Below are 288,358 nucleotides of genomic sequence, written 5' to 3'. Positions count from 1 at the left end.
AACTTTTAGCTATTTTTGTCATCTTGAAATCTACATAACGAATGCATGTATGAAAAGTACTCAATGCCAGCAGGATGCAAATTAATGCACACTGCACATATTTCTTACTTCAAAACATTTCATATCTCAGAAAGCTTAGTAGTTTATCACTGTCCTCCCCATCTCTATCCCAGCAGCTGTGTCCTCTTGGTTGAAGGCAAAAGACAATGTGCAGTTGTCATTCGTGCGTACCAAGCCCTTGTCTTGGCCTCCCCAGTGTGAAATCTATGAGGGAAACTTTCCATAGATAAGAACTCCTGGCTCCAGGCTTTGCAAAATGCCCACAGAGTTCAAGCAGCTTCAGATAAGGCCCTCAGACAAAGGAGAGAAACCACCCTGGGAGCAAATTAGACAGAAGGATAGAGAATATGACAGCTGAACAAACCGTAGGTATTCTTGCCCAGGGGGATGAGAACTGAAAAAAACATAAGCAGCCACTGGATGAGATTAATAAATTTTTGACTACGGAATTTGACCCTAAAACTCATTTCTCAGTTCAGTGGGGGCAGGAACAAATCACAGGCAGCTGACAGATGCATGCAACATACTGTGAGGCCGGGTGCAGAGAAGCAAGGCTTGCCCCAGGCAGCAGTCTCCTCTGTGGTCTCCCACTCAGCCCCTGATCAGGGTTAGCCAGAGTTGGTCTTGGCCATAGAAAACCACATCACCCCTTTCCCAACCTCCCTTCTCACCTCCAACCCTCTTTTTTCATCTCGCCCCATGTCAAATACAATTGCCTAAGTTTCTATTCCCTTCTTTGCCTTCTGCAGAACTTTCTTTTTCCCCTATATTATTCCTTATCACACTTTCTAGTAATTATTTATTGTGCTTGTTTCCACCATTATGCTTTGAGTATTCCTTGAGGACAATGTCTTTCTCCTATCTCTGTATCTCTGCATCCAACAGTGCCTAGGAATGGGCCTAGCACCTAGTAGGTGTTCAATAATCTTTTGTCATATTAGTATTGACTTTCTAACCTAGAGACAACCAGATTGCTCTCTTTCTAGACTGGAAGGCCTATGAGGAGAGAAAAGGGCTTTGTTATTCACCACTCTTATTCAGTCCTCAGCAAAAAGAAGTACCCATTAAGGTTATATTGAAAATCAAATTATTCTTTACAATACTCTTTCCAGAGATGTCTGCCTTCCATGGCCCCTTCACAGATACTTCTCCAGAAATACTAGGCAAGAGAGAGGACGAGCTATAATGTTGTTCACCATAAGAAATAATCTTTATAATTACCCTCTGCTATAATGCTGATTCTATGTGGCGTGCTCTGGAATTTGAACAGCAAACACAGGACTCAGTGTCAGGCCCATCACACTGTAGCCTCCTAGATGTGCTTATACAAATGATGGGGGAGGTATAAACACATCTAGGAGGCTACAGTGTGACATGGGGCATGATACTGAGTCAAATAATAATGGATGTTACTAAATCTGAATACCTCTGTGCCAAGCAAAGGTGAAGATGTTCCCTATGAGCTAGAATAGTGATGTGGTTTGGCAGTGTCCCCACCCAAATCTCATTTTGAATTGTAATAATCCCCACTTGTGAAGAGTGGAGCCAGGTGGAGGTAACTGAATCATGGGGGAGGTTCCTCCATAATGTTCTTGTTTTAGTGAATAAGTCTCATGATATCTGATGGTTTTATAAAGGAGAGTTGCCCTTGCACACACTGTCTTGCCTGACGCCATGTAAGATGTGCCTTTTTTTGCCTTTGCCTTCTGCCATGATTGTGAGACCTTCTCAGCCATGTGGAACTGAATGTATTAAACTTCTTTCCTTTATAAATTACACAGTCTTGGGTATGTCTTTATTAGCAGCGCTAGAACAGACTAACACAAATAGGGTGGAAAGTTTTAACATGAGCTTTAAGCTGCATTTTCCATGTAACCATCACACCCCAAAGGACTTTTTTGTTTTTTTAATTGAAATGGAAACTTCTTATTTTATACTTGGAAATGCAGCATTGTCTTCTGAATTCATTAAAATTTTGTAGTCATACTTCTAGTTCAAGGTATAAGAATGTTATAAGAAAAGGTTTCTCCCTTTCTTTCATGTTAACGAATTTGAAAATATAAAAATCCATACTGAAGACTCAAAAGTCTTCTAATAAAACTCTGATTCTACCAAAGACACATTGCTGAGACATTTTGAAATGATATGCAAATTAACACCACAGGCCAGGCGCAGTGGCTCATGTCCGTAATCCCAGCTCTTTGGGAGGCCGAGGCAGGTGGATCACTTGAGGCCAGGAGTTTGAGGCTAGCCTGGCCAACATGGTGAAACCCGTCTCTACTAAAAACATAAAAAATTAGCTGGGCATGGTGGTACATACCTGTAATCCCAGCTACTTGGGAGGCTGAGGCACGAGAATTGCTTGAACCAAGGAGGCGGAGGTTGCAATGAACCAAGATCGTGCCACTGCACTCCAGCCTGGGCGAGAATCTGTCTCAAAAGAAAAAAAAAAGAAAGAGAGAGAGAATGAACACCATGATGTTTACCACTTTTCAGAATTCCAGTGTTTTTGCTGTGTTTATGAGTTAAATTTAAACAAGCTCTTGTATGCTATTTAAGTGGGTAAAAAAGGAAACTTTGACCAAGAAAGCAAGTCTTATCAGTATAAGGTCACTAATCTTAAACAGGATATTTTAGAGAAATAAAGTGTCTTGACTCAGTTGAAACTTGGACAAAGAGGAAAGTAGTGAGTTATGAAAAAGTCCTAGTATGTTAAAAATAAGTGGTCTTAAAATTCACTGATAGACCAAAGAAACTAAAGGCTTTGGACTAGTCACTGTTTTTCTTTCCAACAAATGTGTATCAGTATTTTAATAGTTCTTCAACTGAAGTGTTTTATAGAAATATTGAATAGAACTGAAGTGTTTTATAGAAATATTGCAAAGCTCAGAAGAGGCAATAAAAGCTGGACAATTAAAGGAAAAAACAAGGATTTCAGATTCTTGCAAATTTGGGTTCACTCATAAGGCAACTAGTTGTCCTGGTTTGCATGGAACTGAGGGATTTCCGAGGATGCAGGACATTCAGGGCTAACTCCAGCATTGTCCTAGGCAAACTGGGACAGCTGATCATCCTAATTTCTAGTTCTAAAACTTTCTATCCAAAGGAATTCATTCCAAATACTACCCCAAATTCTAGTTTCCTCCTCTCTAAAATGGGAATCATGGGTTGTTGTGAAAACTTAAGATAAAAGTACAGGTCCTAAGATGTTCAACTTGTATTTGGCAATCAGTTCTAATGGTAGAGATATTAAGTAAGATTAAAATCTCACCCAAACTCTATATTTGACCTTCTTTTACCCATCAGACAAAGAATTTGCATTATTTTACCATATTCTTCTTCATGTAGCCAAGTATACTCTTCATATTTTCAATTCAATGGGGTTGTGAAACACTGTAAATCTTCCCAAATGTCGAGAATCTGAATAGAGCCATTGATTTATTTTAAGCTTCTTTAGAAAATTGATTTTATGTCAATTCCAAAAGGAGTAAGTTTTCCCTCTTTCTGAAACTCCAGACATTCTGAGAACTCTTCAATGAGCCTGAAGCCATCTAACACTTGGGCAGGTTGGAAGCCATCTTTGATGATAGTGAGCTACTAACAAATCTAGATGGATGTCAATATCCAAAGACTGCTATGGGCAGGGGGCATTGCTGTGAGCCACCAAAGATTCTGTCCCATGCACGTTTGAATTGTAAAAACAAAGGAAAGTCCTTTGGGTCAATATGAGAGATGTTGGAAAGTAGATCCATCTCTGAAGGGAACTTTCAGGAATTATGTGAAGTGTCTTGGCCCCTGTTGACTGTCTGGGATCAGGGACAGATTGCTGTCTCAATAAGGTATTGGACTGGAAATCAGAAAAAAAATCCTAGACTCAAGACAGTCAAGTATACCAGCTTAAATAATGGTGACAATCTTCCCAGTCAGACCAAACATCAAAAACAAAAGCAGAAAAATAATTGTCACTTACTCCCTACTGGGCAAAGTAGTTGCTGAAGTGAGGCTTCCATTTGTTTTTTGTTTTTGTTTTTGTTTTTTTTTGAGACGGAGTCTTGCTCTGTCGCCCAGGCTGGAGTGCAGTGGTGCAATCTCGGCTCACTGCAAGCTCCACCTCCCGGGTTCCCGCCATTCTCCCGCCTCAGCCTCCCGAGTAGGTGGGACTACAGGCGCCCACCACCACGCCCGGCTAATGTTTTGTATTTTTAGTAGAGACGGGGTTTTACCATTCACAGGATGGTCTCGATCTCCTGACCTCGTGATCCGCCCGCCTCGGCCTCCCAAAGTGCTGGGATTACAGGCGTGAGCCACTGGGCCCGGCCCCGTTTGGTTTTTTTAATCTGTACAGAACTGAGCCGGGAAGGAGCAAGCTGTTGCTGCTGACAGTAAAGGTGGGTTGAAGCAGACAGGGACTAATATCATGGTACCAGGTGGTTTCTGAAATTTGATGTTTTTCAAAAGATGTTCCTTAATACTGAATGTGAATGTCACTAGCTATTGTTTAATTAAGTAGTGAATTTGTCAGAGGAGTATAAAGCTGCATTTCTTTTTTGTTGTTGTTGTTGTTGTTGTTGTTTTGAGATGGAATCTTGCTCTGTCACCCAGGCTGGAGTGCAGTGGCGTGATCTCAGCTCACTGCAACCTCTGTTTCCCGGGTTCAAGCAACTCTCCTGCCTCAGCCTCCCGAGTAGCTGGGATCATGGGATTACAGGCATGCATCACCATGCCCGGCTAATTTTTGTATTTTTAGTAGAGACGGGGTTTCACCATGTTGGTCAGGCTGGCCTCGAACTCCTGGCCTCAGGTGATCTACCCACCTTGGCCTCCCAAAATGCTGGGATTACAGGCATGAGCCACCACACCCTGCCTAAAGCTGCATTTCTAATAAGTTTCATTTTTTGTGTTGTATAAAAATTGTGCTTTTTAATTAACCTCACCATGCATCTGAGCAAACAAGATGGAAGAAAAAACCTTTAAGTTCCTTCCCCTGTGCTCCTTCACTATAAGTCATGTCTATCGTGATAGACATGAAGAGGATTCATGAGAACTGGCCAACCTTTAAAAATTATATACTGACAATGAAATTACAATGATCCCAGTAAGAAGCAAGGGTAGAATATCAGTAAAGAGATTAATGTCCTTGAATAGGGAAGTCTCTAGAAACTCAAACATCAAGAGATAAAGAGAATGCTGGGGAAAATAGCATACAAAGAGAAAAAGAGAGGAAGAAAGAAAAGAGAAGGAGTTGGCTTGAATCTCTAAGCATAATATTAAAATATCTAAAACTCTCAAAGAGCTAAGAAATGTGAAGCATGCTAAGATAGCAAACACACATTTTGGAAAGTAAATATGTATTTTGCAAGTAAAAATGTATTTGTCAGGTGCCTGGGCTACTGATGTAATGTTAACAGGTGACAGGGAGATAGAAGGGAACTCAATTTGGATTTTGCATTGGTCTGCTTTGTCAGCAAGCATGATTTTATGCTATCCTGAAAAGGATAGAATAAATATTGATAGATGTGTAAGGTCTAATAAAGCAGCACCTGGGCTCTCTGAAGTGGTTTGGTTCCCTGGCTGTATAAACACACATCCATGGTGGAGTGTGCTTCAAGAATGTGCAGTACTTTGTGGGATTGTGGAGACTCGATAAATGTGTTCCCACTTATCTAAAAAAGATGTAAATGGATCCTGTCATTTATGGACTAGTGAGCTTGACATCAAATCCAGGCAAATCTCTGGGATGGAATATTAATAAGTTGATTTGTGAGCATGTACAAGGGGAAGTGGTGAACACTAGCAGACACCACAGGACCCATAAAGAACAAATCATGCCAAACTGATTACACACACACACACACACACACACACACACAGTCTCTAGAATAGTGGAAGTAAATGCTTCAGATGAATCTGGATTGCAGAAAAGTCTTTGACAAGGTCTTTCATGACATTCTTACAGAAGAAGTGGAAATATATATGGAGAGAGAAAACGAACGTAAACTCCCATTTCGTGATCATTACATCTGGAATCTCGCCAAAAGACTACAAAAATTAATGCATTTTGTCTGCATTGGGGAGGTCTTTTTCAAAGTTAAATTAATAACAAATGATACCATTTCAATCAGATGTGTAAACTACATGGAAAAGGGAGGAATACCTAATATATTGAATGGAAAATTGTTGAATTGTTTTGTGGAGGTAAGTAACTGGAAGTCATGGTGCTTTCTGAGAAAAAGTATTTTACTATTTTACTTGGTCCGTTCAGCACAGTTAAACAGGTGGCACCAGATATAAATATGTGAGGAAAAAAGTATGAGTTAAATCTGGAGAAAATTCTATGAATTTAACTTATTCTGTGAATTGATAAGAAAGCACATCAATTAATTTTAGAAGTGTAGACTAAAGAACTCCAGGTTCACTTGGAGCATAGTCTGAAAAGCATTGTATTGTACTAAGTATCCAGATTTATTTTTCTGGAATCAAGATTTTTTAAAGGATGAGAACAATTGATTGATATTTAAATAAGATACAGTTCTACACTAAGAAGGGTCCAATTATAGAAGGATAAGGTATGTCTGAACAGCAACATGGAAAGGTTTCTGGATTTTCCCTAAGTGTAAAACATTCGCACTAATGTTGTAAAAGAGAAGCCAGAATTTAAATGTGAATTTAGGCTCTGTTAAAGAGGTATGTTCATTCATGAAACAAAAGGCATGATGGTACCTTCAACTCCATGCTGATTTGTGTTGTTCTGAGAACCACACACTATACGGGATATTGACAAGCTGGAGTACATACCGTAGAGAACGTTCAGGATGGCAAAGCCATAAAATAATTATGTTATATGAGGAATAGATGCAGGAACTAGAATTGTTTAGCAGGAGGAGAGAAGTTGCAGGGAGACTGTTGTCTTCAATTTCTCTGGGTGTGGGCTAATATACCTATAACCAGTGGGGCTGGGAAAGAATAGTGTTGAGTGAAGCCCGGAGCCAATGTGGAATAATCTCAAGGGTGACCACTATCAGAGTTAGGACAATTTTTTTTCATTTTATTACTTTTTCAATTTCCATTTTTATTTTAGATTCAAGGGGTACATGTGCATGTTTATTACAAGGGTCTATTGCATGATGCTAAGGTTTGGGTAATTTTTTTTGTTTTTTGTTTTGTTTTGGTTTTTTAAGTTTTCAAAGTCCAAGGTTGCAATTCTTTAAAGGAAAGGGGTGGTGGAGCCATGGCACAAAGCCAAAATAACCAGAGAGAACTGGGAAGCCAATGAGCAAGGTATAGCAGACACTCCAACAATAGGAGTGATGGGAAGGGGGAGGGTAAGACAGAGTAATTGTTGAGCCACTGGATGGCAGTGACTTTCCTTAGTCATGCCTCCTGACCATAGGCATGCCTTGTGCATTTTAAGGTATAAAACTGAAAGCACCCATCAACCCAACCTCCCAAACAGGTGAGAAGATAAGGAGCTTGGTATCCATGGTTTCAGCATGTAGAAAGGATGATTGAATTTTAAAGTCTTGTACCAAGAGGGAATCGATTTTTAATTCAGAATATGTTGCCAAAAAGAGACTCAAGTTCAAATCACCAAAAGAAAAGTCAGAACCAGAATTCAGAGTCAAAAACAGGAAGGGAATCCAGAAGAAGGAATGTGCAGAAAGGATAACGGTGAGCAGAGAGAATGAAGGGAACCAAGCTTGGAAGATGAGAACTCACGGTGCCAATGCCCACAGTGGACTTTTATGTAATTTCCCGTCACTTGAGTGGAAATGCCATGTGAATTTCAAGGGACGAAAATTCTCAGGATAGAGATTGTTCTGGGGAGAGCCTCTTTTGGAACCACCCATTTCAAGGAGAAGGCACCAACCCTACAATTGTAGCTGCTTGGCACATACTGTTTGGTAAAATCTAACCACATGAGGAAGGCAGCCAAGCTGAGCTGGGACAGACTAACCTTGTTGTATGTATGCCAGCAGCTTTGAATTAGCATGGTCAAAGCACTTCCACTAAGAAAGGCAAGATCTTCTCAAGGTAATGTCCCCAAAAATTAATGGAAAATAATTTTTGGTTATTTTTACTCCTGTACAGTACAATTAACTTTGGCTGAGAGGAGCTGAGTGGTAGGCTCAGGTCTCAAGGTCATTGCAATAAGTTCTGCCCAGTGGAATATGGTCCCTTTTATTATAACTGGTATGGCTACTGGCCAGGTTTAGGTAGAACCAGTCAAGTCAGAAATGAACAACACCTTTGGCCTCAGAAAGACCATGGCTATGTGAAATAGATATGTTTCTTCTTTTCCTTCTTGAAATTATTAAGTCTATTTCTGGTGTAACAGTGGGGAATAAATCACCAGTAGTATCTAGCCATCTTTGATTGTTCTAGAGATCTGAGTCTTATGGCAAAATCACTCACATCTTATCTGATCTCAAGAAGTTACCTTTCCTGGACACAATATCATATTTATGGGCTTCCAAACTCATATCCCTTGGGGTTTTCCCAGACAGGGAGCCACTGCAAGCTTCAAAATTTGTTCAAGGAATTATTTAATATGATATCCAAATAGATAAGAATCTTTCTGCCCAGGAGGTCCATGTAGGATCAGATTCATAATCACAGACAGATGTGAAAGAACAACACAAGCTGAAGAGCATTATTATTTGTTCCTCTACTTCAGAAAGCTTTCTACCTTTCATTCTCCCTAATCTATAGGAGATGGTGGTACGTACAACACTGGTTCCATTCACAGTTGTTCACCATGGTACTAGACTAGAAGATGGAAAATCAGCAAGAGAAGGTAGCGGTCTCAAATGATTAAGACTTATTTATTAATGAGGACCTTGTTTAGAAGACAGAGAGGGAGTATTATGCTTGGCAGTTGCACAAGTACTAGTTAAGAATCGCTAACACAGCTGTACCTTTACTGCTTCCTGATTAAAAAAAATATATATCTGCTAATAGATGGCTAATCCAGATTGCCAGAGAAAGATGTGATACCATAGACTATGAGAGAGATCTCCTCAGGCAGGCTGAAAGGAACAGACAGAGGTAGTGCTGGTAGTAGGACTCTGAGAGTCAATAGAAAGCATGGATCTTAGTAAGAGAGACATCCTAGTTTCCAGTCAGAAGAGGCCTGATCCTCAGAATTTGCCTGAAACTTTAGGATTTTCATGTTTGACCTGGATATCAGTGCCAATTCTCCAGGGATGCAGAACACGCCCCTCACCTTCCTGGCTGGTGAGCAGGGTACATTGGGATGTGAAATGAACTTTGCTGGCAGCCTGGCGGTGTTTAGCAGTGATGATTACATCTGGCATCTCAGGTGCTTATAAGCAAAATGCTTGTTCATAGGGCTTGCTCTCACAACTTTACTGAGAGACCAGAGGCTTGGGTCTGCTGGACAATTTTTAAGACTGCACCCTCAGGTTCTTGAAAAATTGAACCCACAAGGTATGCCTGTTTATTCGAATCACAGAGCTATAACAAAGGGCTGCTGACTCCCAACTATATCTTTTACCCATGGATGATAGCATTGGCCTCATGTTGGTGGTCAATCTATGTAACTCCTCCTGCACAGAATTGCAAGGAGTGGAAGGCAGTGCCTACCTTTTCATCTGGGAGTGACTTATGTACTTGTATGAATGTCACTTGAAGGAAATTTGCTGAAGGGCTAAGCAGGCACAACCATGAGAAAAGTTCAAGATTAGATGGTCTCCAAAAGTTTTCATAATGTTAACATCTATTTACTTTCATGTCTGAATTTGAAAAAAAAATGCTTATTAACACAAATATATCTCAAGTTGGTAAAAGTTTAGGCATTCTAATACAGTGAAGGAGGAATTGATTAATTTTTAGGCATAGTAGAGCAATAATCTGCCCAGAAGTTGACTGTTGTTTTGAATATTTGCACACACGTGTACATATGCACATATGCACACATGTGCGCACGTGCACACACACACACACACACACACACACTTACAAATAGCCACACTGTGTTTGTATAGGATATACAGAATGATGTTTCTATTCTGTCCTTTGCCCAAATAGGTGAGCTTTTAGTAACGAAAAGAATGATTCTGGTTCTTAGCCTTGGAGATAATGGGGAAGTGCCTTGGCAAAAGATAAAAGGGAAAGAAAACTTTTGTTCTTCTAGATCAATTATACTCAAACAGGCATACAACAAAATCACCAGGGAAATGTAATAAAAATACAGATTTCAGAGCCCCTTCCTAACGTATTTCTGAGTCTACAGCTAACATGTATCATTATAGGTCTGTAGAGAACTCTCTGTTCCAGTGGTTCTCAAACTTGAGCATGCATCCAAATCCTCTGGAGTGCTTGTTAAACACAGCTTGCTGGGCCCCACCCCCAGTTTCTGGTTCAGTAGATCTGAAGTGAAGTTCAAAAATTTGTATTTCTAACAAGTTCCCAGGGGGTGCTCACACTATTGGTCTGAGGACCACATTTTGAGAGCCATTACTCCATTTAGATCATGAACCAGCTCTTCTACTTTCTGACTAGATGCTACGGGATTAGGTCCCCGATTCAAAGGGTGTCAGAGATTTAAATTTTTATCAAATCACCCACGTGTTTCCTATACAAATGTTACTTTGAGAATACCAATTTAGGCTCCTTGATCTTTGGTTATATTTTTAATATTAACTTCTGGTTATAGCCTTTACATCCTTGGGATGCCCAAGATGATTCAATAGCAGAGGCCTATCCCAGATGATTCCTACTGTCTTGAAACCCTGCTAAAATCTGACTTCCTCCTACTTGCTTGCAATTGGCACATCACATGCCTAGACTGACCAATGAATATATTGATTCCACAGTTACCATGAACTAGATCTAACTAAAGAAACCAATTGGAGTCTCTGCTGGCATGGCACCGGCTTTGATTTCAGGACCGATTCTTGGTGGCAGGCTTATGATCACCCAGCACTAGCAATGATGAAGCCCTCAGTGGGCACAATCTACTAGCTGTGCTGGGGACTCACTGCAACTGACCCAGAAGGTATCTCTTTAAAAGTAGCAGTGTCTGGCTGGGCAGAGTGTTTCACCTCTGCAATCCTAGCACTTTGAAAGTCCAAGGCGAGCAGATCACGAGCTCAGGAGTTTGAGACCATCCTGGCCAACATGGCGAAACCTTGTCTCTACTAAAAATATAAAAATCAGCCAGATGTGGTGTCTCATGCCTGTAATGCCAGCTACTCTGGTGGCTTAGGCATGAGAATCACTTCAACCCAGGAGACAGAGGTTGCAGTGAGCCAAGATCACACCACTGCACTCCAGCCTGGACAACAGAGCAAGACTCTGTCTCACGAAACACAAAAAAAGAGTAGCAGGATCTTTTCTTGTTTACATGCCAGGTGGCTGGCCCATATTTCTTCATTTCTAACCTGCAAGGCATTACCCATCCAACTGTGTGACCCATGGCTGGGCACATGCACATCCACCTGGTGTCCTTTGTGGGAAAAAACAGGACATGTGATAGTAGGAACTCTGTTGAGGAGAGCAGGGGCTTCAGGAAGAGCGGGAGATGTGGCTCTGGTACAAGCCCACAAGGCTCTGAGTGACAGGTTCACTAGTGGAGAGCTGAGCCACTGGACCAACAGTGGTTGAATGAACAGGTTATCTTCTGGTGCAGGTCTTCCTACATTTGTCCTCTAAAGTAAAAAGTTGCTATTCCCGTTCTCTACATAATGTGGATTAGTCCTAGCCCTTCAACACTCTCCCTAGCTCACTCCTTTCGCCAATGGGACACATTTTCAAAGCAGAGGGCGTCAAGTAAGGAATTTTATCTGATGTCGTGCAATAATTAACATCATGATATAACCAGGCTAACCAGCCTCCCTCTGCTCACCTAAAATCGCAAGGAAAGAACATATGAGACATTCACAAGCCCATTCAATGGTTTCATAAACTTACCTGCTCTCTCCTCCAAAAAGGAAGCACAGAGTTTGAATCCTGGCTCTGCCACTTACTAGTTAGTTATGGCTTTGGGTGAGCTGAACTTCTTTGAACCTCAATCTCCTTGTCTAACAAATAAAAAAATAATGTTAGTGCCTACCTCATAGGATGTCACAACGATTAAATGAGATAATACATGCAAAGCACCAATAATAGTTCCTGCCATTTAGTAACCACTCAGCAAATAGAAGATATTATTTATTGACTTGGAATTTTCTATAAATGGCATTTCTTTCCAGAAGACTTTTTCTAAATCATTACCAGTGACCTCCAGGAAGGAAGAGTTTGTGAGTGACTCAGTAAATGTCTGACATTGATGTATAACAATATTAAGCAACTCACTGCTAAATCAAGAGATGCAAAGTGGAAAATTTATGCTGCCTAATTTTAATCACTTAAATACAAATGGAAGTATCTGTGCCTCTTCTGATTTCTAGAAAACTGGAAAACCCCAATGACCAGACACAATAAAAGGTAGAAGTGACTCATCTGGAAGTCTGGGAATTCTCTCAGTATGGGATCTTCTGGGAAGACCTAGATATTCCCAGCCTTGCCTACACAGGGGCTTTCCTCACCCCTGACCTGTTTGTAGAAATTAAACTGCAGTTTTGCCTTTTCAGCTGCTACCATTGTATCCCTTCAAAATTTCTACTCGAGGTCTGATAGCAACCATTTACCAAACTTGTAAGTGACACTATGATATCATCTCCAGGTATACCCAAACACCATCACAAGCATCTTGATTGCAGGAAGTAATTGATTTTGACTATGTATACAAATAAACATTCCCCTTTCAAGCAATACTATGGGTAATAATCTTTTTTCTGGTTTAATATTATCACTAAGTTCTAGTTACCTGGCTCCGCTTTGGACCAATCTGAGGGCCTTTATTTACATATGAATAAGTGTAAACTATCTTGTTAGAGCAGTCTTGCTACATGCCTCTCAGAAGACAGTAAGCTGTCTACCAGTAAACTACAGGGCCTGCAAATTATTGGAAGGTTACGTTGGGTAAGAACAATAGCAGCCTGTCTCCTCCTGCAAGATTTCTGGTGAATTGACATCATCTGAATTTTCTCAGCCAGGTATCTGTGGACAACCCATAGAACTTAAGGCATTATTGTATTAATTATCTGGGACTGAGCCTATTTGAAATAATCTTAGCATTGCCACTTTTGTCCGTTATTTTTCTGTTGATATGAGCCTCTTAGGTTTCATCTTTTATCTTTGCACTTTATACACGTTGGAGTGTGTGGCTTTAGAGGAATTAGTTATATTGTAAAGGAGCCACCATTATAGATTTTGCTCATTTTGATAGTATAAAGCCACGCCCCTTAAATCATTTTCCTATCAGGTACCTAATTTCTTGTACTAATCACTGACTCATGAACAATACTGCCACCCTCTGGGAGTCCTGGGAAATGCCTTTCAATGTCAAAAATTGTTAGCATTGGTATGAGACTGGGGTACCCACAAGAAATAAATGAAACAATATTTGTTTGAGTTGCAAGCTGGGGAAGAAAGGACTATGTTGTTGAGATGTCCCAACAATTGTGAGAAGGGAATTTTAGTTGTTTTAACAAAAGCTAAATGAAAGCAGGCATTTTATGAGAGTTCTTGGGGGTTTCCACGAGAGTGGGATCAATGCACCCTCTCCAAATACTTGAGAAGCGACTCACAGATGAAATGTCAGCCGGCCACAGTTTATTCATTGTGTGCTACCCTCGCCTGAGATACATGCTTCACTGCGGAAGTCCCTTTTGTCACCATGCTCATTTTGAGATCCCTCCCTCCCCAGTTTTCTTTTGTGGTTGAATGTCATCAGTGTTCTGATGGCCCCATGTTGGTGTGTGATGAAAAGACATTTTGAACCCACTCAGTTGGGTTGCAAATTAATATTGCAGCTCAGAGAAGCCTAGAAGAAAAACCCTATCATGATTGTTCAGAGAACAATCATGATATTCAAAATCTGGAGGAAGGGGTCTTCTCTTTGATCTCTGAGAAGCTCAAGGCTCCAACACCCAAAGCTAATAGTGGGCACTCTTTCTGCTCAGCTTTCTGCTGGATGAGATGACATCCACTAAGCAAGGTGGACCAGTTTCTATGTTGTGAGAGGAGCAAGCACAGCAGAAGTGCTAGTGACCTCTCCTGGACAGCAGGTCCCTAGCAATTGCCCTTGCCACGCTCAGTCAGCTCCCCCTTCTTTCCTCTGGGATGGAAAGCACAAGTAAAATGCAAAAGCAAGGTCAGCGCGACCCATATGCAGCTGGAGGAACCTGTCTGCCAGGCTCCCCTCAAATCATAAACACTTTTTCTGCCTTCAGTTCTATGCCTGCAATGTCATAAAGAAAATGATCTTTCATTTTTACCACTTGTTTACATGGTTTTCAAAGACTTTGTTTATCAAACTGTGCTTGAGTAATAATACTTCCTCCTTTTATACAACTAAGGCTAATAAAAATGCCAAGCAACTCTTCTGTTTTGTTTAGCTCATTCCGGCATTACCATAGGTAAACATATGTTCTCCTTTGTCTTTTGGTTTTGAAACTGCCTTTATTGAGTCCTAGAAGTCCAAGAACCCCAGACTGCTATAAACTACCAAGTGTCATTTTAGCTTGTCATGATCACTAATTAGAACTGTTTTTGTTTTTGTTTTTTGTTTTTTGTTTTTTTTTTCTTTGAGACAAAATCTCTGTCATCTAGGCTGGAATGCAGTGGCACAATCATAGCTCACTGCAGCCTTGACCTCTTGGGCTCAAGCCATCCTTCTGCCTCAGTCTCCTAAAGCATTAGGATTACTGGCATGAGCCACCTCACCCAGCCAGAACTGTTCTTGAAGGCAAATTTTATGTCAACATAAAGAAGTTGATGGGAGGATTCCAGAGTCCTAATGTGCTGGGAAGGGAATGTCTGAACGCAGGGGAACAAGTCTTGGAAGAACTAAGGCTGAGAATGAGGGACAGAGGACTAAAGATGAGCTTATCAAAGTATACTTTCATTAAAGGACATTTTACTCACAGATATTCTTACATTCAGTGGAAACTGGTGTTTAGAGATTCGCAAAAATATCAGTGCCTAGAATAGAGCCTGACATGTAGTAGGTACTCAACAGATATAGAATGGATGAATATTGATAAGACGAGGGTAAGATGACTTTTTAGTTCTTATACTTATTGTTTTATCTTCTCTGGATTTGCCATGATAGAAAAATAAACTTTGTTTTAAAGAAGAAAGAAAACAATATGTCAACCGAATTAGGAGAAGAACCCAGCATGTAAGCTGCAGAGCACAAGATGGTTTTCCCAAACCACAGCCTCAGCTGCACACAGCAATGAGACCAGGCAACCCAGCCAGATAATCATTATGTCTTCTGTTCTTCTTTTAATCTTTGGAAATAACTGATTCTCTAATTTTTTTAAAAAAAAGTTTGTTACAAAGCTATTAGAGAACAGAATATAATCTTGTAATGCCAAGTAATTAGCTTGAAATATGTCTGATACAGCAGTTTAGCTGAAAATCTAAATGTTATTGTGGAAAATTATAGTAAGCAGCAGCACTTAGAGTTGCAAAATGAAATGACACAGCAGAGAAAAAAGTTTTTTTATTACATTTGTCTCAGCATATATAGTGAATGTCTGATGTGTTTACTTATCCTAATGATCACAATAAATTCCATCAGAAAGCATGCTTTGAGGCCTTGCATTTTAAATGTAACTGACCAAGGTCTCTTAATTCAGTAATCTGCATTCAGAATGACAGTGTTTTCTCTGTCTTCTTAGGGTTGAGCAGAATATAGGTCACGATGGTGCCCTACTCACATGAAGCTGAAGGTAGTGACTACATTAGTTAACTGTCACCTGAGTCAACACAAGCAAATGAAATGCACCCAGAAAACTTAGGCCAAATGCTTTCTATCACTTAAAATACGGTATATAAAAGGGCTGCATAAGTGTTAGTTGTTGTGTTGTTGTTATTATAAAGCCACTTGAGAAACAATCATTATAGAAGAAATAGTATCAGGAAAACTAAAAGAATGGAACTGGGGCCACGTGTTAACTGGGCTTTCTCTTTTTAAAATTTTTATTTTATTTTAAGTTCTGGGATACATGTGCAGGATGTGCAGGTTTGTTGCATAGGTAAATGTGGTTTACCTATAGTGGTTTGCTGCACCTATCAACCCATCATCTAGGTATTAAGCCCAGCATGCACTAGGTATTTATTCTCATGATCTCCCTCGCTCCACCCCCACACCCGACAGGCCCCAGTGTGTGTTTTTCCCTCCCCATGTCCATGTGTTCTCATTGTTCAGCTCCACTTATGAGTGAGAACATGTAGTGTTTGGTTTTCTGTTTCTGTGTTAGTTTGCTGAGGATGATGGTTTCCAGCTCCATCCATGTCCCTGCAAAGAACATGATCTTGTTCCTTTTTATGACTGCATAGTATTCCATGGTGTATATGTACCATATTTTTTTCATCCAGTTTATTATTGACGGGCATTTAGGATGATTCCACATCTTTGCTATTGTGAACAGTGCTGCAATGAACATACACATGCATGTATCTTTATAATGGAATGATTTATATTCCTTTGGGTATATACCCAGTAATAGGATTGCTGGGTCAAATGGTATTTCTGGTTCTAGGCCTTTGAGGAATCACTACACTGTCTTCCACAATGGTTGAAATAATTTACATTCCCACCAACAGTGTAAAAGCATTCCCATTTCTCCATAGCCTCACCAGCATCTGTTGTTTCCTGACTTTTTAATAATCACCATTCTGACTGGCGTGAGATGGTATCTCTTTGTGGTTTTGATTTGCATTTCTCTAATGATTAGTGATGTTGAGCTTTTCTTCATATGTTTTTGGCCACATAAATGTCTTCTTTTGAGAAGTGTCTGTTCATGTCCTTTGCCCACTTTCTAATGGGATTGTTTGTTTTTTTCTTGTAAATTTGTTTAAGTTCTTTGTAGATTTTGGATATTAGGACTTTGTCAGATGGATAGATTGCAAACATTTTCTCCCATTCTGTAGGTTGTCTGTTCATTCTGATGATATTTTCTTTTGCTGTTCAGAAGTTCTTTAGTTTAATTAGATGCCATTTGTCAATTTTTGCTGTTGTTGCAATTGCTTTTGACATTTTCATCATTAATCTTTGCCTGTGCCTATGTTCTGAATGGTATTGCCAAGATTTTCTTCTAGGGTTTTATATAGTTTTGGGTTTTATATAGTTTTGGGTTTCACATTTAAGTCTTTAATTCACCTTGAGTTAATTTTTCTATAAGGTGTAAAGAGGGGGTCCAGTTTCAATTTTCTGCATATGGCTAGCCAGTTTTCCCAGCAACATTTATTGAACAGGGAATCTTTCCCCATTGCTTGTTTTTGTCAGGTTTGTCAAAGATCAGACGGCTGTAGATGTGTGGTCTCATTTCTGAGATCTCTATTCTGTTCCATTGGTCAATGTGTCTGTTTTGATACCAGTATCATGCTGTTTTGGTTACTGTAGACTTGTAGTATAACTTGAAGTCAGGTAGCATGATGCCTCCAGCTTTGTTCTTTTTGCTTAGGATTGTCTTGGCTATACAGGCTCTTTTTTGTTTCCATATGAATTTTAAAGTAGTTTTTTTCTAATTCTGTGAAGAATGTCAATGGTAGTTTAATGGGAATAGCATTGAATCTATAAATTACCTTGTCAGTATGGCCATGTTCACGATATTGATTCTTCCTATCATGAACATGGAATGTTTTTCCATTTGTTTGTGTACTCTCTGATTTCCTTGAGCAGTGGTTTGTAGTTCTCCTTGAAGAGGTCCTTCACTTACCCTGTTAGCTGTATTCCTAGGTATTTTATCCTCTTTGTAGCATTGTGAATAGAATTCACTCATGATTTGGCTCTCTACTTGTCTATTGTTGGTGTATAGGAATGCTTGTGATTTTTCCACATTGATTGTGTATGCTGAGACTACTATAGTTGCTTATCAGCTTAAGAAGTTTTGGGCTGAGATGATGGGGTTTTCTAGATATAGGATTATGTCACCTGCAGAGAGTTTGACTTCCTCTTTTCCTGTCTGAATACCATTTATTTCTTTCTCTTGCTTGATTGCCCTGGCCAAAACTTCCAATAGTATGTTGAATAGGAGTGGTGAGAGAGGGCATCCTTGTCTTGTGCCAGTTTTCAAAGGCAATGCTTCCAGCTTTTGACCATTCAGTATGATATTGGCTGTTGGTTTGTCATAAGTGGCTCTTATTATTTTGAGCTATGTTCCATCATACCTAGTTTATTAGGAGTTTTTAACATGAAGGGATGTTGAATTTTATCAAAGTCCTTTTCTGAATCTATTGAGATAATCATGTGTTTTTTGTCTTTAGTTCTGTTTATGTGATGAATTATGTTTATTGATTTGCATATGTTGAACCAGTCTTGCATCCTGGGGATAAATCTGACTTGATCTTGGTGGATAAGCTTTTTGATGTCCTGCTGGATTCGGTTTGCCAGTATTTTATTGAGGATTTTTGCACTGATGTTCACAATGATGTTTTCTTTTTTTGTTGTATCTCTGCAAGGCTTTGGTATCAGAATGATGCTGGCCTCATAAAGTGAGTTAGGGAGAAGTCTCTCCTTTTCAATTGTTTAGAATAGTTTCAGAAGGAATGATATCAGCTCCTCTTTGTACCTCTGGTAGAATTCAACTGTAAGTTTCTCTGGTCCTGGGCTTTTTTTGGTTGGTAAGCTATTTATTACTGCCTTAATTTCAGAACTTGTTCTTGGCCTATTCAGGGATTCAACTTCTTCCTGGTTCAGTCTTGGGAGGATGTATGTGTCAGGAATTTATCCATTTCTTCTGCATTTTCTAATTTATTTGCATAGAGGTATTTATAGTAGTCTCTAATGGTTGTTTATATTTCTGTGGGCCAGTGGTGATACCATGTCCCCTTTATCATTTTTTTGTGTCTATTTGATTCTTCCCTCTTTTCTTCTTCATTAGTCTAGCTAGCAGTCTATCTATTTTATTAATTTTTTCAAAAAACCAGACCCTGAATTCATTGATTTTTTTGAAGGGTTTTTCATGTATCTTCTTCAGTTCTCCTCTGATCTTGGTTATTTCTTGTCCTCTGCTAGCTTTGGGGTTTGTTTGCTCTTTGTCCTCCAGTTGTGATGTTAGGGTGTCAATTTGAGATCTTTGTAGCTTTTCAATGTGGGCACTTAGTGCTATAAATTTCCCTCTTAACACTGCTTCATCTGCGTCTCAGAGATTCTGGTACATTGTCTCTTTGTTCTCATTGGTTTCAAAGAACTTCTTGATTTCTGCCTTAATTTCATTATTTACAAAGGAGTCATTCAGGACCAGGTTGTTCAATTCCCATGTAGTTGTGTGGTTTCGAGTGAGTTTCTTAATCTTGAGTTCTAATTTGATTGTGCTGTGGTATGAGAGAGTGTTTGTTATGATTTAAGTTCTTTTGCATTTGCTGAGGAGTGTTTTACTTCCAATTATGTGATCAATTTTAGAGTAGTGCCATGTGGCGCCAAGAAGAATGTATATTCTGTTGTTTCTTTGGGTGGAGAATTCTGTAGTTATCTATCAGGTCCACTTGATCTAGAGCTTAATTCAAGTCCTGAATATGCTTGTTAATTTTCTGTTTCAATGATCTGTCTAATATTGACAGTGGGGTGTTAAAGTTCCTCACTATTATTGTGTGGGAGTCTAAGTATCTTTGTAGGTCTCTAAGAACTTGTTTTATGAATCTGGGTGTTCCCATATTGGGTGCATATATATTTAGGACAGTTAGCGCTTCTTGTTGAGCTAATCCCCTTACCATTATGTAATGCCTTTCTTTGTCTTTTTTGATGTTTGTTAGTTTAAAGTCTGTTTTGTCAGAAACTAGGATTGCACCCCCTGCTTTTTTCTGCTTTCCATTTGTTTGGTAAATTTTCTTCCATCCCTTTATTTTGAGCTTATGTATGTCTTTGTACTTGAGATTGGTCTCTTGAATACAGCACACTGATTGGTCGTGACTCTTTCTCCAACTTGCCATTCTGTGTCTTTTAGTTGGGGCATTTAGCCCATTTATATTTAAAGTTAATATTCTTATGTGTGAATTTGATCCTGTCATCATGATGCTAGCTGGTTATTTTGCAGACTTAGTGATGTCATTGCTTCATAGTGTCATTGGTCTCTGTACTTCAGTTTGTTTTTGCAGTGGCTGGTAACAGTTTTTTCTTTCCATATTTAGTGCTTCCTTCAGGAGCTCTTGCAAGGCAGGCCTGGTGATGATGAATTCCCTCAGCATTTGCTTGTCTGAAAAGAATTTATTTCTCCTTCACTTATGATGCTTAGTTTGGCCAGATATGAAATTCTGGGTTGGAAATTCTTTTATTTAAGAATGTTGAATATTGGCCCCTAATCTCTTCTGTTTTGTAGGGTTTCTGCTGAGAGGTCCACTGTTAGTCTGCTGTGCTTCCCTTTGTAGATGACCTGGCCTTTCTTTCTGGCTGCCCTTAACATTTTTCCTTTCATTTTGACCTTGGAGAATCAGATGATTATGTGTTTTAGGGTTAATCTTCTCATGGAGTATCTTACTGGGGTTCCCTAGATTTCCTGAATTTGAATATTGGCCTGTCTTGTTAGGTTGGGGAAGTTCTCCTGGATGATATACTGAAGTATATTTTCCAAGTTGGTTCCATTCTCTCCATCTCTTTCAGGTACCCCAATCCATCATAGGTTCAGTCTTTTTACATAATCCCATAGTTCTTGGAGGTTTAGTTCATTCATTTTCATTCTTTTTTCCCTAATCTTGACTGCCTGTCTTATTTCAGCAAGATAGTCTTCAAGCTCTGAAATTCTTTCCTCTGCTTGGTCTATTTGGTTATTGATACTTGTGGTTGCATTGTGAAGTTCTCATGTTATGTTTTTCAGCTCCATCAGGTCACTTATGTTCCTCTCTAAACTGGTTGTTCTGGTTGACAGCTCCTGTAGTGTTTTATCATGGTTCTTAGCTTCTTTGAGGCACCTTTAGCTCAGCAAAGTTCATTATTACCCACCTTCTGAAGCCTAATTCTGTCAATTCATCTATCTCAGACTCTGCATGCTTGCTGGAGAGGTGTTGTAATCATTTGGAGGAGAAGAGGCCTTCCGGCTTTTTGAGTTTTCAGCATTTTTTCATTGACTCTTTTTCATCTTCCTGAGTTTATCTAGCTTTGATCTTGGAGGCTGCTGACTTTTGGATGGGGTTTTTGTGGGGACATTTTTGTTGATGCTGTTGTTATTGTTGCTTTCTGTTTTTCTTTTAGCAATCAAGCCCCTCTTTCATAGGGCTGCTGCAATTTGCAGGGGGTCCACTCCAGACCATATTCACCTGGGTTTCTCCTGCACCTGTGTCACCAGTGGAGGCTACAGAACATCAAAGATGGCTGCCTACCCCTTCCTCTGGGATCTCTGTCCCACAGGGGCACTGACCTGATGCCAGCAGGAATGCTCCTGTATAAGGTGTCTGGTGACCCCCGTTGGGGAGTCTCACCGAGTCAGGAGGCATGCATTCTAGGATCTGCTTAATGAAGGACTCTGGCTGTCCCTTGGCAGAACAGGTGCTCTGCGCTGGGGGGGAATCCCACTCATCTTGACTACCTGGATTCTCAGAGCCAGTGGTGGAAAAGACTAACTCTGCTGATTCATGGAGACTACAGCAACCCCTCCCACCAAGGGCTCCATCCCGGGGAGATCAGAGTTCTATATGTAAAGCCCTGGATGGAGGTTTTGAAGTTCCTTCGGGGAGGCTCCACCCAGTGAGGAGGGATGGGTCAGGGTCCGGCCTTTAGGCAGTCTAGCCACGACCTGTCACAGCCGCTGTGCTGCGCTGTGGGGAATTCCTCTCGATCCAAATCATTCAACTCTCCGTCATCGGCAGGGGAAAAACGGCCAACTGGAACTGCAGTGATGGTTGCCACCCCTCCCCCAGGGAGTTCGGTCATCTTAGGCAGCAGGCAACCACACTGATATGGCCACCCCTCCCCTGGGGAACTCAGTAATCTTAGGCAGTCTCCAGCAGAGTGTCCACTGAGAATCTGCACAGCTCCGTACTTGGGACCCAAGGCCCTCATTAGGGGATCTCCCGATCCACAGATTGCACAGATCCCTGGAAAAAGCGTGGTTTCCTGGACATGGTAGCACAATCACTCACTGCCTCTCTTGGCTGGTGGTGGGATCTCCCTTTGCCCCGTGTGGCTCCCAGGTGGGCTGTCACACCACCCTGCTTTTCCTCACTCTCTGGTGGGTCATGCCAACCACCTAGTCAGTTCCAGCAAGAGAACCAGGATACTTCAGTTGTCAGTGCAGGATTCCCTCACCATTTTTGTTCTTCTCAGTGGGAGCCTCCAACTGCAGCTGTTTCTACTCAGCCATCGTGGCTCCTCCCCACAATTTGGCAATCTTGACAACTCTCTTTCATTCATTTGTTCATCCACTCATTGACATAATTCATTCATTCACATCATTTATTCATTCATTCACATCATTTATTCATTCATTCATATATTCCACAAATATTTATGGCATACTACAGGGAGCTGAGTTCTAGAAACAGAATGATGACAATGCAGTTAGAAGACCTCAACACCTTCTCTGTCAGAGGGAAGATTTCAGCTATTAAGAAATCAGATTTGGGAGGGATGGTTAATTTCTGTAAATAAACTGGGGTCAGATATTCTTTCATGAATTCCAATCTAGGACCCTGAGGCTTTTCTATATGAAAAATATTAGTAATTTTGCTTTATTCCAAAAAATATATTATATTTAAGCTTCTCTTTAGACTTTATTTTAGACTGAAAGACATAAATGGCTATAAGCCCTGCGAGAATTCCTTAGGAATTAAAACTCCTTTCTTCAATCTCCTCTCTAATTGACCTGCACGAACTCCTGTCAACTCTCCATTACCACATAACAAGGGAAAGACAAGCTAATGCTCCTTTTTTTTTCTTTGTAACAGTCTTGGTGTACAGTAGCATTAGCCTAGCTCACTGTGGCCTTCAAGTCCTGGGCTAAAGTGATCCTCCTACCTCAGCCTCCTAAGTAGCTGGGACTACAAGTGTGAGCCACCACACCCAACTAATTTTTTGTATTTTTTTTTGTGTGTGTGTGTGTTGTTTGTTTCTTTCTTTCTTTTTTGGTCTCCCTATGTTGTCCAGGCTGGTCTTAAACTCCTGGGCTCAAGTGATCCTTCTGTCTCAGTCTCCCAAACTGCTGGTATTACAGGCATGCACCACCACACCCAGCTCAACGCCACCTTTTGAGTAAAATGCTTTGGGCTTTTCCCAGATTGGTAAGCCTATCTTTCCTGCCTGAGGTTGACAGATGTCATTGAGAAAGCTATGGGAAACTCAAAAGCACTGTCCACCACTCAGCTATGGCTGAACAGAATGATAGCAATTTTAGCTGCACTGGGACTTTGCCCAGGACAGTGTTTGAGTTCTCCAGCCCCCACATTTTATCAGATCAAACCAAACACTTATCAGAACTACAAGTTATCTTAATCAACTTTGAGACTACATTGACTGTTGTGGTAGAGTCTTTACACATTTAAATAGAATGTTTTTTCTCTTGTCTTCTCTTTTCTGTAGATGGAGGGGCTATAGTTGACCATTTGGAGTGGTTCACAGACCTAACATACAATATTGTAAAAATTTGGACAGCTTTTCAGATTTATAAGTGTCAGAGCAATGTGATGACAGATCCTCAGGAACAGCCTCTTCCTGTTTATAGGGCTCAGGATGGAATTAACTTTCAGAGCTGTGACAGAGATCAGCTTCTATGGGATGACACCCCAAGATTTATGGTCCTGAAAAAAAAATATTGACTGAGGTAGAGACAAAGTCAGTATTTACACCAAAGAAATATTCCTGAGGGTAAATATCTCTGTGGTATTTTATTCATTCAAGAGTGTGACTATTATACCATAATTGTAGGTTTGGTTTCCTTTAGGCTATATTGAGCCCAAGGACTGAAAGACAAAGAGGAAGAGGAGAGGTGAGGGGAAGGAAGGATGTGTTTCCACAGATTCTATATATTGCAGGCAGTGGTTAATAACATATGACTTGTAGTTACCCATTGACTCAGCAAATATTAATAGCACCTAGTCTGTGCCAGATCCTGTGCTAGGTTCTAGAGATAAAACAGGGAATACAATAGACATGGCATCTTTTTCTCATGAAGCTCTCAGCATAGTAAGGAAGACAGACATTGAACAAATTATTAGGTTGGTACAAAAGTAATTGCAGTTTTTGTCATTACTTTTAAAAGCAAAAATCACAATTACTTTTGCACCAACCTAATATTATAGACATGAGGTTTATTATGAAAAAGGAAGTACAGGTGGCTGCTCTGGGGACATATGATAATGGAGCCTAACCCAATTGACAAGAAGGGGAGTGTATTAGTCTGTTCTCATGCTACTAATAAAGACATAATCGAGACTGGGTAATTTATAAAGGAAAGAGATTTAATGGACTCACTCATGGTGGAAGATGAAGGAAGAACAAAGGAATGTCTTACATGGCAGCAGGCAAGACAGAGAGCATGTGCAGGGGAACTCCATCAGATCTTGTGATACTTATTTGCTATCACAAGAAAAGCATGGGAAAGACCCGCCCTCATGATTCAATTATTTCCACTGGGTCCCTCCCACAACATGTGGGAATTATAGGAGCTACAATCTGAGATTTGGGTGGGGACACTGCCAAACCATATCAGGCAGAGAAATCAGGAAGAGGGAAACGAGGGAAACATCTCCCTAAGCTATGGGGAGTAACAGTTTAGCCATACAAAGGTTGGATTGCATCAGAGTGCTGGAGAAAGACTGAGACACTGCAACAGAGAAAACAGTATGGGCTGTTCTAGTCCTTTAGTGTAGTACAGACATTGGCAAACTAAATCTGGCCAGTGCGTATTTTTGTAAATAAAGCACTATTGGAACCCAGACATGCCAATTCACTTACGTATGGTCTAAGGCCATTTTCACACTACAACTGCACAATGGAGCTGATTAGTTGCAAAAGAGGTCACATGGCCTGTAACACCTAAAATATTTACTACTTGGCCTTTTACAAAAAAAAAAAAAAAAAAAAAAAAAAAGTTTGACAATTCCATCTACAGCAAGTGGCTTAATCATGGTTAGTAATGCTAGACGCCGTAACAAACTACCCCCAAATCTCAGATACTTATACAATAAAATTTCTCTCTCATGTCCTAGCTCTTCAAGCAGCTGATCTGGGCAGGTTTTGTCAAAGTAGCGAAGGCAGGAACACTGCCTTGTGATTTTACTATCTCCCATCTGAGGGTCCTGCACACCAGCTGTGCAGATGGAGAACAGAAAACAGAGTTGAGGCTATGAAATGCATTAGGGACCAGGTCTGGAGTGACACACATTGCTTTCGCTCTCATTCCATTATTCATACAATCCCACCAACATCCAAAGGGAGGCTGAAAAAAGAAGTCTTCTCTGTGCTTGGGAAGAAAAGGAAGTTTTGGGGAATACATAGCTATGCCTCTGCCACAGCAGACAAGATGTATTTTTAAACTGGGGCTAAAAATCCTGTGTGGTTGAATTTAGGCGGCATGAGGTAAGGCTGATAGGTAGGCAAAGGTCAGATTGTGGAGGGTCTTGTAAACCATGTCAAAGATTTATATTTTAACCTGGGTCTGAATTATCAGTTACATGACTCTGATAAGTTATATAACATAGCTAATCTAATCCTCTGCTTCTTCATCTGTGAAAAGAATGATGCTACCTGTTTATAGAATTGGACAGACTCAAAGAGATATAGTACATAGAGCTTTTAGAATATCACCTAACAAACAGTAAACATGTAATAAATTGTAGTTATTTATTACCAAAACAGAGGAAAGTTCCTCCACCTTTCCCCCAAACTGGTCTTCTCCACCCACAGGCCCCAAAATGCAGAAGACCCTTTGCTAACCCAGTATACCAAGCCTTATCCCCTAAGAAAGAAATCAAAGCACCCTGAATTGTTTCTTTACCATTCCATTGGCCTCCATGTTTGCTACCATCTTTTCAAGGGCACATTGGCCTAGAGAACAATCAGGTCCCAGAGTAACTGTTTGTGAAATACAATGACTCCCCAAATCCTTTACCTTCCCTGAGTCAAGATAAGATGACATTAGAAGCTCAGGAAAAAAAAATGTGTGTACACATATGTATATGTATATGTATACGTACACAAACAGATACCAAATAGGGCAAGGTTAGAGTGGTAAGACCCAGCTCATCATGTATGCCTAACACCCTATACCTCTAGCCCCATCCTAAACTTATTTTGAGTCCATCTTGACCTTTGGATTCCCTGCATGATTTTTAAGGAACATTCCTGGCCTGAGGTCTCCATACCCTGGAGAAAGAAGAGTTTTTCTTGAGCTCAAGATAACATGTGAAAAACAAAACAAACCAAAAAAAAATAGAATAATATGGAAAATTGCAAAACTTTTTGAAAAATAAAAGACATGAGAAGGGATGAGACAAGCAGATATTGAAAGATTTTATGGAGGTATGGCATGGTACTGACAAAAGAATAGACATCAGTGGTACAAAATATTAAAGTGAGAATTTAATATGGAAATAAAATCAATGAGGAAAGGGAAGGTCATAAAATAAATTATGGTGCCATAAATTATTAGTAATTTGGAGGAAAATATACCCTCACTCACACCATACACACACACCCCTTCCAGATAGGAGACAGGGCAGTGTAGCGATGACAGCAGCAGCATCTACAGCCAGCAAGATGCCTGGGACTCAATCCCAGCTCTGTGATTTATTTAGCTGTATTGTAGTCTTGCAATTATGTAGTCCCTTTGTGCCTAGTTTTCCTTGCACATACATAGGGAGTAATAAAGGTATTTACTTTACCATGTTGTTAGGAGGATTGAGTGATTTAATGCACGTAAAACACTTAGAACTGTTTCTAACACACAATAAGCACTCAATATATGTTAGTCATTGTGGTGGGGAAAATCACAAGGAAAAGGTCACTTTCATTCAACATATTCTACTCTACATGTACTTCAGTATGTTACATGCATGAGGCTCTAAGAGATCAAAAAATAAATTAAGACACAGACTTGTCTTCAGAGAGAGGAGCTAGCAATCTAATATCAGTTAGGAATGTATCTACTCATTCTTATCCTTCAAAGGTGAGTTCTGGAACACAACTGGAGTTGTTCAGCACAGTTTGAACATCTTGCAGACCTAATTTCTTGTTCATGTCACTGGAAATGCTTCCTGCAATAAATTTATTTTGTTCTTTATATACATTGTCATTCATCATTGCAATACTATTCTTATGGGAAAACAGATTATGAATAGTGTAATAACTATGACAAATAATAAACAAGCTCACTTGCTTCTGGCTCTAAGGGAAATAAATCAGCCGGCAGTTGCATTCTCTGCTCCACCCTCAACTCCCAAAAGGGAGCCATCTATTACTGAAAAGGATCTGCAATTTTTTAAATTTGACTGTTTCTCCCCAAATCAAGACAAATTGCATCAATACTACAGAAAATTCCCAAATATTTCAGTATCTTTGCAGAGAACGTAGGATATATTCCAATGCCTAACATCATAGTTCATCAGACATTGTAGTGAGTAAGGCTTTGAGATCTCCTCCTCATAGCTTGGAATCCCTTTCACCCTAACTTAATAGTACCATGCATACATGACCATGACCAGTTGCTTGACCAGACCAAGTCTTCCTTGGGCATTAGGAAAATAAGTATTTCTTTGTCCTCTGAATTTTGATGGGAGACAAGCCTCTGGATCACACCACTTGCCTTTCTATATTTGTTTCTTTGCCTGGTTTATTTTTCTTCTCTTATGACTTAGGGTAGTGGAGAGAGCACTGGGATATGAGTCACTAAGCTAATGGGTAAGATTTTGTCTCTTATCCACTAGTAATTCTGTGGGCCTTGGCATCCTCTTGGTAAGAGGAGAGGGTATATTAGAATGCTCTTTCAGATAATTTCCAAACATGACAATCTATGAAATGAACTTTCCTTATCCTTAGCATAAACCTGGGTCTATCATTAGTCCAGCCATTTATTTTGGAAGCTTTACCCTCACCCCAGTCTGCTTTGGCCACTCTGAGTAAAAATCTACCCAAGAATTCACTTCTCCCAGTTTCATCATGCCGAACATAATATTCCCTTAATCCTATTCTGCATATCTTGCTATCTCTCCATTTACTGTAGAACAGCTGCAACCCAGACACTAAGTCACCATTCAGGATAACTGGTAGCTTTCAGTGAATCACTTGGCAACTCTTCCAGGACTCTGTTTTCCCATCTAAGAAATAAGAAGAATATCAGCTATTCTTAATTCACAGAATTGTTATGACTTGGGGAGAAAATTGAATGAACTGTGTAAAGTGCTGTACAAATAAAAATGAAATGGAAACCATTACCAGAATTACTTTCCCTAAAAATTGAAAGACACCTATGAGCCACATGAGGATATCTTTAATATTATTTTTATTACTATCACATGTTATGTTAATGCATATAAAACACTTAGAACTGTTTTCTAACACATGGTAAGCACTCAATATATGTTATTCATTGTGACCTTAAGGTTTGAAACTCTTGTTGACCTTAGGGTTTGAAAACTGGTTTTATACTTTGACTGAGCTTTGGAAATTTGAAAATTCTTCAACCTGACATTGACTAAATGTGCCCTATTGCTTTCCCTACACGAATCTTCTGGATGGTTGGCCACACTCAAAACAGAATCACCTCCACCTTTTAATGTAATTACAGTGCAATTACAAAATTCATTCAATTTTGCTAAAACTGATCTAGTAAATAAAATGTATCAATTTTTCATCATGGCCAAGAAACTAACTAGACAAAATATACCAAAAATACTGTATGATTCCAACTCTGATAAAGTGTTTGTTGGAAATCCCATCTCTCACTTTTTAGTGGTCACCTTTCACCACGCCTTGTGCGTTTATCACTCTGTCTGTGTTTATAGCCCCTTCCTTTTGTTCACAAATTGTCATATTATTTTCACATGTAGGATTAATTTTCCTCCTTTCATCCTAGAAAGGAATGAGTTGTTATGAATTTATTAACAAAGTAAAATAATATTCTCAAGCAAATTTACAGGCTTCATTGAATTGCAACTGATTTAACATCCCTTATCTCTCTCTGTGCCACTGGATTCCTTCGAAAAGTGTTCTGCAAGGGTTGCCCCAGAGCTTCTCTGAAAAGTCTCACCCAAAGGTCATCAATGACCATCTATCCCAGTGACTGACATATTAATGGTTTCTTTATATCTATCCTACTTGATCTCAACTATAATTTTTGGCATGAATGATTACCCATTCATTCTGAAGCTCTCTCCTTCTTTGACTTTTGTGTCAGATACCTTCCCACCTGACACCCATTCCACCTCAGCCTCTTTGGTTAGTAGTGATGCAGTTCGTGAGACAAAAGAGAGATCAGTGAGTCCCCTCCTAATGAGATTAAGCCCAATCTCTGCTTTCTATGCTAATGATCAGTTCAGAAACCCAGGTCTGATGCAACCAGCATATGAAATTTTACTGGCCAGAGAAGTTGGTTCAGATAGGTATGTCAAGCCAATAAAATGCAAGAGCAAGATCAATGGGAACTGGGGGAGCAAGGAGGCTAGGGGAGAAGTTTCTTTACATTTGCAAGACAACCACTGGAAAGGGGACCTTGGTTATACATGGATGGGAAATTTTGAAATTCTGTAGCCATTTCCCCAACAGTCTAGGGAGAAACCCAACACCCAAAGGAGAGCATTTCTGGGAGAATAAGAAGGCGAATGGAACTGGATCTGTGACTATAGCACCTGTTCTTGGTCCTAGTTAACTTACCTCTAGAGTATTGCTCTATATAGTATTTACTCCATAAGCAGATAAATTCACTTTATCATTATAGTCATTTTGAGTTGGTTTGAGTATTAATTGAGCTGAAACCATCATAACTAACAATTTTATAGCATTGTCTTCTTCATTCTCTTTCTACTTCACCAATAATTCTTTTTTTTTTTTTTTTTTTTTGAGACGGAGTTTCACTCCTTTCCCAGGCTGGAGTGCAAAGGCGCAATCTCGGCTCACCGCAACCTCTGCCTCCCAGGTTCAAGCAATTCTCCTGCCTCAGCCTTCCGAGTAGCTGGGATTACAGGCATGTGCCACCATGCCCAACTAATTTTGTATTTTTAGTAGAGACAGGTTTTCTCCACATTGGTCAGGCTGGTCTTGAGCTCCCGACCTCAGGTGATCTGCCCACCTCAGTCTCCCAAAGTGCTGGGATTACAGGTGTGAGCGACCACACCCGGCCCAACAATTCTTTTAAATCATGGATTGCACTAGCTCCCTTCTTCCATTTATCCTTTAACCATGGTGACTCCCTGATTCTATACTTTGACTTTTTCTATTTTCTCTTTCCTTAGCTTCAACTTTCACCTACTTCAAAAACTAAAATCAGTAGCACTAGCCCAGATTTTTCTTTTGAGCTTAAGACACAAATTTTCATTTATTTTCCATATATATTGCCTTTAAGTATACCATCCTGGGTGAGCTGAATCTATTACCTGCCTGCGAACTTTTTCCCTACCACCCGCTTCATGTATTTCATAGCCTAGTTTGTAGCATCACTATGACTTCAAACTTCAAAAACAGAAATTTTTTTTTCTCCCTGGTTGATACCTGTGTCTTAGCCCTCACAATCATCATAAGGTCTTGCCAGTTCTAACCTCATAAACATCTCATTTTCTTCATGAGGCACATTGTCCTCAGCCTAGCTCATTAGCTCATCATTTCCATCTGGACTTGCCTCCTAACTGGTCCTTTGCTTCCTCCAATGCATCCTCCACAAAGCCACCAGTGATTCCTCTCAAATACAGGCCCATGTCAAAATGTAAAATGTCATTTTCCTGCTTAACATTACATACTGGCTCCCCGTTGCCTGTAGAATAAAGTTTATACAACTTAAGTGACTCTATAAAGACTTTTGCAACCATATCAGAGCTCACCTATTTAATCTCACCTTCAACCACTCTCTAAATATGAAGCCAGTCCTTGGCATGCTCCGAGCAAGCACACACCTGCCTGCCTCTATCTTGTACCACTTGTTTCCTCTGCCTTCAATGGTCTTTTTTGTTTCTGAAGCTCGTGTATTCCTGCTCATTTTTCAAGGCCTGAATAAAACATAATCCATTTTAGTAAATATTTCCTGACAAATCGGGCAAATTTCAGCATTCCCTCATCTTTTGTAGTTCTAGGAACAGAACTATGTATAAGAGAAAGTCACATACGCTATGATAGATTAATGTTTATTAATATGTACTGTACCTTCTCTAGTTTGTAATTTGTTAGACTATGAACCCAGGCTTTTGATGATTATCTCTTTAGGACCTATTCCATAATCTGACATATAATAGATGTTCAAATATCATTTTTCAAATCAAAGAATGAAGAAAAGGAAATTAAAGGATTAGTGACTAGCTAGGAAGAAGCCTCTCTGGACTTAGCTTCCTAATCTGTAAAATGAGACAGATTTAGATGGACCCCTGTGCTTCCTTCTGCTCTAAAACTCTCCACAATTTTATGAAAATATTAGTAGAGCAACCCAGTGATTCTTTCATAATATAGTAAACTAATACTAAATTTTACAAACTACACTCTGGTCAAAAATATGTATAAATTCAAAAATGGAAAGAATTTTTCTTTTTCTTTAATGTGTCCCACTGTTGCTATATGAAATGTGTTAGTTCTGGAAAGAAGCCAATATTAGGTTTGGAACAGAGTTAAGAGCCAATAGAGACATCATTTTTAATTATATTAAAAGCATCTTATAAATTTCCCATCAGTTACACCAAAATTTCTCTCCATTAATCACTGAAGGACAAGTGTTTGCAGCTTGGTCTCTTGCGGATAAAATTTGGGTATAAAATGTGGTTTAATTTCCAAGCCTCTGTAAATCTAAGCCTCTCTCCCTCTAGCTCCCATTCAGAGAAAAAATGGGGTTTGACGTAAAAAGGAAAAAAAGTAGTTTGATGTAAGGGGGTAAAAAAGGTGAGTGAGTATATACCTGCAGGATGTTTTGGGGTAAAGGATTCAAGTCAGTGATGGGTGGTGATCACAATAACTGAAATAAGGTCTGCATTTCTTCTTTTGGGGCAAGGCAGGAGGATGGGTAGCATTGTCAGGCTGAAAAATCAAGAGACATGAAGTCTAATTCTGGCTCTGCCATAAACATTAACATACTCTGTGACCTTGGTTAAGTCAATTATTCTCTAAGATCTATTCTTGGACCGGTTTAGTGACTCGGAATCTACCTATTTATTGCAGTGTGAATCCTCCTAGAGTTAACCTTCACTGGCTTCACTTTTAATGTTATGCCCTTGGTTTTTATGAAAGGCCATTACAAGAAACAATAATATGAATTCTACTAATACAAGTATAAGTTTGTGCCTGAGGAAATACTGGAGATATTTATTTCCTTGTTATGAAATTCCACATGAAAAAATTCTCATAGATTTTAATTCCAAGAAAACTTCTTCCTCTTCCTCAAACTTATCACAGAACCCATATGTTAATGCATTTCATATATTCCCTGCTACCGGAATTCCCAAAGCTCTTTTTTTCATTTTTTTCTTTTTTGACTTTAATTATCAATATATATATGCTTATTATATACATATATATGTCCACAATTCAAAGTTAATCATTTTAATATTTTAATAGATGCCCCTCAAGTTTTCTTATGGGCAGTTTCTTACCCAGTTTAGTTCATATTCTATATGCAATCTTGTGTGGCCCATTTTTGTACATAGCATAAGTCTCACTTGACTGACTAGAAACTTGAATTCTGTTCATTTATTTAGATCCAACTTTTACCCTTCTGAACTTTTCATGTGGACATATACAGACATTTTATATCAATAGCTTGATCAATCAATCAATTGATATAGCTGTATATCTATATGTATCATAAAATAAGTATTCCATACAATGTATATGACATTCATTTGTATGCCATATTCACATATGGCATATGTTAATATGTTATGCATCTTATATTTATAGACAATAAATGGAGAAGTGATTTGTGAAGTGTATAATGCCCCAAAAGAGCGATTTTTGTTATTACCTATAGGTTTATTTAACGTCAAGGACAGAATAGCTATTCCTGGTCAAGCTAATCAAGTAGTCTAGGCGTAGAACAAGGTATCAATACTGGTGAGCCTGGTAGAACCCAGGCAACTGGATAAAGCCCAAGAGTAACCATGTAGGCAGTAGAAGGTGGCTGGCATAGAACCCCAGAGAGAGAATAACGTTCGTGGCTTCTAGCACAGCTGCCCTGCATACTTAGGTGCAACCTCTAGAGAAGCTGTCAAGGTTCTACCTCTTTTTATGCCTAAATAATGTTAAGAAATGTCCCTCAACAAGTGAATGGATAAACTAAATTAATATACATTTATACAATTGAACATTACTCAGCAACAAAAGAAACAATTTGTATACGTGCAGCAACCTAGATGGATCTCTATTTGCTGTGTGAAGGCTAAACCATAAATAGAAAAACACCTGAGTGATTTCATTTATATGACAGGATATAAATGAAGTTATTCTGGTTACTTGAAATTTTAGAAAGTCAAATTAATCTGTAGTAAGAGAAAACAGGTCAGAGGTTGCCTAGAGAAGGAAGTAGACATTTGGATGGATTACAGAAGGACATGAAGGAACTCTGTGGAGGTGAAGAGTATGATGGAAATGTTTGTTGTCTTCATTTTGGTGATGGTTTCACAGTGCATATATATGTTATAAGTAATCAAATTGTACACTTTAAACACTGATGAATCATTGTATGTAATATATCTTGATAAAGCTATAAAAACTTTTTAAAATTAAAAAAAAGAAATTTATCCAAAACTTTGAATTAAGGCAAAAAGGTGGGTGGCACGTCCTTTCAATATCATATGGGGACAAGGAACTCCCCCAGATTACCTAGAAGAATATATTTGGCTCATGTCATTTTTAACCACAAATTAACATTTCCAGCTCTAGTGAAGTTACTTGCACACCTGCAAATTTTCATTGGTTAGAAATGTGAATAATTTGTCTAGTGGAAGAGATAACCCCAAAGATATATGGCTTGTTGGACATCAAATAGATTTATATTTAACTCAGCAATCCTACCCTAACACTTTCTTGTTAAATTAAGCATAAATACCCACATGTCTTAAATGCTCTTCAAAGCAATCATATTTTCCCAGCTCCCTCGTTGACTAATGAGGCTCTTGAAAAATAACTAAAGTCTAAGTCCTCCCTACCCAATTCCACTAGAACCAGTTCCTCTCCCCCATATATTTCAGGGAGTCCCTAAGGCATGCATTTGTTTTCACAAAAAAAATCCCATTGTCCCCTGTCTTCATGACCTCCATGGGGACCTGGTTCTCAACTGCACTCTTCTACAATTTACCTCTGGCCATCTCAGAACCAACCTCTGCAGACAACTTTTGATCTCTCTGTCATGGTTGCCCCAAGCATGGACTTGGGTTCAAACATTAATTCACAAAACAGAGCTGAGATGAGGTTGTAACATACAATATAATAAGCTTTGTCTGAAAGCTGGAAGAAGGTGATGGGATTCAGGCCACACTACCCTAAAACCTGGTACCTTAGCATTTGAGAAAACAGCAGAAGCAGGAAAGTCACTATTTCTTTCCCTCTGCCCCTCTCCCCTGAAGCAGGTCATAAAATCTAGGAAGGATTTTCTGACTTTCCCTTGAAGCAGGTCATAAGACCCTTATTCAAGGGGAGCCCTCCTTATTTCTGGAGAAAAAGAGCCAAAGACACAGAGATGCCAAGAAGAGTCTGAACAAGCAGGCCTTGCAGAGCTCCTCCTGGCTTATTACCAGTAGATCAAACCCTCTTTATCCAGTCATACTTCCCTATAATGGCCACCCTTCATCAAACCTTTCATAAAACAATACACAGTTTTCTCTGTTTCTTTGAGTCTTCATTTCTGAAGGTTCTATGTAAAACTTATGTTAAATAAATGTATATGCTTTTCTCTTGTTAATCTGTCTTTTCTTATAGCAGTTTCAGCCCTGAACTTTCCTTCCCTACAGAGACATAAGGGAATTACTACATGTGCACTTATGTGTACACATACACACATACATGGTTCGCAGAACTACAGTATCCCCTTTCATCCACAGGGGATACATTCCAAGGTCCCCAGTGGATGCCTGAAACCACCAATGGTACAGAACCCCGTATACACTGTTTTTCCCTGTACATACATACCTATGGTAAAGTTTAGTTTATAAATTAGGCACAAGAAGAGATCAACAACAATAATAAGCTAGAACAATTATAACAAAATACTGTAATATTAGGATGGTGTAAAAGTAATTGTGGTTTTGCCATCACTAATAAAAGCTATGTGAATGTGGTTTCTCTGTCTCTCAAAATATCTTAATCTTTTCAGATGGCCATTGACTGCAGGTAACTGAAACTGTGGAAAGTGAAACCACAAATAAGTGGGGACCACTGTGCCTTCCTCTTTTGCCACTACCTCCCAAGATGCCAGTACGAGGCAACCAGCACCCCTACTTTGGAGATCTGGATCCCATGATTCCCTCCTTTCAACTCGGAGACCCCAGTACCAGCCAAGTAGTGGCTCCTCCCCAGAGGTCTGAGTTTCATCTCCGTGGGACTACTTCTCCAATCATCTGAATTTTAAGTATTACACTGTCTTCCTTTTGTTTCCACAGCCCTAGAGGTGATACATGCTTCTTTCAGTTGCTACCTCTGAGAAACCCTTTTAGTCACCAAGTTATTCAATAACAACTTTATGGCTTCTTCTTTTTTTTTTTTTTTTTGAGATCGAGTCTCACTCTGTTCCCTAGGCTGGAATGCAGTAGCACTATCTCAGCTCATTGCAAAATCTGCCTCCTATGTTCAAGTGATTCCCCTACCTCAGCCTCCGGAGTAGTTGAGATTACAAGCATGGCCACCACGCCCAGCTAATTTTTCTATTGTTAGTAGAGATCGGTTTTTTTCCATGTTGGCCAGGCTGGTCTTGAATTCCTGACCTCAAGTAATCCACCTGCTTCGGGATTACAGGCATGAGGCACCACACCTGGCCCTAATTAATCATTCTTATTACTGAAATCCGCTTGGTTCAAGTAACTGGTGTGGTTCTGTCACCTGCCTGGGCTCTGACAGAAGCAATGGCAGACTAGCTACAGAGTCCACGGCCTCAGCCGCCACCTAAAGTAGGAAAAACACAAACAAAAAGGAAAGCCAGTTTTCTCCTTCAGTCATCAGTGCAGGCCAGCCTCTGCTCACACATCATCTCCAAGATGCTATTTTACCCATGAGGAAGACAACCTTTGACATAACTCTGTAGAGAAACTCAGCTTCTCCTTGTCTCCTTTCCAACACAGGATCTGGACTTTAACTTTGCAAAACCTATGGGTGTTTTTCCAAAACAAAAGCATCACTGGCCCCCAAAAGTACAATCAAGCCTCCAGTTCTAACAACACAAGGAAACAATGACATTCTGGAAAGAAAGATGTTGTTTTTCTTGGGTTTTACATATCTCAGGGCCAATTCCTTAGGGAAACTCAAGGTCAAAATACTTTCTTCTCAAGAGCCTCTTCAAGGGAAACAGACTTTTGAAGTACAAGCTGTAAGGTCAGCGCCACAGCCTGAGATGGGGCAGCAGAGGCTTATTTCCCCATTCCAGCCCACCTCACTCCCCTCATCCCCACCTAAGCAAACACCAGTGGTTACGTTATTTTTACCTGGAACATTTATGTAATTCATTAAAGCTGCTTTGGCAGCAAATGATAGAAATAAAATTAATATTCAACCTAGCTGCAGCAAAGAAATGACTAGTTGAACTCAGTGGTCTAAGGACAGATTTAAAGGCTGCTGAACTTACGAAGAAATGAGAACTGAGAGCTAGGAACTAGGAAGGCATCTTGACACTATTTTTCCCTCATCTCTGCTCTCATTTTTACGTCTATATATAATAATTCTTTCTCTACTCACCAGCATTTCAGGGGAGGCTTTTTCAGTGCACCCCTGCTCTTGGATTAACATAAGTAAGCCTTACCCCTTAGTGAGACTAAGTCTCTGAATCTTAGTTCAGGAGCTCACTCTTGTTCCAATCAATTGCTTAAGGGTCAGGTTCATGTTTTACAAAATAGGAACCCAAGTTTTTCAGTCTGGGTGGCAGAGAGCACAGAAGAAGCCATCATTAATTCAACGAGGCCATCCTCCCATAAAGTTACTATTGCACTTATCATGAATGTCTCAGTGCTTATCTGTTACTCAATTTTATGTCAGATATTAACTTTAAAAATATGTGTATATTTATTAAATCTCATCAGCAATAATCTACTAAATGCTTAAAGAAAATTAAATTTCTAAGTGATGCTGGAGTCCTTGATACAGCCACCTTGCTTCAAGAATTGGGAAAGGACAAAATGAAAAGCATAATCAAAGAGGAAAGGTTTACCAAGGCATTAGACACCCCTTGGGCATAATAAACGTTCAGCCAGATTTATTATTATAATATGTATAATGGCGTAGTCCCACAAGTAAAATGCTAAATATGATTATAATGTTTATAGCACATAATACAGCAAGGAGCTTTTGGTAAGGGGAAAGGGAGGGGAGGAATGGGAGCTGTGTCCTTGTTGAGAAAATCACTAGGGGCTCGCATCACTGAGCAAAAAGAGACCCATCCCCCGTAAGTTACTCCCAAGGCCCAATCAAGGACACAAAGCACCGTACATGGCTGAGTGCCCAGCCCTGGGAAACCATAGAGGGCACAGAACTCCCTTGGCCCTCACTCCTAGGAGATTGTGTCTTTCATGCCAACTTCATTCATTTCCAACTGATGACTCCCTGCAGACTCACACGCACCAGTGGACATAGTCGAGCCCTTTGGGGTTCTGTTTTATCATTGGTGGGGCCTGATGTGCCTGGTTTAATCTGTCCTCCTTACTACATATTAAGCCCCAGCTTGGTGAAAAAATCTGGCATCCCCTCACTTTGTCTACAGGAAGAGTTTGAGGCCACTGGCCCCAGATACTGTTCCATCCCAAGTAGCATCCTCTCCAATTCCGGCTCTACTCACCTGTTTCACCCTGGATGAACACTTGAACTGGCTCCCTTCTGTGGGACTTCTCAGATCAGTGGTAGAGAAGGGAAAGTTGGGCTGGGTGCAGTGTCTCATGCCTGTAATCCTAGGAAGACCACTTGAGACCAGGAGGATCACTTCAAGACCAGCCTGGGCAACATGGGAACACTCCTGTCCCCAAATAAATAAATAAGTAATAAGAGAGAAGGGAAAGTTGTTGGGAATGACAACACTGAGACAAATGAGGCTGGAAGGAGAGGAGTCCTCAAGAGCCTAAACCTGATTCACTTTTGTTCCAAGTCAGCATCCTGCCAAGTTTATAGTAAGAGGCCAGGCCCAGGCATATTGCTACTAGGAAAAACTTAGATAGATTAAATAGATAGGTAGGTAGGTAGATCAATCAATAGATAGATAGAGATGGATATTCTATATGGGTGTGGGTGTACTTTTTGAAGAGGTCTATACAATTCAGGAACTATAAATTCTTTCTTTTTATTGCAGAGACGTGGTCTAGCTATGTTGCCCAGGCTGATCTCAAATTCCTGCCTTCAAGCAATCCTCCCCTCTCAGCCTCCCAAAGTGCTGGGATTACAGGTGAGAGCCATGGCACCTGGCCTTGGTATTATGAATGCTATTTTTCCAAGGGAAAGACCAACCCTATCAATTTTTAAAACAATAACACAGGATTCTGTTAGTGATAGCTTATGGCTTCACACCAAAGAAGCAAAAAGATGGAATGCTCAAATTATATAATAACTTCCATTTATGAATTTTCACTAACACCAGACATTCTGCTAACAGTCTTACTTAATTCTTTCATTTAATCCTCACTACAACCCTAAGAGTTTGTTCTATTAGTATGTGTTTTATAGAAGAAAAACTGAAAGTATAAAGATCAAATTATTTGCAGGGTTCCAGAGCTGGCAGGAGAGAAGCTTCAATTTCACTCTGTGCTGTCAATAACTCTGACTTTCTTCCTCCTCAACTTAGACCAAGTCTTACCCACCTCATCAGAGGCAGGAGAAAGTCAGCCCAATGGCCCAGCCTCTCCTCTGCAAGGATTGTCTCCCTCACCTCCTGGAAAAGTGAGCAGCTCCAGCGCTCTCCCATAGTGCCTCCAGCATCCATCAGCCTAGCTGGAGAGTGTGCCCCCACCCCTGCCCCTGGCTGTCACCATCCACTTAGGGGAGAGAGGAACACAGAAGCCAAGAATGCAGGGGAGCATGGGCACTCCTCTGTGATAAACACCCACAAAAATTAAGCCATTCTAGAGACGGCAGTGGCTGTTCATACTTCAAAGGGTGTCTCTTTACACGTCTTCTCTGCCCTCCTTTTACGAAGTTTGAACAATTCTATTAAAGAGTTCAGGCCGGGTGCGGTGGCTCATATCTGTAATCCCAGCACTTTGGAAGACTGAGGTGGGTGGATCACCTGAGGTCAGGAGTTCCAGACCAGCCTGGCCAACATGGTGAAACCTCATCTCTACTAAAAATATAAAAATTAGCCTGGCGTGATGGCGCATGCCTGTAATCCCAGCTACTTGGGAGGCTGAGGTAGGACAATCACTTGAACCTGGGAGGTGGAGGTTTCAGTGAGCCGAGATTGCACCACTGCTCTCCAGCCTGGGCAACGAGAGCAAAACTCAGTCTCAAAAAAAAAAAAAAAAAAAAAAAAAAAGAGGTCAGCATTGTCTAAATATCAATTAACCCGGGTGAATTGAACATGCAATCAAAGCGAATCTTCTTAAACCCCTGAGAAACAGATTCCTATTACAGCATTACAGAGAGAATTATGGCAGTGTTGACCATGGCCTTGTGAAAAAGTCAGACAGTCTCAAAACTGTCAACCAAGAAGGCAGCTCAGTTACCTTTGGGGGCATCTATAGTTGCAATTTTGAATTTTTTCCAACATTGTTCTTTCCTGATTACCTGTCTTATTATATCTGGGTCTTGGCAGGAGAATACGTTCATGACTTAATAGATCTTTTTATATTTCATTTAGAGACCCTTCCATTTGACTTATCAAAGTCAAGTATATTTGATTTCCTTAACACTGTATTTTATTATTAATTGTATCTGTGTGTATCCATATTAAAGTCTTCCGCCAGGTGTGGTGGCACTTTGGGAGGCCAAAACAGGAGGATTACTTGAGGTCAGCAGTTGGAGAGAAGCCTGGCCAACACGGTGAAGCCCCATCTCTGTCAAAAAACACAAAAAATACAAAGTACCAGGAGTGGTGGCACACGACAGTGATCCCAGCTACTTGGGAGGCTGAGGCGGGAGGATCACTTGAGCCCAGGAGGTGGAGGTTGCAGTGAGCCAAGATCACGCCATTGCACTCCAGCCTGGGTGATAGAGTGAGACTCTGTCTCAAAATAAAATAAAGTCCTTATAAGAAGTATCCTCATGTTTACTAAGAGGATACAAAATGAAAGTATAAAAATCTCCATTGTTTTTAAACATTTTATCACAAAGGTCATAATAGGGTAATCTCAATTTCTTAGCCTGTGTGAGCCTCTGTTTATTTCCTCTGAGACTTAAATGACACAATATGATACTTCACCCTGGAAAATCATGAATGATAAAGAGCAAAGTGTGCTGATTAGAGTATTTTTCTCAACCTCTATTGCCCTTTTGGGATCTTTTCTCAAAGAATTACACACACGGAGCTGCATTCTTCTATGAAGAGCTCATAAATAGAATGATTTCCCAAAAATATTGAATCACCAAAGGGTGAAAATCTGATTCTATTCTGATCCCAGAAAATAAGTAATGGTTGCTTTTCTGTTAGTGAATGGAAATAAAATGGTTAAAATGTAATAAAACACCTCTGATCTTTCTCATTTTGTAAAAGCAAAATGACTACGCCAGAAAGAGAATAGGATGTGGGCTTAAAGATGAAAGAAACCCTAGAAAAGAAAGTATTAGAATAATGAGGAGGTCAAGAAAAGATCCACATGAACACACATGAACAAAAACAGATGAACTTGTTTAAATCATAGAACAATGAGCATGTATTGCCCAGAAAAATGGAGGTAACTAGAACTCAAACAAATATCATAGAGCATTTGAGGAAAAGACAGAAAACTTGTTAGGCACAGATTGAAGGAAAGGACATTCTAGGAAGGAGAAATAACAGAAATGCTATATAAATTTAGCTATAGTGCTGCATTTATATAGCATTTTACTGTTTCAAACCATTTTCATATTATCCCATTTATTCTCCAAAAGAGCCATAAAATAGAGAGTTTATTTTTTCACTTGCCTCGTTAAAATGGATTCCAGAGGCTTAGTATGGGATGTCGAGTATGATGAGACCAATAAGAAAAGTGAGGCAAAAGAAGAAATAAAACAAAAATAGATATTATGTGAAGTCAGAAATAAATAGTTATTAATAATATTAACATTAAATTATTAAATATTCTTAGATTAATATTATTCTGAGGCTAAATTATTATTATTAGTGCTCTATTACCCCCAACAAGGTCAAATGAGTCCCAGGTCAACTAAAGAGTGGCAGATTCTAGACTTAGAATCATTTAACTGGTGTTCTTTCTCTTAAAATCATCAGCAATTACTAAGGGGGGCAGTCCCTAAAAATAACAGATGAAAAAAGCAGCCTGCAAGCTCTCAAAGAAATTTTGAGTTTTTTGCAGATTTACTTCTGTACGCATTTTCTACAACCACTTGAATAATGGATCATCGCACAGTAGTTGCTCTAAATCAATGTAAGATTGTCTTAGGAGAGAATCTTGTGAAACCAGAAGGATCTGCGAGTTACTTACCTCTCCTCTCATTCTTTTGTAGATTTCTCCCTAGACCAGAGGTTATTTTGGGGCTTTCTCATGAATACAGATAACTGTGCAGTACTCTCTAGGGTTTTGGTAGCTTTGTGAAGTAATTAAATAGTAATGCTCCTGAGATGCCGCTACTGGGCATTGACTGGGGGAGTAAGATCAGGGGTGAGGTTTGTGATCTTGAGGAGGATAATAATGTGTTCAATGATGAAACATAAGGAGGCAGCCTGAGAGGCGGATTAAAGGGAAGGGCTTCGAATGAGAATGCTACACACAAGCCCAAATCTGCTACTTAGCATATGTTTGTGGGCAAGTTACTGTTCCTCTCTGCTATTACCCTTTATCCCATGTAAAATTGAGATAATAGCCATTACTGCCTTGTGCAGTGGATTTAAAAATTAAATGAGATAACGCATGAAAACATTTAGAAGAGGGCTTGATACATAGTGCTGGAAAAGAAAAAAAGCTCTATTATGATTTCACAAGTGCTGGAAGTGACTTTCTGATAAAAGGGCTTTAATTGACTTCCTTTATCTCTTCAACCTGCTGACTTATGGTAACGGCATACAGACTGTGCACAGGGAGGCCCTTGTGTCAGACAGGCATCTGCCCATCACCCAGCCCTTCCCACTGACTAGCAAAGCAGGTGGGCTGCATTTAACAAAGAATACAGGAAGGAAGCAAAACCTCCCAAAGAAACCAATTGACTAAAACTTCGCGCTTAAAGACACCACTTTGAACACATGTAAAAGCCAAACCCAAAACAGATCTAGTTTGAAGGGTTGTGTATAACCCATAAAGAGGAGCAAAGCAATCTTTTCAATAGACTACTGGCCTGCCCAGTATATTTGCTTCCCAAAGAAGGAGAAGCTCACTCAAGAGCCTCAAGTCCTTCACTCAGCACCATTTCTGCTATTGGAGGGCCACAAGTATACTGCTACAGCCAAAACCAGGAGATTCACCTTCCAGAACAGACCTCAGAATGTGCACATCCAGGAGACGGAATAGAAGGGCACTGATCGTGGCTCTTCCTAATCCACCTCCCTTCCCTTCTCTCACCTATGCATCTTCCCAGGAAGTCATCTCTGCACGAAAGATAAATTGAAATGTATTGTACAGTGTTCATTATTACTATTTTAAGAGCTATTTAATTGCCACTTTAAGGTCTTTGACATTCTCTTTTCCAGTCTTTCTGTTTTATTTATCTGAATGTTTAAATATATATTAAGAACTTTCAAAAATATACCTGCCCTCAGGTGAATTCTCAGTTCCCTCATATTCCTCAACCATGAATTATTCTACTACAAGAGCTTTCTGAATTCTAATGCTGATGGCTGAGGAAGGATTTCTGTACTTTTTATGTGTACTTTCTTGGATCAAGAATAAAGCCTTGAAATGCAATTAATGTTGTAAATGAGCTTTGTCATAACCTTCCCAGATGGAAAATACTTAACTCTATGACAATATAGACTCTGGCAGTTACCCAGATTATATTTAACCAAAGTTGATAAACACCCATGATATCTTCATGGTACTCCTTGTTATTATTGTCAGGCCACCACTCTCTTCATATGAGTGTCATAGGGAAAGCAGGCTTTTAAAGTTTGAATATTATCTGAAGACTAACAGAGACAGAACACAGTAGGGGGATGGTCATGCTTGGTTTTGTTTACCACATATTCTAATTTGGTATTATCAATGTAAGTAATATCTAAATCATGACTTGGATATATTGCACTCTATCCAAAAAATCCTAAAAGAGTCCCCCATGATCTTTTTAGCTTTATTTTCCTGAAGCTAATGCGAAGCATTTTCATCATGTCAATAAGCATCATGAAGCTCTTACAAGGATGTCAAATTAATGATTGATTAATACCGGACTCAGAGAAGCTGCATGTGCTACCAAACAGCTCATTTGCACGGCAGTGCTAGGGCTACATGGGAAAAGTAGTGACTTACAAGATACTAATTATTCCTTTTGTTAATATGGCACATTATGGCTCACAAGGAAATTTCACATACACTATTGCATTTGTCCTGAAACAATCCATGAAGTGAATAATAGGCAGACCATTTCATTTCTTGATTGAGCAGTCAGTTGTTGCTAGACAGTCCCAAGCAGCATTGAAGGTACATAACAGATTAATTCTGAATTTGGTTGTGTTATATATTTGTTTGTTTTTATTGTTTTGTTTCAATTGCTTTAGGAATAAAAGTGGTTTTTAGTTACATGGATGAATCGTACAGTGGTGAAGTCTGGTGTGTCCATCACCCAGATAGTGCATTATACCCAATAGGTAATTTTTCATCCCTCACCACCCTCCCCATTCCCCCTTTTTGACTCTCCAATGTCCATTATACCACTCTATATGACTTTGCATACCCATAGCTTAGTTCTCACTTATAAATGAGAACATGTGGTATTTGATTTTCCATTCTTGAGTTACTTCACCTAATATAATGGCCTTTAGGCTGGGCCCAGTGGCTCATGCCTATAATCCCAGCACTTTGGGAGGCCGAGGTGGGCAGATCACCTGAGGTGGGGAGTTTGAGACCAACCTGACCAACATGGAGAAACCCCATCTCTACTGAAAATACAAAATTAGCCGGGCATGGTGGCACATGCCTGTAATCCCAGCACTCGGGAGGCTGAGGCAGGAGAATCACTTGAACCCTGTAGGCAGAGGTTGCGGTGAGCCGAGACCGCACCATTGCACTCCAACCTGGGCAACAAGAGCGAAATTCCGTCTCAAAAAAAAAAAAAAAAAAAAAAGATAATGGCCTTCAGTACCACCCAAGTTGCTGCAAAAGACATTATTTCATTCTTTCCATGATTGAGTAATACTCCATGGTGTACACATTTTCTTTATTCACTCATCTGTTGGTGGAGACTTAGGTTGATTTCATATCTTTGCAATTGTGAACTGTGCTGCAATAAACATGCATATGCAGGTGTTTTCTTGATATAATGACTACTATATTTGAGTTGTTTGAGCTATGATGATATAATGTGGTGAAGAGCCTCTTAAAACTGAATGAATTTAGCCAACAGTTCAACATTCACATCCTGATGCAACTTGTGGTTTACTTAATGCCAAGATGGTTATTCCCATTAAGGATCTGAAGGGTAACTTAAATTTTAATGTTATGTGGATGTGGTGGAGGGTAGGGAGCTGGAAAGGTCAGGAGAAAGGGATTACAAAGGGGTAGGTAGAAACTGTGGGGTTGATAGTTATGGTCATTATCTTTACTGTGGTGGTGATGGTTTCATGGGTATGTCGAAACATCACAATTGTATATCAATTAAATATTAAACATATTAATCTGTTCATTAAAAATTTTACTGTTATGATATATTAAAACTTGAAAGATAAATAATACGATAGAACAGAATTTCCAGAAGTGAGGATTTATGAAGGCCTCATGACACATCCCTCTCCAAAGTCAAGGTTCTGGTGTGCTATCCCTTTCCATAGGTAGAGAGCTGAGGCTCCATGGAGTTAACTAATTCGCCTCAGGACGAACGTTAGTGAAGTCACGGCTTGGGCCTGACACTTATTCCTAAGCTCCTAAACTACTGATCTTTACACAACACCAAGCCAAGAATTGAACATAGCTCTGACAATCCAAAAAGCCTGTTAGGAAGAATTCAGCTGGTTCAGGACAAGGAGTAGCCCTAGGACAAATTGTGGAGTAATGAAACATTGATCTTCATGACATATAAAATCAGTCCATCCACACTTCTCCTCCTTAGTACTTTCTCACTGATCTTCTCTTACCTAAACAACCTCTGTGCAGCCAGCTTTCTTCCCAGAATCCCTTGTTGTAATGCTTCATCTTGATCAACCCACTGTGCCCTGCAAAAAGACTTCTACATGTCCTATCTTATTTCTTCATGATCTTAGCCTTTGCTATAAAGAAAAATAGTTCTTTATCTGAAAAACTCATCTACCGCAAAAGTCTAACTGGTGAAAATAGTCACCTGTCCTCCCAAAGATATTTACACCTTTAAAGGATTTACAAACAGTCAGTACAGTCGCCCAAGCAAGAGAATTTTTGTCTTAATGGTGGAAATTTTAGTTACCTGATAAATAATTTTAAAAGATTTGCTTTTTTCTGTTGTGAAAAAATGACCACCTATCCATTTATGGGTAAGTGATGAGCCTAATTAATCTGTGAACGTCCATCTGTTTCCAGTCCTGGAAGGCAATCCTCTACACTAAGTTAAACCTAACTCCATCACATGGATGGTCCTCTAGCTCTTACTTATAAGCAAGATCAAACTGAAGAAATAGTACTTAGTGTCGGGCATTCAACAAGTACCAGTTGAATTGAAAGGTGGATTCTTGGCAAAAATATACTTAGAAAACGATGTCTTCCTTTCAGATCATTCTCTAGAATTTGAGTTCCTGATAAATCCTGGCATTGTAATGAATGCTTAAAGAATAGAATGTTCTTTTGATTTATCCCTTGTTTCACTGAGCCGCTGAAAGGCACAACGTGATGGGTAGTTCAAATCTGAGGTCACTAACACATTCCCGAGTAGTAGATATCTTATTATGTTGATTGACTGATGGCCTCCATGTTTTTTGTTTAACACAATTTTTTTCTTTTGAGATGGAGTCTCACTCTGTCACCTAGGCTGGAGTGGCAGTAGCTTGATCTCTGCTCACTGCAACCTCTGCCTCCCAGGTTCAAGAGATTCTCCTGCCTCAGCCTCCCGAGTAGCTGATATTACAGGCTCACACCACCACACCCAGCTAATTTTTGTATTTTTAGTAGAGATGGGGATTTCACCATGTTGACCAGACTGGTCTCAAACTCCTGACCTCAGGTAATCCATCCACCTCAGCCTCCCAAAGTGCTGGGATTACACGCGTGAGCCACTGCGCCTGGCCTGTTTTTTATTTAAAACAAATATATAACAGAGATGAAGTCCCAACACTATCGAGGTTGGCTTGTACTTTTGTCCTCTAAGAAGGAAAAGCAGAGTTCTTTCCTGGACAGTACAGAGCAGAGGGTACATCCGGCCCCTCCACAGGTTGTAAGCCAGGCTGTCAGACCTGCATGAAGGGTTTATAGTCCAGAAGGCTGTCCTCCTCAGATCTTGGATTAACTACAAGATTATAAGAGCAGCAGTGAAGACACTAAAGAAATTATTGCCCGGAGCATCCATGTTAATTCAATTTAACATGAGAGTTTTAAAAATCTAGAAGATATAAGATACATAATTATACATTCAGCCCTAGAAACAAATATGCTAAAGCCTTTATATTACAGCAGCCTGTTAATATGGCTCTACTAAGTCCAAAGTAAATGGGACTTAAGAATCATTTCTATTTCCTCTAAAGATAGAGTGGGTTTTTCTCATAACATTCAGTCCTCTGATATTACTTGGCATCTTATATTCATAGTCAAGCTCTCTGGAAATTATAATGGAGAGTTTCTGGTTTATCCATTTTACCACTAAGAGAGGTAGACAGTAAGCAAACATCCCATCCTCATCATGCTGTCTTTGTCATTTTCACACTGGCCCTCTGTTCCATTTTTTTTCCTCTTATTTAGAGGCTATAGAGGTTCCAAACTTGGAAATAAAGACTTGCAGGCAGAAGATTTGAAGCATTTTTTCTTCTCACACTGTGATCAGTTAGAGCTCTTCATCTATTTCTATAATCCATAAGACCACAGCCAGGATGCTAAGTTCTGCATAATGACATATTTCCAGGTCTTCAAATTCTACTATGGCCCTGTGCTCCTCTCTCTCTCTCTTTCTCTTTCTCTTTCTCAGCTAATTAAGCTTTTACTAGAAGTAGAATAAAGGAGATGAATTACCTGCCCATTTTAATCATTAATGCCTAGCTTTGGCTCTGCTTTTGAAAAGCTATCTCCTTTCTTCTCCCTTGCGAATGGCCCACCGGACCAGTATTTGGCATGTTTCAAACAAGTAGCTGGCAAATTTCATTCCATTTAAAAAAAGAAGACAGGGAAACACTCACGTGTTGTCCTTAGAGTGTTCTGGCTTTGCTGCTTACAGAATTATATTACTGTCTAGAACCCATCCACTCTCCTATTTTCCTGGAAGATTAGTTCAAATCTTCTCTTGTCAATTAAAATGCATACCTCCTCCACCATCCTCACTTTCACCTAATGACATTACTTCCCACTTCACTCAGAAAAGTGACCTTCCATGGACTTCCACACCACATCCCCTGTCTTCCCAGCTATTGATGGATCAGCTTCTCATGTTTCTATCTAAAATCATGTCCTCAACATGGGCACTGGATCCACCGGATGGAGAGCATGGGCTCTCCATCTGCTCCAGGACTTCATTCCTAAATTATCTTTCCTCTCCTGCATCATCCCTTTTTCAGTCTCTACTGGATCATTCCCATCAGCATACTAACCTCTCATCTTAGAAAAGAAAAAGTAAAATATTATCTTGACTCTACTTCCCTGACAAAATTGCACCTAATTTCTTTGTTCTTCTTTGTAGCACATCTTCTTGAAAGAGATATCCATACTGTTTTCCATTTCTCTCTTCTCATTATCTCCTAAGATCCACTCCAGAACTATCATTTGACCCAGCAATCTCATTTCTAGTTATATACCCAAATGAATATAAATTGTTCTACCATAAATACATATGCATGCATATGTCCATTACAGCACTATTCACAATAGCAAAACCATGGAATCAGCTTAAATGCCCATCAATGTTAGACCAGATAAAGAAAATGTGGTACATATACACCATGGAATACTGTGCAGCCATAAAAAAAAAACCAAGATCATGTCCTTTGCAGGAACATGGGTGGAGCTAGGGGGCCATTATCCTTAGCAAAATAACACAGGAAGAGAAAACCAAATACTTTATGTTTTCACTCATAAGTGGGAGCTAAATGATGAGAACATATGGACACGAAGAGGGAAACAACAGACACTGGGATCTACCTGAGGATGGAGGGTGCGAGAAGGGAGGGAATTCAGAAAAATCACTACTGAGTACTAGGCTTGGCACCTTGGTGACAAAATAATCTGTACAACAAACCCCCATGAAATGAGTTTACCTATGTAGTAAACCTGCACATGTACCCCTAAACCTAAAATTTTTAAAAAAAGGAAAAAGAGAACAAACTATTCAAAAATTAAAAAATAAAACCCACTTCAATCAGCATTCACCACCATCCCACTCCTCCAAAACTGCTCTTATTAAAGTCCACATGACCTCCTTATTATTGAATCCAATGGTGAGTTCTCAGTCCTCTTCCTACTTGACAGATTAGTAGAATTTCATCCAGATACTCATGGTTTCCTTCTTGATACACTCTCTTCACTTGGCTTCCAGGACACCACACTGTGCTTTTCTTCTATATCACCAGTGACTTCTCTATGTCTTTTTCCAGGTTTTTCTCTTCTATATAAGACTTTAATATGTTAATACTCTGGGGTTTCGTCTTTGGTCTTCTTCTCTTCTTTACCTACCTTCACTACATTGATGATCTGATTGAGTCTCATTGCTTTAAATATCACCTACATTCTAATTTCTCTCAAATGTGTATTTTAAACCCAGAGCTGCCTCGCAAACACCAAACTTATATATCCACTGCTTCCTCAGCATGTCCACTTGCATGTCTACATTTATGTCAAACCCAGTGTCACCAAAACTGAAATTGATCTTCCCTACACCCCAAAGAAGCACATACAGCTATCCTCATCTCTGTCAATGATAATTTTCATCCTACCAATAATCCATGCCAAAAATCCTGGAGTTATCTTTGACTTCACACTTTCTCTTATTTCATACATCCAATCTGTGAGCAAATCCTTTAGCTTTCAAATGCGTCCAGAATTAACCACTTCTCACCACCTCCATTCCTATCACCCAAGCACAAATAACCTTCATCTCTTGTTTAAAGCATTGTAATTGCCTGCTAACAGGACCTCCTGCCTCCACCCTTGCCTCCTATCAGTTTACTTGCAGTCTGTCTTAGTCTGTTTTGTGTTGCTATAACAGAATACCTGAGCCTGGGCAATTTATAAAGAAAAGAGGTTTGTTTGGCTCACAATTCGGGTGGCTGAAAGGTTCAGGATTGGGCAGCTGCATCTGGTGAAGGCCTCTCTCATGCTGTTTTCACCTATAGTGGAAAGTGGAAGGGGAGTGGACGTGTGCAATGACATCACATGGTGAGAGAAGAAGCGAGAGGAAGAAATGAAGAAGACAACCCGCTCCTGCAAGAACAATTCATTCACCTGAATTCACTCACCCCTGAGGGAAGACACTGATTTATTCACAAAGGATCCGCACTCATGATCCAAACACCTCCCACTACACCCCACCCCCCAACACTAACACATTGAGAATGAAATTTCAACCTGAATTTTGGCAGGGACAAACCACATCCAAATCATAGCATAATCCAACATCCAGAGTATTCTTAGAAGGTAAATCAGATCATGTCACTTCTCTGCTAAAACCTTGTGATGACTCCCATTTCATAGGAGTAAAAGTCATGATCCTTACAAACACCTATGAACTACCACCTGATCTGACCTCTCTGACCTCAACTGCTACCACTCTCTGTCTCCCTCATTGTACACCAGACATCCTAACCTCCTTGTTCTTCAAACATGCCAGGCTGAGAACCTTTGCTCTGGTTGTTCCATCTGTCCAAATGCTCTTCCTCCAGCTCCTTCTTAGTTAATTCCCTCTCCTTCTTTATATCTTTACATAAACCTCACACTTCAATGAGGTCTACCCTAATCACACTATGTAAAACTGCAAGCTACTTTTTCACTTCATCATCATTCTCTATCCCTTTACTCTGCTTTCTTCTCCATAGCCCTATCACTTTCTAACAAGCTTTATACTTCATTTGTTATACCTTTTGGTTATTGTCTGCCTCCCTCAGCTAGAATATAGCTCTAGGAGGAAGGGATCATTACCTTTTTTTTCACTGATGAATTCCAAGTGCCAAGAACAGTGCCTGACACATAGCAGAGACTCAATAAATATTTGGTGAATGAATGAATGTAGCTAAATGCACTTAGTGACATGCAAATATATCTTGCTATCATATTATTATGTGGGTCATATGATCTTGTAACTTTATCCATAGCAGCCAACTTGTGATGGATGCTGCCCCAAATATAGCTAAACATAAGGAAGTTCAATGACTTATGAGGAAACCTGACAGAAAATTCCACCTACTAGAACTAGTCTGTATTGAAGAGTGTCCAAACTAGCCAACCCGGTTGCCTATAGATTGCAACTCAGAATACAAATCTTACAGACAAAGAAACTGTATAGAAGACAAATGAAAAATATGCTAAGAGAAAACAGTTAGCAAAAAGTCTTAAGTAAATAGAAGCCATGAGACAATAAGTCAGTAATAGATTAAGAAAGCAGCAAATAGAATCCAAGACCCAAGAATGGTAGCCTCAGAGTTCTATCTTAGACTGAAATCACTGTGGTCTCTTGAACAGAGATCCAGTTCTCCATAAAACCTGACATTGCCAGGACTCTTAGGTTATTTCTCCATCCTCATAAAAAAAATCCCCATCAGCTCAGGCAACCTGAGTGTGTCTTTGTTTCTTATGGCTTAAATCTGCTAATTAATACATGAAGGCATCAAATCCTTGTTGGCCTCCTTGTACCCACCTAGCTCTGTGCACTATGCTAAAGCAACTCTCAACTGGACACCAGGAGACAGGACAATGGGTTGATGAGGAATGTGAGCTCTGGAGCCAGCCTGACTGAATTTTAATCCCAGCTCTGCCACTATTCAGTTGCATGAATGTAGATGCATTATTTAATCCCTTTATGCCTTGGTTTCTTTTTAAAATGGAACTATATTATGATGTACCTTTAAATTTGTAGTAATTAGAAGTTTACATATAACATGCTTAGAGCAATATCTGGAACACATTGAGTGCTCAATAAGTGTTAGTTACTATTATTCTCTAGAGCAGTGCTACCCAATGGGAATATGAGAGCTGATATGTAATGTTGAAATTTTTGGAACCACATTTAAAGAGTACATTGGAATAGTGGGAGTTTTTCTTAATAAGACATCTTTATTTACTCCAATACCCAAAATATAGTTTCAACTATACTCAATCAAAAAATTATTATTATTATTATTATTATTATTATTATTTTGAGATGGAGTTTTGTTCTTGTTGTCCAGGCTGAAGTGCAATGGTGTGATCTCAGCTCACTGCAACCTCCGCCTCCCAGGTTCAAGCTATTCTCCTGCTTCTGCCTCCCTGGTAGCTGGGATTACAGGCATGCGCCACCATGCCCAGCTAATTTTGTATTTTTAGTAGAGACAGGGTTTTACCATGTTGGTAAGGCTGGTCTCAAACTCCTGACCTCAGGTGATCCACCCATCTTGGCCTCCCAGAGTGCTGGGATTACAGGCGTGAACCACTGCGCCCAGCCAGTCTAAAAATTATTAATGCCCATGCGCAGTGTCATGTACCTGTAGCCCCAGCTGCTCAAAAGGCTAAAGTGTGAGGATTGTTTGAGCCCAGGAGTTTGAATGCAGCCTCGGCAACATAGCAAGACACTGTCACAAAAAATATAAATAAAAAAAATCAGTAACTATTTTATATTCTTGTTTTTGTAGTAAGTCTTCAAACTCCAGTGTGTATTTTATACTTATAGTACATCTCACTCCAGACTAGGCAGATTGTTAAGTGCTCAAGAGCCACAGATAGATCGTGGTTACAACAGAAGACACCCAGGGTAGAAGTGCCTCCTTTGCCTTTCAGAACCTAGATTCTAGGTTATAATAGCTCCTAACAATACATGCAATTTTCATTAAAACTAGGGTAGAAGTCCCAAGATTCAACCCATCACCAGTGGCAGAATCAGAAAATTAATGGGCAACTTGAGTGTATAAAGCCCTACACCTAATCTCTTCAAGTGGAGCAGGTTAATCCATCCTTTTCCTGGCATTCTGCCATCATCCATTCTTTCCAAGCATTTCTTTCCTCTCATTTGATTCATGTTCTAATTCATATATCGATTTGTACTTTCAGTCTCTTTCTCCGGCTTTTCTCATCATCATCATTTTCGGAAGATGAAGATATGGAATCAGATGACAGCTGGTAAGGGAAGGATCAGGAAGGGGAGCAAAAGGAATGATTTTCTAAGATACAAAGTCAGAAGCTCAACGAAACACTGGTAGTGAAAGTATTGCTAGCTGATATGTGGGGTGATAGAGGGTGAGAAGAGGGGTATAAATCCACCAATTTGTCTCCCCCTTTACTGCCGCTCCTTTATCAGGTCCCCATCCCTCTCCATTGGAGAATAGCACCAGCCTCCCGCTCAGAATGTCAAAGCCACTGGGAATAAACTTCTCTCCCTTTCATTTAGCTCATTATCTCCAGGGACTAGAATAATATGGGCATCTAGTAAGCACTCATTAAATAATTAGTGAAGGCAGGAAAAAAGGAAGGAGGGAAGGAAGAAAGAAGGAGGGAAGGAAAGGAGGAAGGAAGGAAAAAAGGAAGGAAATTAAGGAAAGGGAAGGAAAGGAGAGGAGAGGAGAAAAGGGAGGATGGGAGGGAGGGAGGAAAGAAGGAAGGAAGGAAGGAAGCAAGGAAGGAAGGAAGGAAGGAAGGAAGCAAGGAAGGAAGGAAGGAAGGAAGGAAGGCAGGCAGGTAGGCTAGTTTCACCTTTGTCTTTCCTTCAGTCCATTCCCTTTTTATTAATGCTCAAATTCAATCCTACAGTCAGAAAGATATGCTTGATCTTGCCCACTGCCTATATCTTCCATTCTGCTTTCACTCACTCTTCTCTCATCACTATATTCTAACCAAACTGCCTCTTTTTAGTTCCTAGGACTTGCTGAGATGATCACTGTCTTAGAGCATTTATTTTGCTGTTGTGTTTGGAATGCTCTCACTAACTAACTTCTTGTCCTTGAAGTTGCATCTTAAACATTACCGTTTAAGATAGGCCTTACTTGATCCCTACCCCATTGTTCTTTATGAGAGCTAGCTGTTTGTTTCCTTTGTAGGATGTTCTCATTTTATAATCAGGTATATATGGATTTGTTTACCTACTTATTAGTCTGTGGGCCTCCATTCCGTCACTCACTGATACTGAGCTCCATGAGAGGCAGGCGTCAGGTCTATTGCATTCACCTCTGTAAACCCAATGTCCAGTACTGCACCTGGTACAGATTACATGCTCAATCCATAAAAGCTGAATACATGAAAGAGTTACCTGACATACAAATTGCTTGTCTGGACTAATGTACCTTATCATTTCCTTTAAGTTTTAACCTGAACCCTTCTGGAAATGTGGAAGACATACTCAAGAGGCAGGGCCTGGAATTCCTGAGGAGCACCACTGTCCGAACACCTCTGGCAAGATGATGGTTCAGCAAGGCGTAGTCTAACTCTGGCGTGGTGTTTCTCTTGCTGTGGAGGAAATTTCCAGTGACATGATTCAATCCCCAAAACAGGGCACTTTGAAGACCAAATACACATTGTTCTGAGAGAATGTGAGAAACCACTAAATCCTCAAATAAGGTGCCACACGAGTATTCCAACAGGGAAATAATGACGATAAGAAATATTATCACGCTTTGGTTCACTCACCAATGTTTTGTCTCTTAAGGACATAACAATAAAAACAATAAGAATGACTAATTTTTCAAGTGTATTTACAATGTGCCATTCATTCTGCTAAACTGTTTACATGCATTATCTCATTTAATGCTCATAACAATCATATAAAGTTGGAGTTATAATTATATTCACTTTACAGGCAAAGAAAAATGGTGCCAGATTGGTTTGATAAGTTGCCCATAAAACACTCAGCTGTTAAGTTGCAAGGCTAATATTTGAATGCAAGTCTGATGATGCCAGTACTGATGGCCCTGTGCCTTCAGTCTAGCGTCCTGGAGTCTGAAATGGCAGATGGAAGACAGTAGCTTGAATACAGAGGGTGAAAGATTTTCCTCCCAGCACAGGACTCATGTTGATCTTGACAGCAGGAATATAACTACTTGAGTGGTGCACAGTGAACGTGGAGAGGGTGTGGTGGTCCCTCCCCAGAACAGGACAGGCTTTCTACTAAAGGATTGGGAGTAGCAAGAGTTGGGGAAGCAAGGGAAGCACAATCGAATGGCTAACAGTGCGATCTCTGAGCAAAAGGTCTCTTCTGTTATTTGGGGAAGCTCTCAGTCTAGCGATTCTGACCCAGGTCCTCCTGCTCAGACTCTGCATCCTTTTTCAGATGTCCCCTCTTTGTTCAGCTGTCCCTCTTTTCCCAATCTAGGGATGCCTCTATAAAGGGCCTGCTGGACAGCTGAGTGGTTTCCAAAGAAGACCAGAAATCAGTTCCACCACAGAAAAGATCAGAGATTCCTTAAAATTGACCCAATCATGAAAGCAAGAGATTCTAGCCCCTAGCCTAAATTATTTTTTTAATCTTTTTTACTATTTTTTACCAAGACAATGGTAATAATGATGAAATTAATATATTCTCTTTGTATGCGACTTAATTAAAAAGAAGAAAATTGAAAATGATCTCCCCACACATATACACAATTCCACTCTTCAGAACCAACCACGTTACTAGTTTGGGGCATATCTTTTTTATAACCATTGTTTTCCCCATAACATCCATGAGAGAGGAGCTATAAATCCCCTCTTTTCAACTGAAGGAACAGAGTCCTTGAGAAGAAATGCTATTCTCTAAAAGGGGCTCAGTGCTGCAGAGTGGGGGAAAGACTTCACATCCACATCCCTGGGATACACTGGAGAGAAGGTTGGGCTCAACACAGCTATGCCACACAGATCAATTTTTATCTTCCATTCGTTTTTGAACAGGCACTATATTCACATGCCTAAAACTCAGCATTGTGTAAAAAGGTTAATATTGAGAAGTGTCATTGCAACTTCTGACCTCATTCACTTTATTCCCAGTAGAGATAGCTACTTTTATTCATTTTTAATATATCTTGCCAGAATTCCTTTATGTAATTAAAAATGAATATGAATATGTGTTCCTACTTTTCTGCTCCAGGTCTATTTTGAAGGAAACTAGTATTCACAGTTATCCCTGCTGACTCTTGACAAGGCACAAAGGTGTCACCTTAACCAAACAAGTTCTCGAATTGTCTCTAATTCCTTTTGTTCTTTTACCACTGGGACTACGGTGTCTCTGAACAATTTCATGGGTACCAAACAACATACTTTATGCAAAGGCATCATGTAATAAATACTCCAAAAGCCTCATTCTTTTCAAATTGTTATCATTGATTTGTATTTTAGGCTTTAGTGAGAGGAGCAAAATTTTTTATCTGTTCAGACTCCCATCACTGCTCCCCACAACACCCACACTTCCCAATAACAGAGAAAATAACCCCACAACTTAGGGAAACAGTATGCTTCCCTATTTTAAAAACACATTTTAATACAAAGGTCCAGGGACCTGAATAATACACTTCTGTAATTCAATATGAAAATGAGAGAGTTGAGGGTGACACTGTATGTATCCCTAGGTTATAATTTGATACAATTTTCCCCCGTATGTCCAATTTTGTGACAGAGAGGTATTGTGTGCTAGTATTGTCTCAAAACTCAATGTCTAGAGAGAACATAATTTTTTAAATTGAATCTCCAGTATCTACAATACCAGGGTGGTTACAGTCCTTTGCCTCTGAAGGGGGTAAATGAGCAGAATTTATAAATAATTCTACTCTATACAGCGTAGCTTCTATAACTTCCATAACCACAAGGAAACCAAGAAATGATGTCAGTCTATTAATGGTACTCTGTTTAGAGCCATATTTCTAAAAGAATTTCAGTGTTAGCAGAAACTAAATATTACCAGGTCCATCTGTTTTAAATCTAATGTTTTTCATCAGACATATCAATGTCATCCTACAATTCAAGAATAAGCATTTATAAATATTGGTCCAAAGATTAGATATGGCAAGAGCATTGCTAAGGGACTTCACACGAGCTAGCACTATAATTGGGCCTGTTGTACACCTAAACATTATCCAATTTAATCAACCAAAGTCCTCATACAAATTAGAAATCTGAGGGTAAGAAAGATTTGCCAAGAAGAAAACCCAGAATTAAGCCCAGAATGTTCTAGCTCTAAAGCTCATGCTCTTTTCATCCATTTAATGTCAAAATTTCCCAACAATGAATTAGCGAAATTAATATATTCTCTTTGTATGTGACTTAATTAAAAAGAAGACAAAAATTGAAAGTGATCTCCCTACACATATGCACAATTCCACTCTTCAGAAGCAACCATGTTAACAGCTTGAGGCATATCCTTTTTATAACCATTGTTTTCTCCCACTACAACCAGGAGAGAGGAGCTATAAATCCCCTCTTTTCAACTGGAGGAAAAGAGTCCTCATTCCAGGTTTTCCTAGGAACATCCTCTCTGTCCTTTTACAACAGAAGCAAACTCACCTTTCCAAAGAGGAGACTCTCCAGAAGTCTGAACAAGAAGAGATGCTAAAGGAAGTTAACCTGTGACTTCAGAATGTTGCTTTTCACCACATGACTTCCGACTCTCTTCAAACCTGTGACACAGAACCCCTGAAAGAATAGTTCACTCTTCTCATGGAGGAACGGTGGTGATTTTTGACACCAAAGATGACATCAATGACCTGTTGTTAATAAGATGCATACTTCGAGTTGTTTTTCCAGGAATGGTCAAGATTCGCCGAGTGCCCCTATAGTGAACTGTACACCCCTCCAGTGTGTCTGATTAAAAAGAAGGGCACAGTGGATGACCACAGAAACCCTTTTCTGTACAATAATATTTGCTACTGCCTATTTAAATCCTTTTTAAATAAAAAACAGTTATTTAAAATCAGTTACTGATTTTTATACCACATACTTTTTTTTAAAAGTTATTATTTTCACTTTAACTCTCAAAATAGTTCCATGAGGTAGATAGATATTATCCTGACTTTACAGTTGATGAAAATGAGACAGAGAATTTATATAACTTTCCCCAAACCATACAGCTATTATGTGGCAGAACTGGGATTCAAGCCTCTATCTTTTTTCACTATATGATGCCACTACACAATTTGTGGAGATATAGTCAAAGGGCTTTTTAGTAATACTTTGTATTTGTCAAATCAGATATACTAAAAAGATTTACACTTCCATACAACACGAGTTTGGGCATTTTTATTTTAATATAATGATGCATGTGGAAACCACGTCTTAGTAAACAAATACCCAGAGAAAGACTTCAGAATGGACTAGACTCAAAAACATGAGGCTTTGAACAGAGCTTTCAATAGGCATGGTGACAGTTGTTATGGAAACCATGGCTACACGAAAGCAACCAATGGCACCTCCTATCATAGTCAATAACATGGACTTCCTAATGAGGGTAGTAGATTGTGTCTGCCCATTGACCACTTGAGAGGTTTCTATTCAAGATTTATACTGCCTCCTCCATCCCATCCCTACCTCAGACTCTCTTTGGGGTCTTGAATACAACTAAAATAATCCATCAACCCATATCTAAAAGCAACAAGCAACTTACTACATGTACATAAACAGAATGGAGTTATAATAGGGATATTTTAAGTTGAGGCTATCAAGGCATTGCTGCCGTTCCACTGACTCTACTGACGACACCATGCCATCCTATTTTTGCCACTCTTACACAGCCAGCAGAGGCCTTTTTCTATCCCTTCTCTTAAGGGCGCTGCCAGAAAAGGAATCAGAGGTTGGGTTTCTAAGGACTGGGAATCTACAGATCAGAGTTCCCTACAGAACACATTCTTTTTTTTTTAACAAGACCAATTCTATATTTCCTACAGAAATAAGTGCCTCCATTCAAAATAATTATTCTTTGTCAGTCTTGGCCACTCACTTTGAATCTCACTGACTGGACCATCCTCATGTTGGGACCTCTAAACTTTGAAGCACCCCAGAGCTCAGTCCTTAAATCTCTTGTCTTCACTATCCATGCCTACCTCCTCCAGGCCATCTCTATATTGATGACCCTCAAATGTATACTCCAGTCCAAATGTATACCTCTGTTCTTGACTTCTCCAACTCACCCCATAATTTTTACATATAAATGCATATTGGTATATAAATGTAACACAGTTGAAATCCAATTTTTTATTCCTCCCAACCTCCTCTGCTCATATCTGCTCTTACCCCAGTATCCCGAACTCTGTAAATAACAATTCTATCCTTCCAACTGCTCAGGCCAAAATCTTTGGCATCATTCTCGACTCTTCTTTTTCATTAACTTTTATTTTAGGTTCAGGAATGAAAGTATAGGATTGTCACACAGATAAACTTGTGTCATGTGGGTTTGTTGTACAGATTATTTCATCACCCAGGTGTTTAGCCTAGTACCCATTCATTATTTTTCCTGATCCTCTCCCTCCTCCCACCCTCCACCCTCCGAAAGGCTGCAATGAGTGTTGTTTACCTCTATGTGTCTATGTGTTCTCATCATTTAACTCCCACTTATAAGTGAGAACTTGTGGTATTTGGTTTTCTGTTCCTGTGTTAGCTTGCTAAGGGTAATGGCCTCCAGTTCCATCTACATCCCTGCAAAGGACATACAGATGCCAGCAAATCCTGCCATATCTACTTGGAAAACATACCCTGAATCAAAATACTTATCACTACTTCTACCATTACCACCCTCATCAAAATTACCATCATCCTTTACCTGGACTGTTGCAATAACTTCCCAACTGGTCTCCCAGATTCCACACTTGCCCTTTATAGTCTATTATCCACAGGGCATTCAGAGAGTTCATTGAAACATCCAATGTTGTCACTCCTCTGCTCAAAATCTCCAATGGCTTCCCATCTCACGAAGAGTGATCTACATGGTTTGGCCACAGCTATTTCTCTGACTTATCAATATCATGATAAATGCCCTTGCTTACAGCATACCAACAGCCCTGGTCTCCTTGCTGTTCCCTGCGCACATTCAGCTCCCTCCCTTTAAGGGTCTTTCCACTTTCTGTCTCTTGCCAGGAGTGCTCTTTGCCCTAGACATCCATAAGGCATGTTTCTCACTCTCCTTTAATTTAGGTCACTATTTAAATGAAATCTTATTAGGTAGGCAATTCATGACCACTGTATTTAATATTGTACCTAATACACATCACACACACACATGCACAGGCACACACACATGCATCTTTCTCTTCTATAATTTTATCCTCCTTTATTTTCCTTCATCATATTGTGCTGGATCTGACATCTTGAACTTTTGTTTTTTTATCTGCTCTCTCAGCTATTAATAGAATATAAACTCCATGAAAAAAAGAATTTTTCTCACGTTGCTGTTTTCTGTACAAAAAGTGCCTAGAGAGTATCAGCACACAGTACGTGCTCAATGGATATTTGTGAAAACATTGAATGGATGAGTGAATGAAAGAAAGTGGCCCAGACTCACCTCCACCAACACTCCATTATCTTTTCTGCCAAAGGATGGTTACTATTCCAGCTGCTGACTGGAAGATGGTGGTGAAACTGCTTATTCGATAAATTTCAGACAGTATCAGGTGTGGAAGGGTGAAGTAGGATGTGGTGGAGTCAAGGGTTAATATTGCCAGAATAATATTGTATGTCTTAAAAGTGAGAGAGAGGCCAGGCGCGGTGGCTCACGCCTGTAATCCCAGCACTTTGGGAGGCCGAGGCAGGCGGATCACGAGGTCAGGAGATGGAGACCATCCTGGCTAACATGGTGAAACCCTGTCTCTACTAAAAATACAAAAAATTAGCCAGGTGCGGTGGCAGTCGCCTGTAGTCCCAGCTACTCTGGAGTTTGAGGCAGGAGAATGGCGTAAACCCGAGAGGCGGAGCTTGCAGTGAGCCAAGATCAATCTACTGCACTCCAGCCTGGGCGACAGAGCGAGACTGTGTCTCAAAAAAAGAAAAAAAAAGTGAGAGAGATTAAATATACATCAGATTAAGGCATGGGGTGTGTGTGTGTGTGTTTCATACATCTTTTATAAGTGCACTGTATTAGTCCATTCTCATGCTGCTGATAAAGACATAACCATAACTGGGCAATTTATAAAGGAAAGAGTTTTAATTGACTCATGGTTCAGCATGGTTAGGGAGGCCTCAGGAAACTTACGATCATGGCTGAAGGGGAAACAAACACATCCTTCTTCACATGGCAGCAGCAAGGAGAAGTGCTGAGCAAAGGGAGGAAAAGCCCCTTATAAAACCATCAGATCTCATGAGAACTCATTCACTATCATGACAGCAGCATGAGGGTAACTGCCCCCATGATTCAATTACCTCCCACCATGTCCCTCTTATGACACGTGGGGATAATGGGGACTACAATTCAAGATGAGATTTGGGTGGGGACACAGCCAAACCATATCAGGGCACTAATCCAGTTAATAAGGGCTCTATCCTCAAGACCTAGTCACCTCTCAAAGCCCCACTTTCCAGTGCTATCACTGTATGTGATTCGGTTTCAACTTATGAACTTTGAGTGAAGACAAATATTTAGACCACAGCATTCTACCCCGGCTCCCCAAAATTTATGTCCTTCTCAAATACAAAATATATTTATTTCATCATAATAGCTCCAAAAGTCTTAACACATTTCAGCATCAACTTTAAGGTCTAAGTGCAGAGTCTCATCTAAATACCATCTAAATTAAATATGAGTAAGACCTAAGGTACAATTCATCCTGAGGCAAATTGCTGTCTAGCTGTGAGCCTGTTAAATCAAATAAGCTATGTGCTTCCAAAATACAATGGTAAGATAGGCATAGGATAGACATTCCCATTCCAAAAGGGAGAAATAGAAAAGAAGAAAGTGGAACAGGTGCCAAGGAAGCTCAAAACCAATAGGGCAAACAGTATTAAATCTTAAAACTCAAAAATAATCTTCTTTGACTTGATGTCCCACCTTCTGGACACACTGGAGTAGAAGGTTGGCCCCGAAGGCTCTGGCTAGCCCCATCCCATGGCTTTGCTGGGCTCAACGCTCACCACAGTTCTTATAGGTTGAAGTTGCATACCCAAAGCTCCTCCAGGCTAGAAACATGTGCTGCTTGCTCTACAAATCTAGGATAGCTGTGTTGGCCCAAACTCTACAGCACCACTAGGCATTACCTTAGTGGTAACTCTCTGCAGTTGCCTAGGCTTTATGGCTGCTCTCTGCTTGGATCATGTGCACAAGGCTCCAGGCAGCAACATCCTTCAAAATCTAGGTAGAAGTGCTATGGCTCCATGGCTCATGCACTTTGTATGTGGACAGAGATGGCACCTTGTGGACCCTACCAAGGCTTACCACCCATGTCCTCCAGAAGGGTGGCCACTATTGTCCACACCACACCTGGGCCCACTGAACCCACACTTAGGTGGCCAAGGAGCACTGCATCAGAATACCAGGGAATGGTGCCTTGAAATTATTCTGCTCCCAGGTCCTCACACTCTTGGCCTCTGTTGGGAGGGGCAGTCACGATGATCTTCAAAATGCCTTTGGGGGTCATTCTTGCATTGTCTTAATAAATAACATCTGGCTTCTGTTGAGATGACCAATCCATGCTAATCTCCTTTTCAAATGATTGCAGAACCACACACTTTTTCCTTCCCCCCAAAAAAGTCTTTCTCTTTTTTTTCCCAATATGGACAGGCTGAGAAGTTTCCAGATTATTAAGTTTTGTTTCCCTTTGATTAACAATTCCATCTTTAAGTCATTTTTGTCTTTTTTCGTTTTACTATATGCAGTTATGAGAAGCTAAACCATACCTTAAACACTTTAGAAATTTCCTCAGCCAAATATCCCATTTCATCACTCACAAGTTCCACCTTCCACAAAACACTAGAAAAGAAACACAATTCAGCAAAGTTCTTTGTGACTTTATAACAAGGTTACCCTTTCCTCCAGTTTCCAATAACATGTTCCTCATTACCATGTAAAACTTCATCAGAATGGCCTTTATCATCACTATTCCTATCAACATTCTGTTCAAGATTGGTGAGGTATTTTCTGAGAAAATTGAGGCTTTCTCTATAGCTCTCCTCTTTTATTTTTGGGTCCTCAGTAGAATTGTCCTTAACTGTTCATGGCAATGTAGGCTTTTCCTGGCATGTACCTCAAAAGTCTTCCAGCCTCTACCCATTTCCTGGTTCTAAAACAGCTTCTACATGTTAGTTCTTTGTTATAGCAACACCCAACTCCTGGTACTAATTTTCTGTCTTAATCTATTCAGACTGCTAAAACAAAATGTCATAAGCTGGTAGCTTATAAAAACCAAAACTACATATATTTCTCATAGTTCTGGAGACTGTGAAGTCCAAGATCCAGGCACCAGCAGATTCAGCATCTGGTGAAGTATTATTTCCTGGCTCATAGATGAGCCTTCTTGCTATGTCCTCATATGGTGGAAAGGGTGAGGAAGTTCTCTCAGACCTCTTTTATAAGGGCACTAATGCCATTCATGAGGGTTCTACTGTCATGACTTACTCAGCTATTAAAGGTCCTACCTCCTAATATCATCACATTGGTGATCAGGTTTCAACATATAGATTTGATGGATATGAGGTAGATAAAAATATTCAGACCATAGCACATATATATGTATAATATATAACTCTTGGTTATATTGTAACATGGAGGCATAGAGCTGTGCTGTCTCCTAGGAAGTGCTAAGAGGACATAGATCTCAGACAGCTTAGACATGTGGCAGTAGGCCCTGGGTACACAGGTGCACTTACTAAAGCAGAGGATTTTATATATAAGCCACAATGTTATTAAGAAAAAATATGCCTCTGAGCACCATAGTAAAGGAAATCAAAATATTTCATCCCAAAATATACTTCTTTGACATATTTTGAGATGGTTGTACAGAGGGCCCACAGACAGAAGTAGTCCTACAAAGCTCTTTTGTAGGGGAGATTTGTGTCTGTAAACAATTTGAATTGATGCATCCAGGTTTTCTCTGAGGCCCTCCTTTGTCTGGATCTATGGAAGATTAACTAAAGATTAACTAAGGATCTGACACTTTTAAAGGCCTGAAGAGACATTTGTTATCTATATCTCAGAGGGCTGCTATTTCTGAGGTTTCATCTACATCAGGACCACCTGTGCTAGCCAGGCCTCCTATTAGCTCCCTGCCATAACCTGTCTTGCCACCGTATCATGATTTACCACCATAATCTGTTTTTGGCCATGCTCTGAGCCTCCATTCTTTCAGTAATCTCATGATGGTATAAAAGCATCAACCATTTGGCAGCTTGTTTTGAAATATTATTTTGTAAGAGTCCCATGCACACTAATACATTTGTAGGCCATTTCTCTTTTTAATCTGCCTTTTGTCAGTTAATTTTTCAGTGAACCTTCAGAAGTTTTTCCCTTGGGCTCTATGATAGTATCCAACAAATATGCAGACCTTTAAACTTAAGAATGTGAGAATAGGAGATATACAGAAATCTAGGTGTGTGGGCACATCATTAATCCTGGAGAAGATAGCCTGAAGATGGAAGGGCCCACCTACTCTTCTGGAAGGAAGTGACCCAACCCTGGAAATACAGCAATACTAGATATGTTGTGGAGAAAAGGCTCAAGCACCAGAAGCGGGACACAGAGTGGGTCTGTGTCTCAGAAGCAAAACAAAGGCCCAGTTTGTGAACCTGAAGCACTAGGTCAGGAGCAACCTGGGAACCAATGGAAAATTTATCTCATGGTGTGGATATATAAGTCATAAGTTCTATTATTTTAAGTCAGAATTGATCCTAGATACCACCTTGGGGCTGTTTTAGGGTCCCATGGCCATAGCTAAGGAAAGGAGAATTGCAGAGACTGGAATCTAGGCTATGCAAAATACTTCAGAGTGCTACAGTTACACAATTAAGCAACTTAAATATTTAAACAATTTTATTGGATAAAAATTATGTATAGAAACTGAACATTGAGGATACATCAATAATGTATCAAGTTAAATTTCTGTGTATGTGGCAGGGAAGACTAGAATTTAAGAAGGAAAAAAACATCTCCTTATTCAAGATGCTAAAAATACCAGCTTTGTGTGCCATGTTGAACACTACTGTCGAATACAGCCAAGTAATTAAATATATCAAATCTAGCTTACATTTTCCAAGCAAATATAGCAATGCTAAAAAAGTTTAAAGAAGTTATGCCTCTGTTTAGCATACCCTCCCTAAAAAATACTTTGTTAGTTTTTAAATAACCATAAACAGATAAATTCAAAAGGTAAGATTTCCAGAAAATAGGTAATTCTTATTATTTTGGCATAATTGGTTTGAAGAGCGTTTTTTTTTTTATCATGGCATGATTTTTCCTACCTAGTCTCTTAAATCAAATAACTTGCTTTACATTGCCTCCAGGGAAGAATGTGGCAGGCAGAAAGCAAGAATAGCTTCAGAGACTCTGCATTCTGTGTTCCCAAAACCCAGGACTTTAGGGAAATTTAAAGCACTCACTTATAGACAAGACCCCAATACCCACTCCTACCTTATATAAAAAAGTATTTCTCCAAGGCTAAGGAGGAGATAAAGGAAAAGGGTAGAGAAAGACAGAGAGAGAGAGAGAGAGAGAGGTGGTGAAAGCCAAGAAATCAATGTGTTCCTGGAAAAGGAGCCTGCACATCCTCTCCAGCAAAGGCCTACAAAGATTAACAAATCCCAGAAAGAGAGGAAATGGCTACAATGTGCTAGGTATAGAGGTTAATGGAGCCAAACAGACTGGCAAAAACTCCTGGTTGTCCAGGATAGCTCAGATGCAGCCAAGACAACTCCCAGGATGGAGGGGCCATAGAGACAAAAGATGTCTCAGTAGCCACCTGCACAGACCGGCTGCAGGTCAGAGAGGCTCCTGCCAGCCCATGTCTTAGCATTACATGAGGTGCCCTGACCCCTGATAAAACCCTAGAGCAAGAGAAATGCCTCCAAATTTACTAATATTACATTTTTACCACCCCATACCTCTGCATTGAGCCAAGATAGAGTAACAAGGACCAAATTTACCCTCCTTCCTGAAAGGACAGCAATAAAAACAAAACAGGTTATATAAACCAATGATTCTAAAGACATTGAACATCAAGTAATGAGAGACAATGGTCCTTGAGAAATGGGGAACAAAGGAGATAAGCTCTATGGTTATCCCAGATTACTACCTTGAGAGCAGGCTCCAGACCACAGCTCAGGGAGGAGGAACTCAGGCAGAGCCCAGCAGACTATCTGAATTGAGACAAACCTGGAGAGACCAAGGCTACTAGAGTTTGTCAACCTAGAATTTTATATCCAGCAAAAATATCCTTCAAAAATGAGGGTTGGAGTTAGAGGAAAATGGCAGACAGGAGACAGGATTAAATTGCAGTTCCCACTCAGACAAACAGAGCAGCATGTGGAGACTCACATCATGAACTTTTACTCCAAGAACTACTGAAGGAACATACCAGGAAATCCGAGAGAATCCACAGACCCTTTGAAAGAAGTGGATTGCTCCTGCAGGCCCCAGGAGACAGCCCCAAAACTGTGAGTGCCCAAAGTCTGAAGGAGGGATCATTTACCTGCAAACACACACCCTCACTGGGTAACCTGAAGGTCCAGACCACGGGTGAAGGTTTTGACCTCACCTGGAGCTGAGACAACATTAGAGAACTGAGCAAAATACAGGGGTACAAGAATCAGTGGGAAGAGCTCTGTGGTCTCTCTTAGTCCCCAGAAAAGCCATTTCCGACTTTGTATCACAGAGGTCTTTGGTGATAGCTGCCAGAGGAACTGGGAAAAGACCACAAGGAGAAGGAAACTTCCAGCTGAACTCTGTAACAATTTCAACCAAACAAATGTTTCCTGGACAGAACTCGGGGGAAGGGGTGAATCCGGAGTGCAGACACAGCACAGAAGCCATGCCAGTGGAGAGGCACAAAAACTGAAAGCCCTGCTTGCTTTCACACCCAGGAAGCTGGTAGTCTGGGGCAAGTTCCCAACCCTGCTCACCCGCTGCCTGGAAACAAACAGTACTGCTGGGTGAGGGCTTGTGGGGCACAGTGAGGGCGAGAGTGGTCTTTTGGGCTGCATGAGAGTTGGGTGAGGCTTGTAACTGCTGGCTTTCCCCCACTTCCCTGGCAACCTGCATGAAAGAGCAGAAGCAGCCATAATCCCCCTGGGAACATAACTTCATTGGCCTGAGAACCACACCCCCAGCCCCTTGCAGCAGCTGCAGCAAGCCCCACCCAAGGAAAGTCTGAGCTCAGACACACCTAACCCTGCCTCCACCTGATGGTCCTTTTCTACCCACCCTGGTAGCCAAAGACAAAGGACATATTTTATTGAAAGCTCTAGGGCCCCCAACCACTTCCTGATTCTCCCTATACTACCATAGCTGATGCTGTCTTAAAAATGACAACTCCTTGCAGGAGGCCAACCGGCACAAAACTAGTGCAATAAACAAAACTACAACTAAGTATCTTCACTTAGTGAATGGACTTCAGAGTCCATTTCACTTCCCTGCCACCTCCACTGGAGCAAGTGCTGCTATCCAGGGTTGAGAGACCTGCAGACAATTTACATTACAGCACTCTGTGCAGACACCCCCCAGCACCAGCCAGGAGCCTGGTATCTCTACTGGGTAGCTAGATCCAGAAGAGAAATAACAATCACTAAAGTTCAGCTCTCAGGAAGCCACATCCCTAGGAAAAAGGGGAGAGCATTACATCAAGGGAGCACCCTATGGAAAAAAAGAATCTGAACAGCAGCCCCTGAGCCCAGGATATTCCCTCTGACATAGTCTACCCAAATGAGAAGGAACCAGAAAAGCAATTCTGGTAATATGACAAAACAAGGTTCTTTAACACCCCCAAAAGATCACATTAGCTCACCAGCAATGGATCCAAACCAAGAAGAAATCATTGACTTGCCAGAAAAAGAATTCAGAACATCAATTATTCAGCTAATCAAAGGTGCACCAGAGAAAGGTGGAATGCAACTTGATGAAATTGTTTAAAAAGATAGAAGATATGAAGGGGAAAATCTTCAGTGAAATACATAACATAAATAAAAAACAATCACAACTTCCAGAAATGAAAGACACACTTAGAGAAATGCAAAATGCACTGGAAATTCTCAGCAATAAAATTGAACAAGCAGAAGAAAGAACTTCAGACCTTGAAGACAAGGTTTATGAATTAACCCAATCCCAAAAAGACAAAGAAAAAAGAATTTTTAAAAAATGAACAAAGTCTCCAACAAGTTTGGGATTATGTTCAATGACCAAACCTAGGAATAACTGGTGTTCCTGAGGAAGAAGAGAAATCTAAACGCTCAAAAAACATACAATGGAATAATCCAGGAAAACTTCCCTTGCCTTGCTAGAGATCTAGACATCCAACTACAAGAAGCTTAAAGAACACCTGGGGAAATTTATTGGAAAAAGATAATCTCCTAGGTACATAGTCATCAGGTTATCTAAAGTCAAGACAAAGAAAAGAATCTTAGGAGTTGTGATGCAAAAGCACCAGGTAACCTATAAAAGAAAACCTATCAGATTAACAGCAGATTTCCCAGCAGAAAGGCTACGAGGTAGAAGAGATCAGGGACCTATATTCAGCCTTCTAAAACAAAACTGTTATTAGCCAAGAATTTTGTATCCAGCAAAACTAAGCTTAGTAAATGAAGGAAATATACAGTTTTTTCAAACAAATGCTGAGAGAATTTGCCACTACCAAGGCAGCACTACAAGAACTGCTAAAAGGAGTTCTAAATTGTGAAACAAATCTTCAAAATACATCAAAATAGAACTTCTTTGAAACATAAATCTCATAGGACCTATGAAACTAAAACAAAATAAATTTTTAAAAGGTATTCAGGCAACAAATAGCACAATGAAGAAGTAGTACCTCACATCTCAATACTAACTTTGAATGTAAATGGCCTAAATGCTCCACTTACAAGATACAGAATAGCAAAATGGATAAGAATTCACCAAGAAAGTATCTTCTGTCTTCAAGAGACTCACCTAACACATAGGACTCACATAAACTTAAGGTAAAAGGGTGGAAAAAGATATTCCCTGCAAATGGACACCAAAAGCGAGCAGGAGTAGCTTTTCTTATATCAGACAAAACAAACTTTAAAGCAACAGCAGTCCAAAAAGACAAAGAGGGACGTTATATAATGATAAAAGGACATGTCCAACAGGAAAATATCACAATCCTAAATACATATGCTCCTAACACTGGAGCTCCAAAATTCATAAAACAATCACTACTAAGAAATGAGATAGATGGCAACACAATAATAATGGGAGACTTCAATATTCCACTGAAAACACTATACAGGTCATCAAGACAGAAAGTCAATGAAGAAACAATGGATTCAAACTATATACTAGAACAAATAAACTTAACAGATATTTATAGAACATTCTACCCAAGAACTGCAGAGTACACATTCATTCACTGGCACATGGAACTTCTCCAAGACAGACCATATGATAGGTCACAAAACAAGTTTCAATAAATTTAAGAAAATTGAAATGATATCAAGTACTCTCTCAGACCACAGTAGAATAAAATTGGAAATCAACTCCAAAAGGAACCCTCAAAACCATGCAAATACATGGAAACTAAATAACCTGCTCCTGAATGATCATTGGATGAACGATGAAATCAAGATGGAAATTTAAAAATTCTTTGAACTGAACAATAATACTGACACAACCTATCAAACCCTCTGGGATAGAGCAAAAGTGGTGCTAAGAGGAAAGTTCATAGCCTTAAATGCCTGCATCAGAAAGTCTGAAAGAGCACAAAGAGATAATCTAAGGTGACACCTCAAGGAACTAGAGAAATAAGAACCAATCAAACCCAAACCCAACAGAAGAAAAAAAATCAGAGCAGAACTAAATGAAATTGAAACAAAAAAATACAAAAGTAAATAAAACAAAAAGCTGGTTCTTTGAAAACATAAATAAAATTGATAGACCATTAACAACATTAACCAAGAAAAGAAGAGAGAAGATCCAAATAAGCTCAATTAGAAATGAAATGGGATATATTACAACCGATACCACAGAAATACAAAAATCATTCAAGGTTACTATGAACACCTTTATGCACATAAACTAGAAAACCTAGAGGAAATGGATAAATTTTTGGAAACACACAACCCTCCTAGATTAAACCAGGAAGAAATAGAAACTCTGAACAGACCAATAACAAGCAGCAAGATTGACATGGTAATAAAAAAAAAAAAGTTGCCAACCAAAAAAATGTCCAGGACCAGGCAGATTTACAGCTGAATTCTACCAGACATTCAAAGACGAATGGGTACCAATTCTATTGACACTATTCCACAAGTTAGAGAGAGAGGGAATCCTCCCTAAATCATTCTATGAAGCCAGTAGCAGCCAAATACCAAAACCAGGAAAGGACATAAAAAAAAGAAAACTATGAACCAATATCCCTGATGAATGTAGATGCAAAAATCCTTGATAAAATACTAGCTAACCAAATTCAACATATCAGAAAGATAATCCACCATGATCAAGTGGGTTTTATATGGGGGATACAGGGATGGTTTAACATATGCAAGTCAATAAACGTGATACATCACATAAACAGAGTTAAAAACAAAAACCACATAATCATCTCAATAGATGCAGAAAAAGCATTTGACAAAATCCAGCATCACTTTATGATTAAAACCCTCAGCAAAATCAGCACAGAAAGGATATACCTTAAGGTAATAAAAGCCATATATGCTTTTCCTGCATCTACATTCATCAGGGTTATTGGTCTGTAGTTTTCTTTTTTTGCTATGTCCTTTCTTGGTTTTGGTATTAGGCTGATATTGGCTTCAAAGAATGATTTAGGGAGGATTCCCTCTCTCTCTCTCATGGAATAGTGTCAAGTCAATAGAAGTGGTACCCACTCGTCTTGAATGTCTGATAGAATTCAGCTGTGAACCTGTCTGGTCCTGGACATTTTTTGGTTGGCAATTTTTTTATTACCATGTCAATCTCTCTGCTTGTTATTGGTCTGTTCAGAGTTTCTATTTCTTCCTGGTTTAATCTAGGCAAATCAAAATCACAATGAGATACCGTCTCATGCCAGTCAGAATGGCAATTATCAAAAAGTCAGAAAACAATAGATGCTGACAAGGCTGTGGAGAAATAGGAATGCTTTTATGCTGTTGGTAGGAATGTAAATTAGTTCAACCATTGTGAAAGACAGTGTGGCGATTCCTCAAGGATCTAGAACCAGAAATACCATTTGACCTGGCAATCCCATTACTGAATATATACCCAAAAGAATATAAATCATTCTACAATAAAGATACATGCACACATATATTTATTGCAACACTGTTTACAATAGCAAAGAAACGGAACCAACCCAAGTGCCTATCAATGATACACTGGATAAAGAAAATGTGGTACACATACACCATGGAATACTATGCAGCCATAACAAGAAATGAGCTCATGTCTTCTGCAGGGACATGGATAAAGCTGGAAGCCATCATCCCCAGCAAACTAACACAGGAACAGAAAATCAAACACCACATGTTTTCACTCATAAGTGGGAGCTTAACATTGAGAACACACAGACGCAGAGAGGGAAACAACACACACCAGGGCCTGTGGGGTGTTTGGGGGTGAGGGGAGGGAACTTAGAGGATGGGTCAGTAGGTGCAGCAAACCACCATGGCACATGTATACCTATGTAACAAACCTGCACGTTCTGGACACGTATCCCATTTTTTTAGAAGAAATAAAGAAAAAACGAAATTGTGGTATATATATGGTGTATATATATGTATACATGTATATATGTATGCGTATATATGCATATATGTATGTATATATGTGTATATATGTATGTGTACATATATGTATGTATATATACACATATATACAAACACATACATACACACATATATACCATGGAATACTACTCAGCCATAAAGAGGAACCAAATGATAACATTGGCAGCAACCTGGATGGGATTGGAGACCATTATTCTAAGTGAAGTAACTCAGGAATGGGAAACCAAACATTGTATGTTCTGACTCATAAGTGGGAACTAAGTTATGAGGATACAAAGGCATGAGAATGATACAATGGACTTTGGGGTCTCAGGAGAAAGGGTGGGAGGGGGGTGAGGAATAAAAGACTACAAATTGGGTACAGTGATATTGCTCGGGTGATGGGTATACCAAAATCTCAGAAATTACCACTAAAGAACTTATTCGTGTAACCAAACACCACCTGTTCCCCCCAAAACCTTTGAAAATAAAAAACAAAATAGAATAAAAATGCATATGTAAATAAGTTTAAAAGACTAACAAAAATGAAAGCCAACTGAAAAACACAAGCAACAAAAACAAAAATAGATAAATTGGACTTAATTAAAAAGCTTCTGTATAGCAAAATAAATAACCCACGAAGTGAACAACCTGCAGAATGAGAGAAAATATTTGCAAACTATGCAACCAACAAGGCGCTAATATCCAAAATTTACAAAGAACTCAAGCAACTCAAAAAAAAAATAACCTTATTTAAAAGTGGGTGAAGGAAAAAATAATAACCTTATTTAAAAGTGGGTCATTTTTCAAAGGAAAACATACAAATGGCCACGCATGTTTTGAAAATGTTCAACATCACTAATTATCAGAGAAATGCAAATTAAAACCACAATGATATATCATCTTATACCAGTCAGAATAGCTACTATTAAAAGTCAAAAAGTAACTGATACATTGTTGGTGGGAATGTAAATTAGCACAACCTCTATAGAAAACAGCATGGAAATTTCTCAAAAACCTAAATAGAGAACTAACATTTGATCCAGCAATCCCACTACTGAGTATCTATCCAAAGGAAAAGTCATCATTATATCAAAAAGATATCATACACATATGTTTATCACAGCACTCTTCACAATAGCAAAGATAGGGAATTATCCTAAGTGTCCATCAATGGATGACTGCATAAAGAAAATGTGGTAATCAGTCAAGAGAAAGAAATAGAGGTTATTCAATTAGGAAAAGAGGAAGTCAAATTGTCCCTGTTTGCAGATGACATGATTGTATATTTAGAAAACCCCATCGTCTCAGCCCAAAATCTCCTTAAGCTGATAAGCAACTTCAGCAAAGTCTCAGGATACAAAATCAATGTGCAAAAATCACAACCATTCCTATACACCAATAACAGATAGAGAGCCAAATCATGAGTGAACTCCCATTCACAATTGCTTCAAAGAGAATAAAATACCTAGGAATCCAACTTACAAGGGATGTGAAAGACCTCTTCAAGGAGAACTACAAACCACTGCTCAGTGAAATAAAAGAGGACACAAACAAATGGAAGAATATTCCATGTTCATGGATAGGAAGAATCAATATTGTGAAAATGGCCACATTGCTCAAGGTAATTTATAGATTCAATGACATCCCCATCAAACTATCAATGAGTTTCTTCACAGAATTGGAAAAAACTACTTTAAAGTTCATATGGAACCAAAAAAGAGCCCACATTGCCAAGACAATCCTAAGCAAAAAGAACAAAGCTGGAGGCATCACACTACCTGACTTCAAACAATACTACAAGGCTACAGTAACCAAAACAGTGTGGTACTGGTAGCAAAACAGAGATATAGACCAATGGAACAGAATAGAGCCCTTGGAAATAATACCACACATCTACAACCATCTGATCTTTGACAAACCTGACAAAAACAAGAAATGGGGAAAGGATTCCCTATTTAATAAATGGTGCTGGGAAAACTGGCTAGCCATATGTGGAAAGCTGAAAATGGATCTCTTCCTTACACCTTATACAAAAATCAATTCAAGATGGATTAATGACTTGAATGTTAGACCTAAAACATAAAAACCCTAAAAGAAAACCTAGGCAATACCATTCAGGACATAGGCATGGACAAGGACTTCATGTCTAAAACACCAAAAGCAATGGCAACAAAAGCCAAAATTGACAAACGGGATCTAATTAAACTAAAGAGCTTCTGCATGGCAAAAGAAACTACCATCAGAGTGAACAGGCAACCTACAGAATGGGAGAAAATTTTTACAATCTACCCATTGACAAAGGGCTAATATCCAGAATCTACAAAGACCTTAAACAAATTTACAAAAAAAATCAACCCCATCAAAAAGTGGGCGAAGGGTATGAACAGACACTTCTCAAAAGAAGACATTTATGCAGACAACAGACACATGAAAAAATGCTCATCATCACTGGCCGTCAGAGAAATGCAAATCAAAACCACAATGAGATACCATCTCACACCAGTTAGAATGGCAATCATTAAAAAGCCAGGAAACAACAGGTGCTGAAGAGGATGTGGAGAAATAGGAATGCTTTTACACTGTTGGTGGGACTATAAACTAGTTCAACCATTGTGGAAGACAGTGCGGTGATTCCTCAAGGATCTAGAACTAGAAATACCATTTGACCCAGCCATCTCATTACTGGGCATATACCCAAAGGATTGTAAATCATGCTGCTATAAAGACACATGCACATGTATGTTTATTGTGGCACTACTCACAATAGCAAAGACTTGGAACCAACCCAAATGTCCAACAATGATAGACTGGATTAAGAAAATGTGGCACATATACACCATGGAATACTATGCAGCCATAAAAAAGGATGAGTTCATGTCCTTTGTAGGGACATGGATGAAGCTGGAAACCATCATTCTGAGCAAACTATAGCAAGGACAGAAAACCAAACACCGCATGTTCTCACTCATAGGTGGGAATTGAACAATGAGAACACATGGACACAGGAAGGGGAACATCACACCCCAGGGCCTGTTGTGGGGTTGGGGGAGGGGGGAGGGATAGTATTAGGAGATATACCTAATGTAAATGACGAGTTAACGGGTGCAGCACACCAACATGGCACATGTATACATATGTAACAAACCCGCACGTTGTGCACATGTACCCTAGAACTTAAAGTAAAATTAAATATATATATAATAAAAATTAAAAAAAAGAAAATGTGGTATAATACACAATGGAATACTATTCAGCCATAAAAGGAAAATAAAATCATGTCTTTTGCAGCAACATGGGTGTGAATTCAGAAACAGAAATTCAAATACTGCATGCTGTCACTTATAAGTAGGAGCTAAATAACGTGTATACATGGACATTCGGTGATAGACACTAGAGACTTGGAAGGGTGGGAGGATGGGCAGGGATGAGGAATAAGAAATTCCTCAATGGATACAATGTACATTATTCAGGTGATATATATACCAATAGCCCACACTTCATTTTATGCAATATATCCATATAACAAAATTGGACTTGAACCATTTTTATGGATTAAATTACATATGTAATTTATATGTATAAACTATGTCTTAAATTTTTATATATAAAAAAAGAGTGAAATAAAGACCTTTTCAGACCTGCAAAAGCTGAAAAAATGTACTACCAAAGGAAAAGGATACCTGATGAAAACAGATTCACACAAAGGAATGAAGAGCAAAGGAAATGGTAATTACATGGGTATATATGTAAGGTATTCTTCCTCTTATTATTTAATCTCTTTTAAATATAATTAACTATTTAAAAACAAATAGTAACCATGTATTTTGGGATTTATTGCATACGCACAAGTAAAATGTATGATAACAACATGAAAGCTGGAAAGGAAGAAACATAATGTTGTTATACTATGTGTGAAGTGGCAGTATACTATCAGTTGAACAAAGACTGTAATAAGATAAAGATGTATACTATAAACCTTAAAGAACCTGCAAAATAACAAAACAAACAGTTGTAGCTACCAAGCCAACAAAGGAGATAAAAATTGAATCATAAAAATTAATCTAAAAGAAGGCAGCAAAGAGAGCATTGAGCTCTACCAGGAGACCCGAGTTCCAGTCCTATTCTGTCTCTGGCTAATGGTAAGAATGCAGTCAGCTTTTCTCCCTGGATCCATTTTCCTCTCTGTAAAGTGAGGTGTTTGGACTAGAGTGTAGTCTAGGAACTGGATGATCTGCAAGGCTCCACGGAGCCCTAACATTCTAAGGCATCAGATCTTTTTACCAGAGATCACTGTGGAGGAAAAATTAAATATTCAACTTGAACTCAATTGAACATGGACACAAACAATGGTCACCAAGTCCCAGAACAGGTTGTGTGAGCCCCTTGAGGCATTCATCCTGCACTGTTTCGGAGAAATCTGTATTTCAATCTATTCCTATACATTAGTTAATGAAAAACAATAGACAGTTGCAAAAACAAGTTGACCTTTTTGTGTTCCTGGAGCCCAGTCACAAAGGGCCCTCGTGACTGGGCCTCATGTCAAACAACTTGTTACAAAAAGAGCTAGGGTCCCAGACTCCACCGAAACTTCATGAGACCTCTCCTCGTCTGTGCATTCTGGAGCCCAGGCTGTTGCTTCCCAGTCTGGTGGCGAATCCTCCATAGTCTGGTGAGTGTAGCGTCTGACTCTGGAGCCCAGGCTGTTGCTTCCCAGTCTGGTGGCGAATCCTCCATAGTCTGGTGAGTGTAGCGTCTGACTCTGGAGCCCAGGCTGTTGCTTCCTAGTCTGGTGGCGAATCCTCCATAGTCTGGTGAGTGTAGCGTCTGACTCTGGAGCCCAGGCTGTTGCTTCCCAGTCTGGTGGCGAATCCTCCATAGTCTGGTGAGTGTAGTGTCTGACTCTGGAGCCCAGACTGTTGCTTCCCAGTCTGATGGCGAATCCTCCATAGTCTGGTGAGTGTAGTGTCTGACTCTGGAGCCCCGGCTGTTGCTTCCTAGTCTGGTGGTGAATCCTCCATAGTTCCTTTCCCCCTTCCCATTGCAAGTTGCTTATTACATCAATCTGCTTATTATATCAATTTGCTTATTATATCATTGGCTTATTATATCTGCATTGCCATTTACATGGGATAAAGGTTGTTTATCCTTAAAGGTATTGTGTGTGTGTGTCTTTTTCTCCCCTCGTGCGTCTTCTGCACAAAACAGTCACCTGAGACCTTAGAAATGAGAGCTTGGTTGGAGAGTTGAAGGAGGCTGAGAGAAAATGCCATTAGAATTTCCCTGTGGAAGGAAGATTGGATCAGGATTTAAGAACCCTGAACTCGAGTCTTCTCCTCTGCTGACCAGCCCAGTGACAGCAGGCATTTAGATTTCTGGACCCTCATCCGTGCAGTCAGATGATTGATGAATCCTCAGGTCCTTGTTGCTTCCAACATTTCAATTTCTGTTTCTAGGTATCATCATCAATTGTTCCCAGGCGCTTAGTCAGTACTCAGTAAAAATAAATTAAAATATGTCTCACAAAGTCTGACCATAGTTTTGAAATTATATTAACCTTTAGGCAATTGTGGATAAAAACATTTCAGCCAAGCCCTGGCTGGATAAAATGAATGAAGCCAACCAGCAACTTGGCAGGGGAAACTGAATGGTTATCCAAGGCAATGCTTTCTTCTTTCTATCACCATGGTTACACACAAACAATTCCAACTGTTGAGGGAAGTCTTCAAGACCCAATTCTCCTGCTGAATTTCCAACCCCCGTGCTGCATATGATTTATGCTTTTATCATTAATATCTTCTCTATGCCTGAGTAGATTAAAAATAGGAAGGGATGGAAGGAGTATTTTCTGAAATGTAGCATATTGTGTCCATTTGAGAAACTACTTTCATGTGGATCTGTTGACTGGCTTAAAATCTGATCTGACTTCTATCTTTGACAAACAGAATCATAGAATTCTTCTTATGACTCCTATCTTTTACTCCCCAGAATTTCGCCACACCACTCACAGCTGCTGAGATTTTACTAAATTGAAGGTAACTCAGAATTACTACCAAAAAAGAGAAGTTTTTTACACTGTGTGCTTTACAGGAAAAGCTCAAAAACAAAATAAGGATTTGATATACAATTTCCTTAAAGACACAACTCAGTTCTTCGTCTTGTTTCTCTGTCCACAGATGTGTTCTCTCATCAAATGTGTCCTTTTTCAAAACACAATAAAAATCCCCAGCCGGGCGCAGTGACTCATACCTATAATCCCAGCACTTTGGCCTCAAGGCAAGCAAATTCCTTGAGGCCAGGAGTTTGAGACCAGCCATGGCCAACATGGAAAAACCTGGCTCCACAAAAATAAAAAGATTAGCATCCAGTCCCAGCTATTCGGGAGGCTGAGGCAGGAGGATCCCTTGAACCAGGGAGGCAGAGGTTAAAGTGAGCTGAGATTGTGCCACTGCACTCCAGCCTGGGTGACAGAGCAAGACTCCATCTAAAAAAAAAAAAAAAAAAAAAAACTCCCACAGAAAAGACAGAACATTGTCGAGCAGAGCTGTGCCATTTCCATCTATTCTCCTGTGGCTTTCAGACTCTGCAGAACTTAAGTAATGCAAAGAGATGATGCCTGGTATCAGTTAGGTGCTTTAGCAGGCAAGAAACTGAAACTCAGCCCAAACCCAATTCACTATTTATTTGCAAATTTATTTTCTTATAATACAGAATGTCCTCATGTAAGATTTGGTTAGTTTAGTTCCTCAACAACGTCATCAGAGACTTAAACTATTTTTCCCTCCCTGCTCTGCTGAACAAAGCATCCGCTTTATCTTGGGGCTGGTACCCTCCTTGTCAGAGGCTGAGAAAACATATCCTTGATAATATCCAGTGGGAGAAAGGACCTGTTTTTCTTTGCAGAAACCTCAAGCAAGACTATTCTCCTTGCTTTATTTGCTATTACATCCTCAATACCTTCAGGGTAGCCATGAAGACCTTCTGCATGCAAGCTGAAAGTTATCTGCATATTCCCATTTCCTGGACAAATTGTAATTTTTCTCCATGTCCTTTTAGATTAACACTGATGGGCTTTAAAAATCAGTAATTGACAGAGGTCACAATCTTATGTACAAGAAGTTTTTAGCCAGATATTTGAAGTATCTAGCATGTGGTAAAAACTCAATAGATACATGTTGAATCAATGAAAGAATAAATGAAGCACATTGCCCTAAATTGAGTTGAGCCTGAATCAGTCACTGGTAAGGGAAAGGGAATAACCATCATTACTTTCTCATCCAAGGGGATATGACCATATGTCAAATACAATCCCACTGTAAAGAATCCTTCCTCTAGAGCGCCTTACCCTCACTATATAAAGACTGAAGCAAAAGCTTTGAAATTAAATTATTTTTATGTTAATGTCGGTTTTACTTCTCCTGCAAGGTTAAAGTTTGGGAAAGGTGCACTCTACTGTAATTTCTGAACATGGAATAGAGGCAGGAGGAGGATCCCTATTCCTTCTACATAAGCAATTCCCAAAAGTCAGGGTGGGAGGCACATTCCAGGAAAATTCATTCATTCAAGCTTCAGATGCCCTGTCTTTTGTTCTGATATGTTTTTGTGGTGGATAGAATCATGTCCCTCCCAAAAATATGTTCAAGTCACAACTCCCAATACCTGTGAACTTGACCGTATTAGGAAATAGAATCTTCATAAATATAATCAGGTGAAGATGAAACATACTGAATTAAGGCAGGCTCCAATTCAATGACTGCTGTCTTTATAAGAAGAGAGAAATTTGGCCAGGCATGGTCACACTCGTAATCCCAGCATTTTGGGAGGCCAAAGCGGGCAGATCACTTGAGGTTGGGAGTTCGAGACCAGCCTGGCCAATGTGGTGAAACCCCGTCTCTACTAAAAGCACAAAAATTAGCCAGGCGTGGTGGCACATACCTGTAGTTCCAGCTACTCAGGAGGCTGAGGCAGGAGAATTGTTTGAACCCAGGAGGCAGAGGTTGCAGTTAGCTGAGATTGCACCACTGCACTCCAGCCTGGGCCACAGAGCAAGACTCCGTCTCAAAAAAAAAAGAAATAGAGAGAGAGAGAGAAATTTGGACATAGAACACAAGGACAATGCCATGTGATGACAGAGGCAGAGATGGCAGTGATGTGCCTACAAGCCAAGGCATGCCAAGGATTACCAGCAATCACCAGAATCCAAGAAGAAGCAAGAAAGGATTCTTCCCTAGGCCTTTAAAGAGAAGATGAGTCTCACCACCTTCCACATCCCCCCTCTCCTCTCTCTGTTTCTAGCATGCAACTATGATGAGTTAGTTTTACTAACAACTTACATGAGATTTTATATTCCAAGTAAAGTTTTTCAGAATCTCTCCCAGCACCAAAGACCACCCAAATTAAGGAAGCTCATAATAGTCTAGGGAGATTTTTGTCCACCCAGATGGTCATCTTTTTCAGAACTGAAAACTTTCATGTTTTCATTTTAGAGTTCATCCTGTGCAGTTTGTGGCAATAGCTCAGAGCCATACCTTTTATCAAATCCCCAGAACGCTATTTCCATCCTTTCCTTTCATCTTTCTGAAACGTCACAAAGCTACCGGTCTAGAAACAGCCATCTAAGTCAACCTCCTCCTGGCTAGACATTTGCAATTTCCAAATGATCGGAGTCACATGTGCCTTCTAGCACCTAGGCCATGAGACATGCATACCACCCTGCCTCCTCGGATCTTGCTGCTTCTGCTGCCGACGTCTCATTTATTCATTCATTCTATGATGATTCCATTACCATCTATTATTAATTAGTATCTACTGAGTACATACTCTGTGCCAGGTACTATTCCAGGCTCTAGGAATACAGCAAGGAGAAAATGGACAATGAATGCCCATGTGAAGTGTGATTTCTAATAGGTGAAAATCATAAATAAACAAAGCATGCCAAGTGTTAATGGAGACCATGGAGGAAAATTAAGTAGTGAGATTAGAGAAAGGGGTTAGTGGGAGTACAATTTTTGAGGGACAGTCAGGGTAAGCCAACTTCTGGTTATTACAGCAAAATACAACTACAAACAGTACTTGCTTGCGCAAACGCTATTTATTGCTATGAATGGTGGTAAGTTTTTCTTTTTGATTTTCTAGGATGTGTCATTCCTCAGAATGCTAAATCCTGTTTCTCTTCCATTTCCATGAGGCAGCTTCTTTTCTGATCCTAACCCTTCCACAATCATAATCTTCGCCCTCTTTGGAGCTAATGGTTGCAGGCATTCTCGTGGCTCTGCTTGGGCTGTACTTTCTCTGAATATGGTGCACAGAACTGACATCCTCCCTATTCCAGATGGGCTCTGAGCAACACAGAATAAAATGGAACCATCACCTCTGACATTCCTTATTCTGCATACTTTCTTTCTTTTTTTATTTTAAAGACACTTTGCTACCTGAGAGCATAGATTCAAATTATCCTGAATATAAACTCCTCATATTTTATGTCTGCTGGTGTAAACACAATTGTGCCCATTTTTCTCTTCTTTTTTTAATCACATTGCGCTGTTGACTCATATGGAACCTAGAGTCAGTTAAATTGCTAAGAAATATTTATGTCTCCCAACTCTAACCCCAGGCTCTTTCCACTCTGCGGAGTCTCCTCCCTCTTGATTTCATTAGCTTTAGGAAAAATTTAATGAGTTAAGGCAGTAGCTGTGGCAGTCAGGACACACAGCACGTAATGACCTCTAGGTATCCTTTGTGCTCCCTATAACTCTGCCTACTTTATGCTAGAGATTTGATTAACACCGTCCCAATCTGCAAAGCTTTAAAGTGCTGAGTTATCATCTGCCTATTTTTTCCCTGCTAATGTTTAAAAAGAAATCAATTGATGGCAGCTCATGTTTCTGTCCTTTTCGTCTCTTGCCAGAGGTGAATCCCACTGTTTCCGAGAGAGAACAGGCTGTGTGCCTGCCCTGCAGCCTCTCCAGCTGAGGGTGAAAAGAAAATCCACATTCTCTTCTCACTGCCTTGTGACAATTCAACCACGTGGGATGGAGGTTAAACCTCTCTAATATCCGCTCCCAAGGTGTTCTTTTGTATTATTTGCCTTTCAAAGTCAACAGGGACAAAACATCAAAAAGGCACTAACAGACAGTGTACTACAGCTGTTACGAGAGTTTAAATCCACCAGTTATTAGCTGCGAAATCATGAGCAAGTTACTCAACCACTCTGACTCTGTTTCCCCTCTGTTAAATGGAGTCAATAATAGTAGCTACTTTCCAAGCACACTGTAAGCATTAAATGAGCTCACATGTGTAAAGCACTGGATCAGTAACTAGCACACAGCAAATATCATGTACGTGTTAGCTTCCATTTGGGGTTAGAATTAAATACATAAATTTGTAGTTTACTTCCAATTACATTGGAGGCAGATTACTTGCTCTCTGTTTTTCGTAGGAAAAACGGTGATATAGCAGGCTCTGAAGTCAGACAGATGAATAATATCTGAGCTCAGTTGCATGACCTTGGAAACATTATTTACCTTAGGTAAGCCTCAACCTCCTCATCTGCCAAACAGTGGTAATAACACCGCCTTTACAGAGCTGTTGTAAGAATTAGGTGAGTTCAGTGTTCATAGGGCTCCTACTGAAAATGCACATTGAGTGTATGGCTTTGGATGCACAAATTGTAATGTTCATCCTTGATGGGAGAAGATGATTGCACAACAATTATGCTTCAGTAGAACCAAAACTTCTTTCTTGTTTCATGAGAACGTTTGCCTATCAGACTGCACATTTACTTTTCAAAGCTAGCTAGGTGCCTGGCAAAGAATGTTTATAGAGCATACCTCTGTGTGTAAAACCAAGGGCAACGTGATTCAGACAGCTAACACAGAAGTGAGCCTTGCCCAATAAATGCTTTCACTATACTGCCATCCCTGAATCACTCAAAATGAATTTGTGTCCTTGTTCATCTAATTTTCCTAGTAAATATCATCAGTCACCTTGAAGTAGGTCATTCCCTGCTGATAAACAGCCGTTAACAAGGCTATAAGCAGTCGGTGTTTACTACTTGATCATTAATCCCTAAAAATGCCCTATACCCAAATTCTTAATTGCTTAGACAAATGATTTCTATGGGTGATTAAATATCAGAGGGAATCTGCAGCAACTGCTAATAGCAAGGTAGTTCTTTGTGACATTATGGCTACTCTCCTCCCTCAATCCCAGGAAAAACTGAGTGAGAAGTTGAGAGAACTGTGACGGTCGTGAAGAGGGGGTCAGAAAGTGGGGGCCGTGTCCTGCCTTGTCTTCAGGAGACATGGAGATAACCAATCTGAAGAAAGGGAAAAATGAGAGAGAAACCGATGGGAACAAATGCAAAATGAAGACAGAGATAGTTGGGATAAGTTTTATTGCTTGTTCCAGCTGTTCCTGGAGGACATCTGCAGTCATGCTCTGAGATTCTGTGAGACTCCCTAGCATTTGAATAATAAGTTCTCTTTTTTTCATTAAGCTAGTTAGAAACCTGTCACTGAAAAAACAGAAATTCTAGAAAATATATTTTCTTCTTCCCTTTGATACTGCCTTCATGACGGATCATTTAAATCCAAGGACATCTCCTATTTTTCCTTTAAAATAATGTATGTTTCCTCCATGTTTATGTTATAGTTAGAGATGAGTGCCTAGGATTTATGCAATCTTGGCATTTCCTGATACTGTCTAATTGTGGGGCTGGGGAGTGGATTATCTTTGCTGCCAAATGTCAAGAACACCTGGATCTACCTGGAAACATAGCCAGTGCTAATTAAGAAACAATGCCAGGAGTGCAGGCTTGTTCATGCTGCACTTCTCATCACCGATCTACTATTTATTACAGGATATGGGTCATTATGGGGATAAGAGAGGTTCTGTATGAGTAGCTAACCCTTTGAAGTGGACTTAAAAAATTGACTTCCTGCTTCTATGGTGCTGGTGAGAATCCTGGGGTCAGGAGAGCTTCCTAAGATTCTCTATGCAAGGCCAGTTCCTATCTTCCCCACTTTACCTTGGCAAGCACAGAGAGACATGGTTACTAAGGGGTAACATCTCCCTGAGGTTGCATCTATGGTTAGTTAGTGAAAATAATATTAGAAAGGTCTAGTGGGTTTTGAAAACCATTTTGAAAAAGCAAAATTTTAGCCAGGCACGGTGGCTCATACCTGTAATCCCAGCACTTTGGGAGGCTGAGGCAGGTGGATCACCTGACGTCAGGGGTTTGAGACCAGGCTGGCCAACATGGCAAAACCCCATCTCTACTAAAACTACAAAAAAAAAAAAAAAAAAAGAAAGCTGGGCATTGTTGCAGGCACCTGTAATCCCAGCTACTTAGGAGGCTGAGGCAGAAGAATTGCTTGAACCCAGGAGGTGGAGGTTGCAATGAGCCAAGATTGGGCCACTGCACTTCAGCCTGGGTGACAGAGCAAGACTCTGTCTCAAAAAAAAAAAAAAAAAAAAAAGGAAAGGAAAAGCAAAAATTTGTTGTGTCTGTGAATGTGAGGCAAGGTGACACAGATTAAAGTGGAGCAATGACTTCCTGTTCTCTTCCCATATTTCTCACCACTTCCTTCCCATGATCCTATGGCCCTGTCTTGAGGGATTCACTGTAATTATTCTGTCTGATTCTCCATTTAAAGGCAACTTTTGAGCACATGTGTAAAGTAGTTGTTCAATGTCCTCCACCTGAGACTGAGACAGAACCCGCCCCCCCCCCACCAACCCCCTTCTTAAGGGACTGCTGGGCCCCACTAGGCATGAAAATAAAGGAAAATCTTGAGTTCCTTCAAGGAAAATGCCAGGCACCTAGCTAGCTTTGACAAATAAATGAGCAACCTGATAAGTAAGAAAGTAATAATAGCTTAAAACAGTAGCCAAAGAAGTTATAGCCACAAAATACTTGGTTCCCCATAAAAACTAAAGATAACAACATATGTCCTTGAGTTGTTTTCAGAAGCCTGGACCCCCACCAAAGAGAAAATACTGTCCACTGGCACGTCAATTTCAGATAAGGGGGAACCGAGGACTGAACTCTGACAGGTATTTTTTGTTCTAAATTTATTCTTGAGGGGTCTGAAGGAAGTCATGCCCACAGGCCAGACCTCAACGTTCCTTTCTGCTGACCCAAGTTTTTAGACAAAGCTTCACTTCCATAGCCAATCAGAAATCAGGGAATCTTTGAATCTACCTATGACCAGTAAGCGCTCACTTCAAGATACTCCACCCTTTTAGGCCAAACCAACGTATAACCTCCATACACTGTTTTGGAATTTTGCCTGTAACATCTGCTTTCCTGAAATGTATAAGCCCTGTCTTTTAAAACCCTTGCTTGTAAGCAAGCCATCAGGGAGGTCAGCTCTCAAGTGTGAGCTGCCCAATTCTCTTTGCTGGTTGCCCTGTAAATAAATGCCCTCCTTTTTCCCCCCAGCAAAACTTCAGTGTGGATGTTGGCCTTACTGAGCTGGGCAAGCAAACCCCAGTTTGGGTCTGTAACACACCCACTCATCAAGCTGTCCCTCCGCGCCTAGAGCCTCAGACTTGACTTCCTTACCAGAGTCTTCATTTCCCCCATCAGTGCCCCAGGCATTTCCATCCTTGCTTCTCCATCCTTCATCCTCATGTCAATTGCCTTCCATGTATTCACTGCTCTGTTCTCTGTTGGTTTCCCAGTAAATTATCCCTTTTGTGCAATATACTTTCAAACAAATGTCTGGTGAATAAAATGCCAATTTCAAAGAAATGCCTTTCATGGTAGAATTGCAGGCAAAGTGTCAGACAGGTGGGAGAGTGGGGTCTTTTGATGCTCTGGGCATAAATAGCCTGTTATCTATGCATTGGACCAGCTTCTATGTCTCTGTATCTGAGTCCACATGTAAGAATTCCATAGTGCAGCAAAGTGCTTAGGCTTATTTTATTTCCTGCTGTTTTGTATTTTCATCTGAAGTTTAAACTGCTCCACAATAATATACTGTTTCACTTAACCTAAAAAGGAAAGCTTGTAATTCAGAATCTTGGGCGTGCTTAAAAGCTCAGGCTAGAAATAAATATTTATACAAATCCTACAATGTCTAGCACATTCCCTTGCACAAAAAGGAAAAAGAGTGAGGGGAAGGCAAGATTTTATGCACACATACACACATGTATATATGTATTTATATGTGTGTGTGTATGAATTCTATTATATTATTATAATATATAATGTAAATATATTATAATATATTATGATTATAATAATCATAATATAATTAGCTATTTTATATAAATATATTATATAATATAAAATATATTTTATATTATATATATTTATATACTATAAAATATATTTATATATTATATATATTTATATAATATATAAATATATTATATTATATATATTTATATAATATATAAATATATTATATTATATATATTTATATAATATATAAATAGATTATATTATATATATTTATATAATATATAAATATATTATATTATATATATTTATATAATATATAAATATATTATATTATATTATATTTATATATTATATATATTTATATAATATATAAATATATTATATTATATATATTTATATATTATATATATTTATATAATATATAAATATATTATATTATATATATTTATATAATATAAAATATATTTTATATTATATATATTTATATAATATATAAATATATTTTATATTATATATATTTATATAATATATAAATATATTTTATATTATATATATTTATATAATATAAAATATATTTATATATTATATATTTATATAATATATAAATATATTTTATATTATATATAATATATAATATATTTTTATAATATATATCTATTTATATAATATATAAATATATTTTATATATATCTATTTATATAATATATAAATATATTTTATATATATTTATATAACATATAAATATATATATTTAGCCAAACATTATTAGTTCTGATGTACCTGATGCTGACACTGCTTGAAGAGCTTTCAGACTTTCAGGCCAGCTCCTGAGGCATAGTCTTTAAGAGATGAAGAAGGTATAGCTAGCTGCACCTGGACTTGAGTTACTGATCAGCTCTTGGCACTGACATAATGAATAATTGAATTCATGATTCATGGAATGGAGAGTTACTAAGGATGTACTATGTGCCAGACACTGGAATAGACTATACCATCCTCTGCTTATAGCTTTGTGTTTTCCATTCACTGCCTAGAAAGACTATATTAAGAAATGCTTTAGGTATCTAAGAACAGAGACTATGCCATGTGTATGTCATTTATATGAGATCTTATAAATGATCTTATGAGATCTTAACCTTTTAATTGCTGATGATTTGATTGATGCTTTGATTGCTAAGACATATGGAAGGGGGGCATCTGATACACATTTTTGTGTTCACTTCTCAAAATAAATGAGGGGGAAGAGTATAACCCAACATTGAAGTAGAACAAAATAAAGTTATGATCAATGATAATGAGATAATATTCCAATAATTTGCAACTAGGCTAAGAGAGTTTATTTAGCTCTCAGTACCTAGAATGCTACATTTTCTTTTTTAATTCTGGGGTGTTGACCAAGTTTAAATTCTTCTGGCATGTTAGAATTTATAATGGATTCTTCCAAATCAAACACTAGTTGCAATGGTTTCTCTTCTATTGCAGCACAATAAACTACTCCAAAACTCAGTGGTTAAAATTAATAATTAATTCTTACCTTCCATAGATCTGGGGTTACTTCAGCCAAGCTAGGAAGTTTTCGGTTGAGATCTGTCACGTCAGATGGAACTGTGACTATCTGAAGCTTAACTGAGCTGAACGATTAAGATAGTGCACTTATGGCTGACAGTTGATGTCAATTAAAGACTGGAAGCTGAAGTGGAGCTGTAAACCAAAACACATGGCTTCCATGAGGCTTGGGCTTCTCATAGCTAGACTTCATGGCAGCTGAGTTACAAGAGGTAGAGTCAGACAACCAAGCATTCCAGGAGGCTCAGACCAAAGCTACAAGGCTTCTAATCCCAGAAATTATCACTTCTGAAGCATTTCATTGGTTAACAGTAAGTCGCAGGATGAGCCCAGATTCAAGTGGAGAGGGCTACATAAGGGCAGGAATACTGGGAGGCCTGGCTCATTGGAACGCCATTTTTAGACACTAGCTACCACCATCAATATTCATAAGACCTCCACCTGCTACTAATGATTCATAAGACCTCCACCTGCAAAATACACTCACTCCTTCTAAGACTTCCAAATCTCATCCCATTATGGCCCCCGGCTCAGGTATGAAAGTCCAGAATCTCATCATCTAAACCAGGTCTAGGTAAGAATAGGCTAAGTATAGTTCCCCAGGTGCAAGTTCTCAAGTGGCAGCAATTCTCTTCCAATTGGCTATTACTACATAAAAAGCCACTGAAAGTTCTCTGGCTTATAAAAAACGTGATTTGTGAGTCAAGGATTCAGAGAAGATACAGCTGAAGGGTTTGTCACATGGCATCAGCTAGAGCAGCTGGGGCTCATAGATCACTTCCAAAATGGCTTTTTCACTCACACATCTGATGCTTCGTTGCTACCTGGTATCACTTTCTCTCCCCCCTTCCCCATTTCTCTCTCCCTCCCTCCACGGCATCTCCGCCACTGAGATAACTTTATGTGACTTTGGCTTCTCGCAGCAGGGTGGTCTCAGGATAGTTGGACCTCTTATTTGGTCACTGGCTTCCCCTAAAGATGCTCTCGAAAGTCCCAGACCATCTCTTCTGGCATATTATATTGTCAAGCCAAGTCACTAAGACCAGCCCAGATTCAAAGGTAAGGAAATAGATTCCATTTCTCAATGGGGGAATGACATGCTTGTGCCTGAAGAAAGGAATTGATGGTGGCCATCTTGGAGACAAACTAACAAGTATTCCTTATTGCCTACCAAAAACATGGGGATCTCCTAGGAAAATAACTCTTCTACTCTTCTGCCAGGTCTCAGCCTAAATGTCACTTCCTCGGGGCAGCTTTCCTTGATTCCCGTAGAATACTTAGGTGCACCTTTTGAATGCTTATATAATAAGCACCCATATCACAGCAACTGTTACTACCTTTTAATAAAATGGCTTATTTAACTATATGTCTCCATGACTAGTTGCTGCAGTGAGTATATGTCTGGCTCACCACTGCATGCTTAATACCCAGCATAGTACACCACACATGATCAACCCTCAACAAATACTTAATGGAATAAAAATGGAAACTGATTATGTCCACAGCCAACCCTGCTGGAGCTATCATTTGGTTTCAAGAGTCAGGACTGAATTCTTGGTCTTCGTCTTTCCCTTTTATTTCCTTCCCCTTCAAATTTTCCCTAAATGTATAAGAGCAAGTTTTCATATTAATAACATCATCAGGACTTGTCCTGAGCCCACTTTTTCTGCTGCAGCTCCTGTGGGCTGGAAGAGAGATTAACATGTGTAAGACACAGAAGGGAGGGGCCCTAAGCTGCTCCTGAAAATGAATCTCCCATGATGCACCAGCCATGAGCTTAATAGGGAGCATGATCTTCAATTTGCTGAGTGTAGCTCTACAAGGGCCCTGAGCTGGGCTTGTGACATGCCATTTCTCAGAGGATTTCTACTGCTGCTGCTGCTACAGGGAAGGATTGATGACTCTGATAAGAGATTTGAACACAGTCCTCTTATAAAACAGAAGGGATGGGGTTGTCAGGCTAATTGGGATGGCAGGCAGGTGTATGTGTATACCATACATAATAATGCATGCATATTATATACATAGTATAAAAGGGTAGAATATTTGAGGATAAAGCAAAAGCCAAAAGGACAAAGGCAACAGGCAATCTAATCCACTTAATGGGTCAAGGAGCTCAGAGCTGAGCCGCAAATGCATCATTTGATAATGGTAATGAAAAAGACAGCAATCTATATCTACAAATAGCATTAAGGCAGATTTGGTTTAGAGGCCAAACTAAGTTGATCTGAAATTTATGAGACTGGCTGTCTCGCAGACATGCTTGGCAAGGGAGGTGCATTCAATTCCTCCTTTTTTCCTTCAGAGCTCACTGTGAGTTAGATTTTGTTTCTGAGGTGGATTTTCCCAATATGTGGAGCTTTTTTTTTTTTTTTCAAAGACAACTAAGTGTTTTGCCACCCAAGCTTATCTTAGTCGTGAGGATGCCAATTTTACAAGTGGGCAACAATTATTTTAATTGTCCTTTTGGGCATTTCATTTCAGTGTCCAATCTCTGTGGCTCTCCCGCTTGCAAGGAAACAGGAGCACACATACAAGTGCACACACACCACACACACAGTTAAAACTTGCAGGTGGCTTGAGCTGGAATTTGTAGCAAGGCATGTGTCTGAGTCACGACTTAGCAGCTGGTCCTAGAAAATATCTGAACTGTGTGTCTTGATGATGCGGACAGTATGTTTCATGTCTGCAAACCCCATCACAATATTCTGGGCAAAATGCTGTTGGAAACGTGCCTTATTTTCGACCAAAGTTCTCGTACATCCTCCACAGGAATGACAGTGCATTGCACTGCAAATCTGCAGGGTGCATGAAGCTTTTTTCTTCTTATGAGTCCTCAGTCAATATCAGGTAGCACTCACAAAGGGTAATGAAGTCTGCTTTCAACACAGCGATGTTCCTATAATTATGTGCTGATTGACCTTCACTTTGTGCTGTGCCTGCAAAGAAAGGGGACCCTGATATATTGTACAGCACAGAATATGTGCAACTCAGATGCCTTGGAGTAAGTAATGAGCTTGTCCCTACCACAGATAGTGGAAGGTTTCACTGTAGACTTACTCCCAATTCAAGAATATATAACAGCCTACCAAATCAGAAGTTTGGGAAGGGATACGGGGCTATCAGTTCTAAAAACAGCCACCCCGGGATTTAGATCTTTACCTCTCTTGTCAGAAACCTTATAATAAAGTGAAGTAACTTTTTTTACTTATTCCACAAGTTCAACCTAGGCACATGCTGCCTTGTGAAAGAAATATTCATTCTACATAAGATGATGTAACTGTATGGATAAGTTCTCACCCCTCTTTCATGCTTTAGGTTCTCTCTGCTTAGGTAACTACTGTAATGAATAAACTCAGAAATATACAATGATTCAAGTACAATAGACATGTATTTCTTGCTCACCTAAGAGCCCAGAGCAATTTCAAGGAATCAGGGCTGGGTGGTGGGAAGGAATGCCCTGCCCTATACAGGCACTCAAAGTGGAGGCTGATGGAAGCTTTTTCAACATGTGATGTCCATAGACTCCCCAGAGGTTTCCATCCCAGTCAGCTGGGATGTAGTAAGAAGCACAAAAAAGCCCATGTGAAAGGTTGCATGAACTATGACCACATCACTTCTCCCCACACATTCCTCTGGCTAGAAGAAAACAGCCACACCTCACAGCAAGGGAGGCTGGAAATGTCACCTAACTGGGTGCCCAGGAGGTAGAGAACATGGATAATGGTGAGCAAATAGCAGTCTCTTCCCCTCTCTGTCCTTTTAGTGTTGGAGTTCCCAGTTTTTCAGGGTCTGCCTCGATATTGTAATAGAACATGCTCTCCCTGGACCCTTTTTTAGGATGCAAGGATTTGTACATGTAAGATAATCTCAAATGTCCAGCCAAAACTCACTTCCTAATTCAAGATTGAGACTCCAAAACCCTACTCTATATCTATCTGATTGTCTAACAGGCATCTCAAATGTGACAAATATAAAACCAAATTTGTTATCTAAACCCCACCTGTAAAATTGAGGTAGTAATAGTATCTATTCATAAGGGTGTGGTGAAGATTAAATGAGTTATTACATGCAAAACACTTTTAAAATTCCCTGGAACATAGTGGATGCATAACAAATGTTGGCTATTATTATTATTATTTGCACCCCCCCAACCCCACTCTTCTCCCACAAACCCTCCCCCATCTCACAGCACCATCGCCTATGTAATAGATGAATTTGGAAGTCATAGCTGCCCACTCCTTCTTTCTCAGTTCTTACCCTCATCCAGTCACTTTCAAATTATTAGAAGAGCTGCTGCCTGATCTTCATTCCCAGCGCTAGGCTCTGTCTCAGACACTTACTACTTCTGAGCTGCACAGTTGCAAAATCCTGCTACGTGATCACCCCTTCTCTGGTCTCTTCTTCTTCTAACCTTCCTTCAACAATACTGGCAGAGTAAATAGCTTAAAATTTCCTAAAAGATGTTCTCAAATACTTTAATGGCTTTTTTATTGTCTATAAGTATAAAATCCACTCTCCTTAAAGCTAAAAATTTGGGTCAAGCCAGATTGGAAAGGCTCTGAACTCTATCCTGGTGCCCACATCCCATTCTTCCCTTTCTCTGTCTCAATCATAGCCACCTACCACACTTTTCACTATCTCTGTGTCTTGCTGATTTTGGTCCTTGTACCTAAAAGTTCATCCTTTTTTCTTTCTCCTAAATTTCTCATGCTCAATTCAAATATCACCCCATCAGACTGGCAGTCCACCCCCAATCAGAATTCATTTGGTATGCCTTCATTTTCCCTAACATATTATTAAAACATCTATCACTTATCAATTATGATTTGTCCTGAAGTTAACTGAGCCTGTGTCCTCTGTTTGACTATGAGTGCTTGAATGCTCCCAAGTGGAGTTAGCTATCACCATCATGATACATTAATTTATTTTTTAAAGTTTCTCAGCTCACTGAAATGTAAATAGAGAATTGTATTTTTACCTCAGTAAAACCTCAACTGGGCTGTGTTGATTTCTCTACCACAAAGGGCAGTGGCTCCCTTTACAACATTGTAGCAGATTCAGTCAATATCTAGTACCTGTTAGATACAAGAATATCTCCTGGTCTGGATCCAAGACACCTGCTCCTTCTTTTTCTAGCCTGAAGTTCCTCAAGTATTGGGAGAAGGGAGAGTGGATGAGAATCTCCTTACATGGTAGGGGCTCTCTCTGGACTCACTCTGGTTCAGTCTATTGTGGCTTCCAGTTAATGGTGTGAATGGTATTTCCAGGAAGAGAATGGCTTTAATCCAGCCCCCTCCATAACTGAGGACCTCTCCCAGAAGGGTTCCACCATCTGTACACACCCCGTGCCCACCTGTGTTTCCAGGCCAAGCAATGCACTGTTTGGTGCAGTTGTTCACTAGGCAGACCACAGCTGCTGCTTCTCCACCAAACCTGGTGCTCTTTGCATGGAGCTGCTGGGACTGCTGGAGTCAGGTCCTCTCTGACACCTTCTAAGTAAGGCCTATGAAGAACTGGGATGAGATACAAATTACCTCGTCTTTTCCCCTAACACTTTATACCACAATATATTTCAAGGCTGTTCGCATGGCCTACTCCAGAGGGTCTTTCATCCTCAGAAATCTCCAGATCCAAACTCTCTTGGTTCAAGGATGGCCCCAAACCTCAGGGAACATGTGAGAGTCTGGGACTGAAAGGGACAATGTAGGCACTCCTATACTGGGGCTCCAGCATGGCCCTCCAGGACCCTTAAGTCATAGTGCCCTAATTCAAGATTGAGACTCCAAAACCCGACTCTACGTCTATCTGAGTATCTAATAGGCATTTCAAATGTGACAAATATAAAACCAAAGTGGTTTTAGTCATATATTCAGTATTGCATATAGTTAATTTAATTGAACAAATATTTGTTATTTGTTCAATACAGTATTCAGTATTACATATAGTTAATTTAATTGAACAAATATTTGTTCAATGTCTACTTCCTACTGAGCTCAGGAGCTCGGGGTATTTCTGAGAACTTGACAGCTCAGCATACACACAGTCAAGGAGTGAAATGCCAACCTCCACAGCTTGAAGTTACCTCCAATCTTTACAAGAAATTCTTTTAGAACTTCCTTTGCCTGACTTTAGAGATGGGAGGTCATAGCTTCTCACCTGGAATATTGCTCTGCTCATGTAGCCAAGACTCTCCTACCTTTCCTTTTCATTTGTTTGTTTGTTTGAAATAGGGTCTCCCTCTGTGACCCAGGGTGGAGTATAGTGGCAAGATCATAGCTGACTGCATCCTCAAACTCCTGGGTTTATCAGTCCTTCCACTCAGCCTCTCAAGTAGCTAGGACTACAAAAGCATGGCCCATGCCCAGCTAATTTTATAAAATGTTTTGTAGAGATGGGGGTCTCACTATGTTGCCCATGCTGGTCTTGAACTCCTGGCCTTAAGCCATCCTCCTGTCTCTGCATCCCAAAGTGCTGGGATTACAGGTGTGAACCACTGCGCCCACTCCTGCCCTACCTTTTGGTCCCCTTCTCCTGAAAGGAGGGAGTGGTGTGATAGGAGGGGAAGGGGAGCCTGCACTGCTCTGGTCTCCCAGTAAGCCCTGGGCAAATGATGCTGGCCTCGTTTGCTGAAGAGCTTCTTTGGGATAGAATGTATGTAGGGCCTTTTTTCTTCAGCTTTGGGCCTTGGCTAAATTCAGGGTCAGGAAAAAAGTCATTGTGACACACTGTAAGATGTCTTATATACGTAGACTTCTGCTGGCCTTAGCACCATTTTCATAATACTTTTCTCTAAGTATATGTCACCCTGCAGACACTGGAAACTCTTTAAAGGAATATATCTTCTTCATTTGCTATCTCCATTTCTTAGCACAGTACTGAGCATTTTGTGGGTATTCAATGACTGTCTGATATATTATTTTCTGACCCCCAAGAAAGTCGAAGTCTCAGGATCACAAGATGCCAAGCTCCTCCTATTTCAAAAAACAAAACTCAGGTCCAGAAAAATGAGGTCATTTATCCAAGGGCACCCAGCTAGATGGGATTCCGTTTCACACACAAGTTCATACACTTAATGGTGCAGCAGAAGCCTAAGTAAGCCAAGCATATTTGATGACTGGCCTTTGGAGGAAAGAAAGTGGGTAATGGAAAACACTGCACAAATTCTAAAAGTTGATTTTTGCAGATGAAGCACATTTTTCATGCCCTGATCTGGGAGGGTTTGCCAGTGTGTACCGTGACTAATTCCTGTTGGCCCAGCCTAGACTTCCTGTTTTCAGGGCAGCGTGACAGATTTGTTGGTAGAATTTGGCTTTAATTCATTTCAGGCTGATCCTGGAAACCAGAGGCTTTGTCATGTCTCATGGCAACATTAACTCCATTTTTCTGCCTTCACTCCTTCTATTATAAGCAGAGGCCACTCAATAGGGCATTCTTAACTGCCTGCTGAAGGTGACAGCCAGAAATATAAATAACTCTTCTCATTTAGTCTTTTATTCTTTTCTGGGAAAAGTAGTGATCTTCTTCTCTTATCTCTCAAGTGGATCCAAAGCTGATTAAATTCATTCAAAACAGCTTACATGTTTCTTGGTGAAACATAATTTCCAGGACAGGCTGTCCAAGGAGGGGTGACTCCTACGGTGTCATCGGATGAACCCACGGTGACTCAGGGTCAATAAAAGATTTTCTATGGGGTCCAGTCATGTCCACATTTAATTCCATCCATTAGAGCACGGAGTGGTTGAAACCTGAGATATATCCAGGAAGGTTTTACTCCTGCTTTTTCTGTAAGCCAAAAAAAAAAAAAAAAAAAAAAAAAAGCAGCTCACTTATTCAGAATTCCCCAAGTCGGGGTGGAAAGGAAGACAGGTGGAAAACAGAAGTCTGCAGCTCTGCCCAGAGCTTTTCACATGGGGGTGGTTCCACGGGGCACTCTGGACAGTATGCAATGAAGAGTGGTCTCTGGGTACAGATCCCACGGAGGGAACAGTCGATGAGTCAACAGCCTGTCTGCATGGGTACCTTCTGTATTGTTCACCTTCACGCATGGAGTAAGGCCTGATCTAAAAACTACCACCAGCCCGAAGCCATCTCTGGCAGAGAAATAGAAGTCACAACCCTTTATTAGCTGGTGAGTCTTGTGCCCAAACATGAACCAATTGTCATGGTCAGAGAGACGCAGAACACTGGTTGGCCATTGTTTAACCCACACCCAAATCTGTAAAGGCAAAAGGAGCACCCAGTGAATGGCAGAGCAGCACCCACAAAGATATGGGGGCAAGAGAGAGGGCATTCTCTAAAAAGAGGAGCCTGGGCAGACACCCATCCATCAGTAAAGACCCCTATACACTTTTTTATTTATATATTAAAATTATCTCATTTTACCTAAGATAATTTTGATATTTCATGTGACATTTAGGTATTTTATGTAATGCCTAGTGAATGTATTGGACATCATATTGAAATATATTTTTCCAAAGACTGTTATGCTTTGTATATCATACCCAAGAATTGTACACACTGGCTACCTTCTACACTTTTCCAACAATATACCACCTGTCAAATTTCTACATCAAGTGTCCTGTCTTTCCCAATCAATTTCTTTCTTTTCCCATCTCTAGGAGTCACATGAAAAATATTTAGAAATAAACAAGTACTTCAGGATGGAAAAGATGGGGAAGATGTATTGCTATTGATTGGGCATACTTATCTATGGGAAAATGTGAAATATAACAGGACATTTGGAGAGTCTAAGAGTAACTGATTATTTTCAAATAATTTCCAGAAAGCTAAGCACTAGCAGAATTTTCTGAGACAAAATCTAATTCTTACAAGGTCTATTAAAGGAGAGGCTGTTACCTTTATGCAGGAGCTGGAAAGCTGGAAATTGCCTTCTACTGAATACTTCTCTTTATTCTTCTTATGATACTGGACCCATAACTATTACCTCTATGACACAACTGCTCAATACTGCAAAGGGAAAGTTAGACTGATTTCCCCATTCATGACATAATGTGACTTGGAGTCCCCAGTGCTATAAGCAATGCCACAGAGAAGGAAGAGAGAGGCGCTTCCCCTTATTTTCATTTTACTCTTAAGTAAATGTGGACAGCCAAGAATTATAAGTGCTCATAATGAGGTGTTCTTGCAAGATTTAATGTGTTTCTAGGCTGCCATCAGTATAACTGTGGGGTTTTGATATTTCTTATAAATGGGTCTTTCATTTCAAAGAACATTTTAGTTACTTTCTGTCCAAAGATTCACTTAAGCAAAAGCTTAACCTAATGGATAATAAAACAATAATATTCCTTTTTACTTTGTAATTCTCCTCTACCAACAAATACTTAATAATAGAAGGAAGGTCTTCTCCACCCCAGATCATTTTACCCTTTAACTAATAATAATAATAATAATAGAAGGAAGAGATGAGAGGAAGATGCTGGTGTTTAGCAATTAGAGGGTGGACAATGTTTTAGTAAGGCAAGTTGGAAAAGGGGAAAAGAAACTACAATTTTTTAAATGTTTGCTTCATTCCAAGCACTCTCTTAGATATGGGGTTGACAAAGATAAATATAAAAAGATTTCCAGGCCGGGTGCAGTGGCTCACGCTTATAATCCCAGCACTTTGGGAGGCTGAGGCGGGCAGATCACGAGGTCAGGAGTTTGAGATCACCCTGGCCAACACAGTGAAACCCCATCTCAACTAAAAATACAAAAATGAGCTGGGTGTGGTGGCAGGTGCCTGTAATCCCAGCTACTCTGGAGGCTGAGGCAGGAGAATCACTTGAACTCGGGAGGCGGAGGTTGCAGTGAGCCGAGATCATGCCACTGCACTCCAGCCTGGGTGACAGAGCTGGACTCCATCCCAAAACAAAAACAACAAACAAAAAAAATTTCCATCCCTCAAAGAAATCACAGGTTAGCAGGGAAGACAAACATGCACATTAGCTGGAAAAGTGCCTCACACATTGAAATGTCTTTTAAATGCTTGTTGGCCTGATAATTTACCTATAATAAAATTCAAATTCTGGCTCTACCACTAACAACCTCTGTGGTTGCACAAGTGACTTAACATCTCTGTATTATTGGGAACCACTTTGCACAGCACCTGGCACATAAATGTAATCGTAGTTCATATTATCATTGTTGTTGCCTTTGGCTCCCTTCACCTCCTGTCCTGGCCCCTCTTCCTCCCTTCCTTAAAAACCCATGCTCCAGTCATCCCAAGCCAGGAGCCCCTTCCCAGGCGTGCCATGGTGTTTCACATCTCTGAGTCTGTGGTTTTCTTTCTATTTTTTTAATCTCAATTGGGCTTCCCAACCTGGTTGTGAAGTCTCTATGGGGAAACACTATGGTTTTTCACCTTTTTAATCCCAGCGCCCAGCATGCTTCCTAGAACAGTAGGAAGTAGACATTTAACAAATGTAGACATATAACAAATATTTATTCAGTTAAATTAACTATATATAGTACTGAGTAGGGCTGGGCATGGTGGCTGACGCTTGTAATCCCAGCACTTTGGGATGCCGAGGCAGGTGGATCACCTGAGGTCAGGAGTTTCGAGACCAGCCTGGCTAACATGATGAAACCCCACTTATAATAAAAATACAAAAAATTAACTGGGCCTGGTGGCGCACGCCTGTAATCCCAGCTACTCGGGAGGCTGAGACAGGAGAATCACTTGAACCCAGGAGGCGGAGGTTGCAGTGAGCTGAGATCGCACCATTGCACTCCTGCTTGGGCAACAAGTGTGAAACTCTGTCTCAAAAAAAAAAAAAAATACTGACTATTATGACTAAAACTATACACTATCAAAGTAGAGAAAGAGTGATGGATTCTTCATAGAGAAAGAATCATGGAAGGTTTCACATAGAAGCAGATGGCTTAAGTTGTGAATTTTGAAAGATAAATTCATCAAGGGATGGAGGTTTGGCCTATGCAAGTGTAGTTGGCTTAAGAAAAATACAAGTATTACGGGGGGCAGTGGCTCACACCTTTAATCCCAGCACTTTGGGAGGCTGAAGCAGGCACATTTCTTGAGCCCAGGAATTTGAGACCAGCCTGAGCAACATAGTGAGACTCTGTCTCTAAAGATTTTTTGTTTTTTCTTTTTTTTTTTCTTTTTTTTTTTGAGACAGAGTCTCGCTCTGTTGCCCAGGCTGGAGTGCAGTGGCGCGATCTCGGCTCACTGCAAGCCCTCCAGGGTTCATGCCATTCTCCTGTCTCAGCCTCCCGAGTAGCTGGGACTACAGGCGCCCGCCACCATGCCCGGCTAATTTTTTTTGTATTTTTAGTAGAGACGGGGTTTCACGGTGTTAGCCAGGATGGTCTAGATCTCCTGACCTCGTGATCCACCCGCCTCGACCTCCCAAAGTGCTGGGATTACAGGCGTGAGCCACCGCGCCCAGCCTCTAAAAAGATTTTTAAAAGTAACCAGGCATGGTGGCACACACCTGTAGTACCAGCTACTCAGGAAGCTGAGGCAGGAGAATCAAGTGGGCCCAGGAGATGGAGGCTGCAATGAGCTATGATCAAGCCAGTGCACTCCAGCCTGGGCAACAGAAAAAGACCTTGTCTCAGAAAAGAAGAAGAAGAAGAGGAGGAGGAGGAGGAGGAAGGGGGGAGGGGGAGGGGGAGGAGGGGGAGGGGGAGGAGGAGAAAAAAAAAAACAAAGCCAGGAGTGGTGGCTCATGCCTGTAATCCCACCACTTTGGGAGGCTGAGGCGGGCAGATTATTTGAGATCAGGAGTTCGAGACCTGCCTGGCCAACATGGTGAAAGCCTGTCTCTACTAAAAAAAAAATACAAAAATTAGCCAGTCATGGTGGCGTGCGCCTGTAGTCCCAGCTACTTGGGAGGGTGAGGCAGGAGAATGGCTTAAACCTGAAAGGTTGCAGTGAGTCAAGATCACCCCACTGCAGTCAAGCCTGGGCAACAGAGCAAGACTCTGTCTGAAGGAAAAAAAAAAAAAAAAGAAGAAGAAGAAGAAGAAAAAGAAAGAAAGGGAGGGAGGGAGGGAGGGAGGTTGGTCCTAAATGTAAGAAATTTCACAGCGTGAGTGGGTGCTAAGTAGGGAGCTGAATGAAGGAGAAATAGAAGCACACATTTGTTCTCTAAGCAACAATTTTTTCATGCTAAGGAAAAGCACAACATAGATTGTTTGGCTTTATTTTAGCTTCTCTTCTGCATCAACAATATTATTTTTGTAAACTCGTGTGTAATGAGGAAGGAAGGGGCCTTAACCATTTCTCAGCCTTAACAGATAGAGAGGCCAAAAAATAACAAACAACTCTCACTGCCATTACAACTCCCCCATTTTCCAAGTCTCTTTTGCCCCAGCCCTTCGTTTCCCATGGCCAATGGTGCCCTCTTCCCTATTCCATCCACAATCTGCACATATCTGTTCTCCTTCATCTTTGGGCTTGAGCTTGTATAGAAGCCAATCATAGCAACCTGAAGTTCAGGGAGAAAAGAATTTCAGCCAGAGTCATACATTTCTAAAATGTCTACAAGATAGATCAGCTATTTTCCATCTATTGGTGTGCAACAAAATGCTCCACCAAAAGGCAGACGCGGTACAAGCCCTACACCAAGGCAAATCGCCAAACTTCCCATTAGTTCTGCCTGTAGCAGAATGACTAGGGGTCAGCCCAGAAGGCTGAAAGGCCTGAGGAAAGTGAGGAAGGGACTTAAGCAAAAGGATCAGTGAGTGCAAAATTGATATGTTTCTGGAACAAGAAGGAGAACAGAGGCAGAGTGGAAAGGATGGGAGAAAAAGTGGTAAGATCATGCACTAGGGAGGTAAGCAGGTCAGACTATGTAGTGGGGTTGAAGGGCTTGGTAGGACCTTTGGATGAAAAGACAGATATACTCCCTTCCTTTACAGAGAAATCGTCTACCAGGGAAAAGAGATGTCTAGAAAAGAGTAATCCCAAACACAATAAACACTGTGAAATGAAAATGCAAAGAGTGGGGAATCATATAATGAAGGGGCTTAAAAAAGGCTTCCCTGGTTCTTCAAAGAGTATTGATGTGGCAACAGAAGAGCTGGGACCAGGGGTAGAGTATTCCTGAGAGAGCAAATGGAATAGGCAAAGAAAATAGTGGGAAATAGTGGGGTACACTTGAGGCAAAAAGCTCAGGGGAGCTGAGCACTGAATATAAGGAGGAGAGGGGTGCCAAGAAGTGAGACTGGAAAGCAAGATGACACTGGACCCGGGGAGCCCTTGCAAATCATGGCACGGATTCAGGTCCGTACTCTAAGAGCAAGAGGAAGCCCCTTTAAGCAATAGAATGACAATCAGACCAGGGTTCTAAGAAGACCGTATTGGCGGATAATTTGGTATGGCTGAAATACAGAGTGAGGAAGGGAAGTGGCAAGAGATAACACTGAAGAAATTTGCTGGGGCCAGGTTATATAGGGAAAGACCCAGAAAAGTTCTTCTCTCCTTCATTTTTGTAAAAAGAAAAAGAAAAAAAATAGACAATCCAACATGCACTAAGGAAAATATCATCTGTCTTGGGAAGCATCACTTCCTTTCCCACTAACTTTATTCTCTTGGCCAACAAGCTGAAAGTTACCATTTTATCTTATTCATAGCTGAACAGTAACTGCCAACATAGGGGTCCCATACACTAGTGCTTCTCACACTTACTTGAATGTGCATAAGAATCCCCTGGTGACCCTATTAAGTTGAAGATTCCTTTTTTTTTTTTAAGACAGAGTCTCACTCTGTTGCCCAGGCTTGAGTACGCTGGCATGATCTTGGCTCACTGCAGCCTCTGCCTCCCAGGTTCAAGCAATTCTCCTGCCTCAGCCTCCCAAGTAGCTGGGATTACCGGCATGCGCCACCACACTCGGCTAAGTTTTGTATTTTTAGTAGAGACGGGGTTTCACCACGTTGCCCAGGCTGGTCTCAAACTCCTGACCTCAAGTGATCTGCCTGCCTCGGCCTCCTAAAGTGCTGGGATTAGAGGTGAGCCACAGTACCCGGCCGAGTTGCAGATTCTTCAGCAGTAGTACACTGGTCCGGGACACGGTCTGAGATTCTGCATTTCTAACATGTTCCCAGGTAATACCTATGATGCTGATCCATGAGCCACACTTAAAATAGAATAGCAAGGTAATATACAGTTCTAGAGCTAAACAGAAGATCTTCGGGCTTTCTGGACATAAACATAATAGCAGAGTTAAAACTACAAAATAAGCAAACAGAACCAGCCTCTGTTTACTTCGCTGCTTTCTGTCAGATAACTTGGATGTGGCATTGTCTTTCCAGAAAGTGACTTTAGGAGATGTTCAGTGTGTAACTTCACTGGAAGCAATTCAACTCCAACAATACTCCTCTGGGAGGCATAGGGTGAGACGCCTTCTGGCTATGACCCTACACCACAGTGACACCTGCTGGTGAATTGATGGATTACATTTTGAGCACATTTCTATAAGCAGGCTTTGAGAATAATTGAGTCTTGGGAGCCGACTTTTTCACAATTAAAACTGCCTGAAGTGCATCTTCTAGCTGTAAAAGGAATTTTTAAAAATAAGGCATCTGAAATGCCTTGATAAGAGTTAAGATCTGAGCAATGGTATGCTGATATATGTTTAGCAACCAGCTGTCCAGGAAAAAGAAATATATACGTGTGTGTGTGTGTGTGTGTGTGTGTGTATCTTATACATTTTACTGATATAAAAGATTGCAGCACAATAATGAAATGTACAACATATTTTATTATAAATCCTATATAGAAATTGACTCACAGAATGGCTAGGCTTATTTTTACCAAACTTTGGTGTTGATTGCTAACCCATAATTGCAATTCAATCATGTTTTGACAAACAGACTATGAATAAGTGCCTAATTAGCATGGAATTTGGCAATAAAGCCACTCAAGTCATTGATGATATGAATGTAATTCTGACATGAATGTTGGTTGATATTTAATGAATAAGGCAACAGTGAAACAACAAAGTTATATGTTAGAACTTCACTCATTCATCAGTGACATAAACATAACTTTTCTTTAGAACTGGATAATACAATTGACTTTTGAATAATGTAGGGGTTAGGGGTGCCAAACCCGGGCATAGTTGAAAATCTGCCTATAACTTTTGACTCCCCAAAAACTTAACTACTAATAGCCTACTGCTGACTGGGAGCCTTACCGGTAACATAAACAGCCAATTCACACATATTTTATATGTTACATGTATTATATCCTGTATTCTTATAGAAAAGTCAGCTAGAAAAAGAAAATTAAGAAAATCATCAAAAAGAGAAAATATATTTACTATTTATTAAGTGGAAGTGAATCATCATAAAGGTCTTCATCCTCATGATCTTCATGCTGAACAGGCTGAAGAGGAGGAGGAATAAGAGGGCTTGGTCTTGCTATATTGGGGTGGTAGAAGCAGAAGAGGTGGAGGAGGAGGCAGGAGAGGCAGGCACACTGGTGTAACTTTTTTTTTCCACGTATAAGTGGACTCGGGCAGTTCAAACACATGTTGTTCAAAGGTCAACTGTCGTGTTGAATACTGAAAGACTATTTCTTCAATTTCTGTGTTATTCACAATGTAGTTACAGACACGACACAATTTTAAATTTAACCCACATTATTAACGTTTCTGTATCATTTTTTAAAGTCTAGATAGTCAACAAAATGATAAATCCTGCCCTGCTTTGTAGCATTTTTTAACTTCCTAGTTACAAATACTCCCATCATGACTGGTTTCAAGCTACGAGTGTGAAATCACTGAAAGTGGAGTTGGGCAGGGGCACCCCACCCTAAGGCATTTCCACCATATATATGCAACAGAGAGAAATAACCTCCAGAGGATAGGTACTGGAAAATTATAATACATCACTGGGAAGTGGTGAATTTTGAGTATTTTTAACCTTTGTTTTTAATATTATTTATTTGATTGTAAGTTTATGTAATTTAATTTTTAATAGTGGCTGTTTTTAACAACCAGCTCGCACATCTTTTAAAAGTTTAACAACTGGGTCTCATAAGCTAGTAGGAGCCAGTTCCAGGAAACCACTGGGTCTGTTGGATTGAGGGGAGGTTTGGAGATAACATAAAAAGGTATTCAGAGAGCTTGGGAGGACATGCTGGGGATTTCACCCTGAAAAAGGTTTATGCCAGCTCTTGGCCAGGTCAGCAAAAAATGGCAGATGAAGTCATGGAATTGCAGTGGAATATAGAGCACAGTTCCTGATATGGAGAACTGTTTCTGATAGTGAGAAAGGAACTGAAGTTGTCCTGCCCAAGAGTGGACATTAGCAGGAACATTGAAGGGCCAAGGCATGAGGGCCAAGGCAATAACAAGGTTACCAAAAGGGGAGAGACGGGGAGGGAAGAGAGAATCCTGGCCTGTCTCTCTTCTGAACCACCTATGCCACTGAACAGGCTCCTGTTTGACAATAGGGTAACCAGAATATTAGGGGAAAACAAAAGGTTAGCAAAGATGTTCTGCCCACAGTGCACATTCACCAGGAGTGAAGAGAGTGAAAGAATAAGGAAGACATTTACTCCTGAACTCTACCGCTAATCTAGACCTCCTCTAAAGAAAGATAGGATGATGAAGCCTCTGCCTTTGGTTTGATGTGAGTGCTGAGTCTTACTCTACTTACTCCCCACCTAAAGGGAAAAGTGGCTACATTTATTTAATTAGGATCTTGCTGTTTTAAAACCAGAAAAATCTATAGATCAATAAACCAGGAAGAGATTTTTTAAATCATCTAATCTAGTCCTCACATTTCACAAATAATTATAAACATTGACATTTCTGCACTCAGGAAGATGGAAAAGTACTTCTCCATAGTCCTTCTGAAAAGTACAGCTTTTTATCCTTCATATTATAAATGTAGTAGACTGACTAAGGAACTCAGTATTCAAAGAATGACAAAGTGGCAAGTACCCTGGGTTTTCTTTTTGCCTAATACATATCAGAGTTGTAGCTGAAGAGGCAGGCAACTAGGAAAGGCCAAAGAACTAGGAAATGGACAGCCTAGCAAGATAGAAAGCTGGTAGATAATAGCAGCTCTACTCTCACCAACAACCACAGAAATGAAAACCAGAAATGAAAGAGGGGACATTACTACCAATTTTACAGAAATCAAAAGGAATGTAAAAGAGTACTATGAACAATTGTATGCCAACAAATTGGTAACCTAGATGAGACGGATGAATTCCTAGAAATATACAACCTATCAACATTGAATCATGAAGAAACAGAAAATCCAAATAAGTTTACTAGGGCTGTCATAACAAAATACTACCGACTTATTGCTTAAACAATGGAAAATTATGTTTCCACAGTTCTAGAGGCTGGAAGTCCAAGATCAAGTTGTCTGAAGGTTTGATTTCTTCCAAGATCTGTGGCCACATGCAGATGGCCACATTCTCACTTTGTCCTCACTCGGCCTTTCCTTTCTGTCTTTTTTGATGAGGAAGGAATACTTCCAAACTCATTCTATGAAGCCAGCCTTACCCTGATACCAAAGCACACACATATCTGTTGTCTCTGTCCATGTCCTAATCTCTTCTTACAAAGACACATATTAGATTAGGGCCACCCCTAAAATCTCATTTTAATTGACTACTGCTTTAAAAGTCCTATCTCCAAATATAGTCACATTCTGAGGTCGTGGAGGTTAGGGCTTCAATTGTGAATTGCAGTGGTGGGACACAATTCAGGCCATAACAACCTATAACTAGTAAGGATAGTGAATCGGAAATCAGAAACCTCCCAACAACCTTCTAGATGACATCACTGGTGAATTCTACCCAATTTTTTTTTTTAATTAACACCAACACTTCTCAAACTCTTCTAAAATGTAAAAGAGGGAGAAGCACTTCCAAACTCATTCTATGAGGCCAGACTTACCCTAATCCTAAAGCCATACAAAGACATTATAGATAAGAAAACTTGCCACTTGCCATTGGCTAGTAACAAGATCCCCCCTCCTACAGTGTCAGTGGAGACCACATGAAAAGTGTGGACTTCCACTTCTATAGGCAAAAATGAAACACCCTTTCTCCTTGCTGGAGAGGTTTTAGAAGAGGTCTAATGAAGAGTCATGATGTTCACCATTGCCCAGCAGCAATGAAATCACCCCCATTGCAGTATCAGTAGAGACCATATGGGAAGCTGAACTTCCACGGACACTGCCCATCAGTAGTGAAGAGTTCCCTCCTCGGGTGTCATCAAAAGCCAAGTGAAGTGTCAGTATTTCACCTCCAATTGGCAGAAATGATGCAGTACACACCTCCCCTTCTCCTGGAGCAGTGGCAGGAAAAGCAGCTAAAACAAAAGGCTTAAATAAGACCCATATCTTATTCTTGCTTCAACAACACAAATAATAAAATTGGAATGATACAGAGATTACCATGGCCACTGCATGAGGATGTCGTGCAAATTCATGAAGCATTCAATGAAAAAAAGATCAAGATCTCAGAATATAATATTTTAATGACCCAGTTGCAATAAAAAATTATTCATCATACCAAGAACTAAAATATCTCAAACTAAATGAAAAAAGACACTCAATAGATGCAACTACCACTGAGAGAGATGTTGAAATTTACTGGGAAAAATTTTTAAAGGAGCCATAATTTTTTAATGCTCCAATGAGCAATACAAACATGCTTGAAATAAGTGAAAAAATAGTAAATTTCAACGAAGAGATATAAAGTTTCAAGAAAGAAATAGAAGATATAAAGGAGAATCAAATGGAAATTATAAAACTAAAACATACAACCGTAAGTATAAAAAGCTCATTGAGTAGGCTAACTGTAAGAATGGGCGGGAAAGAGGAAAGAATCAGTTATCTGGAAGGTAAAACATTAGACATTGCCCAAATAACAATAGAGAAAATGGATTGAAATAAATGCACACAGCCTCAAGAACCAGTAAGACTGTAACAAAAGATCTACCATTTGTGCATTTGGAACCCTGGAAGGAAACAAGAAAGAAAGTGGGGCTAAAAAGTACTCAAAGAAATAATGGATGAAAACTTTCCAAAATTCACAAAAGACAAAAATCTGTAGATTCAAGATGACCAAACAAGTTAAACCCAGAGAAATCCACATCAAGACATATCACATCATGATTAAACTTCTTAAAACTAAAGACAACATCTTGAAAACACCATAGAATAAATGACACCTTACCTACTGAGGAAAAACAGTTCAAATGACAGTTGATTTATCATCAAAAACCACAGTGGCCAATAAGAAATGACATGATATTTTCAAATGCTGAAAGGGAAGAACTATCAACCCAGAATCCTATATCCAACAAAAATATTCTTCAGAGATGAAGGAGAAATCAAGCCATGTTCAGATGAAGGAAAATTAAAATAACTTGTTGCCAGAAAACCTACTCTAAAAGAATGGTTTTTAAAAGTGTTCTTAAAAGGAAGAAAATTATAAAGAATATGCTAAGCAAAAAATGAACAAAAAACCCTCAAGTTTTCTAATTTATGTTTATTAGTTGAAGCACATATTATAACACTGATAAGTTTCTAAATATATGTTGAGGAAATATTTTAAACAATTCTATTATAAGTGGAGAAGGGTAAAGGAATGTAAAAGGAGATATGGTTTCTATATCTCACTCAAGTTGGTAAAATGACAACACCAGCCAATTGTAAAGTTCGTGTATGTGTGATGTAATATCTTTTAAAAAACACTTAAAAACAATCAAATAATGCACACACACACATATATACACACACATATATGTAAATGGCAAATCTTTGGTGATAATAATATGTCAGTGTAGATTCATCAGTTGCAAGAAATGTACCACTGTGGTGTTGATAGTGGGGGAATAAAGTCTAGCTATATATGTGTATGTGTATATATATATATGTGTGTGTGTGTGTGTGAATTATTAAATTATCAAATTGTACATATAAAATTGCATCAAATATAAATGGTCTAAATACACTCCCAAAAAAAACCCAGCATATAGGTTTCAAAATATGACCCAACTACACGCTGCCCATAAGAAATTCTCTTAAACTATACTGATATAGGTAAATAGGATATAAAAGGATGTTTTAAAAAAAGATATATCATTTAAACATTAATCAAAGAAAAGCAACATTGGTAATATTGATATGAGATAAAGTAGACTTCAGAGCCAAAAATAGTACCAGAAACAGATAGGGACATTACAGAAAGACAAAAAAAAGTAGTCCACCAAAAAGACATAGTAATCCTAAGTAAGTATGCACCAAACAACAGAGCTACAAAACATATGAAGCAAAATCACATAGAACTGAAAGGAGAAATAGACAAATATACAATTATGTTGAAGTCTTCACTCTTTTCTCAACAGTTGACAGAAAAACTAGACAGAAAATATAAAGACTACAGAAGAACACAACACAACATGCCATCAACCAACAGAATCTAATCAATATTTTTAGGGCACTTTTCTCAATAACAGAAGAATACATATTGTTTTTAAGCACTCAGAAAATATATACCAAGATAGGCCATATATCTAGGATCATAAAACAAACCTAAAAATTTTAAAGTATTGGAATCATACAAAATAGGTTCAGTGACCACAATGGAATCAAACTGAAAATCAGTAACAGAGCACTAAGAGAAAAATATTTGGCCAGGCGCGGTGGCTCACACCTGTAATCCCAGCACTTTGGGAGGCCACGGTGGGCAGATCACTTGAGGTCAGGAGTGCAAACCAGTCTAGCCAACATAGTGAAACCCTGTCTCTACTAAAAATACAAAAATTAGCCGAGGCTGGTGTCACGCACCTGTAATCCCAGCTACTTGGGAGGATGAGGCAGGAGAATCGCTTGAACCCAGGAAGCGGAGGTTGCAGTGAGCTGAGATTGCACCACTGCACTCCAGCCTGGACAACAGAGTGAGACTCCATCTCAAAAAAAAAAAAAAAAAGAAAAAGAAAGAAAATATCCAAATACTTGGGAACTGAACAGCACACTTATAATATTTCAGTAAAGAGGAAGGCTCTAAAGAAATAGAAAATATATTGAACTGACAAAAAAACACAACTAAAGCAATACTGAGAGAGGAATTTATAGCACTAAATGTATACATTAAAGGTGGGGGAAAGCCTGAGATAAATAATCCAAATTCTCACCTCAAGAAGCTAGGGAAAAAAAAGGGAAAGATAAATCTAAAGCAAACAGAAACAAGGAAATAATAAAAATAAGAGTCAAAATCAATGACATTGAAAACAGAAAAACAATAAAGAAAATTAGGCCAGGCTTGGTGGCTAGTGCCTGAAATCCCAACACTTTGGGGAGCCAAGGCAGGAAGATTGCTTGAGCCCAGGAGTTCAAGACCAGCCTGGGCAACATAGCAAGACTCCATCTCTACAAAAAAATCAAAAAAGCCTGGGCATGGTGGCTCATGCCTATAATCCCAGCATTTTGGGAGGCCAAGACCTGAGGTCAGGAGTTCGAGACCAGCCTGGCCAACATGGTGAAACCCAGCTCTACTAAATATACAAAATTAGCCAGGCATGGTGGCATGTCCCTGTAGTCCCAGCTACTTGGAAGGCTGAGGCAAGAGAATTACTTGAACCCGGGAGGTGGAGGCTGCAGTGAGCTGAGATCACACCACTGCAACTCCAGCCTGGGTGACAGAGAGAGAGACTTTGTCTCAAAAAAAATTTAAAAAATTAAAAAATTAGCCAGGTGTGATGGCTCACACCTGTGGGCTCAGCTACACAGGAGGCTGAGGCAGGAGGATCGCTCAAGCCCAGGAAGTTGAGGCTGCAGTGAGCTGTGTTTGTACCACTGCACTCCAGCCTATCTGACAGAGCAAGACCCTGTCCCCCCACAAAAAAAGAAAACTGACAAATCTGTAGCAAGACTGACCAAAGGGAAAAAATATTGCAACAAAGGACTAGTATTAGAATATATAAAGAACTCTCAAAACAACAGTAAAAAAAAAAAAATCCAATTAGAATATGAGCTAAAGACATGACAAGGTATTTCACAGAAGATATACAGACAGCATAAAACCCATGAAAAGATGTTCAATCTTATTAGCCATTAGGAAAATGTGAATTAAAACCACAATTAGATAATCACTACACATGTGTCAGGATGGCCAAAACTAAAACTAGTGACAACACTAAATGCTGGTGAAGAAGCAGAAAAACTGGATCACTCAAACATTGTTAGTAGGAATGTTACAGCCACACTAAAAACCATTTGCCAATGTCTTTAAAAACTAAATGTGCAGTTACCATATGACTCAGCAATTCTACCTCTAGTCATTTATCCTAAAGAAAACTGGCCAGGCACAGTGGCTCACACCTGTAAAGCCAGCACTTTGGGATACCGAGGCAGGCAGATCACCTAAGATCAGGAGTTTGAGACCAGCCTGGCCAACACGGTGAAACTCCATCTCTATTAAAAATACAGAATATTAGCCGGGTGTGGTGTCACATGCCTGTAATCCCAGCTACTCGGGAGGCTGAGGCAGGAGAATCGCTTGAACCTAGGCGGCAGAGGTTGCAGGCAGTGAGCCAAGATCGCACCACTGCACTCCAGCCTGGGCGACAGAGCAAGACTCCGTCTAAGAAAAAAAAAAAAAAAAAGGAAAAGAAAACTTACTTTCACGCAAAAAGCTATATCAAGTTTAATTTTAAAATATTTAGTTTACTTCTCAAGGGTTCCACAAGTGTGTACAGACAGACACAGGACCAGATCTCAGTCCTGACCTCTGTCCTTCACTACATATCTGTCCATCATGTCTGGAATGGTGTTAAAATGTTATCTTCATCTGATGGATAATGATTGCTCAAAGTTCTGTGCTGAGAAGGTTTCTAAGGCCTTGGGATTCTAAAATTAGCAGGAAAAGCTTTCACAATTGATTAGAGGTGTCTGCCATGAATGTAACCGGCAAGAAATGCGATAGACAAGCTTAATATTGGCCAATCCTAAATTGAAATGTACTGCCTCTCCAATTATAGAATATTCAAACCAAAAGAGATATTAGCAATTACCAAGTACACAACCCCTTTATTATACTGATGAGGAAAAGCGAAGCAAAATAAGAGAGATCCAGACCCCAAGTTTACTATCTCACTTGTCCATCCTTGCTTTTAGAGGTAATTGACTAGGTATTTCAAGTCAGTGAGTTTTTTTCTGAAACGATTTTACTTGTTCAGTTATTTTTTACAAACAGCTTCTTGATGCTAGAGGTTTCCTAGAAAAATGGGAGATGATCATTCTAGAAGAGAAAATATCCAACTTCAATATTTGGAGCAGAAACTCATATGCATCTTCTTGAAAGTCAAGCTAACATTTGCTAAGGATATCTTGTCTTATTTTAAGAAGTACATGTGTTCTCCTCTCATATGGCAGAAAGTGGTAGAGAGACATAATATGGGGTGTTAGGACCCCCAACCCACACTTCCTTGTGGGGACCTCCAAACCCCCACTTCCCTTTGCCTATGCAAATCATTACCCCATTGTGTTAGGAATTCCCAGAAGTCTTTTCAGCCTTCCAAAACTAACAGGTTCCATTTTTCCGTTAGTTCGTTTGTCTTGTTAATATCAAAGAGATCCCTAAGAATGAATAAATGGAGTAAAATTAAAATTTCCAGGGGTAATCACACTCCTGAGAGTTTCCCCTATGCATGTTAAAATAAGTTTTGTGTGCCTTTTTCTCCTTTTAAAAAAAATGTCAAGTCTGGATACGCTTATGTTTTTAAAAGAGGGAAAGAAGCCAGCTTCTTAAATCCTTCACTCCTAAGAACAAGCTGTGCTCAGAGATGTGAATTCATTACTGGCTACTTTGGTTCTGTGCGCCTTGAGACCTTACTGTCTGAAGCCTTGCTGCCACCTCCCTGAATAACCACGTATCGATGGTTAATGAATATATAAAGATTTGAGGATCTGACTGGTGTGAGCAGGACTGACACTTGATCTTTTGAGTGAAACTTGTGATAACAGCTCACAGAGCCCCCTCTGAAAGCTCTCCATGGCCTTTTCTGCTGCCAGCATCCTGCCTTATCAGCAGGCACCAAAAGCTTCAAATTACAGCAGCTAATTGGATGAAAACGGAAATGCATCCTTCTAATGGAGTGAGATTAATGCCCTGATCTTCTTCCTTCACTTGCTGAGGGAAAACAAAAACACAGATGAAGGTTGTGATACAGAAAAGGAAATTAGCTTGCTTCACAGCCACAGAGTAGACGTTCCAGCTAAAATCTAAGGTGACTAAAGACACATATCAAAAGGACAGAAAACAACCCAAGATGGCAATTTCCAAATTATTTAAGAGGCAACTTGCCGAATCCCTTGCTCAGTAAAAGTTAACAGTAGGATTTACCTTTGTACACGGATAAGTCACTTGTGCCTAAAGGTAATTTCATTTATGGCTTGATTTTACGACATTTTTATAACTGTGACACCCTACATGGGTCCCAGGAATAAACAGAGCTGAATAATAAGAGAAATCAAAATAAAGATTGAATGTGAAATTGTCTAATGCAACTGAGACGGTGATATAGCCAACAGGGCATATTTTTATGAGCATTCTGTTGCTCCAGTAGATTTCTTATGGACTAAAACTGTTTGCATTAAAAACACATTTGCAGTTGGTTCAGGAGAGAGGACTTGGATGACATCAACCTATTTTATCTCAAGAATTGCAATTAAAAAATGTATGCAGAGCAATTTCATCTTTTTATTAAATTACCCTGAAAAAAAGAGCAATGCTACTATAGGGTGATTCAGACACTAAAATTCAAAAGAGCTTGAGAGTGAGAGACATTGAATTTACACCATTTAAAACACAGGTCTGCCATCAATGCCCTGGGTGATTTTCTTGTGACAATTAATCACCACATGTGGTATATTTTACTTTTTTTTTTTTTTTTTTTGAGTCAGAGTCTCGCTCTGTCACCCAGGCTGGAGTATAATGGCACAATCTCAGCTTATTGCAACCTCCACCTCCCGGGTTCAAGTGATTTTCGTGCCTCAGCCTCCCAAGTGGCAGGGATTATAGGCGCCCGCCACCATACCCAGCTAATGTTTATATTTTTAGTAGAGACAGGGTTTCACCATGTTGACCAGGCTCGTTTCAAACTCCTGACGTCAAGTGATCCGCCCACGTAGGCCTCCCAAACTGCTGGGATTATGGCTTTTTAAATATGTTTTTATACTCCATTTGCAAGGGATGAAATGTGTGAGTGCCTTAAGGAGGTACCAGCATGATGGCAGGAGGAACAATGGGGTGTGGAAAGAGGAAAGAAGGCAGTAAAGCAGCTACAGAAGTTGATATTTATTACTTTTTTTTTTTTTTTTTTTTTGAGATGGAGTTTCGCTCTTGTTGCCCAGGCTGGAGTGCAACAGGGTGATCTTGGCTCACCACAACCTCTGCCTCCTGGGTTCAAGCGATTCTCCTGCCTCAGCCTCCCAAGTAGCTGGGATTACAGGTGCCTGCCACCACGCCCAGCTAATTCTGTATTTTTATTAGAGATGGGGTTTCTCCATGTTGGTCAGGCTGGTCTTGAACTCCCATCTTCAGGTGATCCACCCTCCTCAGCCTCCCAAAGTGCTGGCGTGAGCCACCGTGCCTGGCCCTACATTTTTAAATTATAGCCACTGAGTGCAGTGGAAAGAAAAAAAAAAAAAAAAAACTCTGTGAGAGGCATTCAAACTGCCTAATTGTGAGCTAAATTTCCTTAGAACTTAAACCTAACTGCTTTGCATAAACTTCTAGATCAACAGATGTCCATCCTCTTCTATTATCTGAGGGTTTGGTTTACACTGTCAGCCAACAAACCCTTCTCTATTAATCACCAATTACAAGTTGAGCTTTAGATTACATGCTTCATGAATGACCAGTGTGGAATAAATATAATTATCAGATAACATGAAAAATATACCAGGCCCATAACTAACCACTGCTGCCTCTCCATTTTATGTTTCCTTTGGAATCATTGTTTCCTTTGGAATCATTCTGTTTCTTTTCAGAGCTTATTGCAGAATTATCATAAACTTTGCTCTCAATCTGGACACTACCCCTTGTTTTCTGCATACATTTGGATGTTACTCGATATTCCACATCTGTTTTTCAATCTGCAGAAATCAGAGTTATAATGTTTCCATCTTACAAAGTTGTTTTGAGGCTCAAGTCACATCAGGGCCATAAGTAAAAATGTTTGGAACATATATTGAGCTATAGAGAATGCAAAGAAAGACATGAGCCCCCAGGATAAAATAATCTAGTAGGTGAGATACAATTTGGGCTTATTCTAAGGCATCATATGAACAAACATAATATAAATATAGAGAACAGAGACAGCCCATGTGAATGTCACAGTTATTCAAAGCAAGCAAAGAATCATCATGAGGTAGATTAGTCAGAGAAAACTTCTATGAAGTTTTAGTCCCTGAAGGAAATATAATTTCTCCATAAAATCAAAAATTATAATACACTATTGGCATTTGTTAGGAATATGGATCTCCAAAGTGCCTTTTGAATTCTTTACCCAACTCTCTGACACTTAGCAATACAGCCTATTCTTCAAAATATATCCAGGTGTTCCTTCTCCTGCGCTTGTCACCATCTGCACAAAAACAAGAGAACCGCTCCAGGTTCTTCCAATCCCTAAAAAAAACAAGCATCTCCACCTTGATCCCCGCAATCAACACTCTGAGCTGACACTTAGCTTCCTTTTCTGGAAGTGCTAATGAAAAAAGCCTGCACTGTTTGGTTGTATTTTCTCTGATCATTTATTTTATTCCCTTTTAAAGTACCATAGGTTCTGCAAATACTGTTTGTACCTATATATTATGTCTACATGTCCACCACCAGCAGTAAGACTTGACAAATTATCTAAATTAATTATCCAGACTTGGCTTTAGTTACTATTTCAAAACACGATGCATTGAATTTGAGGCATTGGCACATGAAAATATTACTCATGCTTGTTGCTAATTTTAAATGAGAAAATGTTTTAAATTCAGACATATATTCAAGTACACTTTATTTACTCATGGGCAGGTTTTTAATTAAGGCAAAACAGGCTACTTAACATAAACCATGAACTGGCAATAGAAGTATAGGCAGAATTCAAAGTCATAAATTCATTCATTGATGGATTCTGCCGGGCACTGTGCTAGGCATTAGGGATGTATAGAGAAAAGGATACCACCTGACCTTCAAGGAACTCAGTCTGCAGGAGATAAATATGTAAACGGATTCTAAAACTTACAATGTAATAAATTCTTTTACAGACAATGCAGGATTGATTTTTCCTTCACCTCCTGATGCCAGGTGCATACCAGACTAACATAAGAGAAGACAAAGGAGACAGATGATATTTTAAAAAGACAATGTAGTGGCCAGGTGTGGTGGCTCACACCTGTAATCCCAGCACTTTGGGAGGCCAAGGTGGGTGGATCACTCAAGGTCAGGAGTTCGAGACTAGCCTGGCCAACATGGTGAAACTTGGTCTCTACTAAAAATGCAAAAATTAGCCAGACCTGGTGGTGGGCACCTGTAATCTCAGCCACTCGGGAGGCTGAAGCAGGAGAATTCCTTGAACTCGGGAGGTGGAGGTTGCAGTGAGCCGAGATCTGCTTTCCAACCTGGGTGACAGAGCAAGACTCTGCCTCAAAAAAAAAAAAAAAAAAAAGGCCATCTACGGAAAATGCCTCTGTTATTGCAGATGAATGCTACATAGTCCAGAACACTGGAGACAAGGAACATACTGTCTCAGAACCAGTGAAGGAAACTGGAGAAAGAAAAACTAATAAAATGTGGCAGAAGAGTCACTCCCAATTGATGATGAGTGAAAATAATGAGTCCACCTCCTCATTAAAACTCTCAAAGAGCCAGAATGTAGAATTTCAACCAAAAAAAAAGTCAGAGTGTTAGGTGTGTCCTTCCTTTTTCCTTGTAGGTGTGTGGATGTGCACACATGAAAGTGTATATGTGTGAGTTAACCAGGTAACTGTTAAGACCATGTAGGGAATGGGTTGTACCACTTCGTCCTTTTCCACATTGGTGTATAATCTGGTAATTACACAGGAGAAATACAAATACGTAATGAAAGAAGAAGAGTAAAAGCCTTTGGGGATATTAGGGCAGGCTTTACTGAGAAAATAATTTGAAGTGAGTCCTGAAGAAAAAACAGGAATCATTTATGTCCTGATATTCCTGGCAGAGGAAATAAAACAGAGTCTACAAAGATTTGGAGGTATGAAGAGAGCATGGAGTGTTTAGGGAACAGGCAAGTAGTTTGGTGCAGGCAGAGCACAGGGGAACATGAATGGAGAGAAGGAGGTGAGCCTAGGAATTCAGACAAGGGCTATATCAGAAAGTCTTTATCCTAAAAGTGATGAGTGGCTCTTAAAGAATATTGAGCTAGAGAGTGTTTCGTTTATATGAGAAAAAAATCTAAAATAAGCAGCATATAAAGGTTACACCACATAAATACATGGAAAAAGACTGTATGAACGTCATCTGAGCTGAGAGCCAAAGGATGTGGACTTGACCTCGGAGGAGATCCGTGGAGCCTAATGTATGGAGCGTGCATCTAGAGAAGCCTCATGGAAAGGAGTAGTTCCGTGTCAAGGGTCTTACCTGTTGTATTGGCTACCAGTGCCAGATAGCTGTAGGAGTCAAGCCAGTGGCCACAGACATTTTTCCCCATTCATGAATGTAGCCCTTTTCCTGGGCAAGTAGCCATGCAAGCTCCTCTTCTCCTTGCTTTTTTCACAAGTGCCTTTAAAAAAATTTTTTTTGATAGTTTTGGGGGAACAGGTGGCTTTTTGTTACATAGATAAGTTCTTTAGTAGTAATTTCTGAGATTTTGGTGCACCCATCACCTGACCAGTGTACGCTGTACCCAGTGTGTAGTCTTTTATCCTTCACACCCCTCCTACTCTTCGCCCTGAGACCCCAAAGTCCATTGTATCATTCTTATGCCTTTGCATCCTCATAGCTTAGCTCTCACTTGTAAGTGAGAACATACGATGTTTGGTTTTCCACTCCTGAGTTACTTCACTTAGGATAATGGTCTCCAACTCCACACAAGCAGCTGCAAATGCCATTATTTGGTTCCTTTTTATGGCTGAGTAGTAGTCCATGGTGTATATATACCATATTTTCTTTATCCACTCATTGGTCGATGGGCACTTAGGCTAGTTCCATATTTTTGCAATTGTGAATTGTGCTGCCATAAACATGCATGTGCAAGTATCTTTTTCATATAATGACTTCTTTTCCTTTGGGCAGATACCCAATAGTGGGATTGTTGGATCAAATGGTAGATCTACTTTCAGTTCTTTAAGGAATCTCCATGCTGTTTTCCATAGTAGTTGTACTAGTTTACATTCCCACCAGCAGGGTAAAAGTGTTCCTTTTTCACCACATCCCCATCAACATCTAAGTTTTTAATTTTTAAATTATGGTAAAAATTATGGACATTCTTACAGGAGTAAGGTGGTATCTCATTATAGCTTTAATTTGCATTTCCCTGATATTTAGTTATGTTGAGCATTTTTTCATATGTTTGTTGGCCATTTATATATCTTTGTTTGAGAATTGTCTATTCATGTTTTCTGCCCACTTTTTGATGAGTTCCTTGTAGATTCTGGATATTAGTCCTTTGTCAGATACATAGTTTGCAAGTATTTTCTACTATTCTCTGGGTCGTCTGTTTCCTCTGCTGATTATTTCCTTTGCTGTGCAGACGCTTTTTATTAACAGCTTCTTGCATATTGACTGTGGATCATCTGTAAGAGAGATTCATCTTGGCTGAAGGTATGTTGAGCCCCATCTGAAATGACCCACATCCTTTTCCCAGGCCCTGTCTTCTCCCTGAAACAGAGGGTGGTGTCCTTGACACCCTAAGGGACAAGGATGAGTGGATGTGAAAATCCACAGCCAGCTCCTGAACTTGCTAAGACTAGATTGTGGTGAGTTAGACCCTGCACAAAAATAGTAGCAGAAGGAAGGGACAGATGTGAATATATTAAGGAAGTGGACTATTGAGTGGGATTGATTGACATGGGAAGAGGAGGCAAGAAAGAAATACAGGATGATTCTCAGACATACAATTTTAATGATAGAAAAAGACCCTGATTTCCATTATTTTAAGGTCAAGGGGCTTGCATTCATCTAAGTCAAGTTTCCCAGTGGAAAATTGATCATATATATATTTGCATCAAGATTAGAAGCATGGCTTTGAAGAGAAAAAAATGTTTGGTGTCAGAAAGGAGATCAGTGATTGCCTTAGGCCAGGAAAAGGGGAGTATTGACTGCAAAGAGAAACTAAGGGACTTATTGGGGTGGATGAACGTTCTAAATGTTAATTGTGGTGGTATAAATACATTTATATACATTTGAAAAAATTCACTAAATGTGAAATGGGTGCACTGTGTTTTATATAATTATAATGCAATAAAGTTCTTTATTTTTATTTTTATTTTTATTTTTTGGGACAGAGTCTCACTCTGTTGCCCAGCCTGGAGTGCAGTGGCACGATCTCGGCTCACTGCCCACTGCAACCTGCCTCAGCCTCCCAAGTACCTGGGATTACAGGTGTGCACTGACACACCCGGCTAGTTTTTGTTTTCTTAGTAGAGACAGGGTTTCACCATGTTGGCCAGGCTGGTCACAAACTCCTGACCTCAGGTGATCCACCCACCTCATCCTCCCAAAAGTGCTGGGGTTATAGGTATGAGCCACTGCACCAGGCCTAAAGCTCATTTTTAAATATGTTTTAAAGTCATAAGTGTACGCTATAGTTTGGATGTTTGATCCCTCCAAACCTTATGTTGAAATTTGGTCCCCAGTGTTGGAGGTGGGGCCTAATGAAAGGGGTTTGGTCATAGGAGCAGATCTCTCATGATAGATTAATGCCCTTCCTGGTGATGGGGAGTCGGCGGGGGGCAGGGGATGTGAGTGAGTTCTTGCTCTATTATTCTCGAGAGCTGGTTGTTAAAAAAGAGCCCTGCACCTCCCGCCCTAACCTCTTCCTCCCTTGCCATGTGATCTCCACATGCACCAGCACCACTTCCTCTTCCACCAAGAGTGGAAGCAGCCTAAAGCCTTCATTATATGCAGATGCTGGCACCATGCTTCTTGTACAGCCTGAAGAACTGTGAGCCAAATAAACCTCTTACCCAGCCTCCGATATTTCTTTATAGCAACACAAAAGGACTAAAACAGTAAATTGAAACAGATGAGAGTGGAAAACATAAAACAGGCAAGACAGATGAGAAACATTACAGAGTGAGATAAAAAAAAGGATAGAGGCTATAACTGTATATAACAGGTAGAAGATAAAAACTAGCAAAGTCATTAGCCAGTGGTTAGCCATGACAGAATTATATCATTTTAAAGCTGTTTGGGAATTTATATGTCATCTAGTTTCACTTCATTCTACATGTGAAGGAGCTGGGGTTCACATTGAGACAAAATGTTTTGCTCAAGGTCATAAAGATTTAATAACAAAGACAAAACTAGATATAAGCCAGGACTCCCAGGCCTGGGATGGCTGTGTGTTGAACGGCTCTGTCAATGGGACCAAGTTGTAAATGACACTTTACACAAAAAGAAACCCCTCTTGTGTCCTGCTGAGGGTGAAGCCACAATCACTGCTTTCTGTGTCTAGTATTCATCAAATAGCCATGCAATTTCACATGCTTACAAAAAGCCTTAGAAAGCAAAACCACCTTATGAGGAAGAAGAGGTGTTCCTGGCTGTCACTACCTGAGATTTCGGAGTTAGAAACAAAATGTGCACCACTCAGCCGGAGAATGAAGGGGCCACTTTTCTGTTACACAAATACCTTAAACGGGGCTTTATTTCCCCGTGCAATGATGCATTTCTTCACATTGCACAGGCACTTTCTAACAAATCAGATAAATGAATATGTCCACAGGCTAGTGAAATTTAAGAAAGTGTGGAGAAGTTATTTAACAATGTATCAAGCCAAGTATCCCATTTTTATTTTTGATTCTTTTTTTTTAAATGAACCCACATAAGTGTATTTTCACTTATAATGAGAAAGACAAAAAGTTGACTTCATCAGTGAATATCTAACAGATGGAACTAGAGACATCTAGGGGAGAGGAAATAGAGACAAATATGGTTGTCATGGTTTCTTTGAGAGGCAGTAAACAAAGGGATACGAATGGACAATGAAAGCCCCCATTGGGAAAAGCCACATGTCGCTCTTTTCTTTGTTAGATAATTGCCAAGCTCACTTTGAATGTCGGGACTTGGCAGGACATGAGAGAATAGAGATACTGTCATTCACCCCTGGCTATCCTCAAATCAGATTACCCTGGGACCACCCTATCCTCCTCTACAACAGACATCAAACAATTAATGACCACCTCAGATTAATCAATTATCCCAGTGGGCAGTGCCCTGAGGACATATGGGACACATGTAAACATGAGAGAAGCTGCGCACAGCCTGAGACGAAGTTTTCTGTTTAATTGGGAAGCAGCATGCCCATATGAGGACAGCAACATTTCAAAAGCTTTGTAAATCCTGTTGAACACATTCAGGTTTGTAGTCCCCAGTGTCACTTTCCAGCCATCTCCAAATTCATCTAAACTCAACTCCACCATATTCTGATTAATACATGAATGGTGCAATAGCTTGATAAATCTTCATTGTTGAATGTTTCCCTATAATTGGCTTGCAGGGGTGTTAGACAAAGAGGGAATGGAAGCAGACAGGGATCCCTTCCCAACATCTTTTATGAGAGTAAAATTAAAGCCCAGTGCAATGAAGACTGTGCCTACATGATGTCAAACAGGCAAATGTTGGAAACAGTCAGTTTGGCTGAACGCATGCATGTTTTGTCTGGAGATTCTGATCAAGTTGACACAGACTAAAAGTCTTTTCCAAGGTCATCCTAGAGGCTGCCAGCACTGAGATCACTGCAGAAACTCCGGAGTTCTACAGCCATCCCCCTCCTTGCTATTGCCAAAACAGATTCTTTCTTGTCTGCACAAGATTAGAAGTTGTTTTCTCCTTGTTTTTCGTGCCCTTCATGAATGACCCCTTAAGTTTGCTAAAGGATTGTGCAACTTCAACAGAGCCCCTGTGAGGACATGGGGAATGTGGTTGTGTTGAGCAATCACTAGTTTTGGGGTGCTTGGCGGTGAGATCTGGCACCTGAGCCAGCTGCAGTCAGAGGGAGAAAGTGCGGCTTCACCTTGGCTCGGTGACATGCCCTCAGAAGCCAAGAAATCACTGAGCAATTTTTAGGTTGTTAGAATTTATCTCTCTCCTGATTCTGTCCCAAAAGCCCAAAGCTTGCAACATCTTATTTCCTGTTTGGGGATTTCCTGAAATCAAAACTAAGACTTTGGCCTCGGTAAAGAAACCAATAGAAAGCCTCTTTTTCTGGAATTATGCTGTGTGCATCAGCTCCACTGTACAATTCTGCTTCACCAACTTAACACTATTTTTATATCTCCTCAGAAAGTACATTTTTTACTCTGTTTCTTCATTATCCATACAGCTCTGTTACTTGTTATTGTCATCCCCCTCCCCGCCCGCCGACTTTTTGAAAATTTGAAAGCCTCTTATTATAGTAAAATTTGTTTGGTATGTTGTTGGTGTTTCAAAAGATAGGCAGAATATGAATTTTGGAGAACCGCATCATATTTGTCAGGGTTCTTCAGAGAAACAGAACCGATAGGAGATTACATATAGATAAGAAGATTTATTATGGGAATTGGCTCATTCAGTTATGAAGGTCAAGAAGTCCTACCATCTGTTCCACAATCTGGAGAACGAGGAGGGTTGGTGGTGTAATTCCCTGTAAGTCCAAAGGCCCAAGAACCAGAGGAGCTGATGATGTAAGCCCCGGTTTGAGTCTGAGGGCAGTAGGAGGATAATTCCCAATCTGAGACTGAAGGCCCAAGAACCTGGAATAACAATGCATGAAGGCAGAAGATGGATGTTCCAGCTCAAGAATAGAGAGAGAATTCGCTCTTCTTGGCCTTTTTGTTCTATCTAAGCCCTCTGGATTAAATAATGCCTGTTTTCATTGGCGATCTTTTTTACTCAGTCTACTGAGTCAAATGCTGATCTATTCTGGAAACACTCTCACAGACACACCCAGAAATAACATTTTACCAGCAACCTGAGCATCCCTTAGCCCAGTCAACTTGGCATATAAAATTAACCATCACATGTTATCTTCTATAATTGCAAAAATAAAGGAAATTTTGGATAAGAATCAAATTAAAGAGAATAACAGACTTGACTAATGGCGTCTTTGTTTCTTAGATCTGAGACTCATATGGGGAGGAGCATAACAAGTAGGGCATGGGGGATGACATCATACGCTATTTTTCTTTGAACTTTATGGTCATTTCCAATAACTATGATCATGGTTTACCATAGCGGCACTTCCGAAATCCCAACAGTACTTTTTTCTGAACTTTCGTTGTTTACACAAATATGTGATCTTTACTTCACAGTCCTTTGTGAGCCTTATTCTGCCAGTACCCACAATGGAGACATGGAAATACTTTTGGATGCAGAATTACAATGGCACCCTGCAAACAAATCAGGTGAGAGACCACCACACCTAGGCTTTCTTATCAATGGGAGTATCTTTTAAGGCTAACACAGCTGCTGCAGGATTTTCCAAGTGTTTAACACATGCAAACCAGATTATTTATATTCCAATATCAATATTATATCTTCCTTTCTAAAGAAGGGAAAAACAGGCTCACTTATAAGTGCTGACAGAGGCTCCCTTCCACTTGTAAAGAACTCATATTTATATTAAAGGTTATAAGAGTACAAATGGATTTTTCCATATCAATGTGGAAAATGAACAGCTTTTTCAGGAGTATTGCAAAAAAAATTGCAGCAGCCTCCATCGATTAATTTAAATGCTGATCTGTTCTGAAAACTCCCTCACAGACACACCTAAAAATAATGTTTTACCAGCTACCTAGGCATCCCTTAGTCCAGTCAAGATGATATAAAATTAACCATCATGCATTATCATAAACCAGCTTGGGTTTGAAATTTGGATCTGCCAATTGTTAGTTATATAAACTGGGATGTTATATTTATATTGATATGTCCTGCTTCATCATCTCAGACAATAACATCACATTTATTTTTTTTTGGTTTTATTATTATTATACTTTAAGTTTTAGGGTACATGTGCACAATGTGCAGGTTAGTTACATATGTATACATGTGCCATGCTGGTGTGCTGCACCCATTAACTCGCCATTTAGCATTAGGTATATCTCCTAATGCTTTCCCTCCCCCCTCCCCCAATCCCACAACAGTCCCCAGAGTGTGATGTTCCCCTTCCTGTGTCCATGTGTTCTCATTGTTCAATTCCCACCTATGAGTGAGAATATGCGGTGTTTGGATTTTTGTCCTTGTGATAGTTTACTGAGAATGATGATTTCCAATTTCATCCATGTCCCTGCAAAGGACATGAACTCATCATTTTTTATGGCTGCATAGTATTCCATGGTGTATATGTGCCACATTTTCTTAATCCAGTCTATCATTGTTGGACATTTGGGTTGGTTCCAAGTCTTTGCTATTGTGAATAGAGCCGCAATAAACATACGTGTACATGTGTCTTTATAGCAGCATGATTTATAGTCCTTTGGGTATATACCCAGTAATGGGATTGCTGGGTCAAATGGTATTTCTAGTTCTAGATCCCTGAGGAATCGCCACACTGACTTCCACAATGGTTGAACTAGTTTACAGTCCCACCAACAGTGTAAAAGTGTTCCTATTTCTCCACATCCTCTCCAGCACCTGTTGTTTCCTGACTTTTTAATGATTGCCATTCTAACTGGTGTGAGATGGTATCTCATTGTGGTTTTGATTTGCATTTCTCTGATGGCCAGTGATAGTGAGCATTTTTTCATGTGTTTTTTGGCTGCATAAATGTCTTCTTTTGAGAAGTGTCTGTTCATGTCCTTCGCCCACTTTTTGATGAGTTTGTTTTTTTTTTCTTGTAAATTTGTTGGAGTTCATTGTAGATTCTGGATATTAGCCCTCTGTCAGATGAGTAGGTTGCGAAAATTTTCTCCCATTTTGTAGGTTGCCTGTTCACTCTGATGGTAGTTTCTTTTGCTGTGCAGAAGCTCTTTAGTTTAATTCGATCCCATTTGTCAATTTTGGCTTTTGTTGCCATTGCTTTTGGTGTTTTAGACATGAAGTCCTTGCCCATGCCTATGTCCTGAATGGTAATGCCTAGGTTTTCTTCTAGGGTTTTTATGGTTTTAGGTCTAACGTTTAAGTCTTTAATCCATCTTGAATTAATTTTTGTATAAGGTGTAAGGAAGGGATCCAGTTTCAGCTTTCTACATATGGCTAGCCAGTTTTCCCAGCACCTTTTATTAAATAGGGAGTCCTTTCCCCATTGCTTGTTTTTCTCAGGTTTGTCAAAGATCAGATAGTTGTAGATATGCGGCGTTATTTCTGAGGGCTCTGTTCTGTTCCATTGATCTATATCTCTGTTTTGGTACCAGTACCATGCTGTTTTGGTTACTGTAGCCTTGTAGTATAGTTTGAAGTCAGGTAGCATGATGCCTCCAGCTTTGTTCTTTTGGCTTAGGATTGACTTGGCAATGCAGGCTCTTTTTTGGTTCCATACGAACTTTAAAGTAGTTTTTTCCAATTCTGTGAAGAAAGTCATTGGTAGCTTGATGGGGATGGCATTGAATCTATAAATTACCTTGGGCAGTATGGCCATTTTCACAATATTGATTCTTCCTACCCACATTTATTTTAATATGAGCTTCTATCTTTCCTATCTCCAAAAGGTTTTGATCTTCTTTTCTAACTATTCTAATAAATCTAAGAATGTTAGGGGCCTATTAGCCCAAGGAGTTGTTCTTGGTTACAGAGAGAAAACTAAAAAAATTAATTGGTACATTAGAAGACCCCATTCTCTACCACCATTATCCTCTTGCAAATATATACATATATATATGTGTGTGTGTGTGTGTGTGTATACATATGTGTGTATATATATATACATATATATGTGTATATATCTATATTTCTCTCTGTATATACCTCTTAAGTTTTCTTTTGTTTTCCCCTATTCCTTTTCCTCCTATTTTTCTCCTTCTCTTAATTCTCTCAGTCCCAAAAATTTGTTGTGCATGCACATACACATGCACATACACATGCAGAACTACATAAAAAACTGTCCTGTAGACCTAGGTGTTAAAGCCTGAGTCACCACCCCAGACTCTGTTTTCCCAAATAATCTCCACTCATAGGCAGCTGGTCTCCTCTCCAACAGGCAGCCTCCATCAGGGTCTCTTTAGTCCATTAGAGATGTTCTAATACTGTTGAACCTCAGAAAAGAAGGGGGTCCATGAATCTAATCATGAGAAGGCAATCAGATAAATCTACATTATGGAATATTCTACAAGACAAGGCTGGGCACAGTGTCTCACACCTGTAATCCCAACACATTGGGAGGCCAAGGCGGGCAGATCACTTGAGTCCAGGAGTTCAAGACCAGCCTAGGCAACATGGCAAAACCTCATCTCTCTATATAAAAAATACAAAAAAATTAGCCAGGTGTTGTGGTGTGTTTCTGTAGTCCCAGCTACCTGGGAGGCTGAGGTGAGAGAATCACCTGAGTCCAGGAGGTCTAGGCTGCAGTGAGCCAGGATGGTGCCATTGCACTCCAGCCTGGGCAACAGAGCAAAACCCTGTCTCAAAAATAAATAAGTAATAAATAAATTTTAAAAAGGGATATTCTGTAAGATAAATGTTTTTGACTCTTCAGAAATGTCAGTGTCATAAAAGACCAAAACCACAGTGACACAAAGTAAAACACGAGAACTGGTCTAGATTAACAGAGGGATGTGTAAAAAATACATGCAATTCTCAACTGGAAAGAAAAAAGAAATATAGCAAATCATCATGGGGCAATTAGAAAACTGTAAATATGGACTGTGTATTAAATAATAGTATTGTATCAGTGTTCAATTTATTAGGTGCAATAATGCTCTTGTGATTACTTAGAAGAATGTTACTATGGTCAGAATGTTTGTTGCCCTCCAAAGTTCATGTTGAAATTCTAACCTGCAAGATGATGGTATTAGGAGGTGTGGCCTCTAGGAGGTGATTAAGTCATGAGGATGGAGCTCTCATGAATGGGATTAGTGATTAGTGTCCTTACAAAAGAGACCCAGAGTGCTGGGCTCAGTCTATAATCCCAGGACTTTGGAAGGCTGAAGCAGGAAGATTGCCTGAGCTCAGAAGTTTGAAACCAGCCTGGGCGACATGGCAACACCCCATCTCTTAAAAAAAAAAAGAGAAGGAGACCCCAGAGAAACTCTCATTTTGCAATATGAGGTTACAGCAAAAAGAGGGTTGTTTATGAACCAGGAAGCAGTCCCACACCAGACACCAAATCAGCTGGCACCTTGATTTTGGACTTCCCAGCCTCTAGAACTATGGAAAATAAGTTTCTTTTCTTTATAAGCCACCCAGTATATGACATTTTCTTATAGCAGCCTGAATGAACTAAGACAAATCACAGAAGATGGAGGGGTGAATTGTTACAATGGCTGCAACTTACTTTCAAACAGCAAAATTAAAGAGAAATTAAAAGCAATAACGCAAATGTGGCAAGATATTATCAACTGGTGAATCTAACTGAAGAACATTCAAGTGTTATTTATAGTATTCTTACATCTTTTTTGTACTTCTTAAACTTCTTCAAAAAAAGATGTTGTGGGAAAATGGGTTTTGTAAGGTGAGGAAGAAGGATCTCTAAGCCTCAATAATTTGCTTTCCAAGAGTTTATGGCATCTATTCTCAAATTGCCACTTCTTCCTATAATTGACTTTTGACTTTTCCATAACTAAGATGTTTGGCGAAGGCACTATCTTTTCCAAACACAGAAAATTACTCCCACCCTATAGAACAAAGGGAGCCTCAGTGCCTTAAATCACCATATGTAAAGGGCTTGCACAAGAGGTTCCAGCTAGAGTTCAGATCATCTCCACCAGGAGGCTTTGGGTGTACTCTACCACCACAAAAAGAAACTATTGGCAAATCTTAACTATTGACTTCTCACAATGAAAAGAAGTTTAAAATTTCACCCCACCATAGCTATATTATTTTAGTTTTATTTTGTTTAGTATTATAAAAGCAAGAAAATCAAAAACTATCTACCTCAGCCAGGCACAGTGGCTAACACCTATAATCCCAGCACTTTGGGAGGCCGAGGCGGGCAGATCACCTGAGGTCAGGAGTTCGTGACCAGCCTGGCCAACATGGTGAAACCCCATCTCTACTAAAAATACAAAAATTAGCCAGGCTTGATGGCACACACCTGTAATCCCAGTTCCTCAGGAGGCTGAGACAAGAGAATTGCTTACACCTGGGAGGCGGAGGTTGCAGTGAGCTGAGATCACGCCACTGCACTCCAGCCTGGGCAAAAAAGCAAGACTCCATCTCAAAAAAAACCAAACCAAACAAACAAACAAAACAACAACAAAAAACAAAACAAACTATCTACCTCAAATGGTTATTGTGTCAGATAAGTGCCATTATATATGACAGAATCCAGCAAACTACCTGGCACACAGGGGACTCTTAATAAATATCAGTAACTGGCCAGATGTGGTGGCTCACACCTGTAATCCCACCACTTTGGGAGGCCAAGGCAGGCGGATCGTGAGGTCAGGAGATTGAGACCATTCTGGCTAACATGGTGAAACCCCATCTCTGCTAAAAATACAAAAATAATTAGCCGGGCGTGGTGGCAGGTGCCTGTAGTCCCAGCTACTTGGGAGGCTAAGGCAGGAGAATTGCTTGAACCCAGGAGGCAGAGCTTGCAGTGAGCCGAGATGGCGCCACCGCGCTCCAGCCTGGGCAATAGAGTGAGACTCCATCTCAAAAAATAAAAATAAAAATAAAATAAACAAATAAATAAATAAATAAATATCAGGAAACTTTTTTCTTATCCAAGGATCCCATCACCAGAGAATGTTTCTGAACATAGTGGTACTGGAACACCTTTTCCTCCCCTACGCCCCCTATAGCTCAAGTGACCACACATCCCAGTTTATGCCTATTATTCTGGCTTAATCAATAGCGCCTCTTCCACTCTCAGAGTGCCCCAACTTGGATGATAAATTATAAGGTCCCTCTACCTACTGTTTTATTCTTTCCAGAAAACGTATCCTGCTAAAAGGCACAGAGAGCTGCATGGTCTTTCTGAATAAAGGCTACAAAAATGTGTCTTCAATGGCAGCCCTAGAGTCACTGCAAAAATAAACACACAAGCAAACAAATGGGGAGGGGGTGCCCCAGCAGACACGTTTTAATTTTATTGCGGAAGTGATGGAAGTGGTTCATCACTTACAGGTTAACTACACATTTGAGGTGAATTTTAGACCACAGAAACAGGAAGTAGTAAACATCTGTGATGAAACTTTGATACTTCAAGATGCTTGTCTTAGGGACCAACATTCTCTCAGACTAGCAGATTATTTCCATGGTGAATGAGTCTTCTTATTAATGGTGTGTGAACTATATACATGATGACAGAAAGCAGCTCATAAGATAAAATTCATCACCTTTTCTGAGGCACTGAGGCTGAGTAAATATTGACTCACCCGAGCCTCTCTACTTAAGGTGAACAGATGTGGATTGGCTGGAGCAGAATTGTTTGCCCCTGTGGACTCACCATAGTTATTTTCATCCCCCAAGTCAGTTCTTAAATCGCCCAGTGTTGACAGAAAAAAATGCCTCCTCTCCCGGGGAACAGGAATAAACACTGGTATAAAAATTAAAAGGACTTATTCTGGACTTGCCAGCTCACTTCAAATGTGAACTTTTAGTACTTTTAACACATGTCATTAATAATATAGCCCATTTAATATACTCTATAAATAGAATCCACTTGTATCACATTTCATGTTTCAAATAGAGTGACAGAGATTCACGAGGTAAATTCTATCATATGAGGCGTCCACAAAACAGAGAAATAAAAGCTTCCTTGAAGTGGTTTACATTTTGCTAAAGCATTTCTGTTCTAATTCCGCACTGAATTAGAATGTAAGCTCTGTGGTGGCAGCAATTTTGTGACTTCCATTCATTGCTATATCCCATTTGCCCAAAATAATTCCTGGCACATAGTAAATGCTCAATAAAAATATATAGAATACGTTAACAAACTTCAGGCAGTTTAATATTCTGAGTAATGCAAAATAATCATAATTTCCTTGATAGGTTTTTAAGGCATTTTTCATGTTCCTGAATACATTTTTTTCCGTGTTTCCCAACTGAAAAACCAAGACTTCTTTTCACTCATTGATCGATAGCTCTGGTTACCTTTTATCTTATTCCAATTTTCAAATTAAAAAAAAAATGATTTTTAAAATCTTCACTTAAGAGCAATCCCAAGACACGTAATTGTCAGATTCACCAAACTTGAAATGAAGGAAAAAGTGTTAAGGGCAGCTAGAGAGAAAGGTTGAGTTACACACAAAGGGAAGCCAATGAGACTAACAGTGGATCTATCGGCAGAAACCCTACAAGCCAGAAGAGAGTATGGGCCAATATTCAACATTCTTAAAGAAAAGAATTTTCAACCCGGAATTTCATATCCAGCCAAACTAAGCTTCATAAGTGAAGGATAAATAAAGTCCTTTACAGACAAGCAAATGCTGAGAGATTTTGTCACCACCAGGCCTGCCTTACAAGAGCGCCTGAAGGAAGCACTAAACATGGAAAGAAACAACCCGTACAAGCCACGGCAAAAACAGGCCAAATTGTAAAGACCACCAATGCTATGAAGAAACTGTATCAATTAACAGGCAAAATAACCAGCGAACATCATAATGACAAGATCAAATTTAAACATAACAATATTAACCTTAAATATAAATGGGCTAAATGCCCCCATTAAAAGACACAGACTGGCAAATTGGATAGAGTCAAGACCCATCAGTGTGCTGTATTCAGGAGACCCGTCTCACGTGCAAAGATGCACATGGACTCAAAATAAAGGGATGGAAGAAGATCTACCAAGCAAATGGAAAGCAAAAAAAAAAAAAAAAAAAAAACCAGGGGTTGCAATCCTAGTCTCTGATAAAACAGACTTTAAACCAACAGAGATCAAAAGAGACAAAAAAGGCCATTACATAATGGTAAAGGGATCAATTCAACAAGAAGAGCTGACTATCCTAAATATATATGCACCCCATACAGGAGCACCCAGATTCATAAAGCAAGTCCTTAGAGACCTATGAAGAGACTTAGACTCCCACACAATAATAATGGGAGAGTTTAACACCCCACTCTCAATATTAGACAGATCAACGAGACAGAAGGTTAACAAGGATATCCAGGACTTGAACTCAGCTCTGCACCAAGCAGACCTAATAGACATCAACAGAAATCTCCACCCCAAATCAACAGAATATACATTCTTCTCAGCACCACGTCATGCTTATTCTAAAACTGACCACATAATTGGAAGTAAAGCTCCTCAGCAAATGTAAAAGAACAGAAATCACAACAAACTGTCTCTCAGACCACAGTGCAATCAAATTAGAACTCAGGATTAAGAAACTCACTCAAAACCGCACAACTACATGGAAACTGAACAATCTGCTCCTGAATGACTACTGGTTAAATAACAAAATGAAGGGAGATATAAAGATGTTCTTGGAAACCAATGAGAACAAAGACACAACATACCAGAATCTCTGGGACACATTTAAAGCAGTGTGTAGAGGGAAATTTATATCACTAAATGCCCACCAGAGAAAGCAGGAAAGATCTAAAATCGACACCCTAACATCACAATTGAAACAACTAGAGAAGCAAGAGCAAACAAATTCAAAAACTAGCAGAAGGCAAGAAATAACTAAGATCAGAGCAGAACTGAAGAAGACAGAGACATAAAAAACCCTTCAAAAAATCAATGAATTCAGAAGCCGGTTTTTTGAAAAGATCAACAAAATTGATAGACTGCTAGCAAGACTAATAAAGAAGAAAAGAGAGAAGAATCAAATAGACGCAATAAAAAATGATAAAGGGGATATCACCACCGATTCCACAGAAATTCAAACTACCATCAGAGAATACTATAAACACCTCTATGCAAATAAACTAGAAAATCTAGAAGAAATGGATAAATTCCTGGACACATACACCCTCCCAAGACTAAACCAGGAAGAAGTTGAATCTCTGAATAGACCATTAACAGGCTCTGAAATTGAGGCAATAATTAATAGCTTACCAACCAAAAAAAGTCCAGGACCAGATGGAGTCACAGCTGAATTCTACCAGAGGTACAAGGAGGAGCTAGTACCATTCCTTCTGAAACTATTCCAATCAATAGAAAAAGAGGGAATCCTCCCTAACTCATTTTATGAGGCTAACATCATCCTGATACCAAAGCCTGGCAGAGACACAACAAAAAAGGAAAATTTTGGACCAATATCCCTGATGAACACTGATGCGAAAATCCTCAATAAAATACTGGCAAACCGAATCCAGCAGCACATCAAAAAGTCTATCCACCATGATCAAGTTGGCTTCATCCCTGGGATGCTAGGCTGGTTCAACATACACAAATCAATAAACATAATCCATCACATAAACAGAACCAATGACAAAAACCACATGATTATTGCAATAGATGCAGAAAAGGCCTTTGACAAAGTTCAACAGCCCTTCATGCTAAAAACTCTCAATAAACTAGGTATTGATGGAACGTATCTCAAAATAATAAGAGCTATTTATAACAAACCCACAGCCAATATCATACTGAATGGGCAAAAACTGGAAGCATTCCCTTTGAAAATGGGCACAAGACAAGGATGCCCTCTCTCACCATTCCTATTCAATATAGTGTTGGAAGTTCTGGCCAGGGCAATCAGGCAAGAGAAAGAAATAAAGGGTATTCAATTAGGAAATGAGGAAGTCAAATTGTCCCTGTTTGCAGATGACATGATTGTATATTTAGAAAACCCTATCGTCTCAGCCCAAAATCTCCTTAAGCTCATAAGCAACTTCAGCAAAGTCTCAGGATACAAAATCAATGTGCAAAAATCCCAAGCATTCCTACACACCATTAACAGACAAACAGACAAATCATGAGTGAACTCCCATTCACAATTGCTACAAAGAGAATAAAATACCTAGGAATCCAACTTACAAGGGATGTGAAAGACCTCTTCAAGGAGAACTACAAACCACTGCTCAATGAAATAAAAGAGGACACAAATGAATGGAAGAATATTCCATGCTCATGGATAGGAAGAATCAATATCGTGAAAATGGCCACCCAAAGTAATTTATAGATTCAATGCCATCCCCATCAAGCTACCAATGACTTTCTTCACAGAATTGGAAAAAACTACTTTAAAGTTCGTATGGAACCAAAAAAGAGCCTGCATTGCCAAGACAATCTTAAGCCAAAAGAACAAAGCTGGAGGCATCATGCTACCTGACTTCAAACTATACTACAAGGCTATAGTAACCAAACAGCATGGTACTGGTACCAAAACAGATATATAGACCAATGGAACAGAACAGAGGCCTCAGAAATAACACCACACATCTACAATCATCTGATCTTTGACAAACCTGACAAAAACAAGAAATGGGGAAAGGATTTCCTATTTAATAAATGGTGCTGGGAAAACTGGCTAGCTACATGTAGAAAGCTGAAACTGGATCCCTTCCTTACGCCTTATACAAAAATTAATTCAAGATGGATTGAAGACTTAAATGTTAGACTTAAAACCATAAAAACCCTAGAAAAAAACCTAGGCAATACCATTCAGGACATATGCATGGGCAAGGACTTCATGACTAAAACGCTAAAAGCAATGGCAACAAAAGCCAAAATAGACGAATGGAATCTAATTAAACTAAAGAGCTTCTGCATGGCAAAAGAAACTACCATTAGAGTGAACAGGCAACCTACAGAATGAGAGAAAATTTTTTGCAATCTACCCTTCTGACAAAGGGCGAATATCCAGAATCTATAAAGAACTCAAACAAGTTTACAAGAAAAAAACAACCCCATCAAAAAGTGGACGAAGGATATGAACAGACGCTTCTCAAAAGAAGACATCTATGCAGCCAACAGACACATGAAAAAATGCTCGTCATCACTGGTCATCAGAGAAATGCAAATCAAAACCACAATGAGATACCATCTCACACCAGTTAGAATGGCGATCATTAAAAAGTCAGGAAACAACAGATGCTGAAGAGGATGTGGAGAAATAGGAATGCTTTTACACTGTTGGTGGGAGTGTAAATTAGTTCAACCATTGTGGAAGACAGTGTGGCAATTCCTCAAGGATCCAGAACTAGAACTGCCATTTGACCCAGCCATCCCATTACTGGGTATACACCCAAAGGATTATAAATCATGCTGCTATAAAGACACATGCACACGTATGTTTATTGCGGCTCTATTCACAATAGCAAAGACTTGGAACCAACCCAAATGTCCATCAGTGATAGACTGGATTAAGAAACTGTGGCACGTATACACCATGGAATACTATGCAGCCATAAAAAAGGATGAGTTCATGTCCTTTGCAGGGACATGGACAAAGCTGGAAACCATCATTCTCAGCAAACTATCACAAGGACAGAAAACCAAACACCACATGTTCTCACCCATAGGTGGAAATTGAACAATGAGATCACTTAGACATAGGGCAGGGAACATCACACACCAGGGCCTGTGGGGGATGGGAGGCTGTGGGAGGGATAGCATTAGGAGAAATATCTAGTGTAAATGATGAGTTGATGCGTACAGCAAACCAACGTGGCACATGTATACCTATGTATCAAACCTGCACGTTGTGTACATGTGCCCTAGAACTCAAAGTATATTAAAGAAACTTCACTTGTAGAACTTTTCAACTAAAAAAAAAAAGTATTTAACTTGTAAAAATTGGTGTCTCCAGTACTTAACACTTCCTTCTTTAGAATTATAAAAATGATAAACAAACTAAAAACATTATTCCATGTCATTATTTCTGCATTTATTCAGTGTCAACAGTAACATTTGTTAATATTACCACCAATCTCCTCAGGAAAGTCTTTTAAGTATTGCGAAGTTGTCAAGCTCAATGTGGTGGATATTCGTTTTCCAAAATTTCACTTTTCACTTGAAAGCTGAGATTTTTATCATTGGCAACAAATTCTGTCTCTTAAAGTGACAGGCTCACTTTGTTTTCACAAAAATTGTTGACAAAAACACAAGACAGAGTAAGCATAGTTTGTCAGATTTTTTTAAGTAAAAATAGTATTCCATGGAAAAAGCAGCAAGCTCAGCTCACAACTCAATCACACAAGCACTGTGAGACTCCTGTTATACTATGATGTGTAGCACAAGTATTTTACTCTTATTTTTGTCACACAGAATATTAAAAAGACATGTACTGGCCGAACATGGTGGCTCATGCCTGTAATCCCAGCACTTTAGGAGGCTGAGGTGGGTGGGTCACCTAAGGGCAGGAATTCAAGACCAGCCTGGCCAATATGCTGAAACCCCATCTTTACTAAAAAAAAAAAAAAAAAAAAAAAATCGTCCGGGCCTGGTGGCAGGTGCCTGTAATCCCAGCTACTTGGGAGGCTGAGGCAGAAAAATCGCTTGAACCCAGGAGGTGGAGGTTGCAGTCAGCTGAGATCGCACCACTGCACTCCAGCCTAGGTGATAGAGCAAGGCTTCGTCTCGAAAAAAATAAAGTTCTTGAAAACAATCCAAGTAAAATGTACTGAAGGACTAAGCAAAATGTTGCATTGTACAAACTCCTTCACAGCCATGAGGCATTCCTCAAAACAGTCCTGTGAGGGACGTTGCTTTCTTAAAATATTTCACAAAAGGAGAGAGTGAGGTAAAGTGAAAGGTATGGCAAAATGGGATCAACACAGATTAATGATTTTATTTCACTAAATTTGTTCAGGGATACATACTTCAGAAACGCTTAGAGAGGATTTTATCTATCGACTTGATGAAGAACTAAGATGGAATGAGATTTCATGAAAGTTAAGGTTTAAGACATACACACAGCATACAAGCACTGGGTATTTGCTTAAGGCATTTATGGAGAAGAACTGAAGTTATCATGATAATATCTTGCCAGAGGCATAAATCACATCTCAGGCTTTCTTTTGAGGGTTCAAAAAAACACAACTCACTTCATTTTATATGCAATTTAAAATCTGACCTTTAACAAGGAATCCCCCTTTCCAGTCTTTATTTCTTTAATATTATCAAATAAAATGGCAGAGAGAGAAATTCCCTTTCATCCTCAATACTACCCATTAAGTATGCTCCTTCCTCCAAACAGCGTGCTTCCCTTGAATAACATACAGCAGTTCCAAAATAGTTTGTTACCCTCTTTAGTAAAAACATCTACAAAATTAAATTTCTTAAATGTTGATGAACAATGAAGAATGTTACACAGGGGAAAAAAAAGAAAAAAACCTTCCAAGACCAGCCCAATCACTTCTTTTTGGATGCAAAAACTAAGGCCGATGGAGGTTAAGAGATATGTCCAAGATCATATTTAGTTAATGAAAGAGCTGGGATTGGGAAGAACCCAGTTATAGACACCTTCTCTCATCCAATGTGATCCTTCTGGCTTCTATAAGGAGGTATTGGTTTTGGTTCTCCTTTCTCACATGCTGGCTGACAAAGCCCAGCCAGAGCTACCTAATGAAGACGCTGCTCACTGCTAAGTACACCAAGGGCACAGCCTTCAATACAATGAGAGCTGACGCTAAGCAAGCACTCGTCAATTCCCCCTCATGCCATGACACAGACATGAGCATCACAGACTCTTCCTGTCCTCTGGCTGCCTTCTGAGGCTTGCGGCTTTCCATGATGAAGAATGGAAATCATGACACAACAGTGGCAACAGGCTTTTAGTATCATCTAGAAACCTCCCCTCCCTCACAAGGAAAGAAAACATGAACCAGTGTTTTCCTCCTTGTCTTCTGAGATGCTCCAGTAGATGCCCCAGACAGGAGAGCTGAACCTTCCCTATAGCAGGATCCGAAATGACAGGAAATGCCCACAAACTGAATGCCTGTGGCTGCCACTGTGACAGGCTGCACATCATCCTACCAACAGACAAATCAGCTTCAGCACAATTGGAGTTCCTGGGGGTATTCACTTCTACTCTCACGCTGCTCAAAATGTCCAGGCTGTCCAGCCTGAATCATAAGCGTAGCAATTCTTAATATTATTCTGCGCAGCAGAAGGGGTAAGTGGTAACATCTCACTAATCAAAACACACAGGAGTTACTGTGTGTTTACAAGACATTCTACTTTGAAGGGAAAATGGGAGGTGATAGGGCAAGGCACAACTAAAGAAAGTGAGAGAGGTGGCTCAGGGTATGGAGAAGAAGGTAGACACACATAAGTTCTTTTCACTTGAAGAGTGGATAGTGGATAAACTTGAAACAGCTTTTATTACTCACTTACATGCCTGGAAACCAACAGATGGGATCTCTCATTGCCAAGTTCTAATGTATTTCATGTTCATGCTTGGCTGCAGGATACCAGGTTTGCCAAATACCAATAAGCTGTTGAGAGTGAGGTGAGTATCAAGAATCTGTAGCTAGATCATCTCCCTCCGTTGCACAAGGAAAGTATTCACTCTAGGTGAATTTCCACAAAAGGCAGTAAGTATGTGGGTCCACAGACATGGACATGGAAGATAACCAGTGTTCATAAGAAATATTTCCTTTTTTAGTATAAAAAATATAGTGGCAACCCCTAAGGGTAATTTACATCTATTCTTTGAAAGGGCTCATTTTGAGTACTGCAGCAACTAATTATTATCCTGATGGATAGTCAACAGAATAGCTATTATGTTCAAATATTAAGGCAACCTAGAAAATAAACCTCAAGAAGGCTCTAGTCTGTTTCATTCTGATCATTTTTGAAATCAGTGCTTAAATACTAGGCCCCAAAACTCTTGAGATGAAAAGTTTTGATTCCTATCAACCAGCCACCTTAGTGCCTGGGCTTCTTTCTTGGATTGTTCAAAGCTGGATATCCACATCTCTCGCAAAGAGCTCAAAGGTGGAGTCCGGAGTGGTGAGAAAGCAAACACCGTGGGCTCTGGGCAACTCAGGTGGTTATCTTCTGCCTCCCATCTTTTGGGTGGTAAGCCCTGCAGGAAGAGAAAAGAGAAATGAATTAAAAACATATGATAATGAAGCACAATTCCCTTAAAGCAACAGACTTTCCTTAAAACAACAGCTTTACCCCATGGAGTTAAAGGGGAAAGAAAGCATCTCACATATTGCCTCACTTAATTCTTATGGTAAGCATATTGAATAGGTGCTACTACCCCATTTTACAGGAGTGGAAACTAAACCACAAAAAAGTTACATAAATTGCCCCAAACAGTATATACTTAAGATCGAATATAGTTCTTTTTAGATTCTAAAGCCTTCCCCTCCCTCTGGTTATTTATCTGTTGATTTATTTATTCCTTTTCCCCCTATTATCCCACCCCTATCCTCCTCCCCACAGGCAAATATTTTAAGATGTTTAACACAGTTCTTTGTATTTGCATGTAAGCGTATTCGAATACTCATTGCAAAATGTGTTCTCAATCTCTGGGCATTTATTTTTAATATACTTATATGTTATTGTATGTCTCATTTGTTTGCTACTTTTTCACCAAGCACTGTTTTTACATCTATCTATGTTGTCACATATTACAACTAATCCCTGTTTTTAATATATTTCCACTGCACTCAACTGTCCCCAGTACTAAGATGTTTCCACCCAACAATAATGGTACCTGACATTGGCATAATACCTCCCAGCTTCAAAATGCTGCAATGAGCTTGGTCCACGCTCAGTCTTGGCTTATTTCCATGGTCTCCTAACTAACCCTTTGATTCCACTTCTGATCCTCTGCAGGCTACACTCAGCAGCCCTTCTCATTCCAAATTCAAGTCCAAGTCCTTAAAATGGCCTACATGTTCAGGATTTGACCTTCCAATAATTTAGAAGGAAGAAAGGGAGAAAAGAAAAAAAAATGTAAAAGAGAAAGAGGAGAGACAGAAAAACTCCAGGATAAAAGAGTGAACACACATATCCAATTTCATTTCCTCCAGAAACACCATTAAAATGAGAGTAAAAGGACTGTCCTTGAAAGGCATTAACCTGTAAGAATTGGGAGAATGGAAGAGGGCAGAAGCGTAACAAAACATAGAAGAATAGGAAAATTAGCAACTTCACAGTGGGAAAACCTAGCACATACCACCTGAACCAAGCAATCAAAGTTAACATTACCAGTTATACGTTATGTTGGTATAATGCATCCCCTGATACAGGGGTCCTCAACTCCCGGGTCATGAACCAGTACTGTTCCCTGGCCTGTTAGGGACCGGGCTGCAGAGCAGGAGGTGAGCAGCATGCATGTGAGCATTGCCGCCTGAGCTCTGCCTCCTGTCAGATCATCAGCAACATTAGATTCTCCTAAGAGGGTGAACCTTATTGTGAACTGCACATGTGAGGAATCCAGCTTGCTCACTCCTTATAAACATCTAATCCCCCACCCACCTACCGGTCTGTGGAAAAATTGTCTTCCACAAAATAGGTCTCTGGTGCCAAAAAGGTTAGGAACAGCTGCCCTAATAGGATGCAATGAGAACACGTTTACCTCTGTGGTATTATTCCCCATAATCCATAACCCAAGTGTTAACATAAGAAGACATTAGACAAACCGTATGAAGGGACATTCTACAAAACACTGACCAGTACTCTTCAAAAGTTATTAAAAATAAGAAAAAGCTTGAGCAACTGTCCAGATTGGAGGAGACTAATGAAACGTGATGGCTTAATTACAGCCTGGTATCCCGAATTTGATCCTAGCGCAGACAGAAGATGTTACAGAAATATGGCCAAATATGACTAAAGAGAAATATGACTAGACTCTGCAGTTTAGCAAGCAGTAATGTGCCAATATGAATTTCTTATTGGTGACAAATGTACCACAGTTACGTAAAATGATAGCATGAGGGGAAGCCAGGGAAAAGGCATACAGAACTCTGAACTATCTTTAAAATAGTCTGTAAACAAAATTAAAAGTGTTTTTAGTAAAAGACAATGGCAAAATGCCTTCAAAATTCTGAGAAAAATGAATGTCCATTTTAGTGGTTTACAGTCAGCTAACCTATTGCTTAAATTTAGGGTAGAATGAAGACATTTTCTTTTCTTTTCTTTTTTTTTTTTTTTTTTTTTGAGACGGAATCTCGCTTTGTCTCCCAGGCTGGAGTGCAGTGGCATGATCTCAGCTCACTGCAACCTCCACCTCCTGGGTTCTAGCGATTCTCCTGCCTCAGCCTCCCAAGTAGCTGAGATTACAGGTGCCTGCCACTATGTCCAGCTAATTTTTTTTATTTTTTTTTTATTTTTAGTAGAGACGGGGTTTCACCATGTTGTCCAGGTTGGTCTTGAAATCCTGACCTCAGGTGATCCACCCGCCTCAGCCTCCCAAAGTGCTGGGAGTACAGGCATGAGCCACCGTGCTCAGCTGAAATGAAGACATTTTCATACATTCTCGCATGTACCTCTTCTCAGGAAGCGACTGGAGAGTATGATCAACCAAAACAAGAGAATAAACTAAGAAAACAGGAGACATAGCATGCAGGAAACAGATGTCAACAGAAGAGAAAAAAAGAAAAGAAAGAAAATTCCCAAAATGCTAGGGAAGTGACATCTCAGGCTGCTGCTCCACACTAAGGTAGAGGACAATGAGCACAGATGGGAGTGGGTCGGAGGCTCCGGGAGAGATCCCTTCCATAAGATCAAGAGAGCTGGACGCCTGCCATATCTCAACATCTTCAGAGGAGAGTTAAATAATCAACAAAGACTGAATGACTGACAGGTACATGGAAAAATAATCAAATAAGGACGCAATTATTACCTGGGAAAGAAACAAAAAACTATATGTAAGGGGGAAAATGATAGTGTACTACATGGTTTATTTTTTAATAACAGTCACACAGTTATATTCAAACACTGAATATAAAAAGAATACTATGTAAATGTGTTACTTAGAAACATAGAGTAAATAGGCCAGGTGTGGTGGCTCACTCCTGTAATCCCAGCAATTTCGGAGGCCAAGGCAGGTGGATCACTTGAGGTCAGGAGTTAGAGACCAGCCTGGCCAACATGGTGAAACCCCGTCTCTACCAAAAATACAAAAATTAGCCGGGTGTGGTGGCACGTGCCTGTAATCCCAGCTACTCAGGAGGATGAGGCAGGAGAATCACTTGAACCCAGGAGACAGAGGTTACAGTGAGCCAAGATCATGCCACTGCACACCAGCCTGGGTGACAGAGTGAGACTCCATCTCAAAAAAAAAAAAAAAACAGAAAAAGAAACAGAAACATTGGGTAAATACTAAAATAGTTAAATAATTAGCTAAATATTGTGGTTGCTTCTGGGAAGGACAGAAAAGGGAAAAGAAGTGGAAGACTGCTGTTTTGTTAATTAACTTTGTAGAAATATTTGATTCTTCAACCTATATGCATGTATATATTTTTCTTAAAAAAAAACTGTCTTAATGGGAAGACAATCCATTATGTGTCAGGTTTATAATGATTAGAATCTTCATCCATTCCAAATTTAGAAAGCATAGCAGAAAAACCAGTTGGAAATATAAAAATGTGGGTGCTACTAATGATTGGCTCAACATATTTTCTTTTCTTTAAAACTCCCATAGGAAATATATGAGGAGATACTACGAGTATTTAGTGTGAAGAGGTGATGACTTTGAGTGAACAGAGTTTGTCTTCAAGCAAAGAAGTCCCTTCAAGTGAAGGGACTATATAAGTGGAAGTGTGAATTAACTTGTTTGGTAAAATGTGAAGGATAGAGATGGCCAAGTCCTCCTTTCTCCTGGGAACCACTGATGGATTATCATGAAGTCTGACTTCCAAGGGCCTAGAACTTGAGCAGGGATTCTTTACCAAGCACAGAGAACCAGAGTGCAAATTGAAATTGCAAACCATTAGGAATGCTAAGACAAAATCTGGGAAATCTATGAATATCAAGTTCAAAGGACCAAAGGTAGGCTCAAAATTGTGATTACGTTAGCCAGAGTTCATGGTTGGATAGAGACTGGATTTGAAGCAAGAGCAGAACAAAATCAAGTAAGGAGATGCAAAACAACTTTCAACTTTTGAGAGGCCACTGTTCACCTCTATTGGCTGGTAGGTACGGATGCCAGACTGTATCCTGCCAAACTGAGGAATCAGAGCAGGTAGCTAAGAATTGACTATAAAGGCCGGCCACATTGGCTCACACCTGTAATCTCAGCAATTAGGCTGAGGCGGGTGGATCACGAGGTCAAGAGTTCGAGACCAGCCTGGCCAACATAGTGAAACCCCATCTCTACTAAAAATGTAACAAATTAGCTGGGCATGGTGGCATATGCCTGTAATCCCAGCTACTCAGGAGGCTGAGGCAGGAGAATCACTTGAAGCTGGGAGGCGGAGGTTGCAGTAAGCTGAGATCGCACCATTGCACTCCAGCCCAGGCAACAGTGCAAGACTCTGTCTCAAAAAAAAAAAAAAAAGAATTGACTATAAAAGGGGAAGTTTCAGTTCAATACAAAGAACCAAATGTTCTGTTTATCTTTTGTCAAAACAAACAAAAGATAAAATAAGCTACCTTTAAAAATAATGAAATCACCAACACTGAAAATGCCCCAGCACAAATTAATGGATGGCTTGTTCATGATACTCGAGTCACCAGTCAGCTGGTAATTGTACAGATCACATAACCTTCCATGGTCTTCCCAACCCTGACCTTGCATAATGGTTTATATGAGAAAGTCAGTAATATTACCCTATTTCCTTGCCTTCCCACTCAGGAGAGGAGCCCATCAAGTGTAGGATAAAGTTCCAACTCAAGGTGACATCACAGAGAAAAGAATCTTATGAAATGAACTCTTTTCACTCTAACATTCTGCCAGAAATATTTCACAGTATGACCCAAAGGAAGTGTGTCTGATGAAGTAGTTATGACAGTTTTAGAAGTAACTTAAGTTTCAGTATCCCTTTCCAGCTGAGGTCTTGTGCGGAAAAACCAGCTGTTTCTAAAGTATGATTTTAAAAGATTTTGTTTCCAAAGAGAACGTGGTTCCTAGCAACGAGAAAAATACAGATAATCCTCAAATTCATAACTTCTTGAGCCCACCAGGGAACTGAATTCCAGAGGGTGACAAAGCCCCTTTGAGGAAAGATGGATAATCTGTTTCACCTTTGGCAGAACACAGGAGAGAGAGGTGATCACCATACAAACAGGTAACAAGAAATCAGTTAAAATTTTAATAAATTCTTAGAAGTGGAGTAACCATATCAGCTGGAATAGCTGGGATGCCCAGATACAAAAATGAGAGTTCAAACTCATCAAAAGCTCTTTTCTATGGACCTCCATCAAATGCTCAGAAGGAAGATTGGGGGCAGCACAGGATTGGAAAGGGTCTCGCTCCTTGGCACAGCGTGGTGGATGATCTTCCTCTGCTAGGGGAATTCAGGAAGCCTCTCCACCCTCCCCAGACCTTTTCCTCATAAACGTAAAGGCCTTAAGCCACTGCAGGAGCAGTAGCAAACCCTTCTGCTCCCAGATCCAAGGGAAAAATCTATTACTTCTTGGGGAGAGGGAGAAGCAAAACTCCTCTTTCTCATGGTTGGGGGCAGGATGGAAACCATTTTGGGCCTAGAATCCTATCATGATACCAGAAGTTACACCACTGGGGAGGGGCATAAACTCTCCCTCCAACTAACCATAGATACAAGGCGGAGCTTGGCTGCCAAGAGAAGAAGAGGCAAGGACACTGGAAAAGCTTCACCCCTGAGACCCAGGAATCCAGAACCTGCCTGAGGCTGTGAAGACAACAAAGAACCTGCCCTACTCCCAACATAAGTTTACTGCTAAGGAATGAATAACAGGAGTTTGCTGGTGGGGAGAAGCAAGAATATTAGAATAGACCTCATCTGTGGCATAGCAATGCAGGAATTGCTAAAAGCTGAGGGTGGAGGAGAAATACTGAGAAAAACTCTTTAACACCCCAGGCCCCACTTTCAACATAGACAATAGCAGTGCTTAGTCACTGGATAATTATCATTACTGGAAATGTTTGAAACCTGAGGAGCACAAAAGGTAACAATAGCAACACAAAATCCAACTCTAGCTCAACTCTTGACTAACCTGACTCTACCTCCCTAATATGGTTTGGCTTTGTGTCCCCACCCAAATGTCATCTTGAATTGTAATCCCCGTGTGTCAAGGGAGGGAACTGGTAGGAAGTGATTGGATCATGGGGGTGATCTCCCCCATGCTGTTGTCATGACAGTGAGTTCTCACGAGATCTGATGGTTTAAATGTGTGGCATTTCCTCTCTCTCTCCCTCTCTCCCTCCCTCCCCTCCTGCTTTGTCGTGGTAAGATGTGTTTGTTTCCCCACTTTGCTTTTCGCCATGATTGTAAGTTTCCCAAGACCTCCCTCGCCATGCAGAACTGTGAGTCAATTAAACCTCTCTCCTTATAAATACCCAGTCTTGGTTGGTTCTTTATAAGCAGTGGGAAAATGGAGTAATACACGTCCTTTCTCCCCAACCCACGCACATTAACAGCCTTGACAGAAAAGAGGCATGTCCATTGCCATACATAAACATTGATCTTGGTCTCTATGCTTTTGTACATAATGTCCAGGAATCAAAAAAAAAAAAAAAATCATGAAACACATAAAAAGAGAAAAAACAAACAAAAAAAACACTATCAAGAGATAAAGCCATCAACAGAATCAGACTCACAAATGACTCAGATGTTGGAACTATCAGGCAGGAACTTTAAACTACCATTAGTATGTTAAAGAATATAGTAAAAGGCTGGGCGCAGTGGCTCACGCCTGTAATCTCAGCACTTTGGGAGGCTGAGGCAGGTGGATCACGAGGTCAGGAGTTCTAGGCCAGCCTGGCCAACATGGCAAAACCCTGTCTCTACTAAAAATACAAAAATTTGCCAGGTGTGGTGGCATGCACCTGTAGTCCCAGCTAGTCAGGATGCTGAGGCAGGATAATTGCTGGACTCCAAAAGGCAGAGGTTGCAGTGGGCTGAGATCACACCACTGCACTCCAGCCTGGGCAACAGAGCAAGACTCTGTCTAAAAAAAAAAAAAAATATATATATATATATGTATGTATATATATATATATACACACACTATATATATGCTATACATACACTATATATACTCTATATATACTATATATATACACTATATATATATACTCTCTATATATACACTATATATATATATAGTAGAAAAGGGAGACAATATGCATGAACAAAAGGGTAATTTCAGCAGGGAGATGTAATATAAAACAGGAGTCAAATGGAAATACTAGGTTTCCGCAGCTAAAGAGATGCTGAATTAGGTGATTCCTAAGCTACTTTCAATTCTGACATTGTATGATTCTAAGACCACCACTTCAGGAAGAGAAGATAAATGATAAGAAAACGGATGGTTTATATGTAGAAAACATGAGATAACTAATAATCTCCCACTTGGAATTGTTCCTTCTCATCTTCAATTTAAAATACAACAAGTGGAGGGGAGGAGCCAAGATGGCCGAATAGGAACAGCTCCGGTCTACAGCTCCCAGCGTGAGCAACGCAGAAGACGGGTGATTTCTGCATTTCCATCTGAGGTACCGCGTTCATCTCACTAGGGAGTGCCAGACAGTGGGCGCAGGCCAGTGGGTGCGCGCACCGTGCGCGAGCCGAAGCAGGGCGAGGCATTGCCTCACCTGGGAAGCGCAAGGGGTCAGGGAGTTCCCTTTCCGAGTCAAAGAAAGGGGTGACAGACGCACCTGGAAAATCGGGTCACTCCCACCCGAATATTGCGCTTTTCAGACCGGCTTAAAAAACGGCGCACCATGAGACTATATCCCACACCTGACTCGGAGGGTCCTACGCCCACGGAATCTCGCTGATTGCTAGCACAGCAGTCTGAGATCAAACTGCAAGGCGGCAGCGAGGCTGGGGGAGGGGCGCCCGCCATTGCCCAGGCTTGCTTAGGTAAACAAAGCAGCCAGGAAGCTCGAACTGGGTGGAGCCCACCACAGCTCAAGGAGGCTTGCCGGCCTCTGTAGGCTCCACCTCTGGGGGCAGGGCACAGACAAACAAAAAGACAGCAGTAACCTCTGCAGACTTAAATGTTCCTGTCTGACAGCTTTGAAGAGAGCAGTGGCTCTCCCAGCACGCAGCTGGAGATCTGAGAACGGGCAGACTGCCTCCTCAATTGGGTCCCTGACCCCTGACCCCCGAGCAGCCTAACTGGGAGGCACCCCCCAGCAGGGGCACACTGACACCTCACACAGCAGGGTATTCCAACAGACCTGCAGCTGAGGGTCCTGTCTGTTAGAAGGAAAACTAACAAACAGAAAGGACATCCACACCGAAAACCCATCTGTACATCACCATCATCAAAGACCAAAAGTAGATAAAACCACAAAGATGGGGAAAAAACAGAACAGAAAAACTGGAAACTCTAAAACGCAGAGCACCTCTCCTCCTCCAAAGGAACGCAGTTCCTCACCAGCAACGGAACAAAGCTGGATGGAGAATGATTCTGACGAGCTGAGAGAAGAAGGCTTCAGATGATCAAATTACTCTGAGCTACGGGAGGACATTCAAACCAAAGGCAAAGAAGTTGAAAACTTTGAAAAAAATTTAGACGAATGTATAACTAGAATAACCAATACAGAGAAGTGCTTAAAGGAGCTGATGGAGCTGAAAACCAAGGCTCGAGAACTACGTGAAGAATGCAGAAGCCTCAGGAGCTGATGCGATCAACTGGAAGAAAGGGTATCAGCAATGGAAGATGAAATGAATGAAATGAAGTGAGAAGGGAAGTCTAGAGAAAAAAGAATAAAAAGAAATGAGCAAAGCCTCCAAGAAATATGGGACTATGTGAAAAGACCAAATCTACGTCTGATTGGTGTACCTGAAAGTGATGCGGAGAATGGAACCAAGTTGGAAAACACTCTGCAGGATATTATCCAGGAGAACTTCCCCAATCTAGCAAGGCAGGCCAACATTCAGATTCAGGAAATACAGAGAACGCCACAAAGATACTCCTCGAGAAGAGCAACTCCAAGACACATAATTGTCAGATTCACCAAAGTTGAAATGAAGGAAAAAATGTTAAGGGCAGCCAGAGAGAAAGGTCGGGTTACCCTCAAAGAGAAGCCCATCAGACTAACAGCGGATTTCTCGGCAGAAACCCTACAAGCCAGAAGAGAGTGGGGGCCAATATTCAACATTCTTAAAGAAAAGAATTTTCAACCCAAAATTTCATATCCAGCCAAACTAAGCTTCATAAGTGAAGGAGGAATAAAATACTTTATAGACAAGCAAATGCTGAGAGATTTTGTCACCACCAGGCCTGCCCTAAAAGAGCTCCTGAAGGAAGCGCTAAACATGGAAAGGAACAACCAGTACCAGCCGCTGCAAAATCATGCCAAAATGTAAAGACCATCGAGACTAGGAAGAAACTGCATCAACTAATGAGCAAAATCACCAGCTAACATCATAATGACAGGATCAAATTCACACATAACAATATTGACTTTAAATGTAAATGGACTAAATTCTCCAATTAAAAGACACAGACTGGCAAGTTGGATAAAGAGTCAAGACCCATCAGTGTGCTGTATTCAGGAAACCCATCTCACGTGCAGAGACACACATACGCTCAAAATAAAAGGATGGAGGAAGATCTACCAAGCAAATGGAAAACAAAAAAAGGCAGGGGTTGCAATCCTAGTCTCGGATAAAACAGACTTTAAACCAACAAAGATCAAAAGAGACAAAGAAGGCCATTACATAATGGTAAAGGGATCAATTCAACAAGAGGAGCTAACTATCCTAAATATATATGCACCCAATACAGGAGCACCCAGATTCATAAAGCAAGTCCTGAGTGACCTACAAAGAGACTTAGACTCCCACACATTAATAATGGGAGACTTTAACACCCCACTGTCAACATTAGACAGATCAACGAGACAGAAAGTCAACAAGGATACCCAGGAATTGAACTCAGCTCTGCACCAAGCGGACCTAATAGACATCTACAGAACTCTCCACCCCAAATCAACAGAATATACACTTTTTTCAGCACCACACCACACCTATTCCAAAATTGACCACATAGTTGGAAGTAAAGCTCTCCTCAGCAAATGTAAAAGAACAGAAATTATAACAAACTATCTCTCAGACCACAGTGCAATCAAACTAGAACTCAGGATTAAAAATCTCACTCAAAGCTGCTCAACTACATGGAAACTGAACAACCTGCTTCTGAATGACTACTGGGTACATAACGAAATGAAGGCAGAAATAAAGATGTTCTTTGAAACCAACGAGAACAAAGACACAACATACCAGAATCTCTGGAATGCATTCAAAGCAGTGTGTAGAGGGAAATTTATAGCACTAAATGCCCACAAGAGAAAGCAGGAAAGATCCAAAGTTGACACCCTAACATCACAATTAAAAGAACTAGAAAAGCAAGAGCAAACACATTCAAAAGCTAGCAGAAGGCAAGAAATAACTAAAATCAGAGCAGAACTGAAGGAAATAGAGACACAAAAAACCCTTCAAAAAATCAATGAATCCAGGAGCTGGTTTTTTGAAAGGATCAACAAAATTGATAGACCGCTAGCAAGACTAATAAAGAAAAAAAGAGAGAAGAATCAAATAGACACAATAAAAAATGATAAAGGGGATATCACCACCGATCCCACAGAAATACAAACTACCATCAGAGAATACTAGAAACACCTCTATGCAAATAAACTAGAAAATCTAGAAGAAATGGATACATTCCTCGACACATACACTCTCCCAAGACTAAACCAGGAAGAAGTTGAATCTCTGAATAGACCAATAACAGGAGCTGAAATTGTGGCAATAATCAATAGTTTACCAACCAAAAAGAGTCCAGGACCAGATGGATTCACAGCCGAATTCTACCAGAGGTACAAGGAGGAACTGGTACCATTGCTTCTGAAACTATTCCAATCAATAGAAAAAGAGGGAATCCTCCCTAACTCATTTTATGAGGCCAGCATCATTCTGATACCAAAGCCGGGCAGAGACACAACCAAAAAAGAGAATTTTAGACCAATATCCTTGATGAACATTGATGCAAAAATCCTCAATAAAATACTGGCAAACCGAATCCAGCAGCACATCAAAAAGCTTATCCACCATGATCAAGTGGGCTTCATCCCTGGGATGCAAGGCTGGTTCAATATACGCAAATCAATAAATGTAATCCAGCATATAAACAGAGCCAAAGACAAAAACCACATGATTATCTCAATAGATGCAGAAAAAGCCTTTGACAAAATTCAACAACCCCTCATGCTAAAAACTCTCAATAAATTAGGTATTGATGGGACGTATTTCAAAATAATAAGAGCTATCTATGACAAACCCACAGCCAATATCATACTGAATGGGCAAAAACTGGAAGCATTCCCTTTGAAAACTGGCACAAGACAGGGATGCCCTCTCTCACCACTCCTATTCAACATAGTGTTGGAAGTTCTGGCTAGGGCAATCAGGCAGGAGAAGGAAATAAAGGGTATTCAATTAGGAAAAGAGGAAGTCAAATTGTCCCTGTTTGCAGACGACATGATTGTTTATCTAGAAAACCCCATTGTCTCAGCCCAAAATCTCCTTAAGCTGATAAGCAACTTCAGCAAAGTCTCAGGATACAAAATCAATGTACAAAAATCACAAGCATTCTTATACACCAACAACAGACAAACAGAGAGCCACATCATGAGTGAACTCCCATTCACAATTGCTTCAAAGAGAATAAAATACCTAGGAATCCAACTTACAAGGGATGTGAAGGACCTCTTCAAGGAGAACTACAAACCACTGCTCAAGGAAATAAAAGAGGATACAAACAAATGGAAGAACATTCCATGCTCATGGGTAGGAAGAATCAATATCGTGAAAATGGCCATACTGCCCAAGGTCATTTACAGATTCAATGCCATCCCCATCAAGCTACCAATGACTTTCTTCACAGAATTGGAAAAAACTACTTTAAAGTTCATATGGAACCAAAAAAGAGCCCGCATTGCCAAGTCAATCCTAAGCCAAAAGAACAAAGCTGGAGGCATCATGCTACCTGACTTCAAACTATACTACAAGGCTACAGTAACAAAAACAGCATGGTACTGGTACCAAAACAGAGATATAGATCAATGGAACAGAACAGAGCCCTCAGAAATAACGCCACATACCTACAACTATCTGATCTTTGACAAACCTGAGAAAAACAAGCAATGGGGAAAGGATTCCCTATTTAATAAATGGTGCTGGGAAAACTGGCTAGCCATATGTAGAAAGCTGAAACTGGATCCCTTCCTTACACCTTATACAAAAATTAATTCAAGATGCATTAAAGATTTAAACGTTAGACCTAAAACCATAAAAACCCTAGAAGAAAACCTAGGCATTACCATTCAGGACATAGGCGTGGGCAAGGACTTCATGTCCAAAACACCAAAAGCAATGGCAACAAAAGACAAAATTGACAAATGGGATCTAATTAAACTAAAGAGCTTCTGCACAGCAAAAGAAACTACCATCAGAGTGAACAGGCAACCTACAAAATGGGAGAAAATTTTCGCAACCTACTCATCTGACAAAGGGCTAATATCCAGAATCTACAATGAACTCAAACAAATTTACAAGAAAAAAACAAACAACCCCATCAAAAAGTGGGCGAAGGATATGAACAGACACTTCTCAAAAGAAGACATTTATGCAGCCAAAAAACACATGAAAAAATGCTCATCATCACTGGCCATCAGAGAAATGCAAATCAAAACCACTATGAGATATCATCTCACACCAGTTAGAATGGCAATCATTAAAAAGTCAGGAAACAACAGGTGCTGGAGAGGATGTGGAGAAATAGGAACACTTTTACACTGTTGGTGGGACTGTAAACTAGTTCAACCATTGTGGAAGTCAGTGTGGCGATTCCTCAGGGATCTAGAACTAGAAATACCATTTGCCCTAGCCATCCCATTACTGGGTATATACCCAAAGGACTATAAATCATGCTGCTATAAAGACACATGCACACGTATGTTTATTGCGGCATTATTCACAATAGCAAAGACTTGGAACCAACCCAAATGTCCAACAATGATAGACTGGATTAAGAAAATGTGGCACATATACACCATGGAATACTATGCAGCCATAAAAAATGATGAGTTCATGTCCTTTGTAGGGACATGGATGAAATTGGAAACCATCATTCTCAGTAAACTATCGCAAGAACAAAAAACCAAACACCGCATATTCTCACTCATAGGTGGGAATTGAACAATGAGATCACATGGACACAGGAAGGGGAATATCACACTCTGGGGACTGTTGTGGGGTGGGGGGAGGGTGGAGGGATAGCATTGGGAGATATACCTAATGCTAGATGACGAGTTAGTGGGTGCAGCGCACCAGCATGGCACATGTATACATATGTAACTAACCTGCACAATGTGCACATGTACCCTAAAACTTAAAGTATAATAAAAAATAAATAAATAAATAAATAAATAAATAAATAAATAAAATACAAAAAGTGACCAGGTGCAGTGGCTCATGCCTATAATCCCAGCACTTTGGGAGGCCAAGGTGGGAGGATTGCTTGAGGTCAGAAGTTTAAAACCAGCCTGGGCAACATAGCAAGATCCTGTCTCTACAAAAATAAAAGTTAAAAAATTAGGTATGGTGGCACATGCTCTAGTCCTGGCTACTCAGGAGGCTGAGGCAGGAGGAATGCTTGAGTCCAGCAGTTCAAGACTGCAGTGAGCTATGATTGCACCACTGCACTCCAGCCTGGGTGATAGAATGAGACCCTATCTCAAAAAAAAAAAAAAAAAATGCCAGGAACTGTGGCTCACACCTGTAATCCCAGCACTTTGGAGGGCCAAAGCAGGAGAATGGCTTGACCCCAGGAGTTTGAGACCAGCATGGGCAACATAGTGAGACTCCAACTTTACAGAAAAACTTTAAAAAATTAACCAGGCATGGTGACATGCACCTGTAATCTTAGCTACTCAGGAGGCTGAGATGGAAGGATCACTTGAGCCCAGGAAGTGGAAGCTATAGTGAACCATGACCACACCACTGCACTTCAGCCTGGGCAACAGAGGAAGACCCTGTGTCAATCAATCAAATTTATATATGTGCATATATAAAATATATAAAGCAATGGAAAATTACTACAGGCAACTCCAGTTAAAAAGTAAATTCTATTAACCTTAAGATAGATTGTCTGTTTTGTTCAGCTTAAATACAGATAGGAAATCACCAAATTATCTTGTCTTTTAGTCTTTCATACTAAATCCTTTTTTCCTAGAAGCCCTCCCCCATTTTTATACTTTATGATTCTAACTTAAAAAGAAATCCAAACTATTTAAAACATCACATTTAATCTGTAGGAAGAAAAATTTTGACCTAAGGTACATCTGTCTTTGAACAACTGACATCATGATACAGGAAGTATAAGATCTTACCCTTCATAGATAGTAGATAAAAGTTTGTTCAAAGAAAGGACATGTAAGGTAGTTCATGCTCTCCTGGTAAGTGCCCATTTGATGACTTAGGGTTATTACTTCTGGTGGTGATTTAGTACCAAAGGATGTCTTATGCTAGAAAGCTTTAAAATGAAGAGAGTGCACTTAAATGCAGCATTTGTTACGAGTTCATCATCTTAGCGTGGTAGTTAATGGAATCTCTGTAACAGCTGTATTCTGATACTGTGGCCGTAGTACTAACAGCTGGCTGCCAGTGATTAAGATGGCCTTTTGGAAGACTCTTGTAGAACTTTTACCAAAAGCATCCAGATCTCTCATTTTAGAGAATTTTTCCTTCAGAGTGCACAAAGCTTATTCCTTTAATAATGTCTAATCTAAACTGTAAGCCCTATGACAAGGGACCATGTCTTTTCTTGCTTACCATTATCTAGCACAATAATGCCTGAATCAGAGTGCACCTTCAATACAATTTTTTTCAACTAGTTTGTTTAATAAAGAAAATAGGCTGGGCACAGTGGCTAACACACTCAATCCCAGCACTTTGGGAGGCTGAGATGGGCACATTGCTTGAGCTAAGGACTTCGAGACCAGCCTGGGAAACATGGCAAAATTCCATCTCTACAAAAATTACAAAAATTTGCCAGGCATGGTGGCTGCGCCTACAGTCCCAGCTACTCGGGAGTCTGAGGTGGGAGGACCACTCAAGCCTCGGAGCTGAAGGTTGCAGTGAGCCGAGATCACACCACTGTACTCCAGCCTGGGTGATAGAGACCCTGTCTCAATCAATCAATCGATCAAATGGAGATTTCCAAATAAAAATGGTTGACTAGACACACACTTCTAATTTCATTCCCTCCTGAAATGCCATAAAATGACAGCAAGGTTTTTTTTTTTTTATGGCATAGATTCCTGGAGAAAAACAAAATGATAAAGAAAACAAAAAATTTCGGAAGTTGCAAAGTTAACAGATGGGTGGCAAATGACTTAGTTGATGTGAGAAAGCTGAGTTCTAAGAAGCAGCGGGAAAGCAGAAAAGCAACTCAACGTTCACTGCAGCGTGCACAAGATGCTGCAGAATTTGGTGGCGCACAGAACCTCTGGCAGTGGGTGTAAAGAAGGGGCTGAAAGGGAAGTGGTTGCCAGTTTTGTAGGAGGCAACTGAAGACCCAAATCATCACTGTGCACAAGCAAGAAACCGACGTTCTCCTACCCCAGCAGCAGCTGAGTATTGTCCAAAGGAACTTAACAGTAGATCATTAGACTAGGGGAGAGTAGGCATGAACGAGGGTAAGAGTACCGCCCTCTAGCAGATTCCTGAACTTCTCAACTTCATCTATCCCTTGCCCCACCTGCGCAGGGCTCTGACCAACAGTACACCTCACCTCCTTCCATGTGACTTCCTGCTCTAGAATTTAACTGTTGGAGTCACTGTGGAACTCTTTTCAGCACCCATATCACACACGTGCAACCCAAAAGGTAGAGCAAGTTAGGACCAGTGGGGCAAATTTTGAACCACGGAGAAAGCAGGGCCCATGGATCAATTTTCTCCCCTTCCTTACCTGGAAGGAATGATTCCAAGTGCAGTATGTGCTTCTCAGGGGCAGGGTCCTGAGGATGAACCAATCACTCCCACTTAACACTCAGCTCAGTAACATCATCGCATTGCCCTCCTTCCTTCCCTGGTTCACTCCCCTACTCCTCCCTCCAACCCTCTAGGACTGCACTCCCTAACAGAATCACAGCACAGATGCCTCTGTTTCCATTTCTGTTTTCTGTGGAAGCCAGGTTAAGATCGTTGGTACCAGGAGTGGCGCTAAAGAGCATTATTCACCTGATGGCAATAATAGCCCCATTGCTGGTGGTAAAGCCCCATTAAAATTAATATCACCTGCTTTATCACCAGCACTCAACACCTAAGTGAGAAACAGAGGCCCTACTCTGAGAAGAAATAGCTTATATACCAAGAGAAGCAGCAAAGGCTAGGGTGTACTGTCAAGAACTGGGTAAGTGGCCAGGCACGGTGGCTCATACCTGTAATCCCAGCACTTTGGGAGGCTGAGGTTGGAGGATCACTTGAAGTCAGGAGTTCAAGACCAGTCTGGCCAACATGTTGAAACCCCCGTCTCTACTAAATATACAAAAATTAGCTGGGCATGGTGGTGCACACCTGTAATCCCAGCTACTCAGGAGGCTGAGGCAGGCGAATTGCTTGAATCCGAGAGGCAGAGGTTGCAGTGAGCCGAAATTGCACCACTGCACTCCAGCCTGGGTGACAGAGTGAGACTCTGTCTCAAAAAACAACTGCCCCCTCAGACAGGATAGTAAGTCTGAAGCAACACCATCGTCTTGGAAAAACTGTAGAGATCAATGCCCCATAAGACCAAGGAGTTTTCCCCATTATAATCCCCACCACCACCATTTAATTCACCATTCTGACCCCTGAAAAAAAAAAAAAACAGATAAATCATGGCAGATGGTAGGGGACTACCAGGAACTTAACCTGACAGTAGTTCCAACTGCAGCTGCCTTGCTGAAACTGGTATCCACACAGGATCAACACGGCTCCAATCAGTATCTGATATTGATGCACACCAATAAGCAGCCACTGAGAGAAAGCTCACAACAAGCAGGTAGGTATTATGAGTTATTGGATTTCAGCCAGCCTGTCCCTTTGTTACCCCAATACTGGTTCCACTGACCCATGAACAGGACATTGTAGGAATGATGGAGGCTATGCATGAACAGAAGAGCTTTGGCTCTCACTCAAAGGCAGAATTCATCACTGCCACTGTTGAAGAGCTGATCTACCAGCAACAATGATCAACACTAAAGCTTCTGATAAGGCACAATTCCTTGAGGAGAATATCTAGTCTCTAGTCTCCCAGTGACAGGCTAAAATCCTTTTACTCGAGAAGGAATAGCAATTAGTCCTTGCTGAAATTGACACCTACCTTAGATATACTCATGGGGAACTTCCCTGTCCCCCATACCTCTGCCTACTCTATCACTCAGGGGTTACAGAACGCCTTCTTCAGGCCGGGCGTGGTGGCTCACACCTGTAATCCCAGCACTATGGGAGGCCGATGTGGGTGGACCACCTGAGGTCCGGTGTTCAAGACCAGCCTGACCAACATGGTGAAACCCCGTCTCTACTAAAAATATGAAAAATTAGCCAGACATGGTGGAGAGCACCTGTAATCCTAACTACTCAGGAGGCTAAGGCAGGAGAATCATTTGAACCCGGGAGGCAGAGGTTGCAGTAAGCCAAGTTTGTGCCACCGCACTCCAGCCTGGGTGACAAAGTGAGAATCTGTCTAAAAAAAAAAAAAGAATACCTTCTTCAGCAACATGGTATTTTGTACAACACTAACTCAGACTCAGGGACCCATTGCATGGTGAGAGGTACCAAAATAGACACATGACACTGTGACAACAATGTGACATTGGGCACAGGAGTCACTGGTTTTACCAGGTACTCCATCACTCAGAAGAAGCCAGCCTCAAAGAACTATGGAATAGCCTATAAATAGCTCAGCTCAAGGACAATACTCTCTGGGTTTAAGACACCAGTAGTCCATACAAGGGACTGTGCTCCAAATACCTCGACTAGATACAGGAACCAACCCATTAAAGTAGAACTGACTAATCTCACCCTCATTCCCAGTGACCCGCTTGCTTATTTTGTGGTTCTCATCCCTGCAACCCTAAGCTTTCCAGGTTGCTGGTTCCCGCGTGGTGGGGGAAGGGGCATTCTTTTCCATTAGGGGCACAGGAAGGTTCCCACTGAACTTGAATCTACAGAACTGTAACTGCCACCCGGTCACTTTGAATTCATTGTGCAAGCAGGAAAATGAAGAAATTATTGTACTGGTCATGGTAATGGACTCATGAGGAGATGACATTCCCACTACACAGTGGAAGCAAACAGGGTCTGTCGAGGACGGGGCCATGATGAACGGGGGAAAGTGTAACTGCCATGATCAGTCTCAGAGGGGCAAGGCAACCACAGGCTCCTAAGGGAAGAGGGTCTGGGTCACCCTATCAGGCAAGCAGCCAAGAATAGTCAAATCACTGGCCAAGAGTGAAGGAAGGCAGGGCGCAGTGGCTCACACCTGTAATCCCGGCACTTCGGGAGGCCAAGGCAGGTGGATTACTTGAGGTCAGGAGTTCGAGATCAGCCTGGCCAACGTGGTGAAACCCCATCTGTACTAAAAATACAAAAAAATTAGCTGGGCATGGTGGCAGGTGCCTGTAATCCCAGCTTCTTAGGAGGCTGAGGCAGGAGAATCACTTTGGCTGAAAGAGGAAAATAAAAAATGAAACATACTTAAGTAGCTTACTTTATGTTGTGCCATATGGAACGAATCCCGTAAAATAAGTGCAAATGAAAACTGGTGGCTGGGCGCAGTGGCTGATGCCTGTAATCCCAGAGCTTTGGGAGGCCAAGGCCAGTGGATCACCAGAGGTCAGGAGTTCGAGATCAGCCTGGTCAACATGGCGGAAACTCTGTCTCTACTAAAAATACAAAAATTAGCCAGGTGTGGTGGCATGCGCCTGTAATCCCAGCTGCTCGGGAGGCTGAGGCACGAGAATTGCTTGAGCCTAGGAGGCAGAGGTTGCAGTGAGCCGAGATCACGCCACTACACTCCAGCCTGGACAACAGAGCAAGGCTCCATCTCAAAAACAAACAAAAAAAAGTGGTCTAATACCTTTTCATTTACTTTCATAGAATGTTTTATTCTGCTTTTCAATAATAAGCACATTAGCATTTTGGAATTGGAACCACTTCATTAAAATGCAAGCAAAGCCTCCTAATCATCTTCGCTGACCACCTCTCTGGGAGGAATCAGAGCAGGCTGGAGAAAAGCCTACTCTCATTTTCCTCAATGAGTCCAAAGAGAAGGACATCCAATCATAGTACCTTTGGGCATTCTGAAATGCCACATTCAGTTAGCTGTTTCTGTTAGAACTGCAGGAGTGATCTCCTACATCTTTTCTAAAGCTATTTACCCGCTGGGCGCTGTGGCTCACGCCTGTAATCCCAGCACTTTGTGAGGCCGAGGCGGGAGGATCACGAGGTTGGGAGATTAAAACCATCCTGGCTAACACGATGAAACCCCGTCTCCACTAAAAATACAAAAAATTAGCCGGGCGTGGTGGCGGGTGCCTGTAGTCCCAGCTACTCGGGAGGCTGAAGCAGGAGAATGGCGTGAACGCGGGAGGCGGACCTTGCAGTGAGCCGAGATCACGCCACTGCACTCCAGCCAGAGAGACAGAGGGAGATTCGGTCTCAAAAAAAAAAGCTATTTACCAACGCCAGCATACCCTCTCTTCCAGTTCGCAATAATTATCTCAATAGGGTTTTTGTGAGGTACAGAAGCAGTTAGGGTTTGCATATTTCAGTTTTCTGTGAATATAATCTTGAAGACTTCAAATGGTCTTGAAACCTAGCCCAAGCAAATCATCACCCTCAGAAATTCTGTTTTCTACCTTGATATATTTTGAGAATAAATAATTGGTATAGCATGGGCAATTAATGTGGTCTCTACTCTCTCATGTTTTCAGATGAGTGTGTGTGTGTGTGTGTGTGTGTGTGTGTGTGTGTGTGTATTTAATTTTTTGCTTATGGCCCTATAAATTAGATCATACAGGAAGCCGTCAGAAATCAGGATGCATTCTCTGAGAAGAATGATGTAATATTTAGTGTTCATGTTGTGGACCAACACAGTCAGCATAAAATAAATGATTTTATGAGTTGAACAGTTATACAAAACAAGAATTTAAATTTTCATAATTCTTAAAATCCTAAAAAATATATTTCAAATATTTTAAATTTGTCTACCATATACATAGTTAGTATCTGAGAGTCCCATATGGTATACATACAATACCCAAAGATAATTTCACACACTGTTTAGGTTTATGTTTGACCTAAAATTCATATAATAACCAAAGTAAACATGTAAATATTTAAGAAAAGTTGTTGGCCTTCGGAAAATTTAGATAAGGCCAGACGTGGTGGCTCACACCTGTAATCCCAGCACTTTGGGAGGCTGAGACAGGCAGATCACCTGAGGTCAGGAGTTTGAGACCAGCCTGGTCAACATGGTGAAACCCCGTCTCTACTAAAAATACAAAAATTAGTCAGGTGTGGTGACTTATGCCTGTAGTCCCAGCTACTCAGGATGCTGAGGCACAAGAATTGCTTGAACCTGGGAGGTGGAGGTTGCAGTGAGCTGAGATGGTGCCACTGCACTCCAGCCTGGGCAACAGAGTGAGACTCGGTCTCAAAAAAAAAAAAAGAAGAAGAAGAAGAAGAAAATATTCAGATAAAACCTTACACATCTATGAGAGTCTGGCACAGCAATGATGGGTGATAGGCAAGTGCTATGTGTGGGCCACCTCACTGTGTAAAAATTTCAGGAGAAGTTGAAAGTAATCTTTTTCTTTCAACAAATTTCCTTTGAACAAATTAAGTTACACATAAAGTAGGTTCATTCCCATTATAAACAAATAAAGTAAGCAAATAAACACCAAGCACAATCTAGAAATTTGAAGACATTACTAAGAAGTTCATAACAATTTAAGAAAGTTTTTATAAGGATTATCCCCATCATTATTTCAGTAGTTTCTCTCTATATTAATAAGCACATGTTTGCCAGAAAGAGAAAGAGTAAATATTAGAGCAGCAAGCAAAATGAAAATGAGTTTGAAAGTGGAGGCTGTGGAGTGTCAGTGTGAGAGGCCTGGCAGAAATTATCATACTCCTTCGCCACGGCATTGATGGAGAGGCTAAAGGATTGACTGTGTGGATAAGCAGAACTCTTTTTTTTTTTTTTTTTTTTTTTTGAGACAGAGTCTCGCTCTGTCGCCCAGGCTGTAGTATTGTGGCATCTCGGCTCACTGCAACCTCTGCATCCTGGATTCCAGCAATTCTCCCACCTCAGCCTCTCGAGTAGCTGGGATTACAAGTGCGTGTCACCATGCCCGGCTAATTTTTATATTTTTAGTAGAGATGGGGTTTTGCCATGTTGCCCAGGCTGGTCTCGAACCCCTGGGCTCAAGTGATCCACCCACCTCAACCTCCCAAAGTGCTCCAATTACAGGCGTGAGCCACCATGCCTGGCAAGAACTCTTAATTTTTTATGTTAGGGACTCTTTCCCTTTTCTGCAGCTTTCTGTGTCACTGCCCAGCACCTGCAGCATAGGATCCTCCAGAAGAAACAATAAAGGAGAATGAAGGCTTTCAGGAATGAAGGCCTGTCCAGGGCTTGTAAACTTCACGACAGTCCCAAAAGGTAGTAATGGAATATTCAACCTTCCTGCAAAGCCCGGTCTCTCTGATAGGAATGAAGAACACTGATGAGGTGGCAACAACAGAAGGAAATGCAGGAGAGCAGAGAACATCAAGACGGCCAGCCTGCTGGCTCTATGCCCACCTTTGATTTGCTTACCTTTTCCTGAAGCCTGATATTAGCCCACACCTTGTTGCACACCATACACTCAAATGCATCGATGTAATTGTCCTGGTTGACGTCTTGCACTCCCCATTTCCGTTCCCTGAGAGCTGTCAGAAGTCGCTGGTTAGAGATCTCACCCTTCAGCTTCCATTCTACATAGGCCTCATACAATCTGTCATCAGAATCCAGTCGTCTGATGTAACTTGCCAGTTCCCTGGGGTGAGAAAATTCTGATACAAGAATAGCACTTTTGTTACTTGGAAGCCAGTCTGTGATGCTGGGGGATCCGTAATATACAGGGACTACCCCCAGTTTCAGTGGCCTCCAGAACTTCTCAGTGATGTAGTCATCACAAACTGCATTCTCAAAAGCTAGGATAAACTTATACTGTGCAATGATCCTATAAAAGGCATCGGCATCCATAGAGGCTGGATTTTTCAGCTGCTGAGGGAGGTCTTTGTTTCGTAAACATTCACCATAGGAATCGACCTCGATGTAAGTCATCAGCTCGCGAACATAGCTGTCCCTGTCTGATGGTGGGTCACAGTCTGACTGTACATACACCAGCGGAGCAAGTCTTTTTCTAAGCTTGTTTTTGGACTGCAAAGGAACTAGGTATCGGAGTGACTTCAGGACTTCAATGCTCTCCAAGTATTGGGTAGTTAGTGGCAAGTGGGAATGCCTGCTGAACGTGGCAGTGTAGTTGAACAAGGTGATCACTGGTTTATGAAAGAGCTTATAATTGTTTTTCGGGGACTCTTCATGAAAAAGAGCCCAGTCATGATGGGCTTTCCGAGGCAGAGGTAAGCTATCTATGTTGAAGTCAGTACCTAGGAGAAGAAAACGAGATATTAATTAGTATTTCCAAAAGAATGTTGCTAAGTTTGGGTCTACCTGGTAAGATTAGAATACAGAGGAGTCTGAGGCTATGAATAAGAAGCATGTGGCCGGGCACGGTGGCTCACGCCTGTAATCCCAGCACTTTGGGAGGCCAAGGCAGGTGGATCACTTGAGGTCAGGAGTTCGAGACCAGTCTGGCCAACATGGTGAAACCCTGTCTCTGCTAAAAATACAAAAATTAGCTGGGCATGGTGGCACATTGCCTGTAATCCCAGCTACCTGGGAAGCTGAGGCAGGAAAATCATTTGAACCCGGGAGGCGAAGATTGAGCCACTGCACTCCAGCCTGGGTGACAGAGCAAGACTCTGTCTCAAAATATATGTGTGTGTGTGTGTGTGTGTGTGTCATACACACACACACACACACACACATATGAAGCATGTTACAGTGTCACTGCAAAGTGCCTGGCAGTCAGTCACAAAGCTTTCACCCCAGAAACTACTGAGGGAGAGGACCACCAAAGAGGGGGACTATCGTTTCTCATTTTATGAAAAAGGAAACAGGAGTCGTGTCTGGCCAAGTTCTAAAGGAGAATTTATTCCACTGCCTCTTGCAATGGGCTTTTCTTCCTGAAAGTGTTACCTACAAGAAAATAGGAGAAATAAAGAGATAAAGATAGTTCTTTAAAAAGAAAAGAGCAAGAGAAAGGAAGCCAAAAAAGGAAAGCAACCAGGTCAGCAGGTTGATTAACTGCAAAAAAAAAAAAGTGAAACCATGCAAAAGTAGCCAGAAGAAATATAGAGGATAGATTTTTTTTAATCCAAAATGATCGATTTCAGCAAAGTGCAGTTAATCAATCTTAGTCAAAATGGTAGACAAGAGGCTTTTAAAGACGAAAGAGCTGATAATAGCACAATGTTACAGATCACTGCAGGATGGACAGGAATTAACAAGCGCATGGAGAAATAAAGAAGGCCTAACAGGATTACAATTATGAGTGACCCTAGCATCCACGGGATTAATTGAAAAACCTCTGAAACATGATGATGTGCAGACAGAAGTGATGGATGTGGTAAGCGATTGTTTCCTGGCTGCATAGGTGGAGATCCAATCAGGGAGAACTTATTTCAATAACTGAGAAAGAAGAACTAAGACAATAACACAATAGGTAATATACAATTTCTGAAGTATTCTTGACATGGACAATTTTGTAGACCCTTGAGTTTTTTTTAAATAAATATAAGGAAACGGGAAAAAATTCATCTTCCAATACCCACCGGAAAAGAAAATACCGAATATATATTTATGCCAAAATAAAACTTTATCAACATTTTCTGGCAGAGCTCATAAAAATTAATTATTTAATGCCAGTGTACACTCCCACAAATAAAGATAAACCCTTCAGTGCCAACACTACATCAATGAGAAATCAATTAATCAAGAAAGGCTTTTAAACAAAGATCAGATAAGATTATGTCACAGGACATATACTAAGCACAGAGAAATTGCTGAAGAAAGTGCCTCTGTTTTGATAGCAGGCTTTTATTCTCAATCTTTGGCAATGACGTACTAACATAAAAATGGGCTTGTCCTTGTTTATTGGCATTTGCTATATTTGACCTTAGGCTTAAAAAAGAACACTTACCCATATACCTGAAATCTAATGGCATATAGAGTTGGATGGCTGGCAAAGTTTAATAATCATTAAGATAGATAAACATGAGGATATGAAAGAGAATGTGAGAAGAAAGGCAACTGACTGCATTGAAGTACAACAGTTGCTGCTCAAAAAGGGTCTAAGCTGGCTGAGAGGCCAATGATAGGAACCAGAACCTATGAAATTGAGTTAGAACACAAAGTTGCCGCCTAAGGCATAACAGAGAATCAAGGCCATTTACCTGGGAGAGAAAGTACTAGAGTCCAGTCCACAGGAATCAGAAGCAGGGATTCAAGGTGTGAGATGAGAGATTAAAGAGGATATGATTAAAACAAAAGTGGGTCCAGAATTAACTGGGGAGATCAGGCACAGGGGATTTGAGTGAGTGACCCAAACACCAGTCACTGTCTGCTGCTACCTGCTAGGTGGCACATGGAAGATTCTTAACCTAGCTCAGCATGGGTGCACCTCAGCAAAGATACCAGATGCAGAGCTGGGAAGCAGAAAGACACAAAGCCTGCCTCAGGTGCTTCAGAGAATGGACAGGGCTCAAGTCCCATCTCTGCTGGTCTACATCAAGAAAGACGAGGAAGAGCTGAAGGCAGCTGTGTCTAGACTCTTGTGGCCACTATGTAGGTCCACTCAGGCTGTGTTGCTAATAGGAACAGGACTCCAAACCTGCACTAGGTATAATGAGCCTGTCATTCATAACAACTAGGAGATGCAGGCTTACAGGCTCACTCATAGCTATATTGATATGAGAATCTCCATGTGGGAAGGAAGGGGAGAAGAGGCTGAGATCCCTCTTGCATACAATCTATAGTGGCCAAAAATGCCTGCAGAATCTATTCATACACATGCATGAAGAAGCAACAGGCCATTTTAAAAATGAAAATGAGAAGGTCTCCTGCATTCATCTGAATTATGTTTAGTCTGCAGGGGTGCAGCTGCCTTTAATAGTGGGAGATGCTTATTAATAGAGAGGAAAGTTAAAGGGACCTAGCCTTCCAGAAATATTTCCCATGTTTGCTATCTATAAAAGCATTTCCTGGTAACTTCCCTGAGATACATCCACACAAAACACAGCCACACATGCATGTGCATGTGTGCAATCATGCTAATATAGGTTTTCTGTAAGATTGTCAGATGCTTTCAAACTAAACTTCTCTGGAGAATATTAAAAATAGGTCATTTTGGCAGGGCACAATGGCTCACACCTATAATCCCAGCACTTTGGGAGGCCGAGGCAGGCAGATTACTTGAGGTCAGGAGTTCGAGACCAGCCTGGCCAACATGGTGAAACCCCATCTCTACTAAAAATACAAAAATTAGCCAGGCATGGTGGCACATGGTAGTAGTAATCCCAGCTACTTGGGAGGCTGAGGCAGAAGAATTGCATGAACTGGGGAGGCAGAGGTTGCAGTGAGCCAAGATCACATCACTATACTTCAGCCTGGGCGACAGAGCGAGACTCTGTCTCAAAAAGTAAAAAAAAATAAAATAAATAAAAACACGTCATTTTGCCCTGCAAGCATCTCTCCTAAGCCTAGAGCTTCAGATGGTGAGTGCTGAAGAACACTGAAATTAGAACCATGACCAACCTGGCCAGGCATGGTGGCTCACACCTGTAATCCCAGCACGTTGTGGGGCTGAGGTGGGTGGATCACCTGAGGTCAGGAGTTCAAGACCAGCCTGGCCAACATGGTGAAACCCTGTTTCTACTAAAAATTCAAAAATTAGCTGGGCGTGGTGGTGCATGCCTATAATCCCAGTTACTCGATGCTGAGAAGGAGAATCGCTTGAACTTGGGAGGCAGAGGTTTCAGTGACCCGAGACTGCACCACCGCATTCCCTCCTGGGCGACAGAGTGAGACTCTGTCTCAAAAACAAAACAAAACAAAACAAAAAAAGAACCATGACCAACCTAAACTACTTCACTGGGGATATCATGGCCTAGAACATAAGTGTCAATATTGAACAATTTCTAAAAGGTATTGGATGTGGCTCAGAAAAAAACTGAGTTATTTAGCTCTCCCCAACTCCATCGCAATGCCTACTGTAACAAGAGTTGGAACTGGAGTCTATAGAGAAATGAAAATCAATTAACCTATGGTATATCCACAAAAATGTGACTAACGTATGTGCAATTGGCTCACTAGTTTTCTAGTCATGTTCACTGCTCTTACATTTAACAATTTCAGATTCAAACTTTCATTCCTCTGGGTTATTTTGTGTTTACTGAATTCTGACAAACGTATTCGTTCCTTTAAACAACAGCTAAATAGATCTTTGGCACTAATGTGCACTGTAAAGGGAATTGCAACTTGGAATACAAATGGAATAAAATGAATGCTGGCAAAGGGTGGCAGATTGCTGACTATGGAGACTGGATCTGAAACAGCAGAGGAGGCTGAGAGTGACATACTTTATGGGATGTGTTTATATGCCCCTCTCCTTCTGCAGGAGCATGGCCTCTTCTTTCATTACTCCCACACAAACTGGTGAAAACAGAAGGCAACATACATTATTAACCTCACTTTACTAATGCAGTGTGAATCACTCATCTAGAGCTGAAAATCCCGGGTGGGGACAAGAACGTCGGACCAGCAAATAGGAAAGGACCAGAGGGATGACAGGCCCTGCTGCAATGTTGATTCCATGGAATGACATTCTTGGTACTTGCAATTACACCCACAGAAATGTTATCCAGCTTTAGCACACTAATGATGTGGAAAGCCCAGCCTGCCTTAATTTGGAAAAGAGAAGTGCTTCTGCAGAATGCTCTCCAAAGGTAATCTGTTTTAAAAAATAATCTCTACCATAAAACTGTTGTGTCCTTTTGGGAGACTGAGGCAGGAGGATTGCTTGAGCCCAGGAGTTCAAGGCCAACCTTGGCAACATAGTGAGACCCTGTCCACAAGAAATGTTTTTAAAAAATTAGCTGGATGTGATGGTGCACACCTATAGTCCCAGATATTCAGGAGGCTGAGGTAGGAGGATCGCTTGAGCCCAAGAGGTTGACGCTGTAGTGCACCGTGATCACGCCACTGCACTCCAGCCTGGGTGACAGAGCGAGATCTTGTCTCAAAAAAATATAAATAAAATAAAATAAAAATTACCATCATTTTCTGCCAAAGGTGGTGATTCTTCTTGGGACCTGGCATGAGGTAAAAAGGGGGAAAGAGATGACTCTCCCTTGCTTGCTAACTGACCCTCACCTAATCCCTCAAACCTTCCCATCCATCCACTCAGGACCCCCACAAGTGAACCACTCATTTCCTCTTCTTCTTTGGAGTGAGGGTGGAAGTTCACTCAAATCCTGTTCGAAGTCTTACCCCTCTTTACCCACAATGTCCAGACTGACTCCAGATCACATAAGGACCTGCCACTTAGCAACACTGCCCCAGATCTGAGTAGCCCCTTAATCTTTCACATGCTGAACCAACACTGTAAGCCAGCGATAAAGTTGTTTTTCACATTTACATTTTTCGTGGAATGATTTCAAATATACCAATGCCAATTTCCTATAAGAAACAAAACATGATATACATGAAAGGTTTTGCTCTTAAAAATTAAAAAAAAAAAAACATCTCTACCATAATGGGTCAACGTGCCAATGCTCATATAAATCCATCTCTAAAGCACAGAATTTAAAGCAGAGACTTCCTTTCTGGTGGAGAAAAATTTCTTCCAGATACACCAATGTCCCCCAACACACCGGCCTTTCGGATTTAAAACACTAGCCTTATTAGTACAACAGTCTTTAGCCCAAGATTACAGTAGTCTCAGCCAAACCCAGGTTCATAAAGAGCACAGAGTCAGCTTAGTACTTTTTTCTAAGAGGAGGCTGCATGAGTCATTGGCTTGTCAGTTGCTCAGCTCCATGTCTAACCTTCTATGCTATGCTCCTTATTGTATGGGGCTGAAACTCTGCAAACTTCATTCCTCAGGCTCCCTGGACAACTGGCTTGCAATTAGGTGTTACAACTAGGAGCACTGTAAGAAGACTGAAGGTGGGAATGATACAGACAAGAGGCAGGGAAATACTGGGTAGAAGAGGGTGGGGTCCCTGGCAAGGGTTCTACCCTCAAGCCTGGACCCTCGGCCCTAAATGAGAAATTTACATCCCCACTTTCCTGCTCAAATGTTGCCTTTTGGCCTGCCCCACCACCTATCCTGTGCCCATAAAAACCCCAAGCTCCACTGGCAGAGGAGCAGAGCGGTGTGGCAGAAAAGCAGAAGAGAAGGAGCATCTGAACATGGAGAGGAGAAGAGGCAGCTGGACATCAGAGATTATAGTCAGAGAGGAGTTCGGCCAGGGACGATTGGAGAGGAGTTTGGCCAGGGACAGTTAGAGAGGAGTTTGGCCATCCCCGGCCAAACTCCAGGGGAAGATCATCTTCCCACTCTATCCCCTTTCCAGCTCCCCATCCCACTGAGAGCCACTTCCACCACTCAATAAAATCTCCACATTCACCATCCTTCAAGTCAGTTTGACCTCATTCCTCTTGGGCACTGGATAAGGACCTGAGCGTAGGTTCAAGAGGCTGTCAAACTGACTCTCCACTGAGCTGTTTAACACTTAGCCATCCACGGACGACAAGTGCTAAAAGAGCACTGATTGTAACACATGCCCTCTGGGGCTTCAGAGGTCACAGGCAACCCCTAGACACTGCCGTGGACTGGTATGCGGTTTGTTCCTGCTGGCGCCCAAAAGCACTTGCCCAGGCTCCTGCACCCACTCACCTGCGTGCTCCCCTTCCTGCAAGGGGTTTGAGCATGGTGGCCAAGTAAACAAGTAAACAAGCCATCCCTGTTGCAAGGCCCACAAGGGGGTCATGGGAACTATCCTGTCTCAGAAGGAAGAGAGAAGGAAACTCTTCCAATTCTCATGTAGCAGAGCAAGCATTAGCACTCCTGACTGTGATAAGATCAGCTGTAGCATCAAGGAGTAGTGGCAGTGGTGACATGAGCTAAGCAGACAGTGGTGATAGCGATAGTAGCAGTGACAATAACCTGGGAGTGCTGGCTAGAGAGTTCTTGCCCGGTTAACTCACCCCCAACAGTAGAGCTTCAGAGACCCACTGGCCCACACTCTGGGCAATGCCACCCCTCCTGTGCCTCTCCAGTCGAAGCGTAGCAGGGATTTCCTGCAGTTATTCATTCTGTATAACCTTCTCTTTCTGTATTTTGCTCCAACAGCCCTTCAGCCCCTTTGTAACCAATTCTTGTAATACATTCCCACTGTTTGAAATACCTAGAATAATTTGTTTTCCTATCAGAATATGATTAATACAGAGGTCCATTTCAAAGGCTTGGAACTTCCATCTGATCAACTGATTATTCCAAGTTCTGTTGCAAGTTTTCTCTTGCTGTCTTGCTCCTTGATTTTTCTAAAAATACTATGTTTCTTGGTTCTAACCCCTTGTTATCACCATCCTAGGCTTCTATTTTCCCTTCTCTTCATCCATCTGGTGATAATGTAAAAGAAAAATGCAAGCCTTTTATTTAAGAAGGAAAAATAGAAAATCAGAAGATGAGACTCCTTTTAAGAAAGAAACCATCAAAATACTTGAAACCAAAAACACACTCCCCATTCAGGTACTGTGCTGTAAATTCCTTCTCTGAGCTAAGAATTAAAATATACAGAATACTGAGACCCAGGTAACCACAAAGAATAATCAGGTTGGGGTGAAGGTCTCCAGTTACATTGTTTGACTACATTCTAATTTTATCGCAAATGACAAATCCTCTCCACTGTGTTCTTGACACTTAATTAAACAGAGATAAAGACTTTATTTTTGCTAAAAGATTTTACTACAGAGCCTTTTACCGATCTGAAGGGAAAACTAAGGCCAAAAAAATGTTAAAGTTCATGAAACAATTGGCAAAATATGACTATTGTAGGAATAGCAATAGTTCATAAATTACAACTATTGTTAATCACCTCAGCTGTAACTAAACTTGCAGTGACCTGAGTTTTTTCTCATTTTCTGCTTTGGATTAAATCGTTTGTTTCACAAAACTCAAACAACTTCTAGTGTTTGAGATAACTAAGAATAGTGCTACTTCCCTATTAGAACTCCCCAGAATAAGCTTAAAGCAAATTAAAGTACTTCTGACAACTTCAACATCCAAGCACAAAACAAAATTCAGTTTCTTTCAATAATAAGAAAAAGTGAGAAATAGGTGTTGGGAAGAGGAGAGGTTTTGGGAAGAGCATTGTCCAAAGTGTGGGTCCGTGGGTCTCTGAGGCTCCGCTGTTGGGAGTGAGTTAACCGGGCAAGAACTCTCTAGCCAGCACTCCCAGATTATTGTCATTGCCACTATCTCTGTCACCACTGTCTGCCCAGCTCATGTCACCACTGCCACTACTCCTTGATGCTACAGCTGATCTTATCACTGAAAACAGAGGAGGAGCAACAGTTTAAGGCACTGCCCTTCACTCAGGGAAACAGGGGCTGAGACGGCCTTAAGGGGTTGGCAAAGTCAGTTCGGAGTCCCAGAATGTTCTGCAGAACTCTGACATGAAACTTTCATGATGAGGCTACATAACTCTGTAGAGGGTTTGTTGCTACCTCTTACTCTTAGTTATTAAAGACCACATACAGCTGTATCACACTCTGGTTAGTTGGTTAGTTACTAAAACTGGATTGACTGATTGATTGATTGATTGATTGATTGGGACAGGTTCCTCACTATGTTCCCCAGGCTGCTCTCAACCTCCTGAGCTCAAGTGATGCCTCCCACCTTAACCTCCTAAAGTGCTTTCTATTGCAGTCAACATATCTGGAGACAGAAGACATTACTAACTCAGAGAAGCATAGGCATTTCTAAAAAGCAAGGTTTTACTGAGTCCTATTATTTGAAAAGCATTAAGCTGAGAATTCTGGGACTTCAAAGATAAACAAAATAAGCCCCAAGGGATATTATGATTATGAATGTAAATGTTAAACCATTAGCCAATATTCAATCTAGACTAACAAAAATGCAAATGGCCATGGTGGGAGAAAGGAGTAATTATTTCTGACTGGTCAAAGAGTTTGGGGCTGAATTACTGATAAGTACGCAGAAAACCCAGCAATTAAGAAAATTAAGACACAATTACCCAATTATTATTTTTTGTTTTGTTTTTCAATTTTTAATCATCAACATTGTCAAGCTTAGAGAAAAGTTAACTGTACAGTACAATTAACATGGAACACCCACCGTTCAGATTCAAAAATTGTTAAAACTGTGGTATTTTCATGTAGCATGTTAACACTGTTTTTAAACACAGATGACTAGTCAAATCCCCCACCTCCTGCTGGGATCCACATTGAATCGTTTGTGTATTTCCAGTGATAGGAAACTCATTATCTCCTAATACATCAAAACAAATAATAATCACATTTTCTCTTACACTGAGCGAAAATCTGCCTTTCTTGCATTTCTAGCCATTTATTCTATTTCTGCTTTTTGGAAATACATGGTCAAGATCTTTTCCTCTTCCCAGGGAGAAGAGCAGAAAAAATAACTATTGAGTACTGGGCTTAGTACCTGAGTGACAAAATAATCTGTACGACAACCCCTAGTGACAAAAATTTACCTATATAACAAACCTGCACATGTACCCCGGAACCTAAAATAAAAGTTAAAATAAAAAGATCTTTTCCTCCTTCCCTAAGCTCCCTTTCATAACACTGAAGACGATCTCAGATATAGATCTCATCTGTATTTTCTTCTCTTGTAAATTGAGTACAAAGAAAAAGATAAGGATGATGTGAGGAGGTAGGGTAGGGCTATGGGCCTTCTTATGGGCCGGCATTTTTTTCCACAAATTTTGATCTGTAATATTTTCATTTTCATTCAGTTTGAGGTTTCTCAAATTTCAGTTTTGCTATCTTTAAACCATGGGATGTTGTGAAGTATGTCTAATTTTCCAAAAGAAGGGCTTTTTCTAGTTTTGTTGTTGTTGTTGTTGTTGTTTCTATCTTATTTGCATTGTAGTTGGAGAACATAATCTGTATATTGCAAATCTTTGAAATTTATTTAGATTTACTTTAATGCCAGCATATAGCCATTTTCTTTTAATGTTCCCTCAATACTTAAAAAGGCTATGTATTCTGTACTGTGCTCTATACATGTCAATTAGTTCAAAGGTTTTAATCACATTTTCTATTCATTTCCGAAAACAAGTACTTATTCTTTCAATTACTAGGAGAAGTGTGTTAAAATCTTACTGCACAATTATCCAATTATTAACTCAGGGCAAAAAAGAAAAGTAATCCTTGTGCTCTCTGGTTCACCTATGAATATTATTTACATAGTCATAATAATGTAAAGAGGGAATATTGATCCATCAAACACGATAATATAACTGTAAGTGGACAGGGGATATAGGAAGGATGAGTGTGTATGTGTTGAACAGGAGAGGGTAAAAGAGTGATTCCTCATCTTCCAAGACAGGGAGTCAATGATAATGCTTAATAGCAAAAAATCATGAAATACTAATATCAGCATGTTATTCAGAGATCTGATGATAACAACCAAGAGTCAGAAAAAACTATTGAAAGTAGTCATCTTTTATTTATTTATTTATTTATTTGAGATGGAGTCTCACTGTATTGCCCAGGCTGGAATGCAGAGGCACAATCTCAGCTCACTGCAACCTCCCCTACTGGGTTCAAGCACTCCTCCCACCTCAGCCTCCCCAGTAAATGGGACTACAGACGTGCACCACCACGCCCGGCTAATTTTTGTATTTTTTGTAGAGACGGGGTTTCACCATGTTCGTCAGGCTGGTCTTGAACTCCTGACCTCAGGTGATCCGCCCATCTCAGCCTCCCAAAGTGCTGGGATTACAGGCGTGAGTCACTGAGCCCAGCCTAAAAGTAGTAATCTGAGAAGATACCCATTTGCTATTGAAACGTGGAGCATATATAGCTTTGGTAAAAATAAAAGTAAAGTGAACAGAAGATTATATGGGAAAAGTAAGTCTTCTTCCCCACACCCCAGCCATCTAGGTCCCTTCCCTTTATTAAAGTTCCCTTTGTTAAGTTCATTAAAAAAAAAAAAAAAAAAAAAAGATGGTGGGGGGGTGGGGAGGGGCCAGGCGTGGTGGCTCACGCCTGTAATCCCAGCACTTTGGGATACCGAGGCAGGCAGATCACCTGAGGCCAGGAGTTCGAGACCAGCCTGGCCAAGATGGTGAAACTCTGTCTCTACTAAAAACAGAAAAACTTCATTTCGTGTAGTGGTACACGCCTGTAATCCCAGCTATTCGGGAAGCTGAGGCACAAGAATCACTTGAACCCGGAAGGCAGAGGTTGCAGTGAGGCAAGATCGCTCCACTGCACTCCAGCCTGGGTGACAAAGTGAAAATCTGTCTTCAAAAAATAAATAAATAAATAAAAATAAAATATAAAATAAATGGAGGGGTGGATAGACAGATGAAGGAAGGAATGCGGGATAAAGGAAGAAAGGAAGAGAGGGAGGGAAAGTATATCCAATTAAACTATGACATAAGGCTTTCTTATACCTAGACTTTGTATTTATAGTTAGTGAAAGAGCTCTTTTAAATTTACTTAAATATAGATTTTTATTATTTATCACTCTTGTGAATACTTAGAAAAAAATATAAGTTAAATCGGTTTAAGTATCAAAACTTCTTCAGAGTCTCTTTTGAATCACTTTTTGATCTTTGATGTCTGTGTATTTCTGTACAATATTTTGCTTGTTAACATTAAGACCGTAAGCAACACAGCATTGCTTAAAAGAGTGCTCTACTATCACCTCTGAGATTTGCCTCCAAGCTACTGACATCGCCACGTTTTAATGTTGATGCTTTCTTAATATTACCAAAGTTGCCAAAGAAAGTTTTCAGACACCAACTAGACTCATATTTTTTGTTCTGTTTTTTTTGTTTTGTTTTGTTTTTTGAGTTGGAATCTCACTTTGTCGCCCAAGCTGGAGTACAGTGGCATGATCTCAGCTCACTGCAACCTCTGCCTCCTGGGTTCAAGTGATTCTCCTGCCTCAGCCACCCGAGTAGCTGGGATTACAGGTGCATGCCACCATGCCCGGCTAATTTTTGTATTTTTACTAGAGACAGGGTTTCACTTTGTTGTCCAGGCGGCTGGTCTCAAACTCCTGACCTCAGGTGATCCGCCCACCTCAACCTCCCAAAGTGCTGGGATCACAGGCATGAGCCACTGCGCCTGGCCTAGACTCATATTCTTTTGTCAAATGGTCATTAAATGGTGTGTTGATGGAAGCATCAAAGGGCTGTAGTTGCCCCATCATTCCAGGTAGAAGAGCAACCCAGTTCATGTCCATGCAGGCATTCATACTACACCACTGCTGCTGCCCAGCTGACAAAGACAGGCAGGAGGCTATCAATTGCAAAATACATGTCGATTTCAGAGACATTCAAATTTAAAAAGAAAATAAATATTTTTATAATTAAGGAAAATCTTTTCACATACATGAAAACATATATACTGTTAGAAACCTGGTATTATCCGTGTAACTACCATGGAAATACTTCAGTATTGGTACATATAAAGCTACCCTATTTTCAAGAATGATCACATGGTATTATTTCATTGTGTATATGCAGTCAGTCCAATATTCTCCCAATTATTCCACTTTGTGGTGCAAAATGCAAATTATGAAAAGTGGGTTAAGGCCAGGCATGGTGGTCACCTGTAATCCACACACTTTGGGAGGCTGAGGCGGGTGAATCACTTGAGGTCAGGAGTTTGAGACCAGCCTGGCCAACATGGTGAAACGCTGTCTCTACTAAAAATACAAAAATAAGCCGGGTGTGGTGGCACACGTCTGTAGTCCCAGCTACTCAGAGGCTGAGACACAAGAATTGCTTGAACCCAAGAGGCAGAGGTTCAGTGAGCTGAGATCACGCCACCGCACTCCAGCCTGGGTGACAGAACGAGATCCTGTCTCCAAAAAAAAAAAGAAAAAGAAAAGTGGGTTAAGAAGCAGCTATTTTTCTAAGTTAGGTGCATTATATCCTAAGGCACTCAGTAATTGCTGATATCTTCAAAAGCAACTAGAATTTCAGAGCATATTGTCCATGTGTCTGCCCCAGACCCTTGGCTGGAGGGACATTTTACAGAAGTCAATACTGAATATAGCAATCAATCTCCAAATTAATTAAATCAAAGGTTTATTCTCTGAAACTAATGATCAAGATATCAACCAAATGCTTTTTTTGAAAGCAAGTCTATCTACCAGGTAGATATGGAAACTGCCAAATCATTTTACTCCACTTAGCCTTTGTGATACATTTGACCTCAGTTAGAAGCTATGACCTGGAGAAATAAACTCTTTATTCTCAAAACCTGCAGTGTTCCACTCCATTTAATCTTCTTAGAGTCTCTCTCTACCCAAGAGGGAAACAACACAGAACAAAGCACTGTCCTCCAAAGTTAACCATGTCTAGGATACTCCTACCTTGATTTTCTAATATACATGTCTCATCACTGAAACAGCAAAAAACTTGGTCCAGGATTTTTGGTCCACATTAAGAATCCCTAGTAATACAATGTATAAATTGTATTTTATATGCCCAGGTCTAATACTGTAAACAAATAAGATGCAACTCTCCGATGGCAGTAAAAAAAGAATGAGACAGTAAAAGCATAAAGCAAAGGACATAAATATTTTCCAATAATTTTTCTTTTATTTAAATTATTGGCCAGATGCAGTGGCTCATGCCTGTAATCCTAGCACTTTGGGAGGTTAAGGCAGGAAGGTCACTTAAGCCCACGAGTTTGAGATCAGCCTGGGCAACATAGGGAGACCTGTCTCTATAAACAATTTTTTTAAAATCAGCCAGGTGCGGTGGTGTGTACCTATAGTCCCAGCTACTCAGGAGGCTGTGGTGGAAGAATCACTTAAGCCCAGGAGGCAGAGGTTACAGTGAGCCGAGATCGCACCCCTGCACTCCAGCCCAGGTGACAAAGTGAAACCGTGTCTCAAAAAAAAAAAAATTGTTTTCATCAAATTTCTACTAATAATATATACTCAATAACAAGAAATTCTATTGAGCTCAAATACATAAAAGAAGGAAAGGGGGTAGAAAGAAAGAGGAAAAAAGAGGAGAAGAATCATCACCCATATTCCCAAAGAAAAGCAATGCTCATCATCAGGGTTTTTTTCCATATGTGTGCATGTTTGTATGGCGTGTGCATGTGTGTGTGTGTGTATGAGAGACAGTGTGTGGACTGTGTGTGTATGGGACTGAGTAAGAAAATACTGATTTCAGCTCACTACTGATGAGTAGTGAAGTCGCTCATTACTGATTAGTAGTGAAGTCACTACTGATATGTCTTGAGAAAAAGAAGTTATTGGCTGGCTGTAGTGGCTCACACCTGTAATCCCAGTACTTTGGGAGGCCGAGGCAGAAGAATCATTTGAGGCCAGAAGTTCAAGACCAGCCTGGGCAACAGAGTGAGACCCTGTCTCTACAAAAAAATTTTTGAAGTTAGCCAGGTGTGGCAGTGCATGCCTATAGTCCCAGCTACTAGGGAGAGAGTGTGAGGTGGGATGATGGCTTGAGCCCAAGAGTTCAAGGCTGCAGTGAGCAATGACTATACCACCGCATTCCAGCCTGCGTGGGAGAGTGAGAGCCTGTCTTTTAAAAAATTTTTTAAATAAAAAATAAATTTATAGTGGGTTAATTTTACATTATTTATATCTAAAGTAAGACGAACTCTGTCCCAAAACACCCTATCCTGTAGAGACTAGGGTTCAAAGAAGGAACACAATGGACCCCAAAATAAGAGGTGAAAATCCCCGTGTACACTCCAGTCATGCCAAGGGCAGCCTGACAGGCAAGGCTTCTTGCTTCCTGTCTCAACTTATCCCTGTCCTGCAAAGCTGTGGCAGGACACATCTGCAGCTCAGCACAGCAGACAGGCACAGGAGCACAGGAACAAAAACACAACATGGGTAAGAAAATGAAGGTTCCAGGCCGGGCGCGGTAGCTCACACCTGTAATCCTAGCACTTTGGGAGGCCAAGGCAGGCAGATCACCCGAGGTCAGGAGTTTGAGACCACCCTGGCCAACATGGCAAAACCCCGTCTTGACTAAAAATACAAAAATTACTCAGGTGTGGTGGTGCATGCCTGTAATCCCAGTTACTTGGGAGGCTGAGGCACAAGAATCAGTTGAACCCAGGAAGCGGAGGCTGCAGTGAGCCAAGATCACACCACTGCACTCCAGCCTGGGTGACAGAGTAAGGCTCTGTCTCAAAAAAAAAAAAAAAAAGAAAAAGAAAATTCAGGTTCTCAGAGAGGAGTCTCATTATACAAAGTTTGGGAGTGTGGGATGTGCTTGGATAGGTGAGTTCACAAAGCTTTCAGCTGCTATGGCCTTCATACCACCACGTGGAAAGACTTCCCCACTATGTGGAGAAATGGCAGAGTAAAAGGACATCTTCAGTAACAAGTTGAACTGCTGAACAAAACAGGTCTGCCTGCCCCAGATTTCTGACTAATTTAATAAATAAATGCCTTTATTGCTAAGCCACTTTGGGTCAAGTTCTTGATGGATGCAGCCTAATGCATTTAAATGACAATGGCAGGTCTCATCACATTTGGAAAGTCTGCATACTGGTGTTAAAAAAAAAAGAAAAGAAAAGAAAACTATTCCATTTAATAGCATCAAATATGAGAAAGTACCTAATGGGTACAATGTATGTTATTAAGGCGATGGAAAACCTAAAGCCCTGACTTGTATGTAACAAAACTACACTGGCGCCCCATAAATTTATACAAATAAAATTTAAAGTTTCATCACAACAACAAAAAAAAAGAAGCAGAGTTGTAGATGAGACCTTTCCTGCTCTTTTTTCTATACATGATAATTTGCTACTGCCAACAGGACTCTGGAAAGTGAATACTTTGGCAGGAAGAACTTTCCAAATTGCTCAAGTCTTCATGTTGCTCCCTATCCAGTGATCTCGTGGCTTTTTGTATGGATCTGAACTATAATATTGATCATACTCAACTGCAGTTATGTGTGCACCTGTCTAGCTCCCCACCAGATCAGAAGCCCTCCTATCATCCATGTCTCTTTCATGTTGGCCCACAAAATTCTCCTTGGCAGGAGAATCACTTGAACCCAGGAGGCAGAGGTTGCAGTGAGCTGAGATCATGCCACTGCACTCCAGCCTGGACAACAGAGCAAGACTCTGTCTCAAAAAAAAAAGGAAAAATAGGTGAAGCAAATTGATCACTAAACCACTACATCGTCTTACGAACTTTCTCCTGCCTCATTTACTCAGACAAGTATGTCAGTTTTAATTACTTATGATGGTAGACTAGTAAGTGGCACTACCATCTCATTAAAAAATGATGAAGCTTAGCAACACTTTGGCATTCAGTTATTCTTTACAAAAAAAAATAGTCGATGATTCAAGAAATTAGTGAGTTGTAAAAATGGGAATTAAATATTAAGGAAATACTAAAGAACTCAACTTTTAACCTGACCTTTGGTATGAAAGAGATCTTTTAGTTGCAGGTAATTTCTTGATTATTCCAAGCTGATCACATTTTCATTAGTGTTTATTATATAGAAACATCTTATCAGTCAGTCATGGGGAAACACTCAGATTCATTCTAACTCAGAGCTCGTGTGAAGTCTATGAAATTATAACTGCCAAATAAATCAACAAGCCAAGTGTCCTAAGCTTTTCTGAGAAGTTTTATACCAATCAAATGTATAAGTAAATAATAAATAAAATTTTGTTAAAAGCAGAGCAAAGTCCCAGTTTGTGGTTTGAGCTTACAAAATTTAATTAACTATGTTTACTTTGTTTCCAATTTTTCCCATTAAAAAAGTTCAAACTTGGAGGGAAAACTGGTATAGCTTTTTCAGAGACCAAGTTAGTAGTATGTACCAAATTTTTAATTTAATTCACCCATTAACACAGCAACTCAAATTTCTAGATATTAGATAGAGAAATAATCGCACATATGAGGAGAGACAGATAAATATGTTCATAGTAACACAACAAAAAACAGAAGTAGCCTTAAAAAACTATTGACAGCAGAATGGTTAAATAATTTTAGTTATAGCCATACTATAGAATCAACATAGCTTTAAAAATAATGAAGTCAATAGATATATTCTAACATGAAAAAAAAGTCTTCAAAATCCACTTAAATGGAAAAACAAATATATATCTATGGTATGATTCAGTTAAAAAAATACATAAAATTACAGGCTGAATTCAATTATACATAAAAATTCTGGAAGGATAGCCCTTAATCTGACTGGCATAGGGCTTGACATGGTAAAGACTGATTTTCATTTACCATGAAGTATACCATTTACTAGTATACTTCTTTTTTATTTTTTGAGACAGGGTCTCACTCCAGCCCAGGCTGGAGTGCAGTGGCAAGATCACGGCTCACTGCAGCCTTGATCTCCCAGGCTCAAGCAATCCTCCTGCCTCAGCCTCCAGAGTTGGGACCACAGGTGCACTATCACGCCTGGCTAATTTTTAATTTCTTTTTTAGAGAAGAGTGTGTCACCATGTTGCCCAGGCTGGTTTTGAACTCCTGCGCTCAAACAATCCTCCTGCCTCAGCCCCCCAAGTACCTGCAACTGCAGGTATGCACAACCACATCCAGCTAATTTTTATTTTTTGTAGAGACAGAGGTCTTGCCATGTTACCCAGGCTGAGGGCAAACTCCTGGGTTCAAGCAATCCTCCCATCTCAGCTCGCCAAAGTGATTACAGGCATGAGCCACTGTCCCTGGCCCCTAGTAGACTTCTTTTTGTTTAAATTTTGACATAGTGATACATTCATTCATTCTTCGTGTAATTTTTAAAAATCAAAAAACTAACAAGAAGAACAAAGGCATTTCTTTGAAGTCAAGCATAAAAAGGCCTCACAAACCTTGTATAATATGTAAAAGTTCACAGATAAACTTCAAAACCATCACATCATCCCCCATGATACTTAGGAAATACTGCCCTTGGAATCCTACCTGCTTATAAGAGGATGATATTTCAAAATCTATATGGAAAATTATGTGGCACAGTAAAATGCCAGAGATTTCATCTACCCCAAAAGGAAAGCTGGCAGATTATATTTTATTTGAACATCAACAGAAGAACGTGTTCTGGTAACATCCAGCTAATGAATTATTTCAGCTATAAATGGGAGATTAGGACACATCGTCTGAGAGGCCCTGATAGAACAATGCCTTCTAATTCAGCTGAAAAACTGGCTGGATTTGAAAAATTAAACTGACTTCAAAGTAATCAAGCTGGAGTCCATCAAATCAAGCAGCTCGAAATCATAATAATTATTAATTTGTTAATCTTAGTGCTTTCAAATACATACTTCACAATCTTCATTACATTTAAGAGCATTAAATGCTGGCGATGTTAAATCTCTTAAAGTAGTATTTTGGAAGGTAAAAAAGTAATAAAACATAATATGACCTTAATAAAATAGAAAACCAAATTATAAAGAATGTTAAAAAAAAAATTTTATCTCAGTTGAAATCAGGTAAGTAATGCAAGCCTTCAGCAAATCCTCCAGCTGGATTTAGTTTCCACAGGGACTCTCCCAAAGTTGGGTCCTTTGTAGCTGAGAGCCTTAAGTTAAAGAAACATAAGGCAGGTGCAGTGGCTCACGCCTGTAAACCCAGCACTTTGGGAGGCCGAGGCAGGCAGATCACCTGAGGTCAGGAGTTTGAGACCAGCCTGGGCAACATGATGAAACCCTGTCTCAACTAAAAATACAAAAATTAGCCAGGCATGGGGGCACACATCTGTAGTCACAGCTACTCGGGATCAGCCTGAACCTAGGAGGTGGAGGTTGCAGGGAGCTGAGATGGCACCACTGCACTCCATCCTGGGCAACAGAGCAAGACTCCGTCTCAAAAAAAAAAAAAGAAAAGAAAAGAAAAGAAAGAAAGAAAAAAACATAAAATCTGGCAGGGAACAATGGCTCACACCTCTAATCCCAGTACTTTGGGAGGCTAAGGTGGGAGGATCACTTGAGGTCAGGAGTTTGAGACCACCCTGGGCAATATAGCAAGACTCTATCTCTACAAAAAAAATGCAAAAATTATTTGGGGGTGGTGGTGCATGCCTGTAGTCCCAGCTACTTGGAGGCTGAAGCAGGGGATCACTTGAGCACAGGAATTCAAGATTGCAGTGAGCTATGATCACACCACTGCACTCCAGTGAGACTCTGTCTCTTAAAAAAAAAAAAAAAAAGTTTCTACCCTGGTGTCTAATGTTCTTTATGGTACTTCCTAGAGGAGGACAGGTAACCAATCTGTCTCAATTTGCCTGGGACCTGTCTAGTTTACCACTGAAAAATCTCATATCAAGGAAATTCCCTGAATCCTAGGCAACTCAGGACAGTTAGTCACTTCCTGAACACACTCCTATCAAAGAAGAAAAATGTTCAGGACCTTCAATTGCCTCAGCATGGGCACAAGAAGCATGCAATGATGCTCAGCCTGGTCTTATTCCATGTCATATAAGTGTGCAACAAAGGCTGGAAATCTCTTGATTTTAGTCTCCTGATTGGAAAATAGAGGAACCTCAGAAACATGCTGTGCAAAAGATGCCAGACAAAAAAGAGAACATAGTGTGCAATTCAATTTATATGACATCTCTAAACTGGCAAAACTAACCTGCAGTGATAGAAATCAGGTCAGTGTTTTTTGGGGGTGGAGAGTTGGGGGTAAACTTACAGAGGGGAACCAGGGAACTTTCTGGAGTAAAGGAAAGGTTCTATATCTTAATTGAGATGGTGATTACATGATACACTTGTCAGAACTCACCAACTGCACACTTAAAATGTGTGCATTTTAAGTAAACTTAACCTTTAAAGTGTTGGTTTTAAAAAGAGATGTGAGATCCTCCATCACGAAAAAAGATTCAGAACAGATTAAGCAATATCTTTTAGGGATGTCGTTGGTGGGATTTCTGAGTTAGATATAGGCTAGAGGCATATCAAAGATCTATGGTCATTTTCTTTATTTTTATTTATTTATTTATTTATTTATTTTTTGAGACAGAGTTTTGCTTTTATTGCCCAGGCTGGTGTGTAGTGTCACAATCTCGGCTCACTGCAACCTCTGACTCCCGGGTTCAAGCAATTCTCCTGCCTCAGCCTCCCAAGTAGCTGGGATTACAGGCATGCACCACCATGCCCATCTAGTTTTTGTATTTTTAGTGGAGACGGGGTTTCGCCATGTTGGCCAGGCTGGTCTCGAACCCCTGACCTCACGTAATCCACCCGCCTTGGCCTCCCAAAGTGCTAGGATTACAGGCATGAGCCACTGCACCCGGCCTGATCTGTGGTCATTTTCAACTCTCATTTATAGGATTCTAAAAGGGCACTACATTACTCCACTCCCTTATCTAAAATAAATTTAAAATTCATCGGAATTTGTCCAGTCCTCCATCACCGGAAAATGTACAGATTCCTTCTCTGGAAATATCTAAAGAAAAGTACAGCTAGTGTTCCCCCATTTCATGTTGTTTTGTTGCTGCTTTAACTATGAACTCATCTGGCCGAGCGCAGTGACTCACGCCTGTAATCCCAGCACTTTGGGAGGCCAAGGTGGGTAGATCACGAGGTCAAGAGACTGAGACCATCCTGGCTAAAACGGTGAAACCCCGTCTCTACTAAAAATACAAAAAATTAGCCGGGCGTGGTGGTACACACCTGTAATCCCAGCTACTCAGGAGGCTGAGGCAGGAGAATGGCGTGAACCCATGAGGCGGAGCTTGCAGTGAGGGGAGATTGCGCCACTGTGCTGCAGCCTGGGCGACAAAGCAAGACTCTGCCTCAAAAAAAAAAAAAAAAAAAAAAAAAACTATCAACTAATCAACGATTAGAAGACAAGACACACAGTAGAAAAGGAGGTGGCACAGATGTCAGCGCCTTTGAATAATGCAATAGAGCAGCCCAACATCAATAGCTTCTAGCACAGAGATAATCCCAGCTGTGGGAACTTAATCTAATAAAGATGTGTGAAGTGGCTTTGGGTCAGGAGGTGGACTCCATTCTGATCTGGAGGTCTTATTTACTTATTTCAAGGAAGTGTCCGAGAGTTGACTAGATCCTAGGGAATAGGCTTCCAGGATGGAAAGGTGCAAGTACCAGGGAGGGGACCAGAGGACCCAAAGAGATGTCCTTTGATGCATCCAGTGACCCTTCCAAGGGATGCAGTCCTTGCATCTTTGATTGTTAGAGTGTCAGCTTGCCCTGATCCAAGGAAATGATCACTTTTCAGTTCCTCACATCTTCTGTGATTCTAATGCTGCCCAGTGGATTGGCATGCACTGCAAATAGCTGGCATCCGGGCTGGTGTCGCCGGGCAGCCCCGAGATAGGAGTGTAGCACCCACAGGGGAGGAGGAGCTGCCTACTGGTGGTGACTGTGAGACAGGAAAGCAGCTCAACCCTTAAACAGCCCATACAGACGTTTGCACTGAACATTTCTCAAGTGAAAAGCCAGAAGTCTCCCACTCAATACACATTTGGCAAGGGATGAGACTCATAGGCCTTTGGGTGTGTGCGTGTGTGTATGTCACCACGTGCCAAATGTCTGCTGGTTCCTATTAGCCAGTAACACAGCCCTTTGCATTGCACCGATAGAGCCAAACATCTTCCCAGAATTATTTCCCGGTTGGGAAATGGAAAGTTATTGGGTTGACTCTTCCATCTGATGGTATGTAATGAAGTCAAGTGCAGAGCTGAGTTCCTGGCCCAGTAAAACAGCAGAGCCAATTCTCTCCTCTGCAACCTGAAAGCAGAACTGGTACACGGGAGCCCCAACACAGTGCCGTCTGCCCAGGCCAGACCCTCCAGGCAGGCTGCCTGTTCCTGATCACCACCCCTAACAGCCACTCACTCGGGTTTCCTACCACACCATCAAGTCCCCTCTGTCTAATAATGAGCTGGAGAAAGCCACTGGGTGTTACGGTCTGGGCCATTCAGATGCCAAACTTTGAAAATAAATCCTCCCCCAGTAACTTGGAGCTAGTGCTCAAGAAAAATAATGGCACCACAGAGATATTGTTGAGTTTGCATGAAAGGAATTAGAGGATTAGAATTGGTGAATGACGTTATGAGAAAAATAGCAAATTCACTGATCCAAGGTACATATGAATATTAAGATCAAATAACACAAAATCAGGATGGAGGGGTGAGACAGGGCAACACTGAAGTCGTTTTAATCCACAGCACAGCTGGAACGAGCCCAAAATGAACCAGGGAGTCTTAGTTTTATTTTCCGTTAATCTGCTCCCTAGCAGACCTGCTGAAAAGGATGTGCTGGTTTCAACTTTATTGAATGCCTCTATCTCAAAAGGAAAAATACATGGCACCATTAGTTGCTAAGAAAATAGATTCTGAATTTTTTAAAAAATCTTCATTTGGATTTAAAATGACAATATGGGCCGGGCGCCATGGCTCATGCCTGTAATCCCAGCACTTTGGGAGGCTGAGGTGGGTGATCGCCTGAGGTCAGGAGTTCGAGACCAGCCTGGCCAATGTGGTGAAACCCCATCTTTACTAAAAATACAAAAATTAGCCAGGTGTGGGTGACACATGCCTGTAATCCCAGCTACTTGGAGGCTGAGGCACGAGAATCACTTGAACCCGGGAAGTGGAGGTTGCAGTGAGCCAAGATGGTGCCATTGCACCCCGGCCTGGGCAAAAAGAGTGAAACTCCATCTCAAAAAAAAATAAAAATAAAAATAATAATGATAATCTGCCAAACCTAGAGGGATTCATCTACAACACGGTCTTAGGACCAGCTCCAAATCAAGTACCTGGGAATTTCACTGGGCAGCGCCAGAGAACTCTGACACTCAAAGTCTCTTCACTGTACTTGCCCAGGGGTTCACCATTCACAGCTCAGAACAGGCATTTGACAGTTCCTGAGTTTTCATTCACAGGTTGCACATTGAGAGTCACGTTTCCTCATGCACATCACACAAGCAATGCAAACCACTTGACAGAATTAACATACGAACACTGATTAAATAACAAGGCTTTGTATTTACCGAACACACATTTTCATCTTCTTTAGTCTAAAGAACTGGGACGGAAAATCCTCAATGTAAGTAAAACCCACGGGCTTTGAAATCAACATGATCAAGTTAGTTGTTTTAATAAGGCCTCACATATCTTCAAAGACATTAAATACAGGGTGAAGGAAACCAAAAGTGAAGCATTGGGAATTAATAGTAAGTCAAAGCAAAAGCAGAAAAAGGCCTCCAAGACAAGACTCAGCAATGACAATACAGCTAGAATTGGAACTTGATCCATTCAATTCATTCTTCAACTACTGCGCCACCAAGGAGGCAAGATCTAAAACGACTGGGCTCCTTCACCAGTCATCAGCCTAGCTGCAGGTACAGTACAGGGAAATGCTGAGGCCTGGGCTGTGATTTTTGCCCTGTGTCTGAGTAGATCCACTGGTATGAAGCCTGTCCAGCTAACTACTAGGAAGTACTCTTTATTCAAGTGAAAAGCTCTCATATCACTCATTGCATCTCTGCTTTGCCATCTTTCGTTGTTGTCGTTATTGTTGTTTGAGACAGAGTCTCACTCTGTTGCCCAGGCTGGAGTGCAGTGGCACAATCTTGGCTCACTGCAACCTCTGCCTCCTGGGTTCAAATGATTCTCCTGCCTCACCCTCCCAAGCAGCTGGGATTACAGGCGTGCACCATCATACCCAGCTAATTTTTGTATTTTTAGTAGAAACGGAGTTTTGCCATTTTGGCCAGGCTAGTCTCAAACTCCTAGCCTCAAGTGATCTGCCCACCTTGGCCTCCCCAAGTGCTGGGATTACAGGCATGAGCCACTGCACCTGGACTGCTTTGCCATCTTAAGAGACCCTGGGCACCAAGGCATTGCAGTAATGGGTCCATGCATAAGAAAATGAAAAAGCACACACACACAAACACACAAAATTTCACTTTCTAGGTATACGAGACCGTGATAGTTGTGTTCATTTCCTTTTTTTATTTATTCACTTCTTTTTCTTCCTACCTGTTCCTTTCACGTATATTTATTTTCAAAAACAAAAACAAGTGCTAGCACTTTGCAAAAGACTAAATGTTTGTGTCCCCTGAAAATTCACAAGCTATAGCCCTAATGTCTTTGTACTGAGAGGGAGAGTCTTTGGGAGGTACTTAGGTTTCGATGAGGTCATGACACTGGAGCCCTTATGATAGGATTAGTGCTCTTCTAACAAGAGGAAGAGACTAGAGCTCTCTCGGGCGCTCACTTGCTTGCTCACTCACTCTCTTTCTCTCTCTCTCTCTCTCTCTCTCCCTCCCTCTTGCTCACTCACTCTCTTTCTCTCTCTCTCTCCCTCTCTCTTGCTCACTCTGCCATGTAAGGACACAGCAAGGAGGTGGCTGTCTGCAAACCAAGAAGCCAGCCCTACCAGACATGAGATTTGCAGACACCTTGACTGGACTATCCCTACCTCCAAAACTGAGAAATTAGTGTGTGTTTAAGCCACCCATCTGGAGTAACTTGTTATAGCAGCCCAAACTGAGAAAGACACACTCATATCTTGGAAACATTAATCAACAACTCTTCTCCTCCTCTGCCATCTCTGTCCTTCTCTAGTCACTCTAGCAAATGTCCTTATTGCACCAACTAAGTGGGAATTTAAGTGAGCAGTGTGCCAAGGATGCTGGATGAAGCTATCACAGTGCCTTCTGCCATAATAGCCCATCAAAATAATATATATAATGAATAACTGCAATACATATAATAAAGATACATATACCTTAAGTGCATTTCACCCTCCAAAATGAGCTAACTAGAATAATTGGATATAAAGATGAACCCAATTTTGACTTATTATCTGTAAGTATCTCTCCTTCGCTGGGGCTCAGAAAATGATACCCAAAGGTTTGGCACTCTGGTATGCTGAACACTTCGAACTAAAATAGGAAGGCCTTAGAAGCTACCTCAGAACCAAATACTCTAATCTTCTCTGACCCCCCTTCACCTCCACCCTCAGTGCAGGGAAGGTCTTCTTATCTGACTAAGGAAACTTATTTCCAAAAGAAATACAATTGTCCTAAGATTCCCCTCTGTAGGAATCTCATTGAATAACCAGGAAAGATTAACCACCAAGAGGCGATTGAAAGTCCATTACCAAGCCCAAATAGGTTTTGTAATCTATTTTTCTGAGAGCAACCCCGAGATTGCCGGGGAGACTTTATCTGCATAATAAAACAAACTTTGTTCACAGTGAACTTCTGTCCCTCACCTTTCCACCACCTCCCCCAGAGCTCAGAGGAACTCTGTCCCAGGCCATTGTTCTTTCAGTTCATTCATTCCTCCTAAATATCATTTACTACCCCTCTAAAAACTTACCTACAGCCCCCTCACCACTCTCTGCCCTATGAAGAGAGTATTTAAGCTTCAACCACCTGGCCTTTCTTTGAGTCTCATATCTATGGGACTCCCTTGTCTATATACATGTTAATAAATTTACCATGGCTTTTTTCCCCCTATTAATCTGTCTGTTGTCCATCATTCAACAAACCCTCAGTGAGCAGAGAGAATGCTTTTCCGTCTCCCCTACACCTTCAAATAGCATAAAGTTCTGTGGTTATTAGCTCATATTTAACAATCTAATCTCCCTTAATTTTGTGATAATCTTCCTTCTTTTATTTCCAAACAACACACTGCCTTATTTCCTTCTCTGTTTATTGAAAAACTCCCAAGAGTTGACTTGGACACCTAAACTCACAGGCAGGGTAAGGAGAGCACTGAGCTCAGTGCCTGGCTCATTATGTTAATCATTCTTCAATATCCGAGCTAAATGCTAGTTCATCTCTTCCCCCATCACCAAACCCCACTAAATGATCCATAAAAAAAAAAAAAAAAAAAAAGGCCAGGCGCGGTGGCTCACGTCTGTAATCCCAGCACTTTGGGAGGCCGAGGCAAGCAGATCACCTGAGTCCAGGAGTTCGAGACCAGCCTGGCCAACATGGTGAAACCCTGTCTCTACAAAAAATACAAAAACTAGCTGGCTGTGGTGGCATGTGCCTGTAGGCCCAGTTACTCAGGAGGCTGAGGCAGAAGAATCACTTGAACCCAGGAGGCGGAGCTTGCAGTGAGCCAAGATCACGTCACTGCACTCCAGCCTGTGCAACACAGTGAGACTCTGCCTCAAAAAAATAAGTAAATAAATAAATAAATAAACAAATCTAGAAGGACAAATAATTAGAGAAAAGTCTGAATCAGATGAGGGACTTAAATTCCTTTTTGAAAGATGCGGAGCTGGTGGACCCAGTGGAGAAGCTGCTTTGGAGGAGAAGGGAGCCAAGAGAACCCAAGGGACACTTGAAAAGTGCAGGACCAGACACTGACAGGGACGATGAAGGAGGGGTAGAGGTGAAAATATCGGGATTTAATGGAAAATCTAATTACAGAGCAGTCAAGTACCAGGTCCCCACCCTCATACATGTAGCCTGTGATCAATACACTCCCAGCCAGGTGACAGATTTATTCTCCCCATAGTTTTGAGATAAAAATCTTCAGACTTGGTTTCATCCAGCATAATAAAGGGTAGAGAGAGATCCTGAACTATAAATAGGAGGATAGAGGGAAAATAGGATTAAAGTCCCAGGACCTATCCCCATTAGCTCCCAGAGTATTAACAGCCAGGCTTATGTTACTCAAACACTTCCCTTCAGAAACTGAGCAGCCCACAGAAATGACCCGCATTAACTGTACTAATATTTAATGGTCCCCCAAGGGAAAAGCGGGTTTAATCAGCCTCCCCCTAGAAGCCACATGTCTATAAGCTTCTCTCCCTCAGAACTCCCAAACAGTTTTTTAGGGCCTTACTCTAAAATAAAAACAATCCAAAATCATTACTCAATGTAAGGTAAACCTACAACACAAATTACAAAGAATAAACAAAAGTGGAACTATTAAAAAGCAGGATTTAAGTATTAAAATTTATTTAATCAAAGAAATGTTGCATTATTGCATCCAGAAAACAAAAACAATCAAAGAAACAAAATTAAGAGCAATATAACAAAATGTTTAAGTGTAACAGAAGAAACAGAAATAAAATGGAAACCTGGAAAGCAGAATAAAATGGCAAAGTATGGAAAATATTTATAATAATTAATGCAGAGAATTAATCCAGGAAAGTGGATATCCACGTAGTAGTCATTTTAAGAATAAAATCACACAGGTGGACATGATTCAGAAAATAGTATGGGCCAGGTGCAGTGGCTCACATCTGTAATCCCAGCACTTTGGGAGGCCGAGGCAGGCAGATCACTTGAGGCCAGGAGTTCAAGACCAGCCTGGCCAACATGGATAAACCCCATCTCTACTAAAAATACAAAATTAGCCAGGTGTGGGGGTGCATGATTGTGATCCCAGCACTTTGAGAGGCCAAAGCAGGAGGATCACTTGAGGTCAGGAGTTCAAGACCAACCTGGCCAACATGGTGAAACCCAGTCTCTACTAAAAATACAAAAATTAGCTGGGTGTGGTGCCGCATGCCTGTAATCCCAGCTACTCTGGAGGCTGAGGCAGGAGGATCGCTTGAACCCGGGAGGCAGAGGTTGCAATGAGCTGAGATCGCACCACTGCACTCCAGCCTGGGCGACAACAAAAAAAAAAAAAGAAGAAAGAAAGAAAAGAAAAAAATAGTTCTGAGAGAAGAGGATGTTTGGCCTCAAATTCCAATCTTCCTTTATTACTCTACTTGGGAAACAGTTAGAACAGGGGTCCCCAACCCCAAGGCCATAGGCCGGTATCCATCCGTAGCCTGTTAGGAACCCAGCCAGACAGTAGGAGGTGAGTGGCGGGAGTGAGAGAAACTTCATCTGTATTTACAGCCACTCCCCAGCGCTGGCATTACCGTCTGAGCTCCGCCTCCTGTCAGATCAGCAGCAGCATTAGATTCTCACAGGAGCATGAACCCTGCTGTGAACTGCGCATGCAAGGGATCCAGGTTGCACGCTCCTTATGAGAACCTGATGCCTGATGAACTGTCACTGTCTCCCATCACCCCCACATGGGACCGTCTAGTTGCAGGAAAACAAACTGAGGGTTCCACTGATTCTACATTATGGTGAGTTGTATCATTATTTTGTTATATATTACAATGTAATAATAACAGATATAAAGTGCACAATACATGTAACGCCCTTGAATCATCCCGAAACCATCTTCCCCTCCCCGCCCCACAGTCTGTGGAAAAATTGTTGTTGGTGAAACCAGTCCCTAGTGCCAAAAAGGTTGGGGACTGCTGAATTAGAAGATGAGCTACAGCCACTCAGCGGAGCAAATCAAGAGAGAGGAAAATGTGGGAACTGGGAAACAGGGACTCCATCGTAAAGCAGCAAAAAGTAAAATAAAATAAATCCTTAGGATATCTGAAGCTCCACGATGAGAATATTCAGCAGGGTTAGGGAACAACAAGTCCAGTTTAAAGGAGGAGGGGTGGGGCTTCAAGAAGGCTGAATAAGAAGCATCTGGTACTCGCCTCCTCCACCAAGAACCAAAATAGCAAGTAGATAATCACACTTCGAATAGATCATCTAGGAAAGAACAGAGAAGTGACAGGAAACGTCTAAGGCAAGGAAGGAGAAGGAAAGCAGGCAGCCTGCTCAGCCAGGATCAGCCGGAAGCCCAGAGAGGCTCCCCAGTGCAAGGAAGGAGTTGCGGAGAGACCCCCAGGGGTCCACATTCCCACTCTGAACTCCCGCAATCCTAGCCACGCGACAGCACCTCACCCTCACGTGCCCTGATACTAACACTGGGAGCTGTCTGGAGACTGTATGACCACACTGTTTCAGAGAGGGAGCTCACACCGGGGTCCAAACCACGCCCAAACCTAAGCGGCTACAGCAACGCACCATTTTGAGCCCCCAGCCCCCAGCAGACTGCATCCTACACTGGAATCCAACAGCCCCTGCAGTTCCATATTTGTGGCACCCCAGTGATATCCCCCTTGCTGGCTGCTGCCCTGGGGCCAAAGCATGAGCCACAGACAATGATCCCACTGGCCCCACCACCACCACCGCTGAACCACAGCAGAGCCTCCACGCACTTTCACCCAACTGGAGGACAAAATGCAAATCAAAACCACAATGTGTATCATCTTATGCCAGTTACAACAGCTAAGATTAAAGAGACAAAAAATAACAGATGCTGGTGATGATGTGGGAAAAAAGGGAACTCTTTTTTTTTTTTTTTTTTTGAGATGGAGTTTTGCTGCTCTTGTTGCCCATGCTGGAGTGCAGTGGCGTGATCTCAGCTCACTGCAACCTCTACCTCCTGGGTTCAAGTGATTCTCCTGTCTCAGCCTCCCAAGTAGCTGGGATTATAGGCACGCACCACCACGCCCAGCTAATTTTTGTATTTTTAGTAGAGACAGGGTTTCACCATGTTGGCTGGGCTGGTCTCGAACTCCTGGCCTCAGGTGATCTGCCCACCTCGGCCTCTCAAAGTGCTGAGATTACAGGCGTGAGTCACCAAGCCCAGCTGAAAAGGGAACTCTTACACACTGTTGATGGAAATGTGAGTACAGCCACTATCAAAAACAATATGGAGATTTCTTCAAAAACTAAAAACAGAGCTACCATGTGATCCAGCAATCCCACTGCTGGGTATCTTTCCAGAAGAAGGGGACTCAGTATGTCAAAGCAACACCTGCACCCCCGTCTTTACTGCAGCGCTATTCATAATAGCCAAGATATGGAATCAATCTAAGTGTCCAATGGATGACCAGATAAAGCAAATATGATACATATACACAATATAATACTATTCAGCCATTAAAAAGGATGAAATCCTGTCATTTGCAGCAACATGGATGGAACTGGAGGTTATTAGGTTAAGTGAAATAAGCCAGGCACAGAAAGACAAATATTACACGTTCTCACTTATATGTGGGAACTAAAAAAATTGATCTCATGGAGGTAGAGAGTAGAATGGTAGCTACCAGAGGCTGGGAAGGTTGGGGGTGGGGTGGATAAAGAGAGGCTGTTTAATTGGTACAAACACAGAATGAGGTAGAAAGAATAAATTCTAGTGTTTGATAGCAGAGTAGGGTGACTACAGTTAGCAACAAATTATTGTATATTTTGAAATAGCTAGACTAGAAGACTTGAAATGTTCCTAACACATAGAATAGTAGAGGTGATAGATACCTTAAATCAGCAGTCTCCAACCTTTTTGGCACCAGGGACTGGTTTCATGGAAGACAATTTTTCCACAGACTGGGGTGGTGGGGGATTGGTTTTAAGATAAAACTGTTCCACCTTAGATCATCAGGCATTAGATAGATACTCACAAGGAGCAAGTAATCTAAATCCTTTGCATGTGCAGTTGACAATAGGGTTCATGCTCCTATGAGAATCTAATGCTGCTGCTGAGCTGACTGGAGGCAGAGCTCAGGTGGTAATGCTGGCTCACCCGCCACTCGCCTCCTGCTGTGCAGCCTGGTTCCTAACAGGCCACGGACAGGCCCTGACGTTGGGAACCCGTCCCTTGAATGCCATGACTCCCTGACTTGATCATTATACATTCTATGCATGTAAGAAAATATTACAGGTTCCTCATAAATGGGTACAAATATTATGTATCAATAAAAAGAAAAGAAGGAGGATGGGGACTGCAGAACAATGTTTTCTGGGGGAAAAATAAAGTTGATACATTATGTAATATGTTAGGTCATTTATTTAAACTTCATTTATTTATTTAAAGTTTATGGCCAGGCATGGTGGCTCAGCCTGTAATCCCAGCACTTTGGGAGGCTAAGGCAGACAGATCCCTTGAGACTAGGAGTTCAAAGCCAGCCTGGTCAACATGGTGAAACCCTGTCTCTACAAAAGATACAAAAATTAGCCAGGTGTGGTGGCACACTCCTGCAATCCCAGCCTCTCTCGAGGCTGAGGTGGGAGGATCACCTGAACCCAGGGAGGTCAAGGCTGCAGTGAGCCATGATCACGCCACTGTACTCTAGCCTGGGCAACAAACTGAGACCCTGTCTCAACAAATAAATAATAAATAAAATGTATGTACTTTTTTATTACATATATGTGTGTATCTCATATATCTAATGGAACACTGTTAAAATAAAATTAATGATAATTAATAAAAACTAACAAAAATTTAAGAGAGAATTATTAGTTTTAGACAAATAAAATATACAAAAAAATGTAACTGCTGGTTCTATGTTGAGCAATATTTTCAAAGTCTTAGTAATATGAACAATGCTGGTGAAATGACAAGGTTTAAAATTTGTTTAAAATAATTGAGAGGAGGAAGAGACAGTGTGGGAATAAATAATTAAACACGAAAAAGAAAACTGATGGTTGTTGAAGCTAGATGAAGACTAAATGGGCATTCTTTATATCATTCTGTCTGTTTTGTTTGCATAAGAAAATTGCCAAAATGAAAAGTTTCAATTATAACATCTCATTGTAAACAATGATTTCTGATGTAATAAAATTGGACTACATTAGATAGATTTGGGGGGAGCAGAAAAATGTATTTGGGGAAATTCATTAAAAACAAACCAAAGAATCACTTGCCTCAAGAAATATAAGTATGACAATTACAGCCAGATAGAAGGAATAAGTTCTTGTGTTCTAAACCACTCTAAGATGACTATAGTTAACAATAATATATTATACAGTTTCAAACAGCCAGAAGGATATTGAACATTCCCAATACAAAAAAAAAGATAGATGTTTGAGATGATAGATTTGCTAACTACCCTGATCACATTATATGTATCAAAACATCACTACATATCCCATGAATATGTAAAATTATTTGTCAATTTAAAAAGAGAAAATTAAATTTAAAAAAAGAAAAAATATATGTATGTTCATATTAAATAGAAATACAAATGTAAATTCAGAAGAAACTATAGGAAAGACAGGTGGGAAGAAGAAGGGACAAGAACTTCCTTTTTGTGAAAGAAATGTTAATACTATTTAATTTTTAAAATTATTATCAAATTATTACTTTGATAAATATTAACAAAATTCTTCATCCTCAAGATATTTTTTATGATGACATATAATTTGAATATATTTTCCCTTTATCTATGGAATGAAATGAAAAGACTTCAGAGCTGACATTTGAATTTTAAAAAGCATTAATTGGAAATGGGAATTCAGTCTTGTTCCATTGCAAGGTTTTGCTGTATGCACTGCCCTCTAGTGTCACTTTGTGGGACAAGCATCTTGAATTTCATAAACTAGAAATTTAACTAAATCTTCAAATGCCATATTCTCTCTTCTTCTTGGATCTTCCATCTCCTCCATGTGGTCATATCCTATTAGGATATGACCTAGGACCCAGAATTCAGGGCAAGGCTACTAGTTTTATAGGATGGTTCATTATGGATTCAAAAGGTTTTAATGGGAGGGCCTTGGAACCTGATCTTGATTAATGGGGAAATGTGTCTGAGTTCTAAACAAATGTTTATTCGCTTGAGGGAAAGAACCCATCTGTTTGTCTTTGACTCCTTGAGAGTACTGTACATGCCTCGAATCAAATGCAGTGCTGGACAGAAGTCTGATATGCGGTGGATGCTCAAAGGAACATTAAGTGAGTCTGGCAATGACTGTTCAGAACTCGTTTTGTTATTTGGAGGCAGTCTGAAGTATTCTTTTAAGCATGAAATGCCATAAAGGAGAGTGATCATTGTCATCATTAATAACTGCCCAAGCCAAATCTCTAATGAATATGGACAAATCAACACAGATGATAGAATCTAAATCATTTCTGGAGGAGAAAATGGAGAGATTAATGGGTGAAAGGCCCACCTTGACGCCTTCCATCACCTCCCAAAAGGAAAAAAAGAACAAACTTTTTAGGCCAACTTCCCTAGATCAAATGGTTTTGGTCTAAGAAAAAACAACCACACAGAAAAAGAAACAAAAACAAAAACAAAAAAAACCCTGCTTTTCCCTCACAGTCTTTTCTTTGCAATGAGAAGAATGTATTTTCTTCCTTTTTCTTCCTCAGCATTATTTACTTTTTGATAAAATCACATATTTCTCCCTGCCAAAATTCTGACACATGTTCAGTTCCAAGATGTTATTCCTTTGCTACTAGATAACAGAGGAAGTGCGCCTTGTTTCCCCTTGACTTCAACAGTTTTCGGTTTCCAGGCCTGGCGCGGTGGCTCCCGCCTGTAATCCCAGCACTTTGGGAGGCCGAGACGGGTGGATCACCTGAGATCAGGAGTTCAAGACCAGCCTGGCCAACATGGTAAAACTCCGTCTCTACTAAAAATACAAAATTAGCCTGGTGTGGTGGTGGGGGGTGCCTATAATCCCGGTTACTTGGGAGGCTGAGGCAAGAGAATCGCTTGAACCCAGGAGGCAGAGGTTGCAGTGAGCTGAGATCGTGCCATTGCACTCCAGCCTGGGCGACAAGAGCGAAACTCTGTCTCAAAAAAAAAAAAAAACAAAAAAAACCACAGTTTTCAGTTTCCACAAAGTTGTTGCTCCTCCACCCCAAAGCCCCAAGCTCTGAAACCTCGATCTTATACTCAATTTGCTAATCAGGAAGATTAACTTTTGCTAAAGACTGGCTTGGCATGGAGTGTTCAAGTCATGCTACAGTCAATACCTACAATAGGGTGGATTTGTTTTCTATTGAGAAATCCTCTCTTAGAGGATTTCACAAGAATGTTTCTTCTCTGATAGTTATATTCCAGGTCAGAAATCCACTTTTTTTTAGACAAGGTGTTGCTCTGTTGCCCAAGATGGAGTGGCACGATCTCGGCTCACTTCAACCTCCGCCTCCCAGGCAGCCTCAAGCAATGCTCCCACCTCAGCCCCCCGAGTAGCTGGAACTACAGGCATGCACCACCATGCCTGGATAATTCTTTGTATTTTTTGTAAAGACGGGGTCTTGCCAAGTTGCCCAGGCTGGTCTTGAACTCCTGGACTCAAGTAGTCCACCTACCTTGGCCTCCCAAAGTGCCGGGATTACAAGTGTGACCCACGATTCAGAAATTCTTTAACTCGCTTTATGGCGCTTCTCATTTTGGCTTATGATCCAGGAGCAGAGATCCTATTCCCTACACTGGTATTCACTTGATTAACACTTTGACCAAAAACCCTCCCCATAAGTTTGTATCCTTGATATAAAATCAAGATGACAATTCTTACAATTTTTTTTTTTTTTTTGATAAAGGGTCTCACTCTGTCACCCAAGCCATGGTACAGTGGCACAGTCATAGCTCACTGCAGCCTTGACCTCCTGGGCTCAAGTGATCCTCCTTCCTCAGCCTCCTGATAGGACTACAGGTTCATGCCACTATGCCCAGCTAATATTTCAAATTTGTTGTAGAAATAGGGTCTCACTATGTTGCCCAGGCTAGTCTTGAACTCCTGGGCTTAAGTGATCCTCCTTCCTCCATCTCCCAAAGTGCTGGGATTACAGGTGTGAGCCACCATTTCCAGACCAATTCTTGCAGTTTTTGACCCTCACAGGCATGCCATATAGAACTTGGACATTTCAAATTCTGAGTTATTGTTGAAATCAGAGATTATATGCTGTTAGCCTAAAATGCAACATTTTATATTTACATTAATAAATTTCTCACAGGCCAACAAATCTAAAAATAGGGATAACAGTTTCTAGTATAGATTTTGAATCTACCAATATGGCCCATAACTGAGAAGGGTCTATTTCTCTTTAGGCACACCAAGTAAAAAAAAAAAAAAGAGCCATTACTGGGCGGGGGCGGTGGCTCACGCCTGTAATCCTAGCACTATTGGAGGCCGAAGCGGGTGGATCATTTGAGGTTAGGAGTTTGAGACCAGCCTGGCCAACATGGTGAAACCCTATCTCTACTAAAAATACAAAAATTAGCTGGGCATGGTGGTACATGCCTGTAATCCCAGCTACTCAGGAGACTGAGGCAGGAGACTTGCTTGAACCCAGGAGGTGGAGGTTGCAGTGAGCCAAGATCGCACCACTGCACTACAGCCTGGGTGACAGAGAAAGACTCCATTTCAAACAAACAAACAAACAAACAAAAAAACCATTACTAAAATCTTTAAGAAGTCACCAGAGTATATGAGAAAGAACATGGGTTTTTAAGCCATGGGAATTAGGGTTAAAAACTGAGTTTAGCCACAATATGATTTGGGCAAATTACTGTAACTCTCTCAGCCATGACCCTCATGTTTCAAATAAGGAAAATACTGGCCATATTGGACTCCTTTGTGCCTGTTACACAGAAGCTACTTAGGAAATGTTAGTTTCCATCCCTCCCTACCTCTTCCCTGTGTCCCGCAGCCCAGTCTCATGGTCCTATGTCCTGTGCAATGGATAGGAGCACTACACACCTGCCATGCAGAAGCTTCCAAAATGAAGCTGCTACCAGCAAGAAGTAATTGTTCTCTCCTCTTCCTACACCACATGTGTTTGCATCGTTAGGGCCTTCAGGTATACTGGGACAGGATGTTTTCCAACCCTCAAAAGGCCTAGAGAGAAGCAGGATGCCCGGCCACGGACTGTGTACCACTCACAGCTGAGATCCCTTTCCAGCTAACTCCCTTTCACTCCATTTTTCTTCTGGATAATCCCTGTTCTTTTGCTTCTTGGATTCCCCTTCGACATTCCACCCTCTCCTCCACTCCTGATTAAACAGCCTGACAAACTGGATTTGCTAACCCAAAAGATAAACTAGAGGCCTCTACTCTGGTAGCTCTCTGCTGCCCCCTCTTGTCGCCAAATGGAACAGGCCACTGCTCTTGCCGCAAAAATCTCATTTCCGGTTTCAGGAACGCACAGCACTTACTGAGGTCAGTGCCAGGCACTGTGCTAGGTATTACAGATTCAACAGTGAGCAAAGTGAGCAAAATCAGAAAATGCCTTGTTCTCATGGAACTTACAGTACAGTGAAAAAGGCAGGCATTAAATAATCTTATTAGTAAGTATAATACCAGAACTCAAAAGTGTGATGAAATGCTGAGAGGCCGGGTGCTGGCTCACACCTGTAATCCCAGCACTTTGGGAGGTCCAGAAGGAAGGATGGCTGGAGGTCAAAAGTTCAAGACCAGCCTGGGCAACACAGTGAGACACAATGCCTACAAAAAAATTTTTTAATTAGGGCATGGTGGTACACGCCTCTAGTTCTAACTAATTGGGAAGCTGAGGCAGGAGGATTGCCTGAGCCCAGGAATTCAAAACTGCAGTGAGCTACAATCATACCACTGCACTCCAGCCTGGGCAAGAGAACAAAACCCTTTCTCTTAAAAAAATAAAAATTAAAAAATTTTTTAAATAAATGCTATGAGAGCCTATAATACAGAATCTGACCTTGTCAGGTCAAAGAAGTCTTCTTGGAGGTGGTGGTTAAGGCTGAAATTGAAGGATGAGTGGAATAAACAGAAAAAAAGAGGAGAAGGAAAAAGTCCAGAGGGGGAAGCAGCTTGAATATAAGGTCTAGGGTCTAGGTTAGGAGAAGCATGTTGGGATGTTAGAAGGGACCTGAAGAAAATCAGTGTAGCCAGAGGAAGGGGGAGGGTGGAGGAAGGAGCCGCAAAAGGGGCTCAATGGGCCAGGCATGGTGCCTCATGCCTGTAATCCTAGCACTTTTGGAGGCTGAGGCAGGCAGATCACTTGAGGTCAGGAGTTCAACAACAGCCTGGCCAACATGGTGAAACCCCTATCTCTACCAAAAAAATACAAAAATTAGCCAGCCCTGGTGGTGCATGCCTGTGGTCTCAGCTACTCAGGAGGCTGAGGCACAAGAATCACTTGAATGCAGGAGGCGTTCAAAGGTTGCAGGGAGCCAAAACAAGAGCGAAACTCTTGTTTCGCTCAAAAAAAAAAAAAAAAAAAAAAAAAGATTAGTGAATTCACTCTTGTTGCCCCAGGCTGGAGTGCAATGGCACGATCTCGGCTCACTGCAGCCACCGCCTCCTGGGTTCAAGCAATTCTCCTGCCTCAGCCTCCTGAGTAACTGGGATTACAGGTGTCTGCCACCATGCCCAGCTAATTTTTTGTATTTTCAGTAGAGATGGGGTTTCGCCATGTTGGCCAGGCTTGTTTTGAACTCCTGGCCTCATGTGATCCACCCGCCTCAGCCTCCCAAAGTGGTGGGATTACAGGTGTGAGCCACCATGCCCAGCCTGAAGATCACTTCTTAAAGGGATTATAGATATAAAGTGGACTCTGCCCATATATGAAGTATTACCTATCTCTGTGGTCAGTATTGAATGAGTAGGAAAATGTAAAGTAGTGAAAAATGAGGACTGTCCCAGCTTCATTTTGGTGCTAAATATTTTTAGAAAAGTGTTGACCATAAGCTATGAGGCTCATGGTGATCTTGTCTAAATAGCTGGAGAGACTTTAGGAATGAAAGCACAGTGAAGACACAAAGAAGCTGTAGGAAAAAGTAATTGTTCATTGACAAGCCTACAAAATTTGCTCACCGAGTGCTCAGTGTTGCAGAGGAAGTGAAGTATATCTTCTCTGTAACTAATCCAGTTTTTCTCATGAGTCCCCATCCACTGGGCATACAAAGGTAAAACAACAGATTCAATCCGATCTAAGGCAAAACCTTAAAACTGTGCTCTCAGGTAATTTTCACTCTAAGTAAAAATGGCTGCCTTTCAGATTTCCCAGGTCCTACCTCCCTCCCCAGCTCTCCTCTATGACTACATTTGCCAGGGGAAAGGAGGGCCTGGAAGCCGTGTAATTTCTGTCCTCTGATTTCTCTGACCTCAGAATGCTGAAATCGGCACCTGGCGTCCTTGTGATCTGGCCCTGAAGGACCCTCCCAGGGCCTGGGGAATGTTCCAGTGAGGACTCAGCCCCACTCAGGGCTCACAAGGGTACCCTCTCTGGAATAACCACAAAATTTATGTGTGCCAGTTGTACCATAAATTATACGGTTATTCCAGAGAGTACCAGTGACAGAGGGTACCAACTGCAGAGAAGCCTAGGACAGCAGGTGAAAGCCAGGCTGCCCTAGGCAAACAAGCGTGCAGCCCCCTGCAGAGGAATCGCTGCCACACACTCTGCCCAGGCTTTGGCCCAGGTGCTCACTTTACAACTTCACTTTAAGCAGAACATCTAATACGGAAACAAAGGGGCTTGGTGAGCAGCCAGGCATAGTGGCATGCATCTACCATCCCAGCTACTTGAAAGGCAGAGATGGGAGGATCAAGAACAGCCTGGACAACATAGGAGACTTGTCTCTTAAAAACAAAAACAAAAAAGGGCCAGGCGTGGTGGCTCACACCTGTAATCCCAGCATTTTGGGAGGCCGAGGCGGGCAGATCACCTGAGATCGGGAGTTTGAGACCAGCCTGGCCAACATGGAGAAGCCCCATCTCTACTAAAAATGCAAAAAATTAGCTGGGCATGGTGGTGCATGCCTGTAATCCCAGCTACTCAGGAGGCTGAGGCAGGAGAATCACTTGAATCCAGGAGGCAGAGGTTGCGGTGAGCCAAGATCACGCCATTGCACTCCAGCCTGGGCAACAAGAGCGAAACTCCGTCTCAAAAAAAACAAAAAACAAAAAACAAATTATCTTGCTATAACCAGTAATTACAAAGAAAAAAATTTTAAAACACCAAAAGCTTGGAAAGCAGACGACAAGCCCACTGCCTGGCCAGCCAATCTACATAAATAACTAATTTATCTCAAAACCTGTTGTCTTTTTGGTGTCCTCAACTTACCACAATATTTCTAAAGTCCCGTCTTCAAAAGCTATCCCCAAAGCAAGATTTGGGGTTGGCAAGAGCGAATATAAAAACTGACCTCAGCCTGGCGCGGTGGCTTACACCTGTAATCCCAGCACTTTGGGAGGTCGAGGTAGGCGGATCACAAGGTCAGGAGATCAAGACCATCCTGGCCAACATGGTGAAACCCATCTCTACTAAAAAATACAAAAATTAGCTGGACGTGGTGGCGCATGCCTGTAATCCCACTACTTGGGAGGCTGAGGCAGGAAAATCGCTTGAAACCAGGAGGCGGAGGTTGCAGTGAGCCAAGATCGCAACACTGCACTCCAGCCTGGCGACAGAGCGAGACTCCGTCTCAAAAAGAAAAAAAAAAATGACCTCTAACTTCCTCATCTCCTTCTCTCTCCTGGTTCTTTTCCCAATACCTAAGACTAAAAGACATAAGGCTGTCTCTTCTTCCTTCAACCATGGAGTGTCAAGGCTCCTGACCAAGCTGTCGCCACTGGAAGCAGCACGTTCTCAACAGGAGAAATCTAAGCACTGAGTATTCTAATCTTCATTCTTATTATGTTAAAGAAGAAGCTAAAGAAATTTTTTAAATCCCTTCAAGGGAATGTCTGACTTTAGAAGGCTCTTATTATTTTATAGGAAAGACCCTATTATCAATGTCAAAATTGAGTATGAATGTCAAACTTCTCTCCTGCAATAGTCCTATTCTCCCCAAAACAGATGGATGCTTTAGACTAACTAACAAGGGAGATGGTAACCTATTCAAAAGAAGAAGAACTTTCCCCCAAAAAACCATCTTGATTAGTACAGCTTTTAAATATATTTGCTATGGATTGAACGTGTCTCCCAAAAAGCATGTGTTGGAAACTTAATCCCCAACACAACAGTGTTGGGGGGTGTGGCCTAATGGGAGGTGGTTAGATCATTAGGGCTCCACCCTCTGAATGGATTAATGCCAATGATAAAAGGGTTTGAGACTATGAGTCCAACCTCTTGCTCTCTCACTCTTTTTGGCTCTTCCACCACGGGATGACATAGCAAGAAGGACCTCGCCAAGTGATGACCCCTCCATCTTAGACTTCCCAGCCCCCAGAACCAATAAACAGCCAATAAATTTCTGTTGCATATTAATTACCCAGTCTCCAGTATTCTGTTACAGTAGCACAAAACAGGCTAAGACAATACCACAATCCTATTGCCACTGCTCTTTAACTTTGTACAGCAGCTCATCTGAACAAATGCATGATGCTGAGTCACAGGATACAACTTACTGGGCATCCACCCTGCCCCAGGCAATATGTTGTGTACTTTACATGAATTATACTCAAACCTTACAAAAACCCTAAAGAAAATGGTTTTCTATTTTCTTTTTACAAATAAGAAAAGAAGCTTAAAGATATTAAGTAATGATGCCAATGTCAGAGATCTAACATGTGGTGGAGATGAATTCGGCCCAATATTTACTGCAGTACTCTCGGACCCAAGGTCTTTCCATTACTCCAGTTTCTCAAGCAATTCAGGGTACAGAGTTTAGTTATGACATGCCTCACATCACCCCTCTCCCTGCCAAAAAAGTCACTATTATCTCTGCAAAGTATAGAAATGTATAAAATTAGATCTGCCGTTGTGCATAAAGACAGAAGTTGTTTCTGTCAAACTGAGTATGTAATCATTGTTTGACTAATGTAAAATCAACTTTGGCTTCTTTCTTCCAAGGAATAATACAGTATAAAATAGATCATGTGGGGTATTACAAAGAAGATATGTACTTTCTATAATTCATGGCAGAAATGCATGAAGCAATTGAGGGGGAGGGCAGATGGAGGAAGGGGAGGAAGAGACAGAGACAAAAAGCCGAGGAAGAAAAGGTACAGGAGGTACGGGTGCATGCAACCAACAATGAGGAGAAACACTTGATCTTAACTAAAATGAAAAAAAAAAAATGGGCCGGGCATGGTGACTCACACCTGTAATCCCAGCACTTTGGGAAGCCGAGATGGGCGGATCACTTGAGGCCAGGAGTTTGAGGCCAGCCTGGCCAACATGGTGAAACCCTATCCCTACTAAAAATACAAAAATTAGCTGGGCATGGTGGTGGGCACCTGTAGTCCCAGCTACTCGGGAGAGTGAAGCAAAAGAATCACTTGAACCCAGGAGGCAGAGGGTGCAGTGAGCCAAGATTGCACCATTGCACCCTAGCCTGGATGACAGAGTGAGACTCCATCTCAAAAAAAAAAAAAAAGAAAGACTCCAGTTTATATGTAAGCCTAGCAAACTTTCCCATGTGCCAAAACTCACCACCCTCTACTCCACCAACGCCATTACCAACCCCCATTTTACACCCAGGCTATGACTGAGAAAACCTACGACTTGTATGAGCATTATGATGTCCTGGTGCCAAATGTCCTTATTACCCTTGAAAGACAGAGCACTGGCCAGGGAGATCAATGTTACAGGATGAGCAAAAGCCAAAGTAACTTGGTTGCCCCAAAAATCAAAAACGGTCCTTTCATCTTTATGCCTTCAACTCCTCTCAATCTTTTGGTGACTTAACCAGGGAGTGCTAGGAAAACCAAATTTAGAGGCTGAAAGGAAACCTGGGAATTTAGAGTGTGATCGTTTGCCTTTGCTTCAAACTATGGGACAATTTGACTAGGAAGGCTGCAAACTGCTGAACATCATGTATGAAAATAAAAACTAGTGTTTAGTCACCTTGAGAAAAAAGGGAATATGGACCACCCAAGCCAATCATGTGTCAAAGACTTGAGAAAAACCAGGAGTTTTACACTTATTGCTCACAGAGAAAATTTAAAGACATCGCTTTATTTATTTATTTTTGTATTTTGAGACAGAGCTGTGCTCTTATTGCCCAGACTGGAGTGCAATGGTGGGATCTTGGCTCACCACAATCTCCACTTCCTGGGTTCAAGCAATTCTCCTGCTTTAGCCTGCCTTAGCCTCCCGAGTAGCTGGGATTACAGGCATGCGCCACCATGCTCAGCTAATTCTGTATTTTTAGTAGAGATGGGGTTTCTCCATGTTGGTCAGGCTGGTCTCGAACTCCCAGCCTCAGGTGATCCACCCGCCTCTGCCTCCCAAAGTGCTGCGATTACAGGCGTGAGCCACCGCACCTGGCCAAAGACATCGTTTTAAAGAAAACTAGGAACACCTGTATACTGTGGCAGACACTAACTCAGATGACCCCAGAGCCCCCTCAGCCTCATGAGTTTTACGGTTTTATGGCAACATGCACACTTACCCTTGGAAAGTGTGCATTGTGGGTCTGTGTGGGCCTGGGTAGAGATGGTAGAGAAGGATTTCAAAGTCATCCCTCCTGGATCCATGCTTTTGCTCAGCATCAGCTAAGTATCTTATTCTAAGCAGAGACCACTCATTTTGACACTTTTAGATATCACCAGATGCCATATTAGTCAAATAATTAAGTGCTCCTCAAAGGCTAATCATGCCCATGTGGCTAAAAGTATACCCTAGTTGGCCAGGCACGGTGGCTCACACCTGTAATCCCAGCACTTTGGGGAGCCAAGGCAGGCAGATCACTTGAGGCCAAGTGTTCAAGACCAGCCTGGCCAATATGGTGAGAGCCAGTGTCTACCAAAAAATACAAAAATTAGCCAGGCACAGTGGCACGTACCTGTAGTCCCAGCTACTTGGGAGGTTGAGGCACAAGAATTGCTTGAACCTGGGAGGCAGAGGTTGCAGTGAGCTGAGACTGAGCCCCTGTACTCCAGCCTGGGCAACAGAGCAAGACCCTGTCTCAAAAAAAAAAAAAAAAAAAAAGAATATCCTAATTGCATAATTCCTTTGAAGGAATCATCAAAATTCACATTCTTGATTACAAACAGTTTTCCAATTTCAACACAAAACATTCTTGGAAACTTTGTTACAGGGCTGATGTATTAAAGACGATTATATATTCCCAAAGGCAAAATGTTGTAATTGGATTTTTTTTTACCGATCAATGCTAACACCAAATAAATAATAGGCATATATGAGCAATAACAAGAGATAAAACCAAAGATACATCTACAAATTCCCATGATGAAGCTTAGAGATTTTATATTTAGTCATAAATATTAGCAGTGGAAACCACTTAAGAGATCTTCTAGGAGCTGTCCCCAACACATTCCCTCTGAGGGACCACACCATTATCTCCTGGGAAGCTTCATAAAGAGCACAAATTTGGGGACCTGGCACAGTGGCTTATGCCTATAATCCTAGCACTTTGGAGGCTGAAGTGGGCAGATTTCTTGAGCCTGGGAGTATGAGACCAGCCTGAGCAACATAGTGAGACCCTGTCTCTATTTAAAAAGTAAAATACAGCCAGGCACGGTGGCTCACGCCTGTAATCCCAGCACTTTGGGAGGCCGAGGTGGGCAGATCACATGAGGTCTGGAGTTCAAGACCAGCCTGGTCAACATGGTGAAACCCCGTCTCTACTAAAAACACAAAAATTAGCCAGGCGTGGTGGGCACCTGTAATCCCAGCTACTCGGGAGGCTGAGGCAGGAGAACTGCTTGAACCTGGGAGGTGGAGGTTCCAGTGAGCCAAGATCGCACCACTGCACTCCAACTTGGGCAACAAGAGCGAGACTCTGTCTCAAAAAAAAAAAAAAAAGTAAAATAAAAAGTAAAAATAAAAAACAACACAAGTTCCCAGGCCTCATTCCTATTGGTATGGGTAAGAAACAAAATGCTGTCTCTTTTAATTTTTCACATGTACATTTAGATTTGGGAATGCTAGATTGGTTATGTGAATTGTTCACAGTTACATGACTAGTATTAGAGCTGGATCTCAAACCTAGATATTCTGACTTCCAATCAATGCTCTTTCCACATCAGAATACCTGCTATACAGAAAGCCCAAATATGCTGCTTACATAAAGGCCTGAATATACTAAACATTATAGTGCTAGAATACATTAAAATGTGCAACCAAATAGAAATATTTAGCTATCAAAAAGATATATTAAAATATGTTAACTAATTCCACATGCATTTTTTATTATAAAGAAATTTTCAGGATGATAAAATAACCAAGGTCTAAGTAAGCTCTTCAAAGGAAATTTGCACTGCTCCTTTAAATTTTGATAAATTTCCTTGTAGCATATAGAAGTACTTAAAATCATTCATTGAGGCCAGGCACAGTGACTCACACCTGTAATATCAGCACTTTGGGAGGCCGAGGCGAGTAGAACACCTGAGGTCAGGAGTTCAAGACCAGCCTGACCACCATGGCAAAACTCCATCTCTACCAAAAATACAAAAATTAACCAGGCACGGTGGCACACATCTGCAGTCCCAGCTACTCGGGAGGCTGAGGCAGGAGAACCACTTGAACCCAGGAGGCAGAGATTGCAATGAGCCAAGATCACAACACTGCACTTCACCTTGGGCAACAGAGCGAGATTCAGTCTCAAAAAAAAAAATCATTCATTAATCATTCTTTTCAAAAATAGCCCTGCAGAGTCTGGGCAACATAGGGAAGACCTTATCTCTACAAAAACTAAATGTGAGGCTGGGCGCAGTGGCTCATGCCTGTAATCCCAGCACTTTGGCAGGACGAGGCAGGTGGATCACCTGAGGTCAGGAGTTCAAGATCATCCTGGCTAACACGGTGAAACCCTGTCTCTACTAAAAATACAAAAAATTAGCCAGGCGCGGTGGCGGGCGCCTGTAGTCCCAGCTACTCAGGAGGCTGAGGCAGGAGAATGGCATAAACCAGAGAGGCAGAGTTTGCAGTGAGCGGAGATTGTGCCACTGCACTCCAGCCTGGGCAATAGAGTGAGACTTCGTCTCAAAAAAAAAAAAAAATTGAAAAACTAGCCAGGCATGGTGGCAGGTACCTGTAATCCCAGCTACTTGGGAGGCTGAGGCAGGAGAATCACTTGAACTCAGGAGGCAAAGATTGCAGTGAGCCAAGATAGCACCACTGCACTCCAGCCTGGGTGACAGAGCAAGATTCAGTCTCAGGAAAAAAAAAAACAAAAAACTAAATTTAAAAAATTAACTAGGCATGGTGGTACGTATCTGTGGTCCCAGGTACTTGGGAGGCTGAAGTGGGAGGATCGCTTGGGCCTAGGAGGTGTAAGCTGCAGTGAGCTGAGATTGTGTCACTGCACTCTAGCCTGGGCAACAGAGCAAGACACTGTCATAAAAAAAAAAAAAAAAAAAAAGCCGGGTGCAGCAGCTCATGCCTGTAATCCCAGCACTTTGAGAGGCCGAGGCAGGCAGATCATGAGGTCAGAAGATCGATACCAGCCTGGCCAACATGGTGAAACCTGTCTCTACTAAAAATACAAAAATTAGCTGAGTGTGGTGGCGCATGCCTGTAATCCCAGCTACTCGGGAGGCTGAGGCAGGAGAATCGCTTGAACTTGGGAGGCAGAGGTTGCAGTGAGCCAAGATCACACCACTGCACTCCAGCCTGGGCAACAGAGCAACACTCCATCTCAAAAACAAAAAAGCAAAAGTTGCCCTGCAGCAGGTCCACATTAAGCATTTTACTTGCAGAACCCTCTTGAATCTGATTCTCTTATTCATCTTGTCTTTGCTCTTCCTAGCTTTTTCTTTCCATCCCCCACCAAGGCACCCCTCCCACTCCCATATTCCCAAAGTGTGGAACAGAAAGGAAGTCCCAGAGGGCATGATGGAAAGGCAAGCTAATGGGAAGGCCACTACTGATTCCTCTTTCATGACCCTGCTACTTAGGACCTAGTGTTTAACACAGCTCTGTGGGTTCTTTAAAAACACACCAAATAAGCATAAAAGCTATTACCTTTTTTCCCCTTCCCATGATCACTCATGCCCCACTGTAGAACTGGAGACAGCCCCTTAGCGGGGCACCAGACCTCGGCTTTCGGTTCAGTGCTGCTGATGACTCCAGGAGGACCACCTGGAATCAGCTATGGCCCCAGAGAGGAGGTTCCAACCCTCCCTAGAGCGAGGCTCACTGATGTGCACCTCCACCCCTGCTAAAGCCACTGCAGGGCAGCTCCTTGCTCCCCGAGGACTCCCACATGACCTGACAGGGCCTTGTTGCCTCCTGGGGTCTTCCCTGCTACTGCCACCAGATAACAAGAGGCTGGCTGGGCACAGGTGCAGGAGCACTGGCTCGCTGGCTAGTGGTGTGGATGCTGTCACTGGCTCTAGTTTTCCCAGTGGCTGTCCAAGGAACAAAATAACATGACCCAGAGTGCTGGGGCAAACTTTGATCAATCAACAACAGGAAGGAGACAGGGAGTAACTGAAAAATATTTTCTTATTCATTCCTCCCCATCCAAGACATGTTTCCTTTCCAGAGACTTCTCATGACTATGCTTCCTGGCGAAACTGCCAACTACATGCTTTTTTCTTTTAATATTTTACTCATAATTTATTCATATCTTGCTTAATTTTATTTAGTTTTTAATTTTTTTTTTTTTGAGATGGAGTCTTGCTCTGTCACCCAGGCTGGAGGGCAGTGGAGTGATCTCGGCTCACTGCAACTGCCACCTCGTGGGTTCAAGTGATTCTTCTGCCTCAGCCTCCCAAGTAGCTGGGACTACAGGCACACACCACCGCACCTGGCTAATTTTTGTATTTTTAGTAGAGACAGGGTTTCACCATATTGGCCAGGCTGGTCTCGAACTCCTGACTTTATGATCTGCCCACCTCGGCCTCCCAAAGGGCTGAGATTACAGGCGTGAGCCACCGCGCCCAGGCAACTTTTTTTTCTTTTTCTGAGACAGAGTCTTACTCTGTCACCCAGGCTAGAGTGCAGTATCATGATCTTGGCTCACTGCAACCTCTGTCTCCTGGTTCATGCAATTCTCCTGCCTCGGCCACCTGAGTAGATGGGATTACAGGTGTGTGCCACCACTCCTGGACAATTTTTGTATTTTTAGTAGAGATGGGGTTTCACCATGTTGGCCAGGCTGGTCTCGTACTCCTGACCTCAGGTGATCTACCCACCTCGGCCTCCCGAAGTGCTGGAATTACAAACCTGAGCCACCATACCCGGCCTAATTTTGTTTTTATGTAATTTTTTTCAACTTTTTTTTTAAGTTGAAAAACCATTTATTTCACCGGAGAGAAAAAAAAAGTGATCAACTCTATAGGTCTAGCCTTTGGACCAAGAAAAGACCCAGGGGCAGCGAGACTCTTGCCACAGTCATTCCCAAATCCAACAGCCGCAGGAGGCAGGGAGGAGACAGCACAGCCCCCACCACAGTTTCTGCACACAATGAGGCCTGCTGGGAGAACAGAACATGAATGGGAAGCTACAGAAGTACTGAAGGACAGAAGAACAGGAAAATGGGCAGGAGAGGAAAGGAAAGGAAGAGAAGGTCTCAACTTAGCAAGGTAAATTAAGGTTCATGGTTCCTGAGGGACTGAACGCACCAAGCTGAGAACGTCCCAGAGACTGGGTACCACGAAGGGTGTATTCTCATGCACAACAACAGCTCGGAATTTCAGCCCACACACATCCCACTGTGAAACTCTGTGTTATCAAGGCCCCTGATGGCCTCCACTGCATCCTCTGCCCGCTCCATGTGAAAGAAGGCATCATCTTTCATGATGTCACATTCAACGACCGTCTGGACCATACTCCTCAAACTTGGCTGGAAGTTCCTTATTGGTACAGGTGGGACTGATGTTGCCCATGTGCAACTTGGTTGAGGTTTTGCTCTTATTCGTGCTGGCTTCCACACTGATGTTTACCCCATAAAGCTTGTGATGGTGCAGGTTGCATATGGCATCTTCCTCTGCAGTTCTGTCTTCTATGTGCACAAAGCCATAATTCTTAATGATGCCACATTCCAGCACCTTCCCATACTGCTGGAAGAGTGAGCGAATCTCCCGCTCTGTAGCCTCCCAGGGCACGTTTCCGATGAACGGCTTCACCATCCTGACCACAGCTAGCACAGAAATCAGCAGGGCCTCCTCCTCACAGCACGGACGCTTCTGACAAAATGCTAAAATAGCGGCCAGTTTTTTTCAACTTTTATTTTAGAATCAGGATGTCCATGTGCATGATGCTGAAGTTTAGGGTATGAATGATCTCGTTACCCAGGTACTGAGCACAGTACCCAACAGCTTTTCAACCTTTTCCCCCCTCCCTCCTTCTCCCCTCTAGTAGTCCCCAGTGTCTAATGTTGCCATCTTTATGTCCCTGGGTACCCTATGTTGAGTTACCACTTATAAGAGAGAACATGCGGTATCTGCTCCTGCATTAATTCTAATTCGCTTAGGATAATGGCCTCCAGCTGCAGCTGCATTCATGTTGCTGCGGAGGACATGATTTTGCTATTTTTTATGGCTGTGTAGTATTCCACGGTGTATATGAAGATTTTCTTTATCCAATCCTCCATTGATGGGCACTTGGATTGATTCCATGTCTTTGCTCTTGTGAACAGTGCTATGATGAACATGCAAGTGCATTACATCCTTTTTCTTCCTTTCCAACATCACTTCCCTTCCCCCTCACTCTTGCTTCCCTAGCACTGTACCCATAATGGAGCTCGAACTCCCCTGGCTAAGACAGAGAGAACTGAAGCATCGGTCACAGAGCAGAGGCTCAGTTAAAATAACAAATTAAAAAAAAAAAAAAAGCAGACTGCCAGCTTTCAAGACACTTTTATTGGAGGGGAAAAAAAAAACCATATAAATGCCTCTGGATGTTTTTCTTCTAGATTTACTGATTAAATGGCTTCATCAGTTAAAAAAGGAGTCTGAAGGCAGGGCATGGTGGCTCACACCTGTAATCCCAGCACTGTGGGAGGCTGAGGCAGAAGGATCACTTGAGGTCAGGAATTTGAGACCAGCCTGGCCAACAGTGTGAAACTCTGTCTCTATTAAAAACACAAAAATTAGCTGGGCATTGTGGCGCATGCCTGTAGTCCCAGCTACTTGGGAGGCTGAGGCAGGAGAATCGCTTGAACAGGGGAGGCAGAGGTTGCAGTAAGCCAAGATCATCCGCTGCACTCCAGCCTAGGTGACAGAGTGAGACTCCATCTCAAAAAAGAGAAAAAAAAAAAGAAGTCTAAGGAATTTGTATTTACATTTCTAGATATGAAGTTTTGGGCTGTGAATTATATGACTGCCTACCAGTTGCACACTTAAATTTTTTCACTGGTCCTCACATGCAACCAAAATATATAGTTATCAATGATCTGATGTCAAATTTAGACACCTGTACTCAGGAAGGTAAAATATGTAGATGTCAATTACCTTAAGAATTAAATATTTATATGCCTATGGAAGCAAAATATTTTGTGATCAATAATTTACTGACGTTTTTATACCCATCAGGAAGGAAATGAATAATTGCATTTAGGTTTTTTATGCATCACAGTTGTGTTAAATTGATAACATGAGGTTGAACAAAGCGTCTGAAAAGTCAAGGGGTTAAATAAATAAGCACAGTTAATTATTCTTTAATATATATATACACCTGTATATATGAAAACAGATACCATTAAGCCATCAGCAAGACATAGATTCTGGCCAGATGCAGTGGCCCATGCCTGTAATCCCAGTACTGTGGGAGGCCAAGGTAGGTGGATCATTTGAGCCCAGGAGTTCAAGACCAACCTGGGCAACATAGGGAGACCCTGTCTCTACAAAAAAATTTAAAAATTAGCCAGGTGCGGTGGCGCATGCCTGTAGTCCCAGGCATGCACCACTCAGGAGGCTGAGGCAGGAGGATTGCTTGAGCACAGGAGGTTGAAACTGCAGTGAGCATTGTTTGCACCATTGCACTCCAGACTGGACAACAGAGCAAGACCTTGTTCCTCCCCCACACTGTACTAGTCTGTTTTCACACTGCTAATGAAGACAAACTCAAGACTGGGTAATTTATAAAGAAAAAGAGGTTTAATAGACTCACAGTTCCACATGGCTGGGGAGGCCTCACAATCGTGGTGGAAGGCGAAAGGCATGTCTTATATGGTGGCAGGCAAGGGAATGACAGCCAAGTGAAAGGGGTGAATGAGAGCCGAGCGAAAGGGGAAGCAGACAAGAGAGAATGAGAGCCCTTATAAAATCATCAGATCTTGTGAGATTTATTCACTACCATGTGAACAGTCTGGGGGAAACCGCTCCTATGACTCAATTATCTCCCACTGGGTCTTTTCCACAACACGTGGGAATTATGGGAGCTACAATTCAAGATGAGATTTGGGTGGAGACACAGTCAAACCATATCACCCACAAAAAATACATAGTATCTATCTTCAAATCACATCTCAAAGCTACCACTTCCTTCTGCTCTGCATCTCAACCTAATCCAGGACACCATCATTTCCACTTATTGAATAGAAACTGTGTTTTGCAGCTGGGAGTGGTGGCTCACGCCTGTAATCCCAGCACTTTTGGAGGCCAAGGTGGGTGGATCACTTCAGGTCTGGAGTTCAAGACCAGCCTGGCCAACATGGTGAAGCCCCATCTCTACTAATACAAAAAATTAGCCGGGCATGGTGGCGTGTGCCTGTAATCCCAGCTACTCGAGAGGCTGAGGCAGGAGAATCGCTTGAATCTGGGAGGCGGAGGTTGCAGTGAGCCGAGATCACGCCAATGCACTCCAGCCTGAAAAACAGAGTAAGACTTAGTCTCAAAAAAGAAAGAAAGAAACTGTGTGGTTTCCATGTTCCTATTCTAATCGGTTCTCCGTGGGAAAGTCAGAGGGATCTTTTTAAAGCATAAATCAGAATCAAACAAAATAAAAATCAGATCATATCACCCCTGCTTAAAACCTCCTGATATTTTCCCAAGGCCCTTAGAATATATCCTAACTTCGGCCGGGCGCAGTGGCTTATGCCTGTAATCCCAGCACTTTGGGAGGCGGAGGTGGGTGGATCACAAGGTCAGGAATTCAAGACCAGCCTGGCCAAGATGGTGAAACCCCGTCTCTACTAAAAATATAAAAAATTAGCCAGGTGCAGTGGCAGGCACCTGTAATCCCAGCTACTCGGGAGGCTGAGGTAGGAGAACTGCTTGAACTTGGAGGGCGGAGGTTGCAGTGAGCCAAGATCGTGCCACTGCATTCAGCCTGGGTGACAGAGTGAGACTCTGTCTCAAAAAAAGCAATAAACGAAAAAGAATATATCCAAATTTCCCACTCTGATGAAACCCTGATGGCCTGGCTCCTGACTCCCATTCAAATCTCATCTCATGCTGCCTTCTTTCTCTTCCTTCCGCCTTCAAACTGCTTCGTCTTCAAGTCTCTGCCTCAAATGTTAGGTCCTCAGAGAGGCCTCCCCGATCACTCTGTCTAAAGTCAAAATGCGACAGAACCTGATGGCTCATACCTGTAATCCCAGCACTTTGGGAGGCTGAGGCAGGAGGATCACTTGAGCTCAGGAGTTCAAAACCAGCCTGGGTAACATATTGAGACCATGTCTCTGTGAAAAATTAAAAATTAGCCAGGCATGGTGGCATGCGCCTGTAGTCCTAGCTACTCAGGAGGCTGGGGCGGGAAGATTTCTTGAGCCTGGGAGTTCCAGCCTGCAGTGAGCTATGATCATGCCACAGCACTCCAGTCTGGGCAACTGAGCAAGACCCTCTCTCAAAAAACTAATTAATTAATTAATTAAAGTCAAAATGCTCATCCCTGTCTGGTGGCATGCTGTGTACATATCTCATAAGCTTCATGAAGGCAGAGCTTGTTTTCTTTGCCACTATAACCCCCCGCACCTAACCCATAATAGGTTTTTAGATGCCAGTTGTATAAATGAATAAAGAACAGACTCTGACAGTAGCAAGGGATACATCCTGAGACACCCTCAAATTATCCCAAATTGTAACTACTACAGCATATGATTTCTTCAAAAAAATGGAGTCACGTGAACCACTTCACACAGATGCAAACCATCAAGTTAGTCCAATGTTCTATAATTTAATCTATTTACATTGCTATCTGCTGCCTAAGACACTGCTATTTTAAAACACTTGACTTTTGTCTTTATTTCCATGATCAGTACATGTAGTTTACTTCCTTCTGAGGGGTCATTTTTTTCACTAGTAAGCAAAATTTTTAATATTTCAAGGGAGTTCCAACATATGCAAAAAGTATATAACACAAAGCTGGTTGAGAAATAGACACTGGTTCTCAACAGTGGGCAAGTGACTCTCTGGCACTCACATTCCTCAAAGGCCAGGGGACTCAAATCTGTGCCCTAGAACAATCTAGATAAGGTATATCAAACTACGACTGTAAAATTTGTAAAATAAAATATATATAAATAAATGGTTCTGGCCGGGCACAGTGGCTCACGCCTGTAATCCCAGCACTTTGGGAGGCCGAGGTGGGTGGATCACCTGAGGTCAGGAATTCGAGACCAGCCTGGCCAACATGGTGAAACCCCATCTCTACTAAAAATACAAAAATTAGCCAGGCATGGTGGTGCACGCCTGTAATCTCAGCTACTCAGGAGGCTAAGGCAGGAGAATCACTTGAACCCGGGAAGCAGAGGTTGCAGTGAGCCGAGACCATGCCACTGCACTCCAGCCTGGACAACAGAGCAAGACTCCATCTCAAAAAAAAAAAAAATGCAAGTTCAAGTTGTTTTAATATTTTTTCCTGCTTTTTTTTTTTTTTTTTTTTTGAGACAAGGTCTGGCTCTATTGACCAGGCTGGAGTGCAATGGTACAATCTTGGCTCACTGTAACCTCTGCCTCCCAGGCTCAAGCAATCCTCCCACCTCAGCCTCTGGAATAGCCAGGACTATAGGCATGCACCACCATGCCCAGCTAATTTTTGTATTTTTTGTAGTGATGGGGTTTCCATATGTTGCCCAGGCTGGCCTCAAACTCAAGAGCTCAACCGATCTGCCCTCCTCGGCCTCCCAAAGTGCTGGGATTACAGGCACGAGCCACTGTACCCAGCCTTGTTTCAATTTTTGAGAGCAAAGAAAAACACAATTAAAGCTACATGGTTTTATTCTGCATGCCTATGAGAGATATAGTTGTCTGCTCTGCAGAATGGAGCTGCACGCACATCTCAGAGGATTTCTGTGGGTCGGAGAATATGCCTAGACCTGGATCGGGGCCATCATTTCCAAAGGCCTCAATTGCTGAAGCTGCAGTAGTGAAATCTGTGCCCTGCCTCCCAATGCCAGCCAGAAGGGAAGTGCTTGGGTTTGGGCACCTGTCACTTCTATTTTTTTTCTTTTTTGAGATGGAGTCTTGCTCTGTCACCCAGGCTGGAGTGCAGTGGCACGATCTTGGCTCACTGCAACCTCCGCCTCCTGGATTCAAGTGATTCGCCTGCCTCAGCCTCCTGAGTAGCTGGGATTACAGGCGCGTGCCACCATGCCCGGCTAATTTTTGTTTTTCTGTTTTTTGTTTTTTGTTTAGTAGAGATGGGTTTCACCATTTTGGCCAGGCTTATCTCGAACTCCTGACCTTGTGATCTGCCCGCCTCAGCCTCCCAAAGTGCTGGGATTGCAGGCATGAGCCACCACGCCCGGCCTCATGTGTCACTTCTTTTTCTTTCTTTTTTTTTTTTTGGTGGGGGGACAGAGTCTCGCTCTGTCGCCTAGGCTGGAGTGCAGTGGCTCGATCTTAGCTCACTGCAAGCGCCACCTGCCGGGTTCACACCATTCTCCCACCTCAGCCTCCCGAACAGCTGGGACTACAGGCGCCTGCCACCACACCCAGCTAATTATTTTTTTAGTTAGAGATGGGGTTTCACCATGTTAGCCAGGATGGTCTCCATCTCCTGACCTTGTGATCCGCCCGCCTCAGCCTCCCAAAGTGCTGGGATTACAGGCATGAGCCACTGTACCTGGCCTCATCTGTCACTTCTTAACCAAAAAAAGGCTACCAGATTTTCAGCCACTTTTTTTTTTTTGAGATGTGGTTCTCTCTGTATTGCTCAGGCTGGTCTCGAACTCTTGGGCTCAAGCAATCTGCCCGCCTTGGCCTCCTAAAATGCTGGGATTATAGGCATGAGCCACCATTCCTGGCAAGTTATTAATATTTCCTATAGCTATAATACTCATTTCCTTCCATGAAAAGATGCATATTAACAATATTTGATTTTTAATCTTTCCAGCTAAAAATGTAAGTTCATAAGGTTTTGCTAGATTTAGTTTGGTATAAGCTTTGGTGAGCCCCACAATGTTTAGCAACATGGCAAGACTCCATTTCTAATAAAATGCAAAAATTATCCAGGTGTGGCGGTGTGTGCCTATAGTCCCAGCTACTCAGGAGGCCGAGGTGGGGGGATCAATTGAGCCTGAGAGGCAGAAGGTGCAGTGAGCCAAGATCACACCACTGCACTGCGGCCTAGGTGACAGAGCCAGAACCTGCCTACGAAAAAGAAAAGAAAGAAAGAATTAATGTCTTTACATAATTAAAATTTCCCAAAAGTTATCTTGTAAAACAAAGAAGCCCAGGAATTGCATCATTTATTAATAATTTTATTACCACCTTTCTGCATAACTATCTCCTGAGACAAAATGTCTTTGTTAAATTTTCACTTATATCAAATTAATACCTGCACAGAGCTTTAAAGTGAAATCATTTTTTCAGGCCTATAACATAAGACAGCAGTGTCCTGCTTCATCCCTACTCCCGATTTTCACAGGCCAGAGCTCACTGCTCCAACGCTTTCAGGTGTTTCATCTGTATTCATACTTCAAAAATATCTAAATAACATGCTTACTGTGCTATGTTTTGATTTCTCAGCTTTATTTTATTTATTTTTTTGAGACAAAGTCTGGCCTGTCACCCAGGCTGGAGTGTAGTGGCACGATCTTGGCTCACTGCAACCTCTGCCTCCCGGGTTCAAGTGATTCTTGCACCTCAGCCTCCTGAGTAGCTGGGACTACAGATGACTGCCACCATGCCTGGCTAATTTTTTGTATTTTTAGTAGAGATGGGGTTTTGCCATCTTGGCCAGGCTGGTCTCGAACTCCTGACCTCAAGTGATCCACCCTCCTCAGCCTCCCAAAATGCTGGGATTACAGGCATGAGCCACTACATCAGGCCTAGGTTTAGGCCAGTTTCATGCATGCAATCATTTATTCAATAATGTCTACTGGCCAGGCATGGGGACTCATGCCTGTAATCCCAACACTTTGGGAGGTTGAGGCAGGAGAAGCACTTCAGGCCAGGAGTTTGAGACTAGCTTTGGCAACACAGTGAGACCTCATTTCTACAAGCCTTTTTTTTTTTTTTAAAGAAAAACAATGTCTACTGAGGCCTGCCATATGCCAGGCACTGTTCTAAGCAGTAGGGCTACAGCAATGAACAAAGCAAAGTCCCTGTTCTTCCTACAACTGATAAACCAGTCACCAAATGAGTAAGAGGGCTTCAGGGAGTGATAAGGGTTATGAAGAAAGAAAACACAGCAGGGGTTTATGTCCTCAGAGTGGTGAGGGAGGGAAGCACTATGTCAGAGAGAAGGAGAGGAATGAGACCTCCTTGAGAAAATGTCATGTGGGCACAGATCTGACCAGTGTAAAGGAGTAAGCCAGAAATGCACCCCAGTTGGAGCAATGGCAAGTGAAAGGTTCTGGGGCTGGAAAATGCTTCCATGTCTGAGGGCTGCGAGCAGAGCAGCATGGGGAGGAGGAACAAGGAGGATGGTAAGGGAGAAGCATGGGCAGAACGGGTGCGTTCGCAGGCTACCATAAGGACTAGGGACTTGAATGAGGTGGGGTCACTGGAGGAGCCTGAGAGAACCCCCAGGCTGGATTACTTTATGTCAAATACTATAAAAATAATTATTTGGGCCAGGCGCAGTGGCTCACACCTGTAATCCCAGCACTTTGGGAGGCCAAGGCAGGTGGATCACCTGAGGTCAGGAGTTTGAGACCAGCCTGGCCAACATGGGGAAACACCATCTCTACTAAAAATACAAAAATTAGCCAGGTGTGGTGGCGTGTGCCTGTAATCCCAGCTACTCAGGAAGTTGAGGCAGGAGAATCACTTGAACCCAGGAGGCAGAGGTTGTAGTGAGCTGAGATCACGCCACTGCATTCCAGCCTGGATGACAGAGTGAGACTCCATCCCAAAAAATATTCATTATTATTATTTATTTAAATAAAAATGGATGTCTATTTTAAACAAGGTATCTGATTGGAGCAGATATATATAAAATCTATTGTTCAGTTATGACCTTCATCTTTTTTTTTTTTTTTTTTTGAGATAGGTTCTCACTCTGTTGCCCAGGCTGGGGTGCAGTAGCGCAATCTCGACTCACTGCAACCTCCACCTCCCAGGCTTAAGCAATCCTCCCACTGAAGCCTCCAGAGTAGCTGGGACTACAGGCACGCACCACCATGCCCGGCTAATTTTTGTATTTTCTGTATAGCCCGGGTTTTGCCATACTGTCCAGGCTGGTCTCAAACTCCTGAGCTCAAGCAATCTCCCTGCCTTGGCCTCCCAAAGGGCTGGGACTACAGGTGTGAGCCATTGCACCTAGCCATGACCTTCATTTTTGTGTCCAACTTTGTTACTGCCAAACACTCTAATTAAGCCCATTTCTTTGCCACTTCCCAAAAAAGTCTTAAATCTGGCACACTATAAATGACAATTACCTACTATCTGCATTCAACACACAGTTTCCAAAATAAAGCTAACCTCTGGAGAAAAAAACTAGTAAGAATCAACATGAAATGGATGAGATCAGCAGAAATCTCTACCCCTGAGAATGGGTCATAGATATGTCACTCATGAAGCCTTAGGAGATCCCCAGTACGAGATGACCAGGGGTGGCGGTATAAGGAAATCTTTCAAGGTTGCTATCCCATCAATGGTGATATAATCATGTTGGACTGTACTTGTTCCTTTTCTGTGTTTCTCCAACACAGAAGAGGCCTGGCAAATGGTGACCCTCCAAAGAGACATTCTAGAACTGAATGTTGAGATGGAACTAAAAGGGCAGATATCAAGATTCCAAAGTAACCATGAGGACATAGAGACCAGAGACCTCTGCAGAAAGAAGCTGGCTGTGGTCTGCAAAATGCCAGGTGCTGGGAAGTCCCCTATGACTACCCACAGCAGAGATGCAGCTTCCTAGGAAAAGAAACTATAAAAGCAACAAGTCCAGCAAGGAAATTTCAAATGCCAGAAACCACCTCAGAATAAAAAAAAGTTCACTTGCATCACCTACCAGACCCACCCAAAGACACCGGCTCCAACCACCTGCCAGGTTCAGAGGACGTAAAGCCACCCAGCCAATTAAGAAATGTCCTGTGCCTTCGTTCTCCTTCCTGTCCTCACTGCAACTCTGACAGGCTCCAGAAAGCAGCTGGAGAGGAAGGGAGAAGAGGAACCACGAAAGGGTATAGAGCAGAAAGACCACGGCAGCCTTCCAGTGGGGAAGGGGTCTGAGCTGGGGAATGCAAAAAGATACAACTGGTGGCCAGGTGCGGTAGCTCATGCCTGTAATCCCAGCACTTTGGGAGGCCGAGGTGGGTGGATGACTTGTGGTCAGGAATTCGAGACCAGCCTGGCCAGCATGGTGAAATGCCGTCTCTACTAAAAATACAAAAATTAGCCAGGTGTGGTGGCGCACACCTGTAGTCCCAGCTACTCAGGAGGCTGAGGCACGAGAATCGCTCGAACACAGGAGGCAGCAGTTGCAATGAGCCGATATCACACCACTGCACTCCAGCCTGGGTGACCAGGCAAGATCCTATCACAAAAAAAAAAAAAAAATACTTGGACAATGTCCTTTGGCACCTGGCACAGAGTAGGTACCAATTAATGACAGTGATCATTATTACTGCTCCTTTGTTAGGGACAAAGGAAGCTAATGAGGCTTTCTCATTTCTTGGATGGTCCATTGCTCAAGTGTTTACTGTAATTCTAAGCTCACTAAGCAACCTCATGATTCTAATGCCATTCTCTGTCTAACCTGATCATCAGGACTAGGTACCCTGAACAATAAACATCAGTACTCCTGTTCCCATGAAAAGACACCAACAAGTTGGTTTTTTATTATAAGCATGGATCTTCTATGTAGGTCAATGCCATTCAGTTCATTAAAGTTTTACTGATTCTTTGTGAACTGAAAAAACTGACTAGACATTGAAGAATGAGGACTGCAGCAGAGGTCTGACCCTTGAGAGGCCCTGTCTGAACAGTCAGGCTCCCTCCTGGGTTTGCCTCTCTTTTTAATTATACGTGATCACATGAAGGCACTGAGAAATCCCGAAGCATGCTCTGAAACAAAGGAAGCATCGACTAGGTCTGCTCTCAGTTTTTCTAAATGTATTTCATTACAAGCCTCTGGGAATTCGTCATCCATAGATGGTGTATGTAGAGATACTTCATCGCTCGGGAGACCTTTTCAACCAGAACACCTGCTCTCTACCACATCGGGTCATGGAGGACTACAACGGTGATTCCAGGCCGGGCGCGGTGGCTCAAGCCTGTAATCCCAGCACTTTGGGAGGCCGAGGTGGGCGGATCACGAGGTCAGGAGATTGAGACCATCCTGGCTAACACGCTGAAACCCAGTCTCTACTAAAAATACAAAAAATTAGCCAGGCGTGGTGGCGGGTGCCTGTAGTCCCAGCTACTCGAGAGGCAGAGGCAGGAGAATGGTGTGAACTCGGGAGGCGGAGCTTGCAGTGAGCCGAGATCGTACCACTGCACTCCAGCCTGGGCGACAGGGCAAAACTCTGTCTCAAAGGAAAAAAAAAAAACTTTATTCTTTTCCTCCTCACTTCAATAAACTAATCTAAAAAAAAATAACTCCTTCAGTGGTGGCTAGAGAATTGTTAATGTAGCTAAATCCTTGCATTTCTCAAAGACTCAAACCAGACACAGTATTCGCATATTTCACTGCTTAAAGTCTTTAACTAGTACCTCCAGAAACGTGTTTATATTCAGAAAATGATTCATCTCTAGGAAGAAGGAAAAGCAAGGAGGTTACAAAGGTAACAAACAAAATTTAAAATGTAAAATGTTTGCAAAAGCTTCCAGGCCACATAATCCTGTGAGTTTCCTTTATCCTTAATTAGGTCAGCTTTTGATACTTCCATCATTTTTTCAGCATTTTCTTTTTCAATACTGCTGCCCCAGAATCCCATTTGCAGTTTTAATTGACCTACTTAATTAGGATTTGGAACACTCAGAAGAGTGTGTTGTCTTCATTCTGTTTTGCTCAATAGACCTTATAAATAAATTGAATTTCTAATTCTGTTTGTTAAAAACCAGGCACCTTAGGCAATTCCAAGACCCAAATATTCAGGTTTAATTATGGTCATGAGTGTCCATTCAAATATGGTCTAGGCCAGGCACAGTGGCTCACACCTGTAATCCCAATACTTTGGGAGGGCGAGGCAGAGAGACTGCTTGAGCCCAGGAGGTCAAGACCAGCCTGGACAACATGATAAGACCCCCATCTCTACAAAAAAAAATTTTTTTTAATTAGCCAGGTATGGTGGCAAGCACCTGTAGTCCCAGCTACTCAGGAAGCTGAGGCAGGACAAAAGGGAATAGCCTTTTGTCCTTCAAAAGGTTATTCTAACTCCGGTGACTCCTCAACACCATCCTATGATGTGATGGAAAGTCTTAAACCAACATTTGAGCCCAGGAGTTGGAGGATGGAGTGAGCTATGATCATGCCACTGCATTCCAGCCTGAGCGACAGAGTGAGATCCTGTCTCCAAAACAAACAAAAAACAAATATGGTCTAGGTGAAGGAGCACACAGTCAGGAGTCAGTACACCTTGGTTCTCCACTGGTGTACTGCAATGGTACTAACCACTGCAATCTTGGCACATCCCTAACACTCCTGAGCCTCAGTCTCTCACCTTTACAAAAAAGAAGGTAGACTCTCGCGTTTAGAATGGGTCTCTCTATTCATAAAGACTCTAAGTCTCGGCAGGGCATGATGGCTTACACATGTAATCCCAGCACTTCGGGAGGCCGAGGCAGGTAGATCACTTGAGGTCAGGAGTTCAAGACCAGCCTGGCCAACATGGTGAAACCCTGTCTCTTCTAAAAACACAAAAATTAGCCAGGCATGGTGGTGCACTCCTATAATCCCAGCTACTCAGGAGGCTGAGGCAGGAGAATCGCCTGAATCTGGGAGGCGGGGGTTTCAGTGAGCTGAGATCATGCCACTGTACTCCAGCCTGGGTGACAGAATGAGACTCCATCTTAAAAAAAAAGACTCTAAGTCTCTAAGAATATTTTCTGAGCACCTACTCTGTACAAAGCAGTGCGCTATATACAGTGGGTGGGAGGAGGAACAAAGATGAATTGATGTTGTCTATCGTGAACTCTACACTGCACTAGGGAAGAGAAGGTCATACAGTATAAGACCAAACGCCATAGCTGCCTTATTTATCTTGTGTATTCCTCATGATTGGCACTGTGCCTGATATATAGTACTCAATTAAATGACATAAAGGACATATAAAATGCTCTGTGGGCATTGAGAGAAGAAGGGCTTTATCTGATGGAGAGGAATCAGGAATGGTTTGTAGGTGTTATATCCGAGTTGATTTTTTTTTTTTTTTTTTTTTTTTTTTGAGAGAGAGTCTCACTCTGTCACCCAGGCTGGAGTGCAGTGACACGATCTTGGCTCACTGCAACTTTGTCCTCCCAGGTTTAAGCGATTCTTGTGCCTCAGCCTACTGAGTAGCTGGGATTACAGGCACCCACCACCACACCTGGCTAATTTTTGTATCTTTAGTAGAAGCGGGGTTTCACCATGTTAACCAGGCTGGTCTCAAACTCCTGACCTCAGGTGATCCGCCTACCCCAGCCTTGCAAAGTGCTGGGATTACAGGCATGAGCCACCACGTCTGGCCTGAGTTGACTTTTAAAAGGTGGTTTTAACTCCAGGGACTGACTCCTCAACACCATCCTATGATGTGATGGAAAAATCTTAAGCCAACATTAAAGGTTCTCCAAGCTCTGGTCCCAATATGTCCTTCAATCTTTATCTTTCCCTTACCCAAAACTAAGCTATAGCCAACCACTCTGCTTGATGTACCTCAGATATTACTTGTAATTGTTTTCCTCCATGCCTCCATTCATGCTGTTCTTCATACTGAAATATCCTCCAATCTCAACGTTATCCAACCCCAATATCCTTCAAGGCCCGCTTCAAATTCAAATTTCTTACTTTTTAAAGGAGGGGTTATGAAGCTTTTCTTTTTTTTTTTTTTTTTTGAGACAGGGTCTCACTCTGCCTCCCAGGCTGGAGTGCAGTGGTGCAATCTCGGCTCACTGCAACCTCCACCTCCCAAGTTCAAGTGATTCTCTTGCCTCAGCCTCCCAAGTAGCTGGGATTATAGGCATGATGCATGACCACGCCCAGCTATTTTTAGTATTTTTAGTAGAGACGGGGTTTCACCATGTTGGCCAGGCTGGTCTTGAACTCCTGACTTCAGGTGATCCACTCGCCTTGGCCTCCCAAAGTGCTGGGATTACAGGCATGAGCCACTGTGCCCGGCCTATGAAGCCTTTCTTGATCCTTCCAATAGTAGGTGCTCTCTCCTGTCTTTGAAACCCCACAAAGACTTGTTGGCTTTTCTCTCGTGGTACACGTACCATTTGCCCCTGCATTACAGTTGGGTCATATCTTTTTCTCAAGATAATAATCTTTGACATCAGAAACTATATTATTCATCTATATTGCCAAATAAATGGAAGGTATTCAGTAGATTATTCTGACAGGACAAATATGAAAAGGACAATCTAGGACATAGAACTATATGAACAATGGTGCTAAGTTAGGAATATTTGTGACTTATGCCTCAAATGGGGACTATTCCAGTTTGACTTTTGAACATAAGGTTTAGTTGGTAGAATCAGAGGGGTTGAGCTTGCAAGGTAGGTTGGAGTCAGATTACACAGAGCCTTGAATGCCAAGGTAATAAACAGCATAGAATCGGTTCTCCATGAGAGTCACTGATAGTTTTGGGCACTGGAGAGTAACAGGATCTGAGGTATAGAAGGTCAAACCAGAAGTCTCCTTGGAATTTGGCTGGAGATTAAGTCCATCCCAGACAGAAAAACCAACTCTTAAGTGTGCTGACAAAATTAAGTGCATGACTCTGTAGATCTGTGAGTCCCGAAAAAGTCACCAAGTTAAAGACTGTTTTGTAGGCTTCCTGGCAACCAGACATTTACGTTCCCACTTCAGTAAAAGGAGACAGACCCACACCAAAGCAGTTATTACTAAATTTCCAAACTGGTGAAACAGAGAAGATTCTATATGCTTCCAGAGAAGAGAGAGAGGAGCAAAAAAAAAAAAAGTACAGTACACACAAAGGAGGTGTATGTGTGTGTGTGTGTGTGTGTGTGTGTACACATACATGTACATACATACAGATTGAGTATCTCTTAACAGAAATGCTTGGGACCAGGAGTTTTTTAGATTTTGGATTTTTTTTAAATTTGGAACACCTGAATTATACCATTGAGAATCCCAAATATGAAATTCTGAAATCCAAAATGTTCCAATAAGCACTTCCTTTGAACATCATGTTGGTGCTCAGAAAGTTTTGGATTTGGGGGCATTTCAGATTTCAAATTTTTCAGATTTAGGATGCTCAATCTGTATATGTATATATAAATTACAGTATGTGTATGTATGTAAGTGTATGTATGTATATACATGTGTACATGTATACATGTGTGCATATGTGTATATATGTGCATGTGTATATGTGTATGTATATATGTATATATGCATATATGCATGTATGTAGATGTATATGTGTGTACATATGTATATGCATATGCGTATGTATGCATAAATGTGTATGTATGTGTGTACATATGTGTATGTGTGTGCGTGTGTATATGTGTACGTATGTGTGTATACGTGTATATGTGTATGAACATATATATATATGTATATTGTATTAGTCCATTCTCTTACTGCTATGAAGAAATACCCAAGACTGGATAATTTATAAAGGAAAGAGGTTTAATTGACTCACAGTCCTGCATTGCTTGGGAGGCCTCAGGAAATTTACAATGATGGCAGAAGGCAAAGGAGAAACAGGCACTTTCTTCACAGGGCAGCAGGATGGAGTGAGTGCCAGCAGGGGAAATGCCAGATGCTTATAAAACCATCAGATCTCATTAAACTCACTCACTATCATGAGAACAGCATGGGGGAACAGCCCCATGATCCAGTTACCTCCACCTGGTCCCACCCTTGACACATGGGGATTATGGGGATTACAATTCAAGATGAGATTTTGGGTGGGGACACAGCCAAACCATATCAGTATATACGTATGTATATATGTGTATGTATATGTGTATATATATGTGTGTGTGTATATATATATGTGTATGTGTAGGCATGTGTTTATGTATGTATACGTGTGTACAACTTGTTTTCCCTAGAGTAGCATCACATATTCTTAAATAAATTTCTACTACAGATTTCTAACAATAATATAAACAATGTAGAGTAGTGTTATATGTAACTTTCTATCTGTAACTTAGTTTTGAGGTTTATCAAAGTTACATGCTCACAGCTCTAGTTCATTTTCATCATTGCATAGTATTCCACTGATTTTATATATTACACTTATTTAATCATTTTTCTGTTATTGGACATTTAGGTTACTTTAAAAGCTTTACTTATGATGAACAATGCTATAATGAACAATCCATGTATATATGTGAGATTTCATGCGGTTATAAATTTAGTAGTGGAATTACTAAGTATGAATTCACATTTACTAGATATTGCGAAACCAATATCTAAAGTGGTTGTACCACGGTCAACGTTTAAAACATTTAAACATTTAAAAAACTTTTTAAAAAGTTTTAAACATTTAAAAAACTTTAACACACATGTATATATAACTCCTATATGTCTAAATAACATACTTAGATTGTTACACAAACACACACACACACACACACACACACACACACACACACATCATGATTCCCTCTAGAGTATCAGGGAGAGAAATGGGATCGGTCAGGGAGGGGCTCATACAGATTTTCAATTATATATGTAATATTTTATGCCTTAAGCTATGTGATAGGTACATAAATGCCCATTATATTATCTATATTTTTTGTGAATGTAACGGAAATCTTTCTAGAAGCTTCTGTTACAATTTGGGAAATTAAACTCAACATTTAACTTTGCTTCATCTCAAAGCACAACTAGAAGATCATAATCCCTTATCCAACCCTTCAGAGATATAGGTGTTAGAGAATTCAGAAGCCACCACGCCCGGCCAGGCTTGTTTCTTTTTTGTGTCTGCTAAATGCTCAGGCCTTCCACAGAGCAAATGCAAAGGAAATCAGGGGTGTCAAAGTGTTTTCAAGGGGAGCTCCACCATCACTTTTCAGAGGTAAACTGTAACTCAGCTTTGGAGGAAGACCACAGCAAACAAGGGGAAAGGCGAAAGTCCTGCTTACCATAGAAGAGGAATGCTTTGGTCATGTGATGATGCAGGTAGGTCCGGTTGATGGTGAAGAAACAAGCATCTGCTCCACATTGGCCTAACCTCCCAGTCTCCCCCGTCAGCGGGGACCACCAGAGCATAATGGGGTAGCTGTCCAATTCCCATTTTCTTTTCCTGTTGAAGGTCAATCCTTCTTTCTTAAGAAATGAATTAAGATGCGTAGGTGCTTCCTCCATTTTTGTATGTCCATCTTGCAAACTGGAACTTTTAAACTCCTTCCTTTCAAACTTCCCCAGCTCAACCATGACCTAAAAGAGAAGACAATTATTATCAGTGTCAAACTGTTTGATTTCCTTTTGCACATCTCTCATTCATCTTGATGATTTAGCCCCTGACTCATTTTCAATTGCTGCTGTAACAAATTACCACAAACAGTAATTTAAAATAACACAAATTTAAGCAAGGTGCACTGGCTTACACTTGTAATCTCAGCGCGTTGTCAGGGGGGCAAGGTGGAAGGATCACTTGAGACCAGGAGATTGAGACCAGCCTGGCCAACATGGTGAAACCCCGACTCTACTAAAAAATACAAAAATTAGTCAGGCATGGTGGCGGCACACGCCTGTCATCCCAGCTACCTGGGAGGCTGAGTCAGGAGAATCGAATCACTTGAACTCGGGAGGCAGAGGTTGCAGTGAGCCAAGATCGCGCCACTGCACTCGAGCCTCGGCAACAGAGCAAAGCTCCATGTCAAAAAAAAGAAAAGAAAAAAAAATCGGCCGGGCATGGTGATGCATGCCTGTAATCCAAGATACTCAGGAGGCTGAGGCAGAAGGATTGCTTGAGCCCAGAAGTTAGAGGTTGTAGTGAACTATGATTGCACCAATGGACTCCAGCCTGGGCAACAGAGCAAGACCTTGTCTCAAAAACCAATCAATCAATCAATCAATCAATCAATCACAAATTTGTTATCACACAGTTCTGAAGTCAGAAGTCTGCAATGGGTCTCACTGGGCTAAGACCCAGGGGTCAGCAGGGCTGCATTCCTCCCTGAAGACTCTAGGAGAGAAGCCTCTTTCTTGCTTCTCTTTTAGAGCCACCACCATTCTTGACTCATGGCCTCCTTCCTCCTCTTCAAAGCCAGCAACACTGCATCTCTCTGACTCTTCTGATACCACCTCTTCTCTCTGACCATGTCAGGAAAGGCTCTCCATCTTTAAGAACTCATGTGATTACATGGAGTCCACATGAATAATTTGGGATAATCCCCCCACCTCAAAGTGGGTCACATTGATCCCATCTGCAAAGTCTCTTTTGCCTCCTAAAGTAACATATTCACAGGTTTCAGGGATCAGGGAGTGGACACAGCCTCCAAATATCGACCAACAAGAATGGCCAACGATTCTACTAAACACTTAGAACAAATACATTTCCCCTCCATTTCATAAGTCTGTAGGATATCCAGAAATAGTTTTGCCTCTTTTTTTTTTTTTTTTTTGAGACAGAGTCTCGCACTGTCACCTGGGTGCAGTGGCGCGATCTCGGCTCACTGCAACCTCCGCCTCCCAGGTTCAAGTGATTCTCCTGCCTCAGCCTTGCAAGTAGCTGGGATTACAGGTGCCAGCCACAACACCCAGGTAATTTTTTGTATTTTTAGTAGAGACGGGGTTTCACTATGTTGGCCAGGCTGGTCTCAAACTCCTGACCTCGTGATCTGCCTGCCTCAGCCTCCCAAAGTGCTAGGATTACAAGCGTGAGCCACCACGCCCAGCCAGTTTTGCCTCTTAATGAAACCTATGACAGGATAATTACCTGACTACTACTAGAGAATGCACTCTAGGGAAAATGAGTTATAAATTATCAACTGGTTTCTTTTTTATTACAATTAAAGTAGTCATAACATGTGTTTTATGTTTCTAATAACACTCACTATAGCACTGAGATAGTGAAATAATACCTAACGTCAAAATTCCCTAGAGTCTATGTTACCAACATAGTAGACCATGAGTACTGGGCTTCCACTCACTCCCACTTAGAACCACATTTTTAATTTATTCCAGGATAGTCTAAGTCTGGGTCACTGGACAGCTTGGACATCAGTAACAGTCATCTGGAGGGCAGGGTGAGTGTAGCAGAAACTCCAGAAGTGCTGCCTTTTCATCAAATTTTAAGATTTGGTATTGTGCTGAGCACAGCGGCATACACCTATAGTCCCAGCTACTCAGGAGGCTGAGACCAGAGGATCACTTGAGTTCAGGAGTTCAAGGCTGCAGTGCGGTATGATTGCACCACTGTACTGCAGCCTGAGCAAAAAAGGGAGACTCCATCTCGACAAAAAAACAAGATTTGGTATTAATATAATTGATATGGCACTAATTATAGAAATATGCTGGAGAAAGAGTTGATCTGCTCCATATGTAACTGAAAGTTTAGTAGTCAGATTATGAAACAAATACAGCGTTAAAGCAGTTAAAGTAAGGCACATTTACATTTCTATGTGTTAACTGCTCCACCAGTCGGCCATGGAGGCCATTCCCTGTGCAGCCCTCAGGTCCTGCTTTTAGCAGCCAAGAGTGTTACCTCTTTTATGTGCTTGCTGCTCCTGGTGTTAGATAAAGGCCACTGATCACTGATGCACTGCATGGAGTCTGTAACTCCCTGGGGAGGGCCCGTGACTTTCATTAGATTCTCAACAGTATCCAAGGCCAAAAAAGAAAAAAAAAAACCCACTGAGTGAAAGCCAAGCAGCACACCAGAAGGAGTAAGAATTATATTGGCTTTAAAAAGTCATGGATCACCTGAGACGCCAAAGTCAACACTAGAGCAGCAGAGCTATCACTGAAAACTAAAGTCTGCCTGTTGCCAATAGCTCTCTCAGCATTTTTATGATGGAACAATGTGGCTCTCCCCAGTAGTTTGATCCACGGGAGATGACTTGTAGCCACAAACTATCTTTTCATCTGACCTTCCTCCCCTGCAAATGTACAACCAGTCACTTAAAAGAAAGGCTTTTAGAAAGCCATAGGATAGAACTCCAAAGGTAAAATTTATTCCACATTTCAGATCAATATCTACTATGTGAGTTATAAATTCATTTCCAAATAATAGGGATGCTTTTAAGGAGAGATTCTTCTTCTGCCATACAACTTATTTTATTTATTTATTTTTTATTTTTTTATTTTTTGAGACAGAGTCTCTCTCTGTCACCCAGGCTAGAGTGCAATGGCGTGATCTCAGCTTACTGCAGCCTCCTCTTCCCGAGTTCAAGTGATTCTCCTGCCTCAGCCTCCGGAGTAGCTGGGATTACAAACGCGGGCCACCATGCCCTGCTAATTTTTTTGTGTTTTTAGTAGAGACAGGGTTTCATCACGTTGGCCCAAACAGCTTTTTAAAAGATATTACCTTCGGATATCACTACCAGATTGTAGGAAATATGGCAGAATAAAGGAATGCATTAAATAAAACCATAATCAGCCAATCCCACACTCTAGAAAAGTTAAAAGGATAAATGACCCAGTTTTAAAAAGTCCATGACATGGAATAAAAAGTGGGGCAGAAAAGCCTTTTATTTTCTTTTTTCTTTTTTTTTTTTTTTTTTGAGACAGAGTCTCGCTCTGTCACCAGGCTGGAGTGCAGTGGTACAATCTCGGCTCACTGCAGCCTCCACCTCCCAGGTTCAAGTGATTCTCCTGCCTCAGCCTCCCAAGTAGCTGGGACTACAGGCATGCACCACCACGCCCAGATAATTTTTTTGTATTTTTAGTAGAGACGGGGTTTCATGATGCTGGCCAGGATGGTCTCGATCTTTTGACCTCATGATCCACCCACCTCGGCCTCCTAAAGTGCTGGGATTACAGGCCTGAGCCACCATGCCCGGCGAAACCTTTTAAGAGTGAAAAAACAAAAACATAAAACTTGAGACTCACAAACCAAATGCAATGTATGGGTTTGTTTATCCCAAATTCAAACCAACTCGGGACAGACATGGTGGCTCACACCTGTACTCCCAGCATTTTGGGAGCCCAGGTGGGTGGATCACCTGAGGTCAGGAGTTCGAGACCAGCCTGGCCAATATAGTGAAACCTCATCTCTTCTAAAAATACAAAAAATTAGCTGGGCATGGTGGCATGCCCTGTCTCTCCTAAAAATACAAAAATTAGCTGTGCGTGGTGGCACACACCTGTAATCTCAGCTACTTGGGAGGATGAGGCAGGAGGATCACTTGAACCCAGGAGATGGAGGTTGCAGTGAGCCAAGAACATGCCACTGCACTCCAGCCTGGGCAACAGAGGAAGACTCCATCTCAAAAAAAACCCCAACTCATTATGAAAATTCTTTTTTCTTTTTTTGAGACAACTGGGAAAAATTTAACATGGCCTATCATACAGAGAATATTCAGTAATTGTTAATTTTATTGGGTATAATAGTAGCAATATGGTTACATTATATTTTTCAAAGTTCCTAGCTCCAAAGTGAGAGAATCATATTAACATATATCCGGGTGAAATGCTATTATGTCCTGGATTTGCTTTAAAATACTCCAAAATATATTCCTAAACTATTTATGCAACTAAAAAGTAAAATTAAAAAATAAATATACATATATACCCAAAGAATTTACAGACAGTTTATACAAAATATAGTTAAATGTGAATGGAAAACAATGTCTAAGTTTTCCTCCAGAGAACTATGTTTTAGCTTAAGTGTAGGTAACTATAATATTTTCATGTTTAGATTAATATTAATTAAATAATTTATGTTATAGAATCTGCTATGGGCTAAATTGTATACCCCAAAAAAATTCATAAGTTGAAGTCCTTACTTCCAGTACTTTATAACGTGACTATATTTGGAGACAGGGTCTTCAAAGAGGTAACTGAGTTAAAACGGGTGGGCCCTAATCCATTAGGACTGGTGTCCTTATAAAAAGGGGAAATTTTGACACACACAATTACAGAGAGAAGGCAGTGTAAAGATACAGGGAGAAAACAGCCATCTATAAGCCAAGGAGAGAGGCCACAGAAGAAAGAACCCTGCTGACACCTTGATCTTGGACTTCCCAGTCTCCTGAACTGTAAAAAAAAATTAATTTTGGTTGTGGAAGCAAGCGACTTCATCTGCAATATTTTGTTACAGCAGCGCTAGCAAACTAACAAAGGATCCATGGCATGATTTTTTTCTATTTATCCTATCTTTACCCTATTCATATGGCAAAGTATTTCATTTGCCTAAAAACAGGAATGGAGGCCAGGCCCGGTGGCTCACGCCTGTAATCCCAACACTTTGGGAGGCCAAGGCGGGTGAATCACTTGAGGTCAGGAGTTCGAGACCACCCTGGCCAACATGGTAAAACCCCGTCTCTACTAAAAATACAAAAAATTAGCTAGGTGTGGCGGCAGGCACCTGTAATCCCAGCTACTCAGGAGGCTGAGGCAGGAGAATTGCTTGAACCCAGGAGGCGGAGGTTGCAGTGAGCCCAGATCGCACCACTGCACTCCAGCCTGGCAAGAGAGCAAGACTCCGTCTCAAAAAACAAAAAACAAAAACAAAAACAAAAAAAAACTTCCCACAGAAAGCAGCAGAAAGCTGAAAATGTCAGGCCTTCTGTGCAGCAGGTCCTAGATACCTCCAGCACAAACAAGGAAAGAGACACATGTTGCCTCTCACCAGAATCCCAATCTGGCAGAAGGCAGCAGTAGAAATACAGCACCATATTGTCTGCCAAAGTGCTTTTGTAAGCATTACCTCATTCAATCCTACGCAGAAGGGAGATCCTGCAGAGTGAAAAAGCCCAGAGAACACCTTAGCTTCTACCAGTCCCACAACTGTAACTACTCACATCCACAAATAACCTTTAAATGTTGTGTGGAGAACCGGGCGTGGTGACTCATGCCTGTAATCCCAGCACTTTGGGAGAACAAGGCAGGTGGATCACCTGAGGTCAGGAGTTCGAGACCAGCCTGGCCAACATGGCAAAACCCCGTCTCTACTAAAAATACAAAAATTAGCCGGGCATGGTGGCGGGCACCTGTAATCCCAGCTACTCAGGAGGCTGAGGCAGGAGAATTGCTTGAACCCAGGAGGTGGAGGTTTCAGTGAGCCGAAATCACACCATTGCACTCCAGCATGGGCAACAAAAGCAAAACTCCACTCAAAAAAAAAGTCCTGTGGAAGCCAGGCGCAGTGGCTCACACCTGCAATCTCAGTGCTTTGAGAAGCCAGGTAGGCAGATCGCTTGAGCTCAGGAGTTCAAGACCAGCCTGAGCAACATGGTGAAACCTCATCTCTACAAAAAAATAGAAAACTTAGCCACGTGTGGTAGTACACACCTATAGTCTCAGCTACTCAGGAGGCTGCGTTGGGAGGATTTTTTTGAGCCTGGGAGGTAGAAGTTGCAATGAGCCGAGATCATGCCACTGCACTCCAGCCTGGGTGACAAGAGTGAAACTGTCTCAAAAAAAAAAAAAAAGTTCTGTGGATTTTGAAATGGATGGCTGGTACCTGAATGGGTGCAAATTCTATCAGAGCTGATATCTATACTTTTACTATCACTGCCCAATTTTTATTTCAATTTGAAATCAGTGAAGGGGCTGGGAACGGTGGCTTACACCTGTAATGCCAGCATTTTGTGAAGCCAAGGTGTGCAGACTGCTTGAGCCCAGGAGTTCAAGACCAGCCTGGTCAATGTGGTGAAACCCCATCTCCACAAAAAAATACCAAAATGAGGCCAGGTGTGGTGGCTCACGCCTATAATCCCAGCACTTTGGGAGGCCGAGGCGGGTGGATCACTTGAGGTCAGGAGTTCAAGACCAGCCTGGCGAACATGGTGAAACCTCATTTCTACTAAAAATGAAAAATTAGCTAGGTGGCAGAAGCCTGTAATCCCAGCTACTTGGGAGGCTGAGGCAGGAAATCGCTTGAACCTGGGAGGCAGAGGTAGTAGTGAGCCAAGATCGCGCCACTGCACTCCAGCCTGGGCAACAGAGTGAGACTCCAACTCAAAAAAAAAAAAAAAAAAATTAGCCAGGCACCATGGCACATGCCTGTGGTCCCAGCTACTGGAGATGCTGAGGTAGGAGGATTGCCTGAGCCCAGGGAGGTCGAGGCTGCAGTGAGCCGAGACTGCACCACTGCTCTCCAGCCTGGGCGACAAAAATGAGATCCTGTCTCAAAAAATAATAAATAAATAAATAGAAATCCATGAATGAAGTTCGGAATAACTGACTAAGGGATTACAGGTAGGAGAACTAAGCACACGTTTCAGTTCATTCATCCATACACAGTCCTTGGTCTAGAAGCACATGTCAAGATTTACTTATAATATAGATGTCTGTGTTCTACACTTACTACAAGATACAGACTATCTTGTTCTCAGAATAGTCCTTGCTTCTCTAAGAACGCAATCTTTCAAAAGTGATAACAATAGGAGATTCTGAGGAAGCCATCCAATTTTGACCCAGGAAGACAGACTGAGCTTTACTTTCTGTTTCTCTACAACCAGGAGCTTACGAGAATCTCAAACTCACCTTCTATTTCAATGACTTTGTTTCTGCCTGACACGTCCATTCACTAAACCTCAGTTTCACCTGTTTAAAAAAGGGGGGCAGGGGGTGAATTGGAAGGGTCTCCCTGCCAGAGGTTTTTTACTGGGAGGTATTTTCTCCCAGTAGAAAACCTCTGATCCTGGCCGGGCACAGTGGCTCACGCCTGTAATCCTAGCACTTTGGAAGGCCAAGGCAGGCAGATCACTTGAGATCTGGAGTTCGAGACCAGCACAGCCAACATGGTGAAACCACATCTCTATTAATAATACAAAAAATTTAGCTGGGCGTGGTAGCGGGTGCCTGTAATCCCAACTACTCGGGAGGTTGAGGCACAAGAATTGCTTGAACCCGGGAGGCAGAGGTTGCAGTAAGCAGAGATCGCGCCACTGCACTCCAGCTCGGGCAACAGAGTGGTACTGTGTCTTAAAAAAAAGAAAGAAAGAAAGAGAGAGAGAGAGAGAGAGAGAGAAAGAAAGAAAGAAAGAAAGAAAGAAAGAAAGAAAGAAAGAAAGAAAGAAAGAAAGAAAGAAAGAAAGAAAGAAAGAAACCCTGATCCTGAACACCCCTGATTCAGCAAAAAGTGAAATAATTGGAGTTTTGAGAAAATAGGGGGTAGGGGGACATGGCAAAGGCCTAGCTATCAACACTACACAACCCACATTCTTGGTACCTGGAGTGTGACAAGCAGAAAGACGGTGGCTGTGACGCACAGGCAAGATGCCAAAAGCTTCCTCCTCTGAATCCGCACCATGCTGCCCTGCCCTGGGTGACTGACAGAGGGCTAACCTGGTTACCAGGTGTTCTCTCGTCAGCCCAGAGCCCGAGACAACTTCACATGGAAGAACCATCTGGGCGCCAATTTCCTGCACTGCCATTCCTGCTGGGACCAGGTCTCCATGAAGGACTGAGATCCGAGGTTGTGAGAGGGCCTGGCTTCGCATCGAGAGGAAGCAGCATGCAGTCTTCTTAGGCTATCATCAGAGCAGCTGGAGATTTCTCCAAATAAGAAGGCATCAAAAAAATTCTGCAACAAAAGATCATCTTTTAGCCATAGCGCAGATTTAATAAATATAGTCTTGCAGCAGGGTGATCATGAAAAAACATAGACATTTTAAACTAAAAGGAAACATTGAGATCATGTAGTCCTAGTACCTCACTCATAAGTAAAGAAATCAAGGCTAGGCGTGATGGCTCACTCCTGTAATCCCAGCACTTTGTGAGGCCAAGGCGGGTGGATCATTTGAGGTCAGGAGTTTGAGACCAGTCTGGCCAACATGGCAAAATCCTGTCTCTACTAAAAATACCAAAATTAGTTGGGTGTGGTGGCACGCACCCATAGTCACAGCTACTCAGGAGGCTGCAGCAGGAGAATCACTTGAACCTGGGAGGCGGAGGTTGCAGTGAGTAGCCTGGGTAACAGAGAAAGGAAAGGAAAAGAAAGGAAAGGAAGTGGAGGGAAGGGGAAGGGAGGGGAGAGGAGGGGACAGTGGGGAGGGGAGGGGAGGGGGGAAGTGAGGGAAGGGGGGAGAGAGGAGGGGAGGGAGTGGAGGGCAGGGGAGGCAGAGAGAGGAGGGAAGGGAGTGGAGGGCAGGGGAGGCAGAGAGAGGAGGGAAGGGAGTGGAGGGCAGGGGAGGGGGAGAGAGGAGGGAAGGGGAGGGGAAGGGAACCAGAGTGGTGAATTGACTTACTCATGGCCACACAGCCCATCAGAGGAGAGTGACAAATCTACAACCAGATCCCAAATCTAAAATTCTGCTTCCACTTAATGCTCTCTGCCATCAGAAGACTGAATTCCAAGACTTTTATATGAAGTCATTCCCTTCTAAGTTTCAAAGGAGTTTAGAAATGGAATAAAAATTACCAGGACTATCCACCCACTCCCATAAAATTTAGGAAGAAAATAAAAGATTCAGGCTTTAATCAAAAATGGATAATGATCATGTGGCCCCCAATGCCCACTAAGGAAACCAACTTTTGCCACAGCATAAGCAATTCTGAATATGATTTATTTGTCTTTTACAGCAAGTGAATAAAGCAGTGGGCTGTTGGAGCAATATTATTCTTTGGAAGTTTCCAAATAAAATTTTCATCTATCTGAAATGAATGATCTTTTCAAAAAAGTTGTAAAAATGAACTAAATGAGGGCCAGGTACAGTGGCTCATACCTTTAATCACAGCACTTTGGGAGGCCAAGGCAGGAGGATGGCTTGTGCCCAGGAGTTTGAGACCAGCCTGGGCAACATAGTGAAACCCTGTCTGCATAGAAAATTTTACAAATTAGCTGGGCATGGGGGTGTGCACCTATAGTGCCAGCTACTCAGGAAGCTGCAGCAGGAGGATTGCTTGAGCCCAGGAGGTCAAGGCTGCAGTAAGCCGTGATTGCACCACTGCACTCTAGCGTAGGCAACAGAGCAAGACCCTATCTCAAAAAAAAAAGGTAAAAAAAAAATGCCCCCATAGAATGCCCTTTATCCCTATGATATTCTATGAACTTCAATGTCCTGGGCAAATGACACTGTGGAGCTCAGAGTGGAGGAAGGGTCAACTTTCCAGAGGAAGGGCAATGCTGCTGCACAGTACTTCACAGATCTGAGTCTAAGTCAGACCTACATCATGCCCCTGGCATACAGAGTTAAAGATATAATTAGATATCATTAGTCCTATAAAAATAATATAGAATCCTGGTTAAAAACTTTAGTCTTAAAGGTGCGCTCCCAGGTGGGTGCAGTGGCTCATACCTGTAATCCCAGCACTTTGGGAGGCCGAAGCAGGTGGATCACTTAAGGCAAGGAGTTCAAGACCAGCCTAGCCAAGATGGTGAAACCCCGTCTCTACTAAAAATACAAAAATTAGCTGGGTGCGGTGGCAGGCACCTGTAATCCCAGCTACTCGGGAGGCTGAGGCCAGAGAATCACTTGAACCTGGGAGGCAGAGGTTGCAGTGTGCCGAGATTGTGCCACTGCACTCCAGCCTGGGCGACAAAGCCAGACTGCGTCTCAAAAAAAAAAAAAGTGGGCTCCCCTCTCATGAGTCTACCTTGATTTACTTTTTTTTGAGACAGGGTCTTGCTCTGTCACCCAGGCTGAAGTGCAGTAGTGTGATCATGGCTCACTGTAGCCTCCAACTCCCAGGCTCAAGCAATTCTCCCACCTCAGCCTCCCGAGTAGCTGGGACTAATGGCATGTGCCACTACACCCAGCTAATTTTTGTTTGTTTGTTTATTTGTAGAGATGAGGTCTCACCATGTTGTCCAGGCTGGTCTTGGACTCCTGGGCTCAAGTGATCCTCCTGCCTTGGCCTCCCAAAGTGCTGGGATTACAGGTGTGAGCCACCGTGCCCGGCCTTACTTTTAAATCCAGGAATTTTTTTTTTTCCTTCAACCACAAAGTAACACTTGGACTCAGAAATCACCAAAAGTGCATTTTTCTTCTTTCATCCATGAAATTCCCAAAACCCAGTGACTAAGAGAAGGTCTCAAGTCTGCCTGCCAGGATTCAAATCCCAATTCCCCAGCTGGCTTAACCTCACCTCTCCATAACTCACTTTCCAAAAGTAGATCCTCATGAGGCCTAATCAGAGTTGTGAGAATTTTATGAGCTATGATTGGCAAAACACTTATTTCAGACCCTGACACATAATACCCAATAAATGTTTGTTATCCTTATATTTAAATATTATTGTAATTTATTATCCCTTTAGGTGGAAAATGAAGCATATAAAATAGATTGCTACCCCATCAACCGGAACGTTAAAAGGAAAAATGCTCACTTTGCCAAAGAAAAGGAGATTGCTAATATTTGTTGAGTAACCTATCATTGGCAAGGCCTTTCCTAAGTACTTAGCACACACGTAGGCGCTCATTCAATCCTCCCAACAATTCCACTCTCATTTTCAAATATAAGAAAACCGAATCTGAATGAAGTAAAGTAACTTGTCCAAGACTCTAACTTTGACAAGTATTACGATCTGAAGTGCACACATTCCTTTATATTTTTTAGCATTAATACTATAAAATTCCTTGACTGCACACAGTGGCTCATGCGGGTAATCCCAACAGCTTGGGAGGCCAAGGTGGAAAGACCCGCCTAGGCAACACAGTAAGACCCCATCTCCACAAAAAATAAATCAGCCAGGCATGGCGGTGAGTGTCTGTAGTCCTAGTCCTGGGAGGCTGAGGCAGGAGGATTGCTTCAGCCCAGGAGATTGAGGCTGCAGTGAGCCGTGATTGTGCCACTGCACTTAGCTTGGGTGACAGAGCCAGGCCTGGTCTCAAAAAATAAAAAATAATTTTAAAAAAAGAAATACTATAAAATTACCACCAGACAATACCAACACTCACAGGTTACCTGCCTAAACCACAGAAAACATATGTAGTATGTTTGTCAGCTAGTATATCAGAGAAAAAAGGAATACAAATCTATAAGAACCTGTAAAGTACCTTTGCTCCTACTTAGGAGATGCTAGTAGCTATTAACCACACACAATATGGAGCTAGCACTTTGGGTCCCAATCCTGGTTCTTTTACTTAATATAAATTTAGACAAGTTACTGAATCTTTCTAAGCCTCAGCTTCTTCATAGTAAATAATAAATGTTAACTATCACTATTTCTTTCCCTTGCATAACAGAAAGATTACCAAATTTTCATTTAATGTGCAGAAGCAATTTATTATAGTTATCATTAACGTAACCCAGATTATGTAGTAAAATAATATCACCTACTTAAATGGGAATAAAACTATATTGTTTTCAAAAATGTTTAGATATATCACTCTACTCAACCTTATTTATAACCACTTTGAAAAGTAGGCAAGGTAGGTATTATTATTCCCAGTTCCCAAGGAAGCTGAGCCTTCTCAAGTTTAAGTGATTTGCCCAAGATCATATATATATATATATATACACATATATATACACATACATATATATATATATATAGAGAGAGAGAGAGAGAGAGAGAGAGTTGTTGCTGTTGTTGCTTTTGTTGCTGTTTTCAGACAGGGTCTCTCTCTGTTGCCCAGGCTGGAGTGCAGTGGTGCAATCTCGGCTCACTGCAACCTCCGCCTCCTGAGTTCAAGCGATTCTCCTGCCTCATCCTCCCGGGTAGCTGGGACTACAGGCGCGTGCCACCACACCCAGCTAATTTTTCTATTTGTAGTAGAGACAGGGTTTCACCATGTTGGCCAGGCTGGTCTCAAACTCCTGAATTATCTTGAACACCTCAAATGATCCACCTGCCTCGGCCTCCCAAAGTGCTAGGATTACAGGTATGAGCCACTGCACCCAGCCACAAGATCATATTTTTTAAGGACAGAAGTGAGTCTACATATCAGCTCACTCAACTCAAAGATGTGTGGAAAGCAAACAAATGAAGGAACATAGTGACAGCTTGTGAAAAGTACAAAAATAATCAGGAATAAAAGAAAACAAAAGATACAATTTGAGGACAGAGTTTGGGATATTTTTATAGCTACTGCATAGCTCAGGTCTATCATAGGAGCTTTTTGGGACCTTCGCATTAGCTTTATGAACTATGACAGAAGAATTTTAAGATTATGAATTCCCTTATATTTAAAGAATCTCAACCTAGGCTATCTTCCCAAAGCCAGAAGTGTAGTAGGTCTCAGGGGCCAACGTATGGTTAAGTAACTACCACTAAAGAACAGAGCCAGCCAGGTGCGGTGGTTCTAGGAGGCTGAGGCAGGAAGATCCCTTGAGCCCAGGGGTTCAAGACTAGCCTGGGCAACAAAACAAGACTCCGTCTCTACAAAAAAAATTTTTTTAATTTAAAAATTAGCTGGGCATGGTGGTGCATGTCTGTGGCCCCAGCTACCTGGGAGGCTAAAGCAGGAGAATCACTTGAGCCCAGGAGTCCAAGGCTGCACTGAGCCATGATTACGCCACTGTACTCCAGCCTGGGTAGCAGAGTGAGACACTGTCTCAAAAAAGAAAACAAAAGAAGGAAAGGAAAGAGAAAGGAGAAGGGAAGGGAAAATGGAAGGAGAGAGAAAAGAAGGGCAGGGCAGGGAAGGGGAAAGAAGGGCAGGGCAGGGCAGGGCAGGGCCCAGCCAGGGTAGATAGTAGTATTGTGACTTAGAGCATACAACCATTATCCAGGCCTCAGGGTACATTTATAACAGTAACAGTCAATCTAATACTGTATATGGTATTAGTTACCCAGGAGCCTGACATCAAGTCAGCGGTCCTCCAACTGGTGGGACAGGCAGACTTGCAGAGAGCACTATGAAGGACAGCAGGCTCCAATTCAATAGAATAGACCAAAAGAGAACAGTAAGGGAGAAAGGGACACTGGCAGCCATGTCAATCAAGACTGGTGATTAGGCCGGGCATAGTGGCTCACACCTGTAATCTCAGTACTTTGGGAGGCCGAGGCGGGTGGATCACCTGAGGTCAGGAGTTCGAGACCAGCCCGACCAATATGGTGAAGCCCTGTCTCTACCAAAAATATAAAAATTAGCCGGGTGTGGTGGCAGGCTCCTGTAATCCCAGCTACTCGGGAGGCTGAGGCAGGAAGGATTGCTTGAACCCAGGAGGCAGAGGTTGCAGTGAGCTGAGATCGTACCACTGCACTCCAGCCTGGGCTACAGAGAGAGACTCTGTCTCAAAAAAAACACACAAAAATTAGCCAGGCATGGTGGCATGCACCTGTAGTCCCAGCTACTCGGGAGGCTGAGGCAGGAGAATTACTTGAACCCGGGAGGCGGAGGTTGCAGTGAGCCGAGATCATGCCACTGCACTCCAGCCTGGGCGACAGAGCAAGACTCTGTCTCAAAAAAAAAAAAAAAGACTAGTGATTAATCAAGGTGTGGCCAGAGCACATTTCTATTACAGAACTGAAGGCGATGCCATTCTTAAATTCCAGACACATACTGAAGCACTTAAATTATGAGACTCCAAGACAAAAGCTCTCATTTCATCATTGCCTACAGGATGAATCTGAGTCCTGCAAGAGGGTGCCCTAGAATACTCCTTCCTGGGACAGAACAATATGTATATTCAGACATCCACAGCAGGTACCATCTGAAATGGACTCTCACTCACCAATCCTCTTACCCCTAGGAGCTGAGCTTCTAAAGTGCATTGCACGGCTGGCATGCAACACCAGGGTTGGCCATCTGCTGCACAGAGTGGGGTTTGGAGCTGAGTATGACTCAGCTCTTGCACATGCTATGCTATCAAAACCAGCAACACTTTCATCCTAAAATAATTCCAAATTTTCAACTGTATTTTGAATCAAGATGGACAGAAGAGAGACTGAATATCTTACAGGTAATTAGCAGCTTGAGGGTGCCAGCTTCAAATTTTGGCCATTCAGGCCAGTTGAAGGTGTAAGAGTCTCAGAAATGGAACCAAGGGATGATTTCTTTCCTGCGTGTCTGACTGTTAAATGAGAAACCAACCTTAGGTGACACTCTGAGCTTTCAGAACCTGGTAGTTTGTAAGGCTGGGTGCGGTGGCTTATGCCTGTAATCCCAACACTGTGGGAGGCCAAGGCGGGCGGATCACCTAAGGTCAGGAGTTTGAGACCAGGCTGGACAACACAGTGAAACCTCATCTCTACAAAAAATACAAAAATCAGCCAGGTGTGGTGCCAGGCACCTGTAATCCCAGCTACTGGGGAGACTGAGGCAGGAGAATCCCTTGAACCTGGGAGGCAGAGGATGCAGTGAGCTGAGGTTGCACCACTGCACTCCAGCCTGGACGACAGAATGAGACTGTGTCTCAAAAAAAAAAAAAGAAAAAGAAGAAGAAGAAGAACCTGGTAGTTTGTGTGCCCCTCGTCCTCCTCCCTCTCCCTAGTTGCAGGAGAGGAAAGGCAGAAGGCAGGGAGCTCCGGGAAGACTCCTTTGCCCATTTCTGCTCTGGTAATTGGGGAGTCAACTGGGTTAATAAGCTAGAGGTAATACCACGGACAGTTTTTAGAAGAAATGTATCTAATTATCAAATTTAAACTATTCACACTAAAGTGCAATATATCAAATAGGTTTGACTCTCCCAAGGTGTTTTCACTTGATAACGTATAAATCTCCTAATGCCCCTTAAATGGCGACTGTCCTGGGAAAGACATGTGATAGGCTGAGGAGATGCCTAAAGGCCTTTGGACAACTCTTCAGGCACTTTTAAGTACCTCCTTTCAACTACACCTCAATACTCCTCATTCATTTCTGTCTGATTACTCCAAAGTGCCCAACAACTGGTGTTCTTCCCAGTGGTGACCCTTTTGCATTCTTCATGCAGCCATAAAGAGATGTCCCTAGAGTGTTGATTGGATATCTCTCCTGATTAAAATCCTTCAATGGCTGCCCAAAGACCTCAAGATAAAAATAAAACTGTTAGCTTAGAAAACAGGGAGCTCTGGGAAGATTCCTTTGCCCATTTCTGTTCTGGTAATTGGGAGTCAACTGGGTTAATAAGCTAGAGGTAATACCATGGAAAGTTTTTAGAAGAAATGTATCTAATTATCAAATTTAAAGTATTCACAGTAAAGTGCCATTTATCAATGTGAGGCCGGATGCAGTGGTGCATGCCTGTAATGCCAGCACTTTGGGAGGCCAAGGAGGGTGGATTTCTTGAGGCCAGGAGTTGGAGACAAGCCTGGCCAACATGACAAAACCCCGTCTCTACTAAAAATACAAAAATTAGCTGGGTGTGGTGGTGCACGCCTATAGCCCCAGCTACTGGGGAGGCTGAGGCAGGAGAATGGCATGAACCCGGGAGGCGGAGTTTGCAATGAGCCGAGATCCCGCCACTGCACTCCAGCCTGGGCTACAGAGCAAGACTCTGTCTCGAAAAAAAAACAAAAACAAAAACAAAAACAAAAATCTGTGTTAATGTGTTCCTCGCTCATTTTCAGTGAACTTCATATTTTGCTGAGCATTTATTTTTATATAAAGCATGCTTTGGATTGTAGATTTCTATGTGGGAAAGTCATCCTCTTCATACTAGTGCAAATTTCAGGGAGACCAGTAGAGGACAGTAAGGGAGAAAGGCACACTGGCAGTCATGTGAATCAAGACTGGTGATTAATGGGGAAAGAGGTGTAGCCAGAACACCTCTGCACTTCTATTGCAGAAATGAAGGCAATGTCATTCCTCAATCCTTAAATTCCAGACACATACTAAAGTACTTAAATTATGCAGTGTTAATAATACAACCTCACAAGAAAGAGTATTCAGTGGATCTACTTGATGTAGAAACTAAAAACAAATCCAAAAGACAGAGAGCCAGATAGACAGACTGATACAATGCCTCAATTAGAAACACAGATTTTTTACTTTTTCTTTTTTTTTTTTTTTTTTTTTTTGAGATGGAGTCTCACTCTGTCACCAGGCTGGAGTGTAGTGGCACTCACCACAATCTCCGCCTCCCGAGTTCAGGCGATTCTCCTGCCTCAGCCTCCTGAGTAGCTGGGATTATAGGTGTGCACCACCACACCCAGCTAAATTTGTATTTTTAGTAGAGACAGGGTTTCACGATGTTGGTCAGAATGGTCTTAACCTCCTGACCTCGTGATCCACCTGCCTCAGCCTCCCAAAGTGCTAGGATTACAGGTGTGAGCCATGGCGCCTGGCAAGAAGCACAGATTTTTAAAATGGAAAGCTTGGTGTCGTGGCTCATGCCTGCAATCTCAGCACTTTGAGACGCCGAGGTGGGTGGATCACTTAAGCCCAGGAGTTCAAGACCAGCCTAGGCAACACAGCAAGAACCCATCTCTACAAAAAAAAAAAAAAAAAAAGTTAGCTGGGCATGCTGGTGTGCACCTGTAGTCGTAGTCCCAGCTACCAGGAGGCTGAGCAGGAGGATCCCTTGAGCCCTGGAGGTCAAGGCTGCAGTGAGCTGTGATCGTGCCACTGCACTCCAGCCTGGGTGGCAGAGCTAGACCCTGTCTCAAAAATAAATAAAAATTAAAAGTGGGGTGACAGCACAAGACTATGAAGTTTATGTGTCACAGTAAGAACTAAGGCAATTCTTCAAGAGCAGGGATTCTTTTTCATCTTTGTTTTTCCTATGAGGTCTTATACTAATAAGTATTAGTAACTATTCTTCCTCCAAGTAGGGCTTATAGGTTACTTTGTGGCAATTTCCCACCCTACAGGATACTCGAATTAAAATCCCTCATCTCTAGAAAAAATATAAATTAATAAATATTGAATAACTGCAGACTAGAAAAAACAAATAAAATCCCTGGTCTGCTTTTATCATTTATATATTCATGAATGAGGAGCTGGTTCAGTAACACTGACAAAATGTAGCTAATATTTCACATGACTAAAGACAAATCCCTGAGGATCTTCTGAGGTTCCATCCCAAAACTAAGCTCTCTCATCCCAAAAATTATATCCAGGAGTAAAAACTCTCCATAAAAGATTAATCAAGAGACAGTAATCCAGACAACTTGAGTCATCACAAAGTAAGATTTCCGGAAATTTTTTTTTAATTGTATATAACAGGTTTAGGATTACTTTATCTTCATTTTCCTTGTTGGTAATTCTGTACAATCTTTTGAAAACTCCAATTTCATTATCAAAGAAAAAAATCTGAAAGACATTTTAAGATAAACTTAACTTCTAAAAATGTTCAAAAACCCATGTTCAGAAACACTATAACAAATGTTCATTGTAGAATGCTGGTAATTGAATTAGATATTGAATATCTACCCGAAATCAACTCTTTACATCCCAAGGTTGGTTTTTTTGTTTTTGTTTTTTGTTGTTGTTGTTGTTGTTTTGTTCTGAGACAGTCTCGCTCTGTTGCCCAGGCTGGAGTGCAGTGGCGCAATCTTGGCTCACTGCAACTTCCTCCTTCCAGGTTCAAGTGATTGTTCTGTCTCAGCCTCCCGAGTAGCTGGAACTACACGCACACGCCACCACATGAGCCCAGCTAATTTTTGTATTTTTAGTAGAGACAGGGTTTCACCATATTGGCCAGGCTGGTCTAGAACTCCTGATCTCGTGATCCGCCCGCCTCGGTCTCTCAAAGTTCTGGGATTACAGGCATGAGCCACCGCGCCCGCCGGCCTACATTCCAAAGTTTAAAGCATTTAAATATGGGTTGGAAATGTCTGCCTACTGAACAACATTTGTACATATATAAATAACATTGTTTTTCCAAACTATATTTTTACTTCCTGAATTTAACCATAGTTTGGAATTTTTCAAAAATATTGTTTGTAAGATAAAACTTAAACACTTACTTTTTTTTCTTATTGTAGAAGACAAGCAATAACAACACAGTAAAAGTTGAGATCGTGTTTTTAATTCACTGTTACATACTGCCATCTAGCAGGAAGCGAGCAAGAGTTATTACAGCAATTTCGAAATTGGAAGACCTGAATGATCACCTGAGGCTACCCAATCGCCTCTGGCTTCTCCTTACTCAGAAGAAAGTTTTAAAACGGAGACTACGGTGCTGCTAGATTGGAGGCAGTGAAACTTCAGCGTTCAAAGAGCTGAGCTGCTTATTCAATGCGAGAAAGGCCTCCATTTGAGACTACGGTAGACCAGGGAGAAACCCTGCCCTAGTTGTAGTGTGACGTTACTAACAAGCCCAAGATTGGTCGTGAGTTTCCTGGGTGTCTCATTGGAAAGAAAGGTGTACGAAGGGAATAAAGTCCTGAAAGCCAACTTGCCTTATTCAAAACTGTGGCCAGCCAGAGCTGGATGCATTCCACAAACTAAATTAGCAATCCAAGTCATTTCATGCATAAAACACCCTAACCAACTATTATTGCAGGGAGCTGCAGCAGGGAGCAGGGGGCAGGCTGTTGGGGCCGTGGTGTTAGAAAAAGTCATTCTGTGTGACATTTGCTTTATTTTAAAGAATCATTAAAAGATTCCCAGAAAATGTCATAAAATCACGGCAAGGTTACTTCTATAGTTTACAAAAAATGAGCTCTGTTCTGAGGGTACTAATCGGGTGCAAAACACCTAACACATGGCTTGCAAATGGGATAACCCAGGCCTGCGGTTGCCGGTGCTTTCCTGGGGCATTTTCTCCATTAAATACACCGTATTCTCTGCAACTAGAAAGTCACAGTTGCTACGACTTCAACACAACATTCCCGCAACAAGTGATTCTCTGGGAAGACCTGGGGGAGAACAAGGCAATTCGCGCCCCGCAAAGGCAGATTAGGTTCTGGAATGGACGGCCGCGGACCTGGGGAGGAGGCCGATCGAGGCAGGCGGGGAGGCGCCGGGACCCCGCGCTCCTCCTCCGGGCTCCAGCAGAGGCTCCGGCCCGGCACCCGCCTCCCGCCTGGTGGATCAGGCTTCAATCTCAGGCAGTGGCTCTGCCTATGCGCCACTAAGTCTCCAAAACAGACTTGGATTATTTTGCACACACCATTCCGTCTCTTACACGCACCCCCTGCTCGGTACAGAGAGGGAGTTTCCTTAGGCTGTGACTCCCGGAGGTAGTGTCCTAGCTTCCGTGGGACCAGAAAAGCGTCTTTCCGTGTCTCAGCATCAAGTCCCTACCCCCACCAAGCGACCGCAGACGCCAGATGTGATGCGGCGCTCGTACTCACCTCGCGCGGAGCAGGGTTCGCCCCGCAGACAGCAGCGCAGCTTCCTTTCTCCCTATGAGCCCAAGCCTGGGCGCCGGGAAGACCCGGAGAGCCAATCAGGAGCGGCGGAGGCGGCCGCGCGGGCGAGCTCGGGCGCGTTCCGGCGGAGCCAGCCTGGATCCGGGTTTTCACTCGTGCCCTATTCACAAGCTCGTGGGACCCGGGTTCTAAGAACACTGGGCCGCCCCCTGCTGATGATCTTGGTTCGCAGTCCGCCTGAGGCCTAGGCCCTATGGAAAGTTCTCGGGAAGGCTGCGGGGGCCCTCTTCTTCAAGACACGGGAAACTCTCCGCTTCTCCAACTGGACTAGGACTGGAGCGCATTCAGTCACCTATTCAGGCCAGGCGTGGCAGCGGCTCCCACCTGTAATCCCAGCACTTTGGGAGGCCAAGGCGGGCAGATCGCTTGAGCCCAGGAGTTCGATACCAGCCTGAGCAACATAGCGGGACCCTGTCTCTACAAAAAATACAAAAATTAGCCGAGTGTGGTGGCCCATGCCTGTAGTCCCACCTACTGGGAGGCTGAGGTGGGAGGATCTCTTGAGTCCAGGAGGTAAAGGCTGCAGTTAACCGAGATCAAGCCACTGCACTCCAGCCTGGGCAACAGAGCAAGACTGTCTACAAAAATAAATAAAATAAATTTTTTTAAAAAAGGTCAAAGTCATTTATTCAAGAAAAGATTGTACTGATTGCTATGGTGTGAATGTTTGTACCCTGCTCCAAATTCATATGTGAATTTCGTGCCTTTATAGTCTATATAAATTTACAAATGTACTGTGTCATTATGAAAGAGACCAGAGAGAGCTTCTGCCATGTGAGGACACATAGAGGGTCTCTTGTATGAGGCACAGACGCTAACAGATGAGGAATCTGCCAGCGTGTTGATCTTGGACTTCCCATCATCCAGACTGGGAGCAGTGGAGTTCCGTTGTTTATGCATTACCCAAACTAAGGTGTGTTGTGATAGTAGCCCAAACGGACTAGACACTGGTAAAGGAAAGCTAATTGACTTCAAGCTACTGAGTTCCAAATCCAAAAACTCAAATAAAATTATTGTGCCCTAGTCTATGAGGTAATAAACCTAAGGAGGTAATTCAGCATTTTGGGAGGGCTGGGTCTAGGGCAAGGCAAATGAGGCACTTAGGGCTCAAAATCTGAGGAGGTGCTGACCCTGGGTGTCCTGCAGTGCTGGGTGCACTGCAGAAGCCTGAGAGCGATTTGCTGTTTCGGCCCTGCCTCCCTCTGGTCCCGACCCTGCGGAGCTCCGGTGCCAAGAAACTCAACTTTTCTATGAAAACAGGTTGATAATAATGGTGTCCACGTCTAAAAAACATCAAACACACAGAAAAGATTGATAAATTAGATATGATTAAAAGTAAGAAACTATTCATCAAAAGACACCATTAAGAAAATAAGAAATGGGTGCAGTGGCTCACACCTGTAATCTCAGCACTTTGGTAGGCTGAGACGGGAGGATCACTTGAGCCCAGGAGTTGGAGACCAGCCTGGACAACATAGGGAGACCCCGTCTCTACGAAAAATTTTTAAAAATTAGCCAGGTGTGGTGGTGCACGCCTGTGGTTTCCGCCACTCAGGAGGCTGAGGTGGGAGGATTGCTTGACCCTGGGAGGTCAAGGCTGCAGTGAGTCAGGATTGTGTCACTGCACTCCAGCCTGGGCAACAGGATTAGATCCTGTCTCAAGAAAGAAAAAGAATGAAAACTGATCTACGGAATGAGAGAAGGTATTTTTGATATATTTTATCTAACAATGAATTTAGAATATAACAAGAACTCCTAAAAGCAATAAGAAAGAAAAGCAATCAATAAGTACAGCACTTCACCGAAGACGAATCCAAATAGCCAGGCAGTATGTGAAAAAGATGCTTAATGTTTTTAGTCATTAAAGAAATGCAAATGAACACGATGATGATATATACTACACATCCACTAAAATGGCTACAGATTTTAAAACTGACAAGACAACACAAGGACAAAGCCGTGAAGCACATAGAACTGTTATGCACTATTGTTGGGGGTGCAGTTGTGACAGCCACTTTGGAAAATCGTCTGTTCATATTTACTAGAGCTGAATATACACGTTGTGACCCAGAAATTCCTAGGTATAGGCCTAATACACATACCTATATATAAACATCAAAAGGCATGTATACTGGGCCATAAAACACACCTCGGCAGGGCATGGTCGCTTACGCCTATAATCTCAGCACTTTGGGAGGCCAAGGAGGGTGGATCACCTGAGGTTGGGAGTGCGACACCAGCCTGACCAACATGGAGAAACCCCGTCTCTACTAAAAATACAAAAAAGTTAGCCAGGCGTGCTGTCAGGCGCCTATAATCCCAGCTACTCAGGAGGCTGAGGCAGGAGAATGGCTTGAAGCTGGGAGGCGGAGGTTGCAGTGAGCCAAGATAGCACCATTGCACTCCAGCCTGAGCAACAAGAGGGAAACTTGATTTAAAATAAAAAATAAAAAATAAAAAAAATTAAAAAAAACACACACCTCAACAAATTTCAAAGAATGGACATCATACAAAGCATGCTATCAGACCACAAAGGAATTAAACCAGAAACCAGAAACTGAATGATAATTAGAAAATCTCCAGATACATTGAGATAAAAACAACACACTTCTATATAGCACATAGATCAAAGAAGAAAACTCGGGCGGGTGTGGTGGCTCACGCCTGTAATTCCAGCACTTTGAGAGGCCAATGTGGGTGGATCACCTGAAGTCAGGAGTTTGAGACCAGCCTGGTCAACATGGCGAAACCCTGACTCCACTAAAAATACAAAAATTAGCCAGGCGTGATGGCAGGCGCCCACAATCCCAGCTACTCAGGAGGCTGAGGCAAGAGAATCACTTGATCCCGGGATGCGGAGGCTGCAGTGAGCAGAGATCACTGCCGCTGCACTCCAGTCTGGGTGACACAGTGAGACTTCATCTCAAAAAAAAAAAAAAAGAAAGAAAGAAAGAAAGAAAATTCAAATTCAAGGTTGGCTCTGCAACTTGTGTTGGCCACAGAATGTAGCAGAAGTGACAGGATGCCATTTCCGGGTCCAGGCCTTAAGTGGCCTAGCATACTTCCACTTATTTTCTTGCCACTCTATGCAACTGCCATGAAACCAACTGCAGAATAGCCTTCTGGACCATGAGGGATAATGGCTCAGTCACCCCTGTTGCCCCAGTCAATTGCTACCCAACTCTAAGATATGTGAGTGAGGCCATCCTAGACTAATTAGCCTTGAGTCAGTCCACCAGATGACCACAGATATGTGAGCAACCCCAGGTCAGCAGACTACCCACCGACTCATAGAAACACAAACATGAATAAATGCTTACTGTTTAAGCCACTGAGTTTCAGAGGTGTGTGTTACACAGCAATAGCTAACTGATACAGAAATTGGCATCTATGGCCGGATACAGTGGCTCATGCCTGTAATCCCAGCACTTTGGGAGGCTGAGGTGAGCGGATCACGAGGTAAGGAGATGGAGACCATCCTGGCCAACATGGTGAAACCCCATCTCTACTGAAAATACAAAAATTAGCTGGGTGTGGTGGCGCGTGCCTGTAATCCCAGCTACTCGGGAGGCTGAGGCAAGAGAATCACTTGAACCCAGGAGGCGGAGATTGCAATGAGCTGAGATCATGCCACTGCACTCCAGCCTGGTGACAGAGCAAGACTCCGTCTCAAACAAAAAACAAATGAACAAAAAAAGAAAGTGCCATCTAGAAATGGGATGCTGTTTAACAAAAGCCTAAAATATGTGGCATTGGTTTAGGGACCAAGTCCTGGGCAACACTGAAAAAGCAAGAAGCATGCTTGTGTTTGACAGACCTGATGCACTTACTGTCTGCTGCCAAGGTTTCCACTACAGATGCAAAAAGAAAAAAAGCAGTGCCATGCTCTCTGTTGGATTGTGGCAGCCAAGATTGAGTGGGGGAAATACAGGAGAAAAACATGGTAATAAAGGGAAAAACATGGACAGAGAATTTTTGCAACTCAGAAATAATCTTGTAAATAGTAAAGAGCCTGTTTTACTCCAAAACGAATTTAAAATTTGAGGGTTTTCTTAAGGTGCTAAGAAAACTGTTATAGCAAACTGGAAAAATGATGACATGTTAGACAGCAGTAAAATACTTGGTAAAACTATTACCTGTAACAACTCACAAGATATAAAACATACTTAATTTGTATGCCTTGATAAAATGATTTCCAGGCAGAATGCTAAATGTGTTAGTTGGTGTCTTTTAGCTGCATATTGTAAGGACTGCCAGAAAGAAATAAGAGAAATAAGGAGAAAGGGGTGCTATACAGAATTTAGAGGAACTATCAAGAAATTAAAATCGAGCAGATTGGAAAATAAATCCTGTTCTTATCTCCAGCCTCCCCAGCCAGTAAAAGATCCTCAAGATGAGGCTGGAAGATCTTTTGTTAAGACATCTAAAAGAGTTAAGTTGGTACTAATGGATATTTTCAGTTAAACGAAAGAGCCAGTAAGAATCATAAAAATGTCTTCTCTTAGCTGCCGGTTACAGTCAAAGTAAGCTCAATTAAGTCTAGAAAGAAGTTTGTCTGAAAAAAAAAATGATGTATACAGCTTTTGACCAGCGGAGTAGACTGAAATCAGACTCAACATAGAAAGTTCACAAAGTTTCAAAAGTTTTACATAGCGAACATGTTTTGACCAGGCACAGTGGCTCACGCCTGTAATCCCAGCACTTTAGGAGGCCAAAATGGGCGGGTTGCTTGAGGTCAGGAGTTCAAGACCAGCCTGGCCAATATGGTGAAACCCTGTCTCTACCAAAAATACAAAAATTAGCCGGGTGTGATGGCACACACTCGTAATCCCAGCTACTTGGGAGGCTGAGGCATGAGGATTGCTTGAACCCGGGAGGCGGAGGTTGCAGTGAGCCAAGATTGCACCACTGCAGTCCAGCCTGGGTGACAGAGTGAGACCCTGTCTCAAAAAAAAAAAAAAAGTTTCTGAGGCCCCAAGTTTCTGTGGGCAAGATACAGACTTAGAAGGGCACTCAGCTGCCAACAGGAGTCATTTCTTCCTAAGAATCCACAAAGCCTAATGGAAAAGAAAGGTGTTTCAGAGAATCAATCCAAGAGCTTTGGTGAACCAGGTGTCAGGGAGCCATTCCTAGAAAGCAAAACTGGGCCCTAATAACAGAATGTTCCCTGCCCCTGGAGAAGAGGGACCTGACAACATTTGCTGGGTGGAATTTCAGTATTGCATGGAGCAGTGACTGCTGTGTGCTTACCGCTGGGTACTAACAACTCTAATTGAATGTCTAGTGGGCAAATGAAAATCAACGCGTTCAGGCTGGGCATGGTGGCTCACATCTATAATCCTGGCACTTTCACAGGTTGAGGCCAGAGGACTGTTTGAGCCCAGGAGTTTGAGACCAGCCTGGGCCACGGAGCAAGACCCTGTATCTACAGAAAAATTTAAAAATTAACTGGGCCTGGTGCTACCCACCTGTAGTCCCAGCTACTCAGAAGGCTGAGGCAGGAGGATCGCTTGAGCCCAGGAGTTTGAGGCTGCAGTAAGCTATGATTGTATCCTCCAGCCTGGGAAACAGAACAAGATCCTGTCTTTAAAAAAATAAAGTGGCCAGGCGCGGTGGCTCACACCTATAATCCCAGCACTTTGGGAGGCCGAAGTGGGCGGATCACGAGGTCAGGAGATCGAGACCATCCTGGCTAACACAGTGAAATCCCGTCTCTACTAAAAATACAAAAAAAAATTAGCCGGGCGTGGTGGCGGGCACCTGTAGTCCCAGCTACTTGGGAGGCTCAGGCAGGAGAATGGCGTGAACCTGGGAGGCAGAGCTTGCTGTGAGCTGAGATCGCGCCACGGCACTCCAGCCTGGGCAACAAAGCGAGACTCCCTCTCAAGAAAAAAATAAAAAATAAAATAAAGTAACATGTCCAAAATTCAATTCTCACCACCTGTAAAATCTGCTCCTCCAGTTGGGCACGGTGGCTCACGCCTGGGTGGCTCACCCAGCACTCTGGGAGGCCAAGGCGGGAGGATCACTTGAGGTCAGGAGTTCGAGACCAGCCTGGCCATCATGGCAAAAACCCATCTCTACTAAAAAATTAAAAAATTAGCCAGGCGTAGTGGTGCATGCCTGTAGTCCCAGCTACTCGGAAGGCTGAGGCAGGAGAATCACTTGAACCAGGAGGGAGATGGAGGTTGCAGTGAGCTGAGATAGCGCCACCGCACTCCACCCTGGGTGACAGAGTAAGACTCTGTCTCAAAAAAAAAAAAAAAAAGAAAAAAAGAAAAAGGAAAGAAAAGAAACAAGTAAAGAGGGAGCCTGGTGACCTTCTATAGGCAGCTTCAGTTCTTGCATTCCCCTGTTTCTAAGAGGGTACAAACTGTTTCAGAGCACTGCTTCTCAAATACAAGTTCTTGCACTGCTAATGTGTCTGGCACTATCTAATATGTGAATCATCTGGGAGCTCTACTCCTTGAGTTTCTGACGCAGCAGTTCTGATGTTATCAATGAAATCTGTATTATTAATCAGTTAACAATTTGCTTCTGATGTTTGAACATAACCAAGTTTGAAAGTCATTCCTCTAGATTGTTTCCTCATCACCTCTTTCCTATTTCCCTTTTTTTTTTAGATGGGAGCCTTGCTCTGTCACCCAGGCTGGAGTGCAGTGGCACAATCTCGGCTCACAGCAACCTCCACCTCCCGGGTTCAGCAATTCTCCTGTCTCAGCCTCCCAAGTAGCTGAAATTACGGGTGCCCACCACCACGCCCGACCAATTTTTTATTTTTAGTAGACACGGGGTTTCACCATATTGGACAGGCTGGCCTCAAACTCCTGACCTCAAGTGATCTGCCCGCCTCGGCCTCCCAAAGTGCTGGGATTACAGGCATGAGCCACCGCGCCCAGCCAAATATTTCCCTTCTAACATGGAATAAAAAGATAGATGAAGTAGATAAAGGAGGGAAGATGTGGTATGTAAAATGCTAGTTTTTTTCCACATCCTGGTCTATGTTCTGTGATAAACATACAGTCATCTAATGAACAAAGAATCACAAATATGCTCTACCCCAGGATCTGAGAGTCCTCAACTTCCATCCCCTTCCATCTCAGTATTTCTTCGTCTGTGAACAAGATATGAAGCAAATGTAAAACAAATAGAAGCAGATATTCCCCACTGCACCTTTTTTATGAGCAAAAGCAAATACTGAATCATTTAAGGAATATTCATGGAGAGGCAGTTAAAACACGCTTCATCCACCGGTACAAAACTCTGAATGATCGAGCTCATTGGCAAGAGAGGAGGCTGCAGAAATGACCCTCCCCATAGGACTTCTAAAAAAAAAGTATTGTTTATATTTTATTTATTTGTGTTTTTACATTGATATATCATAGTTACATATATTTTGGGGGTATGTGTGATACATGTATACAATGTGTAATGATGAAATTAGGGTGATAGAGGTATCCATCACTTCAAACATTTATCTTTTCTTTGTGTTGAAAACATTCTAATTCTTCTCTTCTAGCTATTTTGAAATATGCAATAAATTATTGTTAACTATAATTTCCCTACTGTGTTATCGAATACCAGACTTTATCCTTCTATCTAAGTGTTTTTTTGTACTCATTAACCAACTTCTCTTCCTCCCCCTCCTCTCCACAGGACTTACAATCATTGTGTTGAACTCAAGATCATCCAGCTCCAACAATTTTCTTTCCTTTCCTCCTTTGCAGTTCTAGCTGCTCAATTATTATTTTGGCAACCTAAAAAGCATATTAATAAAGAGATGCTAGACCAAAAGAACCCTGAAAATTAATAAAGAAAAAAAAGAAAGAAAAAACAAAATAAAGTGATGCTAGACCTCTGATAATGACTCCCATTTCTTCCAGCTAGTCATTACATTTACAGAGAGAGGTTCTTTTTTTTTTTTTTTTAATGAGATGGAGTCTCTGTTGCCCAGGCTGGAGTGCAGTGGCGCAATCTCGGCTCACTGCAAGCTCCGCCTCCTTGGTTCAGGCAATTCTCCTGCCTCAGCCTCCCAAGTAGCTGGGATTACAGGCGCCCAGTACCATGCCCAGCTATTTGTTTTGTACTTTTACTAGAGACAGGGTTTCGCCATGTTGGCCAGGCTGCTCTCAAACTCCTGACCTTAGGTGGTCCACCTGCCTCAGCCTCCCAAAGTGCTGGGATTACAGGCGTGAGCCACAGTGCCTGACAAGATTTATAGAGAGAGGGTCTAAATTCATTCCCCCACATCTCTTCCTTTTGGGGAGCTCTGTGGTTCTGCTAAAACAACAACAAAAAACTATGTATTTTTCTTCTCCTTAAATGGTTTATTCCTCTGATTGTATACAAGCAAACACACATGCTTTACAGATGAGCAACTTTATTAGGTTTAATCCTCCAACAAGCTGCCTTCCACACTTCAGGGTTTCGTGTGTGTGTGTGTGTACACTTCATAGGAAACCTGACTCTGCCCAGGGTTAGCTCTGGGAAAAGTTGCTGTGGGAGTGGCTGAAGGTGGCAGAGGCCTGGAAGGTAAGACAACAGAGACCCTGTCTCTAAATAAATAAGTAAATAGACACCTAACAACTAATTTATTGTGAATTTATTACGTACCAGGAACTGTACAGGAGGTTGTGGATAAAGAAATGAAAAGACATCATCCTTAATCTCGAAAAGCTCAACGTTGGCCTGGCTTGGGCGCTAACACCTGTAATCCCAGCACTTTGGAAGGCCAAGGTGGGAGGATCACCTGAGGTCAAGAGTTTGAGACCAGCCTGACCAACATGGTGAAACCCTGTCTCTACTAAAAATGTAAATATTAGCTGGGCATAGTGGAACACGCCTGTAGTCCCAGCTGCTTGGGAAGCTGAGGCAAGAGAATCGCTTGAACCCAGCAGGTGGAGGTTGCAATGAGCTGAGATCGCACCACTACACTCCAGCCTGGGCAACAGAGTGAGACTCTGTCTCAAAAAAAAAAAAAAAAAAAAAAAAGAAAAAGGAAAAAAAAAAACAGAAAAGCTCAAGGCCTAAGAGATAATAAACCAATAACAATAATACAACACTAGTGAGGAATACATAGTGCACTGTGGTAACAGAGGAGAATGCGGGTATGTATAGAGAATGTTGAAATAGCATTACATTTTCTTTTCTTTTCTTTTCTTTTTTTTTGAGACCAAGTCGCGCTCTGTCACCCAGGCTGGAGTGCAGTGGTGCGATCTCAGCTCACTGCAACCTCTGCCTCGTGGGTTCAGGCAATTCTCTGCCTCAGCCTCTTGAAGAGTTGGGATAACAGGCACCCACCACCACGCCCGGCTAATTTTTGTATTTTTAGTAGAGACAGGGTTTCACCATCTTGGCCAGGGTGGTTTTGATCTCCTGACCTGCTGATCCATCTGTCTTGGCCTCCCAAAGTGCTGGGATTACAGGCGTGAGCCACCGCACATGGCTAAATTTTCTTTCATTCTTCTTTTGAACTGGAGATTACTTTTTGTTTGTTTGTTTGTTTTTTTAATGAGACAGAGTCTCGCTCTGTCACCCACGCTGGAGTGCAGTGGTGGGATCTCGGCTCACCGCAAGCTCTGCCTCACTAAATACTACATAATATCATGATAAATGCTTTTAAACTTTATATCAAATTTCTCATGTGTTTCAGTTGCAGTCAAATCCAGGGTATCCCTAGGGTGACCCCAGTGAGTCCCACTCCCTGGTGTTCATGTCTTGTATCTTCTCCTCCCCTCCAGTGAGGGTGGCACCTGTGACTTGATCTAACCAATGGCATAAGGCAAAGTCTATGGAAAGTCACTGCCATAATTTTTTAAGATTATTTAAGATTAACATTATTTAAGATTCTGTTTTAGCAGACTGGAATTTAACTCATTGCTGGCTTGACGAAGTAAGGAGCTATGTTGAGAAATCCCACGTGGCAAGAAGCCACAGGCAGCCTCTAGGACCTGTGGGTGGCCTCCCGGACACACGCCATCCTTACTGAGACTGTGTCCTTCTTACACTTTTGTTATTAAAATGGTCTTGTTACTGGAAAGTGGTCCCCAATCAGACCCAAGAGAGGGTTCTTGGATCTTAAGCAAGAAAGAATTTGAGGTGAGTCCATAAGTTTCGTAAAGTGAAAGCAAGCTTATTAAGAAAGTAAAGGAATGAAAGAATGGCTACTGCATAGGCAGAGCGGCACCGAGGGCTGCTGGTTGCCCATTTTTATCGCTATTTGTTCATGTATTTTTTGAGACTGATTCTTGCTCTGTTGCCCAGGCTGAAGTGCAGCGGCTTGATCTCAGCTCACTGCAATCTCTGCCTCCCAGGTTCAAGTGATTCTCCTGCCTCAGCCTCCCAAGTAGCAGGGACTACAGGCACCCACCACCACGCCTGGTTAAGTTTTGTATTTTTAGTAGAGATGGGGTTTCACCATGTTGGCCCGTCCAGTCTTGAACTTCTGACCTTGGGTGATCCACCTGCCTCAGCCTCCCAAAATGCTGATTACAGGCATGAGCCACCAAGCCCAGCCTATTTATTGATTATATGCTAAACATGGAGCGGATTACTTATGCCTCCCCTTTTTAGACCATATAGAGTAATTTCCTGATGTTGCCATGGCATTTGTGGCGCCAGTGGGAGTGTAGCAGTGAGGACGACCAGAGGTCAAACTCATTGCCATCTTGGTTTTCGTGGGTCTTGACCGGCTTCTTTACTGCAATCTGTTTTATCAGCAACATCCTTATGACCTGTATTTTGTGCTGACCTCATCCTGTGATTTAGATGGCCTGACCCTCGGGAATGCAGCCTAGCAGATCTCAGCCTTATTTTACCCAGCCACTATTCAAGATGGGGTTGCTCTGGTTCAAATGCCTCTTGACAGTCTTTCTTTCCTTTTCTTTTTTCTTTTTCTTTTTTTTCTTTTTTCTTTCTTTTTTTTTTTTTTTTGGAGAGGTAGTTTTGGTTGTCACCCAGGCTGGAGGGCCACGGCATGATCTCGGCTCACTGCAACCTCCGCCTCCTGGGTTCAAGCGATTCTCCTGCCTCAGCCTCCCAAGTAGCTGGGATTACAGGCACCTGCTACCACGCCCAACTAATTTTTGTATTTTTAGTAGAGACGGGATTTCCCTATGTTGGCCAGGCTGGTCTGGAACTCCTGACCTCAGGTAATTCGCCCGCCTAGGCCGCCCAAAGTGCTGAGGTACAGGCGAGAGCCACCGCGCCCGGCCCGGCCGACAGTCTTTCTTCCGTAATACGATACAAACTAGTAAAGATTTTCTTTTTCCCCTGGCGGAAAAGAGCTGTTAGGCTTCCAGATTTGTTTTTGTGGGTTATTAGACCTCTACTTTTCTTCTTGGTATTTTCCCTCCCTCATCAACTTTGTTTGTTGTCTCAAATAGGCAATGAGGAAGACACAGGTGTTTATTATTATTAGAATGCTCTTTCCATTTGGTCAGTGGTTTCTCAAAGCAGGAGGAATTCAAGTTCTGAGTTTCTAAAGTCAGGACCCGGTGCCGCACCCTACGTGGGCGTGGGGAGTGGCTAAGTCAGGGTCTGAGGGGCAGGGCCGGAGCCTGGCTGCGAGCTGGGGCCGGGGGACTCGGAGGAGCGGGGACCCAGCCCCGCCGCGCCGCCTGCAGCTTTCCCCAGCCTCCTCCCAGCAGAGGGGAGGCCCGACAGGGAGGGGTCCCATCCTCATGAACGGTCACAAACAGGGCGCTAGGGAAGCACGCCCGGTCCCCGCGGTCCCCGCGCTCCAGGATTCGGCAGACTGCGCGCGTCCTGCCTCCCGCGGATCGCACTGGGTCCCAACAGGGTTCCCAGCTCCAGACAGCACCCATGAACAAGCCCAGCATTGCGGACGGGCGTGCGCAGACGCCAGCGTGGTGGAGACGCGGGGGCGCGCGCGCGGCGACGAGACTGCCAGGGGACGCTTCGCAACACCGAGAGTCTCAGCGTTTCTCGAGATAGGTGAGGCTGCGCGTTCCGGAACTGGTTTCCCGGAAGGAGTATGTCTGCGCCCGCGATCCGACCGGAAGTTGCACGCTGAGCCGCGGACACGATGCAGTCGGATGATGTGAGTCTCCTCCGGTTGTTCTTACACCCGGGGTTTGCGCAGGGAATTTTGCCCATTTTCGGACACTTAGAAAACGCGTACGCACGGGGTCTGTTGCCTCGTGCCGCTCTGGATGTGAGGCTTCCGGAACCCCGATTTTCCAACATAGGTTCTCACGCGTGTCTAGCAGGGGTTTACTGCCCGCTGCCCCGGCCGGGTTGTGAGCACAGGACTCCGTCACCTCAGCCCACGGGGTCGATGTGTCCCGTCCTTCGTGCCTACCAATGCAGGACGTCGTGTCATGCTGTCAGCTGTCAGCTCCGGACTTGGGGTGGGGGGCGGCCCGGGATTTGGCGAAGCTGACTCCAAGTTTAAGCGTCCTTCTCATCCATGTGCGCGTTACTCTTCCATCTGCGTTTCCTGTGTAGGCTTTTCTTTACATTTGCTCTACTTCTGCCTAAGTCATAATTTCGGAAGTATCCTAGATTCATTCATTGAGTTTTTTGTTGGAGAAATAACAGTGTGCTTATAGTGTGCCAGGCATTGTGGTAATTATTGAGGATTTGGTTAACCAGAAAAAATGCCCCACCTCTCCTGGAGCACTGATGGGGGAGACACAGTAAACAAATGAACAAATAAATTAACAATTACACTATATAATCATACTATGAAAGAAAGACCAGAGATGATGAAGGACACTTCAGATAGGGTTACTCAGGGAAGGTTTCTCTGAACAGAAGATGTTTGAGTTGAGATCTAAAAGATAAGAATAAGCCAGTCACTGAGGAGCTGAGGAAAAAGCAATCCAGGCAGTAGGAACAGTAAAGTACAAAGAGTTGAAGATACGAGAGAATGAATATAAGGGTCATCAAAGTGACAATGTAAGACAGGTAATGAAATTAGATATGCTTGCCAGGGCGAGGTCATGCAGAATCTTGTAGGAAGTGTTTTTTAGGCCTTTTAATGATCTATGTTTGTGAAAAGTTGTCTAGTTGCTGTGTGAAGGACTTTTGGAGGGAAAAGATGAAAGCAAGGAGACTAGGGTATGACAAAGGTTGCTTCAAGCCAGACACAGTGGCTCACGCCTGTAATCCCAATGCTTTGGGAGGCTGGGGCTGGAGGATCGCTTGAGGCCAGGAGTTCGATTCCAGCCTAGGCAATAAAGTGAGACTCCATCTCTACAAAAAATAAAAAATTAGCTGGGCGTGGTGGTGTTCGCCTGAGGTCCCAGTTACTTCGAAGGCTGAGGCAGAAGGACTACTTGAGCCGAAAAGTCCGAGGCTGCAGTGAGCTATGATGGCACCACTGCACTCCAGCCTGGGTGACAGAGAGACCCTATCTCTGAAGTAAATAAATTTTTTTAAAAACGAAAGTGGCTTCGCCTAAGGTAGTAATTTAATGGTGGAGATGAAAAGAAATTGATGAATTTGAGACCTTTTATGTCAGTATAATTGACAAGACTTTGGTGATGGATTAAGTGAAGAAGAGAAGGAAGAAATCAAAGGATTTGGGATATAAATACATAGTTCAATGGTGATTTTATTTATTGAAGTGGGGGAACTCTAGGGAAGACTGTTCTTACGAGGGATGTGCAATTGAGAACTCCTTGTGGATATGTTAATATTTATGTTGCCTTTTAGATATTGAAGAGATGTCGTATAAAAATCTGGTGCTCAGGAAAGAAGTCTGACCAGAAAATAACAATTTAGGAGTCATCCATTTAGAGATGATACTTAAAGCCACAAGCCTAAAAGAGCTCCCTTATTCTTCGTATCTGTTTCCTACCATCCTCCACCAGACACACCTATAAAATTCTTAAAGTGTGTTTTATTCTTTTGCCCTCTTCATATTTTTCATTTAACAGTGGTAAAGCTTTTTTTACCCCAGTTCCTCAAGGCAGCGCACTCAAAGGCTGTCATACTCTTATGCATGCTATGTGGCCTTTAGACCTGCTATTTTGTGATACTTTGTTTACATATCTTTCCCCTAACTAGATAGACGAAACTCTTTAAAGAGTATACTTTCTTTCATTCAGCAAATACTTAAGTGGCTACTGTGTGTCAGGACTTGGAGATGTCAGTGCCTTACATAGATTAAGTATATAATGCTGAATGAATAAAGAGCACATTAAGTACAGGAGGATAGCAGTAGATAGTTTTCTTTGCCCTCAATGAGATAAAATTATGGTATGTATATCTAAAAATCTAATACCATGAAGCCTTTTTTTTTTTTTTTGGAGATGGATTCTCACTCTGTCGCCCAGGCTGGAGTGCAGTGGCGTGATCTCGGCTTACCGCAACTTCTGCCTCCTGGGTTCAAGCGATTCTCCTGCCTCAGCCTCTCAAGTAGCTGGGATTACAGGCACCTGCCACCACACCTGGCTAATTTTTCTATTAGTAGAGATGGGGTTTCACCATGTTGGCCAGGCTGGCCTCAAACTCCCAACCTCAAGTGATCCGCCTGCCTTGGCACTCAAAGTGCTGGGATTACAGGTGTGAGCCACCACACCCGGCCCATGAAAGCCTTTAATAATGGATAATGAACATAAGTAAAAAAGGAAAGTTACGAAGTATATAAAATGTGATTTCACAGAGTATGTCAAAGTCTGGAAAAATATTTACAGAATAGTAATGAAATTTTATCTCTGGGTAATGGAGTTATGATTATTGCTCATCTGTATTTAGCTTTTCTATAAGAATCTGCTGGGGTTTTTTTTTTTTTTTTTTTTTTTTTTTTTGAGACGGAGTTTCACTCTTGTTGTCCAGGCTGGAGCGCAATGGCGCAATCTCGGCTCACCGCAACCTCCCTCTCCTGAGTTCAAGCGATTCTCCTGCCCCAGCCTCCCGAGTAGCTAGGATTACAGGCATGCGCCACCATGCCCAGCTAATTTTGTATTTTTAATATAGACAGGGTTTCTCCATGTTAATCAGGCTGGTCTCAAACTCCTCACCTCAGGTGATCCGCCCAACTCAGCCTCCCATAGTGCTGGGATTACAGGCGTGAGCCACCGTGCCCGGCCTTGCTGTTTGTATTTTAAAAAGTAAACAAGTCAGGCTATTTTACAAAACATTTCTTCCTCTCATTCCTGTCCTTGGGCATTGCCTTCTTGAATTAATATAGTATCTCTTGGGGCAGAGGATTTGAAATGGGCTTTTACTTTGTCTTGCAGGTTATCTGGGATACACTAGGAAACAAGCAATTTTGTTCCTTCAAAATAAGGTGAGTCTCGATTTACAGCTTGGTCAAAGATTCCTTCAGTTGCCTCTTTGGCAACCCATTTTATAATCTTTGTTTCTTTTCTCCCATTCTAGAACCAAGACTCAGAGCTTCTGCCGAAATGAATATAGCCTGACTGGACTGTGTAATCGGTCATCCTGTCCCCTGGCAAATAGTCAGTATGCCACTGTTAAAGAAGAGAAAGGTAACTCCCCAGTTTTAACTTCTAGAAGAACTGCTCCACAGCTTTTACAGGGATGTTCTTTAGTTTCTGAAAATAACACTAAAGCTATTTTACTTTATCTTCAGGACAGTGCTACTTGTATATGAAGGTTATAGAACGAGCAGCTTTTCCTCGGCGTCTCTGGGAACGGGTAAGCCTTACAACAAAACTACAGTGACCGCTGATCAAGAGCATCAAAGCCACATGCTTGACCATGATGCCCAATTCCATGACCATTAACTTTTGAGGCCATCCTCATTAGGCCATAGGTGTCACTGACAGTGAAAACCTAATGAATCATTTACACTTGCCCTTCAAACTTCCTTTTTCTGTTTGGTAGGTCCGGCTTACTAAAAACTATGAGAAAGCACTGGAGCAAATAGATGAAAATCTGATTTACTGGCCCCGTTTCATTCGACACAAATGTAAGCAGAGATTCACCAAGATCACCCAATACCTAATTCGAATTAGAAAACTTACACTAAAGCGACAGTAAGTATTTGGATCATTCATTATTTTTAAATCTCTCTTTTATGGAGCTTGTTTTGAAGTTGAGAAATTGTGAAACTTCGGGGCTTTCTATTCAACTTTGTGGAGTCTGTTATGATGTACTAAAGAGAAACTTTAGCTTTGACTAAAGGTGTGCCCTTTGATATGGCAGGACTTTTAAAACAGTAGAATACAACTTGATTATCACCCTCCTTGTCTGAAAATCTTTCAGAAAATTTTATTTTCTTTTTTGTTAAGACGGAGTCTCACTCTGTCGCCCAGGCTGGAATTTGCAGTGGCGCGACCTCAGCTCACTGCAACCTCCATCTCCCCGGTTGAAGCAATCCTCCCACCTCAGCCTCCTGAGCAGCTAGGATTACAGGCATGGACCACCATGCCTGGCTAATTTTTTTTGTATTTTTAGTAGAGATGGGGTTTCAAGATGTTGGCCAGGCTGGTCTAGAATTCCTGACCTCAAGCGATCCGCCTTAGCCTCCCAAAGTGCTGGGATTACAGGCATGAACCACCATGCCCAGCCTTCAGAAAATTTCCTCTATGACCCCCGAGGGAATCTTAACTTTAGAGATTTGAAAATGATCTAAGACATGTGACTATACAGGAATGTAAGAACTTTACTCTGGATTCACTGAAAACTAATTTTTAAAAGTGATATGAAATCCCCAGAATTAACAGAATACCTTCTCTAGGACTGTTAGGCCCTAATGCTTTTTGACTGTGATCTACATAGAATGCTAAAGATGATGTCAGACTTCGACAGAAAATTCTTTTTTCTTAGTTCACTGAAGTCTTAATTTTAGCATGGTGAATGCCCTGAGAATCCCAGAATGCCTGAACAAAAATGGCTGGATTAAAATACATGTAAAAATATATGACTTTTTATAGTATTAAATTTCTAGAAGCATTTAGTATATCTTGCTGTATTGAGCTGAGCCCTACAGCACCAACCTTGGGCTCCAAGGCTTGTTTGAATCACTAGCCTCCGTGAATGCCTGAAGCTCAGCCATCCTGCCCTGCACATGAGTAGACTTCCATTTTAGTCACCAATTCCAATCCTTTTTTCTTCTCATCCTTAAAAAGGAACACAGCACATGACAGTGGATTTTCTGATATATTTTCTTTCCCTTAGGAGGAAACTTGTTCCTTTGAGTAAGAAGGTGGAGCGTAGGGAGAAAAGAAGAGAGGTAACTTATTGTTGTGATATTCATACCTTCTACATTTTCTTTCTGGGGGGCTCTTATAGATTCAGTCACCATCATTTATGTAAACTGTTGAGGCCTTGGATAATGGTTCACTAATAGATAACTATTAGTTGCCTAAGACATTTGATTTTTCATATTTTAAGATTATGATTTTCAGCACAGGTTAAAGTATGTGTGCTTTGGGGATATATGTAATGGAGAACAGAAAGAATCCACAACTCCTTTTTCTAAATTTCTTGTGGTCAAATATTTCAGAATTCAGAATTTTGATGTTGCATATTTTACATACTACATAAAACCTTTAGTAGATTTTGAGCATTCTAATCAAATGGAATTTCTGCAGTGAAATACAATACAGGCATGCAGTGAGTAATAACATCATGGAAAATTGGGTATCCGTCCCCTCAAGCATTTATCCTTTGTGTTACAAACAGTTCAATTATCCTTACAGTTATTTTAAAATGTACAATTAAATAATTGACTATAGTCACGCTGTTGTGCTGCTAGCAAATACTAGGTCTTATTTCATTCTTCCTATTTTTTTAGCGGGGGTACCCATTAATCATCCCCACCCCCATTACCCTTCCCAGCCTCTGGTAACCATCCTTCTACTCTGTATATCCATGAGTTCAATTGTTTTGATTTTTTGATCCCACAAATAAGTGAAAACGTGCAATGTTTGTCTTTCTGTGCCTGGCTTCTTTCACTTAACATAATGACCTCCGGTTCCATCCATGTTGTTACAAATGACAGAATCTCATTCTTTTTAATGGCTGGATAGTACTCTATTGTGTATAAGTACCATATTTTCTTTATCCATTCATCTATTGATGGACACTTAGGTTGCTTCCAAATTTTGGCTGTCGTGAACAGAGCTGTAACACACATGGAGTGTGGGTATCTCTTTGATACACTAATTTCCTTTTGGGTCTGTACCCAGAAGTGGGACTGCTAGATGGTATGGTAGCTCTAGTTTTAGTTTTTTGAGGAAGCTCCAAACTGTTCTCCATAGTGGTTGTACTAATTTACATTCCCACCACCAGTGCACAAGGGTTCCCTTTCTCCACATCCTCTCTAGCATTTGTTATTGCCTGTCTTTTAAAAGATAAAAGCCATTTTAACTGGGGTGAGATATTTCATTGTTTTGATTTGCATTTCTCTGATGATCAATGATGTTGAACACCTTTTCATATGCTGTTTGCCATTTGTATGTCTTCTTTTGAAAAACGTCTACTCAAATCTTTTGCCTCCCCAATCCCTGCCCCCTGCTTTTTTTTTTTTTTTTTTTTTTTTTTGAGACAAGGTCTCACTCTGTTGTCCAGGCTGGAGTGCAGTGGTGCGATCTTGGCTCACTGCAACCTCTGCTTCCTGGATTCAAGTGATTCTCATGCCTCAGCCTCCCAAGTAGCTGGGACTACAGGTGCATGCCACCATGCCTGGCTACTTTTTATATATTTTGTAGAGACGAGGCTTCACTATGTTGCCCATGCTGGTCTTGAACTCCTGGGCTCAAGCAATCCAACCACTTCAGCCTCCCAAAGTGCTGGGATTACAGGTGTGAGCCACCATGTCTGGCCCTTTTATTCACTTTTTAATCCAATAATTAGAATTTTTTCCTATAGAGTTGTTTGAGCTCCTTATATAGTCTGGATTTTGTTTTGTTTTGTTTTTGAGATGGAGTCTCATTCTGTCACCCAGGCTGGAGTGCTATGGGGCAATCCCAGCTCACTGCAACCTCTGCCTCCCAGGTTCAAGCGATTCTTGTGCCTCAGCCTCCCAAGTAGCTGGGATGCCAGGCGTGCACCACCATGCCTGGCTGTTTGTTTTGTATTTTTAGTAGAGATGGGGTTTAGCCATGTTGGCCAGGCTGGTCTCGAACTCCTGACCTCAGGTGATCTACCTGCCTCAGCCTCCCAGAGTGCTGGGATTACAGACGTGAGCCACCGCGCTGGCCTGTATTCTGGTTATTAATCCCTTGTCAGGTGGATAGTTTGCCCAGTCAGTGGATTGTCTCTTCACTTTGTTCTTTCCTTTGCTGTGCAGAAGCTTTTTAACTTGATGTGCTCCCATTTGTCCATTTTTGCTTTGGTTACCTTTGCTTGTGGGATATTAAGAAATTTTGCCCAGATCAATGACCTGGAGTTTTCTCAGTGTTTTCTTGTAGTTTTGTAGTTGGAGGTCTTAGATTTTTTAATCCATTTTGGTTTGATTTTTGTATATAGCACAAGATAGGGGTCTAGTTTCATTCTTCTGCATATGGAGATCAAGTTTTTCCAGCACCATTTATTGAAGAGACTGTCTTTTCCCTAGTGTATGTTCTTGGCACGTTTGTTGAAAATGAGTTCACTGTACGTGTGTGGAATTGTTTCTGGGTTCTCTATTCTGTTCCATTGGTGTCTGTGTCTGTTCTTATGCCATTACTATAGTGTTGTGGTTGCTATAGGTCCATAGTATAATTTGAAGTTAGGTAATGTGATTCCTCTAGGTTTGTTTTTGTTTTTTTTTTTTGTTTGTTTTGCTGTTTTGTTTGGGATAGCTTTAGCTATCCTAGATCTTTTGTGGTTTCATAACAATTTTAGGATTGTTTTTTTCTATTTCTGTGAAGAATGTCATTGGTATTTTTCTTTTTTTTATATTTATATTTGTCATTGGTATTTTGATAGAGATAGCTTTTCTTTTGATGCTTCTGTCCCCATTAATCACAGTTATGTATCTAAAATCTGTATCATTGGTCTGCAAAGTTGTGCTCACCTTAGTAAAATTTTTGAACATGTATTCCCCAATGTTATTTGTAAATATTTTATTCTGAGACAAAGGTTCATTCTGTTTCTCAGGCTGGAATGCAGTGGTGCAATTTTGGCTCACTGCAACCTCTGCCTCCTGGATTCAAGCAATTCTTGTGCCTCAGCCTCCCAAGTAGCTGGGATTCCAGGCATGCACCACCACGCCCGGCTAATTTTTGTATTTTTAGTAGAGATGGGGTTTCACCACGTTGGCCAGGCTGGTCTCAAACTCCCAACCTGAGGTGATTCACCCGCCTTAGCCTCCCAAAGTGCTGGGATTACAGGCTATAAATGTTATTATACATACACACTTCCACTAATAATACAATATGTATTATAACTAATTGTGATGTAGTGAAACAAAAGTCTGCTTCTTAGCTGAGTATGATTTTGTCTTGAAAGGCTGTCATAACTGAGGGATTGTAGAGAAGTGCATTGTTGATAGGTGGTCTCAAGTACTTTAATTTTTCATTATGCTCCATCAGTTATGGAGCGGCTTTTTTTCAAGTCCAGTTAGTGAGTTTTCATCTCCAGTTGTCAAACAGGTGTTCCTACAAACCTTTCAGAAGAAATTAATTTTTTCTATTTTCACCAATTGAGTTTGTAACCCTCTGAAAAATGTAGATTTGGAAGAGTTTTAAATGCATTACAATATTCTGTTTCCACATTTTTAAAGTGTGTGATTGCAATTTTTATAGGAGACATGTTTTCAGCAGTGCCATATGTAGATATAATCAGTTTTCTTTTCACAACCTTCACAGAACAAGTTTTTTTTCCAAAAAACAATTGTCTTCCTCAAACTATTAAAATGTTGCTTTTGTTTGGAAGAGACAGATTAAGCATATTTATTTTTAAAAATGTCTACTGGGTTACATAAAAAGATTGGCAAATTTGGAATATTTTTCTTTTTGTGAAAAGTGCATGGATCATCTTTAGGTTCTACAGCTCTCGCTCTGTCGCCTAGGCTGGAGTGCAGTGGCGCCATCTCGGCTCACTGCAACCTCCACCTCCTGGGTTCAAGCAATTCTTGTGCCTCAGCCTCCTGAGTAACTGGGATTACAGGCATACACCACTCTGCCCGGCTAATTTTTTGTGTTTTTAGTAGAGACGGGGTTTCATGACATTGGTCAGGCTGGTCTTGATCTCCTGACCTCGGGTGATCTGCCCACCTCGGCCTCTCAAAGTGCTGGGATTACAGGCATGAGCCACCTTGCCAGCCTGGTTCTACAACTTTTAAAAGTACTAACCCATTAGATAACCAGCATACTTTTATAACTACTCTCTATCTTTGGCAGAATATTCAGTGTCATCTATGAATCCACTTAACTAAGCAAACATAAACAGTTAAATAGTCGTCTAAATAAACGAGTGAGACCACCACTTGCAAGCCCTATGTGCAGTATTCCTCCCTTGAGATATCTGGCTCACTGTATCTGACACACAACTATTTACTTTATAGACAGAGTCAAGGCACCAATGTCAGTGTACAAGAAAAGTAGTAATGATGTTAAATTTTTTGAGGAAAAAGAGATATGTGGAAGTTTTGAATATTTTCTTCCTACACTTCAGTGGATACCCTTGAAGTGTAAACACCCCACTCTAGAGAACAACATGGAACATCACTGTAGCCCTTTTTTTTTTTTGAAGATGAGTCTCGCTCTGTTGCCCAGGCTGGAGTGCAGTGGCGTGATCTCGGCTCACTGCCAAGTTCCGCCTCCTGGATTCACACCATTCTCCTGCCTCAGCCTCCCGAGTAGCTGGGACTATAGGCACCCGCTAACATGCCTGGCTAATTTTCCATGTGCCCCTACACAGTTTTAGGTAATCATTCTAACATAACTTACAGATATAACACTTTAAAACCCTCTATGACTTTCACTATCAAATTAATGCACCATCCTGGGCTATTGTGTGGTAGTACAGGTTGATGTCATGTGTCATCTCCAATGAGAGATCACTGGAGGAAGAGATTTTTACCTATTCTGTCGCATGGAATCTAGCATGATTTTAGAAAATATAAACGAATGAAGATTTCTGTTCTCTTTTCTCAGCTTTTACAAAGTCTGGCTCCAGAGTTGCTAGATTATTTCTGAGACACTTAAATGTATATAGACTTACATGCTTTGTATCTGTCAAAGCCTGTGTTAGAATTTAATTTAGAATGTTGTTTACAAAACCATAGGAATTTCAAAATGGAAATGTTCCCAAGAAAGTTTACAAGAGAAAGAAGAAGAAATCTATCTGGTTGGAGAGGCAAAAGCCAGTATTAGCAAGGAGGGGAAATAATTACATTGTCTTTCTTATAAACAACTTGGTAGTTTCTTCCATTTTTATAAGATGAGTAATGAGCACTGATGAATTAAATGGATTTGCTCTTTCCCCCTTATAGGAAAAGGCATTAATAGCTGCTCAGCTGGACAATGCCATTGAGAAGGAATTACTGGAGAGACTGAAACAAGATACGGTGAGAAAGCCATTAGCTTTGGGGTACTGAAATTTTAAGTGGTAGTATGTTGCTAAGACATATTGGGAATTTTTTTTTTTTTTTTTTGAGATGGAGTCTTGCTTTGTCGCCCAGGTTAGAGTGCAGTGGTGCAATCTCGGCTCACTGCAACCTCTGCCTCCCGAGTTCAAGCAATTCTCCTGCCTCAGCCTCCCGAGTAGTTGGGATTACAGGCACCGCCACTGCACCCAGCTAATTTTTGTATTTTTAGTAGAGACGGGGTTTCACCATCTTGGCCAGGCTGGTCTTGAACTCCTGACCTCGTGAGCCACTGTGCCTGGCTGGGAAATGTTTTTTAACATGATATGAAGATCTCCACTCGAATTTTATCCCTGGAATAAAATAAATCCATATCGGCCTGGCTTCCTTGCTTTAATTAATGCAAGCACATAAAATGCTTTGGTTACCCCTTGATACTCCATTCACTATAAGAGACCTTTCCCTTTTTGCCATTATTCTCAGCTCCATTCCCCAAGACAACAATTCCAGATTTCTGTATAAAAGCCATGGGGTTTTGCTTCTCCTACATATTACCCTAGTCTTTTAAGGCTCTTTGAAATAAGTTTTTATTCTCTTTTTAAAAATTAGTGTTGTTTATACAGACAACATGACTAAAGTATGCTTTTTCCTTATTATTTCCCCTTGTCAGCAAAATTACATTTGTCCCAATGCATGGGTTTTGTAGACTATTACATTTTAAATTATTTTAAAATGTAACTCCATAGAAGTTACCTATTTGATACTAACTGCAGATGATTTAAATGTTCAAAAGAACATGCTTTTTTAAGACACTGCTGGCTCTACACTTAAAAATATTACTCATCAAATTAAGTATTCTGATTTAATCACTGAGGAAAAAATAATATTCTCCACAGACAGTGGAACTTCAAGTGTAATATCCAAATGTAGTTAAAGCCAGTCTGTGTTTATGTTCTTCAGTATGGCGACATCTACAACTTCCCCATTCATGCCTTCGACAAAGCCCTGGAACAACAGGAGGCAGAGAGTGACTCTTCAGATACTGAGGAAAAAGATGATGAAGATGATGATGAGGAAGTAAGTCTTGTTTTTGTTTTGCCAAACCTACTAGATACCATTTGTATAAAACTGAGAAACAGAATATCATCTTTAGTCCGCTAACCAAAAATGATATGTCTTCTTTTTTCTTTCATGTGATTAATTTTGGTTTAGCACTGGTTGCTCTGTTCTTCAGGCTAACCAACAAACCATTAACAGTTTTAGTCTTAATTTATTGGTCTTCTAAAATTGTTCCTGCAAGGTGACAAATTATAAAGCCTTTCCTGTCTATATCTAGTTTTTAACCATAATGAGGATGTTTTATTGCTAATAATTTAAGTCAAGAATAAGAATGATCTGGTAGCCCTAAAATTTTTAAAATTCAGAAGCATTAAATTTAGAAAGAACTAAATTTTCATTGCCTAGTGAAAAGACTGTGGTTCTCATTATGTTATTTTGTACTTAGATGTCTAATCTGAATCTTCATTATGTATTCTGAACCTAACAGTTATGTTTTATTTATAGGATGTGGGGAAAAGAGAATTTGTCGAAGATGGTGAGGTAGATGAGAGTGACATAAGTGATTTTGAGGTGAGCTTTATGGGTAAAAAGATTGTCCTTTGGCCTGCAGCAAAAAAAAAAAAAAACAAAACAGGGAGGTGGCCAGGCACCGTGGTTCACTCCTATAATTGCAGCACTTTGGGAGGCCAAAATGGGAGGATTGTTTGAGCTCAGGAGTTCGAGACCAGCCTGAACAACATAGTGAGACCTCATCTCTAAAAAAAAAAAATTTTTTTTTTTTTTAGATGAAGTTTCGCTCTGTAGCTCAGGCTAGAGTGCCATAGCGCAATCTGGGCTCATCGCAGCCTCAGCCTCCCGGGTTCAAGCAATTCTCCTCCTTCAGCCTCCCAAGTAGCTGGAATTACAGGCATGTGCCACTCCACCCGGCTAATTTTTTGTATTTTTAGTAGACACTGGGTTTCACCATGTTGGCCAGGCTAGTCTAGAACTCCAGACCTCTGGTAATCTGCCTGCCTCAGTCTCCCAAAGTGCTAAGATTAGAGGCATGAGCCACAGGGCCTGGCCTAAAATTTTTTAAAAATCATGACCAGGCGTGGTGGCTCACGCCTATAATCCTAGCACTTTGGGAGGCCGAGGTGGGCGGATCACATGAGGTCAGGAGTTCGAGACCAGCCTGGCCAACATAGCAAAACCCCGTGTCTACTAAAAATACAAAAATTAGCTAGGTATGGTGGTGCATGCCTGTAATCCCTGCTACTTGGGAGGCTGAGGCAGAAGAATCGCTTGAACCTAGGAGATGGAGGTTGCAGTGAGCTGAGAGCGCACCACTACACTCCAGCCTGGGCAACAGAGTGAGACTCCGTCTCCAAAAATAAAAATAAAAAAAAATTAAAATTCAGCTGGATGTGGTGGCGGTTGCCTGTAGTCCCAGCTACTCAGGAAGCTGAGGTGGGAGGATTGCTTGACTACAGCAGTTTGAGGCTGCAGTGAGCCATGACTATGCCACTGCACTCCTGCTTGGGCAACAGAGCAAGACCCTGTCTCAAAAAAAAAAAAAAAAAATTAAAGGGACGATTTCTGAACACAGACATAGACAAATCAATGCCCTAGTCTGTTCTAGATTGAGGGGACAATGAAGGGAGTTTGGAGAAATCTAATGTTTTCCCTCTTCGTTTATCTTTTCTCTCCCCGTAATAGGATATGGATAAACTGGATGCCAGCAGTGATGAAGATCAGGATGGTAAATCCTCCAGTGAGGAGGAGGAAGAAAAGGCCCTTAGTGCGAAACACAAAGGCAAAACGCCCTTGAGAGGACCACTGCGGAGAAAACGAGCCTATGTGGAAATAGAATACGAGCAGGAGACAGAGCCCATGGCCAAAGCCAAAACCACGTGATTTCCCTTTCAGCATTTATACCCAGGACTGAACATGCAGAACTGTTGTTTTTTTTTTTTTTTTTTTTTTTTATCTTAAACACATACACACCTCCAGTTTTTGCTCTTTTGTGTTGCATTGAACACAATATTTGTGTTTTTATTATTTATGCCACGTCAGTGGGGCAAGAAATCTGGAGTGAGTGAAGAAAGCTAAGTTGTGAACAAGAGTGTTTTTATAGCATATGTGTTGAAGTAACAGCTTGTGCCTGAGAAACTTAACAGATGAGTTCTTGAATCTGGGATGAGATGACGGATGTAAATATTTCTAAATTTTAAATGCTACATTACTTGGTGTCCTTTTTTCTCCCAAACTTTATTTAGAAATGGAAGGAGTTCAATTTTTTCTTGTTCTACTTTCCCTACTCTTATGGAGGTAAAAGGAAAGAAAGAAGGAAAAAGCAGCTTTCACTTACAAAGTTTTGTGTAAAAATATCTTTTTTTCTTAAATAACTCCATTCATACAAATTGGGATGGGAAGAAAATCCTTTCCTCTTGGGAAAGTAATACAAGTCTTAAGTTCCATCGTAGGGTGCGCCTTCAGAAACCTGCTGCACTTTTCTGATACAGTTCACCACTTTTCTGTCTTCACAGCTTTGGGGAATTTTGGCCAGGAGACCCTGAAACATGAAACCAAACAGGCTTTGATTTTTTTTTTTTTAATTACTTTTTTCCCCTTTTGCTTGATTCTTCTTCCTTGGTATCATATTCAAAGGAGGAAAGAATGGATGACACTTGGGGACAGGTCACTAAGCAGAATAGGTATTAGTTGGTTTTTTATTATTTTTAAATTTATATAGCTCTCATGTATTGAAGGTGTTACTTTAAAAACTGTGTTAATGTACTTGCAAATCTGCTGGCTCACGAAACAGCAGAATTCCAGCCAAGGCAAATTCAGTTGGATCTAGGGCTTGAAAACTGCCCAAGATTAAAGAGCTAAGATGAAATAGTTTGAATAAACTGGTAAAATAACAATTCATACTATCTCTACATATTTTTAGGATATGAATTTTTTTTTCCTGCTGGGTAGATTGTCCAGTGAGTTATGGCATGAATTTCTTTTCATGCTACCTTCAATCTTCAACTAAAGATTTCTAAAAGGGGTAAGAAATGAGGCAATAGTTTATTAAATACATAGAAGTACACAGCTATTATATGCTGTGGCTTTGAGAAGTTAACTTTTGTGGGATATGAAACCAAAGGAAGAATTTCCATGTAGATAAATTAAGAATAGGGAAAAACATCTACCTAAAAGATGGTTGTCCCTAAAAAACTGGAAACATCTGAAATGCTCTATTTATGTTATTATTCCTGGGAGCTTATAGCCCATTATTTTTACTTTTTTTGTTTTAATTCAGAAGACTAGAACAGAACTTAAATTTTACAAACTTTTGATCATAATGCTTTTGCCCATTCTGTCTCGTCCTTCGCCCCAGTGACACGTGCTGATCCTCCTGCCTTTAGTTCTAAATGGTTCTGAATAGCTTTAAAAGATGAATAAGAAGAAAGATCAAGCTCTTTTGAGGCTAGAGGGCTCATATGGAGATCTAAAACCCTCCATGTTCATTTCCAGACTTGGTCAGGCACATACATAGTAAATTATAATCAATCATGGGAATTACATAAGGATAATGAGGCCCAACTGAAACCAAGTTTCAGTCTGCCTTACCTTTACCCGTCCTTGAGAACAGCGGTCCAGGAGAATCAGGCAGTCTGTGGCCTCCTGTAGCAGGGCGCTCTTAACAGACTCAGGTGTAAGGTTTGGATCCCTTGCTACATCACAAATCAGTTTCAAGAGGGCCTTCAGTAAGACCACAAGTCTGCAGGAAACTCTGGAATCAGGAAGAAAAGCTATGTTCATACTCTAAATCTGGATATTAAAATTGGAAGAGACTTCAAAGACTGTCAAGTGGAAAGCTATCATTTCCTAAATTAAGGAACTTAGGTCAAAGTTAAATGAAAAAGACCTAAAAGCAGAACCAAAGACAGCCTCTAGATTTCTTACCCTCAAGTCTCCTGTTAGCATACTGCCTATACACACAGACACACCCTCTGCCACACTGCTCTCTTCCTTCCTTCCAGAAGCTTGGTTCTACTGTAAGCAACAGCTCCTTCATGGGCTGAGAAGGGGAAACCAGGATCTCCCCAATCAAGGGCCTATACTTTTATTTTTCAACTCTATTAACTGAACTATGCTTGGAGAGAGCCCTGAATCCTTTAACTTTAATGCCATCTTAGGCCTGGAAGTTAGAGTGAGGGAAATGAGCTTGGCTTCTGGGACTTAGTGTCAAGTTGAATTTTCTGTCATTTAATTTCAGATCCTAGCTCATCATCAGTGAAGTCCAGCCTACTTACTTGTAACTATTAACCTTTCTAAAAGTTTTCGTCGCTCTAGAAATGGACAATGCTAGTGACTGCACAATATTGTGACTGTACTTAATGCCACTGAACTGTACACTTTAAAATGGAAAATTTATATGTATTTTTACCACAATAAACAAAAAACCCTAAAAAAACTTTAATGAAAGGTGGAAAATAATTTAACTTATAATGTGAAAAACAATGTGAAATGTACAATAAATCATATTTATGGACAGATGCGTGACTGGGAGAAAAAAGTTTTCATCTCTTTATCTAAATACTCCTCATTTTCCTATGGTTTGGGTGCCTCTCAGCCCTCGTTATTCAACTTATAATCGGCTCTGTTTTCCATTTCCCATGCTCCACCCCCTCATACACATACGCACATATTCCTTTTCTACCTCCCTACATTTATTCACTCTCCCTTCTTGGAATCTTGGTCTCTGCTCTTTAAAGACCTGACAATCTGATTCGATTTTATTCATCCATTGATTCATTCTCTTCCAGTCCATTCATTCTTTGAATATTTGTATACCTAATACTAGGTACTGAACATACTTTGGGAGAATATAATAGATTTGGTTTTCCGTTATCCTGGAGATTATAATTCCGTAGGGAGAAAGATAGTAAACAAATGCAACCTAGTTACCAATATGACTAAGGGAAAGGTTGTCATGGGGAAATGTTACTCTAGATTCCTTGCACATTTATAAGGAAGTGAGAGAATACGGTGCAGAATAGCTACTGTATGTTGTTGGGGCACTAGATTCTCTGGCTGAATTCAATTTTCAGCTATGCAAGAGATGCTTCTGCTGACTCCACAGTTTGGGTTCCAGTTCCTGACACCTACCTCAAGCCAGAGTTGGAATGATTTCCAAGCAAGTATATCCTACATTAGTATGCTTTTTTTAAATTTTTATTTTATTTTTTATATTTTGAGACAGAGTCTTGCTCCGTCACCCAGTCTGGAGTGCAGTGGTTCCATCGCACCTCACTGCAACCTCTGCCTCCTGGGTCCAAGTGATTTTACTGCTTCAGCCTCCTGAGTAGCTGGGACTACAGGTGCGCGCCACCATGCCCGGCTAAGTTTTGTATATTTAGTAAAGACAGGGTTTCACCATATTGGCCAGGCTGGTCTTGAACTCCTGACCTCAGGTGATCCACCAGCCTTGCCCTCCCAAAGTGCTGGGATTACAGGCTGAGCCACCGCACCTGGCCTCTAGATTGGTGTTCTGATCACTGCTCTGCAGATGTTAAATGATGTGCTATGAAGTACTCTATTCTCAATTAGATTTAAAGAACATTAGGATTAACAAAGTTAAGCAAATGTTTTATTGCAACACTTCTAAATGACCTTTAATCTTCTAATACACATTCTAAATCTAGAGAGAGGTACAACCTGTATGGTTTCCCAACCTATTTGACCACAGAATTTTTTTTTTTTTCCTGTGGGGCATCAAAGAGTACCTAGATGGAGATTCTGCAAAACACCAATCTAAACCATTCTTAAGATATATAGCCAGGCACAGTGGCCCACGCCTATAATCCCAGCACTTTAGGAGGCTGAGGCGGGCGGATCACGAGGTCAGGAGTCCGAGACCAGCCTGGCCAACATGGTGAAACACCATCTCTACTAAAAATTAAAAAAAAATTAGCCAGGCATGGTGGAGGGCACCTGTAATCCCAGCTACTCAGGAGGCTGAGGCAGGAGAATCACTTGAATCCAGGAGGCAGAGGTTGCAGTGAGCTGAGATCGCGCCACTGCACTCCGGCCTGGGTGACAGAGCAATACTCCATCTCAAAAACAAAAACAAAAAAAAAGGCTGGGCATGGTGGCTCACGCCTGTAACCCCAGCACTTTGGGAGGCCAAGGCGGGTGGATTACAAGGTCAGGAGTTCAAGACCAGCCTGGCCAACGTAGTGAAACCCCATCTCTACTGAAAATACAAAAAATTAGCTGGGCCTGGCGGTGGGCGCCTGTAATCCCAGCTACTTGGGAGACTGAGGTAGAAGAATCACTTGAACCCAGGAGGCAGAGGTTGCAGTGGGCAGAGATCGCGCCACTGGACTCCAGCCTGGGCGACAGTGTGAGACTCCGTCTCAAAAAAAAAAAAATACTAGAGTTTCAAAGAGAAGCGATTTAACAGTGTCAGAATCTGGAACTGATACCTGGTAAAAGAGTCAACTATGAGCACCTCAAGTAACTATAGTATATTTTATCTTTCTAATGCCATTTTCTCAGTTTAAAATCCTATAGGTGTGTGAAAATGGGAGGTATTCAAATACATAGTATACATTTAATACTTTGTACTGAATGTATTAAATACATCCAAGCAAGTTCTCAAGAGAAAATCGGCTGAGTTTTGCACCTTAAGGCTGCTATTACCTGGGCCAAGTATGTTGCATGAGAAGTTTTAGGGTTTCCAGTATCTTCAGTCTAGCTTCCTCCTCAGGTCCATCATAAACCTCCAGATAACCAATGATGACTCTCTCCAGCCTCTTTAAGTGCCGGACAGTTAGGATCCCCAACCTAAAGATGAAAGAGAAAATATGACGCCAGTGCAGTGGCTCATGCCTGTAATCCCAGTACTTTGGGAGGCTGAGGTGGGAGGATTGCTTGAGGCCAGGAGCTCGAGAGCAGCTCAAGCAACATAGCGAGATCCTGTCTGTATAAAATAATAATAAATAAAAGCCCAGGGCCTCACCTGTTCACGAAAGCCGGCAGGTTTCTTGCGTAGGTCCTGCGTAAAAGGAGGCGGTGCTCTGGCTCCATGTGGGTCAGGATCAGCCGCAGGACCTCATCACAATGGGTGGTGGGTCGAGCTCCATCTCCTTTCCAGTGCAGGGTTTTCTCCAGGATGGGGAATAAATCCAGCAGACACAGGAGCACAGCCTAGGAGGAAGGAATGGAAGGACGGTGCATAGTTCATCCATTTGCATTTACAATACTCACTGACTTCTCTAGAACTTCATTAATCTACCGTCCTTAGGGTCCGTACCAGAGAATTCTAAGATACTAGTAATCATATATGAACTGCACATTACTTTACATTTTCAAACTTTTTTACATTCTTAATCTCCATCTGACAGTCTCAAATCAATACATTCTCCTCAGGACCATTCTTTGCTAATTTATAAAATAGGAAAAATGGCAGAGCTGGGACTTTAATCCAGATTTTAGGAATCTAAGTCTACTGTTACTATGTCACTAAGTCTAAGTGACTTAGTGATACATGATATTTACACTTTTTTTTTTTTTTTTTGTGAGACAGAATCACTCTGTCAGCTAGGCTGAAGGACAGTGGTGCAATCTTGGCTCACTGCAACCTCCGCTTCTCAGGCTCAAGCGATTCTCGTGCCTCAGCCACCTAACTAGTTGGGACTACAGGTGTGCACCACCACACTTAGCTAACTTTTCTATTTTTTAGTAGAGACAGAGTTTCACCATCCTGGCCTCAAGTGATCCACTCGCCTTGGCTTCCTAAAGTGCTAGGATTTATGCCTAGGCCAGGGGTATCCAATCTTTTGGCTTCCCTGGGTCACAGTGGAAGAAGAATTGTCTTGGGCTACATATAAAATACACTAACACTAATGACAGCTGATGAGCTTTAAAAAAAAATGCAAAAAAAATCTTACAACATTTTAAGAAAGTTTACAGATTTGTGTTGGGCTGCACGCAAAGCCATCTTGGGATGCATGCAGGCCATGGGTTGGACAAGCTTGGTTCAGGTACTTCCTTTTAATTTCCTGAGACCTTTGGTTTTTCTCTTGGTGTTTTGGCTTTTTAAAATTTATTTTCTCTACCACCTTAAGAACCCCAGCCTTTCTGGCTGTTACAATCTGGATTCTCAATACCCAGTATTTAAAATACTGTAAAAAGAAAAAGAGGCTGGGTGCAGTGGCCTATGCCTGTAATCCTAGTATCTTGGGAAGCCAAGGCGGGCGGATCACTTGAGGTCAGGAGTTTGAGACCAGGCTGGGCAACAAGGCAAAACCCCGTCTCTGCTAAAAATACAAAAATTAGCTGGGCATGGTGGCACCTGCCTGTAATCCCAGCTACTAGGGAGGCTGAGGCAGAAGGATCGCTTGAACCTGGGAGGCGAAGGTTGCAATGCGCCAAGATCGCGCCACTGTACTCCGGCCTGCATGACAGAGCAAGACTCCACCTCCAAAAAAATAAATTAAATTAAATAAAAATAAAAATAAAGGCAGCAGGGTGGTGAGGGGGAAAGGAGGGAAGTAAGGCATAAAAAAGAAACAACATTGCTTCCACCTCTCATTTTATATAACTTGTTTCTTCTGTCTTTGGAGTTTCTTTCTCCCTCCTAAGAAACTTTTACTTATTCATCCTTCATAAAGCTAAGTATCACCTCCTTCCCAAAACCTCCTGAAGTCAACCCAAACCTAGTTAGTTACCTATTGCTTGAAAGCCACTGCACCTTTTTTTTTTCTTTTTTTTTTTGAGATGTAGTTTCGCTCTCGTTGCCCAGGCTGGAGGGCAATGGCATGATCTCGGCTCACTGCAACCTCTGCCTCCTGGGTTCAAGCAATTTTCCTGCCTCAGCCTCCTGAGTAGCTGGGATTAGAGGCATGCGCCACCATGCCTGGCTAATTTTGCATTTGTTTTTTAGACGGAGTGTCACTTTGTCACCAGGCTGGAGTGCAGTGGCGCGATCTTGGCTCACCGCAACCTCCGCCTCCCGGGTTCAAGCAATTCTCCTGCCTCAGCCTTCCGAGTAGCTGTGACTACAGACACGTGCCACCATGCCCGGCTAATTTTTTGCATTTTTAGTAGAGATGGGATTTCACCATGTTAGCCAGGATGGTCTCGATCTCCCGACCTCATGATCCGCCCACCTCAGCCTCTCAAAGTGCTAGGATTACAGATGTGAGCAACCATGCCCAGCAATTTTGCATTTTTAGTAGAACGGGGTTTCTCCATGTTGGTCAGGTTGGTCTTGAACTCCCAACCTCAGGTGGTCTGCCTGCCTCAGCCTCCCAAAATGCTGGGATTACAGGCGTGAGCCCTTGCGCCTGGCCACCCACTGTGCTTTATACAAACCTCTTCTAATGCAGTTATCATTCTGTACTGTATATATATGTAGACATCTAAGTACATATACATAAATGTCTTTTCCAAAGCTTATCTTAAAGCCAAAAATCCCTATGCGTTCATTTACTCTTGGAACCATGTCTGTTGGATGAAATAATAAATCACACTCCAATATCTAACATGCAAGAAGTTTCAAGTGTGTGTGCTGATATAAGGCAAAACAGAACACTTAACTAATAAAAATAGACTTTTTCAGACATAAAGCTGCCCCCAAAGTAATGTACTTTTTTTTTTTTTTTTTTGAGATGGAGTCTCGCTCTGTCACCCAGGCTGGAGTGCTGTGGCATGATCTTGGCTCACTGCAACCTCCACCTCCCGGGTTCAAGAAATTCTCCTGACTCAGCCTCCTGAGTAGCTGGGACTACAGGCACGTGCCACCACGCCTGGCTAATTTTTTGTGTTTTTAGTAGAGGCGGGGTTTCACCATATTAGCCAGGATGGTCTTGATCTCCTGACCTCGTGATCCGCCCGCCTCGGCCTCCCAAAGTGCTGGGATTTACAGGTGTGAGCCACAGTGCCAGGCTTTTTTTTTTTTTTTAAATTGAGATGGAGTCTCGCACTGTCACCCAGGCTGGAGTGCACTGACGTGACCTCAGCTCACTGCAACCTCCGCCACCCGGGTTCAAATGATTCTTGTGCCTCAGCCTCCTGAGTAGTAGGGACTACAGATGCACAACATCATGCCCGGCTAATTTTTTTGTATTTTTAGTAGAGATGGGGTTTTGGCATGTCAGCCAGGCTGGTCTCGAACTCCTGACCTCAGGTGATCTGCCTCCCTCAGCCTCCCAAAGTGCTGGGATTACAGGAGTGAGCCACCATGCCCAGCCCAAAGTAATATACAATTGACTCAGATGAATAAAAAACACTGTCTTATCTGTGGAGACTCAGGAATGTGGAGGCCTGCTTGGTGCTGAGATATTTTTAACTTGGCAACGCTTTTAGTTATCATCCTCACTTTCCAAGGCAGGAAAATGTCTCTCAATTACTACTACTCACACAATGCAACTTTCTACTCAAATTCAGAGAATCCAGACACAGTTATGAAGAAATCATACTATTACCTGAATGAGGTGGTGCTCTGGCGTGTACAGGTGGTTGGAAATGGCATGGTATAGGACCTGGGCTCTGTTATACTGGAGCAAATCAGCAGCTGGCTGCAACCAGACAAATCGTCAAATTAAAAGAATAGTTTCCCAAGATTGGCAAATGTTGACTATCTTTGAAATTGGATTATGGGTATGAAGCATGAAGTACATGCCATCCCAAAATATGCATGATTGTTTCGAGTTGAAAATATTGCAGAAACTGTAGATTCAGAAAGGGTGAGCTGACTTGTCTCTTTCTGCATGCAGCAAGTGATAAAAGATTCCTCTGGGTGGGGTATGCTTTCCATACCAGGGTAAGAAAACAGCCCTTACAGAGACTTGGAATTGAAGGCTGCAATGGACCTACATAAACTGAACAAAGTAACCTTTATCTTCCACCTATCCATCCCCCCACCACCTACAACCATATATCTCCTAGTGACTACCCTAGAGCCAAGCATGGTGACTCACACCTGTAACCCCAGCACTTTGGAAGGCCAAGGTGAGAGGCTCACTTAAGGCCAAGTTCGACAGCAGCCTGGGCAACAGAGCAAGACCCTGTCTCTACCAAAAAAAAAATTAAAAAATTAGTTGGCCTGGTGGTGCATGCCTGTAGTCCCAGCTACTTGGGAGGCTGAGGTGGGAGGATCACTTGAGCCCAGGGGGTTGAGGCTGCAGTGAGCTATGATTGTGCCACTGCACTCTAGCCTGGGTAACAGAGCAAGACCCTGTCTCAAAAAAAAAAAAAAAAAAAGGAAAATGTACTGCCCCTAGCCACATTTTCTTTGTCCTGTCATTTTTTCTGACAGGACAAAGAAAATGTGGCTAGCGGTAGTAAAAAAAAAAAAAAAAAAAAAAAAAAAAAAAAAAAAAAGATGAAAAATTTATCATTCTTAGTCTAAAAAGTATAAAAGCATATTGCTTTGGCCACTTCTTCAGAATACTCTCTCTTGTGAAGATCCCCATGTACACGTAAAACTAATAAAATGTGTATAGTTTCCTCTTGCTAATCTGCCTGTTGTCAATTTGGTTTCTAGATCCAGGAAAAGAGCCCACTAAGAGATAAAAAGGGGGCTGAGGCCAGGCTCACGCCTATAATCAATCCCAGCACTTTAGGAGGCCGAGGTTGGTGGATCACTTGAGGCCAGGAGTTTAAGACCAGCCTGGCCAACATGGTGAGACCCTACCTCTACAAAAAATTTAAAAAAAAGAAAAAGTAGCTGAGCATGGTGGTGCGTTCCTGTAATCCCAGCTACTCTAGAGGCTGACGCACAAGAATCGTTTGAACCCGGGAGGCAGAGGTTGCAGTGAGCTAAGATCACACCACTGCACTCCAGCCTCCAGCGTAAGCGACAGAGCAAGACTCTGCCTCAAAAAAAAAAAAAAAAAAAAAAAAAGGGCAGAGGGGCAGGGTTGGAGGTGATCTCTGGCTCTCCCCTACAGGTACATGGAGATTAATTATACCACTCTCTCTACTTCTGTGTATATTTTAAAAGCTCCATAGTACAAAGTTTTTTTAAAAAAATTTTCCTTGAGTAATAGTTTCCACATTTGGATATAGTCCCTTTCAGGCTCTGATTTCGTTTGTTTTGTTTTCGTCCTTGAAAGTCAACTGTAGGCCGGGCATGGTGGCTCATCTCTGTAATCCCAGCACTTTGGGAGCCCAAGACAGGCAGATCACCTGAGGTCAGGAGTTCGAGACGGACGTGGCCAATATGGTGAAACCCCGTTTCCACTAAAAATACAAAAATTAGCTGGGTGTGGTGGCTGCTACTAGGGAGCCCCAGCTACTAGGGAGGCTGAGGCAAGAGAATCACTTGAACCCGGGAGGCAGAGGCTGCAGTGAGCCAAGATCACACTCCAGCCCGGGCGACAGAGTGATAATGTCTCAAAAAAAAAAAAAAAAAGAAAGAAAGAAAGAAAGAAAGGAAGTAGGCCAGGTGCAGTGGCTCACGCCTGTAATCCCAGCACTTTGGGAGGCTGAGGCTGAGGCAGGTGGATCACAAGGTCAGGAGTTGAAGACCGGCCTGGCCAAGATGGTGAAACCCCATCTCTACTAAAAATACAAAAATTAGTTGGGCATGGTGGCACGCACCTGTAATCCCAGCTACTCGGGAGCCAGAGGCGGAGAAATGCTTAAACCTAAGAGGTGGAGGTTGCAGTGAGCCAAGATCACACCACTGCACTCTAGCCTGGGTGATAGAGTGAGACTCTCTCTCAAAAAAAAAAAAAAAAAAAAAAAAAGAAAGAAAATCAACTGTTGACCAGTTCTCAACATCTGGTTATTCAGTTTGATAATGACCCATGCCTTCCTGTTTCTTCTATAATTATCATTTTAGTTATTACATTACCTATAGGATACAACTTCTACCAGGTGGATAGAGGAAAAATATAAGGAGAAAATACAAATAAGTAAAGCTGAATGACTTAGCATTACTAGAAATGAAGAACAGCCAGGAATGACTCAGTCTGTCCTGTCAACACAGATGACAAGGCAGAGGTTGCTTACCACATTAAGCACAATGTGATGGAGACAGTGTACACCCAGGATTTTGTTCTCAGTCTGATAATCATCTGAAATGACCAATGATGCGGGAAGTACCCTTTCCAGATGCTGGCTCAGCCAGGGCCGAGTGACCTGTTGCAGAGTCCATGAGAAAACATGTTTGATGGCAGGGTTATTCTTCCAGGATTTCCTAAGTGAATACATAGAATTACATTAAGTGACATGGTGATAAGTAGCAAAAAAAAAAAAAAACTACTTCAAGCTAAACAGAGTATTTTCACGTCTTTGAAAAAAAAACACATCGCACATAAGATAACTCTTGATTCTATATCATACATTCTAAGATCCGGATTAAAATAACTTCCATAGCTTACACCAAATAATCACCCAGGGCTTTGGGTCTAAAGCCTATCCAATGAGAAGGAGTCAATTATAACCAGAGCTACATAAAGGACTTATGGTGATGGATGGTGAAGGTATGTTGAGAAGGGAGGGAGGAGTAAAGGAAATGGATTAGTAGTATTACACTAAGGAAACAAATGAATCAATACTTGAACACCTGTTAATCGCTAATAAAGTGAGTGTACACACGACTTAACTAATTCTCAAAATACTTACTGTGTAATAGGTACATTATATTTATTTTGAAATAGAGTCTCACTCTATTGCCCAGGCTGGAGTGCAGTGGCACCATCTGGGTTCACTGCAACCTCTGCCTCCCAGGCTCAAGCGATTCTCCTGCTTCAGCCTCCCGAGTAGATGGGATTACACACTTGCACCACCATACCCGGATAATTTTTATATTTGTAGTAGAGACGGGGTTTCACCATGTTGCCCAGGCTGGTCCTGAATTCCTGGCCTCAAGTGATCTGACAGTCTTGGCCTCCCAAAGTACTGGGATTACAGGTGTCAGCCACCACACTCCGCCAAGTATATTATCTTTATATTAGAAACAAACAGATTCAGAAAACTGTCTAATCTGGTCCTACTCAGAGCAACAAACAGAAGCACGAAACTCAAAATCAAGCCTTTTAATTCCATGTTCCTGGTAAAATGACAGTTACAGATACTTTTTCTCTCATTACTCCAGTGCTAACAAAGTAGCAAGTGGAAACTCATTGAAAGAACTTCAGCTAATAGTAATCTAAAGGTGCTTTTCACTTTTTATCCTAAACATGGCTTTCTTAGCTGATAGTCATCCTTCTCTAACAAGCAGTAATGAGATTCAAGATCCCCAAGTCTAAATTCAAACCATAAGTTTAAATCCTCTCTAAATCCCCCATCCAAATTCTAGTAATTTGTAATTTTTTTTGAGACGATGTCTTGCTCTGTTGCCCAGATTGGAGTGCAGTGGCCCGATCTCAGCTCACTGCAATCTCTGCCTGCTGGTTTCAAGCGATTCTCCTGCCACAGCCTCCCGAGTAGTTTGGATTACAGGCGTCCACCACCATGCCCAGCTAATTTTTGTATTTTTAGTAGAGGTGGGGTTTCACAATGTTGGCCAGGCTGGTCTCGAACTCCTGACCTTAAGTGATCCACCCGCCTCGGCCTCCCAAAGTGGTGGGACTACAGGAGTAAGCCACCTCGCCCGGCCACATTTTGTAATTATTAACTCCAAGTAAGTGGGACAGAATTTCCAATTTTCCTAGGCAGTCGTCCTGAGGGCTGGAAAGAGCATTGGACAACTGAGCCCGAACATCTCAGTTATGACCTCCAATTTGCCACTATCCAGTTATGTCATTTATAGCAAATCACAATGTTTCTGGGCCTTAAGAGATCCGTGGTTACAGCACTCTTATTTTACTGATGAAGAAACTGAGCTTCCTTTGAGGTCTAACGCTATAAAAAATTAAGCTAGGGCAGGCGCAGTGGCTCACGCCTGTAATCCCAGCATTTTGGGAGCCCGAGGCGGGTGGATCACTTGAGGTCAAGAGTTCAAGACCAGCCTGGCCAACATGGTGAAACCCCGCCTCTACTAAAAATACAAAAAAATCAGCCAGGCGTGGTGACGGGCAACTGTAATCCTAGCTACTCCGAAGGCTGACACAGGAGAATCGCTTGAACCCAGGAGGCGGAGGTTGCAGTGAGCTGAGATCGCAACATTGCACTCCACCCTGGGCAACAAGAGTGAAACTCTGTCTCGAAAATAAATAAATAATAAAAAATAAAAATAAAAAACTGTGAGGCTCAAGTCGGTGGCAAAGGGCAGGAGTACTCACTTATTCAAGTCGGGTTTGAGAAGCCCTAGTATCACCGAAAATCTCCCTTTCTCATCTGCATTTTCTCCATGTAGGAATCCTGCCACAGAACCGCATTCAGTAACTTGAAGCAGTGAGGTGAGCACCTCTCTAGCAACTTCCCGAGATCTCGGAGTAGTCCATGGTTGCTCCAAGCTGTGTGTGATGGCAAAAATATAAACGGGTCCTGCCAAGTGATGCAGGCCCGTCTGCCATGCAGGGCCGACCAGGGAATTCTTAGCAGTCTCAACTTTCCCTAACAGCTTAAGAAACAGTAACCCAACTTGGGCTGCTTTCTCGGCCGCTTCGGAGTGCCCATCACCTCCACCTTCCTCCTCCTTGGAGGGGGCTGCATACTTCTCCAGGGCTTTTGCTACCTGCCCCAGTGTCTCCGGCATTCCGCGGAGCCGTGCACCAGTCCCCTCAAATAACCTATCAAATTCTGTGGCTTCTATTAGATCACCGAGGTCTTTAAGAACTACATCTTTTACGTTGCCTCGTCGTGCCTCCGGGCGGGCAAGACAGTGTAAAATCTTGGAGAAGGCCTGTCCAAGGGCGGAGTGAGACAACTCCCCGGACAAAGAAGAGTCTTCCTGCGATGGGGCTTCCAGAGCGCTGTCAAGCTCCATTCCTAACTGCAGCACCAGAAGGCTGGTCTCTCCCACAGGACGAGGATGGAGGCGGGGAGGGATCCGTTGAAGAGGGAAGGAGCGATCACCCAAAGAGAACTAAAATCAAATAAAATAAAACAGAGAGATGTCTTGGAGGAGGGGGCGAGTCTGACCGGGATAAGAATAAAGAGAAAGGGTGAACCCGGGAGGCGGAGTTTGCAGTGAGCCGAGATCGCGCCACTGCACTCCAGCCTGGGCGACAGAGTGAGACTCCGTCTCAGTAAAAAAAAAAAAAAAAAGAATAAAGAGGAAGGGACGCAAGAAAGGGAAAGGGGACTCTCAGGGAGTAAAAGAGTCTTACACTTTTAACAGTGACGTTAAAAGACTACTGTTGCCTTTCTGAAGACTAAAAAGAAAAAAAACTTAAAAGTTTAAAGAAATAAACTTCTGAGCCATGTCACCAACGTAACCACCGCCAGGTACCTGCAACGGCTCGCGCCCGCCGGTGTCTAACAGGATCCGGACCTAGCTCATATTGCTGCCGCAAAACGCAAGGCTAGCTTCCGCCAGTACTGCCGCAACACTTTCTTATTTCACGACGTATGGTCGTAAAGCAATAAAGATCCAGGCTCGGGAAAATGACGGAGCCGTGGAACTATGGAGAATAAATTTGCATATATAATAATCCGCTCGCTAATTGTGTTTCTGTTTTCCTTTGCTAAGGTAGAAACAAAAGAATAATTACAGAATCTCAGTGGGACTTTGAAAATATCCAGGATTTTATACGTGAAGAATGGATGTATCGCATTACGGTAGTCACCCTATGTGTAAAATTAGTGGCACACACTTGGCACTCCTTAACGTCAACTATAAGATGATCCTTTTGTAGTTCATGAGCGTGATGATTGGGTGTTCATACGCTTGTGTGAGATGTGCTACCCTTGAACCTTGTTACGACGTGGGCACATAACCCGTCTGACCTGAACTTGAAGGATCGATTTAACGCTTGTATTTGTGGGCTTGTTACTTATGATGATAGGTGGCCTAGTTTCATGGCTTCGTGTTTACCGTTTTTGGGTTCCCCTTTTTCTGGCTGTATGCTACACGCACGGGTACTTTTCCGTTGTCCAACTGTGTAATGTGTTTTTGTGTTTGCTCTTTTGTGAGTCGGAGTCTCGCGCTGTCGCTAGGCTGGAGTGCAGTGTTGCGATCTCGGTTCACTGCAACCCCCACCTCCCGGTTTCGAGAGATTCTTCTACCTCAGCCTCCCGAGTAGCTGGGACTATAGGCGCGCGCCACCACGCCCAACTAATTTTTGTATAAATATTGGCAAGGATGGTCTCGATCTCTTGATCTCGTGATCCGCCCGCCTCGGCCTCCCAAAGGGCTGGGATTACAGGCGTGAGCCACCGCGCCTGGCCAATGCAGTGCTTTTTAATGGCTTTAATTTTTTAGGTTTGGGAGATACCTGCGCAGGTTTGTTACCTGGATATGTTGTGTGATGCTGGGATTTGGAGTGCAGCTTAGCCCGTTTTCATTGCCCCCTCTAGTAGAACACAGTGTCTGTTGTTGCCACTTTTATGTCCACGTGTTCCTAATGTTTAGCTCCCACTTATGAGTGAGAGCATGCGGTATTTGGTTTTCTGTTCAATGCAATACTTTAGCTGGTTTCTGGAGCTAGCGTTTTAAAGCCTGTAGCCACAAGCGTTTGAAAATTCAAATTCTAGCGTCAAGGTAGAAGCCCCCAGCTGGCGTCTGGGGCAGCCCTGAGGGAGGTGGGTCGTCGGGTTGGCGGATCCGGCTTGGGCCCGCCCCGCCAGTGTCGGCGCCGGGTGCGCAGGGACAGCAGAGCGCCGTCTTGGGCATGGGTCGCAGGCGGCGCCCGGAACGGGTCAGGGGAGCTGGAGGCTGCAGACTCGGGCTCGGCGGGTGTAGGAACCAGCGGTGTTTGCTTGGGTTTTGAGAAGGCGCGAGAAGGGTCGCGCCTGTGCGACCGCCCTGTGTTGGGTCCCCCACGCCGCGTCGGCATTGCTTGTTCCCTCTTCCTGCGCTTTCCTGGAGGGTAGAATTGCGTCCGATTGGCCTTCAGTTCCCGAGGGGCTGCTTACATTTAGGAACTTGTGACTCTCATAGCTTCCACGGTTTCGCAGGAGCCCGAGGAGGCAAACTTCATTTGTGCCACTGCACAGGCGGGAGCTTCGGACCCTGGGAGGGGTGGCGCGAGAGAGACGTGTCGCCCGCTGCTCGGAGAGGGACTCTTATTCAGCCTCTAAGGCGTCAATTGCGCCTCCAGGGTTCCAGGAGTCCAGAGAAAGCCCTTCGGGGTCTTCTGACCTGGGGTAGGGTGAGGGGCGTGTGTGTGTGCAGGGGCGAGGGAGGGGTGACGTGTCAGGTGTCCTTTGTCCTCGCGAGGAGGTGGTTATGGGGTAGACGGACATACAGTATTTTCGTCCCACCTTGGGGAGCGCACCAGCTTCTTGGTGCACTACTTACAACTGTCCCATCTGCGGTGTCTTGCTGCCTACTCGCATGCCCTTCTTTCCATTTTGCTGTCTGACCTTGGGCAAAAAGTTCGGTAGCCTCTCTGTGCCTTCATTTCTTTTTATTTTTTATTTAATTAAAAAATATTTTTTTAGAGACAGGGTCTTGCTCTGTGGCCCAGGCAGGAGTGCAGTGGCGTCATCGTATCTCACTGCAGCCTCAAACTCCTGGGTTCAAGCGATCCTCCCGCCTCAGTCTCCCAGTAACTGGGACCACAGGCGCGCCCTCCCACACCCTACTAATATTTTCTATTTTTTTTGTAGAAATGGGGTCTCACTGTATTACCCAGGCTAATCTCGAGCTCCTGGCCTCGCGATCCTCCCTCCTTGGCCTCCTAAAGCGCTGAGATTACAGGTGTGAACCACCCACCTCGCTGGTGCCTTAATTTTTTTTCTTTTTCTTTTATTTTTCCTTCCTTCCTTCCTTCCTTCCTTCCTTCCTTCCTTCCTTCCTTCCTTCCTTCCTTCCTTCCTTCCTTCCTTCCTTCCTTCTTTCTTCCTTCTTTTCTTTCTTGTCTCCCTCTGTCGCCCAGGCTGGAGTGCAGTGGTGTGATCTTGGCTTATAGTAACCTCTGCCTCCCAGGTTCAAGCGATTCTCATGCCTCAGCCTCTCGAGTAACTGGGATTACAGGCACCCACCACGCCCAGCTAATTTTGTATTTTTACTAGACACGGAGTTTCACCATGTTGGCCAGGCTGGTCTCTAAGTCTTGACTTCAAGTTATCCACCTGCCTTGGCTTCCCAAAGTGCTGTGATTACATGCGTGAGCCACCTCGCCCAGCCACCTTAATTTCTTTATCGGAAAAATGCAGGTAGTAATAATTCGTACCACTTAGGAGTGTTGTGAGAAAGGAATTATATGTAAACTGCTTAGAACAATATCTGGTCAGCAGAAAGTTCTACATAGGTGTTGGCTCATGTTAAACCACAGCTCCTGTGTTGTTACATTTCCTCTTTCCAGGGTAATTTTGTGGTTAGGACCCTCCCTCTCGGCCTTTTTCATTCAGCTTTCCCTTCTCTGACCAGTTGGTGGCACTCATGATTTTTTAAGCAATTTCAACCACTGGTAACCATCTCCTCCCGAGGGGACTCTCCTGTTTGCAGGCCCAAGTGGAAGCAAGATGACAATAAATAGACAGTTATTGTGTCCCTCCTGTGTGCAAGCGTCTCTTCCCTGATCCATGTGCCCCTTGTGCTAAGTGGACCCAAGCTATTACTTCTTATAAGGAAAGCACTTGTATTGTGGAGATCTCCCCATCTGCACTTCTGAGTTTCCTGAAGCCAGAGACCACGTCTTTATTCCCAGTGCCTGGCACAATTTGGTCATGCAATAAATGTTTGTTGAACCCACACGTCCATCCACAGAGGACTGGCTGAATAAGCTACGTATATCCACACAATGCAGTTTTATGCCGCTGCACAGAGGAAAGAGAACCATCTCTGTGGACTGCCTTGGAAATCTAGGATGTATTGTTAAGTGAAAAAAGCAGGACAGAGACCATGTGTGTGTTGCCTTTATTTTTATTTTTCTCCCTTTTCACACGTGTTGAAATGCTGCCTTTCTTGTAAGAAAGATGGGAAAATAGAAATAATGATGTGTACATTTGCTTACATGTTAAAGATGCAATAGAGTGTAAATTATAAACTAATAAAAATGGTTACATGTAAGAAAAGAACGGGGTGAAGGAAATAGGAATGGAAGCTAGATTTCTCTGTATACACTGTGTTTAATAGCTTCAACTTTGGATTCATGTAAATTTTTTTGTTGTTGTTGAGATAGAGCCTCACTCCAGTCCAGGCTGGAGTGCAGTTGTGCGATCTCGGCTCACTGCAGCCTCTGCCACCCCGGGTTCAAGTGATTCTCCTGCCTTAGCCTCCCAAGTAGCTGGGATTACAGGCGCCTGCCACCACACCCGCCTGATTTTTGTATTTTTGGTAGAGATGGGCTTTTACCATGTTGGCCAGGCTGGTCTGCAGCTCATGACCTCACGTGATCCACCTGCCTTGGCCTCCCAAAGTGCTGGGATTACAGGCATGAGCCACCGCACCCGGCCACATAATTTTTTTTTTTTTTGAAGCAACAAAAGCAGAGATGTATTGAAAATGAAAGTATACTCCTCAGGGCAAGAGTGGGCCAAAGCAAGCAGCTCAAGAGCCTACATAACTATTTTTTAAAAGAAAATAACAAAGCATTTCCTAAAAGAAAAGAAATAAAGAGTACATTGAGTCACTGGCATAACCACACAAATTAACTGTAAAACTCATTAATTTGACTCTATATCCTTAGTGTGACAAAGCCTAAAATCAGAAAAAAACAACTGTATTTAATAATGCTATACTATTGGTAATATTAATATTGTTTAGGTGTGTTTCTTTTGGGTTTGTTTATTTGTTTTTTGAGACAGAGTCTCCCTCTTTCGCCCAAGCTGGAGTGCAGTGGTGCGATCTCGGCTCAGTGCGACCTCTGCCTCCTGGGCTCAAGCGATTCTCCTGCCTCAGCCTCCCAAGTAGCTGGGATTACAGGCATGTGCCACCTTGCCCAGCTAATTTTGTATTTTTAGTAGAGACGGGGTTTCACCACGTTGGCCAGGCTGGTCTTGAACTCCTGACCTCAGGTGATCCACCTGCCTCGGCCTCCCAAAGTGCTCGACCCACCGCGCCTGGCCTGTTTAGGTGTTATTACATGTATTTTGTATAACTTATATATGTATATAAGATAACAAGTAACAATATTATTAGAAACCCAGATTTTCAATTAAAGATAAAAGAGATACTAGTATCAAATCAATTAAGTTAGCTATAAATTCTGTAATCTGATTGAGTCACATATTTGAGTAAACAAATCTGTAATCTGAAATTAGAATTGGCAATGTTGGTATGAATTTATATATACATATATACACATATACATACATATATATACAGACACATATATATATATATATCCCAGTTGTGTCCACTGAAAGGCCAAGAAGAATGAC

General features: G+C 41.6%; 3 protein-coding genes, 2 non-coding genes and 1 pseudogene across 9 annotated transcripts; 3 read left to right on the top strand and 3 right to left on the bottom strand.

Moving 5' to 3' along the window:
* The first annotated feature begins 105,901 nt into the window (after window positions 1-105,901).
* LOC115935668 (U6 spliceosomal RNA) lies at window positions 105,902-106,003 on the top strand. Its single transcript, XR_004071288.1, has one exon. It is a non-coding gene; the product is annotated as a U6 spliceosomal RNA (small nuclear RNA).
* A 28,488-nt stretch (window positions 106,004-134,491) lies between these two features.
* On the bottom strand, window positions 134,492-243,893 carry FUT10 (fucosyltransferase 10). The gene is made up of 5 exons (XM_004046874.5): window positions 243,400-243,893; window positions 231,524-231,877; window positions 223,323-223,617; window positions 158,708-159,543; window positions 134,492-136,757 (listed from the first exon to the last, which is right to left on the bottom strand). Exons 2-5 carry the CDS (start codon window positions 231,602-231,604, stop codon window positions 136,530-136,532), a joined length of 1,440 nt encoding a protein of 479 aa, XP_004046922.1. The 5' UTR covers window positions 231,605-231,877; window positions 243,400-243,893; the 3' UTR covers window positions 134,492-136,529.
* LOC129524202 (RNA-binding protein 4-like) lies at window positions 204,152-223,416 on the bottom strand (annotated as a pseudogene).
* A 10,199-nt stretch (window positions 243,894-254,092) lies between the features above and the next one.
* Window positions 254,093-271,521, top strand: MAK16 (MAK16 homolog). The gene is made up of 10 exons (XM_004046871.5): window positions 254,093-255,538; window positions 258,687-258,736; window positions 258,829-258,938; window positions 259,043-259,107; window positions 259,297-259,448; window positions 260,593-260,647; window positions 265,838-265,912; window positions 266,891-267,007; window positions 267,494-267,559; window positions 268,688-271,521. Exons 1-10 carry the CDS (start codon window positions 255,524-255,526, stop codon window positions 268,883-268,885), a joined length of 903 nt encoding a protein of 300 aa, XP_004046919.2. The 5' UTR covers window positions 254,093-255,523; the 3' UTR covers window positions 268,886-271,521.
* On the bottom strand, window positions 269,221-283,418 carry TTI2 (TELO2 interacting protein 2). Of its 5 annotated transcripts, none has more exons than XM_019032579.4 (8): window positions 283,320-283,418; window positions 282,208-282,953; window positions 279,992-280,178; window positions 277,459-277,551; window positions 273,990-274,177; window positions 273,671-273,814; window positions 270,593-270,755; window positions 269,221-269,543 (listed from the first exon to the last, which is right to left on the bottom strand). In XM_019032579.4, exons 2-8 carry the CDS (start codon window positions 282,852-282,854, stop codon window positions 269,439-269,441), a joined length of 1,527 nt encoding a protein of 508 aa, XP_018888124.2. In that variant the 5' UTR covers window positions 282,855-282,953; window positions 283,320-283,418; the 3' UTR covers window positions 269,221-269,438. The 5 variants fall into 5 exon arrangements, with proteins under 5 accessions (XP_018888124.2, XP_004046921.2, XP_018888126.2 ...); XM_004046873.5 differs by having other exon boundaries at window positions 283,198-283,407; XM_019032581.4 differs by lacking the exon at window positions 277,459-277,551 and having other exon boundaries at window positions 283,320-283,403.
* Window positions 283,419-283,713: 295 nt separating this feature from the next.
* Window positions 283,714-283,817, top strand: LOC115935709 (small nucleolar RNA U13). The gene has a single exon (XR_004071327.3). It is a non-coding gene; the product is annotated as a small nucleolar RNA U13 (small nucleolar RNA).
* The last annotated feature ends 4,541 nt before the right edge of the window (window positions 283,818-288,358 follow it).

This window comes from Gorilla gorilla, chromosome 7, assembly GCF_029281585.2.
Source record: "Gorilla gorilla gorilla isolate KB3781 chromosome 7, NHGRI_mGorGor1-v2.1_pri, whole genome shotgun sequence".
Taxonomy (NCBI): domain Eukaryota; kingdom Metazoa; phylum Chordata; class Mammalia; order Primates; family Hominidae; genus Gorilla; species Gorilla gorilla.
The sequence above is the reverse complement of the archived record's forward strand: the minus strand, read 5'-3'. Positions and strand labels throughout refer to the sequence as shown.

Coding starts and splice junctions, on each gene's coding strand:
- FUT10 (XM_004046874.5), bottom strand. CDS start 231,604: ATGGTGCGGATTCAGAGGAGGAAGCTTTTGGCATCTTGCCTGTGCGTC. Junction 223,618..231,523: donor TTCTGCTTGTCACACTCCAG/GTACCAAGAATG, acceptor CTTCTCTTTTAG/GTCATGGTTGAGCTGGGGAA. Junction 159,544..223,322: donor CAAAGCATTCCTCTTCTATG/GTAAGCAGGACT, acceptor TTCTTCTCCTAG/GTACTGACTTCAACATAGAT.
- TTI2 (XM_019032579.4), bottom strand. CDS start 282,854: ATGGAGCTTGACAGCGCTCTGGAAGCCCCATCGCAGGAAGACTCTTCT. Junction 280,179..282,207: donor CTCAAACCCGACTTGAATAA/GTGAGTACTCCT, acceptor GTATTCACTTAG/GAAATCCTGGAAGAATAACC. Junction 270,756..273,670: donor ATGCAACATACTTGGCCCAG/GTAATAGCAGCC, acceptor TCCTGATTCCAG/AGTTTCCTGCAGACTTGTGG.
- MAK16 (XM_004046871.5), top strand. Junction 258,737..258,828: donor TTTTGTTCCTTCAAAATAAG/GTGAGTCTCGAT, acceptor CTCCCATTCTAG/AACCAAGACTCAGAGCTTCT. Junction 267,008..267,493: donor ATGAAGATGATGATGAGGAA/GTAAGTCTTGTT, acceptor TTTTATTTATAG/GATGTGGGGAAAAGAGAATT.